The sequence below is a fragment of the Monodelphis domestica genome, chromosome 2, assembly GCF_027887165.1.
Source record: "Monodelphis domestica isolate mMonDom1 chromosome 2, mMonDom1.pri, whole genome shotgun sequence".
In the NCBI taxonomy this organism is placed as follows: Eukaryota; Metazoa; Chordata; class Mammalia; order Didelphimorphia; family Didelphidae; genus Monodelphis; species Monodelphis domestica.
In genome coordinates this window covers 355,174,908-355,463,265 of record NC_077228.1, presented here as the reverse complement: position 1 = coordinate 355,463,265, position 288,358 = coordinate 355,174,908, and the positions used below count along the sequence as shown (strand labels likewise).

General features: G+C 35.5%; 2 protein-coding genes and 1 long non-coding RNA gene across 4 annotated transcripts; 1 reads left to right on the top strand and 2 right to left on the bottom strand.

Moving 5' to 3' along the window:
- Window positions 1-4,627: 4,627 nt before the first annotated feature.
- Window positions 4,628-15,207, bottom strand: LOC103093534 (uncharacterized). Of its 2 annotated transcripts, none has more exons than XR_008916622.1 (3): window positions 15,076-15,207; window positions 12,219-12,281; window positions 4,628-4,881 (listed from the first exon to the last, which is right to left on the bottom strand). It is a non-coding gene; the product is annotated as an uncharacterized LOC103093534 (long non-coding RNA). The 2 variants fall into 2 exon arrangements; XR_001628384.2 differs by lacking the exon at window positions 4,628-4,881 and adding an exon at window positions 5,877-7,766.
- Window positions 15,208-47,397: 32,190 nt separating this feature from the next.
- MANEA (mannosidase endo-alpha) lies at window positions 47,398-184,646 on the bottom strand. Its single transcript, XM_001377106.4, has 6 exons — window positions 184,518-184,646; window positions 153,694-153,787; window positions 147,572-148,157; window positions 105,203-105,312; window positions 57,855-57,931; window positions 47,398-57,145 (listed from the first exon to the last, which is right to left on the bottom strand). The coding sequence occupies exons 3-6, from the start codon at window positions 148,116-148,118 to the stop codon at window positions 56,509-56,511; spliced, it is 1,371 nt and encodes a 456-aa protein (XP_001377143.1). The 5' UTR covers window positions 148,119-148,157; window positions 153,694-153,787; window positions 184,518-184,646; the 3' UTR covers window positions 47,398-56,508.
- A 9-nt stretch (window positions 184,647-184,655) lies between these two features.
- LOC100026536 (phosphoglycerate kinase 1-like) lies at window positions 184,656-188,080 on the top strand. The gene has a single exon (XM_016431194.2). It carries the CDS (start codon window positions 185,182-185,184, stop codon window positions 186,553-186,555), a length of 1,374 nt encoding a protein of 457 aa, XP_016286680.1. The 5' UTR covers window positions 184,656-185,181; the 3' UTR covers window positions 186,556-188,080.
- Window positions 188,081-288,358: the final 100,278 nt, after the last annotated feature.

Sequence of the window (288,358 nt, the reverse complement as noted above, 5' to 3'; positions counted from 1 at the left end):
TCTTGTTTTGCTCTGCCCGGTCTGACCACCTCTAGAACATTGTGTTCAGGTTTCAGCATCACAGTTTAGGAAGGACACGGACAAGTTGGAAACTATCAAGAGGAGAGCAACTAATTTGTGACATATGAAGGTTAGTGGAAGGAAATGAGAATATTTATTCTGTACTTAAAATTCTGTCACATATAACAGAGATAAGATTTATTTTGCTTGGTCCCAGAAACTTAACTCTGGGAGATGGTTGGAAGTTAACAACAACAACAACAACAAAAAGACAAATTTTAATTTGATTTATGGGAAGAAAATTTACTCTAATAATAAGAACAATCTGGTAGTAAAAAGAATGGCCTAAGCAGGTAGTAGGTAGTGGGTAGACTATTTCACATAAAATATTATGTGACCATGTTGGTTGAAGCTTGCTTCTCCAACCACCAGGCCCTTGATATTTCTGTTTAGGTTAAAAAGCAAGGGTTTAACATAACATGACAGACAAGAGGACATAGACTTCACTGTTTGACTAAAGAGAAGACATAACAAACACTTTAAATCAGTACAGTATTAGAGTTGTTTATTAAGTTCAACTTAGGGAAAGATCAGATTCTGGGGCTGAAGGGCAAAGGGTCATAAAAACATATATTTAGTGTTAGAAAGGACAGTCAATGTCATCTAATCAATCTCTTCAGTATTAAAATTAAGGGAAACTGAGGCACAAAGTTCTGAGTATACTCAATTTATTGGTGCTCAGAGTAAGCAATAAAATGATTCTCTTGGCTACTTAGTTAGCTGAAGATAATATAGGTTGGGGAAGTACAAGAAAACAAAGAGCAAGAAGCATCACAGATGGAAAATAATATTATTTGTTGCAAAGTCTGAAGTATCAGAGGTGGCAAAACCCAACATGATTGGCTTGACATCTGGGGCTAACAACAACCTCTCCTTTCATACTGCTGTCAGGAATGGTTGATTGATTAAATCTATCTGCTATTAGTTGAACAGAGAAAATATTCTTGGGGATTACTTGTAAGCTCTGTCAGTAGATAGCAGATCTCCCTTAATTGTCCCTGGGTGTAGGGCTGTATAGAGACAACACACATTTTTTAATTAAGGGCATTTATAGGACAGCCTAATTTTAAACTAACTTAGAAAGAGAAAACTGAACTTTTGAACTCATGAATTTCTGAACTTAACTCAATGACAAAGAAACATATCTTGGGCAGTTACAGAGAGAATCAATTACAGAATGGAATCAATTACAAAATTGAAAATCTAAATATGATTTTCTTACTTCCTTTTACAAGTGAGGAAACTAGGAATTGGAGAGATCAAGGGATTCACCCAAAGTCACACAAGGGTCAGAACACTGACTTTCCTACCACATTCTCTGGCTCCAAATTCAGCACTCTTTCAACTATCCAAAACTGAGTCAATGGGATTAAGACGAAGACTAAGGGCAACCTATATGCAAGAATCTTCATAAGTGACAAGAATGGAGCTTATTCATTCGAAATCAATTAATAATGAAGCTATTAATAAATTTATGTAACCTGCCCTCTTGATATGAGAAAGGGATGGGCACTTAATTTCTAGTTGATTGATCTACTGTATGACTGTGCCCAAAGCTCATGCCAGTGAAGGCAGAAATAGACTATGCCAAGAAAAATATAAGGCTGTTTACTTTTATAACAATGCCTTGCCTTTGTATGATCCAGGCAATTTTCATTATATAAAATTGCTACAATTTGTAATAGGCTGAATAGATATAGCCCTAGGAAAACTAATTTGTTTCTAACCGTTCTTTTACTTGAGACCTACAAAGATTTGAAGTATGAAATAACAGGATATAAATTGATGTCATAAGTTGCCCGAAATGCAAACCTAACTGAAAATACAAAATGTGTGAAATTGCTGCATCATAAAAATCAATTATCCCAGTGAATATGCTTTCAGAAAATGGTAAATAATACTATTTACTCATAAAACACACTTAAAGCCATAAAGAAGTATAGTCAGCTCACATAAACAAAGGATAGCCTCTTGGGCCCTGAAATAGAGAAACATTTAGTTGGTACAAAAAGCACAGGATATCAATACCTACGATAACTCATGGAGGCCATATTTATTTGTGGGAACAGCAAACATATGGAAGGAAGGAATCATTTTTTCAGGGACAGCTAGCTGGCTCAGGGGATAGAGAGTCAGGCCTAGAGACAGGAAATCTTGAGTTCAAATCTGGCCTCAGACACTTCCTAACTCTGTGATCCTGAGCAAGTCACTTAATCCCCATCACCTAGTCCTTAATGTTCCTCTGGTTTGGAACCAATACACAGTATTGATTCTAAGATTTTTTTAAAATTATTCTTTCCAGGCATTTCCTGTGAGGATTCAAGGAGTCATGACATAGATCCAGAGGAACCTTAGGAGACAGTTCAGTCACTTAATAAGCACCACAGAAATGATTCAAACATCCAGGTCCTCCATTTCCAATGACAGTACTCTTTCCATTATTATATCATTCTGCCTCTTGGACATAATGAATTCAATGATTGGGTACATTGAGACGATCTGCCAGTTGGGCATGGTTTCAACTAAAGGCAAAGCAAAGGAAACACACATCAAGGGAAGAAATTGTCAAGTTCTTTGCAATTTGCTTTGACAAGTGTATTTTAATGAAGTAATCATTGGAAAGAGAAAATGTTTGAAGACTAGATGATGTTCAGAGCCCACCCAAAGGGAATTCCCTAGCCTATGCTTTAAGGGGGTAGTAAGTGGACAAAATGCTTCAGTGGAATCAGACCACCCAGCTCCAGAAAAAACCTGAAATTCTTATTAAATTAAATAATGATCAAGGAATTCAATGAGAGTCTACAGTAAGTGATTTTTTTTCATCTCAGACACACACAAAAAGTCAGCCAGAAACCCACAGGAAAGGTGGCTGCCAGCAAACCTAGCAATAGCTCCACTGGAGACAGGCCAGAGGCTTGTTTAGCCTGCAGGCTGTCTGGAGACATCTAAAATTCAGTCCTCTCCACCCCTGTGAAACCCAAAGGAGCTTTGCCCACATGCAAGGGCAGACCTACAGTTTGGTTTAGAAATACATCATCATAATTGTTAACCCTCTTCCTATCCAGTCCTATCTCCAATTTAAAGGATTATGAAAAAGAAAAATATATGTAAGAAATAAAGAGTTAGAGGCAGCTAGGTATCTCAGCAGATTGAGTGCAAAGCTTAGAGATGGGAAGTTCTGAGTTCAAATATGGCCTCAGATACTTCCTAGCTGTGTAATCCTGAGCAAGACACTTAGCCCTCATTGCCTAGCCCTTCTTCTGCCTTGGAACTAATGAACAGCATTGATTATAAAAGAGAAGGGAAATGTATAAAAGAAAAGAAAAGAAAGAGAAGAAAAGAGAAGAGAAAAGAAGAGAAGAGAAAAAAAGAACTAAACAGTGAAACAAAAGTGAGTGGATTATTAGAGAAACAATTGTTGTAATTATTAATGTAAATACTGTAGGAATGTAAGTAAGGGATGGAGGAAAGGTAAGAGCAGGAAGTAGATAGGCAGGTCCTAAAGAAGCAATGAAGAGTACCTATCATGAGGTGCTTAGAAGATGGGTCTGAGTTGAGATCTGTAGTTTAGGACCCTTTCTACCTTTCCCTTTACTCCAGTTATCCAAATAAGCTTGGTTTCAAAAGCCCCAGGATTTTGTGCTTTGCTGGCCCTGGAAAGGTCCCTCGGTGCATGTTTCTCATCTCCCATCCACCTAGGCCTTTCACAAACAATCTATCTCCCTCTGTGGGAAGGATTTTATTTCAATACTTTTATCTCTTTAATTTGGGCACTCCCACCAATGAGGGAGATTGCTACTGATTATCCTCTTTTTCTGTGAGATTCTTTTTGAGGTATCTTTTGCGATACCATAAAAAAGCTGCCTGAAATTTTGTGTAACACTTCTGATCTTTGGATGTTCTGTGGCAAGGAATTTAGTCCATAATCTGTAATCTTTCACAGTCAACACTTATCTATTCAGACAATACATTTCCTCGATGATCTTTTAATGTACTTCTTGCATGTGAGTCATTGTTGGTAATACAGTGAAATTTACTTTCTCCTACCATGAGTCTTTCCATTGCCTTTTAGTTCACTCTCAATTTTAGTTCATAAGTGATTTCAATATCTAATGGCTTGAGCCATATTAGGATCACTGTGACAAATCTTAGTTTTAAAGAAGACATTTTGTTATTGCTGTCATTGTTCATTTTTCCCCCTGAGTGGTAGTTGAAAGAACTGGGCAATTTCCCATATTCAACTGACTGCTCTTTTCCTTCTATTTAATTCTGGGCCCATTTTATCATCCATCTGCAGTACCTGCCTGTCCAACATCTAGGTAATGAGGACTAATTTAATAAGGTTCCCCTCTAACTTTATGTCAGATTCTATCTGAGATACAGGCATTTTTTTACATATGTATATATATATATATATATATATATATATATATATATATATATATATATTTCCCTTGGATAGGTTGTTTGGTTGATTATGGACCTAACTAAGAAGTCTGGATTATGTTCTAGACTTTGACACAAGCTGTATAATATCAACTGATAGGAGCACCTGGAAAACTTTAAGATTTAAGTAGGATCCCTTTCCCATTTGAACCCATGATCACAGGAAACAAGATGGTTTTATTTTATCATGAAAATAATAGAATTTATTAAAAATGTTTTATAATTTAAAAGGCATAGTGTTCCTTCCAGAGTCCAGTGAGGATTGGAGGTCTGAGAGTAAGACAAGTGGCTCTTTCCTATAAAGTATCTTCTGGTGCTCACTGGTTTTAGAGAGTGATGGAATTATCCCCCCTGGGAAAGAAGACAGACTTTGACCTTGAAAATAATGGAGAATGGAGATGATTAGTTGGAGTGTAAGAGCAGATCTCTATCCTGGGTCTTAAGGCTAAATTTTGTTAGCAAAATTCAACTTGCCAGTTGAAAATTGCTGAAGAGCTCCCCTGACCACAGCGAGAGGAGCTTCAGGCATCAGTGATACACAATGTAGAGAAGGGACGAAATCCAAAATTTTCATCCTGCCATTCACCAACATCCATTTAGCAGAAGAACTAATGAGTGAGTGGATAGAATGCTGGAGTCTGGAAGCAGGAAGACCTGAATTCATATATCTGGTCTGAGAAATTTATTAGTTGTTTAATGTGGGTAAATCACTTCACCTTTTTCTGCCTTAGTTTCCTCAACCATAAAATGAGGGTAACAAAAGCACCTACCTCACAAGACTGTTGTGAGGATCAAATAAGAATATTTGTAAAAGTGCCTGACACATAGGAAGTATAAATCCTTATCCCAGGCTCTTCTTTTCCCATTATAAGGTCCTGCCTTATCTAATTCCCCTTTATAGATGTTCCAGTTAAATCAATCTATTCACTCTTATGCATACACACCCAGTACATTCACCTTCCATATCTTCTGATTGAATTATTCTTTCTTGAAATTTCTTCCTCTCCACTTCCTCCCCCCTCCCTGCTATAACAATCTATATTTCTGGAACAGTAATAGATGTCATATCTTCCATTTTCAATTGCAGGGTCTAGGAGAGCAATTACTTTATTCATTTTTGTATTCTCCCTAGCAGTCAGAAGAAAACTTTGAATTTAGAAGGGGTTCAAAAATATAGAATATCCCAAAAGTCTTAGTGTAGTTTTATTCTACTAAAGCTTAAAAGTGCACCAAGACTTTTGTGAGACTTTGCATTTATTAAATAAATGAAGGAAACCAAAAAAATTCATCTTCTTTCAAAATTAATTTTCTTAAGAAACTTGTATCTTCAATTCAGTGTGATAGACATATGTGCTAGGTTCAGTGCTAGGTAAAGATCTCAGCTTGCTCATAACTCTGGTGAAGTGTAATAGTATAAGAGATTTGAAGACCATTAGGCTATTGGAAATCAGGTTTATGAAGTTTTAGACAAATGAAGCTGCTCTCTCTCTTTGATAACAAATAAATATCTCCATAGGGAAAAAAATAAATGTTAGAGACATGGATACATAACATGCTAAACAATAGTTTCATCTTTTTATTACAGTTTATTTTGAACCCTTGATTTTGAATTATGGAGAGAAGGTTTAATAACAAAAACCCTTTTGTTTAGCTATCAATTCAATTAAAAAAGGATTTATTCTTGCTCTGGAGCAGGCATTGAAAATACATGAACAAAAATGAAAACAATCTCTGCCCTCAAGGAGCAAATTTGTAGAAGCAAAGGTTAAAATGAATCCTAAATTACGGGGGGGGGGGTCAATGAGTTTTTCATATTCCTATAGGAGATACAATTTATCAAATAATATCACCATCTCATTGAAAACATTAACTCTAAGGGGTCCTATTTAAAGTTTTGTTGCTATTCCCCTCAAAACCCCTGTAAATATTTATTTCCTTAGAAGAATTTATCTGGATCTCAAGTCTGCTGAAGCACTAATACCTTCTGTTCCTATGCTTCTGATAAAGCATGCTTTCTGCATAACATTTAAAACACTTGGATTGTTGAAAATTCTTACAAAGGACTTCCATAAAATACGTCATAATTGCCATGTTGTGCACCAAGGAGATGTCAATAGTGGTGGTTGCTACAAAGCAAGGAGGAGGTAAGTGGTTTCACAGGGGCATGATAGGTGGGCAATGAGCCCAGATTTTAGAGTCTGGGGAAGGCGGAGAATTAGAAGCAGCTAAAAATACAGGTGCCATCTGTTCATGAACTAGAAAGCTAGTCAATAAAGTTTGCTAAAAACATATTTTCTATTAACCCGAAAAAAGGTTGTGGCACATTTGAGAATGTCAAATCCATATAATGCAAAAGTCGAGGAGGAAGCTCCTTTTAAATTTTTCAGGAAAATGTACTTCCTTTTCTCAATTACTTTGAAAAATATTTTGACCTCTTCATGGTTGAAAGTATAGCTGAAGTCCCAAATGAAGATTATGCAGACTTCTAAAAAACATCGAAATTTCTTGCATATAGCACAGATGAAGAAGAAAAACCATTTAAATGGGAAGCCTCCATGTGCTGCATGAAGAATAAATACATTCGTACATCTCTTTTTTGAATTCCCCTTTGCTAGCCTACCAAAAGACCAATTGGAGAGGGGCTAAATGGAAATTCTGGTCAGACTTTCTACCAAGCTCAAAGGCAGTACTGGTGAGAAACCATCAGACCTACCATATTTCTGTTTGTGAAGTGAACCATATTCAGCATGGTTGAGGCTGTTAAGAGTCCACATATGCTAGTCTGACCTCCCTCCTCTTCCTAGAGTATAGATTCCTATACTGAATCAAGGATAAACTTGGATCTTTATAATAGAAGCATGAGGAAATATCTTTGGGTCTACAGTAAATAAGCATCATTTTTCTTAGGTCAGCTTGCTGGGATGCCTGAAATTTTTTGTGTGAAGAGCAATGAAGAACTGATGTAGCTCAGCAGATGGAGGGTTAGCGTTGGACTCTGGAAAACCTGGAGTTCAATTCTTGTCTGACACATATTAGCTATGGGACTGTAAATGAGTTGTTCAACATTTCAGTGCCCTAGATAACACTCCAAGCCTAAATGGCAGATAGTCTCTTTGCCCTTGGCATAGGCAATTTCCACATTGAGAATTCCCTTCCTGTACGAAATCATAGGTTCAGATGAAAAAACATGGTATGTTGAGAGGAAGCAAAGAAGCAACACACAGTATAGATGAAAGGAGGTTGGATTTGTTGAGATTCCCCTAGGAAGAAGGACACAAATAGAGGAGAATCAGATTCAAATCCTAGCTGTGGCACCTTTGTAAGCAAGCCATTTCTTTTTTTTTTTTTAATATTATTTTATTTGGTCGTTTTCATACATTATTCACTGGAAACCAAGATCGTTTTCTTTTCCTCCCCTCCCCTCCCCCCCCCCCCCCCCCCCCCCGCCTTTCCCTCTCCCATAGCCGACGCATGATTCCACTGGTTATCACATGTGTTCTTGACTCGAACCCATTTCCCTGTTGTTGGAGTTTGCATTATAGTGTTCATTTAGAGTCTCTCCTCAGTCTTATCTCCTCCAACCCTGTAGTCAAGCAGTTGCTTTTCATCGGTGTTTTTACTCCCACAGTTTATCCTCTGCTTGTGGGTAGTATTTTTTTTTTTAGATCCCTGCAGATTGTTCAGGGAAATTGCATTGATACTAATGGAGAAGTCCATCACCCTCGATTGTACCACAATGTATCAGTCTCTGTGTATAATGTTTTCCTGGTTCTGCTCCTTTCGCTCTGCATCACTTCCTGGAGGTTGTTCCAGTCTCCATGGAATTCCTCCACTTTATTATTCCTTTTAGCACAATAGTATTCCATCACCAACATATACCACAATTTGTTCAGCCATTCCCCAATTGAAGGGCATCCCCTCATTTTCCAATTTTTGGCCACCACAAAGAGCGCAGCTATGAATATTTTTGTACAAGTCTTTTTGTCCATTATCTCTTTGGGGTACAAGCCCAGCAGTGCTATGGCTGGATCAAAGGGCAGACAGTCTTTTATCGCCCTTTGGACATAGTTCCAAATTGCCCTCCAGAATGGTTGGATCAATTCACAACTCCACCAGCAATGAATTAATGTCCCCACTTTGCCACATCCCCTCCAGCATTCATTACTTTGCATAGCTGTCATGTTAGCCAATCTGCTAGGTGTGAGATGATACCTCAGAGTTGTTTGGATTTGCATCTCTCTGATTATAAGAGATGTAGAGCACTTTTTCATGTGCTTATTAATAGTTTTGATTTCTTTGGCTGAGAATTGCCTGTTCATGTCCCTTGCCCATTTGTCAATTGGAGAATGGCTTGATTTTTTGTACAATTGATTTAGTTCTTTATAAATTTTAGTAATTAAACCTTTGTCAGAGGTTTTTATGAAGATTGTTTCCCAATTTGTTGCTACCCTTCTGATTTTGGTTACATTGGTTTTGTTTGTACAAAAACTTTTTAATTTGATGTAATCCAGATTATTTATTTTGCATTTTGTAATTCTTTCTAATTCTTGCTTGGTTTTGAAGTATTTCCCTTCCCAAAGGTCTGACATGTATACTATTCTGTGTTCGCCTAATTTTCTTATAGTTTCCTTCTTTATGTTCAAGTCATTCATCCATTTTGAATTTATCTTGGTGTAGGGTGTGAGGTGTTGATCTAAGTCTAATCTTTCCCATACTGTCCTCCAATTTTCCCAACAGTTTTTATGAAATAGTGGATTTTTGTCCCAAAAGCTGGGATCTTTGGGTTTGTCATATACTGATTTGCTGAGGTTGCTTGCCCCCAGTCTATTCCACTGATCCTCCTTTCTGTCTCTTAGCCAGTACCAAATTGTTTTGATGACCGCTGCTTTATAATATAGTCTGAGATCTGGGACTGCAAGACCCCCTTCCTTTGTATTTTTTTTCATTAATTCCCTGGATATCCTTGATCTTTTGTTCTTCCAAATGAACTTTGTTATGTTTTTTTCTAAATCAGTAAAAAAAATTTTTGGAAGTTCCATGGGTATGGCACTAAATAGATAGATGAGTTTGGGTAGGATGGTCATTTTTATTATATTGGCTCGTCCTACCCATGAGCAGTTAATGTTCTTCCAATTGTTCAAGTCTAGTTTTAGTTGTGTGGAAAGTGTTTTGTAGTTGTGTTCATATAGATCCTGTGTTTGTCTTGGGAGATAGATTCCTAAGTATTTTATTTTGTCTTGGGTAATTTTGAATGGGATTTCTCTTTCTAGTTCTTGCTGCTGAGCTGTGTTGGAATTATATAGAAATGCTGATGACTTATGTGGGTTTATTTTGTATCCTGCAACTTTGCTAAAGTTGTTGATTATTTCAATTAGCTTTTTGGTTGAGTCTCTAGGATTCTTTAAGTAGACCATCATGTCATCTGCAAAGAGTGATAATTTGGTCTCCTCCTTGCCTATTTTGATGCCTTAGCAAGCCATTTCTTAATTCTGATCTAAGATTCAGTTTTATCAACTGTAAAATGGGAATAATAACAAAATGCTGTCTTCTTCTTCTGGCTCCTTCTCCTCTTACACCACATCAACAATAAAAAGGATTTACGTAGCACTAAGGGTTACAAAGTACTTTACACATATGAACCCGCTGATCTTCACAACTGCTCTCTGAAGTAAATGCTATTATCCCCATTCTTCAGAAGAGGAAACTGAATCACAGAGAGATTGAGTAAAATATTTTCTAAACCTGAAAAGCACATAGAACTACATCTACCAAGACCCTCTCCACTGCCTTTTGGTTTGCCCACAATTTTAGTTTGTATATTTTGACATTTGAAAATTATATTCTTAAGGTTCAATGCCAAATACACACTCCTTTGATAGTACAAAATATTAAAAGGAAAGTATGTATATGCATGTGTGTATACACACACACACACACACACACACACACAGCGCTTGTATCTATGAGCTAGAATGTGGCTTTATTCCAGTATAACCTGAACTCTATTGGATGCCATTGGGAAGCTAGACTGATATAAATTTCCTAGGAAACCACAGTACATTTAGCACAGATACAGGCAGGTGGGCATCTCTGACATTTTAAAATGGACTTTTTTGTTCCAACTAGTACTGAGGTTCAAACACCCTTTCTATGTTTGGAATCTGACTTTGTATAGTTAAAAAGTCATTTATATAAATTGGATTATGCTTCAAACAAATGCAAATTGTGAGCACCTGCAAACAAGTGTTGAAGTTCCAGAGCTCACGCAGCTTGGGGATGAACGTGACTTTTCTTATTGAATTTGAACCATAAATGGGCACCACTCAGCTCATTGAAAGAGACTGGCAGAATGCTGACAGAAGCTGCCTGGTCAATGTCAAATAAAGAAGTAACTGATCACAGCCAAGAGTATGACAGATAGTCTTGGGCTGTAGTGGGGGGGGGGGGGGGGGGAGCAGAATTGTTTTCCCCCAAATGATTATAGGCTTATAGCACTTAGAGCTAGAAAGGTCTTATTTTTAGAATTTTGGAAAATTTTATTTAGTTATTTTAGAATATTTTCCCATGGTTACAAGATTCATATTCTTTCTCTTCCCTCCTCCCACCCCCCTCCCATAGTGGACGCACAATTCCACTGGGTTTTACATGTGTCATTGATCAAGACCTACTTCCATAATATTAATATTTGCACTAGGGTGATCATTTATAGTCTACATCCCCAATCATATCTCCATCAAACCATGTGATCGAGCTGTTGTTTTTCTTCTGTGTTTCTACTCCCACAGTTCTTCCTCTAAATGTGGATAGTGTTCTTTCTTGGAAAGGTCCTGAAAGATCATTTAATCTGACTTCTTTGATTGAAATATATATATGTATGTATACATACACACACACACACACACACACACACATATATATATATATATATATAAATAAATAAATATATATATATATATATATATATATATATATATATATATATATATAAATTGAGAAGTTCCAGAGAAGTTAACAGCTAATAAGATCTAACCTGAGATCTAAACCCAGGTTTTCTGACTCTAAGAGCATAATCCTTTTCCTATCAGACCATGATGGTGTTCAAAGAAGGTAATAGAAGCATAAGATTTAGAACTGGAAGGGACATTAATAATCACCTGATCTTAAACCTCATTTATGGATGAGAAAATGAAGATCCAGAGATAGGAGGATTTTGCCAAGGTCATGCAATGGGGAAGTAGCCGGACTTCAAACCCAGTACTTCCAATTCATACTGCACTAGATTCCTTGTTTGCTACTTGCTTGCTTTAGTCACTTTACTCTCAGTTGTTCTGAAATGAATAGATGAATGTGGGAAAGGTTTTACAAGCTGGTTGTATAGATGAAGTTTGATACATGGATGTTGGTTAAGTGAACCAGACCAGGAAACCATCTTTAGGGATTTGAAGAACAGAATAAAGGGGAAACCTGTAAGACAGAAGATGCTACTTTCTGAACTCTCAGAGTAGCTTGTACCTTGTCTTTTGAATGACAGATTAATAATTATTCCCCTTTATGTGTTACTTTATTATAATACTTTACCTAATAAGTCAGTCATTAGTCAATTAGTTAATAAACTTTTATTTACAGCTTAAGTACTATGGGCCAAGGGGTAGCAAGGTGGCATAGTCAATAGACATCTGGGGTTAGAATCAAATCATGAGTTCAAATCTCACCTTAGACATTTACTCTGTGACCCTGGGCAGGTCCCTTAACCCTCTTTTGTCTCAGTTCTGCATCTGTAAAATAAACCAGAGAAGGAAATGGCAAACTAAGCCAGTATCTTTACCAAGAAAATCCTAAATGAGGTCAGGAAGAGTTCTAAGACTAAAAACAATTAATGACTTGAACAGCAAGAACTAAGGGCCAGGCACCTTGCTAAGCACTAGGGATATACATACAAATAAAAGCAAAATTCCTACCCTTCAGAAAGTTTTAATCAAATGGGGGAAAATAACTTATAAAAGGAAGCTGAAAATTGGGAATGAGATAGAAGAAGGTATCTGATTAAGAGGCATGATTGAGAGTTACAAAGAAGTCCAAAAGCAGTATACCTGGTTGGAAATGAAGAGAAAAAATAGTGCTAAGCCTTTTTATTAAATAAAAGCTCTGGAGCCCATGACCTTGCCCTTTAGCCAGTGTCCTAATAGAGGGACAAAGGATATTGATGAGATCTGAGTAACAGGAAGATTAAATCTTGCAGTATAATAAAATATCCCAGTGATGTTTCCTAGGGAATGAAGTAATTCTGGGGAGTCCCAGAGAAGTCTAAAAGTAACCTGGGCAGTGGAGGTATTGTTATTCCTATGTTATAGATAAGGAAGCAGTCAAGAGAGGTTAAATGATTTGCTTGCAACTAGTTAATCAGAGGGAGCCAATTTTCAAATCCTGACTCCCAGTCCAATATTGTTTTCATTCTACCCAGCTTGGGTAGTTCTGTCTTTGCCCAAATACTTTATCTTTTCCCTACTTAGTATATTCTAGGTTCTTGATAAAATGTTTTTTGGAAACCCTTATGCGAGTTAACTAAGCTTCAGGTACATGACAACACCATTTGTGGATCTCTGTGTATAATTTTGGGAAATTCCAGAAAGCTATTTTCTAGAGGCAGGCACAGAAAGACAGATCATATACATCTCTATTTGAAATTTGTCAAACAATTTTTTTTCTTGACTGGGAAAATTTCCCTTGGATCAATAGTCAGCTGGTGGACATTCTGGGCATAATAATTCCTAAATGATGCCAAGATGTGCAGGTGTAGGAATCCCATTGGATCTGGGCCATGTCCTCCAATTTCCTCCTTTTCGTTTTCTTTCTAAACAAAATATGTCTGAGAGATATAGGCATATTTAAAAATTAGAAATAAAGTACAGAAAAAATGGTAAAATTCTTCCTATTATAAGGGTAGGGGTGAAGAAAGATGTTGGAAATATGCTGATGCTTCGATCATGAATTCAATTAGACTCAAATCCAGTAAAATGTAGTTTTCATTATCCATTCCCAGGGTCAAGGGCATCAACTGAGGCTAGTGACTTATATCTTTGTGATGGGGAAATAATTGCATCTATAGCTTAGGACTAGGCATAGGATAGGTATTTAGTCTCTACTTGTATTGGGGAACAAAAGTATACTTCTTCATTTTAATAGGTAAGCCAATTTTAATTGGCTCAAATTTTTGATTAAATAACAGTTGCCCAACTACGGGAACCATTTTATTTATAAAGTAGTTTCTGCCCTTTCAACGAATTAAAGCATCTTCTACACATCTGGGAAAAGGAAGAGAAACAACTATGTAAAAGAGGCACAGGATATTTGCTAGATTCAGACTTCATCACAAGGTCTAGGTATTTGGCTGTAAAACACAGGAGGTCATTGGGGAAAAGAAATGAATTTAAGGGTTACCTAAAGTTCACTTAGATTAGGTTGACTTTGATAGCTAGACAACATCATCCTCAAAAAGGAAGTAAATAATTTGTGGGAAAAGGTCCTGAGATAAGTGCTTGCAAACAAACAAAGCAAACAGGATGGAGACAATTTAAAAATAAAAGTAACTTCTTCATTGACCTTCAATTGTGTTTTTCAGCTAAATTCAGCTAATAGTAAAGAGTCAAGGGTGGACACACAGCTTCAGAATTACATTAAGTCCAGAAGAAGCCAAGAAGTTCTAGAAAGATAAAGCCAAAACAATCTTTTTGATCTGTATCTTATCATGGCTCAGAGTCAATCTGATGTAAATGAAAGACTATGTATGAGTGTATATATATATACACATATATACATGTAAATATACATACCCATATTTTTTATATATATGAAAAATTTTGTCCTCATTGGGGGATGCACTGTCCCAAGTACAAGCTAGTAGAATCTGCTTGAAGGAGAGAGCAAGAGTGAGGGAGACAGAGACAGAGACAGACAGAGACAGAGAGAGAGAGACAGAGACAGAGACAGAGGGAGAGGGAGAGACAGAGAAAGAGACAGAAACACTTTTTGAGAGGGTCATAATGAGAAGACTTCTAGCAAAGGGCAAAGTAGCACCTCAAGGGATAGTCTAATGACTGAAAAAGGATAGATTTCACACCCAGAATCCTTTCTTGCTAGGTATTTGTGATTCAAGGGCAGGCTTTGCCAGATTTTGGCCAATGAATTGAGGATGAAGATCCTGAGTGGCAGAGGCTCTAGAGAAAACTTTTTGCCTGGGCTTGATTTTCTTGTATAACATGTTAAGGATTGAGGAAGCAAATGTTAGAAGGCTACAAAGAGTGGCCCTGACTAAACAATAAAAACCATGTCATAGTCGTATTATTGCTATCTGGTCCAAATTAAGGCTCCACTAAAGAAGCATTTGGGGCATAAGAGAGTTAAATAGAGAAACAAAAAATCTTGGAGCTGGCAAAGGGTCAGGATTATTAAAATGTAATCATTTTTATATATTGTGGATTATTTACAGTGGATAGAGTGGGAGGCCTAAAGGCAGGGAGACTCATTTTTCTGAGTTCAAATGTGGTCTCAGACATTTGTGACATGTATGACCTTTGGAATCACTTTAATCTGTTTGCTTCAGTTCTTCATCTGTAAAATGAAGTGGAGAAAGAAATGGCAAACCACTTCAATATCTTTGCCAAGTAAACCCCAAACAAGGTGACGAAGAGTCAGCCATGACTGAAAGGAAAGAACAACAGAAAAATAATACTGATTAATAATAATTTTATTATTTTTTATTATTATTATTAAGATTTACATTCAATAGCTTAGGTTTTATAGAACACTTTTTCTCAAAACAAACCTGAAGTAAGAAAGTACAAATCTTATTGCCATTATTTTGAAGATGTGTTAACTGATAGAATGGATAAGTGACTTGTAACATTTTACATAGCTAGTAAAGGAAATACTAGAATCAAAATTTAAATCTCATAACTCCAGTTACATTTACTTTCCACTATGCTACTCAAAAACCAGCTTTTTGGTTGTTCTCCTATGATGGCTTAGAGTAAATCCCCTTTATATACTTAGCTTTGGGTGAGTTGTTGTCAAAGGAAGAGGTGGGGCAAAGGAAAACCTACCATCTTCTTTCCACAAGGTATTTAGGGTGTGGAGATCCCAATAAGCAAGAAGTGGTAGTGTTTAAAACCTGGACAAGATGCTAATGAGATTAATCAGTAAGTATTAATATGTTCTAGGCACTGTACTAGACCCTGGAGACAGAAAGAAAAAGAATGGAACAATCCCTATTTATAAGGAACTTATTTCCTAAATGGAGAAACAACAAATCCTCATAGAAATATATACAACAGAAATATAAAATCAATAAACACCTGTTTAAATACAAAAGAATTAAATATGAGCAACAATCAGTTCTGCTATCATGTCATATATGCTCCCCAAAAGCACCATGAAATACAAAATTGCACAATGAAAACCATGGTGCTTATGGAAATAATGTGGAAAGAGCCAAAATGCTAAAACATGTCATATGTTACACATTTGAAAAAGTAATATATAATAGAAAAAATAGCCCAGTTTTATACATGTTAAAAGTTAAGAAATACAAAACAAATGCAATAAATAGTGGCTATATCTACAGCTTTAGGCTTCTGCTCAGTTTATGCCCAGGTTCTCACAAGACTCAAGCTACCAGTCAAGTTACTTTGGGTGAGAAAGTGGCCTCTGTGGACCTCAGCTCCAGTCAGTGGTTTCAGTTATAGCTGAAGTTTGGTAAAGAGAAATGCAGGCAGATCCTCCTCGACCCAAACTTCCCACTCCACCAAAAGAATATATTATAATAATATTAATTTAACCATATAGTAATATCACATCAAGAATACAAGTAACATAATCTTATTCATATAATTATATTATGATGTATTATAATTACATTATTATAATATATGTATCATTGTTAATTGAAAAAAGACTTGAGGTTGGCTTGTGGAAGCAGACCTTAGAAGGTTGCACCTTGTGAATTATTGTGAAGTACTGCAGTTTGAATAATTTCTTGCAAACAAAATATAAAATCATAATATGTTCAACTTATTTCCTAATGTATCAAAACCACTGAAATGAATTATAATTTTAAAAACAATCAGTATAGCAAAGTTTACTCTAGTTTGGGAGCATTGGGAATAGGTGACAGAGAAGGATCAGGGAGGGTGTCATATAGAAGATGGGGCTAGAGCTGCATCCTTTAAAAAGAGGGACTCTGAGACAGAAGTGAGAAGAGACTACATTTCAGGTATGTAGGACAGCAAGTGCCAAAACAGAGAAGGTCAATTTGGCTGCATTACAGAATATGGAGATGGGAGTAATTTCCAATGAGGCTAGAAAGATAAGTTGGAGCCAAGCTGTGCTGAATATAAAAGGTTGTATCTGATCCTAGAGGCAAGGGAAAGTCATTGGAGTTTATTAAGGCGAGAGTCACATAATCAGATCTGTGTTTAAGGAAATTTTGGCAGCAGTATATAGGGGTAGGATGAGAAGGAGGCAGGAAGGCCAATTAAGACCTCACTGAGAAGTGATGAGGTCCCAAGCTCAAATGGTAGCTGTGTGAGCTGAGAGAAGACAGAAAAGGTCCATGTTGGGGGCCTTTGTGTGCAGGAAGCCAGTTGAGCTCCATTCTACCATAAGCGAGCTCTGTATCACCTATTTTTCTGGAAGAAAACATTTTACAGTCAAAATTTTAGAGTGAATAATGATTTTGACAAGGGATTATTATAGAAGTAATCCTATTAAATCATCACAATTTTTAAAAAAATTGGGGTATAAAGCTGAGATAGGAAAGTAGATAGAATATAGGAGTTGATAGTGGATAATATATGGGGGCTTAATTTCATCTGTGAACCATTTGCAAGATATGTGTATGCCAATGTGAGTTATCTATGTCCACACTGGTTGTCTTAACCAGATTTACTACGTCTTCATAGATGTTTCTGGACTCTAGAATCCCTCTCCAAGGGACACCGATTTCTGCCTAGAGGAGATAAGAAGTGTGAGAAGAGCCCATGGCCAGGCACTTGTTTCTTCCCTCGTCTGACTCCAAGATGACTCTCATATTATAAATATGTACTTCTTAAGTATCTCTGGTCTGGGAGTACAAATCTATTTCAGACCAAAAGCTTCCCAGTTCCTAGTAAATATATTCGTTACACAAAACACTATTAAAAAGTGATAATTAGTGAGTAAATTCATTTATTCACAGAAATCAGAAAACATTAGAATATACCAGAAAAGATATAAAGAGAAATAGTGGGGTTTTATTTTGTTTTAATTTTATTTAATAGATGAATGGGCAAGGGACATGAATATGCAATTTTCAGATAAAGAAATCAAAACTATCAATAAACACATAAATTTGGAGTCAAATAAGATTCAGCTCAACTAAGAAGGAGGCTCCAATCTTACCCAAAGGAAAATTCTCTCTCCAAAGTCTCTAGTGGCAAAGTAGAAATCAGGAACATGTTGGGAAAGCTGGCTTCCCCTATGTCTCTGCTGCTTCCAAAGCCTATTTTTTCTCTTCCCTGGAGTTGCCACTCCTAAAGAATGTGTCAGTCTAATCCACATGTATCTCTTTCTCCCAAGAAGCTCTGGCATCCGTTCTTCTCTTCACACATGCCCACAGCATTGTGTCAGCATTCTTTAAGCCGTGCAGAAGTCGCACTCTTCCCCGCCTCCCTTTTGCAAACCCAGAATCATGTAAAACACCCCGGACTTGTTTGGAAACCCGATTATACAAGTAAAGTTGTTCCTGGTCAACAGCCATAAAACCTCATTCCTTGTCTGGCTATCTTGGATTGGAGATCGCTATTCAGAATGTTTCATCTATCAATAGAGAAAGTTTGTTATAATGGAGAGCTTGATGCTCTCAGAGTCCGAAGACCCGAGTTCCGTTCTGATACAAAGGCGGCTATTTACTACCTGTTTTTACTTTGAGGAAATACCTGAACATTTTGAGACTTGAATGTCCACATTGTTAAAATGAGGGAGTTTGAATGATTCCTTACAACTGAAAAACAAATATGTGTATATATATATATATATATCAAGGAGGAGAGCTAATAGGAAAAAATAAACAAACTTCATTAAGTTTTCAAGAAGTGCTCTTCACCCAATGAAAATAGACTACAAAGTGGAAAATATTATAATTACTACTTTGCTGCCTAATTATTTCACTTGTATCTGAATCTTTGTGACCCCATTTGGGTTTTTTTGGGGTTTTCTTGGCAAAGATACTAGTGATTTGCTATTTCCTTCTCCAGTTCATTTGACAGATGAGGAAACTGAGGCCAGCAGGGTTTAGTGACTTGCCCAGGGTCACACAACAAGGAAGTGTCTGAGACCAGATCTGAACTAAAGGAAGAGAAGTCTTTACTGACTTCAGGCTCAATCCTCAATCCATTGCTCCATCTAGTCACTCCAATTTCTACTTTACAGATGAAGAAAATAAAACTAAGAGATCACCCAACTTGTACAAGGTAACCCAGATGAGAAGCATTAGCCCCAAGCCTCAAACCCAGGTATCCTGACAACTAGTACAAGGTCTTGTCTTAGAATGTTGGGTCTCCTGGACTAAGGTACTTCAGGACAGATGCAAAGTACATATGGGATGAAGATTTTCAGTCATTCTCAAACTAAGGCAGATTTCAACTGGGGAATCAAAAACAAAAAAAAATTGCAATCTCCTGACAGGTCCCCAGATGACTCTCTCTCTATCATTACCCCAACCCCTATTTTTTTAATATAAAAAAGAAAACCAACAACTTGGTAGATAAATTTTAGCCTCAGGGAATATTTACTGTCATGGTACAAAATTCAGAAAATAAGGCTTCATCATGAAGTGCTAACTTTAATTATAGTAAAGAGAATAGCAGCATGATAATTAACATGTAAAGCATATGCAAATAGACAATTATTATGTAAAAATCAAGTTGAGGTTCAGGGCTAAAAATCTGCATGCTTAGTAAAAACAAATAAAAAAGAAATATGATGAAGTCACTGCAGCCTCAGAGAAGCCTTGGAGATTAACCGGAGGTTTATAGAAAGGTCTAATAAATTTGCTTGGTTGGATACATCCATCATATAGGAAATGGGTACAGGTTGTTTAAGCCACATTCAACAGTAAGCTACATTTGATTTAAAAATTGCAAATCTACTTTCCAAAGAGACTTGTTTTTGTTTTTCTGGTGAGATCAATGCCTGTTGAGGCAGTGGGCACAGAGTTATAACTAGTGCATTGAATAGTCTGATGAGACCAAGAACAGTGGCTTAGTATATATTTCCACAGTGGGAGGGGCTATCTCATTCTTCAGGGAATTCTTTGGGCAGATTGTACTCCAGGCCACCATCTCAAACTCTGTGGAATGGGCAGAGTGGTCACTGCAAAGAAGAAAGAAGAAATGCATCTGATCCTCAGATGTGATCATCCGGAAGCAATGCACTCTTTGCCCAGCTTTAGTTAGCACTCATTAGAGGATCTCATTTGTACTTGAGGAAGCCTGCATTGCAATTTAAGGAAGGAATGCCGGATGATATAATGGGAAGAGTAATAGACTAAGAATAAGGAAACCTGAGTTGGACAAACTCGACTCTGCATTTTGCCATTATAATTTTCCCCAGCTGTCCCAGCTCCAGAATGTTGGGCTGTATGGCTAGAAACATGTATGCACCTCTGGGTACAGATTCCAGAGTGTCTCCATAAAATTCTGAGTTCTGGGTAACTAGTGGCTCAAATGTAACATCAGAGGAAAGACACATTCAGGGCACAATTATTAGAAAGCATGAATGGTTTGTACACATTCTACTCAGGTGTCCCAAAATTATTCTGCTGACCTCCTAAATTTTATTAGATTGAAAAAAATGTCTCACTGACCTTTTTTTGGCCCTACTGTTTCAAAATTTGATTGAGACATTAACTGGAGGTTATTTGGAGGGGAAAATTCAAACTGTTCTACCTCTAATCTGCCATGTTAGTTCTACCTCACATAAGGATTTCTAATTAAAGAAACATCCTCTACTAATACAGAGATGAATTGTTCTGAAATATACAGGATTAGAAAGTTGCATGGGGGTATGAGAATTTACTTGCCAAAGGTTACAAAACTAATCTATTTTGGTTTTGAACCCAGTTTTTCTTATTCTTCATCCAACTGTCTATCCCATATGCCATATTACCTTTGAGTAGATAACTCCAACTATTACATTCTAATATAATCAGCTTTGTCTAGGATGTCCCCATATATCTTTTAAGTGCCCCAGGGAAGTCTTTATATAATTATGCCCACTTTCATCTGTATTCCATATCAGTTCTAAGACAGAAGGTAAAACTCCTAGAAATAAATAAATAAAAACAAATTTCTTAACTTCTCTGAGCCTCTGTTTATTAAATCAGTGGGGCTAGACTACATGATCACCATGGGCTTTTTCAATCATCAAACTATGTGATTCAAAATAGACCCCAGCACATTATAGCAGCAAAACAGATAGATGAGGTCATTACATGGATATCTAAGGTGAACTGGAGAGATTTCAGAAAGTATTCAAGAAAGGAAACAAACTCTCAATCTCTTTCATTTTCTCTGGTTCCTCTATTCCTATCCTTCACATGATTGGAGGTGGGAGGGAGAGAGGAAGTAAAGCAAATTTTTCCTGGTAGGTAAATTTTCTCTTTAGGGAATATTTACTGTCATGCTGTGAAACTCTAAAAATAAGCTTTGTAATGAAATGCTAGCTTTAATCATAGGACCATTTTTTTGGTCTGATCTTTAGATCAATGGGCTTAGTTCTCTACTTTGCTCTTGTTTACATTACCCTGACAAGGGTCTGACTTAGTCATGCCCTTGCTCTTTTGGTGTTAGTATTTGGCTTAGCTCATAGGGCTGCCCCAAAGTTACCTCTCACTCACTGCATACTTCCCATTTGCCTGTGCCCCAACTTAAAACCCCCATGAAGACCTGATGAAAGAAAGAAAAATGCTGCACAGATCTCCAGCTTTGCATGGTGACTCTAAGCGCCAATACCTAGGGTAGATAAGGCAAAAATCATTGTATTATGGGCATCTATAGGAACAAAATAAGTTTATATCTTCTTATACGTTCTTCCTTTTTGTAACGACCAACTACACCAACCATTATCTTTCTCCTTTTAAATGAAACATGAACTTAGGTCCTGTAAATAGAGCATAATTGGCTTAGCTTTTTTGTCACTGGGCATATCATTTAGGTATACTGTTTTACTATCATTTGACCTACAGTTCCTATTTTAATTTTCTAAGCTAGGGGGAGAGAGAAAAAGACAGAGAGGGGGGGGGAAGAGAGGGAGGGAGAGAGAGACAGAGATAGAGAGACAGAGACAGAGAGAGACAGAGAGGGAAAGACAGACAGAGAGACAGAGATAGACAGAGAAACAGGGATAGAGAGACAAAGAGAGACAGAGAGAGGCAGGCAGGCAGACAGAGACAGAGATCAACAGAGACAGAGATGGAGAAAGAGATTATCAGACTTTAGTGAATGAGGGCTCCAAAGCTGCAAGAGGCAGTTTGAGAAATCTGACATCTGGGATGCCACGCTGGGTTTCCATGGTAACAATATGAGGTTTTAAGAAGTTTTCAGACTGGATTTTAATATCTAATTCAGGGTACACACCATTTAAAGGGAGAAGAGGAAGGGAGGATCCTAGGCAGCCAGTGTTAATGCATTTCCCCTAGAAGGATCATTGAAATAAAAAAAACAAACAAACACAGTGTGCCCACTATAGATCTGCAGTTAGAACTGCTTCCACAGCTTTAAGTAATTACTACTTCTTTATAATAATGAGAAACATCTCTGTGTATTCAGAGAGACAAGGATGTTAAAAGTGAAATATCTTTTGAATATAACAATGTTTACCTCTATTTTTTAAGTCGTCAATTGATGGATAGTTAACCCAGAGAGATATTTAGTACTCAAATTACATTCAGTGGAGTTATGAACAGTTTGTCCAAGAAGCTGGTGCTATCACCTGGCATAAACCTCAGTCTTAGATGGCAATGTAAGCCTATGGGTTATTATGAACAACAATAGTATAAGGATGCTTTAGGCAGCCATACAAGGAGACGGTTGTTTCTGTTTATTTTTAAAATTTGAATCTTGCCCCTCACCAAGTTTGGAAGGGCATGGTTATTCATATGCCAAATCCCATTACCAATCAGCCTGGGAACTTTGATCCACTCTGTGTCTGACCTAGGCTAATTTTATCCCTCTTTAGGCAAATCTGGTGGTCCTTTGCTCCTGGGATCTCACCATATTAATAATGGAATTAATGCAGACAATGTAGCGCAGAACTCCCAAGCTCATATTTGCAAACTTTACTGTCCCTGCTAGCTGAGATTACAGGGGCTCTCCACAATTCCCAGAACCAGGAATATTTATGACTAAAATTGGGCTCTCTTTTAGGTTTAAGAAGTGGCAGTTAAAATTTATATACATTTATATAAGTTCACAGGAGACATAAGGGACAAAATCCAAGAAAAGCACTAGTAGTAACTAGAAATCTAAAGGCAAGAAAGCAAATTTGACCCCATACTTATCACTAAGATTTGGTGGAAATGAAACCTAGCATCTGGTTCTAGATGAACATAATTTATTTTCAAAATAGGGGCAGATAAGAGGAAGCTAGAGTTGGAATAGCCTTTTGAACTAGGAAAGCATTTTTTTTTAAGAAATCTTGGAAAAGAGGAATAAAGTGACAGAAATTTTTAAAAATTTTATTTTTATCATGTGAAACACATTCCCATACTGGTCATTGTTATAAGAAAATATTCATACAAAACCCAAACCCCCAAGTAAAACTATAAATACACTGAAGATAGTATGCTTTGTATAATTTGATCTGTAGTCATCCGATTTCAATAGTTCTTTCTTTGGAGCTGGATAGCATTTCCTATCACGTGTTTCAGGATTGTCCCAGATTGTTTCCTTGTCTAAAGTAGCCAAGTTTTTAGAGTTGGTCATCACACAATATTGTTGTTACTTTGTACAGTGTTCTAAGTTCTGTGTCGTTTCATGTAAATCTTTCCAGATTTTTCTGAAATCATCTTGCTTATCATTTCTTATAGCATAATAGTATTCCATCTCCAAAGTGTACCACACTTTGTTCATCCATTCCCTAATTGATGAATATCCCCTAATTTCCAATTCTTTGCCACTACACAAAGAGCTGCTATAAATGTTTTTGTACAAGCAGGTTCTTTCCCCTTTTTTATTATCTCTTTTAGATACAGACCAAGTAGTGGTATTACTGGATCAAAGGGTACGTACAGTTTTTAGCCTTTTGGACATAGTTCAAAATTGCCCTTCAGAATGGTTGTATTAGTTCACAATGCCACCAATAGTGCATTAGTGTTCCAATTTTGCCACATTCCCTCCAACATTCATCATTTTCCTTTGCTGACATATTGGTCAATCTCATTTGCATTTTTCTAATTGAGTAATTTAGAACATTTTTTCATATAATTATTGATGACTGATTTCTCCATCTAAAAACTGATTGTTCAGATTCATTGGCCATTTGCTAATTGGGGAATTGTTTGTATTCTTATAAATTTTTTTAATGGATTTAAAAAATTATTTCTATTATCCTGCAAAACACACTTCCATATTGGTCATTGATAGAGAGCTTTTTGATGAAGATCAATGGAAGATGGGAAAAATGATTTCATCACTGAACTTATACTATAAACCATTTAGAGAGAAAGAAGAAACAAATAAGGAGACTGGGAAATTGAATATGTCTGATTAAAAAAAAGAAAGAAAACATGCTTCAGTACTGATGCCTAAAGCTGAGCATTTAAAATCTGCTTGACTTTCCTCAATGAGTTCAAAATTCAAAAATATGGAAGAAATAAAAAGAGGGAATTATATTTTGGATATGATTTTCATTAGGTTAGAGAAACTAGTCATCAGAGTTGAAATGCTGCGAATTTGAGGTGGTAGGAAAGTGGTACATTCCTTGGTTTGCAAGGAAGTATAATGTTCTGGAAAAAGAGAGGGAATCCCAATGTTACCTGACATGCACCCTTGAGTATAGGAATGAAGATTTCAAAAGGTTCAGAAGAGAACAAATTGGAACTTCTAGATTAAAGTTCTATAAGGGAAGTCAGTCCAAAAGTATTAGGAGAGGCTTAAGAATAAAATTCTTAAGACACAAAGGAAAACAACTCCAATAAAGAGGGGAAAATGAGAGGAGTCTGAAAAGACTTATGTGTATGCACAGGAAACTCACAAATCAACCTAGGTTTTCAAAAAAGAAATGTGCATAAAATGTAATAACAAGGAAGCAATAGAGGATGAATAAGAATGCAGAAAATTCTTGTAAAATTATAGCAGAAGTACTAAAACTAGAATAGAGACTGGTGAGGAAAGATAATGCTATCAATGTCTTTAAATTGGGAAAGAAAAAGAGATTATATTTCTACTTGATGTGGGTAGTAACTGATAATGTAGCAAAAGCCATATTATAATTGATAATGTAGCAAAATATTTGTTAAAATAGCAAAAATAAGAATTTTTTCCTTCTCCTAAGGAAAATGTCCTTTGCATAGGAAAAGAGATAAAACAACTAAGAGGGAATCGACACCCAAGATAATAAAGGGAGAATAAGGGAATACTTAGTGATCCTTGATGAAGTCAATGCACCTGGAAGAGATAGATTATTTCCTTGAAAGAATTTGTGAATATGATTGTTTAACCATGCTCAATAATACTGAAAATGAATGGAAAATGGGAGAGATATCACAAGACTGGAAAATGGCAACTGTTGTCATGACTTCTTTTTTAAAAGGAAAGAGAAAAGAGTCAGCAAACAATGAATGTTTCTTCAATTCTTTGAAATATTTGAGAATAGGTCATTAAATGGCTACTGCTCTTTTGAAAAAAATAATGATTATAAAGAGCCAGAACGGCTTTAATAAGAACAGGTTGCACCAGACTAAACTTATTTCACATTTTTTTGTCAGATAATTGAATATGTTAAGGGAATGTGCCAGGATTCATCTAGATTTTAATAAGGTATTTGACATAGTATCTCATGAGTCCTCCAGAGAAAATGTTTGTCCCTCATTTTCAAAGAGGATCAATGACATCATGAGAAAGATGTCTTGATGTTGGATTTAAGTGGGGGCAGAGTTGTTCAAGTTGTCAGCCTCATTCTCTCCTCCTCCAGAGTCATCCAAGTCTAGTAGCAGGACAAAAGTCAAAATAATTGGCAATGGCCCAGGATGCAGTGGATGACCATGGCATTTTCAACATCTGATCAGGCTCTAAGGACTCCTTAGAATCTGTTTTAGCTGCCTTCATGGCTGTTGGAAGAAACTGTTCTCACCCAGGGGAAGTCTTCACATGTTTGTGGTGGATAACCATCCCAACAGTGACTGGTTTAGACCTCTCAGTTACACTCAGCCTAGTTTAGTTCACAGGTTGAGATAGTTTGTGGCCACTCTGCATGTTAAAACTTCTTGGAGTCTGTTGAGAATTGGGTGAAAGGTGGGCACCAAAGGTAGATGAGGATCTCCAAAAAAGGTATGGCAAGCCCTCATACCAGAAGTGCTAGTCCTCTCTAAATACCACATATATCTCTATGGAGAAGATAGACAGGCATGGAATAGACAATAATATACTTAGATGGATTTGAAGCTGATTAAATGGCTAGAGTCAAAAAGAAGTTAATGGTTCAATGTCATTATGGCAAAATTTCTTCAGTGGATCAACCCCAGGAATCTGTGATTGTATTTGTGATAGTATTTATATCAATGACTTGGATAAAAGGTATGGATGATAAGCTCATCAAATTTATAGATCACTAAACTGTAAGGAATCTTTAATACTTTGCAATACAGAAATAAGAATCCTAAAAGTTCTTGATAATTTGGAGCTTTGGATTGAATATAGGTAAGAGTAAATTGAAAAGGGATAAATAAAAAGCATTGCAATTAAATTTTGAAAAATCAACTTCACAAATTCAGGATGATGGATGAAGATAAAAGTTTTTTTTTTCTGAAAAAGGAACAAGAAAAGTTAGTGTGCTCAATATGAACAATGTAACATGATGGCCAAAATAGCTAATGCCCACTTAAGCATCTTTGAGAGTATGGCTTCCAGGAATAAATAGATGATTGTCCCTCTGAACTCTTTACTAATTAGACCAGAAATTGATGATTGTGTTCAATTCTAAGAGTCTTCATTTAAGAAGAACATTGATAAGCAAAAGGCTATACTTGGAGGGCAACCAGTATGGTGACGGCCCTTGAATCCATACCATATGATGATCAGTTGAAGAAACTGGAGATGTTTGGTAAGGAGATCAGAAGTCTCAGGGAGGATATGATTGCTGTCTTCAAGTATTTGAAGGACTGTCATATGAAAGAAGAATTTGTTTTGTTCTGTTTGTCTGCAGAGGATAGAACCATGAGTTATAGGTGTAAATTGCAAAAAGGAAAATTTAGACTTGATGTCGGGAAAAGCTTTCTGACAATTGGAGCTTGTTAACTTGTGCAATGGGCTCTTTGAGAGGTGGCAGGATCCCCCTTATTGTAGATCTTCAAGCAGACAGTGGATGACCACATGTCATGTATGTTACAACTGGAATCTCTTTTGGCTATTAGTTGAACTAGATGGCTGCTGAGGTCCCTTCCAAATCCCCAGTTTTGTGATTCTCTGAATTGGGAATAGTCTACCCTTATTTTCAAATTTTTGTTAGGTTTGTTTCTTGTAACAGAGGCCCATCATAAGAGTAGCAGAAGCAGAGGTATAGTTTTTGCCATTCATAAGCACAGATTCTCTCTTTGGCTTCTTTGCTCTATCTCAGTGGAAAATTCCCACCTAATCTTAGATCCTCTATGTATGCCCCAATAAAATACAAACTTCCCAAAGACAGGAATTATTTTGCTTATGTCTTTGTGGCCTCAAGACCCATTGTAGTGCCTGGCATACCTTGGGTACTTAATAAAAACATATTGAATTGAATTTTCACAAATCATCTCACCTGAGATGAGAGTTTATTACACTGAAAACAACCCAGCCTAAACTAGAAAAAAATCATGATAATCATGTGGAACTAGCTCAACAATTTGCACCCCTAACACCCATAGACCAAGAAGGCCTCCAGAAAGGCACCTATTTCATTCTGAGGAGGGTAGTAACAGATTTAGAAACAGGATGATTTATGAAGTATTTCTCAAGAACATTTATGAACAAATTCATATGTGCTAAAAGTTAATTTGAAGGGCATTGACACCAAGAAAAATATTTTCCATGAAAAGCCTTTTGTAACACTTCCAGACTGGAGGAGAACTGAGCTGACTGGCAAAGCACTTTTGATAGGGTAGGGAATCTTGTGAAATTATCTAACCAGTTATTTTTCCTTAGCAAGAACCTTGGCATCTAAATGGAGAAGTACAAGCTGTTGGGAATATTTTTATAAACCTCCGGGAAAAAACACTACGATCCTTCCTAGAATCAAATGTGTGCTCCTTCGGCTAATTTGAAATGCCTCTAGTGGTGAATACACGGAGGGCACCCAAACTGTGAAGATGACTTCTAGTCCCTAAAGAAGACCAAAAACCATTTTGGATTTTCCCCATCCAAATGCAAAAAGACATGGTCAGGGAGGTTTCTGAAAGGGAAATCCATTATCTTTAGAAACAGAAAACTTAAACTTTCAGGGGATAGAAACTGCTTCTTTTCACTCTTCATATCCGTAGCAACTTGCATGGTCAGCATTCACTAACATTAGTTGAGTGGAATTGAATTGGTGCGGGACATGTAGGACACACAAGAGAAGAAGGGAGGTTTTCATTGCCAAATTCAGTGGGAGTTTGGATTCCCAGGAAGCTTGGCTAAAGTGATGGTTCCTGCACAACATCCTGAGCTGCTCTTTGAGAGAGATAATCAAGCTGTATTGACATCAAGACAAGCAGCAAGGCTTTGAGTTCCATGCTGTTTCTTTGCAGATGGAGCTATGCATACAGGCCCCAGAAGGGTGAAGCTAACGTTTTACCCTTTTGGGCACAGATGTGTTCATGAAAGGATTGTTTGCTTATCTTCAACATGTGTGCTTTCTGTCCCTGGACAGTATGCTTTCTGCACCCTGGCAGTTCAGTACCACAAACAGGGTCTGGCAGCTGGCAGCAAATACCCAACTGCTTTAGTGATTAATTTTTGCAACAAGCCCAAGCAATGCCAGGCAGTGCTTATTCTTTCCCAGGGATACAGTCTCCAAAAGATCAGCCTGTGGTTTTAGATGAGAAAACTGAATACAAGAAGATAGATTCTATACTTGACATGCAAGGAGATGTGCCAACAAAGTAATGAATCTCGGTTTATTTAACTAACAACACAACTTATGTGTTTGTTTTGTCTTTGTCATGGCTCTATAACTTGAGTCATGTGGGCTATTGCTATTTGCACAATGGATCACTCAGATCTAGAGGGTTTACATAAACAAAACCTTTAATAAAAACATCTCGTAACCCCCAGGTAAAAGTAAAAGGCAATCCATAAGCTAGTTTTAAAAAAAAAAGTCTGAGAAAGCAAAAGGAGATAAAAACCATCTCTAGAGACATAAAAGAAGTTGGTATGTGGAAACTCCTTGTTCAAGAACTAGGCCATCAAAATCCTAAAACTGTTTTTTAGATTATTTTTGCCCAAAGGACCTACATTTATAATATGCCCAAGATTTCTCTCATAGTTTTTTTTGTTTGTTTGTTTGTTTGTTTGTTTGTTTTGCTTCCAGGAGCCCCAGTTGGTGTTGTGGGCATTTTGGCCCATAAGACCTAACCCTATTATTTTTGGTTGACAAAGACATTCAAACTGTACTGCCAGGGAGCTACATCAAGATAATCAGCAAGACTTTGATGTCTATGTGCTTCTTTGATAGCCAGGGTCATAATCATCAACTTCACAGCATAATCTCACTTATCAGTAGGATAAAAATATCAAACAAAATGGTGACATCAATCTACCCCAGAAGCCAGCCCAACTAGATAGATTCTGTACACAACTGGCTATGACTCATCCATAGTATCTCATACCCCACTTTTGCTGCTTATCTACCTTTGGTGTTCACCAGATACTTAACTCTCATCTATGTAGCATTTGGTCAGACATGGAAAAATGCCAAAGTCATCCACTGCATCCTGGACCATCACCCACCTTCTTGATTATTGTCTTGACACTGGACTTTGATGACTCAGGAAGAGAGAGTAAGAGTAATGGATTTGTGCAACTCTGCTCCACTTAAATCTAATTCATGAGCAATAAGGCCATCACTCTGTGATGTCATTGGTCCTCTTTAAAAGCAAAGGACAAATAGCAATATCCCAAATGGCCCAAATGCTACTCAACTACTTCTAGGAGTGCCAGGAGTTGGCTGTCTCTGATTATATTGTCTAGTCATACATATGTCTAAGCTCTACAAATTAGGGTGTTAATGCCCCTTCCATGATTTCACTACTAAGATAAAAGATAAGAGATATTCCCTACAATCTAAGTGCCATTGCCAATGTGACTATCTTGCTACTGGAGCTGCTTCTCCCATTCTCCTGCTATTGCCAGTGACATCCAAATTACTTTCTTCTGGATGAATGTTACTACCCTAATCACCACCTGGGATCCTGATGAATAGGACACCACCACCTCTTTTCTCTCTACACTATTTTTCACATGAAGGTAATTTCACCATATTTAATCTGGATCACTAAGAGCCCAAGAATTCAAACAGATGATCCATTTAATGAAAACATCCAATACCCCTCAGGTAAAAGATAACTATCTACAAGGTACTGAAAATTATGCCTAGGAAAGCAAAAGTTGGTAAAAGCTACTAACAATGAAATGAAAAAGTACTTTGTAAGGAAGTTCCCCAGGGTCTCAGGAACTCTTCCACCAAAGTCCTGAACCATTTTTCTATTCTTTGTGTCCAAAGGGCCCAGAGCTGGGTCCCAAATCAAACCACTTGGTGGCAAAGTTAACTCAAAACTGCCCCAGATCTGTTCTTTAGCTTCTTTTCTCACAAAATCCCTAGTTGGTTTCATATCACACAATGGGGAGCCACAAGCCATACAAAGTATAATATATAAGAGAGAACCACTATATTTTATTGAACAGGGAAGGAATGTGATTAGACTTGCATCTCAGTTATATTGTAACGGTGGCTACATGGAGAATGGATTGGAGTGGTAAGACATTTGAGACACAAGAGATCAGCTGAATACTTATTAGAATAGCCCAGGAAGTAGGTAACGAGGGGCTGAACCTGGGATGTGGACTTGTGAGAGGAGAGAAGGGGAAAATGAGATCCATTTGAGATTCTGTTGAGGTAAACGGATACTAATACTAACTGTATTCATCTTCACACATACTGGTCCACAAGGCACTTTGAGGACTGGAAAAATAAAATCAATATTTAACATGTGACTCATGTATTCTTAGAATTGATTGAAAAAAAACATGTCAATATTTACTTTTTTGTTCTGTTTTAATAGCTGTGCTAAATTTAATAAAATACTTAGCAGAAAAAGCTCAGAGATTATGCAAATAACTCAGAAGCTGCTTCTAATTTTATTAAAGCCAGCAACCAAACTTTTATTATTCTGTAACAAAGTTTACTTACTGAAACTTCCCTGAATCTGGTATTTACTGCATTAAAAACAATCATTCTATGTGCTTAACCTTACAAAAAAAAACCAAAACCCTGAACTTTGTAAATACTGTTTTATAGAATTCCAGAGTCAGAAGGAACCTTAAAAATTCTTCCATTAGCTCAAAAGTAATTTCTTTTGCAACATTCTTGACAAATATTGATCCAGCCTCTTCTTGACTGTCCAGGAACTGGGAAGTCACTACTTCATGGGGCACTTCACTATTTGTCCATTACTAAGAAGGGAATGGTGGGGATGACCTTGGAATTTGGGAGAATGAAGAAGTAAAGAAAGATAGGAAATAAAGGAAGGGTATTTATGGAGTTTGAAGGGGATTAAAAAAAATCACACATTTATAAAAATGCTTAAAGGGGGCAGCTGGGTAGCTCAGGAGATTGAGAGCCATCCCTAGAGATGGGAGGTCCTAGGTTCAAATTTGACCTCAGACACTTCCCAGCTGTGTGACACTGGGCAAGTCACTTGACCCCCATTGCCTAGCCCTTACCACTCTTCTGCCTTGGAGCCTATTGGCTCCAAGATGGAAGGTAAGGGTTTTAAAATAAATAAATAAATAAATAAAAATGCTTAATAGAATATGAGCTTATTGAGGGCAAGGATGGTTTCATTTTTGTTTCCATTTCTCCAACACCATCCTAGAGGGTGGCAAATAAAGAATGCGTCTTATTTGATTACTTGACTGAGTAATGACAAGAACACAAGATCTGGAACAAGGTGTATGTGATGCCTCCAATGAGAATGTGAGTTCTTAAAGAATAGGAACAGTTTCACTTTTCAATTTAAATCCCCACAATTTGGCACAAAGCTTAATAAATGTTTTCTTCATTCACTCATTCAAGTGGGTATGTTTCTGAATCCTATTTCTTTTACTTATTACCTGTGTGACTTTGGAAATAATTTAATCTTTTTTAGATCTCAGTTCTTTATTTTGTAAAATAAAGGGGCTAGAATAAATGATATCTGAGGTCCTTTCCAACTATCACCAAATCAATACTATCCTCATTTTAGAGTTGGGGAAGCTGAAGCTCAAAGAGATTAAATGATTGAACTTAAGGCTTCATGACTAGTAAGCAGCATAACCAGATTTTAAGTCCAAATATTCTGTTTCCATATCCAATTTTCTTTCCAACAATAGTGGAAACTGATCACTCTTCAAATAAATTTTCAAGGCCATTTGATTGCAAGATAAAGTATTTTTCCCCCTGTGTATAAACTTCTGGGAGTGAGTAAAGGGAACTTTTTTTTTGAAATATCATTAAGTCTTTCAGGTTACTAACTTGCTGTATTAATCATTTATCAAATAGTATCCTAGCAGGCTGGAAATGTTCATGCACCTTCCTCAGAGCAATGGCCTTCCTCTCGGAATGCTGCAGTGAAAGAATTTGACAGCCCTGTATTATAGAGGTAACTCTTGCTATTCGGGGGAATGAATGAATTTGAATACTCTTAAAAGCTGTAAATTTTTATCTAACTTCAAAATATCAATACAAAAAAAAACATGTACCTCCTAACTCAAGAACGTTTACAGTGAAAATTTATAATGTAATTATATCACCAACTAGAATTGTGGTCTAGTATACAGCAAGAAGAGACATTAGGGATCATCTCAATCATGGATAGATGAGCTTGTTTATATATAAATACATGCTATTCTCTGATTCCCTAAATTGGCTCCACCCATGCCTGTTTCTGAGCAAGCCTTTGTTCAAATAGCAATAAATATGTATGTATATCATTTGTGTATAATTATATTTAATATACATATATGTAATCACTATTTTAAAATAAAATTAGTTTCCTTTGAAATCCTTTGTTTTTCTTTTGTACTGATATCGATATCACTTTAAAATACTGATATATATTAATTTATGGTCGCCAAGGAATTCAGCCATGTAATTCCCTAAATGAAACACTCAAGTAAGAATGGAGTTTATGGTGGTTTAATCACAATGGGAGTAAGAAAAGGGGAGAGGGAGAGAAGGAGAGAGGAGGAAAGGGAATGAGGTTAACTCAACCTTCTGGCAGAACCAGAGGGAGTTTAGGCCTGGAAGGCCAAGGCAGAAAGGAGAATCAGTCCTTGACTCACGTGACCAATCTGAAGGAAGCTGTCTGCGGGCCTCCTCCCTGCTCAAGCTCCTAGCATGAACTGCTGCCCAGCTCTCTCCACAGGAAGTGAGTGAATTCCAGAGGCTGCTTCCTACCTCACTTCCTCTGCCTCACAAGTGCCAGTGGTGGCTCAAGCTTGGCTTAGGACAGCCCAGGCGGGCAGTTAGTCATCTCTGATTTGTCATTGACTAGCACATGCCCGTGCAGCGTGGGTGTACACAATTTTTTGGGTGCTAGACCAAGATGGAGATTCCAAAACTCACAATACATTTTAAAAAATCATTCATAGATTTCACCAGAATTGCCTATGGAACACACAAAAACATGGAAAACCATGATCTAGTCCAAGATTCTCATTTAATAGTGTGAATTTCAAAACTACTCAACCCTGTTCAAACCATTCTTTAGAGGATGGGATTTGGCTATTTCCTGATCCTGATCAATAACAATAGAGATACTTGGAATGGCAGAATCAGGTCTTGGAAAATATAATCTCCACCCTACTCAAGGTAACAGGATTTAGAAAGGGCTGCAGCAAAGCTCAAGATTTAATTATTTGAGAATATGGCCTTCAACAGACATGTGCAAAGGGGACAGACCTCTGGGAGGTCCTGGGTTAAGCTAGAGCCACCATTGGCACAGGAGAGACACAGGAAGTGAGGTAGAGGAGAGCTCAGGAGTGCTGGGACTTCCTCGGTGGAGGAGAGTGTGGTGGTTGGAGCCTGGTGCTTGGAGTGGAGGCCCTCAGACTGTTTCTCCATTTTGGTCATGTGAGTGATAGGGACTGATCTCTTTTCTTTGCCTCGGCTATCCAAGGCCTTGGGCCTTTGGCCCAGCCTAAGCAGAGTGGGTATTTAAGCCCTATTCCCTTCTCTCTCTCTCTCTCTCTCTCTCTCTCTCTCTCTCTCTCTCTCTCTCTCTCTCTCTCTCTCTCTCTCTCTCTCTCTCTTCTCTCTCTCTCTCTCTCTCTCTCTCTCTCTCTCTCTCTCTCTCTCTCTCTCTCTCTCTAATACCTTTCTTCCTACTGTTTGTAATTAAAAACTCCTTAAAAGGTTGACTGCTGACTTGAGTTTTCATTTAGGAATCACATAGCTGAATTCCTTGGTGACCTTAAATTAATATTAATATATATCAGTTTTTTAAAGTGATTTCCATATCACATTGTGGCTGACCACGAAAGTCGATAAAGAATTCTCTCAATAAACTTCTGAATTTTCTTGCCTTTTTACTCTACTTTCTCACAACTCAGTCCTTTTTAACAGCTAACTTGGCTTAAAGACACAGCTGCTAGAACAAGTGAGTATAAAAAACTTCTCTCTTCTCTTTTCTCCTTAAGTTAAATTGGAATCAGCAGTTTTTCTTTTTCTTCCCTTTAATCTTAAGGGGCAGCTAGGTGGCTCAGTGGATTGAGAGCCAGGCCTAGAGACAGAAGGTCCTAGGTTCAAATTGGACCTCAGATACTTCCCAGCTATGTGACTCTGATAGTTAGATAGAAAACAGCTGTTTTAAATCTTAGCAACAGGACCCTAAAGTCCTGGCTGGGAGAGCTGTTTCTAAATATCCTTTCCCTTAAGGAACAACTTCCTAGATTAGAAAAAAAAACCCTGTGGAAAGTTTTTTGCTTTGCCCTGCTCCCCACATGTTTTGTGAAGACTGTTAGAGAAATAATTACAAATATATATATGTATATATATATATATATAAATGAGTACTACATTCTTTGATATTTATATGGCAGTTGAAGAATTAGGGGCTTTGAGGAATGCAGGATACCTCCAATTTTTTATATTAATATGTACTGTCATTTTTATACTCCTCAATACTGTATTTAGAGATGCTAAAATGAAAAAAAAATGAGGATAAAATGCAAACCCAATTAGAAGATCTAAAATGTTTCTTACAGGATCAATTGGCAAATACCCACTCTACCAGAAACAGACCTGTTTCTGAACCTTTGAATGAGGAAATTTCCTTCCCTGAAATAGAGATGGAAAAAACCTTCCCTATAGCTCAGTTAACAGACTGCTTCTCTCGTGTAGTGCAAATTTTGACTGAATTTAATCCCCAAAACCCTTCCCCTGCAATCCCAGTTTCTCATGTTCCCTCTCCTACAGAGAACCAAATTCCAGCCAAAAGGGAATATTGTCATCCTAGAAAAACCTGTCCTTGTCAAACTGACCCACAGGTACAAAACTCAACTAGAAGCTTGTTTCCTCTAAGAGAAGTACCTGAAATAGGACGGAATGGAGATGTGGTGACTTTAAGACACAGGGTACCTTTTTCTCCCCAAGAAATAAATGAATTTACACAAAATATCCCCACATATGAACAAGTTCCCTTTCTAGTAACAAAAAAGATAGGAGACATATTTTTTCAGTATGATCCATCTTACAAGGATGTTGAGAACTTGCTACAGGCTTTTTTAACTGAACGTGAAAAAAAATTTTCACGTTATTTAAGCCCTATTCCCTTCTCTCTCTCTCTCTCTCTCTCTCTCTCTCTCTCTTTCTCTCTCTCTCTCTCTCTCTCTCTCTCTCATACCTTTCTTCCTACTGTTTGTAATTAAAAACTCCATAAAAGGTTGACTGCTGACTTGAGTTTTCATTTAGGAATTACATAGCTGAATTCCTTGGTGACCTTAAATTAATATTAATATATATCAGTTTTTAAAGTGATTTCCATATGACAATAGGCAGGGAAAATGAGGCTTGGATTGGTGCAATAATTTGCTTAAAGTCATATGGTAGGCAAATGGAAGAGTCAGAACCATAATTCAAGTCTCTTAACTTCTAGGTCAATGATCTTTTCAGAATTTCCAGCTTTATTTCACCTTACTTCTATGTTAAAACAATAACAACTAATATTTTTGTTTAATATCATCTTTAATTCTAAATATATGCCTTTTTTCCTTATCAAAGTAATTATCTTTGCAGATATCAAAGCAGAATAAAAAATAAATTATAAAAATCAGTTCATCAAAATAAAAAACATTATCAGACAAATCTGTCAGTAAGTGCAATGTTCCATGCTTCCTAACAATGTTCTGTAGTCCCTCACCTCTTCAAAAAAAAGAGAGAGATCAGTTTATTCCTTAATTGTATTTGGTTAATAATAATTTTGGTTGTTGTTTGGTCATGTCCAACTCCTTGTGACTCAATTTGCAGTTTTCTTGGCAAAGATACTGGAATGGTTGACTAGTTCCAGATGATTTTCCTCATTCTAGATCTGCACCGCCTAGCTGTCCTGGTGATATAGTACTGAATGGCTAAGATTAATTAAAAAGAGAATAGTTGTGAATGGATTTTGTAATGGGTACAATACAATATTTAGTGTGCTTTGGTAGATCAACTTTCAAATATTTTATGCATTGTGCAGTTATATAAGTGACATTTCCTTTTGTGTTGTTGACTTTTAGATTTTATTATTATATAGAAACTGTTGATTTTTGTGAGTTTATTTTGTAAAGCACAAATCTAATAAATTTATTCTCTATCTCAATTAGTTCCTGGGAAAATCTTAGTACATGTGATATATATTTTTTTGGTTTTAGATGCTTTTTATGAAAGTTAAAAAAAATCTTCCTATGTCTACAATTTGTAGGTTGTTTAATACTAATATGTTGTATTTTATCAAAGCCTTTTCTCCGAGTAAGATAACCATGTGGTTTTGGATATTTTTCTTTTTAAAATTCTATTTTCCTAATGTTGAGCCATCCTTAATATTTGTATCCCTTGTAAAATTGATTTAGTCATAATAAATTGTTTCTTGAATAAATTCCTATATTATTTTTATAAGATTTTGCTTCAAACTTTTTAATATATTTTCATTATATTGATCTATATAGCTCTTTGACTTTATTTCATGGTTTAAGAATTAGGACAATATCCATCTCAAAAAAAATCTAATAGAATCAATGACAATTTGTTTAGAATTAATATTTGTTTTTTTAAAAGATTGATAGAATTCTCCTGTAAATTCATCAGAACCAAGTGATTCTCCTTGCCCTATCTTTGGCAATTCCTTTATAGATAATTCTATACATTTTTTTCTGAGATTGGAATTCTTAAGAGCACTATTTGGTCTTCTCTTAACTTAGGAATTTTATATTTAAAGGTAACCCTTGCATTCTTCTGTGTTCTCAGGTTTATTAGCACAGTAGATCTTGATAACTGTTTTTTATTTCTCCTAGTTTTGTTGTGAATAATTCTTATTGACTTACTTGATTTTATACCTTCCTTTTAATCAGGTTGCCTAAAGTTTAATTAATTGTGAGTCTTTTAAAAAAACATGCTTCCACAGTATGTATAGTTTATAATATCCACAGTCTTATTGGTTTATAATTTGTCTGTTTTTACTCTAATTTTCATTTTCCCCCATCTTTTCGTCCTACATTGGATTGGCTTATGTGTAGGGTTTCTAATTTTTTTAAATGAATGTTTATTCATTAATCATCTCCTCTATTTTTTGGTGTGTTTGTATGTTCTCAGGTAATATATCTGGATGGTCTTAGTTGCATCCCAGAAATTTTTATATGAACTCAGACACTTACTAGCTGTGTCTGCAGCACTTAACATCTTTTTATCTCAGATTCCTAGTATCTCACAGGGTGCTTGTGAGGATTAAATAAGATAATATTTGCAAAAACACAGCATAGTGCCTGGCACACAGTAGGTACTATATAAATACTTATTGCTTTGTCTTCCTCCTTTATCACTGAGTATTCCGATCTCTTATCAAATAATTTGCTGAGTATGAAGCAAAACTTAAATATTGTTTTGATATGCATTTCTCTTCTTAATGGTTTAAAGAATTCTTTTACAAGGTTGTTAATAGTGTTCAATTCCTTTTAGAACTATTGATCACTTTTCTATTGGGGAATAGTTTTTGGTCACATTTGCATATATTTGTTATCTTTATAACTTGCATAAAAATGCAATTAAAAAAAAAAACTTACCTTCCATCTTAGAATCAATACTGTGTATTGGTTCCAAGGCAGAAGAGTGGTGAGGGCTAGGCAATGGCAATCAAGTGACTTGTCCAGGGTCACACAGCTAGGAAGTGTCTGAGGCCATATTTGAACCCAAGATCTCCCATCTCTGGACCTGGCTCTCAATCCACTGAGCCACCTAGCTGCCACCAAAAAAATGCAATTTGATAAATTTGATGAAATTTTTTTTCTAGTTGATTATTTTCATCCTTTTCCATACCTCAGAATTTAGTTATGTTAAAGTTTGTGCCTTTGATTTGTGCTCTCTAAACATTACTTGGTTATGATCTACAAACGAAATCTACTATTTCTGTCTGTTTACATTTAACTGTAATATTTGTATCCTTGAACATGGTTAATTTATTAAAACTTCATGAGGAACTACACTAATTTACACTAATACCTTACTGGTGGAACTGTGAACTGATCCAACAATTCTGGAGAGTAGTCTGGAATTATACTCAAAGAGTTATAAAACTGTGTATACCTTTTGACCCAGCAATATCACTATTAGTTTTATTTACTAAGGTGATCAATTGTAAAAGGAAAGGAAATTGTATATTCTAAAATATTTATAATAATAAATAATTATAATAAATAATAATAATAACAAAATAGCAGTAATCTTTGTGGTGGCAAAGAACTGGAAATTGAAAGGATACCCCTCAGTTGGGGAATGGCTAAACAAATTGTGGCATATGATTGCAAAGGAATATTGATGTGCCATGAGAAATGATGAATAGATAATTTGGGGAAAACATGGAAAAATCTACATGAAATTATAAAGAGCATTGCAAACATGAGCAAGAGAATATTATATACAGTATAGAATATTAAATACAGTAACGAAAATATATTTTGAAGAATGACATGTATGTCTACCTTCAGAGAAAGAAAAGATAAATAGAAATAAATAAGACATACTTTTATATATACACATATATCTTGTTTTGTCAAATGAAACCTCTAAAGGAGGGGAGGGAGATAACTAAATATTTTAATATTTTAAATGTTACAAATAAATTTTTAAAAATTAAAAAAATGTAATTGGCAAGTATTTAAAGAAATGCTAAAAACTTTCCATGAGATTCTGAAAAAAATATGTACATTTCTTAGAAATACAATTCAGAATTCCTCATAAATATTTCAGCTCTCTCAAGCAATTTGTTCAATTCCATATTTTCCTGGAGACAAGGGCATCAAAGTATCTTATTGTTACTATATTACCATCTATGTTTTCATGTAATTCAGTTATTTTTTCCTTTATTAATTTGTATGTTAAGGCATGTTAAGCATGTAAAATTAATGTTGATGCTACTTTGTTTTCTATGATTCTTTTCAGGATAATATGCATTTCATTCCTTATCTCTGTATTATGAATTTTTGTACTTGCTTTGTTTGATATGATTGCCGACTTCTGCTTTTTAGGAGTTATTAAAGCTTGGTAAAATTTAGCATTTTATGTATTTATTAGATGTTTCCTTTTTTATTATATTTGTTTTTTTTCAATATTCGGTTTTTAAAAATTAATTTTAGTCCTGGCTTTTTTTTTAAAGGAGAGATTGGTCAGTGGAATAACTAAGGTACTAATTGATGAAAATGGTAAATTCCCACTTTCCTGTTCCACACTGAGCAAATTAAAATTAAAACAAAACAAAGAATTTGCTTAATACATATCTACATGAGTCTGGCAAAAAAAAAAAATCCCATATTACCCAGACCTGAAAATGTATGTCTCTGTATTTGTGTTCATGAAATTAAGAGATGATGGGCATGTTTTTTCCTTCATTCTTTTCAACTTTATGATTCATTATTGTATTGATAAAATTTCTAAAATCTCTTGGCATTGTTTTCCTCTATAATTTTGTTAAAACTCTAAATTTTTCTCCCAGTTCCATTTAGTTTACTTTGCATCAGTTCCTAAAGATCTTTCTAATTTCTCCTGAAACTGACCGTTTAATTAGTTCCTATGACATATTAATATTCCATTATATTAATATGCTATAATTTTATTAGATTTCCCTAATAGAAAGGCATTTACTAACCCCAGCTAGTTTCCTATTTTGGGCTACTATTAAGAGATGCTCTAATTAATTTTCCATTTTTAACCTTTTAAAAAATGTTTTTTTGTTTGTTTGTTTGTTTTAAGGTATAGACCTCATAGTGATATAGCTGGGCCAGATTTTGTGACTTTTTAGGCAGAGTTCTAAATTCCTTTTCAGAATGCCTGGAACAACCTAATAGCTACACCAGTTTACTGCTGTACCTGTTTTCCTACCAGCCCTTGATATTTGTCATGTTCCCTTGTATGATTCTTAATTATTAGACTTTTAGCACATTTATATGATAATTGATCCCAGTAAAAAATGGATGAGTTTGCCTTTTATTTATTTGTGTATCACTTATTTGTGAACTGTTTATCATCTAAAGACAAAAAAGGAATTTCTTTCTTACTCTTTTTTTTTTAATGATTTGGTCATGTAGCTTATTTTGGTATATGGTGCAAGTTTGTGGTCTAAACCTAATTTCTGTTAAACTGGGCAGTCCAGTTGTGCCAAGGTTTTTCTTTTCTTTCTTTTTTTTTTTGAAAGGGTTAAGGGGAAGTAAGTCCTTTCCTCAGTTAATGATATCTTTGTGTTTATCAAATGCTATTTTACTGTATTATTTTGTTTCTGTATTTTCTGTACCAACTCTGTTCCACTGATCAATATCGCCTTTAAGAAAATTAGTACAGAGTTTAAAAATAATTATTGCTTTTATAGTTGTCTGATAGACTCCTAGCCTCACTTTCCCCCATTATTATTAAAATTTTTGAACTTTTGCTCCTTTATGGGACTTTTTTATAATTTTTTCATGCTTTATTATTTTTTTGGCAGTTTGATATAGTATTGACTAATTAATTTAAGCTTATATTATATTGGCTTGACTTATTTATGAAGAGTTAATGTTTCTACAATTATTTAGACTAGAAAATATTTTCTAATTAAATTCAAATTATTTCTAGGTTAAACATGATACCATTCCTAGTTTCCATATATGGGGATTTATCTTATATTTTATAACTTTGCTGAATTATTTCAATTAATTTTAGTTGACTCTCTAGGAATCATTTACAACTAATAATTTTTTCTATCATTATTCTCTTAAATTCTTTTTTTTTCCTTCTTTTTCAATCTTATTGATATAGCTACCATTTCTACCATGACATTAAGTTGCTATGATACTGGTGCAATTTAACTGATCTTATTGGACAAACCTCTACCTTTTTTCTCATTATGTATGTTTGCTTATGGATTTTAATACTTTTAATTTTACATACAGTGTGTATGTGTGATTATATTAAATGCATGATTCTTAAGCATTTTTAATAGAAATGAGTATTGGTTTTTGTAAAGTTATTTTGGCTTCTTTTGTTGTAACCATATGGGTTTTTATTATTTATATTATTGGTATGGTTTAGATGTTTCTAGTTAGTAACAGACTATGGGATTTTATTTCTTATCCAATCTGTCATTCTCTTTCATTTTATTGGCTTGTTTAATTCATTCATTTTTAAAGTTATGAATAAGGCTTATATTTTCCCTCCTGGAGTGATGCTTGTATTAATTTTTTTCTTTTCTTTTTAAAAAAATTCATTTTTTTGGTAAAAATATTCACCATATGCAGGAAGTAACAATTTCCCACGTTTTCCAAAGTTATATGATCTAAATTGTCTCCATCCCTCCTATTCCTTCCCCCTTCCTGGAGCTGGCAAGTAATTTGTTCTGGGTAATATATATGTTATCATGCAAAACAGATTTCCCTATTGTTTATTTTTGTAAGAGAATAATCATGTAAAAACAAAACTCCCAAATAAAAACTCAAATAAATAAACTAAAGTGAAAAATTGTATGCTTTGATCTGTATTCTGACTCCAACAGTTCTCTGGAGGTGGATAGCATATTGATTTTTTTCAGAAAAAAAAAAAAACCCTGTTTTTGTTCCTCTTTTTCTCTTAAGATAATAAGTCCCTAAAATGAAAAAAAAATTTTTTTTCCTTATTTACCCTAAAGGAAACTCTATTCCACCCTTACCCTCAAGTACCTCTCTACACTTTTGTCTCCTCTGGAACTAGTTTGAAGTTTTACCTAACTAGTATGTTAACTAATTCCCCAATCTCTTTTTTTCTCTTGTTTAATTAGAATTCTTCATCCTTTTCCCTTTCAATGTGTTAGTTTTTTCATTTTTGATATCTTAAAAAAAAATCAACACCTTACTCTTGTTGTTCTCATCCCTTTTTGCCTAAACACATTCTTTGATTCATAGCTTTATGCTTTAGTCTCTGTCTTCTTCATAGAATCAAAGCATCTAAAATAGCAATTGAGTTCTCTCTTCTAAACAGTTTCTATGTTATTTGCCTTGAAAATCTTCCTCTATCTTTCTCCTTTTATCTGTTGTTTTTCACTCTTAGAAGCATCAATCACTGCAGCATCTAGTGTGGATTGTTTCTTGTTAGTATCATCCCTTGGCAGAAAATGTCCATATGTATGTCTGTATAATTCTATCATATGTCCTTTTGATGATCGTTTTCTTTTCTTTTTTGTCATGAAATCTCTTCTAAGGGCTCATGCCTGCTCACTCTTCTGGATGCCAATTGCCCCAGAAACCTCTGACTTGCCTTCCCTTATGGTGGAATGTTGTTGAAGGAAGCACAATACTTTCATAAGAATTGATATCTCTGAGGATCAAATGTGTGCATTAGAACCACTCTAAATAAAGTCCATATCTCCCACTGTACAATATCTCTCCCTCTTCCACAGGGGAGTGGGACCCACTCCCACCACTAAGTATCAATCAACCCATTTTTACTGTTTCAATCACTGTTTGCCACCTTTCCCTTTCTTCTTTACTTTCCCTTCTTGCATTTCTTTTTCTTGTTCAGCACCAATTAGAATAACACATTCTCCACTATTTTCTTTCTTATTCTTTTCCCTTTTGAGCTCTTATTCCTGTTGAGTCCTGCCAAAAAAAAATAAATCCCTAAGCAAAAGATCCATCTATAAGTGGGTTATTGTAAAATTTAGTCTGTGGTGTTTCAGGCTGGTTCCTCTACTACAATTTCTATTTGCTTTGCTTTCACCCTTATGTTTTTGTTACAGGCTTTTAGAAAAAAAAACCACATGCTTCTGATGTTATCTTTATTGTGGAATCACTTGTGCACATACGTGGTTTTTATTTGGAAAGGAGCAGGGTCATTTCTTCATGTAAGATGGGAGAAGCAAGTAGTTGATGAAGTTATCTAAATAGTGTGAGATGATGGGAGAAGAAGGAGCTCTTGGTAATTGGTCTGTTCACCACCCCCCACCCCCCCCACACACAGGGAGATACCAGGCAAGATTCTCACTAAAGAGGATGAGGGAAAAGGGAGACATAGACATTAGTGAGAGGAATAAGTGAGTCATTTATTTAGGGAGGTCTAAAAAGGATTGACTTGCCACCAGCACAATTAATATTATGTAATATCATTTTGTAATGGACCCAGTCAGCAGGGTTTCATGATTTTCTCCAAAGTTAGTTAGCAGTCCATGAATACCAACGAAGGCGGCAGATGGTGTGAGTAATCCAAGGCTGGGCCTTGGAAGGACAAAAGTGGTAATAAAATTAAGAAGAGGCTCAGAGGACAATACAAATACTTGCTTTGGTACAGAAACAAATCAAGCCAAGGAAGGGAGAAAAGTGAACCCGGTGCAAAGGGTGATGGCTGCGAGAACTGAGGGGGACAAGATTGTGAAGGTTACAGTGAGGACAAGGAACAGGGTTTGGAATTGCAAGACAAAGGGAGATTGGGAATGACAATAGACTGATCAGGCACAGAAATTTCAGAATTCATGAACATGGGAGTGTTGTATTTGTGGGTAATGGCAAGATCAAAGGTAAGCCCTCTGTATGAAGCTGAGATGAAGCAGAGGGATGGCTTATGGGGAATGAGTAAGTTGAGTAATTGGGAAATTAGGTGTTTGAGAAAGTATCATTTTATATATATATATATATATATATATAAAATATATATAATCCCCTAGTTTAAGGGCAGGAGTTGGGGAGGAAAGACTGAGTCAAAGACCAAGCTCATTGAAGAAGGAACAAGAGTATTTGAGAGGTCAATAAAAAAAAAAAAAAACTACCAGAATCTTGATTATGAGATAAAATAATGCCAAGAAAAAGTTGTGTGCGTGTGTGTATACATATATGTGTCTATATACCATCATAAAAGATCTTTTGCTTTATTACTGTGGGGATTTGGCTATATATGTATTATATACTTGGCACCACTTTGCATGTTGCCTGGACTATTTTGCAATCTTAACCTTAGGTTCTAACATTTGTTTTTAAAGCATTGGCAGCTAGGTGGTGCAATGGAGAGTGAGCTCAGACATTATCTGGGTGATCCCTGGACAAGTCACTTAACCCAGTTTGCCTCAATTTCTTTCTATAAAATGAGCTAGAGAATTAAATGGAAAACCACTCTAGTATCTTGGAAAGAAAACCCAAAATAGGGTCATAAAAAGTCAGACACTACTGAAAATGACCAACAAGTGATAATGCAAGCTAGATCTACATTTTAATTTGCTGATTAGGGATTTTCTTGTACATCTGGAGCAGTTTTTTGATATGTGTCTGGAAAAAGAAGAAGAGGAACATTTGATCTAGGTTATCTTTGTCACTGATTTCTTGTAACAGGAGAGGCTGCAGAGTGTGGTGAGAATTGAACCTAGATCTGGATCTAAATTTAAGTACTGGTTCTGTGGATTAGGATCTATGTGATCAGAGGACTTCCCTGAACGCGTTTCATTTTTCATTTTATAAAACAAAGAGGAAACTAGCCCTGCCTACCTCTTTATTAGACTAAAATGAGCTAATATATACTAAATAACTGAAAGTTTTAAATAACCATACAAATGTAAGAGGGCTATTCTAATTTCTTAATAATGATAAAACAGGGTGAAAATATGGTTTGTTGTTGTCCTTCATAATCAAAGAGAACCAAAATGGCATCACCATGTTAGGATCAATGTTTGGTGTTTCCAGCTGGCCAATCAGACCAAGGTGAGGTCAGAAGGCTCCTCACAAGTTGGGCACAAAGAGCCCATATGAACATTTGGGATGGAGATGTTTCTAAATTTATACATCTTGGGTCTTTTTGAGCTACTACAATTCTGCTTCGCTCATAGAGCACAGAGCCTTCTTTGATGCAGGCACACCACATGGATAGTCCAGTACCAGCATCTTCTGTGTCTCCCAATCAAAACTGAAGTGCTTCAAACACTTAGTGTCCTGGTATTGCTTCTTCTGACCTCCATGTGAGAACTTGCCTTGTGTAAAGTCTCTGTCTTTCAGGCAAACATACATTTGGCTTTAGAACAACAAAGCCAGCCCATCAGAGCTGTGCTTTCTGAAGTAAGGCTTGAATGCTTGGCAGGTTAGCTCAAGAAAGGACCTCAGGGTCTGGTACCTCACCTTTAAAAGGTGATTTATAGAATCTTCCTCAGACTATCCAAATGGAAGTGATTTAATTCCCTGATATGGAGGTAATGTACTATTCAGGTTTTATAAGGATACAACAATGAGGTCAGATTGGTAAAGGTCCTTGATGTTGGCCAACAGAACTGACCCCAGATGTTGGATAATTTCTAATTTCTTGTTTTCAATTGAAAAAACATCAGTAGGAAAAAAAGGCAGGAAAAAGGATTCATGTAAACACATGAGATTATACTTCATGAAAAAACTGGGCTTTGTTTTTGTTGTTCAGTCCCTTTTCAGTCATGTCTGACACTTTGTGACTCCATTGGGGATTTTCTTGGAAAAGATACTGGAACTGTTTGCCATTTCTTTCTCCAGTTTATTTTATAGATGAAGAACTGAGGCAAACAATCTTCTTGACTTCAGGCCTGCCATTCTCTTTACTATGTCAATGTCACCTAGTTGTTCATTGCTTCTAAGCACATAACACTATTATGCCAGCAAAGCAGGTTGTGAATCCAGCTCTTTCTTGTTCACATATTGGAACAGTTTTCAGGTAGTAGAGCCTCTAATGTTTACTTTCTGAGAAAAAAAAAAATTCCATAGGAGAATTTTCAAAGCACATTTTACAAAGACAAATTTAGCTAATAATAGTATTTACTATTGACTTGAAGTCTAATATTATATCTCCTTTCTTTTTTAATGGTTTGCTGCTCTAATGTATATCTGAGTGTTTTGGAATAAATTGAGAAAGAATTTATGGAAATACTGCATGATTAATTTTTCTTGACCAAAGGATGCCTCTTCATTTTTTTAGATTCATAAAGGAAAATACTCTGGTTTCTACTGTTAGTTCAATTACCCTCAACCTAAACTTTGACATGATATCACATTCTTAATTTAAAAAGTTCTCAACTACAGTAAGCTTAATTTATCACTAAAACAAAGCTAAATTTATTTTTAAATAAATGTTTTTAAAAATTTTGCTTTATTGTTTTAACAATTTTTTTTCCACGCTAAGGGTTTTGGCAGAGGCATGTCTGGAGGGATGGGCAAAGTTTTGACTTTAAATTTCATACAATTTGTGGACAGCTTATCTGAAGCAGCTCATTACTAGTAGGATTTCCAGATGTTTCACCATGAAGCCAGCACCTATGCAGAGTTACTAACCTTGCTTGGTACAAATAAGGCCTAATTGCTTTATTTTCCTATTTGCTGTTGTCAGGATTCAACACCCAGGATTGTCTTTCCCTTTTAAGTATTCCTTCTTTTGCTTGTTATTTTATAGATTGTACAATGCCCATCAACATGATGAATCAATAAATGATTTCCAAGATTGTGATTAAATCACCTTCTAAATTAATTATTTTCTCAAAGTCAACTGACAATTCCACCCATCTTGAAGAAAATACACTATATAGCTACTTGTCATGTCCCAAGATGACAATTGTGCTTGAAAGCCTAAAGGAAATGAAACATTTTCCTTGACATTCTTTACAGTACAATTTCCCCAGGGAAAAGGGAAATTTCAACTGAGTGCTTTCAGAGAAATCTGATTTCATAAAAACCAAGCCACAAGCAACAATTTAATGAAGATATCTCTTTTATTTAGCAAAGGCAGGCATAAATAAAGAACAAAATTCTATTTGCTCAGTAATTACATAACAAATAAAATATATTGGAAAACATTCTTAATCTTTCAGTTTCATACTCCAGGGTCTGTGTTTATTTTTTCTTTTTGCATTTTCCTAGACATGTATAATATAACATTTCCTCATAAAAATACTCAAAAATAGGAATATTTCATATTATCAGTGCTATGTCACTTATTTTAGTGGTAGTAAAACTGAAAGGTAATATGCTTTCTGGAATGTAGTTACTCTATGACAATCTTATTCCACTTAAATTTTGGAATCTCTTTATACTGGCTGACTCAAAAATACAAAGAAAAATTACATGAGATATAAATAGTTCACTCAACATAAGGTATGGTCTAATGCATATGCTTATTAATTTAAACCTTGCATATTCTGATGTATAGGATTTGACTTAAACTGTTGTGTTTTAAATTTTAAAGATAGTGTAATGTAAAGAGTACTCTATTTGAAGTCTGATGAATATGGGTTCAATTCTAGGTATTGCTATTTATCTCAGTTTCCTCAATTTCTTTCTTCCTAGTTGAATGTTGAGGTCTTTCTATCAAATCTATGATTCCTACTTATTATGAAGGCCTCATTTTTCCTGTTTTCTATCTTCTGGAAGTTTTGAAGTGGCTTTTGACTTACAGCAACAGTGTTCTCAACTATTCCTTCTTAGAGAAAGAAAAAAACTCAACATATATCATAATTCTAAGTGACTCTCTTCCCCTTATTCAACAATGGTACATCTCATGCAGTGTAATGATGTATATGTTCCAATGTGACCACTTCTTAATGAGCCTTGATTCCCAGTTCATTCATACAAGAATTAAATATCTAATATACTTTGAAAAAATAAAATTGAATCACACAAGGTGAAAATTTCTGATTTGAGTAAGATATAGCTGCAAAGACTACTTGATTTTTAGTTCTGAAAAATATAATTAGTCATCAATGTCTGGGTTTCAAGTAACATTGAAAAAATGAGACTTTAATGTTTTTAAATCATGTGCCTTAGCAAGGTCTCTCTTGCAAACTAGAGTATAAAGTAATCAGCAGTACTATTAGGTTCCTTTGACTTTAAGGAGGAATAACTCTCCAAAGCAATTAAGGCAAAGTCATGCCTAAAATTGCAAGGACAATGCCCTAATTTTAGACTTCATAACATTTAGGTGAAATAATTGATATACAATAAGGTATGTATTATCTTATATTTTTTACCATATATTTTTAATGAAGAGTTGCCAGAAAGATCTTAGAAATCATGTTTTTCAATTTAGTATTACAAATCCTAAGGAAATCATGTTTTTCAATTTAGTATTACAAATCCTAAGGAAAATGTAGAAATGTGCTGGTTCAAATTGATGAATTACTCTTACTGAGATTTTAATAGTGGATTCACCAATGCAAAAGTGTATCGATATCTCTATATCTCTATATACAGATAGATAAAGATAGAGAGAGCTATTTAGATATAAATATATCGGAACAAGGACCAGTGTATATACTCAGTAAAATGGACCAATCTGGTCAAGGAAGTGCATGATAAAGGGTTTGCTTGGCATTTGAGATGGTTTGTTATGAGCCAGTTTGCTGTGGAATGTTAAATCCTGAAAGTCTTCAGGTCTAATGGATAAAATTTATCAACAAAAATTAAAAACAAAAGTCCCAGACATTAAAAAAAATCTCTAAACAATTCACATGATAAAATAATTGTCCACGAGTGGAACTTGTGATGTCTGTCAATATTTGCATATTTAGGTAAGGAGAGTATATAAAAATGTACCTGCTGTGACTCCTTAGTCAATTATCAATGAAAAATAAACTTGCATATTAAAAATAGGATCACATCTCATAGCATACTTATGCCCTGCATTGTTAGTAAGATAAAAAATTATTTTATATAATAAACTAGTCCATCCATACACTGATATTCACATTATGTATACACATCAAATCTTTTTTAAAGCTCTATTTAAAGGAGCTAAGAAATAAGTGGTTACAGCAGATTCCAATGTTATCATAAAAAAGGACCAAAAAACATTGGCTGCTATACCAGCAAATTATGTACAGTAGAAAAGTCCAAGTGTTAAAAACACGAACAGTTAACACAGGTGCTATTATAGCCCATAGTTAGATTAAGTATTATGCTAGGCTACTATTTTGTATTAAAAGCTAATCTAATGAGTTTAAATTAATGAAGTAAATTTCTTTATCCTATTTATGTGTCATTCAAGAAATCTTAAACTATGTGGTTTGAAAAGCATGCTGTAGAGTACCTGAGAAATATTTTATAAATCTTATTTCATGAGAATCAAAGAAGCATGACTTGGAGAAAACACTCTCTAAGCCTCTATGAAAGAAGTTCATCTTGACTTCAAAGGAAATATCAACTATTAAACTGGTACCAATTGAAGGTCCAATCATTGGTTCCCTTGAAGAATAATTTTCATTAATGCTCAGAGTACTTCATAAAACAATAATTATGTGTCAGAGTTCCCACGGTTATTTTAGCAATGATCAATATTGGTAGTAGTTATTTCAATAAATTCAATTAAAGATGAACAGATATAACCATATTATATATACCACGGATGGAAGGAATCTTCTATAGTAATTTATAATTCTCTTAAATTCTATAGTTATGATTTATTTGATGTCCCAAAGAGCACCCAGTACAAGACCTCTCACACAGAAGGAGCTTTAAAAATATTTGCTGACTGAAGGAATAATTTAATAGCCAGAAGTTATCTCTCAAATTGTCTCATAATTAATCTGCTGATTTGATAAGTAGTATGTCATACAATGGAAAAAAGCAATGGATATGAGGAGACCCTGAATTCAAATCATATTTCTGTCACTTATTACCTGTGAAATAAACCATTTATTCTCTCCTGGCCTTATCTAAATGAGGGAGTGGCCTAGATGATTTCAAATGTTCCTTCCAGCGCCATATTCATTATCTTGCGATTTAAGAAGTTGTTTTCCTTAAGGGGGAACAAAATAACTAAATACTTGTTTTCTTGATTATCTTCAGGGTATTTAGCCACACCAATGCAGTCATTTGAAAGACAGGAATATCAGAATGCAGAAAAGGTGGTGTGGCAGAGAAAGAAAAAGCAGATTTGGCTGAAAGGCAAGAGTCAGAATTCAACAGAAGAATTTGGAATTTTGTGTTGGGATAGTTAAAGGATATGCCAGGAGTGGGGGGAGAGAGAGGATGACATGCTATCAGTTGGAGCTGGTGAACTGAGCTCTCTACTCAGATTTCAAACCTCCTACTTGGAGTCCTGTTGTCCTATGAGCTTCAGCCAGAGATTTCCTTTATCCCATAGACATCTCTGAACTCCCTGAAGACCACATAATACCATCTTTATACCTTCAAGTGCGCTGATTATCTCTATCTTCATCCTAAACTTTGGGTGACTGGATCTGTCTGGACATTTGGTTTCTTATCAAACTACTTGATTTGTACTACAAGGAAGACTTTTGTTGGTAGGCATAAATTGGGTAGTTAGGTAGAAACATTGGTCAGAGATAGTGAGGAAGACAGTGTAGCTCCAACTTGGCTGGAGATGGAAGAGATCCATGAGGATCAGAGGAAACTGGGATAGATACATTGGTAAAAGATTAGGGACCTTCCTAGCCCACTATCCTTCCCAAACTCCTAATAAATAATAAGAACTCCTAATAACTTCCCAACTTTAATAAATCTACCTTTGTTTACTAAGAAGTCAGATCAGGTGTGTCAGTGAACTCTAGGCCTGGGGGTAGCCATTTTGCCCTTAGGCCAGGGAGAAGTAGCTAAACCAACTAGAGAGTCTACTAACCTTTTCCAAGGGTAACATTTCCACTTTACCTAGTGGGACTAAGAACAGTAAAGATTTGGTGGGGGTCTGATTATCTTTGGGGAAATGGCAAATTCTCTACAAGCAAGTTTAAATTAAATTTAAATAATTTGGCACACTTTCAAGGTTATACAACTTTACAATATAATTTTATTTTAAAGTACTGTTTAAAAATAAATTTTGGCTTTTGTTACTTAATTAAAGAGAATATTTCCCCTGAAGGGATGTTATTTTCTGAGAAGTCTCTAAGTAAATTTAAATTCTTTTTAGAGAGAAACCTAAAATTCTGGTTAGCTCTAGATAAATTACTCTCCAACCTCTTTTCTTTCTTTCTTTTTTAACTCTCACCTTCTGTTTTAGAATTGATATTAAGTATTGGTTCCAAGGCAGAAGAGCATTAAGAGCTGTAAGGACTAGGCAACAGGGGTTAAGTGATTTGACTAGTGTTACACAACTAGAAAGCATATGAGGTCACATTTGAACCCAGGTGCTTTAGGACTGGCTATCTACTAAGCAATATAGCTGTCCCTTCCAACCTCTATTTTTTTTTTCTATTACTATATTTTGGTACTTAAGATTTATGCCTGTTAAACAAAAGAACTGTGACTAAGGAATTTGAAAAATACTGCTGTACTCTGTTTTACACAAGTTAAAATGGGACTACATTGTGCAAAAGAGATGCTATTTGTATGTGTGTATGTGTGTGTGTGTGTGTGTGTGAAATGTGAAAAATACTTTATCAGTATACAATATATTTATTATTTTAGAAACACCCTTTTATGGATTGTTTAGTGTTACTTACTACAACCTATTTACACTATTTTACCATTAAAACTTTCCCTCTTTATCAAAGTTTCATAAATTCTTTTTATATTAATTTAAAGGCTCTATCTTCCACGAAAGGCCTATTTATTCCCATGCCTTGTCATGGTGTAAAGGCCATTTCTGTGCAGTAAAAAGTGTGGCAAGTCTTTCCAAACTGAGAGGGCTTCTGGTATGGAAAATTATCACTTGATTGGCCAAAGGGTAATGGAATTTTCAATTACAACATCTCTTTAAGACCACTTAACTTCTAAGGCTTAAAATGGGACTGTGATTTGTATGGGAATAGCATACCACCACAACAATGAAATTATATATGCATGGAAATATTGGAGTAAAAATAAATGTTCCATAATTTCAAAAAGTATGAAAATTCCCTGTTTTAACTACTGTAATAATTCAGAAAACTTAGTGAAATGGCACAACAGATTACAGAGTAGGAAGGGAAAAAGTTAAGGCTTCTTCCAAATATGGAATATATATTGGTGTTATACACAGGGTCAATAGCAAATATTTTTCTAGCAATGACACATAAACAGTGGGTGGGGTTCAAAAAACAGAATTTTAAAACTGAAACTAGATCATATAGTTAAAGTCCCTCTTTTTTGTAGATAAGCAAAAAGAGGTCAGAGAATGAAGCAAGACTTGCCTAATATTATAGTCAGAAGAAGTGTTAGACTACACTCCTTTGCCACTGACTATCTTCACTTTATACAATTTTCAGCTTTTGAGGCTGCACTGAATTTTAAAAATGTCACTGAAATAGCTTTTATAAATAGCTTAAATACATGGATTTAATTGATATATAATTATTCCAGAAGGATAATAGTTTATGACAAAATCTCTTATTGGGAATGCTGTATGGAATGGTATGTTCTAATTAATTGGCTGCTTTTGAAACCCCTTTTTGTTTCAACCCTGATTATTAAAAACTTAAAAAAAAATTCATTGCTTAACTCTGCTTTAGTGAGCAAAAATTTGCCCTGTCTCAAGGTTGGACAGTTAATCTTCAACAAGATCATTCCTGTGTTTAAAATGTGAAACTTTAATCATTCAGGTGATTTTACCAGTAACTTCATTTTAACTTTCACACACTGACAGCTATGTGTAGTTAAAAAAAAATGAAAGGTATGAAGTACTTAGATTTATGTAGTGACTGGTATCCTATTAGGCATTTCATTGGTGTTATTCACCCTATCTTTGTAAAGGGCAACTTTGTTGCATCTGTTGCATGTTTGCCTTAAACACTGGATTTGGGTTGCAACTATATCCTCATAGTATATTTCAAGTCCTTTGAGCTCCTGTGCAAAGTCAGTGGGTTAGCTTAGTGGAAAAATAAAGCTGTTAGTACTGTGGATCTCATGTATTCAAAAGTGATTATTTCCTGAAATGTTCTCTTTTAAAAAATGTTTAAAAATGAGATGTTTGCACAAAAAATTATAGAATTCTAGGAAATTACTAGTTAGAAAAAATGTTTTGCATGTTACCAATTTAATTTTTGGGGCTCTATTTTATGGGTTACTTTATGGTTACTATTTTAAGAAAATTGTTATTAATGTTTTGTTATAAAGAATTGTATGCAGAAAAGTGAATTTTCAGCCATCTCTAGTGAAAGATTACAGTTTTTGGTGGTCATAGGAATCTAATCATTTTCCTATAATTTCATTGTATCAAATTTCATTTTTTTGACTTTTGCATCATTTTCTAGGATTCCTGCAAAAATTAAGGATTGACTGATTCACTCTCAATATATATACATAAGAACATGCATGGTCTTGTGGTTGTAGAAGGGAATATAAGTTTCATTTAAAAAGGTCACCCTAAAACCCTTCTGCCTTAGTATCAAATCTAAGGCAGAAAAGTGGCAAGGGCTAGGCAACTGGAGTTAAGAGACTTGCCCAAGGTCACAAAGCTAGGAAATGTGAGAGGTAAAATTTGAACTCAGGTTCCACAAATTCCAGGCCTGGAGCTTTATCCAGTGTTACCTAGCTTCCCCCTAAGAGTAATTAAAAAAAAAAAAACTAATACATAATTTGAAGTCAGGGTAATTTGGGGGTGGGAAGAAATAATTTCTTTCTCTTAAAGATGGAATTCATTTAATTGAAGGTTCTGGTTAATTGAGAGACACAGTAGTACAGCAGCAATAGTGTTATATGTGGAGAAAGAAAATGTAAAATGAAGCCACTTAATTTCTTTTCATATGTTTCTAATCTATAAAATGGTGATAATACTACTTCACAGGGCTATCGTGAGAAAAAATGAGTAAGATATATAAAGATCCTTGCAAACTATAAAAAAATTAGAATTAATATCAGCTATCATCAACATTATTGCTACAATTACCAGGTCAATGTGATTCATACAATAGTATTTATTTTTCTGGTATTTTGAAGGCACTAGATACATCCTTATATAGCTAAGAAGCATGTAAGTGATTAAGCTAGAAAATGCTGTAGTTGATTCTCAATTTATCTGTAATAATCATCTTATCATCACTGCTTTCTCTACATACTCATAATAATCAAGGCCAAGTTATAATGAGTCATAATGTATCTTTGTGTCTGAATATGTATTTCTTACTCCTTTTCAAAGACCAAATATTGATACTTTGAATGATCTGTTGTTTATTGTTTTAATTCTCATCTTTTCTTTACTACATGAGATTCTATATTTAACTGTATTGCTCTAACAGCAGATTCAGTATGTTTTGCCAACTGGGGTTACAAGAATGTCACTACAGTACTAGTTAAGGTTGCATTTTAACATCCTGGTTTTAGTGGTAAGTTAACAGATGAATTTCAATACTTTGAATGTTTCATTTCTGATGATAGGTTACTCTTAAATAGCAAACATTTACTGTTAATATTACTGATCTTCATATTTACTCTAAGTTTTAATTCTCAGATTAAAGGTGCTGTGAAATTGCAAAGTATTAAATTATAGATATACTTCTAAATATTGAAAGAATTAACACTATTCTTGTTCTTACCATTAAAAAAAAATCTTCAGCAAAAGTAAAATTGTCAAAATAAAATTAACCTATAATTTCCACTCAGTTTTCCCCAAGAACATTTAAATATTTTTGTGCAGTATCATATCAGTCTGAATATAGGTTATAAAATAGATTATGCCTTAATGAGTTCTGAAAAAATGTATATATAGACATATTTGACTTTAGGCTATAGTTGAGTTTTATATGAATTAAATATCTGAAAAAAAGAAATCTTATATTCAGACTAATTTAAAATCTCATCACTGAATTCAATCCGATGATAACTTCTTTTTCATACTTCATAGTTAATATCTGATCAATGACAAACCTTGATCAATGACAAACTTAAGGAACAGAGATAATAAAATATGATAGATATTCCATTCTAGGAAAATAGGATTTTTTTGCACTTAAAAGCTTTAAAAACCTCTCATATATTCACATATATACATGCACACACTTAAGTGTGTGTATGTGTGTGTGTATATATATATATACATATATATATATATATATATTTAGAGGTTAACTTATAGATGGTATTTTACTAATCATCACTAAAATTAAGGATATTAAAGACCCCAAACAAAACCTCTTCTTATATAGACAAGGCATTTGTGACTTGCATAGCATACAGTATAGCAGATACCTAAAAAATAGCAAATGACAACAAATACTGAGCTACGCAAAAAGGGCCCTTTATCTTTAACAATGCTTTAGTAATGCTATTTTAAGGCATAGATTATATGTGTGTTAGATTTTATGGAGATTTTCTCCTGCTTTTGGTTCTAGTAGCCAATAACTTCAATTCTTAAAAAGGCATGAAGTTACCTGAAAGAGAGAAATGGCTTTCAAAAATGAAGATGGAGACACATACGTTAGCAATTCTTCAATAGTACCTTGCTTTTCTACCACAATGATTTCTAACACAGACAAACAATCAAAACTGGTTTCTGAGTCCAGGAAGCAAGTAATATCTAATTGGATGCTAATTACTTTCTTCATAATGGGTTACCAGATAAAATTTAAACTGTCATAAATGCTGAATTTCAATTTCAGCCTTAAATTATACACACTATCCTAATATATTGTACATTTGGTGTTTCACAAATTATCTTGAAGAGGCTAGTTAAATCTGATTTATAGAATATAAAAATTTGCACAGCTTCTTTTTTAAATTTTTTCAAAATATAACCTACAAGATGTTAGCAATGATAATAATTCTATTTTAACATTTTACAGAGTCTATAGTCCAATAAAAATACAAGAATAATGCATATTGAACCTAAAGATTTCTTTCTTCTGTACATCTGACAAAATACAATTATACATATTGGCCTGCTGTGATTATGACTAAATTTTGGACTAAATATGTTAAAATGGTCAGTGGATTAATCTCATGCAAGCCACTGCTCTTTTTCCTTATTATATTTTTCAGACCATTTACGAGTAAGTTCCAGATAAATACCTGGTTTGTGAGGCTGGTAATCAAGGTAAACTGTAAGTTCAGTTCTCTTGGGAACTGCTTTTTCAATCTGAGTTCCTTCATGCCACTCATTAAAAGAAGTGATAGAAATAGCATCAGGTTGCACTTGAAGCGCCGCACTGAAAGCAGTTTCAAAGTACTTCCCATTGATTCGGTTCCGAGTGTTGTGGTTGTTCCATGGTCGTATGTTGATGTCTATGTATCCTGGTCCCACACTTGGGATAAACAGTAAGCTGTTGCTGTCACAAAAGGCTTTTAGGACTGCCCAGTTGTGATGTGATGAGCCATAAGAAAAGCCATTTGTGGCAAAGTATGTATAAATGCCATCAAAACCACTTCTCTGGATTTCCTGTTTGTGTCTTTCTTCTACAAGAAGAGCAATAAACAATCCATCATAGGGAGTATTACGAACACTCAGGGGACCTGAGGCAGTTAACAGATTGGCCCAGGTTTCCGGCTTTGTGAAATAGGAGTCATACACATAAAACATGGGCAAGACTCTGCCAGTTTTAGTCTTATACCTGTAAAAAGCTGGATGGCTTCCATATCTAGAAAACAAACAGATATAATTCTTACAGTTCTTACATAAATAAGCACAAATAATTTCTAAGAGAGCATTTGTTTTTTTTTAAATCAACCTAATGATTACCAGGGCATTTTATAGATAATGTTTACATCTTTCAGCCAAAAGTTTTACATCACTTTATTTTGAATTTTTCAGAGTGAAAATTAGATCTCAGATATATTATGAAACAAACATAATGAAATAAAATATGCAATGCCTAAGAAAACAGGGAAAATATAATTAGTATTATTAAATACTCTTCTAGGACTGATTAGGTCCTTAATATAGCATAATATATATCTATTATAGTTCTTACCCTTAAGGAGAAATAAAAATTTCCTTTTTTCCTCCTCTTGTAGTTATTTAAATTAGTGTAGTATCAATCATTTAATTTGTACCCTGCACTGTTATGATACATTTTTTTCTGAAAGAAATCTAAAGAGTTTATTATAAGTTAAATTATATAGATGCTGCTTTCTTATGAACATACTGTAAATGAATATTTAGATACTTCTGAAATGTTTCACTTTGCCTTTTGTGAAATGGTTCACAAATTATAATGGAAAGTAACTTAAATATTAACATAATTTTGCTCATTTTGTTAAAAAGCTAGCCTGTGAAACAACTTTAAATATTATTTTTAAGAGAAGGTAAAAGAACAAATAATAGCAATAATCATTTAAGAAACTCACTTATCTATAATGTACTTGATAATTTTGTGCATACTGTGATCATCTCGATTCTTATATGGTTCAATGTGGAAAGTGACCTGAAAAAAGAATTAGAATATTAGTGGAGGAAATAGAAATTTTCTATAAATTCCAGAATAACTCAAAGTCTATCCCATACTATGAATAAATTAACTGATATTTTAATCATAGTTTTCAATGATATTTATTGAATGGTTATTGAACATGAATGTCAAATATAGCATTAATTGCATAAATTAATTACAGTATTAAATTAGCATTGATCTAACTTCTTTTATATCATCTGCTGATACAGAAAACCTGGATCTTTATGGGGGAAATTTGCTCTGCTTTGAAAGAAATTCAACCACAGTACCTTTTCACAGAAAGATCCTTTCCTGCATTGAAAGCTTGAAACAAAACCTATGTAAACAGTATGTGTGCCTACAACTTCTCCTGAAATTCTATGATTAAACTATCAGCTGTAAAAAGTGAGGTATATAAGTTCTATAGAGATATTTTCCTAGTTTCATAATCACTAATAATGCATACATCTTTCATGTCTATTATTATATTAAGAAAAAATCTTCAAGGTAGTTATCAGTAAGAAACTGGAAATAAAGGACTTGTTCTATATAGAGGATTCTAGATCATTTAACTAAACAAAGCTTGTCCATTTACCTGCAAATAAAAACAGACTATAGTTGATGATAGCTTTTCATATTCCATTTCTGTCTAATAATGCAGAGTAATGATGTAGATAGATGCTTTATGTGATATTTTTCTGAAGGTAAATCAAGCCATGAAAGTAGATTTTTTTTTATAATGCAGAATTTAAAGATGTTCATTTTCATTTCAAAATTTACAGATACATTACTAGCAATAAAAATACTTATGATAATCTAATATACTGTATTTCACTGTTTTGAATTTTAGGCCTCAGGCTCTATGAAAAATGTATCCTATAAACTTTAGATCATTCTGATCTAAAACTCCTTTCTTTTCAATTGCCCAATTAAAGTAAACAGTATCTTACGTTTTCCAGTGCTACTAGTTATCATAAGCAATTTTAAAGTTGGACAGAATTTAATGAAAATAACATTATGTTACAGTTTCTTAAATGAAATTTCAGCATAAATTATAAAGGAAAGAATTATTTTTTGTCCATCAGGAACCAAAGTCTGATAGTTCTGTACTGAATAGCTTGGATTAACTTCTTCAGTAGCATTATCTTTTAACTTTAATCTAATAGAAAGATTATATTTGACAAAAGCATAGCTATTACCATACATTTTTTAAAAACCATGAACTTTTTCATTAGAATTAACTCAATATTTTCTATGGATGTTGATGTTTATTATAGACAAAAATAGCAAAAGCAATTTCACTTTTAGTAGCTATATTTCAGAGAATCTATGATTTGCAAGAGACCTCAAAAGTAATACTCCAAACTCAACCTAAACAGGGTTCTAAAAATTTCCCACATTTTGGATATATTATGAGAAGCAAGCATAAAGGTAGAAAGAATGGTAAATCGACAACCATTTATTAATTGCCTACTATGTTAGGGAATTGGAAGAATAATAAAAGGATAGTCGCCATTATCAAGGAGATCAGTCTAAGGATATAACATGCAAATGGCTATGCACAAGCAAGACATATGTAGGACAGAGGGAGGCGGAGTCAAGATGGCGGTGTAGAGGCAGCAAAAGGTCAGACCTCTGAAAACCCTTCCTTACCAATTACAAACTAAATGCTCCTAGGGGACTAAAAATCAAACCTAACAACAAGACAGAGACAAGGAACCCTCCTGCTGGACTCAATTCAAGAGGTATGCCCCCCCCCCCCAAGCTGGAATTTGAGAACACTCAGGTTTAAGGGGAAGGAAGAAGGAAGGTCCCAGGACCCCCCATCCCCACCTGACCAAGAGCTCTAAACCTAGAGTGGAAACGAGAACCTCTGGACAGGCAAAGGCACTAGTCTGGAGGGAGTATGATGCAGGCAGGGCTGTGCCAGGCTCAGAGCATCAAACACAGGTGGTGGGGAAGGAGCTGGAGAGGGAGCGCAAAGCAAGCAGCCTGTTCCCAGTGGCAGAGCTCCTAAATATTGCTCCAGCCTTCCAGGAGGTTTGGAATCAGGGAACATCCAGCCCAAATCAGCTGAACTTAATCTGAACAAGTCTTCAGAGATCAGGGAAACTCAAGTTTCAATGCCCCTCCCCCAAAGACTACTGGGCTTTAATCTAATCAAAATCTCCATAGAACAAGGAAGCTCAAGCTCCATCACCCCTACCCCACAGACGGCACTGAGAAATCTCTTGACAATGTTCCAAGAGGGGAGACTGACAGAAAACACTAAAACCAAAAAAAAAAATGAGAAGAGCAAGAGCACAGACAACTGTAGGGAGCAAAGAAGGGGTAAATAAAATAAAAAAAGGAGCAAACAACAAAAAAAGAAAAAAGAAATTATAATCGGCAGCTTCTATACAGGCAATGATCAAAGAGCAAATAGAACAGAGAAGGAGGGAACATCAAGCAAATGAAACAGAAATCCCAGTAAACTGGAAACAGGATTTGAAAGAATTCAAAATGCTGTTCAAAACACAATTAATAGAGGCTGAATACAACTGGGAAAAGAACTTAAAAACTAAGATAAGTCATCTGGAAACAGAAAATAGTGTCTTGAAAGCCAAAATCAATCAGCTTGAAAATGAGGCAAAGGAGATGAAAGATGAGGCAAAGAAGACAAAACAGGAGGCAAAAGAGATGAAAGATGAGGTAAAGATGATGAAAGATGGGGCAAAGGAGGTGAGAGATGAGGTAAAGAGGAGGAAAGATGACCTACACAGAAAATCAGACAAGAAGGAGAAGGATGACCAAAAAGCCAGGGATAAAATCCAGTTTTTAAGAACCAGAATGCAACAAGGAGAATTAAGTGACCTCACAAGGCAGCAGGACACTATAAGATCAAAAGACTGAAAAAATTGAGGAAAATATAAAGCATCTCATTCACAAAACAGAAAATTTAGAAAATAGTTCCAGGAATGACAACTTAAGAATCATTGATCAACCAGAAGACCATGACAAAGGAAAAAAAATTGGACATAATACTACAGGAAATTATCTAATAAAACTTCCCCGATATTCTAGAACAAGAGGGAAAAGTGGAGATTGAAAGAATCCACAGACCACCTCCTGTACGTAATCCCCAACTAACAACACCCAGGAATATTATAGCCAAATTCAATAAGTATCAGATCAAGGAAAAAATATTACAAGCTGCCAAGAAGTAGTCATTCAGATACCATGGAATCCCTGTGAGGAAAACACAGGATCTGGCAGCATCCACACTGAAGGACTGAAAGGCATTGAATATAATATTCCGGAAACCAAGACAACTAGGTCTACAAACAAGAATCAACTACCCAGAAAAACTGACTATATTCTTTTTTTTCTTTTTCAGGATAACCATTTTTTTCATAATTTATTTTTTAAATTAAATTTTATTTTTTTAAACATTATTTTATTTGGTCATTTCCAAACATTATTCATTGGAAACAAAGATCATTTTCTTTTCCTCCCTCCCCCTACCCCCTTCTCTCCCATAGCCGACACGCGATTCCACTGGGTATCACATGTGTCCTTGATTCGAACCCATTTCCATGTTATTGGAATTTGTATTAGAGTATTCATTTAGAATTTATCCTCAGTCATATCCCCTCAACCACTGTAGTCAAGCAGTTGCTTTTCCTTGTTGTTTTTACTCCCACAGTTTGTCTTATGCTTGTGGATATTGTTTTTTCTCCTAGATCCCTGCAGATTGTTCAGGGACATTGCATTGACACTAATGGAGAAGTCCATTACATTCGATTGTACCACAGTGTATCAGTCTCTGTGTACAATGTTTTCCTGGTTCTGCTTCTTTCGCTCTGCATCACTTCCTGGAGGTTGTTCCACTCTCCATGGAAATCCTCCACTTTATTATTCTTTTGAGCACAATAGAATTCCATCACGAACATATAACCCAATTTGTTCAGCCATTCTCCAATTGAAGGGCATCCCTTCATTTTCCAATTTTTTGCCAGCACAAAGAGCGCAGCTATGAATATTCTTATACATGTCTTTTTCCTTATTATTTCTTTGGGATACAAACCCTGCAATACTATGGCTAGATCAAAGGGCAGACAGTCTTTTATCGCCCTTTGGACATAGTTCCAAATTGCCCTCCAGAATGGTTGGATCAATTCACAACTCCACCAGCAATGAATTAGTGTCCCAACTTTGCCACATCCCCTCTAGCATTCAAGCATTCATTACTTTCCATAGCTGTTATGTTAGCCAATCTGCTAGGTGTGAAGTGATACCTCAGAGTTCTTTTGACATGCATCTCACTGATTATAAGAGATTTAGAACACTTTTTCATGTGCTTATTAATACTTTGATTTCTTTATCTGAAAACTGCATATTCAAGTCCCCTGCCCATTTCTCAGTTGGAGAATGGCTTGATATTTTGTACAAATGTTTTAGCTCTTTGTAAATTTGAGTAATTAGACCTTTGGCAGAGGTTTTTATGAATATTGTTTCCCAATTTGTTGCTTCCCTTTTGATTTTACTTACATTGGTTTTGTTTGTACAAAACCTTTTTAATTTGATGTAGTCAAAATTATTTATTTTACATGTTGTGACTCTTTCTAAGTCTTGCTTGGTTTTAAAATCTTTCCCTTTCCAAAGTTCTGACATGTATATTATTCAGTGTTTGCCTAATTTACTTATAGTTTCCTTCTTTAAGTTCAAGTCATTCACCCAATCTGAATTTATCTTGGTATAGGGTGTGAGGTGTTGATCCAAACGTAATCTCTGTCACACTATCTTCCAATTTTCCCAGCAGTTTTCATCAAATAGTGGATTTTTGTCCCAAAAGCTGGGGTCTTTGGGTTTGTCATAGACTGTCTTGCTGAGGTCATTTATGCCAAGTCTATTCCACTGAACCTTTCTGTTTCTTAGCCAGTACCAAATTGTTTTGATGACCACTGCTTTAAAGTATAGTCTGAGATCTGGGACTGCAAGTCCTCCTTCCTTTGCATTTTTTTTCTTCATGATTTCCCTGGATATCTTTGATCTTTTGTTCTTCCAAATGAACTTCAATTTCTTTTTCTGATATGGGGTTGTTTAGGTAATTTATTTCTTCCTCTTTTAGTCTAGACAATTTATATATTTGTAAGTATTCATCCATATCACCTAGATTGCCATATTTGTTGACAGATAATTGGGTATAGTAGTTTTTAATGATTGCCTTCATTTCCTCTTCATTAGAGGTGAGGTCTCCTTTTTCATCTTGGATACTGTCAATTTGGTTTATTTCTTTCCTTTTTTTAATTAGACTGACTAGTACTCTGTCTATTTTATTTGTTTTTTCAAAGTACCAGCTTCTAGTCTTATTTATTAAATCAATAGTTCTTTAACGTTCAATTTTATTACTTTCTCCTTTGAGTTTTAGGATCCATAATTTAGTCTTCATCTGAGGATTTTTAATTTGTTCACTTTCTAATTTTTTAATTTGCATACCCTATTCATTGACCTCAGCCCTTCTTAATTTGATAATATATGAACTCAAGGATAAAATTTCCCCCTGAGTACTGCTTGGCTGCATCCCATAGGTTTTGAAAGGATTTTTCATCATTGTCATTTTCTTCAATGAAGTTAATGTTTCTAAGATTTGTTCTTTAACTAACTGGTTTTGGAGAATCTTACTGTTTAATTTCCAATTAATTTTTGATTTACCTCTCCATGTTCCCTTACTAATTATTATTTTCATTGCATTGTAATCTGAGAAAGGTGTATTTATTATTTCTGCACTTTTGTACTTTTTTGCAATTTTTTATGCCCTAATACAAGGTCAATTTTTTTGAATGTACCATGTGCTACAGAAAAGAAGGTATATTCCTTTTTGTCCCTATTTATTTTTTTCCACATGTCTACTAACTCTAATTTTTCTAAGATTTCATTCACTTCTCTTACCTCTTTCTTATTTATTTTTTGGTTTGACTTATCTAGTTCAGTTAGAGGATGTTTCAGGTCTCCCACTAGTATAGTTTTTCTATCTATTTCTTCCTTGAGCTCCTCTAGTTTCTCCTTTAGAATTTTGGATGCTATACCATTTGGTGCATACATGTTGAGTACAGATATTTCCTCATTGTCTATTCTGCCTTTTATCAGGATGTAATTACCTTCCCTCTTCTAACTAGATTTATTTTGCTTTGGCTTTGTTGGATATCATGATTTTGACTCCTGACTTCTTTTTTATCAGTTGAAACCAAATAGATTTGGCTCCACCCTCTTAATTTTACCCTATGAGTATCTACCTTCCTCATGTGTGTTTCTTGTAGACAGCATATGGTAGGGTTTTGGATTCTAATCCACTCTGCTATTCACTTGTGTTTTATGGGTGAGTTCATTCCATTCACATTCAGAATTATGATTACTAGCTGTGTATTACCCAGCATTTTGATTTCTACTCCGGTTCCTGCCTTTTCTTCTTTCACTATTTCCTTCTATACCAATGTTTGTTTATAATCAGTACCCCTAGTTCCCACCATTTTACTTCCCTTTCTACCCCCTCCCTTCTTATTCCCCCTCCCTTATTTTCCCTGTAGTCTTTCTAAAAGTAACCCCCGACCCCTCCCTCCCTTGTACTGCTTCCCTCCCCACCAGTCCGTTTGTTACCCTTCTACTCCCCTATAGGATGCAAATCTATTCTCTGTCCCCAATGGTTTGGATTGTTTTTCCTTCTTTGAATCAATTTCAAAGCATTTCAAAGTTGAGTATTTCCTGTCTCCAACCTCTTTACCCTTCCAGTGTATTGATGTTCTCCCCCTTCCCACCATGAGCTTCTTTGTGACATATAAATTTACCCCCATTTGTTTCTTTTCCCATTTCTTTTAATATTAACCTATTTTAAACCTATTTTAAGCTCTCTCTCTCTCTCTCTCTCTCTCTCTCTCTCTCTCTCTCTCTATATATATATATATATATATATATATATATATATATATATATATATATATATATATCCTATTTATGTCTTGTTCTTTCATCCTATACAGTTTGTCACTGTTCCCTTTAAGTGTACTTCTTTTACCTGCCCAGGTAATAACAGTTTTTAAGAGTTACTAATAACCTCTTTTCTTATAGGGATACATATAATTTTAACTTATTGAGTCTCTTAATTTTTTATTTCATTTTATTTTGTTTTTCTTTATTCCCTCTTTTTTAATTACCTTTTGATGATTCTCTTGATTTCTGTGCTTGGACATCAAATTTTCTGTTCAGGTCTGGTCATTTCTTTACGAATTTGTGAAATTCTTCTATTTTGTTGAATGACTATACTTTCCCCTGTAAGAATATAGTCACTTGTGCTGGTTAGTTGATTCTTGGTTGTAGATCTAGTTCCCTTGCTTTCCAGAATATCATATTCCATGACTTTCGGTTTTTCAGTGTGAATGCAGCCAGATCCTGCGATATCCTCAATGTGGTTCCATGATATCTGAATAACTTCTTCTTGGCAGCTTGTAATATCTTTTCTTTGGTCTGATAGTTCTTGAATTTGGCTATAACATTCCTGGGTGTTGTCAGTTGGGGATTAAGTACAGGAGGTGATCTGTGGATTCTTTCAATCTCCACTTTTCCCTCTTGTTCTAGGATATCGGGGCATTTTCTTTAATAATTTCCTGTAGTATGATGTCCAGGCTTTTTCTTTTGTCATGGTCTTCTGGTAGATCAATGATTCTTAAATTGTCTCTCTTTGAACGATTTTCTAAATTTTCTGTTTTGTGAATGAGATGCTTCATATTTTCCTCAATTTTTTCATTCTTTTGGGTTTGTTTTATATTTTCCTGTGGCCTTGATAGGTCACTTAATTCTAGTTGTTGTATTCTGGTTCTTAAAGACTGGATTTCATCCTTGACTTTTTAGTCATCCTTTTCCTTTTGGTCTGATTTTCTTTAGAGGTCATCTTTCCTCCTCTTTACCTCATCTTTCATCTCCTTTTTCTCATCTTTCATCTTCTTCACTGCATATTTCATCTTCTTGCCTCATCTTTCATCTCCTTTGCCTCATTTTCCAGCTGGTTGATTTTTGGCTTTCAAGAAACTATTTTCTATTTCCAGATGACTTATCTTAGTTTTTAAGTTCTTTTCCCAATTGTCTTCAGCCTCTCTTAATTGTGTTTTAAATTGCAATTTGAATTCTTCCAAAGCCTGTATCCAATTCACTGGGATTTCTGATTTTTCCTTTGCTGATCCCTCACCCTGTTTCGTTCTCTCTTTGCTCATTACCTGTACAGAAACTATCTATTGTAATTTCTTTCTTCTTTTTCTGTTGTTTGCTCGAATGTACCCCTTCTTTGTTCCCTGTATTTGTCTGTGCTCTTGCTCCTCTCATTTTTTTTTTTTTGTTTTGGGCTGTCAGTCTCCCCTCTTGGAGCTTTGTCAGATCTCTTGGTACTGTCTCTAGGGGAGAAATGTTAGCTTCCCTGTCCTCTGGAGGCTTTTGAGTGGTTTAAGTTCAACTGGGTTGTGCTATATGTGCTCTGAGGCTGAAGACTTCTGGAAGGCTGGTGCCTCCCAGGCTCTCTCTAGTTCTCTCCAGCTGCTTCTCTGCTGTCCGCAAGGTTCATCAGTGCCTTTGCCTGCCCCGAGGTTCCTGTCCTTGGGGGAGGCCTTGCACTCTAGGGGTCAGGGGGTCCTGGCCTCCCTGGGCTCTGAGGAGTCCTGATGGGATTAGGTTCAACTGTGTTGGTCTAGATGTGCCCGGAGGCAAAAAGCTCTGGTGAGACTGGAGCCAGATGGAAAGACCCAGCCACGGGGCTACAGGCTCCCTGGTCTCTTCCTTGCTTCTTTCTCCCTGCCTGTGCTGGATGCTCTGAGCCCGGCACCCCACTGCTCATAAGGTAGACCCTCCAAACTAGCACCTTTGCCCACCTAGAGGTTCCTGCTGCCGTTGGGGGCTCAGCACTCTGGGTTGGTGGGGAGGGGTCCTGGGACCTTCCTTCTGTCTTCTCTTTAGAGCCGAGTATTCTCGGATTTCGGCTTTTGGGGAGTGTACCTTTTGATTTGAGTCCAGGAGGGTTCCCTGCCTCTGTCCTGTTGTTACGTGTGAATTTCAGTCCCCTAGGAGCATTCAGTTTGTGATCAGTAAGGAAGGGCTTTCATGTCTGAACTTTTGCTGCTTCTTAACTGCCATCTTGACTCCGCCCTGAGTATATTCTTACTGGGGAAAGTATGGTCATTCAACAAAATAGAAGAATTCCAAGCATTTATAAAGAAAAGACTAGACCTGAACAGAAAATTTGATGCCTAAGGATAGAACTGAAGAGAATAATCAAAAGGTAATTAAAAAAGAGGGGAAAAAAGAACTACAAAGTAAAACAAATTAAAAAAACACTTTTTTAAGAGACCCAATAAGTAAAAATGATATGTATCCCTATAAGAGGTTATTGGTAACTCTTAAAAATTGTTATCGTCACCTGGGCAGCTAGAAGAATTACACTTAGAGGGAAGAGTGACAAACTGTATAGGATGAAATGATAAAACACAAATATGTATATAGAAATACGTATGCATAAATACATATACATGTGTATATATGTGTAAATATATATATATAGATATCTATCTATATCTATATATATATCTAGAGCTAAAAAAGAGGTCAATACTAAAAGAACTGGGAAAAGAAACAAAAGGGGGTAATTTATATATCACAAAGAAGCTCATGGTGGGAGTGTGAAGAACATCAACACACTGGAAGGGTAAAAAGGTTGGATAGAGGAAATACTCAACTCTTATGTGCACTGAAATTGGCCCAGAGAGGGAAGAATAATCCAATCGATTGGGGCAGAGAATAAATTTGCACCCTATAGGGAAGTAGAAGGGTAACAAACGGACTGGTGGGGAAGGAAGCAGTACAAGGGAGGGAGAGGACAATCAGAAAATATCAACACTCAACAGGTATGCACCAAATGGCATAGTATCCAAATTGCTAAAGGAGAAATTAGTGGAGTTAAAGGATGAAATACATAGAAAAACTATACTATTGGGAAACCTAAACTTTTCTCTAACTGAACTAGGTAAATCAAACCAAAAAAACAAATAAGAAAGGTAAGAGAAGTGAATGAAATCATAGAAAAATTAGAGTTAGTAGATATGTAGAGAAAAATAAATAGGAATATACCTTCTTTTCAGCAGCACATGGCACATTCACAAAAATTGACAATGTATTAGGGCATAAAAAACATTGCAAACGAGTACAAAAGAGCAGAAATAATACATGCAACCTTCTCAGATCACAATGCAATGAAAATAATAATTAGCAAGGGTACACAGAAAGGTAAATAAAAAATTAATTGGAAATTAAACAATACAATTCTCCAAAACTGGTTAGCTAAAATCATAGAAACAATTAATAATTTCATTGAAGAAAATGACAATGATGAGACATCCTTTCAAAACCTATGGGATGCAGCCAAAGCAGTACTTCAGGGAGAAATTTATATCCTTCAGTTCATATCTTAAAAAGCTAGAGAGGTTAGAGGTCAATGAATTCAGTATACAAATTAAAAAAGTAGAAAGTGAACAAATTAAAAATCCTCAGATGGAGACTAAATACGAGATCCTAAAAATCAAAGGAGAAATTAATAATATTGAAAGTCAAAGAACTATTGAATCAATAAATAAGACTAGAAGCTGGTACTTTGAAAAAACAAATAAAATAAGACAAAATACTGGTCAATCTAATTAAAAAAGGAAAGAAGAAAACCAAATTAACAGTATCCAAGATGAAAAGGGAGACCTCACCTCTAAGGAAGAAGAAATTAAGGCAATCATTAAAAATTATTATGCCCAACTATATGGCAACAAATATGACAATCTAGGAGATATGGATGAATATTTACAAAAATAAAATTTTACTAGACTAATAGAGTAAGAAATAGATTACCTCAACAATCACATATCAGAAAAAGAAATTGAACAAGCCATCAAAGAACTCCCTAAGAAAAAATCCCCAGGACCAGATAGATTCACAAGTGAATTCTATCAAACATTCAGAGAACAACTAATCCCAATATTATACAAATTATTTGACAGAATAAGCAAAGAAGGAGTTCTACCAAATTCATTTTATGAAACAGATATGGTACTGATTCCAAAGCCAGGCAGGTCAAAAACAGAGAAAGAAAACTATAGATCAATCTCCTTAATGAATATAGATTCAAAAAAGTAGGATACTAGCCAAAAGGCTCCAGCAAATCATCACAAGGGTTATTCATTATGACCAGGCAGGACTCATACCAGGAATGCAAGGATGGTTCAATATTAGGAAAACCATCCACATAACTGACCATATTAACAAGCAAACGAACAAAAACCACATGATTATTTCAATAGATGTAGAAAAAGCCTTTGACGAAAATACAGCACCCATTCTTATTGAAAACACTTGAAAGTATAGGAATAGAATCTGCAATGGGGATAAACTAGAAGCCTTCCCAGTAATATCAGGAGTGAAACAAGGATTCCCATCATCACCTCTATTATTTAACATTTACTAGATACACTAGCAGTAGAGATTATAGAAGAAAAAGAAATTAAAGGTATTAAAATATGCAATGAGGAGACCAAGTTATGCAGATTATATGATGGTCTACTTAAAGAACCCCAGAGAATCAACCAAAAAGGTAGTCAAAATAATCAACAAATAATCAGCTAAAAAGCTAGTGGAAATAACTAACAAGTTTAGCAAAGTTGCAGAATACAAAATAAACCCACATAAGGCATCAGCATTTCTATATATCTCCAACCCATTTCAGTAGCAAGAATTAGAAAGAGAAATTCCATAGACAATATAAAATACTCAGAAATCTATCTGCTGAGAAAAACACAGGAAGTATATGAACACAAATACAAAACACTCTCTACACAATTAAAACTAGATCTAAACAATTGGAAAAAACATTGATTGCTCATGAGTAGGATAAACTAATATAATAAAAATGACAATCCTATGCAAGTTAATTTACTTATTTAGTGTCATAACCATTGAACTACCAAAAAACTTCTTTTATTGAATTAGAAAAAAAACATAACAAAGTTCATTTGAGAGAACAAAAGATCAAGGATATCCAGGGAAATCATGAAAAAAAAATGCAAAGGAAGGAGGCCTTGCAGTACCAGATCTCAAAATATAATATAAAGCAGTGGTCATCAAAACAATTTGGTACTGGCTAATAGACAGAGAGGAGGACAAGTGGAAAAGACCTGGGGTAAGTGAACTCAGCAAGACAGTCAATGATAAGCCCAAAGATCCCAGCTTTGGGGACCAAAATTCACTATTTGATAAAAACTTCTGGGAAAATGGGAAGGGAGTGTGGGAGAGATTAAGTTTGGATCAATATCTCAAACCCTACACCAAGATAAACTCAGAATGGGTGAACTGAATAAAAAGAAGGAAACTATAAGCAAATTAGGTGAACACAGAATAGTATACATGTCAGATCTTTGGGAAAAGAAAGTCTTTAAAACCAAGCAAGAGGTAGAAAAAAATCACAAAATGTAAAATCAATAATTTTGATTACATCAAATTAAAAAGTTTTTGTACAAACAAAACTAATGCATCCAAAATTAGAAAGGAAGCAACAAATTGGGAAACAATCTTCATAACAAAAACCTCTGACAAAGGTCTAATTACTCAAATTCATAAAGAACTAAACCAATTGTACAAAAATATTAAGCCCATTGATAAGTGAGCAAGGGACATGAATGCCTATTCATTTTCAGTCAAAGAAATCAAAACTATTAATAAGTACATGAAAAAGTGTTCAAAATATCTTATAATCAGAGAGATGCAAATCAAAACAACTCTGAGGTATCACTTCACACCTAGCAGATTGGCTAACATGACAGCAAAGGAAAGTAATGAATGCTGGAGGAGATGTGGTAACGTCAGGACATTAATGCATTGCTGGTGGAGTTGTGAACTGATCCAACCATTCGGAAGGGCAATTTGGAACTATGTCCAAAGGTAGCTAAAAGATTGTCTGCCCTTTTTTTTTTTTAAACATTTTATTTGGTCGTTTTCATACATTATTCACTGGAAACAAAGATCGTTTTCTTTTCCTCCCCTCCCCTTTCCCCCCCCCCCCCCGCCTTTCTCTCTCCCATAGCCAACGCATGATTCCACTGGTTATCACATGTGTTCTTGACTTGAACCCATTTCCCCGTTGTTGGAATTTGCATTATAGTGTTCATTTAGAGTCTCTCCTCAGTCTTATCTCCTCCAACCCTGTAGTCAAGCAGTTGCTTTTCCTCCATGTTTTTACTCCCACAGTTTATCCTCTGCTTGTGGGTAGTATTTTTTTTTAGATCCCTGCAGATTGTTCAGGGAAATTGCATTGATACTAATGGAGAAGTCCATCACCTTCGATTGTACCACAATGTATCAGTCTCTGTGTATAATGTTTTCCTGGTTCTGCTCCTTTCGCTCTGCATCACTTCCTGGAGGTTGTTCCAGTCTCCATGGAATTCCTCCACTTTATTATTCCTTTGAGCACAATAGTATTCCATCACCAACATATACCACAATTTGTTCAGCCATTCCCCAATTGAAGGGCATCCCCTCATTTTCCAATTTTTGGCCACCACAAAGAGCGCAGCTATGAATATTCTTGTACAAGTCTTTTTGTCCATTATCTCTTTGGGGTACAAGCCCAGCAGTGCTATAGCTGGATCAAAGGGCAGACAGTCTTTTATCGCCCTTTGGACATAGTTCCAAATTGCCCTCCAGAATGGTTGGATCAATTCACAACTCCACCAGCAATGAATTAATGTCCCCACTTTGCCACATCCCCTCCAGCATTCATTACTTTGCATAGCTGTCATGTTAGCCAATCTGCTAGGTGTGAGGTGATACCTCAGAGTTGTTTTGATTTGCATCTCTCTGATTATAAGAGATGTAGGATTGTCTGCCCTTTTATCCAGCTATAGCACTGCTGGGTTTGTACCCCAAAGAGATAATAAGGAAAAAGACATGTATAATAATATTTATAGACACACTCTTTGAGGTGGCAAATAATAGGAAAATGAGGGGTTGCCCTTCAATTGGGCAATGGCTGAATAAATTGTGGTATTTGTTGTTGATGGAATACTATTTTGCTCAAAGAAATAATAATCTGGAGGAAATCTATGGGAACTGGAACAACCTCTAGGAATTGATGCAGAGCGAAAGGAGCAGAATCAAGAGAATATTGTAAAGAGAGACTGATACTCTATAGTACAATCGAATGTAATGGACTTCTCCATTAGTAGCAATGCAGTGATCCTGAACAACTTGGAGGAATCTACGAGAAAAATTACTATCCACATTCAAAGGAAAAATGTGGGAGTAGAAACACAGAAGAAAAACAACTGTTCAAATATATGGGTGGAGGGGAAATGGCTGGGGAGGTAGACTCTAAATGAACATCCTAATGCAAACATCAACAATATGGAAATAGGTTCTGATCAAGGACACAGTGTGTGGGCTGCAGGAAGGGTGTGTGGCGAGGAGGGAGGGAAATAATGTGATTATTGCAACCAAGGAATAATGTTCAGAATTGACTTAATAAATTAATTCAAATAAAAAAATAATTTAAAAAAAGACTTATGTAGGACAAATTAGCGCTAATAAACAGAGGAAAGGTATTAATATTGTTGAGAGTGAATCAGGTAGGGCAGGTAGATAGCAGAATGCTTTGAGTGCCAGGTCTAGAGTCCAGAGGGCATGGTCTCAGAAACTCCTTAGCTGTGTGACCCTGAGAAAGACACTTAACCACAATTGCCTCACCATTACATTCTTCCATCTCAGAATTGATTCTAAGAAAGAAAGGTAAAGGTTGTTGGGTTTTTTTGTTTGTTTGTTTTTTAAAGACTGAATCATGAAAGGCTTCCTGAAAGAAGATTTGCATCTTGCAGGATAGTAGGGAAGTTAGAAGGCAAAGATGAAGAGGGAGAGAATTTCAAGCATGGAAGAGAGTCACTGAAAATGTCTGCAATCAGGACATGAAATACTGTGTTTGAGAAAGAGCAAAGGAGGTGTAAAAGACTAGGAAGGTGGGAAGGAATCAGATATAGTGGGAAGAGTAGCTGATTTGACATGAGGTACTTAAAGTTCTAGTTCCTCATCTTGGTAATGCCAGAGATTTCATTTCCTCATCAGTAACATGAGACTGATAAATCATCTCTACCTACCTCACAAGTTCTTGTGAGATAAATGGAGCTTAAATAGTGGCAAATAGAAGAGGGAAATCTTACTTTAGAGATCTACAGATCTCTCATTCCAGATATCTTAAGAAACTTTAGATTAAAATATCAGGTAGTGGAAAGAGTAATGAGTTTGGAAATCTGGATAAATGAACTCTAATTCTAGTTCTGTTGACTCATTCTGTGATTTCTGGCATAGTCCTTCACTTCTCTGAGGTTTAGATTCTCCAGTGAGGGTAAATAACTAGCTGATTTCTTTGGTCTTTTGCAGATTTAAAACATGAGAACGAAAAAACAAATTCTGAAAACAGAAAGACTTATTCTAGAAATACGTTATAACTTCCCTATTGATTTTCCCAAATTGTGATTATACATCTGCATAAAATTAACTCACTGTGTTATCGAAGGTCTATATTAAGTAAGATATGTTGAAAGAAATAAGCACATATGTTGTAGGAAGTATACCTTTTTTTATTTTTTGCTATCATGTCAACAGATAAAAGCACCCCCCTACAAAAATACTTCTGACTTTTTGGACTTAACACCAAGCCTCAACAGTTATCTTATCCTGGAATATTTTCATTTATGGTGGTCCTGTTCTCTTATTGGCAAGTACCTCTCAGGATGTCAATTTGCAGAGGGACCTTAGCTCATCAACTTCCATTCCCCTGTTGGCTATGCTTTCATATGTTTAGATATCTTTCATTCCACCTTCCCTTCTTATCAGGTTCTTTTAGTTAGCTGTCTTCTCCTATTAGATTGTAACCTCCTTGAAAGAGCAGTCTTTTTCCTTGCATTTGTATCCAAAGTGTTTAGCATAGTTCCTGGCACATGGTAAGCATTTCATAAATTCCTTGTGTGTTATTATTGTATCCTAAAACTATAATTCCCAGCACACTACTCTCTTCACATTATATGCTGATGTAGAGAGGTTATAAATTTTGGGTAGCCCGGCCTCTAACCCTCTCTTCCTGGGATAGGGTTTGGTGGAGGCACGAGGTAGGACTCAGGAGAGTTTTGTTAGATAATTAGGTTTTTATACTTCTATTTCTTTTTTATTCCTTCTACTTCAAGTAATTATTAATAAATTTATAAAATATAATTCTTGGAGTGTTGGATATTAATTTAAACTTTATGGTGACTAGAAGTGGGGTTTAGAAACTTTAATTCTCTCTAAGTGAGTAGATCAGTTTGAAAAGAAACCACATTTTTCCTGCCAGTCTTTCATCCAACCCCTTCTGGAGAAGTCTCTTCAAAGTTTTCCCAGAGCTGCTGCTCCAGTCTCCCTCACTAAGTGCCTGGGGGGTCCTTGCCAAGCCTGCAGTCGCCTCCCACTACTTCCTACTGCTCCTGCAATCAGCACTGCTTTTCTCCCACTGCTGATTGCCCACTAGAGTTGTTTGGAAGCAGAAGAGTGAGATCTAAATCGCATTTTCTCCTATCATAACTGAAAGCAGCTAGATTGTGTGTGTGTGTGTGTGTGTGTGTGTGTGTGTGTGTGTGTTTCATTTTTTATTTTTTTAGCAACAATTAGCTTCCAACCCTCCTGATTCCTTTCACTTGGGGGAACCTATTATCTTACAGCCCAGAATCCCAGAGTGTTGGAGGAAGTTATTGATTTCAACTCAGTTTTTGTTGTTGTTGTTGTTATTAGAAGGTATTAGTTATTGGACTAAATAGAGAAAGTTTAGTCTTATCTTACTCCTAGAAGTTTGCTCCCTCTTTAAGGCCTCTTCTAAACCCCCACATGTCTAAAGCACTGGGTCTAGGCATCCCTCAGCTAGTGCCACAGCACTCTCACTTGCTATTGCTATTTCCCTTACATTGGTAACAGCTGAGTGCCTTGGAAGCCTGGGTGTATCTTTTATGCAACAATCAGCCTCCTAAAGGCTTTTACCTGAGGAGATGCTTCCACCCTCTTAACTCTGCTGCCCACATGAGTCTATAGCATGTAGTAGCTTAGGGCTGAAAGGGCTTTTTAGACAAGCAATAGCCCAACAGTGCAGTGTAGAAGCTGCCTATCACATTTACCTCCGAGGTCTATTTTAAACTGACCTTTGGGGTTTTCACGCTCCTGACTGAGAGGGAGGAAACTGTGAGTTTAGTCCACACTAGGAACGCCTGTGACACCCTCTAGACTGTAAAACCCAGCATAGCAGGGGGAAGTCAGTGCTCAGTGGATTGAAATCCAGAATTTTGAAAATTAGGCTCTGGTTTCCTGACCCAAATATCAGGTGCAGTCTGTATTCTGTACCCAAATCCTCTTTGGCTCTCCCAGACCAGCTCAGCTAAGCAGGTCTGGGAAGCTTTTGTTTAACTTCATTGTGTCTAAAATAGAAAGCTTTTGTTTTCTCTCACTAACTTAGCCTCTGGCTAAAGCCTTTCAGCTGCCATCCATTTTTTAAACTAGCTAAGTGGGGTGTGTCTAAGAATGGTATTTAAATTCATGCTATCGATGAGGGAAAGACTTTCCCTAAATTTTAAAAAAAAGCTTGTATTCCCAGAGAATCTTACTGATTTGGAACTGTTCAACACTTCAGAATGGTTTTACTTGGCACTGTTCTTGGAAGGGCTCTTATTCATAGCATATTTTCTCCTCAAGAAAAATCAATAAAAGGTTACTTTGATTAAACTACAGACTCAAGTAGACAACACTGAGAAACGCTTCATTAGTTTTAAAATTCAGAAGCAAGATTCTCTTCCATTCAAACCCTCTCAGCCCATGCCTCAAGTTGATTTCCTCCTATATCATCTTTGTCAGCTTTTGGAACCCCATGGCCTGACTTCCCCCCACCCTTGCTACTACCCCCTTTGCTCCACCTCCTTCTCCCCTTCCACTATTTTTCCATCCCCACTAGCCTTTCCTGTTACCACTTCTGCCCCTGCCAAATCTCCCTTTGTCCTGACTCTTCCTCTTCTTCCCTTGCCCCCTCCCCTGTCCCAGACCCTCCGTCCTCTACCCTCCTCACCCCCATTCCTCCCTTCTGCCTCCCCATCCCCAGACCAACCCCTCCCTCTTACCCCATCCACACCTCCCCATTCTTTCACTGGCTCTACAGCAACCCAAACATCCAGCCAAGACAGAAACCACAAATAATTCAGTTAAATACCTATTCCCCTTAAACGAAGTACCCACCTTCAATAAAGCTGGAAAAGTGGTGCCCTTAAGACACTATACACCCTTCACCACCCTAGATATTGAGAGATTCAAGCAAAAATGCTTCTTCCTTTGAAGATGAGCCTATTGTAGTGATTAAAAATATCAAACCTATGTGTAAAACATATGATCTGGTTTGACAAGACTTGGACAACTTACTCCAAGCTCTTTCTTGACAGAAAGAGAGCAAAATACACTAATCCCTTTTGCTAATGGGGCCTAAGGAAGGAGAGTAGTTCATGAGGCCACTTGAAGATTTGAAATGGAATTTGAATACAGAGGAAAGTTACTTAAAACTATTCCAGCCCAAGGACACATTACTTACAACAATTTGAGCTTACTCTGATAGTCCTGGCATGTGGGTAAAATTTGAAAACATTACACAAAAACAATAGGAAAATCCCTCTCAGTTTATGGAAAGACATACTGAGCTGGGAGGTAGATACATAGACTTAGACTTCTCTAGAGAAAGGGATGTTAGACAAATACATAGACAATTTGTTTAAAAAAATATTTCAAAGTGGTTAGAGACTACTTTAAGACTAGCTGCCCAAATTGGACTCCTGGATCTTGAGGAATTGAGGAGGATTGCAGTCTATGTGTTTAAGGGCCATGAACAGAAAGATGAGGAGAATAGGAACTTAGTGGAGGACTTAAGGAAAGTAATAAAACTTTTAAAGGAGGAAATTTAAAAAGAAAAAGAAAATCATGAAGTGGACATAGCCTCTTTGCAGGAATCCACAAATCAATCACTGATGTGTTACTTCTGTGGAAAAAAAAGGGGTCATATAATGATGGTCTGTAAGAAGTGGAATCAGTCCAATAGAAATAATAAATTTAGAAATAATAATTACAGAAATAATACTCCAAATGAGGCAAATGATAATATACAACAAAATATCCAATAACAATATATCCAAAGTGGAGCTCGTGCATGCTATACTAAGGGTGAAAAACTCCCACAGTGTGAAGGATCACAAAAAAATACCCACTTTATGAAAGTGTGAAGGGGGGGAGGTTGAGGGGGTGGAAGAGTAAGGGCCCTGAAATCAAAGAGTGAAATCTTTGATTTCCCAGACCCTGATGTTTTAATGCCAATTATCCATATCCACCACCCCAATAGTGATGAACCTCATGTAACCCTGAAAGCTGGAAACACATATTATGATTGCTTCTTAGGCACTGAGCATCCAGATCAGTATTAATGAGTAAACCTTATTCTGAATGCAACTTATTGGTTCTCTGACTGTAGTGGAGATATTAGAGCCACCCTTTAAGGTGCCAAACCTTTCCCCTTGAATGGTGTGGGTGGGACTCCTATCAGTAGAACATTCTTTTCTCCTAATGCCTAACTCTCCTATAAATTTGCTAGGAAGAGATCTTTTATGCAAGCTTAGAGCAACAATAACTTGCTCTCCAGATGGCTCTATGTCACTAGAATTGCCTAAGGAATCCTTAACTTTATTCCCTGTACTTCTTTCAGACAATCAGGAAATGAAGGAGCCATTCACCCTTGAAATCCAAGCTGATATACCCGAGTCTCTTTGGGCCACATCATCTTCCGATGACAGCCTACTAAAATCACCTGTTCCTATTCAAAATAGGACAAAAGATGGGTCACCTCCTTCCATTCCTCAGTATTCCCTATTGAAAGAGGCAATTGAGGAAATTACCACAGTGATAGATTAATTAATTGAGCAAGGAATAATAATTCTGTGCAAATCTGAATATAATAGAACTATTTTACCTGTTAAAAAGCCAAAATTAGGCCCAGATGGAAAATGAGTAGATAGATTTGTACAAAATTTAAGAGCTGTAAATAATCATGTCATTAAGAGACATCCTGTGATTCCCAGCCCATCCATAATTATCTCCTCTATCCAAGCACAGCAAAACATTTTACTGTGGTAGACTTCTGTTCAGCTTTTTTCTCAATCCTGTTAATGAGAATAAGACATGTATTTTCCTTCATCTGGAAAGGTTCCCAGTGGACATGGTGTTGGTTACCACAGGGATTTGTGGAAAGTTCCAACATAATTTCACAGATTTTAAGCCAAGATTTTGAAAGTATTATGTTTAAGGAAATCCATTTAATAAATTTATGGATGATTTGCTCTTGGCCTCACCAAATGCCAGAGCATGCCAAAAAGATAGCAAAGACAAACTTTTAGAGCAACATAAAAGAGGCCACAAGCTCTTTAAGGCAAAGGTTTAGTGGTATCTCCCTATAATGGAATATTTAGCATTCATTTTAGCTGCTGGTGCCCACTCCATTTCCCCTAAGAGCATTGAAGATATTCAAAAATTATGTGTACCCTCCACTAAGAAACAGTTGAGGGCAATTCTTAGAACAACAGGGTTTTGTAGGTAGTGGATCTGTTGCTATGGGGAAATCACTTACCCCCTTATTGCTCTGACAAAAAAATCAGTCCCTGTACCCCTTAAATTAGAGGTAGAATACCTGTTAGCTCTTTCAAAAGTAAAACAGGCTATTCTGTCTGCCCCTGCTTTAGGCATTCCAGATTACAAAAAAAAAAAAATTACTTTGTATGTACACAAACAGAGAGGGTAGCTTCAGGTGTTTTAACTCAATTTTTGGGACCTGTTCAATATCTAGTTGCTTATAATTCAGCCTAGCTGGACCTAGTAGCTTCTGGAGCACCACCATTTATCTTAGCTGCCAAAGTTTTATTGGTAACTGTAAACCTTAAAATTTCTTAAACTTATAAATGTTGGAAATTTCACTATTGGGAAATTTCATACTTGGAAAATTTCTTACTGATAGTCTATTGGAATGTGAACCCCATTGGCATGGGAGGTTCCTCTTCCTCCCTTCTTAAGATTACTTTAGGACAGAAACCTTTTGCTGAACAATGGAAAGGACTTTGACCTATGCTTAAGCATAGAACAGGAATTTCTTTGAGTCATGATTGATTTTAGAATTGATACAATGGAGATACTTGGAATCAATCTCCACCCTACTCAGTCCTAACAGGATTGAGGAAGGGCTGCAGCATAGATCAAAATTTAATTATTCCAATCTCTACCCTACTCAGGTTAACAGGATTTAGGAAGGGCTGTAGCAAAGGATCAAAGATTTAATTATTTGAGAATATGACCTTCAACATACATGTGCAAAGCCAGAGACCTCTGGGCGGTCCTGGGTTAAGCTAGAGCCTCCATTGGCACAGGGAAATTGATGGACAGTGATTGGTAGATGTGAGAACTGAGGGGAGGGAACTTGGATAGTTTCCTTAAAGATAGAGGGGTCTGAAGACTCAGGTTTTTTTTTTGGTGGAGGAGTTTGTCGGAGTGGTTGGAGTGTGCTCTGAGAAGCTTGATCTGAAGGAAGCTGAAGGTGGGGGCCTTTGAGACTGTTTCTCCATTTTGGTCACGTGAGTAATAGGGACTGATCTCTTTTCTTTGCCCCAGTTATCTAAGGGCTTGGGCCTTTTGGCCCAGCCTAAACAGAGGGGGTATTTAAGCCCTATTCCCTTCTCTCCCCTTTCTCTCTCTTTCTCTCTCTATCTCTAATTCCTTTCTTCCTCCTGTTTGTAATTAAACTCTATAAAAGGCTGACGGCTGACTTGAGTTTTCATTTAGGAATTACATAGCTGAATTCCTTGGCGAACTTAAATTAATATATATATCAGTCTTTTAAAGTGATTTCCTTGTCACATAACTAAATCTGATGATTTAGTCTTGGGATACGTATTAACCATAATGTGTCCACATGAAATCAAAGCATTATTGCTAAGACATAGAACACAGGCATTTTCTGATCAGAGACTTGCTAGGAACAAGGTAACTTTGTTAGGTAATGAGAATATTACATTAAAATGTCATGCATTTCTAAATCCTGCAACCTTGCTTCCTGATTTGCCAGTCTCAGGAGAACTATTGAACAGTTGTGAATCTCTAGTGGCCATGGCTGAAAAGCCTCAAGATAATCTCTTGGATATTCCTTTAAATAATCCAGACTTAGTCTTATTCACTGATGGATCATCTTCCATGAGGTATGGCATACACTACATTGGAGTTGCTGTAGTCACAGAATTTGCCACTCTGAGGTCAGCTTCACTCCCCTCAAATATAAGTGTTTAACGTACAGAACTAATAGCTCTGAAGCATCCCTGTATTATTGCCAAAGGTAAGAAAGCAACAATTTACACAGATTCTAGATATGCCTTTTTAATAAGTCATACAGTGGTATGCTATGTCTTCAAAGGGGATTTTTAACATCAACTGGAAAATGTATACCAAATGAAGAAATTATTAATGACGTTCTTTCTGTTCTTCAGCTCCATGAAGTCATAGCTATAGTTCACTACCCTGCCCATACACATGACACTGACACTGTCTCTAGGGGAAATGATCAGGCAGATATCACAGTAAAGCTAGCAGCCTTAGAAGGGCCAAGCATTCAATTAGCACTCCTTTTTTAGGAAAGTTTTTGGCGGGCGTCCTCTAGCTTACACACCTTTTGAATATCGGCAAATTGATTTTTATCACTATGCCAAAGGCTGGACAGTATAAATTTTGTCCATTTATAGAGGATCAATTGACCAGATGACCAGAAGCATTTCCTATTGCCTGGGTCACATTGGCTTTTGTTGCCAAGGTACTCTTAAAAGAGATTACTCCTTACTTTGTCCTGCCTTCACACATTAATTCAGACAGGGGAACTCATTTTACTGATGCAGTTTTATCCCAGATATATTCTTGTTTGGGGATAACTCCAATATTCCATGTTCTGTATCATCCCCAGAGCTCAGGCCAAGTTGAGAGAATGAATAAAGATCTTAAAACAGTGATTGGAAAATCGTGCACAGAAACTCATTTAAAATGGCCTCATATTTTCCCTCTGGCCCTATTTTATCTTAGAAGTGGGCCCAGGGGAGATCTACACATCTCACCATATGAGATGCTTTTTGGACATCCCCTTATGCAAGTTAAGCCTTTCTCGCCCACATATATGTCATTGCTAGGGGGAGACACTTCTATTGCCTCATATACACAGGATTTGCAAATCAAATTGTGAGAACTCCATGAATCTGGAGCTGGTGTACAAGCAGGACTTCTCACTCCATGACCTACACCCAGGTATATACAAAGAACTTTCAGTGCACTGGGACGACCCAGCCTGCTTGGGAATGTCCCTTTTAAATTCTGTTAACCACTCCAACAGCTATTAAAAATTAGAGAAAAGGACTCTTGGTTTCATTGCTCTCATGTAAAGAAAGTACCTTCTGACACAGTGAATATCCTGTCATGCTCATTGTATTTGCTGATTGTTTTAAGGTTTAATTTTGTTTATTAAGATCACATATTGATCTAATCTAATATATTCTGTTACACTATAAGAGTTTAAGTTACTGTGTTTTAGCTATTAGTAATATGTTCTGTTATGTTGTTTTTATTTCCACAGTCCTACTATCTTTCTTTGTACTGTCCTATACCTAGACTGGAGATAATGTCACTGATTGTGAACTATATATATATATTTTTTAATTTTATTATTGTTTTGATTTGATTGATTTAATTTAAAATTTTTTAATTTTAATTTTATTACTGCTTTTCCTTGTATGTGCAATAAAGTATTCAAGTTTTCTTTTTTCTCTTATGGTTTGTACTTTAAAGCATATGTTACCAGTATTAATTTTTTTTTAATTTTGCACCAATATAAGTTTACAATATCCATTAGCCCTAATATAAATGCATACCCAAAAGCTTTAAAGTGTGGAAAACTGCCATTGTTTGTTTAGTATTATGGGACTTTGATTAATGATTGTGTCTGATTCCAAGAGAAGGGATCACAAAAGAGCCATTATATAGTGCCAAGTGCCAAGGTCAATAGATCAACCAATCCCATTGGAATTGATGAGAATCAGCTCCAAGACAGAGGACTGTTTTGGGGTTTGAGGAAATGGCTGTTTGACAACATCAGACATGGGATTTCCCTGTGCCAGATTCAAATAAAGTACATCAGTTAGGTTATAGTGCTGGATCCCTTATCCCTAAAAGTGAAGGTAAAATCAGACCAGGGAATGATATTTCCTATTTGCTGCTAAAAACTAGTCCCTTTTCTGTCTCTCACAGTGGCAATTTTCTGTAGTCCTGGCTCCTGCCTGGGTAAGTGCATGTTGCTATAATGCTCCTATAGGCTTCTGGGACAGAAATCACTTTATTGGGCCTTGATTCCAGGACATGTTATGGGCTTATTCTTGTTTACTCAGAAAATATAAATATATATATATATATATATATATATATATATAGTATATAAATATACTATTTCATTTATATTTTTTCTTTTCTTCTATTTTTTATGTTTTTAACTTCTTTTTAACAATTGATTCATATACATCATAACTCAGCCATGTATCACAGGGTGATCTGTGTGTTGGTCAACACCCTCCTCAGAGGGAATTGTATAATTGTCATATAATTTTAGATTTATAATTTTTTTTTGTTTGAGAGTAATTTTAAGATAAGAAACTTGCTCACTACCTGAATCATAAAAATGAACTGTTTGGAGAAGACACCATGGAGATGCCTGCAGAAGCCTCACATTGTACCAAAAGATCCAGAATGAACTTTGGGTTATGGTGAAATTGAACTGTGGGGGGTTGAACATATTTATTTTCGAATGTATACTCTTATGACAAAGGGGACTGCCTCCTAACTGGGTTTTTGTCAATGTGCCTAGCAATCATTGGTTTTGTTCTCTTTCTCTTTTATTTCCTTCTTATCCCCAAATTATTATAATTTCCCATTAGATAGTGCAATATTGTATGTACTACTAGTTAAATATGTTTAGAGATATAAGTTGGTTATGTGTACTGACTCCATGGGGAAACTAGAAATGTAAATCTGGGAGATTTGCTTGTTTTCCATGGGAATCACAGGGGGATTGTGTAATTAATTTCCATACTCTAAAGCTACAATTCCCAGCACCCCACTCTCTCCTCACATCATGTGCTGATGTAGGGAGGTTATACATTTTATGTAGCCCTGCCTTTTGCTCTCTCATCCTGTGATCATGTTTGGTGGAAATGGAGTAAGGTAGGAGCCAGGAGAATTTTGTTTACATGATCTTCAGTTTGTAAAATAATTAGGTTTTTCTATTTCTACTTCCTTTTTATTCCTTTCTAGCAGTTTTTATCTAATAGTGGATTTTGGTGCCAAAAACTGGAATCTTTGTGCTTATCATAGACTGTTTTCCTGAGGTCACATACCCCAAGTCTATTTCACTGACCCTCCTTTGTGTCTCTTAGCCAGTACTATATAGTTTTGATGACCACTGCTTTATAGTATAGTTTGAGATCTGGTACTGCAAGGCCACTTTCCTTCTCATTTTTTTTTCATTATTTCCTTGGATATCTTTGATCTTTTGTTGTTCCAAATGAACTTTGTTATGTTTTTTTTTTTAATTCAGTAAAAAAGTTTTTTGGTAGTTCAATGGATATGACACTAAATAAGTAAATAAATTTGGATAGGATGGTCATTTTTATTATGTTAGCTCATTCTACCAATGAGCAGTTAATGTTTTTCCAATTGTTTAGATCTAGTTTTAATTGTGAAGAGAGTGTTTTGTAGTTGTGTTCATATAGTTCCTGTGTTTGTTTTGGCAGATAGATTCCTAAATATTTTATATTGTCTAAGGTGATTTTGAATGGTATTTCTCTTCCTAATTCTTGCTGCTGAGATGTATTTGGAGATATATAGAAATGCTGATGAGTTGTGTGGGTTTATTTTGTATCCTGAAACTTTACTAAAGTTGCTGATTATTTCCACTAGCTTTTTAGTTTATTCTCTAGGATTCTTTAAGTAGACGATCATATCATCAGCAAAGAGTGATATCTTGGTCTCCTTATTGCATATTTTAATACCTTCAATTACTTTTTCTTTTCTAATTGCTACTGCCAGTGTTTCTAGTACAATGTTAAATAATAGAAGTGATAATGGGTGGACTTCCGGGTAAACATGGCTGCAATCTAGACACCACACGCTTCCTTTTCCCTGCACCGAACGAAATAGACTACATCAAAGGAGCATAAAAATCACCTTTGGAGGACCAGAAGGACTCTCCAGTACTCCCCAGTACCCCACAGAGGTGAAGGTACATGGGGTTTGAACATTTCCACACTATAATAAGGAGGGAAAGCTTGCACAGAAACATGAACTGAGCCGCCCATCTCCCCCCCCCCACCTCCCCACCAAACCAGAGTGAGCTACCAGAGCACTCACTGGGACAGTGAGTGAGTGGGGAACATCTCTGTCTGGGGGGGCACTCCAGGGTCCTTGGGATCTGGGGACTGCCAGAAAAAAAGTCTCAGGGCAGTTTCACGGGAGAATCCTGCACTGATTACAGGGGGCCCAGGGAGCTGTACTCGGGGCTGTTGCGCTGAGCATCTGGGCGGAGCTGATCACCTGGGTGGTTGCCCTGAGAACAGGAGCCTGTGCTCTAAGAAACCTCAGAGTTGGGGAAGAACTAGTCTGAGGCAACCTAAATTCACAGAAAACCCGCCCATATCACCCAGACCCCAGACCAAAAAGGAAAGGGGAATAAAACCACCAAAGGATTGGCTCACATGGCCCAAAATCAAGCCTCCAGGAAGAAAGGGAAAAAGGTGACTATTGAAAACTTTTATGATGGGAGTACCCAAGGAAAAGAAGAGAATAAGGATGAAATCCAAAAAAAAATCAGAACATGCCTCCCAAAATGGAAACTATCAACAAGCTCTGGAAGATCTCAAACTGGAGCTTACCTAAAAGATGGAAACCTTCTGGAAAGAAAAATGGGAGAAAGAAATCAGCAGTCTGACAGATAAGACTGCTCAATTAGAAAAAGAGCACAAAGCATCCAATAGAAGGGCAGACAAAGCTGAAAAGCAAAACCAGTCCCTAAAGACCAGAATTAAGCAACTCGAAGAAAGTGAGATCATAGAACAGCAAGAATCAATAAAGCAAAGCCAAAAAATTAATGAATTAGAAGAAAACATAAAATATCTCACTGAAAAGGTCACAAACATGGAAAACAGAGGAAGAAGAGACAACCTCCGAATTATCGGTCTCCCAGAAAAACCAGAGATAAACAATAAACTCAATGTTATTCTACAGGAGATTATAAAAGAAATTTGCCCACACGTTCTAGAGCAAGGGGGCAAAATAGAAATAGAAAGGGTTCATAGAACATCCTCTATACTAAATCCCCAAAAGACAACCCCTAGGAACATAATTGCCAAATTCAAGAGCTTCCAAGAAAAGGAGAAAATCCTACAAGAAGCCAAGAAGAGGAGCTTCAGATATAAGGGGGCTCCCATAAGGATCACACAGGACTTAGTGGCCAACACACTAAGAGACCACAAAGCATGGAACACGATATTTAGAAAGGCAAGAGAGCTGGGTCTCCAACCAAGAATCAACTACCCAGCAAAAGTGACTATTGTAAAAAATAGACTGTCACATTGTGGCTGACCGCACGGGAGTCTAACGAATTCTCTCAATAAACTTCTGAAATTCCTTGCCTTTTTACTATACTGTCTCACCACTTAGTCCCTTTTAACAAAAAACTTGGCTTAAAGACACAGCTGCTAGAACACGTGAGTATAAAAAACTTTTTCTCTCTTCCTAGTGTGAACCTAGTGTGAAGACTCGAGGTTACTATGTTTAACGTGTGTTAAGACATAGACTTTCCTTGTATCCACACTCACCCTGAAGATACTCACAGACGAGTATCCCCAAAACCTTGGCTCCAACTTGGCTTCTATAATCTGGTCCCCTTTTCTGCCTCTCATAGTGTGGTACCTTTCTGTAGTCCTAGCACTGACTGGGTAAATGCATCATTACTTAGATCATTTTGATTGGGCCCTGATTGAAGGACCTGTTATACATTTATTTTTCTTCTACTTGGAATTTTTACACATAAGACTTTGATAGTCTATATTTTCATCCAGAAATTTTTCTTTTCTTTTGGATTTTCTGATGTCTTTTTAATATCTCTTGCCAATTGATTCATATACCTCATACCTCAGCCATGCATCCCTAAGCGATCCCCTTTTTTTATATCACCCTCTTAACGGGGGGGGGGGGATGTAAAAAAATATCATTATTTAAATTGCAAAGTTTAAATTCCTTTTGAGAAGAATTTTAGGTAAAGAAGATGCTACTTCCCTGAATCCAGAAACTGAACTGTTGGAGAAGCCATCATGAAGAAGCCTCCAGACCACAACTGCACAAAAATGAACTTTGCGTGTGGTTAATGAACATTTATTTGCATGCATACATTCATGCCAAAGGGGACTGCCCCCTAACTGGCTTTCTGTCAATGCATCCAGTAATTATTGGTTTTATGCTTTTCTTTCTCTTATCCTCAAATTATTGTAATCTTTAAATTGATTATGTTTTCATGATCCTTTGGAAAAAAAATTAATTTTTTTGCAAATGATAAAACGGGGAAATGTAAAAAATAGACTCGAATACAGGACTACAATCCCCATGAGCCTTTGCTCCACTTCCCCAGAATGCCTCGTAATCTCACCTGGGCCGGGATCGAGAAGGTATTTAAGCTGATTCAAAGGCTTTTGAGGCTGTCTCTTGGCTCTTTTTGGACTTCGGCTTTGGAGCAGGCGCATCTCTTGCGTGATGTGAGGTTATTTTGTCTAGGCCTCTGGCCTAGGCACATGTTTCTTACTTGTATATTCTTTAATCTTTAACCTTTAATAAACCTCTAAAAAATATACTACTTCTTGCAGAGAGAAACTAATTTCTACCTGTCTCAGTCTCCCCTAAATTTTAATCTTTACACTATATACTTCCAGGGGAAAGTATGGGCATTCAACAAAATAGAAGATTTCCAAGCATTTGCTGAGAAAAGACCAGAACATAGTGGAAAATTTGATATCCAAGCACAGAAAGCAAGAGAAACATGAAAAGGTAAATATGAAAGAAAGGGAAAAGGAGAAGAATCTTATCTTTTTCTTTAAGTCAAACTCTCTTCTATAACAACTACACTTACATCAAATTATATATATTAATATGTGGGGGAAATGTTTTATGTAACTCTCAAAAATTGTATGCATCATAAGAGTAGTTAGAAGAAACATGCATAGGGAAAGATTGGGGTACTAAGAAGATTTGGGGTAAGTGGGGGCAAAGAAAGGAAAAGGGACAGGGGGAACTGTCGATAATACTAAGATTTACTTCAAGAAATAGGGGGGTCTTAATAGAATAATCTTTCCCATATAAAGATACACATGGGAAGGGGAGGGGAAGAACTTTCATATGAGAAGGAGAGGAAGAGAGTGTGAAGTGGAATTACTTAAACCTTACTCTCAGTGAAATCAAATCCGAGAGGGAAGAACATCTAGATCCAGTGGGAACCTGAATTCTATCTTATCCAATAGGGCAAGAAAGAAAGGAAAATTAAGGAGGGGGAGAGGCGAGGGAGTATAAAAAGGGAGGGAAGGAGAATGGAGCATAAAAGGAGACGGGCTAGAAAGGGAAGCATTTCAAGGGAGGGGACTAGGGGGACTGACCTAAAGTAAATCACTGGTTCAAAAGGAGATAGCTAAAGAAGAAAGGTCAGAACTAGGGGAAGATATCAAATTGCCAGCAAGTCCACAAATGACAATCATAACTTTGAACATGACTGGGATGAACTCACCCATAAATAGACAAATATCAGATTGGATTAGAACCCAAAACCCTACCATTTGTTGTCTTCAAGAAACACATATGAGGAGGGTTGACACTCACAAGATTAGAATTGAAGGTTGGAGTAAGTAAGATCTTTTGGGCCTCAACTGATAGAAAGAAGGCAGGAGTTGCAATCATGATATCTGACAAAGCCAAAGCAAAAATAGACCTGATCAAAAGGGATAGGGAAGGTAAATATATTCTGTTAAAAGGGAGTATAGACAATGAGGAAATATCACTAATCAACATGTATGCACCAAATGGTATAGCATCCAAATTTTTAATAGAGAAACTAGGAGAATTGAAGGAGGAAATAGACTATAAAACCATATTAGTGGGAAGACTTGAACCAACCACTATCAAATTTAGATAAATCAAACCAAAAAATAAACAAGAAAGAGGTAAAAGAGGTGAGTAAAATCTTAGAAAAATTAGAGTTAATAGACATATGGAGAAAAATAAATAGGGACAAAAAGGAATAAACCTTCTTCTCAGGACCACATGGCACATTCACAAAAATAGATCATACACTAGGTCACAGAAACATGGCACTCAAATGCAGAAAAGCAGAAATAATAAATGCAGCCTTTTCAGATCACAAGGCAATAAAAATATTGATTGGTAAGGGTACATGGAAAGCCAAATCAAAAATTAATTGGGAATTAAATAATATGATACTCCAATATCAGATAGAGAAGAAATCATAGAAACAATTAATAATTTTGTTGAAGAAAATGACAATGGCGAGACATCCATTCAAACCTTATGGGATGTAGCCAAAGCGGTAATCAGAGGAAAATTCATATCCCTGAGTGCATATATTAACAAATTAGGGAGGACAGAGATCAAGGAATTGGAAATGCAAATCAAAAAACTTGAGAACAAACAAATTAACCCCCCCCCAGAAGAAAACCAAACTAGAGATCCTAAAAATTAAGGGAGAAATTAATAAAATCGAAAGTGACAGAACTATTGAGCTAATAAACAAGAATAGAAGCTGGTACTTTGAAAAAACAGACAAAATAGACAAAGTACTGGTCAATCTTACTAAAAAAAGGAAAGAAGAAAGACAAATTAACAGCATCAAGGATGAAAAGGGGATCTCACCTCCAATGAAGAGGAAATTAAGACAATCATTAAAAACTACTTTGCCCAACTATATGGCAATAAATATACCAACCTAGGTGATATGGATGAATATTCATAAAAATATAAATTGCCTAGACTAACAGAAGAAGAAATAGATTTCTTAAATAATCCCATATCAGAAAAAGAAATCAAACAGGCCATCAAAGAACTTCCTAAGAAAAAATCCCCAGGGCCTGATGGATTCACCAGTGAATTCTATCAAACATTCAAAGAACAGCTAACTCCAATACTATACAAACTATTTGACATAATTGAAGCAAAGAGGGAGTTCTACCAAACTCCTTTTATGACACAAACATGGTACTAATTCCAAAGCCAGGCAGGTCAAAAACAGAGAAAGAAAATTATAGACCAATCTCCCTAATGAATATAGTTGCAAAAATCTTAAATAGGATACTAGCAAAAAGACTCCAGCAAGTGATCAGAAGAATCATTCACCATGATCAAGTAGGATTCATACCATGGATGCAGGGTTGGTTCTATATTAGGAAAACCATCCACATAATTGACCACATCAACAAGCAAACCAACAAAAATCAGATGATTATTTCAATAGATGCAGAAAAAACTTTTGATAAAATACAACACCCATTCCTATTAAAAACACTGGAAAGCATAGGAATAGAAGGGCCATTCCTAAAAATAATAAACAGTATACATCTAAAACCATCAACTAATATCATCTGCAATGGGGATAAATTAAATCCATTCACATTAAGATCAGTAGTGAAACAAGGATGCCCTTTTATCACCTCTATTATTTGACATTGTATTAGAAACACTAGCAGTAGCAGTTAGAGAAGAAAAAGAAATTGAAGGCATTAAAATAAGCAAGGAGGAGACCAAATTATTGCGCTTTGCAGATGACATGATGGTCTACTTAAAGAATCCTAGAGATTCAACCAAAAAGCTAATTGAAATAATCAACAACTTTAGCAAAGTTGCAGGATACAAAATAAACCCACATAAGTCATCAGCATTTCTATATAATTCCAACACAGCTTAGCAGCAAGAACTAGAACGAGAAATCCCATTCAAAATCACCTTAGACAAAATAAAATACTTAGGAATCTATCTCCGAGATAAACACAGGAACTATATGAACACAACTACAAAACACTTTCCACACAACTAAAACTAGACTTGAACAATTGGAAAAACATTAACTGCTCATGGGTAGGATGAGCCAATATAATTAAAATGACCATCCTACCCAAACTCATCTATCTATTTAGTGCCATACCCATGGAACGTCCAAAATTTTTTTTTTACCGATTTAGAAAAAAAACATAACAAAGTTCATTTGGAAGAACAAAAGATCAAGGATATTCAGGGAAATAATTTAAAAAAAAATAGAAAAGAAGGGGGCCTTGCAGTCGCAGATCTCAGACTATATTATAAAGCAGTGGTCACCAAAACAATCTGGTACTGGCTAAGAGACAGAAAGGAGGATCAGTGGCATAGAGTCGGGATAAGTGACCTCAGCAAGACAGTATATGACAAACCCAAAGATCCCAGCTTTTGGGACAAAAATCCACTATTTCATAAAAACTGCTGGGAAAATTGGAGGACAGTGTGGGAAAGATTAGGTTTACATCAACACCTCCCACCCTACACCAAGATAAATTCAAAATGGGTGAATGACTTGAACATAAAGAAGGAAACTATAAGAAAATTAGGCGAACACAGAATAGTATACATGTCAGACCTTTGGGAACGGAAAGACTTCAAAACCAAGCAAGACTTAGAGTTACAAAATGCAAAATAAATAATCTGGAATACATCAAATTAAAGAGTTTTTGTACAAACAAAACCAATGTAACTAAAATCAGAAGGGAAGCAACAAATTGGGAAACAATCTTCATAAAAACCTCTGACAAAGGTTTAATTACTCAAATTTACAAAGAGCTACATCAATTGTACAAAAAATCAAGCCATTCTCCAATTGATAAATGGGCAAGGGACATGAACAGGCAGTTCTCAGCCAAAGAAATCAAAACTATTAATAAGCACATGAAAAAGTGTTCTACATCTCTTATAATCAGTGAGATGCAAATCAAAACAACTCTGAGGTATCACCTCACACCTAGCAGATTGGCTAACATGACAGCTATGGAAAGTAATGAATGCTGGAGGGGATGTGGCCAAGTAGGGACACTAATTCATTGCTGGTGGAGTTGTGCATTGATCAATTTGGAACTATGCCCAAAGGGTGATAAAAGACTGTCTGCCCTTTGATCCAGCTATAGCACTGCTGGGCTTGTACCCCAAAGAGATAATAAGGAAAAAGACTTGTACAAGAATATTCATAGCTGCACTCTTTGTGGTGGCCAAAAATTGGAAAATGAGGGGATGCCCTTCAATTGGGGAATGGCTGAACAAATTGTGGTATATGTTGGTGATGGATTACTATTGTGCTAAAAGGAATAATAAAATAGAGGAATTCCATGGAGACTGGAACAACCTCAAGGAAGTGATGCAGAGGAAAAGGAGCAGAACCAGGAAAACATTGTACACAGAGACTGATACACTGTGGCACAATCGAAGGTAATGGCCTTCTCCATTAGTGTCAATGCAATGTCCCTGAACAATCTGCAGGGATCTAAAAAATACTATCCACAAGCAGAGGATAAACTGTGGGAGTAAAAACACTGATGAAAAGCAACTGCTTGACTACAGGGGTTGAGGGGATATGACTGAGGAGAGACTCTAAATGAACACTCTAATGCAAATACCAACAACATGGAAATGGGTTCGAGTCAAGAATACATGTGATAACCAGTGGAATCATGCGTCGCCTATGGGAGAGGGAAAGGTGGTGGGAGGGGATGTGGAGAAGAAAAGAAAATGATCTTTGTTTCCAGTGAATAATGTTTGGAAATGACCAAATAAATTAATGTTTAAAATTTAAAAAACATAAAGAGCTGGAAATGAAAAAAAAAAGAAGTGATAATGGGAATCCTTGTTTCACTCCTGATCTTATTGGGAAGGCTTCTAGTTTATCCCCATTGCAGATGATGTTTCCTTATGGTTTTATATATATATTCTTTATTATTTTTAGGAAAGACCCTTTTATTTCTATACTTTCTTGTGTTTTCAATAGCAATGAGTGTTGTATTTTATCAAAGGCTTTTTCCGCATCTATTGAGATAATCATGTGATTTTTGTTGGTTTGCTTGTTGATATGGTCAATTATGTGGATGGTTTTCCTAATATTGAACCATCCTTGCATTTCTGGTATGAATCCTACCTGGTCTTAGTGAATAACCCTCATGATCACTTGCTGGAGTCTTTTTGCTAGTACCTATTTAAGATTTTTGCATCTATATTCATTAAGGACATTGGTCTATAATTTTCCTTCTCTGTTTTTTACCCACCTGGCTTTGGAATCAGTACCATATTTGTATCATTAATGGAATTTGGTAGAACTCCCTCTTTGCTTATTATGTCAAATAGTTTGTTGCTGGGAGCCATCAGGCCACAACACCTTGACAAAGTCATTTGTAGTAGCTAAGGAGGCCACAGAATGGCCTTTGGCAAATGTGATTGCCCACTCAGTCCCCCTTTGCATGACCTCTCTCATCAATACTGCTTACCTATGGAATTGACATGATTATTATACCCCCTAGTCTCAGAAGGAATAATGCAAGAGCAAAATACCTGTACCTTAATTCCCCAAAATATCACCAAAAAATCAGACCCTTAAGTTAACCCAAAAGATGGGTTAACTTCTACTTAGGTAAATAATTCTGAGCAAAACTGTAGCTACAAGCCAAGCCCAGAACTTTCCCACTTACAGAAACTTATTTTCATGAAGCCAACATACAAAACAATCATAAAGGCTCATACAAAATGTACTGGTACACTAAGGTTCAACATAACTCAGTGACTTGATTTCACAAACCAGTAACTTGGCAGTGGGAAACTCCCTAGTAAACCCTGCAAAATGATCAGTCTAATATTAAATCTGAATTGTGTTCGCAGTACCTTTCAAACTCAATGATATGACTGTTGAATTGTCTTTTAAGAAATTCTGATTGATTACTTCTAATAAGTAAATTTCTTTGATTGTTTGTAAGCTACAAACTCCTCACAGGGTAGTGAGAAATTAAGCCACCTGTAACAAAATCATTTATCTTGTGTGAAACCTTTATGCTGTCAAGAATATATAATCACAATACAAGAATATAGAATGTTAATCAAGTGATTTGTAAAAAGTTAATGTATCACTTTTCCAATTATCTCTATTTAGACATGTGTGTTAGGTAATGTATCTGTGTGCCAAGAAAATGGGTATAAAAATAAACATCAAGCCTGGGGATGGTGGAGCAGCTATCAGATGCAAAGCATGCCAATTGCCATAAATATACAGCTGTCTTCCACTTGTTATTTTCTTGACTGATCGTTCTCCACCTATCAGGAACACCAGGAGTTGTGAGTGAGGCTGGATGTTGACTGTGGCATTTTGTATAGTATTGGCATTAGCTATTCTTTGAATGTTTAATAGAATTTACTTGTGAATCCATCAGGCCCTGGGGATTTTTTCTTAGGGAGTTTTTTGATGGCTTGTTGAATTTATTTTTCTGATATGGGATTATTTAAGAATTCTATTTTTTCTTCTGTTAATCTAGGCAGTTTATATTTTTATAAATATTCATTCATATTACCTAGTTTGGCATATTTATTGCCATATAATTGGGTAAAATAGTTTTTAATGATTTCCTTAATTTCTTCTTCATTGGAGGTGAGGTCTCCCTTTTAACTATGATACTGTTAATTTGGTTTTCTTCTTTCCTTTTTTAAATTAGATTGATAAGTATTTTGTCTATTTTGTGTTTTCAAAATACCAGCTTCTCTAGTCTTATTTATTAGTTCAATAGTTCTTTCACTTTTGATTTTATTAATTTCTCCCTTAATTGTTAGGATCTCATATTTAGTTTTCTACTGGGGATTTTTAATTTGTTTGATTTCAAGTTTTTTGATTTGCATGTCCAATTCATTGACCTCTGCCCTCCTTAATTTTTTAATATATGAACTCAAGAATATAAAATTTCCCCTGAGTACTGCTTTGGCTGCATCCCATAGATTTTGAAAAAATGTCTCATCATTGTCATTTTCTTCAATGAAATTATTGTTTCTATGATTTGTTCTCTAACAGATTTTGGAGAATCATATTATTTAATTTCCAATTAATATTTTATTTGGCTCTCTATGTACCCCTATTGATTATTTTTATTGTGTTATGATCTGAAAAGGTTAAATTTATTATTTCTGCTCTTCTGAATTTGTTTGCCACATGTTTATGACCTAGTACGTGGTCAGTCATTATTAATGTACCAGTACATGTGCTGCTGAAAAGAAGGTCTATTCCTTTTTGTCCTTATTTATTTTTTTCCATGTATCTATTAACTGTAATTTTTCTAGGATTTCATTCACATCTCTTACCTCTTTCTTATTTATTTTATTTATTTGATTTATCTAAATTTAATAGTGGTAAGTTCAGATCTCCCACTAGTATAGTTTCACTATTTATTTCCTCATTCAGTTCCACAAGTTTCTCCTTTAGAAATTTGGATGCTATACCATTTGGTGCATACATGTTAATTACTGATATTTCCTCATTGTCTATACTCCCTTTTAGAAGGATGTATTTACCTTCCCTATCCCTTTTAATCAGATTTATTTTTACTTTGGCTTTGTCAGATATCAGAATTGAAACTCCAGCATTCTTTATATCAGTTGAGGCCCAATAGGTTTTACTCCAACCTTTAATTTTAACCTTTTGAGTGTCTACCCACCTCAGGTGTGTTTCTTGTAGACAACATATGATAGGATTTTGGACTCTAATCCACTCTCTTATTTGTTTTCGTTATGGGTGAGTTCATCCCATTCACATTCAAAATTATGACTGTCACTTGTGTATTCCCCAGCATTTTGAAGTCTACTCCTAGTTCTGTCCTTTCTTCTTTTGCTATATGATTTTAAACCAGTGGTTTGCTTTTAACAATCCCCCTAACTCCTCCCTTAATATGTTTCCCTTTCTGGCCCCTGCCTTTTTGTTCCCTTATTATTTTTTTAGGGTCTCTTAACTTCCCTCCCCCCTCTCTTTCCCTCCCTTTTTGTACTCACTCTCCCATTACCCTCCTTAGTTTTTCCTTCTCACTTTCCATGTAGGATAAGATAGAATTCAAGACCCCAATGAATCTAGATGCTCTTCACTCTCAGATTTTTTTTTCACTGAGAATAACGTTTAAGTATTACCTATTAGCACTCTTCCTCTCCTTCTAATAAGAGTATTCTTCCCCTTCCCTTCCCATGCATATCTTTGTGAGATGAAGATTATCCTATTTATTTTATTTCTTAATGTATCTCTTGGTGCCATCCTTGATTCCCCCCCTCCCTTTTTCGTTTTTGCATATCATCTTACAGCTCTTATTAACCGAATCTCTTTCTGGGAATGATTCTTCTAATTACTATAATAGTGAATATAATTTTTGAGAGTTACAAATAACATTTTTACCATATATTTATATATATAATTTGATCTTATTGTAGCTCTTAAAGGAGAAAGTTTGAATAAAAAAAATTTTCCCCCTTTCCCTCTCTTTCTTATTTACCTTTTCATGTTTCTTTTGATCTTTGTGTTTGGATATCAACCTTTCCACTTAGTTCTAGCCTTTTCTTTACAAATACTTGAAAATCTATTTTGTTGAATGCCCATACTTTCCCCTGAAAGTATATAGCCAGTTTTGATAGATAGGTTGAAGACCCAATTCTCTTGCCTGTCTGAATATCATATTTCAAACCTTGTGGTCCTTTAGTGTGGAAGCTTCCAGATCTTGTGTAATCCTGATCAGAGCTCCTTGATATCTGAATTGTCTCTTTTTGGCTTCTTGAAAAATTTTCTACTTATCTTGGAAGCTATTGAATTTGGCAATTAAATTCCTGGGAGTTGTCTTTTGCAGATTTAATGTAGAGGGTGTTCTATGAACTCTTTCAATGTTTATTTTGCCCCCTTGTTCATGAACATCAGGGCAATTTTCTTGGATGATTTCTTGTAGTATGGTGTCAAGATTTGTGTTTATTTCTGGCTATTCAGGTAAACCAATGACTCAAATTGTCTCTCCTTCCTCTGTTTTCCTGATCTATCACCTTGTCAGTGAGATCCTTTATATTTTCTTCTATTTTGTCAGTCTATTGACTTTTCTATATTAATTTTTGTTGTTTTGCAAGATCATTGTTTTCCAGTTGCCTAATTCTGGTCTTTAAAGACTGGTTTTCCTTTTTAGTTTGGCTTACCCTACTTTTCGTGGCTTCCAGCTGTTTCTCCAACATTGAGTTCTTGTCCTTTAAACTATCATTTTCTTTTTGAATTATTTCCCACTTTTTTTGCCAGAAGGCTTCCATCTTTTTGATAACCTCCAATTTAATTTCTTCAAGAGCTTGTGGACAATTTCCATTTTTTGGAAGGTTTTGGTGCATTTATTTGAATTTCCTCTTCTATTTCCTCTGTAGCCTGGTTTTTTTCCTCTATAAAACTTTTCCAGGGTTAGCCCCTTCTTGTTTTTCTTATGGGAGGGAGGTTGTTCCTGGGTACTATTTGCCATCATTGTGGAGGTTTTTCCTTCAATTTTTAGTCAGAAATCTGAGTGAGATGGGCAGGCTCTCAGTGGATGGAGTTAAGGAGCAAGGATTTTGCTTGAGGCAACCTCTCGAATCTCCTCAGCTTCTGCTTCCAGAGAGTGCCCATGATCTGAGATCTTCAGGCTGCTGGGGTTTCAGGTATAGCTGCTCTCAGGGGTAGGTCTTTGGTGGTCTTAGTCAGCTGCCAAGAACCTAGATGTGCCCCTCACCCACTCTAGAGATATCCCTCACTCACACTCACTAATTCTGGCATGTGCTGGCTCTGACTCAGGGTCTGTAGGTGGGGTGGGAGAGGGTAGATCAGCTTGCATTTTGGAGGGAGCTATTTCACCCCCTTATAGTGTGGCAATGCCCAAATCCCACTGACCTTCAATGTTTCACCCTTCTGTAGAGACCCTTCATTCATATGAATTTGGGCTTTTTGGTCTTTTAAGGTAGTCCCAATCGGTGGGTGCTGAGGAGAGAAATAGTCCTATATCTAGGCTGCCACCATGTTTACCCAGACTACAGATCTTTTCCCATTTGACTACTAAGTTCCACCATGGAGGACTTACCTATCATGCTTTTACTGATAGCCATTACAAAAAAAAAAACAAAAAAACAAACAAACCAAAAAAACTGGCAGAGGAGCTAGAAGAATTCTAGCAAGTGCCAAGACCAAAACAAAATACAAAAAAACTTCTTCAAAACAGATTGTTAAAATATGCCCAAGGTGAATTTAATGGGGAAATTGAAGAATATCATGAGTCATTTTCCCAACTAAGGAGAGATACAGGTTTATGGGGATAGTCTGATAAGAAGCACACCCTATATAGAGCACTCTAACACAGCAAAACAGTTTGTACACTTGAGCAAGAGGAGTTCTCTGAACCATGACAGGGGATTTTGTGTGTGTATAGTGTGTAGGAACAATTGAAGGAGTGGGATAGGTAAGGAGGAAGAGAGAGGGGAGGGATAACAAGGGAAAGAATGAAAGGTGGGGGTGGGGAGGAGAGACACACAGAGAAGGGTTCTCTTCCAGCACAGAAAGTATACATCATGTGTGATAATCTTGCAAAGGGCTGAAAATAGGTCAAACAATAGGAAGGGAATTATAGAAAAATTCAAAGAGAAAGTATTCAGAAGGATAGGGCTGATAATAGTACTCTGAACTATTAAGAGGTAAGAGGACAAGGACTCAGAAAAAGTCACTGGATTGGAGAGTTGGTAGGGATGGGGAAAGAAAGGAATAAGCATTTATTAAGTGACTACTATGTGCCAGGCACCATGCCAAGTGCTTTGCAGATATAATCTCACTTGATCCTTCCAAAAATTTGGTGGCTATTCTTATCTTCAATTTTATAGTGGAAGAAACTGAGCTAGATCAGTGGTTAAATAATTTGCCCAGAATCAAAAAGCAAGTAAGCGTTTGAGGCAAGATTTGAATTCAGGTCTTTCTGAGTCCAGGCTCAGAGCTTTATCATCTCTGCCTTTTTACAGAAAATCAAGTGGTAAAAGTCATCATATTACAAGAGATTAAGAAGCTCATAAGCATTGAGAAATGTTCATGAACTTCTTAATCAATGTATGTAATTTTTTCTATAAGACTGCCATCATAATGCTGGTTCTGAAAAGGGGTTACCTAGAAATTATTTAGACAATTTACTTATATAAATTAATTCTTTCTTCCATGAGGTTGGTTAAATGAAGTATATCTTAAAGTCTCTTCACTTCTCCTGAAGTGTTACTATTCTGGAATCTACATGTCTTAACTTGAAAAGTTCCGCATAAGATTCATATTTAATTATTGATAATGGAACCTTAACTTCTTCACAATGGATAGACCAAAATTAGTATTCAAAAACTAAAAACTACATGCTTATTGTTACTCTCAGTAGCTAAGTTGGCAAATGTCAGAGAAAAATTCTCTTTGCCATTTCTGCTTATAAAAATCAGGTAGCACTAGGTGGAGAATTAGGATTCTAAAGACTAAGAATAAGTCCTCCAAAATTCCAAGCTGTTAAAGGGATTTTCTTAATCTCTATCTCTGTACAGCTTAAGAAGGGAGAGAGCAGGGTTTTCCAGTGAACTGGAGAACTGACAGGTTCAGGGAGCAATAAGTCAGAGCTGTAGAATCCTTTAACCAAGGAGACCAAGAAACTGAGGAAAGGAAGTAGGAAATGTTTTCTGGCATGAATTTTATATTTACTCCACCCTGCTTAGTCTTTAGAATTTTAGCAACCAGGAATGTATACACCCCCACTTATGGTTTAAGTGTGGGGAGGATGGTCTGTGACCTGTGTGTGCTAGCAAGTGACACATTGGAGATGACTGACTGACCCCCTGGGCTGTCCTAAGCCAAGTTTAAGCCAAACATTGGTATATGTGAGACACAGGAAGTGAGGTAAAGAACTGGCTTTATATTTCATGTCACTTCCTATGAGAGGGGCTTTTGCAGCTTTGGAGACTTGGGCTGTAAAATTTGACTTGGAGGAGCCCGAGACTTGGGACTACTTCCCTGAGATGACCATGTGGTGAGTGATGAGGCTGACTACCCTTTTCCTTGGCCTTCTGAAGGCAACAGTCTCTGGGAAGGCCCCTTGGTTGAGGCCTCAAAACTCTCCCTGGCTCAGACCAGGCTGGAGCAGATCTTCTTCCCTCCCCCCCCCCCTCCCCATTCTTAATTACTTCCTTCTATTGTAAATAAACCACCTTAAAATTACATTCTGATTTTAAATCCCTGTCGACCAACTAAAAAAAAATATTCAATTTCAACCCTAGAATTTACCCTTAACAGTTTTGGCTAATCCACAAAGCTTGTGACGACTACCGTCAAACTCCCTGAAAGTTTTATTTCCTCTTTCTCTCTTCACTACCTCCTCTTAGGCCTACAATTAAAATAGCTGCTGGATCAGGTGAGTATAAAATATATATTTTTTCTGTTTTCTCAAATTGGATTGAACACAGCCATTTTTTAACCTTAAGCAGCAGGGCCCTGAGGTCTTAGCTGGGGAAGCTGTTTCCAAATCTCCCCTCCCTCAGGGAACAAACAACTCAATTAGCTGACCCTCACTGACAATACTAGCTGGCTAGATTACTCTTAACTAGCTGTGAGGAAAACCTGGATTAAGTTTTGGCCTTGTCCTGCTCCTGGAGGTCTACTTTCCTTTTATTTCTAAGCCCCCAACATGTCTCTAGTTTTTTTAAATTTAAGTGAGAAGCAAAAAACCTGGTGAGGTCAGCTAGGAAAAACAAAGGCTTTGCTGAAAGAGGGAAACGGTATTACCCTGAAGGGGAAGGAGAGACAGCATTTGGCCAACTAACAAAAACTCAGCTTCAGGTAAAAGGCTTTGTTTTCTTTCCCATTTGGCCTAGAAGAGTTGATTGGATTAAAAGGCTTTAAAAGAGACTATGCTGTCACCTTTTGTTTTCACACCCTGACATTAACCCCTAGCCAGTAGCTGCATCTACTGATTAAAACCGGAATTATAAATAATTTAAAAATATATATATAAAAACAAATACTACATTCTATGAAATTTTTATGGTGTTTGAAAAATTAGGGACATTAAAGATTTCAGAATGCCTCTCATTTCTTATATTCTTAGGTCATTTTATTTTTATATTCCTAAATATTGTTACAAGAAATGCTACCTTGCAAAAAATTTGAAGCTAAAATGCAGGCATGCATACAAAACCAATTGGATAAATACTTCTCACAGGGTCAAATGGCAAATACTGACCCCACCCAAATCATGTCTGACTTTTACAACCCTGTTTCTGAAGCTTGAAATGAGGAAAATTCTTCCCAAGAAAAGGAGATGGAAGACACCTCCTCCTATAGCTCAGCTGCAGGACTGCTTCTCTCGTGGTCTGCAAATCTTGGCTGAACGTAATTCCCAAGATCCTTCTCCTGAAATCCCAACTTCTCCTGAAATTCCAGTTTCTCTTGTTCCTTCTCCCACCCCAAAACCAATTCCAACCCCCAAGTCCTTCTAAAAAAACTCTTTCTAGTTAAACTGACTCACTGATACCAAATTCAACTTGAGGCCTTTTTTCCCTAAGAGAAGTACCAGAAATAGGACGCAATGGGAATGTGGTGACTCTAAGGCACCATATACTGTTTATTCCCCAAGACATAAATGAATTCACACGAAATGTTCCCACATATGAATAAGATCCCTTTATGGTAACAAAAAAGATGGCAGACATATTTTTTTTCAGTATAATCCGTCTTACAAATATCTTGAAAACTTACTCCAAGCTTTCTTAACGGAATGTGAGAAAAATAAAATAATTTCTCATGTCAATAAAGCCTGGGGGTGCAATGCAGCTCACTGGCCATCTCAAGATCCCAAATGGGACTATAACAACTCTGAAGATTATTTACAACAATATAGTTGTAGGGAGGCCATTCTTATTGCTATGAAAGAGTGCTCTGAAAACACAGATAAATGGATAGAATTTGAAAAAAACTGGCAAAATGATGATGAGACACACTCCAGTTTCATGGATAGCCTCATTGAATTTGGGGGTTTATACCTAGATTTTGACTTTTCTAAAGAAAATTACATAAGACAAATTAGAAGACACTTTGTCAATAATTCTTGCAAAGTGATCAGGGATTATTTTAGAACTCATTGCCCAAGGTGGCCTGAAATGGATCTTGATGAATTGAGAAAAACTGCTGTATATGCTTCAAAAGGGAACAAAGGAAAAGAGGAAGAGACTAATGATTTCAGGGAGACAATTAGGAATGAATTGAAATATTTAAGAGATAAGACTGATAAACTGGAAAAAGGGCAAGATACTCAACCAATGGCACTTGCCTCTCTCTCTAAGAATTTATCGATACCTGCCAATTCTGTGAGAATAAGGGCCACAAAATGATGGAGTATGGAAATTTATTTAAGACAATCAGAAATAAAATGCAGTTTAATAACAATTAAAGAAATAACCATAATAATGATAATAGAAACCACAACTTTAGGAATGAAAATTATAGGAATAGAAATTGGAAAAATAACTCATACCAAATGACTCAACAACAATATAACTTAAGTGAACCTTGTCCAAAAAATAGCAAAGTTGTTACTGCCCCTCTATGTGGGGCAGAAGGTAGTTCCCCTTAGATTCTATTGTTATTGAAGGTATTAACCCTTTTCAGTTTTGTCTCTCCTCCACATAGTCACAAAGAAGAAATGGATTTTTGAATACAATACCCCTGAGATTATGAAATATTCACATTTTTAACATTTTTGTTTTTCTTCCCTATTGATGGATCTGTACTATTTTGTTGCACTTTACTTGTGCCATACAGTATTTGATTTTTTTCTCTCATTTTTTTTTTGCATTTGAAGCACATGTCACCAATATTGAGACTGATTGACTGTATCCTATCACAAGCGCTGGAGATAATAATCCATAGACAATTAGATACTGCTTTTGGTAACACATTGAATTCTTGAATTTTATTTTATTTTTGCTTTTCCTTTATTTTGATTAGAATATTTTCTCCCTTTTCTCATTTCTTGTACTTAAAGTACGTAAAATCAATATTATTTGTTATTCTGCAGTAATAGAACTTAAAAAATATATGCTTGCTATAATATTAATGCATACCCAAAAGCTTTAGACTATGGAAACCTGCCATTTATTGATAAATGTTATGGGACTGTGATTTATGTTTGTCTTTGATTCTAGGAAATGGAATCAAAAAAGGAGCTCAGACTTCATCTATACAGTGCCATAGAAGCACAGACTTAACCTCAATAGTGCCAAAGAGCACAAAGGTCAAAAAGAAAGAAACTAATTTGGTAGGACTGATACACTTCTAAACCAATACAAAATAACTTGAACCTCATGTGAGACTCGAGGTTGGGACGATTGACATATGTTAAGATTTAGGACTTCCTTTTATCCACACTCTTTGTGAAATACTTACAGACAAGTACCGAAGTTTGGTTATCATCCTGGATCCCCCTATCCCTGAGAATAAAAAAAATTGGACCAGGAAATAACACTACCCTATCACACGTACAAAAATCTAGCCCTTTTTCTCTCTTATAGTATGGCAACTTCCTATAATCTTGGCTACAAATGGGTATGTGAAACATTACTGCATTTTGTCCTCCAGATTTGTGGGATAGAAATTAATTTATTGGACTCTAAGGGCCTATTATGAATTCAATCTTGTTTACTCAAAATTTTATATACATACTTTTGATATTTTGATTCTGATTTTGAATTTCTTTTTCTTTCTCCAAAAAGTTTAACTTTCTTCCATTTTTTTAATTTATGTTTTTGGTTTCTTTTTTCTCTTTTGATAATTGACTCATACCCCTGTTACATATAAAAGAGTGGCTGGTGTAAACTGTTACCATGGAAATATGGTTTCAAATCAAAAATATAGTGGTCGCCAGGGGAAAATTCCCAAATATGAAATACCCAAGTTAGCTGGGTTTATGGAGATTTTAATGAATACAAATAAGGAATTAATGAAAGGGAGAGAGTAAGAGGAAACAATGAGAAAAGGGCTAGGCCAGCCCAGGCCAGCCTAGGCCAGTGTAGGCCCAAGCCCTAAGAGAGAGATCAGTCAGTCTTTAATCACTCATCACAAGATTCTTCCAAGCAAAACTCTAGTGTTCAGAGACACCCACCAGTTTAGCTCCTGAGCTCCACTTCAGCTTACAAGACTGAATCTCTCCCCAGAGAGAGTTTTCTTCTCTCATCTTCTGACTTCCTTTTAAAGAGAATTTTCTCCTATGTCACCTCTCCTAAGTTCTCACATCTACCAATCACAGTAGACGTTTTCCAAAGGACAGACCATTCTTAATTCACACCTGAGTAGACTAAATCCTCACACCTATTTTGTTAAGGCTTGTCCCTTACAAGTTTGCAAGTTGCCTGACCTTCATAGGTATTTAGCACCTTCCTAAAAATAGACTTAGCTTAAGGCTTTTCCTTCACTATAAGTATGAGTTAAGTACTTTTTCATTGTTCAGTAAAGAGTTTACAACTTTATCTTCCCCTGAAGTATGCTTAACTATGGGTGGAGTAGAGTTATCACATTCCTGATCAAGTGCTTTCATTGTTTAAAATGGGGAATGGTCTTAACCAAATCTTCTGAAGTAGGGTCTGAGAATTTTTAAGATTAACACACCCCATAGCTCAACCATGCATCCTGAGCTGAACTGGGTATTTCTCAACACCCCTTCAGGGGGGATTGTATTTTAATAAAAATCCAAGATTTAAAAAATTTTGTTCAAGAAAGATCTTCAGGTAAAGAAGCTTGCTAACTCCTAAAATCCAGAGGATGAACTGTTTGCAGAAGGATGCCTGAAAAACCTAAACTACAACAAGAAGATCCAGAATGAACTTTGGGTGTGGTTGATTGAACTGAAGGTTGATTGAACATTTAATTTGAATGTATACTCTTATGCCAAAAAAGGGGGATTGCCCCCAATTGGTTTTTGTCAATGTGCCCAGCAAAACATTGCTTTTGCTGTCTCTTTTTTTTATTTCCCTCTTATCTGTAATTATTGTAGTTTCCTCTCAGAAGGTGAAATTTTGTATGCACCTATAGTTAGAAGATTTTAGAGGTACAAGATGATTATGTTTAGTGATCAATTGGGGAGACTAGTCTCCCAATCATCATTGGGGGGGATTGTGAATGTTAGATTTGCTCCACTCTGCTTAGTCTTTAGAATTTTTGCAACCAGGAATGTATACACCCCCACTTAAGGATTAAGTGTGGGGGAGGAAGGTCTATGACCTGAGTGTGCTAGCAAGTGACATATTAGAAACAACAGACTGAATGTCTGAGCTGTCCAAAGCCAAATTTGAGCCACCATTGATACATGTGAGACACAGAAAGTGATGTAAAGAACTGCCTTTATATTTCTTGGCAAAGATATAAATATGTTTTATCATTTTGTTCTCCAACTCATTTTACAGATAAAGAACTTATGCAAACAAGTCAAGTGAATTATCTAGGGTCCACATATCCAGTAAGTGTCTGAGGTCAAATTTGAACTTGGGAATATGAATGTTCCTGACTCCAGGCCTGGCACTCTATCCATTGTACACCCTAGATGCCCTTTAATTCTCACAGCAAAGCCAAATTTTCACTATTCATTTATTTTGATCTACTTTGTTTCTCAAATGTTTGTGATTATCCATTAAGGCATAGATGTAAAAGTTATCTTAAAAAAAAAAAAGGATCTCATACAAATAAAAAAAAAACCCAAGATATGAAAATCAGCTCCAAATTATAGGTTATTTCTCTATGAACAGAAAATATTTGCATCAAAAAGATGTAGTCACATTTTTTTCTAATTGAAATGGCTACATAATTTATCTACTTCATGAACTATAATTATTATCTTCTTTATTCAAGACAATTACTTATTTTCATCTTTCAGAAAATACCTTTAGATTATATTTATGAGCATTATCCAAAATTGAAGGCACTAACTCATCAGTAGATTCCCCTTCTTTATCAGCTAAACCACGTGGATACCAGGACAGGGCTATCACTCCTAAAAGACAAAGGGAAAAGAGAGAGAATGAGATGACTGTAGGTATTACATACATTGATAGCAATCATTGCTTCGAACAGTTTAATAGTCAACATTCAAGAGCAAATATTAATTTGAAAGCATTACTAAAAGATCAGTATTCACATAGAATATGACTATATAAAAAGAAAACATTCACTAATAAAAGGTGTCATTATGGATCTACATATCAGAGTTCTTTCATTAGAGTTTTATTAGTTGTAAAACCAAGTTGAATTAGCTGCTATTATATTTAAAGTTCTTTACAATAATTTCCTTATAAAAAGTAATAGATTTTTGTCTGACAATGCTTCACAGGCTTAATTATGTTGTGTATGGAACCTGATTTTACATGAACAATATGTTCCAAGGCCCTCCACATAAGTTGGAAATTGCACATAACAGTAAACCCCATTATTTAATAAGTATTTCTTATATAAACATACCTAGGCTCTTTATGATTTTTCTTAGGCTTATTAGAACTACAAGTATCAATATTCTTGTACTTTGGGGCCATTATTAATAACTAAATTAGTGTTAATGAAACAAAGCGAAGCACTGCCCTGATGTGGACATGACTTGTTACAAGCAAGATCTTTGGACAAGACAGATGTAGGAGTTAATATTTAGTGCAAAATAATGCAATAATCCACACTAATGCTTCTCAGAGAGAAGAATGAAAATGAAATACTTTGAAATTTTATCCCACTTGGAAAATGGTATGGATTTATTTTATGTTTTTATGTAAATATATAAAATAAATTATTTATTCATGTTTATTTTATGTATTTTTCTACCTTAATTTTTTTATGGTCAATAGCGTATACACCTGAATTAGCTTGTGTTGAGTTTTTCATAAAACGTCCTACTGTATAGGAATCCTTTTGATAAAAGTTCACTCCCTTATAGACAAGAGGTGAATCCCACAGGCCCTGCCAGAAACCTTGACTGGGTCCTGAGATGTGAGTGGGAGAGCTGATAGGTGGAGAAAACTGAGTATAAGTGGAACCCAGGGACCCCTCCTCAGCCAGGTCAGCAGGACATACAATTCTGGAGAGACTGGCTTCTGCGGGACATCCTCTTGGGCATGAGACTATCTTTGATGGCTCAATCTTGGCAGCTCACACCCTTTTGGTTGGTGACACCCTTGGCTGGAGACACTCTCCTGGGCTGGTGAGATTCGCATTTGGAGTCTCACTTGATTCCTGGAGTTACTCAGATTTGCTCTTGGACACTGACTGAAGGAGCTCTCTCTTGGGTCAGTGAGACACTAGCTGAAGAGACACCATAGTGACTCCTGGAGATAGGGACCTGAAGGATCCTTTGTTGGTGGTGAGCTAGATCCCATCAGATCGGCACTTAAGGTATTTAGCTAGACAATATTTTCTACCTCCTTTCTACATTTCTGTCTTTTTACTATATTTCTATTAAACCAAATTGTTCAAAGCTACTAAAGGCCTCATAACTTAATATTTAATTATCATAATCGGTGACCATAACTTTTTTTAACTATTACAATACCAATTTCAGTTATGGTTATTCAAAGAGTGGGGAAAGAATGTTTATTTTTCATGAGTTTTAAGGCTTAATTTTGAAAAGAATTCATTTTCCAATATATTTTGAGGGGAAGGGGCACAAGTGTACAACAATGGCCTAGGATGTATTAATTTTACTGATTTTTTACTATGACTTAATATCATCCTTAACATCTTTTCTTTGATATTATATCTCCTTAAATTATTTTATGCTATTCTCTGCTGTGCATACTATTCTCTAAACTGAAGTCCTATCACCTCATACTTCTGAATCACTCTTCTTTGCCTCTGTTCATTTTCTTCCACATACTGAAATATATGAGTTCTACCTTTTCTCTCCCTTTCTTGTCCCCCCCCCCAACACACAGTGAAATAATTTTCACTCCCGAAAGTCTAACTCAAATTAAAACTCTTTCATGATTTTTTTTTTCTGATCCTATAGGAAAGAACATTGATTGGAGCCAAAAGATCAGGAATAATTCTGCCTCTGATAGCTACTACCAGAGTAACTCTGGAAAGTGCAGCTTCTTCACCTCTAAAATGAGGGAACTAAACTAGATGTCCTCTGAGGTCTCTTCCTGGTTAAGCTCTATAATAGTATCTAAAATACTATAATTTCTTCTTCTATCCCTCCTCAAACCTCATGAAGTTCTTGGGTTTCCCCTTTTATTATGTATTTATAAAAATAACCATACTATAAAATGATGCCCATGTTGTATCCCTATTAGATTATCAGCTCCTGGAAGAGCTCCTCTATTCTCATAGTAGGCACTTGACAGATGTGTAAGCCAAAGTTATGAATTCTAATACTAAAGAGGTTCCCTCCTGACAAAAAAAACATGGGGGCCAGCTAACAAAATCTAAACCAAGTAGTTCTCAAATTTGAATATTCAGTATATCAGTGGTCAAAGCTGCCACTAAAGGGAATACTACTTCTTTAAAAACAAAACCAAAATATGGATACAGAAATATTGTCAAGAAGATAGACCCCCTACCCTTTATACTTGATTGGATTTTAGTGATAGTGACAGGTTTAAAATAATCAATATTGTGACTCTAAAGTGATAAGTATAATACCATAATAATCTTAATTGCAATAAGTAGAATTCATGATTTTTATAAGGATCTCTAACTAATGTATAAAGCTACTTCCAAGGGGATTTTTAACTCCTCCCTTGTTAGTTATGGAGTTTGTACTTCCCTTTACCATAGGATGCTTACCATCTCAGTTTCATGTCCAGATATGATACAAACATCTACACACTTACCTTTTTTGGAATTAACCCTAAGTAACATCCTTCCCCCTAACCCCAAGTTCAGATGAGTCTTAGGTAATGGTCATCACTATTTTGTGATTTAAACTTTAGAATAATATGGGTTTTCCTAAATGAACTAACCAATCAGCTTTGTGATTGGGTAACTGTTTCCTAAGAAGGTCTATATGATGTTATGTCTTGTGATAAGCCTTGAACCTTGTATGGAGATATAAGTCATGCATCTTTTTATGGAAATATTAATTTTGTTACCGTACTAGTATATAAAATGGGTCTCTGTCATCTTGTATTGCTCTTGTTGGGTGTCTAACTATGTAATATGTGTAGGATACCGGTTTTGTTGGGAGATTTGGCCCTCTTCCAATAAAAACTAACTTTCTACCTTGACTTGGAGATTTTTGAATTTTTTATTTTATTCATCTAAATTGTCTGTATCAGTGCAGTGGATTTATTTTTCCCAACAATATGAAAAAATGGTCACAAAGGAATGCAAATTAAATCCAAGAATATCACATATAAAGTGCTATATCATACATGATAAGTCTGAATTATATGGCTATAATACTTGCCAGTTGTAGGGGACTTCAGAGGCCACCTAGTAAAATATGCCACTGAACGTGAAGTTTCCCAATGGCATCCCTGAAAGTTACCCAGTGCTAGTATTTCCCAGCAATGACAAACTCACTATTTGACGGAGCACCCCCACTCTATTTTTAGATGCCTTGGTTAGGAACCTTTTTTCCACACTTAGATTTGAAATCTACCTCTGCAAATTCTACCCATTATTCTTAGTTCTGTACTCAGGCCAAGCCAAGCAAAGTCCTTTTGTTTTATGACAATCTTTTAAGTATCTGAAGATAGTTATCACGTCCTTCCTAAGTGTTCTCTTTTCCAGGTCAAACATCCCAAGACTCTTCAATAAAACGTAACATAGCATAGTTGTCAAATTCCTTCCTCTTTCTTACTGCTGTCCTTTGGAAAAGCTAACGTGTATGAATCACGGAGAGAAAAATTAAAGATTTCCTCTGTTCCTTCTTTATAATAAAAAGTTTGATGTTTTTCAAAGATTCAAAAATTTTCACTAAAAATGAACAAATTCCTATGAAATCTGAGACCATACTGTCTATATTCTTATAAAACTTTTATTTTGTTTGAGACTTAGAAATAGCTTTTTTTTTCTAGACCTTGTATAATCTATTTTAATTGTATTCACTCACTAATTAGCTCCTTTGGCTTCTTTACAATTCTAGTGAAATTTACTGATTTGCTATTATACTCAAGCCTATAAAATTTTCTTAGTTCCTAAAGGTTGGAAAAATTCCCTGTCATAAAATGGCTTAGGGAAAAATAGAATGAAGTCTCAGGGTTAAAGTAATATCTATAGTTTCTTTAATTTTTGTTATAATTAGAGATATATAACAATACCCTATAGCACTATATGATATTCCATTTAGGAATCAATTTTATTCCTAGAGCTCATTTTAACCTTTTTCTCAATGCAGTTAAACTTCACTAAGAAGAAATGTCGACTGCATTTTTATCACCTCTTAGCCAACAAATCAGTTAAATATTTACTGAGTGCAATTAACCATGCTAGGTGATCTAAATGATAGAAGAAGAAAAAAATAAATCAGTGCTTGCTATCAAAAGGCTTATAAAGCTGTTGAAGCTTAGAATATTGTTCATGAAATTCAAAAACTATGTAAGTGCTTATAATGTGCAAGAAATTGTTCTGAGCATCGGAGATATAAAGACTAAAAAGAAGCAATCCTTTTCTTTTCTAGAGAAATGGAATATTTATACATATAAATAAATGTATAGTGATTTGAGGAAGAAATATTAACTATTGGAGCCATCAGGTAAAGATTCACAAAGGAGGAAGATGGGCTAAAAGAAAGGTATTGAGACAGAGGAAAGAATTAAAGATCACTGTTCAGTGAATAGAGGAGGTAAATGCTCTCATCACAAATGGGAAAGACTGTAGGAAGCAATGATTTAAAGAAAGATGGTCATATAAACTCATCAGAAAGAGGGAATATGTATATATTTGTATGTGTATTGCGTGTGTGTGTATGTTTAAAAAATACTTATAGATTCCTTGCTTGATTTATAGGGACCTAAAAGACTATCTAATCCCTGCATTTTACAGATGAGGAAGTTGAGACAGAAGGGAGACTAAACTTGCTCAAGCCATCACTGGTTTCAACACAACTAGTTTCAAACTCAAGTTTTTTTTTTATTCCAAGTTCAATTCTACACAAGGCTACTTGAGTATAATTTTAGACAAGTTTGATATGACATTGTAGTGCCTGTTGTTGTTCAGTGGTTTCAGCTATATCCAATACTTTATGAAACCATTTGGCAAAGATACTGGAATGGTCTATTACTTCCTTCTTTAGCTCATTTTATAGATGAGGAAACAGAGGCAAACATGGTTAAGTGAGTTGCCCAGGATCATACATAGCTACTAAGTGTAAGAGGCCACATTTGAATTCATGAAGTCTTCCTTATTATAAGCTCAGTGCTCTCTTCACTGAGCCATCTAGTTGCTATCAGTAAATGATCTACTACTGCTTCATTTCCTAGATGAAAATTCCTCCAAAATGTGAACCACTAAATGAATACCCTCAATGAAAGTTATCTATTTATTGAACCAATAGAACACTTTGGAATAAAGAGAATGGCTCAAAAAAATTAAGATTTAGTCAGACTTTAAGGACATAAATATGAGTAGTTTTGTCCTTTGTTATCTCATTCTTTTTGAAGGAAGCTATGGGCTTTGTGAAAGTTTCTTGGAGTTGATAATGATCCGTGAAAACAGGCACAATAAATCTACAGTTAGTCATAGGCTGTTAGATCTCTCCCCATTTCCTCACCTTTCTCCTGCATCTTCTTCCCCAACTCACCTAATCAATTATAATGCTCAAAGATTTCAAAAAGTTGATATGGGAAAAGAAGAAATAAATTAGTTCCTTTCTAACCAATCACTATGAGAAGCCCTGTGAAGCACAGAATACTGGTGAAGCTTTGCACATTACAGATGGGACTCATTATGCCTAAAAAGAAAAAGTCAGGGGCTCTCTTTGTTGCTTTACTTCTACAAATTGATCTTGACCAAAGTATCTCCTATCTCCAGACTTTCAGAATCTGTAAAAAATAATATTTATATTAATAGGATAGGTAAATTTTGTGCACGGATCCTGTTTTTCTTCTTGGTATAGACTTTAACTGATATCAAAATCACTATTTAGGCAAGTGTTTGCTATTAAATAGTAGAAAGTAAAATGGATAGAAAAAAACTGAGCAACTCGTATTTTCATTCACTCCTATTTAGGCAACAATGTGGCATCTAAGTAGCTGTCCAGCAATTTAGAATATAAATCAGAACTGGATATAAAAATTTGGGAGCCATCCACAATGGTGACAATCAAACTATAAGGGACTGATGAAATCACTAAGGAAGAGAGTATATACAGAGAAGTAAAAAGCATCTATAATAGAGGCTCAGAGTTAACTATATTTGGAGGGACTGACAATAAACTATCAAATAACACAGAAAAGTAAACATGAGTGATCCTAAATGTAATAAAAGAAATGGGGCTGGGTGCATGGGACAAAAAACACTGCCAAAAAGGATAAAAAAATGAGAGAAAGCCATTGGGTTTAATAAGTAAGAAAGCTGTAGCAAGTAACCTTGGAGAGAACAGTTTCATTAGAATGTTATATATCAGGGACTAAGTGAGGAGAAAGGATGTAGAAGTGGGGAGAATTTAGCTGAATTTATGCATTTTTCCTTGGGCTTTGGAAATGTAAAGGAAGAAAGACCCAAAATAATACATCTTGAGGGGATAAAAGCTAAACAACTTTCCCCACATCTCTCATTACATGGTAGAAATGGTAACATATAATGATAAGGAACTAAATACACAATAAATATAATGATAAGGAACTAAATACACAAAAACATGAGTTAGTTAATTATAATTAAAAGAATACCATTAATCCTTGGTAATTCAAAGTAAGGGATTAAAGAGATGCTATGAAAACCTGGGAAAACTTTTATGAATTGATTCAGTGTGAAGTGAGTAGAACCAGGAGAAAAAATTATACAAGAACTTTTGCAACTTTAAAATTTGATCAATATGACCATACCTCTAACTTCTTTCCCATGAAAGGGAGAGAAAGGTACTAGGAATGGGATCTCTTACTTCCTCCAAAAAAAAATGAGAAAGACAACAGAAATGAGGGCTGAGGTAATGAAGTAATTAGAAAGTTTTGAAAGTTAAATGTTGTGGCAGCTGGGTGACACAGTGGATAAAGTGACAGACATGGAGTCCAGAGGATCTGGGTTCAAATTTGGTTTCAGATACTTCCTAGCTGTGTGACCCTGGATCAGTCACTTAACAATGATTGCCTAAACTCTGCTGTTCCTGTCTTAGAAATGATACTAAGACAGAAGTTACAGGTTTTTTAAAAAAGTTAATCTGAATGTATTACATATTTAAGTAGAAAAGCAAGCTCTCTATAATAAAGACCACTGTTTCATAGTCTATTTCCTCTTTTTGTTCTACAATGAATATGGAAATGATCCTTTTATGTTTGTTGAGTTTGGAATAAAGAATAAAAAAGACATTGGGGATAAAAAGTTAATAGAATTTGTCATTTCTACCTAAAGATTGTACTTCTTACTATATTCACCCACTCTTTGAGGTTAGAAAAAAATGCTTGAAGATGTAATAAACCATTATTTCAAGTAAAACATAAAAAGAAAGAAGCAAAGTACAAAGAAGCAAAAGTTCTAACTGAGAGTGGTGGGTATATATGACCTATGAGCAAATACGACTAGCCAGCAATGGAGTAACAGAACCATAAAATTTTAAGTGACCTAACAAATAATCCTGTCCCAAGATTAATTTACAGTTCAACCATTCTCTATAAAGTCCTGAGAAATGGTCATTCAGTCTCAAGTTAAATGAGGATCCAAAGTGCAATTCTATCTCTGACATTTATATGACTTTAGAAAAGTCACTTTGGGTCCCAACAAAATAATTTCTCAGATGAGTTAAATGATATCTATGGTTTCTTATGGAAAAACTGTCTTCTTGTAATTTCCATTCATTTGTCCTAGTTTTCTTGTCGGGTTCCACACAGATTAATGGCCCTCCACCCTTTTTTTGCATTATAAATCATTTAAATATAGGAATGCAAATGTCATTCATTTTTCTTCCCCAGGGCAAAAATTGGGCGTATGGCAAGAGTTAAGAGTTATATGCCATGCTAAAATCTACATAGTGCTTTATATAACATGTTCATAAATGAAGCTTATAACAACTCTATAAGATAGGGGGCAGTATTTCTACTTACATTTTTTTAGAGGAGAAAACATTACAGAACCATAGATTTTTTTAACTTCTAAAGGACCACAGAGCTTATCTAGTCCAACTCCTTTATTGTTCAGATAAGATGGGAAGTAAAGGGCACAGCTGAATCAAATTCAGTTTTATTACTCCCAGCTCAACCGAGACCTATGTCCTTTTTTGCTACTCAAAATCTCCATTTCTTTTCCTGTAGACTTTAAGAATAGGTCTGTTCTAAGTAAAAAAAGGATTCTAGATGAAGAGTTTGGTAAAGTATCCTTTTTGAAAGTTTCTTCTCTACCCATAGATTATCTTTACTTCTTTCCCCAGAGTGAAATAATTGTTGCAACTTTTTTTTTCATTTGAAGGCTGCCCATTCATAAATTATCATTTTATGCACATTAATAAAATCTTGGTAATTCTCACTTCATATCTTATGTGTAAAATTTTGGAGTTTTTTCGTAAAATTATGGAAAACTTTGTTAATTGGAAGTAATCATTTGTATCTCATCTCTATGAATTTTTATTTTTAAAACAAAATAAAAACAATAACATCTAAACTTCAATACCAAAAAGTTCTATTACCTAAACTTTTTTTTCCCCTATTTGTATTAGTTTATTTAGTCAATTTAGAACATTAATCCTTGGTTACAATAATCACATTATTTCCTTCCCTCCACTCCACTCACCCTTTGTGCAGCCAATGCAATTTCATTGGGTATTATTTGTGTCCTTAATCAGAACCCATTTCCATGTTGTTGTCTGCACTAGAATGTTCATATCCAATCGACCCATGTATTCAAGCAGTTGTTTTTATTGTTTTTACTCCCACAGTGTTTCCTCTGGATATGGATAATGTTTTTTCTTGTAGATTCCTCCAAGTTGTTCTGGATCACTGCATTGCCACTAATGGAGAAGTCCATTACATTCGATTATACCACAGTGTAGCAGTCTCTGTGTACATTGTTCTCCTGATTCTGCTCCTTTCACTCTGCATCAATTCCTAGAGGTCATTCCAGTTCCCATGGAATTCCTCCACTTTATTATTCCTTTGAGCACAATAGTATTCCATCACCAACATATACCACAATTTGTTCAGCCATTCCCCAATTGATGGGCATCCCCTCATTTTCCAATTTTTGGCCACAACAAAGAGCACAGCTATGAATATTTTAGTACATGTCTTTTTCCTTATAATCTTTTTGAAGTACAAAACCAGCAGTGCTATGGTTGGATCAAAGGGTAGTATCGCCCTTTGGGCATAGCTCCAAATTGCCCTCCAGAATGGTTGGATCAAATCACAACCTGACCAGCAATGAATTAATGTCCCGACTTTGCCACATCACCTCCAACATTCATTACATTCCTTTGTGTCATGTTAGCCAATCTGCTAGGTGCAAGATGATATCTCAGAAGTTGTTTTGATTTGCATTTCTCTGATTATAAGTATTTAGAACACTACTTCAGGTGCTTATTAATACTTTTGATTTCTTTAACTGAAAAGTGCCTATTCATGTTCCTTGCCCATTTATCAATTGGAGAATGGCTTGATTTTTTTTTTGTACAATTGGTTTAGCTATTTATAAATTTGAGTAATTGGACCTTTGTCACAGATTTTTGTAATGAAGATTGTTTCCCAAATTGTTGATTCGCTTCCAATTTTGGATGTATTAGTTTTGTTTGTACAAAAACTTTTTAATTTGATGTAATCAAAATTATTGATTTTACATTTTGTGATTTTTTTCTAGCTCTTGCTTGGTTTTAAAGTCTTTCCTTTCCCAAAGGTCTGACATAAATATTATTCTGTGTTCACCTAATTTACTTATAGTTTGTAGAGTGTGAGATGTTGATCAAAACCTAATCTCTCCCACACTGTCTTCCAATTTTCCCAGCAGTTTTTAACAAATAGTGGATTTTTGTCCCCAAAACTAGGATCTTTGGGCTTATCATACACTGTCTTGCTGAGGTCATTTACCCCAAGTCTGTTCCACTGATGCTCCTTTCTGTTTCTTGGCCAATACCAAATTGTTTTGATAACCACTGCTTTATAGTATAGTTTGAGATCTGGGACTGCAAATCCTCCTTCCTTTGCATTTTTTTTCCCCATGATTTCCCTGGATATCCTTGATCTTTTGTTCTTCCAAATGAGCTTTGTTATGTTTTTTTTCTAATTCAGTAAAAAAAGTTTTTTGGTAGTTCAATGGGTATGGCACTAAATAAGTAAATTAATTTGGGTAGGATTATCATATATATTATATTAGTTTGTACCACCCATGAGCAATCAATGTTTTTCCAATTGTTTAGATCTAGTTTTAATTTTATGGAGAGTGTTTTGTAGTTGTGTTCATATAGTTCCTGTGTTTGTTTTGGCAGATAGATTCCTAAGTATTTTATATTGTCTAGGGTGATTTTAAATGGAATTTTTCTTTCTAATTCTTGCTGCTGAAATGGGTTGGAGATATATAGAAATGCTGATGACTTAGGAGGGTTTATTTTATATACTGCAACTATGCTAAAATTGTTGATTGTTTCCATTAGCTTTTTGGTTGATACTCTAGGATTCTTTAAGTAAACCATCACATCATCTGCAAAGAGTGATAGCGTGGTCTCCTCATTGCCAATTTTAATACCTTGAATTTCTTTTTCTTCTCTAATTGCTACTGCTAGTGTTTCTAGTACAATGTTAAATAACAGAGGTGATAATGGGCATCCTTGTTTCACTCCTGATCTTACTGGGAAGGCTTCTAGTTTATCCCCATTGCAGATGATGTTGGCTGATGGTTTTAGATATATACTGTTTATTATTTTTAGGAAAGGCCCTTCTATTTCTATACTATCTAGTGTTTTCAATAAGAATGAGTCTTGTATTTTGTCAAAAGCTTATTCTACATCTATTGAGATAATCATGTGATTTTTGTCGGTTTGCTTGTTAATATGGTTAATTATGTGGAGGGTTTTCCTAATATTGAACAATCCTTGCATTCCTGGTATAAATCCTACCTGGTCAGAGGGAATAACCCTTGTGATCACTTGCTGGAGTCTTTTTGCTAGTATCCTATTTAAGATTTTTGCATCTATATAAGGAGATTGGTATATAGTTTTCATTCTCTCTTTTTGACCAGCCTGGCTTTGGGATCATCAGTTCCATGTTTGTGTCGTAAAAATTAATTTGGTAAAACTCCTTCTTTGCTTATTCTGTCAAATAGTTTGTATAATATTGGGATTAGTTGTTCTTTGAATGTTTGATATAATTCACTTGTGAACCCATCTGAACTGGGGATTTTTTCTTAGGGAGTTCTTTGATGGCTTGGCAAATTTCTTTTTCTGATATCGGATTGTTTAGGTAATTTATTCCTTCCTCTGTTAGTCTAGGCAATTTATATTTTTGTAAGTTTTCATCCATATGACCTAGATTGCCATAGTTTTTGCTGTAGTTTTTAATGATTGCCTTAATTTCCTTTTCAATTGAGGTGAGGTCTCTCTTTTCATCTTGGATAAAGTCAATTTGGTTTTTTTTATTTCCTTTTTTAATTAGACTGTCTAGTATTTTGTCTATTTTGTTTTTTCAAAGTACCAGCTACTAGCCTTATTTATGAAATCAATACTTCTTTGACTTTCAATTTTATTAATTTCCCCTTTGATTTTTTGGATCTCTAATTTAGTCTTCATTTGAGGATTTTTAGTTTGTGCACTTTCTAGTTTTTTTTAATTTGCATGCCCAATTCATTGACCTCTACCCTTCTTAATTTGTTAATATATGAACTGAAGGATATGACATGTCTAGTCCCTGCTCTTGAGGAGCTCACAGTCTACATTCCCCCTGAGTACTGCTTTGGCTGCATTCCATAGGTTTGAAAGGATGTCTCATCATTGCCATTTTCTTCAATGAAGTTATTGTTTCTATGATTTGTTCTTTAACTAACTGATTTAGGAGAATCACATTGTTTAATTTAAAGTTAATTTTTGATTTACCTCTCCATGTACCCTTACCAATTTTTATTTTCATTGCATTGTGATGAGAAGGTTGCATTTACTATTTCTGCTCTTTTGAAATTGTCTGCAATGTTTGTATGCTCTAATACATGGTAAATCTCTATGAATATAACATGTGCTGCTGAAAAGAAGGTCTATTCCTTTTTGTCCCTATTTATTTTTATCCACATGTATTTTTCTAAGATTTCATTGACTTCTCTTACCTTTTCCTTATTTATTTTTTGGTTTGATTTGTCTAGTTCGGATAGAGGAAGGTTCAGGTCTCCCATTAGTATAGTTTTTCTATCTATTTCATCTTTGAGCTCCAATAGTTTCTCCTTTAGACATCTGGATGCTATACCATTTGGTGCATACATGTTGAGTACTGATATTTCCTCATTGTCTATTCTGCCTTTTATCAGGATGTAATTACTTTCCCTATTACTTTTAACTAGATCTATTTTAACATTGGCTTTGTAAGATATCATGATTGTGACTCCTGCCTTCTTTTTATCAGTTGATGTCCAATAGATTTGGTTCCATCCTCTTACTTTCACCCTATGAGGATCTACCTTCCTCATGTGTGTTTCTTGTACACAGCATATGGTAGGGTTTTGGATTCTAATGCACTCTGCTATTTGCTTGCATTTAATGGATGAGTTCATTTCATTTACATTCAGAGTTATGATTAGTAGCTGTGAATTTCCCAGAATTTTGATTTCAGCTCCTATTTCTGTGTTTGCTTCTTTCACTATTTCCTTCTACACCAATGTTTGTTTTTAATCAATAACCCTAGTTCCCACCCTTATTTTAGTTCCCTTTCTACCCCCTCCCTTTTTATTCCCTCCTTATTTTCCCCTGTAGTCTTTTTTAAATTGCGCCCCCCCCATCCTCTCCCTCCCTTGTACTGCGCTTCCCTCCCCACCAGTCAGTTTGTTACCCTTCTATTCCCCTATAGGGCACAAATCTATTCTCTGCCCCAATGAAGTGGATTGTTCTTCTCTCTTTGGGTCAATTTCAATGCGCCTAAGAGTTGAGTATTTCCTATCTCCAACCTCTTTATCCTTCCAGTGTATTGATGTTTTCACACCTACCGCCATGAGCTTCTTTGTGACATATAAATTTAGCCCCATTTGTTTCTTTTCCCATTTCTTTTAGTATTAACCTCTTTTTTTAGCTATAGTTGTATACACACATGTCTTGTCCTTTCATCCTATACAGTTTGTCACTGTTCCTTCTAAGTGTATTTCTTCTAGCTGCCCAGTTGATAACAACAGTTTTTAACAGTTACCAATAACCTCTTTTCGTATAGGGATACATAACATTTTAACTTATTGAGTCTCTTTAAAAAAAGGTGGTTTTTTATTTTGTTTTATTTTTCTTTTTTCCCTCTTTTTAAAATTACCTTTTGATGATTCTATTGATTTCTGTGCTTGGACATCAAAATTTCTGTTCAGGTCTGGTCTTTTCTTTACAATGCTTGGAATTCTTCTATTTTGTTGAATGACCATACATTCCCCTGTAAGAATATAGTCAGTTTTGCTGGGTAGTTGATTCTTGGTTGTAGACCTAATTCCCTTCCTTTCCTGAATACCATATTCCATGCCTTTCAGTCCTTCAGTGTGGATGAAGCCAAGATCCTGCATTATCCTCACTATGGTTCCCTGGAATCTGAATGACTTCTTCTTGGCAGCTTGTAATATCTTTTCTTTGGTCTGATAATTCTTGAATTTGGCTATAACATTCCTGGGTGTTGACAGTTGGGGATTAAGTACAGGAGGTGATCTGTGGATTCTTTCAATCTCCCCTTTTCCCTCTTGTTCTAGAATATCTGGGAAGTTTTCTTGAATGATTTCCTGTAGTATTATGTCCAGGTTTTTTCTTTTGTCATGGTCTTCTGGTAGACCAATGATTCTTAAACTGTCTCTCCTCAAACGATTTTCTAAATCCTCTGTTTTGTGAATGAGATGCTTCGTGTTATGCTCATTTTTTTCATTCTTTTGGTTTTGTTTTATAGTGTCCTGCTGCCTTGTGAGGTCACTTAATTCTAGTTGTTGTATTCTGGATCTTAAAGACTGGATTTCATCCATGGCTTTTTGGTCATCCTTCTCCTTCTGGTCTGATTTTCTTTGGAGGTCATCTTTCATCCTCTTTACCATGTCTTTCATCTCCTTTGCCTCATCTTTCATCTTCTTTGTCTCATCTTTCGTCTCCTTTGCCTCATTTTCCACCTGGCTGATTTTGGCTTTCAAAACACTATTTTCTCATTTAAGTTCAAGTGCCTCTGTTTCCAGATGACATCTTAGTTTTTAAGTTCTTTCCCCAATTGTCTTCAGTCTCTCTTAATTGTGTTTTGAATTGCATTTTGAGTTCTTCCAAAGCATGGATCCAATTCGCTGGGATTTCTGATTTATCTTTTGTGGGTCTCTCCCCCTCTGTTCCTTTTGTTGAATAGAAGCTGTCTATTGTATTTTCTTTCTTCTTTTCCTGTTTTTTGCTCATATTTACCCCTTCTTTGCTCCCTGTATTTGTTTATGCTGTTGTTCCTCTCATTTTTTTGGTTTTGGTGACTTCTGTCAGTCTTCCCTCTTGTAGCTTTGACAGAGGATCTCTCAGTGCAGTCTGTCAGGGAGGGTTGTTGGAGTTTGAGCTTCCCTGTCCTCTGGAGGCTTTTGATGGGATTAAAGCCCAGCAGTCCCTGAGGGAGGGTGTGGGAGCCTGGGTTTCCCTCAGTTCTGAAGACTTTTGATGGGATTAAGTTCAGTTGGGTTGGGCTGGGTGTTCTCTGAGGCCAAAACCTCCTGGAAGCAATATGGAGGATCTCCACAGCTCTGACCAGGCTGCCAGCTCTATTCTCCCTCTCAAGCTCCTTCTCTGCCGTCTGTGTTCCAATGCTCAGAGCTTGGCACAGCCCTGCCCACAAGTTATACCCACCAGACCAGCACCCTTGCCCACGCTGAGGTTCTCACTGCTACTGGTGGCTTAGCACTCTAGGTGGGGGGGAGGGATCCTGGGACCTTCCTTCTGTCTTCCCCTTAAACCTGAATGTTCTTGGATTCTGGCTTTTGGGGGGGGTACCTTTTGAATTGAGTCCAGCAGGAGGGTTCCTTGGCTCTGTCTTGTTGGTAGGTTTGTTTTTAAGTCCCCTAGGAGCATTTAGTTTGTGATCGGTAAGGAAGGGTATTCAGAGGTCTGAACTTTGGCTCCTTCTAGGCTGCCATCTTGACTCTGCCACTATCATTACCTAAACTTTTTTATATTAGCAATAGGGTGATTGTCTCATGGACTATAAGTCACCTAGACTCTGTATTACCACAAATTTAACTCTTATTAAAACATTTCAACCCTTCCATCACACCATTAACGTTAATATTAAAAATTAATTTTTCTATTCTGATATATTTCATTTTGTTAAGCAGGTGGCTAACCCTAGTTTCTCAGACTAAGATAATGGGCAAAAACTCTAGCAGGCTCTACTAAGCCAGAAAGGCTTTGCATATAGACCTGCCATAGCTATTGTCTAAGGACCATCTAGCTCAGTTTGGAGAGGATCATCATCAGATCTCAGATTCAATGAGATAAATGTGTCTAATACAGTAAGTTTCCATAGCATCTGCTATGACTTAGATGTTGAGATCTGTATAATGGAAGGAAAACATACACTGACCAAAATCTTAACTGAAATATTGAGGTATAAAAGGGGCTTCTGCCATTAACTTGCCTCTAAAATATTCTTGAGAAGCAAATTATCATGAAATATATCATTAAATTATCAGAAGAATTCACATCTTTGAAATGAGTAATCAATAGGCTTCTGATAGGGTCCATCCCATCCTCCAAATTTAAGATATAAATAAATGTAACCCTCTAAAATTGAATCAAGAAGATTCAGAAACAATAACAAAAAGAGAATGAAATTTGTCTTCAAAAATTAGATAGAGCACTTCTGCAGATAATGTAAGGGAGGAAACCTAGGACTGAGTCAGAATTTAAGACAGTATTTGGCACACAGTAGGTACTGAATAAATATTTTTTGACCAAATGATCCTATCTTTGCAAATAATTAACTCTTTCTCCTTAGATGTTAGTTCTCTGGACATTAATTTTATTACCTGTATAATAAAGGCATTATAATAGAAACTATCAAAGTTCTAACAACTCACAAATTTATGTGGTTCAAAAAATGTGTTGTTAATGAGATTAGGTTGCTTCCGAAACCTAAAAGGACTCAGTGATTTCACAAATCCCAATGGGGAGATAGAAATCTTACTATAAAGAAAAAAAAACAAACTTAGGAAATGTAATGTTAATGATAAAATGCAAAAAGAGCAAGAGTTAATGCTCCAAGTGGAGTATAAAAGATAGTCAAAAAGAATAAATTAATAGTATTTAGTTCTCTCTCCCTCTCCCTCTCCCTCTCCCTCTCCTCCACCCCTCTCTCTCTATCTCTCTCTCTCTCTCTCTCCCCCCCCCCCTCCCATACACACACACATTCACTTTGCTGGAAAGGTAATAGAATCATATATAGTAAAGAATAAACCCACCCCATTAATCTTCAACAAATGTTCAGACTGCATAAAAACCTCCAAAGACAATGAGTAAATAATCTACATCTTATGAATTCTATTTGTACTTACCTCTAATTATGGGGAAGTATTTCCTCATAGCAAATTGAAATCTATCTTTCTGCAAATATCAACCCACTGTCCACAGTTCTACCTTCTGCCACAATGTGAATTAAGTCTAATTCCTTTCCAATATGACAGTTCCTCAAATAAAGCTATCATGCCCCAAACTCCACTCAACCATCCCCAACCATCCCTTCAAGACTACTCCAGGTTAAAATATCTTATTCTCTCAACTGACAAGTATTTCAAGAGGTGTTTTATTTTTTCTATATCCTATTTCCCCTGATATTGTACAAAATAATGATAGATATTTCACAAGGTAGTATAATGACTGTCAAGTACAGAAAAATAAAGGATGTGAGTAGAGAGAAAGAGCATCATTGTGAGCTGCGAAGGCATTCACAGAGTGGAGGATGAGGTGGGCCTTGGAAATGGTTAAAATAATGAAGAGGAAAGGAAAAGACATGTGGGAATAATGCTTATATCCTAATATAGTAGTAGAAGCAGGAAGGTGTTAAAGAGCCACTGATTCTTGTAATAGAGAGGTTTGTTGGTGGTAAAGTGAAAATAGGATCCAGGAGAGACAGCTGATGATTTAAGGCTGGCTCAGAGAGAGAAGAAAGAGTTTGATTAATTTCCCTCTTCAGTCTTCCCTCCTTAGCTATGGCTACTCTCACAGATGGGCTCTTATCCTCCTCCTATACTATAGCCTAAAAGATTTCTTCTCAGGAAGATTACTATCTCTCCCCCTACTCCCCAGCTGTCTCACTCACACTTGAGTCACTTGAGAAGTGTAACACCTTTAATATAAATTAAGTCAACTAGGGTAACACAAAGAAAATGATTGGCAGGAAAAGAATGGGAAAGGAAAATGGGGAAGGGTGTCCCTTCTCTAATTACCCCTTTCTCTCCCTCCTCAAGTTTGGGGGAAGTCAGGCTTTGGCAGCCTGAGTCCCTGAGAGGAGTCAGGTTGACTGACCCTGGTTTTGGCCCCCTGGCCACAGTTCAGACCCAGGGCACCAGGAACTGTGAGGTAAAAAGTTGGACAAAAGGTTCAAATTTCTTCTTCAGATGTTCCTTCATTTGGGAATTGGGGGTGAGAATGTCCAGTCACCAGGAAAGGAAAGAGATGGATATATCCCAAGAGAAAGACTTGGCCAGACCTCTCCTCCTAAGCTTCTCAAGGTTGAGAGAGATATCCAACTGAACTTCCCAGCCAGAATCTTCTGATTTTTCTCCACATTCCAGACATCCTGGGACCCCTCCCCCATGAAGGTGATCAGATCCATCAACTCTTCAGCCTGTCACTCTTCCTTTTATGCAAACCCTCTGTCACAAATCCTCCATTTTCCTATTGTTAGTGTGGTGCCAACATGTGCCCACACAACTTACTTTCTGTATGTCTATTCTAATCTATGCTAATTATTGTTCCCACCTAACCCCCCCCCCTTCCAGAATAATAAAGTTTATCTTAATCTATTTGCTAACCTAAGGTTCTATCTTATGCTAAAAGCTGAGTCATGGGAAGGAGGGTTAGGATTATGTGTCAACAAAGTTTTTACAATATAACAATTTCTAAATACAAAGTCATTTCTATTGCAATCAATATAAAATTTAGCTCTTAAGTAAAACTGAATTATCCTATGCCTTATATAATTCTAATTCCAATGTAACAATTCAAAAAAGTTAGATTATGTATATGTACTAACTTGTATCTAAGGACATGTGGTTTATTCTGTCTCTATGTTACCTCTCTAGTTACAACATTCCCTTTTCTACCCTAAATTACTCTGTCCCTGTCTGTTAATGGTTAGTATGTTAACTCTTTCCTTTCTATCTATATTAGTTGATTAGATAATTAGTATACTACATATGTACATGTCTGGGTTTTCTAGACTGTTACATATGTTACATGTTATTTTTACCTATATACACATTCTCTGGCACTAGAGATTTATTTACAGATATACAATTTATGGGCTGTCCTTATGTTTACTATCTGTGTTGTTCATTATTCTGTTTCAGTTTCATTGTCATTTGGGCTGTCTCTGTTCAGCATCTCTATTTCTTCCGGTGCATTTTTGTTGGATTCATGGGCTCTCTGTTTATCAAGGGCTGTTCTTGGGGTGTCTGTGTTTACATGGATTCTGGGGCTTCCATTAAATTTTCTTCTGGTGTGTTATCATTAGCATAGTGCTGTTTAAGGTGAGATGCATGAAAACTCAATTGGTATCATTATCTCTCATAGCTCAGGTAATTTAAACTATCTATGTTATCTTCTTGGACTGTCTCTTATGGATGATTTCCAAGCTTGGGGGCAGATGTTGTATTATTGTGGATATAATGAGTGTGATCTTGCAACTACAAGCTGTATTCTTGCAATGCCTTCACAATGGTGTCTCAGAGTTCATTGGCCGGTATCTTTGTGAGGTACCCTCCCTCTCTTCTTCTCCCTGGAAAGATTACGTTTTAGGGGGAGGATGAGGGATACTGGTAACTTGTTTCAATTCTCTTCTGTAATTTGTTTTGGTGCCTTTGGTTTCAGATTCATGGCTCCATGCACTAAATTTATTTTGGGTAAGATGCTCCAATAGCATCTGTGATATTTCCCATCTCCATTTATTGGGATCTGTGGAATTGTCTTTTAATAGCTAGGGCTTATTATGGGCTTTGGGGTTTTCCTGATTTGATTAAGCTAATTTCATGGATCAAGTATAGGATCTTATGTGTAGTATCACTCTGGAAAAAATGTAAACTTCCTTTTTGTATGGGTTTCTATGGAATTAGTACCAGGCATGCTAGGAAGGGTCATTATTATATATTGTCTCGTGGTTAATGAAAAGTTCTGGGTTAGAGAAAGGAAGTGTAATAATAGCATTGCATTGTCTATATCTTCTTCAGTTTGTTCTTTGTCATCTTCTTGTAATACAGTTTCATTTACTCCTCTTTCATTGTCTCTTTCCCCATCCCCGTATTTTTCATAAAATTCTTCATAGGTACTGACTCCTAATGCAGACAGCATTTCCTCCACTGACAAAGAATTTTCTATGTTTTTGTTTACATCTTCAGAAAAATTTATTTGTTCTGGATTCAGGGGTTCGCTATGCTAATTTGTTTCCCACTCATCTAAATCTTTGTGATCTTTATTGTAGAGTTTGATGTATTCATAAGTTTCTAGGTCTTCTTCGCTGTCTGGGTCAAATATTATGGTACCATTTGGTTCTGTATTATCCATGTCTTGTTCTGATTCTTATCCAATGATTTCTGTATTCCTCAGGTCTTTCACTAGCTCTTGTTCAGTGGTATATCAGGACCTTGTGTCAGGTGTTGGTAAATTAGGTTCTTCGATATCTTTTGCATCAGGTTCTTGTCTATTTACTCTCTCTTGTGAATCTGTTGACACAGAAACCAATCCCTCAATGGTGGTATATTCTGGGAATCACTTCACTCCAGATTCACTTGCCCCTGTAACTGAGAGGTTTGTAACTTTGTTCTCCCACTGCTGTCCCAACGTATGGTTCTGGAGTCTCTTGTAAATTAGCTATTGTTTTGTTTGGATGCACAGGTTTACCATTATCTTCTGCACCTTCTTGCCCCATGGTATGTTGTGATTTTGTGTAATTATTTGATGTTTGATTTTTTTGATGTGTTAAAGTGTAACCATTCCTTCCCTTGTCATTCTTCCCCTCTCTATTTAAGTCAAAGTTATATGATTGCCGTTCAGAACCTCGGACAGCTCCCTGGTGATTGTTGACAGGCAGGTCGGTCAGAGGGTCTGTGAGTGAAATGATTTCTATTTGAGAACTGGTTGGAAGATAGTTCTCTTATCAAACTATCTTTTAGCCCTTCTGTACCTACTCCCATAGATTGTTTTTCAGCCTCTGGTTCAGGGAATAGACAGTCATTGAACGTTTGTTACTGATCTGTGCTAAACCCTTCCCCAGGACTGGTATCCTTGAATGTTATAAGATTTTTAAGTCTTTTTTTTTTAAGTCTTTGGCTTTGGGTTTAAGATAGTTCTCCCCTCATTTCTCTTTCTTTTCCCTCCTTGATATTTAAATGTATCAGCTTTAAAGTCCTGTGAAACAATGTCTCTTTTGGCTGCTTTGTCAGAATGGTCTGGAGAATCAAGTTGTTGTTTTAAAGATTTTCTAGCCCTGTTTGGTTTCCTAATTCCTAGACCCAATCTGCAAGTTAAAAAATTTTCCAAGAAGGTTTTAATCTGTTCCTTGCTTTTCTCCATGCAGTTTTGTGTGCCCATGTATTGTGAACTGAAAATGTCATGTTTTATGTCTTCTACTAGGTGTGCAATTTCTCTCTCCATATCAATTATAGATTCATGCTTTGTACTTAATTGCTTCCCCTGTCCAACTGTCTGTTTCTCCACCATTAAAATTTTACCTTTTTCTGTCTCCTTTCTACCATCTCCCTTTTTGCACTTTATGTTTATGCCCTCATGTTTCCTCCCTGGGGTACCTCCCAAATTTGTCTCATTTCTAATATTTAATGTAGCTGGGGCCTGGCTTCATGTGGAATAATAATTATTCCTTGCCACAACCTCTGAATAATGGGGCTTTGCTCCAGAGGCTATTGCTACTTCCATGGATTTCATATCTGGGTCTTCTGTTCCCTAAGTCTGCAGTGACAAAAACACTGCTTAGCATTTGAATCTTGTCTCCCATGATTCTTATTAGTGTATACCCTTCCCTGAGAATATGAATTTTGGAATTTTCTATCTATTTTATTTTGTCCTTGTTCATAATGATGTTTCATTGGGCAGTTTCTCATTATGTGTCCTTGTCTCAAGCATAAAAAAGCAGCTCCTGGTGTCTCTTTGCACCCTCTATTGACTTCAAGGTGTTGTATATACTGTGTGGTCGGTCTGTTAAATGTCTTAATTGTAGACAGGTTCTTAACCTCATCTATTTCTTTCTGCCTTAATGTTTCAGTGGTATCTTTGAGCTTTTTCTTTAGATCTTCTTTTTCCCTTTCCTGCTCTACTGCATTTTCATGGAGATAGGTAGCAATGTCCCTGAGTTCATTAACTGGGATGGAATCAAACTTAGGGAAATAATTCCTGAAGAAATCCCTCAAGTGCTTTTCACAGCCCTTGAGAAACTGTCTCCTCATGTGTGCCACTGATTCTTGTAAATCAGGGTTAAAGCCCAACAGCCCCTCGATATTTTCGATCAGGAGATCCATAAATGCGTTTGGATATTCTTTTTTTTTTCCCCTGGGATAACTGGTCAAATTTCCCCATGCCTTGTCTGTGAAATAAAGTTTTTGTGCTCTTGGGGGGTAAATAATTCTGATAAAAGAATTTCTATGTCCAAAAAATCTGACTCATACAACTGAAATGTTCTTTTCATTTCTTTTACACAGGCAAAAGGCTCATTTATAAATTTGGGCATTCTTTTATGCAGAGAATCCAAGTCATGGGTGGCAAAAGTCTTATGGATCTTTGCATATAAAATTCCAGAGTTATCAGTCAGCTTTGCCACATCTCAAGAGAGGGTATGGTCTTCTATGCCCTTGATGCATTTGTAGGATTATTGCTTTGTGCCATTGTGTCATTAGCATTGTCAGCTCCAGCTATTTCCCCTAATGGTGTTACAGTATTTGTGTTACTAATCCCCAAATTCTTGTTAGTCTGTCCTGTCACATCTCCAATCACCATGTTGGATCCCATCCCAATGTCCTGTTGTTTTTTGTTCATGTATTCCTTGCATATTTCTGTCAAAATAGGTATCTGGCCAAACAATGTCTCCAATCTGTTATCAATTACCATTTTATTCACAGTCCTCTTTTGAAATATTAGGTTGGCTCCAGCTTTGATGTACTTAAGAGTATTTGCTACTGCCAGGAATACTATATAGATTTGGGAGATAATTTGCCAAAGGTAACTCATGTTTATAGGTAATTGTGTCTAAGCCATAGTCATGTTAGCAATTGTCCCCAGAGCATTGTTCAGCATCCCAGCTACTGTGCTATATATATATATATATATATATATATATATATATATCACACAGTAACTGCAATAAATGGCTATCTCTGCCACAACAGTAGACCATAGTATTAGTTGGAACATACTGCCCATTTGGTATTTTCCCTTCTCCAGCTCTTTTAATTATGTATCTTATATTTGATCTGTATTCTTTCCCTAGGTTCTGTCAGGAGCTATAAGTTAGAAACATCTGTTGTTACTTATAGCTTTGCCTCTAAAGGATACACACATACACACACACACACACACACACACACACACACACACACACACACACACACATTTTGGGACCACGCTAACATTCTGGAGTGAGAAGATCCAAATTTAAGTCTTGGCTTAAATATACTAGTTATATGCCCTTTAGCAAATCACATACCTGGGTCAGTTTCCTAGTAAAATAATATTTACATGTTGCTTATTATATGACAGGCACTATGCTAAATTCTTTACAATTATCATTTCACTTAATCTTCACAACCCTGGGAGATATTAGTAAGTTACTATTATCATTGTTTTACAAACGAGGAAACTGAGACAAACAGTGGTTAAGTGAATTGCCTAGGGTCACACAGCTTGTTAATGACTGAGGCTACTTTTGAACTCCAAGTATTTCTGACCTAAGACTCTGCACTACTTGCTGTTTCACTTAACTATCTTTCCAACCTTGTATCACACTATCCTCTCAAAAGGTTGTTGTGTGATGAAAGTACTTTACAAAACTTCAAGCACTATATAAATGTGAATTAGAAGTAGTAGCAGCAGTATGGGAAGCAAAATATAAACAAATGGATATAACACAAATTAATGACATTTTTGTTTTATAAATCAGACTCTTATGAGTTTGATTTAAGTTTTCTCAGCCTGGTGAATCTTTTCTGAATTTGCAAACCTGAGGACTAGTCCCTGGACCTGTCAGGATCCCAGTGAGGAAAAATGCCTCTGAGAGCCATTCATAAAGAATGGCTACAAAAGTCACTGATTCCCTTTGGAAATAATATCTTCAGTTATTTTCCTTTCTATGTGTTCCCTCCCCTGCTACCCCATTTCCTTCCCTAGAAGATAGAGTCTCTTTCTCTATCTTTAACAATTTACTTCCTTATTAATATAATAGTTACCTATCCACCCCCATATACTATAGACTTATTACTGTCCTCATCCTCTTTAAGCCTGGGGAAATTTTTCATCAGCAGAAGTAGAATTAGGGCTAATAGCTTAGGCAAGACTAATGAAATCATATGTTACGTATTCAACATCCATGAAATCATTCACATTCTTATATGTTTATGACTTGCTGGTTCTCTGAGTAGGAAATTTATCTACTTTTATATTCTACACAATGTTTTGTATATAGCTAATGTTCAATAAATATTTATTTCGTAATAAAACAATAGTAGTGATATATATTGATATAAAACTTATATTTCTGAGTCTCATAATGAGTAACAGTAAAGAGACAAAGAATATGAGAGCTCACTTTTAATACTCCAAAGCAAAATTTCTGAGTATGATAACTAGACAGATGATGATTATCAACAAATATATTAAGAGACCAACAAATTTAGAATATAAGCAGGTATCTGACTTTCCAAGATATCTAGAAACATTTTATCCTCCAAAAGGTGGAGAAAGTGATGAGAGAAACTACTAATGTGGACCCAATTCTGACCCAAAAGGAACTGGTTGCCAAAAACAGAAATTACAAAGTTGTTGGAAGGAAATGATGCCACCTTTTTAAGAGATCATAAGGGATTAAGTTGGGAGAGGTAGGGATACTAGGAAAGATATTTTATCTTTGGGAAAACAGATGTCAGAGAAAGGATAGGACTGAAATAGTCCAAGAGAAACAACAGCTCAAGAGGAATGGGATTCCTTCTAGAATGGTATCCTGGTGATATGAATACAAAAGATTCATAAAAGGAAAAAAGTAGGTCTAAATAAAGAAAATTATGTGGCTGGAGAGAACCCATCAACCAAATCAGGTTTTTAAAACATGTATACAAAAGTAGATAAGCAAAAGAAAGTATGAAATGAATATAAAAGAATGACCCCATTGTGTGAGAATATCTGAATAACCAAAGCTGAGGCTTATAGTGCAAGAAAAGAACAAACAAAAAAGTATTTTTTTAAAAGCTAGATTAGGTTCAAGAGAAAGATCACAGGGATAAGATAACTATTTGGAACTAAGGGAGAAAATGTTAATCAAGGACAGAGAGAAAATATTTTATTCAACTCTGAATTAATAATTCAATTTAAAAATCAGTGACAATGTACTCTATAGTACTATGGTACTATGGTAAGTACTAAAGTGCTGAGGATATAAAAATAGATGATACAATCTATACATATACAATATACATATACATATACAATGATACAAAAAAAATTTACAATCCAATGAAGGAAAGAATGAATATACATAACAGTAGAAATGAAAGATTTTCAGGAGGGAGTATAAAAAGGGAGGGAAGGAGAGGGGGAGGGGAAGGGAGCATAAAAAGGGAGGGACTAGAAATGGAAGCATATCAAGGGAGGGGACTAAGGAGACTGAACTAAAGTAAATCACTGGTTCAAAAGGATATAGCTAAAGAAGAAAGGTCAGAACTAGGGGAAGATATCAAAATGCCAGGATGACAATCATAACTTTGAACGTGAATGGGATGAACTCACCCATAAAACATAGACAAAATAGCAGATTGGATTAGAACCCCAAACCCTACCATATGTTGTCTTCAAGAAACACATATGAGGCGGGTTGATACTCACAAGGTTAGAATTAAAGGATGGAGTCAGACCTTTTGGGCCTCAACTGATAGAAAGAAGGCAGGAGTTGCAATCATGATATCTGACAAAGCCAAAGCAAAAATAGACCTGATCAAAAGGGATAGGGAAGGTAAATATATTCTATTAAAAGGGAATATAGACAATGAGGAAATATCACTAATCAATATGTATGCACCAAATGGTATAGCATCCAAATTTCTAATGGAGAAACTAGGAGAATAGAAGGAGGAAATAGACAGTAAAGCCATATTAGTGGGAGACTTGACCAACCACTATCAAATTTAGATAAATCAAATCAAAAAACAAATAAGAAAGAGGTAAAAGAGGTGAATGAAATCTTAGAAAAATTAGAGTTAATAGACATATGGAGAAAAATAAATAGGGACAAAAAGGAATAAACCTTCTTCTCAGGACCACATGGCACATTCACAAAAATGGATCATACACTAGGTCATAGAAACATGGCACTCAAATGCAGAAAAGCAGAAATAATAAATGCAACCTTTTCAGATCATAAAGCAATAAAAATATCAATCAGTACGGGTACATGGAGAGCCAAATCAAAAATTAATTGGAAATTAAATAATATGATATTCCAAAATCGGTTTGTTAGAGAAGAAATCATAGAAACAATTAATAATTTTGTTGAGGAAAATGACAATGGTGAGACATCCTTTCAAACCTTATGGGATGCAGCCAAAGCAGTAGAGGAAAATTCATATCCATGAGTGAATATATTAACAAATTAGGGAGGGCAGAGATCAATGAATTGGAAATGCAAATCAAAAAAACTTGAGAACGAACAAATTAAAAACCCCCAGAAGAAAACCAAACTAGAGATCCTAAAAATTAAGGGAGAAATTAATAAAATAGAAAGTGATAGAACTATTGCACTAATAAACAAGACTAGAAGCTGTACTTTGAAAAAACAGACAAAATAGACAAAGTACTGGTTAATCTAATTAAAAAAAGGAAAGAAGAAAGACAAATTAATAGCATCAGGGGACCTCACCTCCAATGAAGAGGAAATTAAGGCATTCATTAAAAACTACTTTGCCCAACTATATGGCAATATATATACCAAACTAAGTGATATAGATGAATATTTACAAAAATATAAATTGCCTACACTAACAGAAGAAGAAATAGATTTCTTAAATAATCCCATATCAGAAAAAGAAATCCAACAGGCCATCAAAGAACTTCCTAAGAAAAAATCCCCAGGGTCTAATGGATTCACCAGTGAATTCTATCAAACATTCAAAGAACAGATAACCCCAATACTATACAAACTATTTGACATAATAACCAAAGAGGGAGTTCTACCAAATTCCTTTTATGACACAAACATGGTACTGATCCCCAAGCCAGGCAGGTCAAAAACAGAGAAAGAAAACTATAGACCAATCTCCCTAATGAATATATAGATGCAAAAATCTTAAATAGGATACTAGCAAAAAGACTCCAGCAAGTGATCAGAAGAGTTGTTCACCATGATCAAGTAGGATTTATACCAGGGATTCAGGGCTGGTTCAATATTAGGAAAACCATCCACATAACTGACCACATCAACAAGCAAACCAACAAAAATCACATGATTATTTTAATAGACGCAGAAAAAGCCTTTGATAAAATACAACACCCATTCCTATTAAAAACACTAGAAAGCATAGGAATAGAAGGGTCGTTCCTAAAAATAATAAACAGTATATATCTAAAACCATCAACTAATATCATCTGCAATGGGGATAAACTAGATGCACTCCCAATAAGATCAGGAGTGAAACAAGGATGCCCATTATCACCTCTATTATCTGACATTGTACTAGAAACACTAGCAGCAGCAATTAGAGAAGAAAAAGAAATTTAAGGCATCAAAATAGGCAAGGAGGAGACCAAGATATCACTCTTTGCAGATGGCATGATGGTCTACTTAAAGAATCCTAGAGATTCAACCAAAAAGCTAGGAAACCAGGAAAACATTATACACAGAGAATGATACACTGTAGTACAATCAAAGGTAATGGACTTCTCCATTAGGGTCAATGTAATGTCCCTGAACAATCTGCAGGGATCTAAAAAACACTATCCACAAGCAGAGGATAAACTGTGGGAGTAAAAACATGGAGGAAAACCAACTGCTTGACTACAGGGGTGGAGGGGATATGAGGAGAGACTCTAAATGAACACTCCAATGCAAATACCAACAACACGGAAATGGGTTCGAGTCAAGAACACATGTGATACCCAGTGGAATCATGCTTTGGCTATGGGAGAGGTGGGGGGGGGGGGGTGGAAGAAAATGATCTTTGTTTCCAATGAATAATGTTTGGAAATGACCAAATAAAATAATGTTAAAAAAAAAGAAATGAAAGATTTTCTTTATTAAGGAGAATAATACCCAGATAGTGATGTAGGTAATAAAGATGGTTTACTGAGAATTAAAACCCAGGATAAGAAAACTACAAAATGAAGGACACAAGAATGATCCAGTAGAGTTGAGTGAATTGAGAAATTATGTAGTCAAATCCATACTTAAAAAGAAAATTGCTTCGGTAGCAATATATTGGATGGACTGGAATGGACAGAGACCACAGGGAATTCAATGAAGGGGAGGTTTGAATGATCTAGGGGAGAAGTTATATGGGCCTGAAGAAAGGTGGCAGCTGTGTGAGTATAGAGGAGATAGAGGCTACAGATGCTGTGAAGGCTGAAAAAACAAGATTTGGAAACTCTATATTGTTCAGTACTCATTGTAATAATTATGAGGATTGTAGGGATAAGAAGTTACTGGGGATATGGAAGGTTTTTGACAGGGAATAGAGGAGTTGAAGGGAGAGAGGGAATATGGCTGCTGGTGAGGTAAAAGGCGAGAGATGCCCCCTGCTGAAAAGCTTTTTTTGAAAATTGGGGTTTCCGAGAAATGGGCCACATATGATAGCCTGAGGGATGTCTTCTCTATTGATTGATAACCCAGAGCAGGTAAGCATGGACCCCCCTGAGGGACAAGTCTCCCCCAGACCAAGGTCGCCCAGCAGTGGTCCAGTATGGACTGTCTATGGTTGAATGGCTGTCCTTAGGTTCTGCTAACTCCATCTTTCCCTGGAATGATAGTCCTCTTATCTGACTGAGGTTTTGTTAAATAAAGATGAATTTAATAACAAGTTTGGATTGGGGAGGTATGAGGGAAGAGGGAATATTTCCATTAAACACAATTTCAGCATCAGTTGTCTATGTTATGCTTAATTTAACTTACTCCTAATCTATTCTCTACTTATTATATTCTCTAAATCCATAGTCTAATCTATAACTTAATCTTATGTACAACACATATGCATGCTATGCTAAATATTTACAGACTATCACTGTTACTAACCTAACTACAATATACATTATTTATAGATATTATTTACATATAATACAATATACACTGTTACCTAATCTTGATATCAGTCAAATAGAAATATCTATTGATCTTTCTATTTGCTTAAGACCTTATAAACTAACTATATACATATTTACATTTTGCATAAATACAATTTCAGACACTTGTTTATATAAACAAGGTCTCTCAATATGTCAGTTTGTGATTTTGTGTTTTGTGTCCAATAGTGTTGTGTTGAATTAATACTTATCTTCGTTTCTTCTCTCTAGCAGCTTTTCTCAATGATTTTCCTCTGGGATGTTTTAAAAGCTTTTCTTCTAGACTGTAAAGTTGTCTTTTGCTCTGGGCTGGTTTAAAATCTTTTCCTCTGGGATGCTTTTCCTCTGGGCTGGAAAATTATCTTCTCATTGCTGTGGTATGCTTGATTATTGGTATGTCGTTGTCTCGAATACTATGTGTCACTATTGTTTCTTATTGTTGTACTTTTTGACGATAATCAGTTTTTGTTTTCATTTTCTTGCTTTCATTTCACAGCATGATCTTTTATATAGCTATCTTCATCTTCTATGTCTGTTACAGTGGTATTGGATTTTTCTGGTTTTATGTGGGAACAGTGGAACCATGAGTCTTTCCCTGCAATTTTTATAGCTGTTGGGCTAGTAAAGAATACTTCATGTGGTCCAGTCCATTTTATGTCTGTAGCCAATTTTCTATTGAAATTTTTTAAGTATACTTTGTCTCCTGGTTTGATATCATTCAAATTGTAATCCATGGGTACTGTTTGTTGTATTAAGCCCATTTCATGCAACTCTGCTATTCTTGTTTGTAAACAAGCTTGAATATATTTTGTTAATTGACGATCTCCTCCAATCATTGCAATGTAAGCTGGTTTACAAATCCTTCCTTGCCCAATTGTGTGTCTATAGAGCATCTCAAATGGAGAGATATGCAGATCTCCACTGGGTCTTGTTCTAAGATGGAAAAGAACTAATGGTAGAATGTCTGTCTATTTTTGGTGTTTCTGCACAAATTTTTCCTATCAATGTTTTGATGTCTTTATTTAATCTTTCCACTTGCCCTGAACTTTGGAGATGATACGGTGTGTGGTACGTTGCTTGTATTCGCAGATTTTTATAAATTTTGTTTAATATTGATTGAGTAAAGTGACTCCCATGGTCTGAGTCCAATTTTGTGAGAATCCCAAATCTAGGTATTATTTCTTTTAATAGGATTTTAACCACAAATGCAGGAAAAACTTCTGGCCACCTAGTCAGTCTTTCTATGATGACAATGCAATGCTTAAACCCTTTGTCTTTCAGCATATTGATAAAATCTATCTGTATGCATTCAAACAGAGTATTTGCCAAGGGACGACCTCTTAACCTTTAGTTTTATAAACTACCTGATTGAACTGCATACAAATTTTACATTTTTGATTGACTCTTATGGCATATGAGGATATTCCTGGTGCCATCCAAAATTGTCTCACTGAATCAATCACAGCTTGGGTTCCATAGTGTCCTTGTGCATGTATTGCCTTGCACACGTAATAAAATAATGTTCTAGGCAGGATGGGCTTGCCTAGTTGTAAAAACCATATACCTCTTATTTGTTTTGTCCCTAAGTTTGTTATCCATGATTGAATTTCCCATTCATTGTAGGCATTAGCTAGATTGTCCTGTTCAACTATTGAGAAATTCAATACATGTAAAGGTTCTTCTCTAGCTCCAAATTTTGCTGTAATGTGTGATCTAGAGTGGATTATTGCCACTTCTTTGGGCAGTTGTATGGCCTCAAGAAGTTGCATTATGACTTTGGCATATGGGATCTCTTTGCCTGCACTTGTCAAAAATCCTCTATGTTTCTAAATTTCTTCTGTGGTATGAATAACTGAGAATGTGTACTGGGAATCTGTGAAAATATTGACCCGTTTGTTTTTCCCAATTTGCAAAGCTTTTTTTTTCCCCCCACACATGTATTCTCTAGTACAGTCATTAGCTTTTTCACTGTTTCTCATGTGTCCTCCTACTGCTATGATCCATCATGCCTGGAATGCACTTCCCATCACAACTCTTTTTCTTTTTTTCCTATTAAATGTTTTATTTTAAAATTTTTTCCATGATTCATATTTTCTTCCTCTCCTCATCCCTCCCCACTCCTGGAGTTGACAAACAATCCCACTGGCTTATACATATAAATAGTTAAACTGGAAAAAACACAGAACTATTAAAAGTCAGAAAAATCACTTTTTAATTAAGGAAAAAGTGGTGAGTCCATTATTAGGTCTACTCACAGAGCACGCCAGCTAAAAATCCTCAGAGTCTCTGAACTCTGATTGTTCTGGTCACTGATCCCTGGGAATGTCACCATTTGGATGAAAACCCCAAAGAGTCATTAAAACTGGGAAGCTTACATACTCTTTTAAGGGAACTGGGGACTGAGGATGAGAGAGGATAGTTGATTGGCTTTACAATGGTAACAAAGAAAATGAGGAGTCCTAGACAGGAATAACAGTGAGAGGCTTATGTTTTACAGTGAACAGTAGTAGTCTCTCAGTAACCCAGGATGAAGATTGTTTTTTGTGCACTTTCATTTGTGATGTAGATGAGTGTGCACAAAAACACTTATGCGTGAAGGAGATTTATGTGGAAAAGTCAATGCACAAAGACAGTCCCACTCTCTCAGCGTTGGAAGCCTGGGTCCAGTGGCACGAAAGGTTGTTACACCTGGAGACTTCCTCAGCTGCATTGGATGGCCGTGTTGTCTTTTGTGCTCCCAAACGCCATAAACACTCCACAGTGCTTTGCTGCGTCTCCCTCTCAGCCGTTGAACCTTCTTATTGGTTTCTTCTGCCTGTTCGGCCAAAGCAGTCTTCACATGCTGGGTGAGCAAAGCCCTGGTTCACCAGGGATCAACGATGACCCGATGGCTACTCTCACAAGGTTTAGCCAGCCTGTTGAAGCTTTGCCCAGGATGTGGCCGCTGCAGCATGCTACTGGGTGTCAGGTAAGGGTCAGAGGTTGGAGAGCTGCCCTAAGAGGGCATGACAAGCCTTCCCTACCAGAGATACTACTCTTCCTTGATCACCCTATACATAGAACATACATACATAGAACACAAAAGGGAAAAAGCCCAAAGGACTTTGGTTAAAAGGAAGAAACACTTGGGACAAAAAGAGATACTTATCACCTGATGGGATAAGCCATCTCTATTTAAACTACTTTAAGGTCTATTGTTAGCCCTGAAGTCCTGAACTCCAGAAGTTAGGCTTTCTGTCAGGAAGAACCTCTCATGTGACAAGGTCAAGCTTGAAGTTTTCACCTTCAAGATAACTAAACTGGGAGGTCATCAGATCTCACTAGGGTAAAAGTTTGGGGATTTCTAGATTCCACATCGACAATATTATCACTCAAACCCATTTCCATATTATTCATTTTTGTAAAAGAAAACTCCTTTAAAATCAAAACCCCAAAATCACATACCCATATAAACCAGTGATAAATTATATGCTTTCATATGGATTTCTACTCCTATAGTTCTTTCTCTATATGTGGATAGCATTCTTTCTCATAGTTCCACAGAGTTGTCCTGGATCATTGCATTGCTATTAGTAGCAAAGTCAATTATTGATGATCATCCTACAATGTTACAGTTTCTGTGCATAATAATCTCTTGGTTCTGTTTATTTCACTTCACATTAGTTCATGAATGTCTTTCCAGTTCATATAGAAATCCATCAATTCATCATTCCTTATAGCACAATAGTAGTGTTCCATCACTATCACATACCACAACTTATTTAGCCATTCCCCAATCGAGGGACATCCCCTCATTTTCCAATTTTTTTGTGGAAAAAAAAAATTGCAGCTATAAATATTTTTGTACAAACAGATCCTTAGCCAGATATTTTTCTTTCTTTAGGATATAAACCCAGTAGTATTATTGGGATCAAAGGGTATTCATTGTTTTAAGGCCCTTTTGGGCATGATTCCAAATTGCCCTCTAGAATGGTAGGACAGATTCACAACTCTATCAGCAAAACATTAGTGCCCCAATTTTGCCATATCCCCTCCAACATTTACTATTTCCCTTTCCTGTCATATTGGCCACTCTGCTATGTATAAGGTGGTATAATAGGGATGCTTTTCTAGAATTCTTTAAGTATACTGTCATATCATATACTGTCATATCTGGGCTGTACGGGGTGTTCAGGGAGGGGTAGTATCTCTGGTATGGAGGGCTTGTCATGCCCTCCTAGGGCAGCTCTCCAGCCACTGACCCCAATCTGACACCCAGCTCTCACTTGTGGCTCCTAGTAGCTGCTAGCATGCGGTAGCAGCCACACCCCAGGCAACGGCTTCGACAGGTCGGCTAAACCTTGTGAGGGTAGCCATCAGGTCGTCGTCAACCCCTGGTGAACCAGGGCTTTGCTCACCCAGCATATGACGACTGCTTTGGCCGAAGGGACGGAAGAAACCAATAAGAAGGTTCAATGGCTGAGATGGCGATGCAGCAAAGCACTGTGGAGTGCTCAGGGCGTGTTGGAGCACAAAGGACAACACGGTCATCCAATACAGCTGAGGAAGTCTCCAGACATAACAATTTTTTGTGCCACTGGACCTAGGCTTCCAATGCCGAGAGAGTGGGACTGTCTCTATGCATCGACTCTTCCACTTAAATCTCCTTCATGCACAAGTGTCTTTGTGCACACTCATCTATACACCATAGATGAAAACGCACAAAGACAATCATCATCCTCCGTTACCGAGAGACTACTACTAGACTAGACTGTCATATCATCTGCAAAGAGTGATGCTTAAGTCCTTTAATTTCTTTTTCTTCTCTAATTACTAAAGCTAACATTTCTAGTACAATATTAAACAACAGTGGTGATAATGGGCATCCTTGCTTCATTCCTGATCTTACCTGGAAGGCTTCTAACTTATCTGCATTGAAGATGATACTTGGTGACAGTTTTAAATAAATACTACCTATTATTTTGAAGTAAGGCTTTTTTATTCCTATGCTTTCAAGTGTTTCCAATAGGAATGGATGCTGTATTTTGTCAAAGGCTTTTTCTGAATCTAATGAGATAATCATGTGATTTCTGTTAGTTTGATTATTGATATGGTCAATTATGTGTATGGTTCTTGTAATATTGAACCATCCTTGCATTCCTGGTATAAATCTCACCTAATCATAGAGAATAATCCTTTTGACATATTGTTGTAGTCTCTTTGCTAGTATTTTATTTAAGATTTTTGAGCCTATGTTGTTAAAAGGATTTTCTTAATCTCTCCCTCTGTCTCTTTAAGAGGCAAGGGAACAGGATTTCTAAGTAGAGCAAAACTGACAAGGGTCAGTGAGTCAGAGCTAAAAATTTTGTTACCAAGGAGATGAGGGGAGAGATAAGGAAGGAACACTGACAGTTGGGGCTCTTTTCCCTTGATCTCAAGAACAAAGGAGGTCTATCTCTGCTACTGGTAGTTGACTACAGTCAGCTGAAAGGTAGAAACAAATTGAAGCAGTTCATGGGTGGTCAATGTATGATTATTTAGGAAGATAGGTAGTTAGTGAATTACTTTTAGATAATGTAAGTTAGATATGCCTGTCCTCAGAAGACAGAAATTTTAGATAGCATTATGTATTTAGGTATAGTCAAAGGATATTAGAATAATAATCTCTCTTTCCTCCCTTTCTATTTACTATCAGTACTTCTCAAATTAAACTAATTGTTTTATTCAACTGCTCTCCTCACATTTGTCAAATTTCTACTGTTTAATTCTTTCAATATTCATTAAAGAGGTTGGTCTATAATTTTCTTTCTCTGTGGTATTCCTGACTTGGGTAACAGTACCATATTTATTTCATAAAAAGAATTTGGTTAAAAGTCCTTTTTTGCTAATTTTGCCATATAGTTTGTATAGTATTGGGATTAGTTGTTCTTTAAAAGTTTGATAGAATTCACTTGTGGCTCCAACTGGCCTGGGACTTTTTTTCCTAAGGAGTTCATTGATGGTTTGTTCAATTTCTTTTTCTGATATTGGATTATGTAAATATTTTATTTTCTCTTTTGTAAATCTAATCAATTTTTATTTTTGTAAATATTCATCCATTTCACCTCAATTGTCATATTTATTGTCATATAATTGGGCAAAATAGCTCCTAATAATTTCCTTGATTTCCTCTTCACTGGAGGTGGATTCACCTTTTTCATTTTTGATACTGGTTATTTGATTCTCTTCTTTCTTTTTTTAAATCAAATTAACCCATATTTCTTTTATTTTTTTTCAAAAAACCAGCTCCTAGTTTATTTATTATTAGTTTAATAGTTCTCTTACTTTCAATTTTATTAATTTCTCTTTTGATTTTTATTATTTCCAATTTAGTCTTTATCTGAGGATTTTTAATTTGTTCTTTTTCTAGTTTTTTTTTTGTTGTTGTTTTTGTTTCTTAGCTGCAAACCCAATTCATTGATCTCCTTTTTCTCTATTTTGTTGTTATAAGCACTCAGGGTTATAAATTTCCCTCTGATTACTGCTTTGGCTGTAGCCCACCACAACTCTTGAAATATTTTTCTTCCTTCAAAGCATAGCTCAAGTGTTATCTGATCTACGTAGAGGGTAGTACTCTCCTCATCTAATTATCACCTTGTATCTATTTTTGCTTATGCCTATATTTTCAAATTATCTTCTAATAGATTATAAACTCCGAAAGGGGAAAAGTGTTGCTTTTGTCCTTGAATTGCTAGAACACAAATGAATACCTGGTACATAGTAGGTACTTAAAAATATTTGTTTCCTGGGCAATTGATTGATTAAATGTTGAGGAATAGGAAGTAGGCAGATATCTGAAAGATTGTTTGCAAAGTAGCAAGGATTAAAGTAATTTTAAAGAAAAGAAAATAACTAATACCCCAAATCAGGAAAGTGGATCTTTTTGGAGAGGGTAGCATAAGGATATGTACAGAAACCACACACTACATCAAAAAATCCTGAGTAAATTTTGGGATATAATTAAATGAACTGAAGGGGTTTGAAGCTATCATTTATTCTGACTGTAAACTCTTATGGCAAAGGGGAGTGTCCTCTAATTGTTTTTTTGTCAATGCGTCTATCAATCATTTTTTGTTTTCTTTCTCCTTTTTCTTTTCCTTCCCTGTTATCCCCCAAATTATTGTTAATTCCCTCCATGTAAAGTACCCATATTTTATACATTCTAATACAAGAATCTTTAGATGTATAAGCTGGATACATAAAATTATTAACTGGGGAGACATGGCATGTTAATCTCCCCAAAACTCCAAGTAAGGAGATTTAACATGCTGGTCTCCCAAAAAATCAAAGGGGGGGGAATTGTGTGAAGGGAATCCTCTCCCAGGATCATGCATCCCTGTACTTCTGGAGCTAGGTCACAGGACATGATTGAATTTGACATGGAAGGGCAAGAGAGTTTAAAAGGTTCGAGACAAGGAAGTAGGCTATTTATCTTGGGTAATCATACTGAGGGATCTGCTGAGGTGGCCAGGCTGAAACCACCCACGTGGCTAGTTAGACTAGGTTTTTCTCTCTATCTCTAGACCTTTACCTATCCAAGTAATTCTAGTAAACATTATACAAATTCTAAGGACCTGAGTCCTAATTTTAATTCTTAGTCATAAATAGGAAAATTTCCCCATATTTATCAAGTTAGTGTTTCTCTCAGAAATTAAGGCTGAAAAACAAGATAGCTAAGCCCTGTGAACTAGTAGTACACAAAATCTTGGAGAAAAGCTCCTGGAAGAAATATGTTTAAATGTATTCTCTAATGGCTAATAGGACTACCAGTTTCCTAAGTAATGGCAAAGAAGCATGGAGCTCTTTTCAATGCCAGCTCCTTCAGAAGTCCCACTTAATGCCGCCTTACATTGTGTACCAGCCTGGGTACACTTTAAAACATTTAAAACATAAAGATTACAAGCTTTGATAGCACAAGTAACAATGAAGAAAGGATTTTTAACTTACCTGAGAGGCAGAAGTATAACTCACACAACAAATTTATAAATAAATAGAAGCTTATTACAAATGCAATTATTCCACAAGAGAACTCTTAAGGACAGCATCAAATTAGGTGACATTTAATAAGTGACATTTAAACTTGAAAATATAGTTCATTTAATTATATTTTCCATTTCTACCACTTAATTTCATGGCTTTTAAAGTCACTAGGTCCAGAAATTAGAATTCTGACCTTTTGAAAGAAGGGATTCAATGATTTTAGCAAGTAATCCAAAGCTGATTTCTACTTACATTTTTTGAAAGTAGTAACCATGATGGACAAAAGAAATTAAGAGGAAAAATTAGAAAGGACAGTACAATGGATGTTGCAACACATATGTCTAACTATTTTGATATGAGAGTTAAGGTATTTCAAAATAGTAATGGAGTTCTAATAACCAAAGCTATAACACAGTGGACAGCACATTGAACTTGGGGCTAGGAAAATTGGGGTCGAAAGTTCACCTCTAATTACTACCTGTGTGACCATAACTAAGTCATTTCATTCAAACTTCATTTTCTAATATGGAAAAAAGATAAAGTTGGAATCAATGACCTCCCCCACTTCCAACTAAACATATGGTCTTATGATTCTATGACAAAAATAATCCAAAGACTATAGGATTAGAAAGACACTCCAGAGATTAATTTAGTTTTCTACAGGTAAAGAAGTAAATTATTATCCCAGTTTTAAAGATGAAGTAACTGAGGCCCAGAGAAGTTAAAGGGCTTGAGGTTTACAGGAAGTGGTAGAATAGGTTACGAAAGCTATTATTTTGGGAGGATTATTATTGAATCTAAAGTAATTGTAATTTTAAATTATTTCTTTTAAACTAGATCAATGTGAAATTAATGGTTACATCTTATCCACCATACTTTGGCTATGAATACACAACATTGTGAAATGCAGTTAACACACAGATTCCAAGTTTGAAAGCAAAGCATCAAGCTGACCTTTATGTATGATGGTTGAAACTATGATAAAACAGTATAATTCATTCATATTATCTTTCAATACAAGAATTCTTCAAAGGATATTTCTATCAAAGGAAAACTCTGAATTTTAAAGATGAATGTCAAAAAATGGTTCAGTCTCCCACAACTGTTGAAAAAGCCTTCATTCAACACTTTTTGTACTTCATATATCATTGTCAAAAAATGTTTATTGTAATTAGGTACCATCTGAATCATAGTGACTTTATATCGTCCCATTTTACTATGCTGCTGTGAAGGCAGGTACCATGGTTTTATAATGAGGTATACTATTTTGAGGAAGTGAGGAAATATAGCAGCAGTGGAAAATTCTTTCATACGTAGGGAGAGACTAGAAGTATTTGGAGGGAAAAAATCAGGCTTTTTAAACAGGAGGAGTAGGAAGCTAAAGGGACAGAGGTCAAAAGTGGTTTTGGGACAGTTTCATAATCAAACTCTAGGAGGCTAAGTAAGAAGGTCCGAGATCATGCTTAAAGATTCAATATCCAGGTGGACAATAGTGATCAAATTTGGCAGTGAATCATCAATTAAACATTTTTGAGGATTAATGTATATTTCAAATGTGCATCCCTAAGTGCCCAGTCTGACTCTCTACCTTTCTTTTAATTCAACTTTCTTGGTTAGATTCCACTACCACTGCCACTACTACGGCTGCCAATTCAGTCCATAATCATATGAATATGAAACAGGGTCTCTATTAGCATAAATATGACCATGGAAAGCAGTAGAAACAGACAAGCTACAAAGAATCCTTGATTCTCTGGGCCAGGAAAAGGAGAAAATAGTACTATTACTACAAAGATGATATAGTCTCAGGTACCTGTAAAGACTTAATTTAGACTTTTCATAGTTCCAACTTTGATCTCCCAGGAACCTCCCAATCATAACTCATGAATTAATAAACCATTTGTAATGTTTTCTTTTCATGAAACCAAAGAATAATATTAGGAAAAGAATGTAGATAGATAGATAGATAGATAGATAGATAGATAGATAGATAGATAGATAGATAGATAGATCTTGGTAGTATATCTAAATGATTTACAGAAGGAAAAGCAAATCAACAAATCACATCAAAGCAAAAAAATGAGAATAAGATGTCTTATCATATCAAATCATATCCTAATCAGGACAGTTATATGAGTGATAAATTATAATGGATCAGTAAATGGAAAAGACAAGCAATAACTGCAGTTTAGACAAAATATTTTGAGTAAATATTTTCATATACTTTGAAAAACAAACAAAAACATCCAGGTATTACTCAATAATCATTTATGTAAAAGCAGCAGACTGGCTCAGTAAGTATACAAAACCTAAATTTTTCATCATCCAAAAATTAAAAAATAAACATCATTCTAGGAAAAAAAAAGCAGTTTAGCTTTGCTTAAAGAAGAAACACGACTAAGCATTTATTTTCTCAATCCCACATAATGTTCACAAAGAACCAGAGCCCAAAGTGTCCTGTAATTAAAATTTCTACATGACTTATTTATTTGTGATACAGAAAATAAAAATTTCCCCAAAGTATTTGTGGTATCTAAAATGAATAAGGTTAACTGCAGTGTGTTGACCCATACAAAATAAAGTCCTTTGCTCTTTATTCTCTTACTTTAACTCTAAAGGGACTTTTCAGTTCCTTTAAATTATAAGATTGTCTTTTCAGAATGAATGCTTTGCACAGAGGTTGTTCTTTTTGCTGTCACAGTGGTAAGGTCTATGGCTCCCATCTTAAGAATCATATTTTACAGTGCATAACATGAGGTAAATGGGACTACAAAGGAACTTGAATATATTGAATTAGGTAACATAATATTTTATAGAAACACTAAGTTGCCAAACCTTAGATTAAGAACTTCTATGCTACATAAAAATCAAACTGTTATGAAAAACAACCAAACCTGTCCTATAAAAAGGTTGGTTTGCTTTTAATACGTGGTTTTCCTCTATAAATTATCCCTCTTAAAACACATCCTCTCTTGTTCTCTCCTACTGCTTACACACACACACAAAAGGCCGATATAAATTATTGTGTCCTTTCAGAAGAGAGTAGAAGGCTATCTAAACATTATTATTTATGAATTTTTTAAAGATGTTATTAAGGAAGTGGGCAACCAAAAAACATTAAAAGGAATTCAATTTGGATATGAGGAAAATTCTTTAGAATATGTAGTCACTGAAAATAGCTAGATTAAGAGGATAAGATTCAAATTAAAAAATATATATATGTGGTAGCCTGGGAATATTAGTGTATCTCTAATTATAAGGCTGGGAATATATTAAATCTTCAACCTCTAAAAAAGAGCAAGTTTAGGTTTATCTAGATTTCTGTTGACCCATTTCCCTTCCTATCATTTGTGGTACCTAAAGATCTGAAATAAATAAAATCCTTTCCTTGTTACTACCTACTTGGTTAGAGACAAGGAGAGACATGTTATAGGTAAAACTTATGGTTGGACTGAATATGTTTTTAGTTGGTCACCAGGGATTTAAATTCTACAGCCCAATGAAATACTCGAGTCAGAATGGAAATTTATGGTGGTTTATTTACAATAGAGTGAAGATATTAAGGAAGAAAGAAAGAGAGGAAAAAAGAGAGAGATACCAGGCAGGAGTCCAAAGGCCCCAGCCAAGGCGGGGCAGAGGATTAAATCTGGCACAGCTTCCAGCCATGAGGCCTCCTCCAAGATGAGGGGACTCTTTGGAGGCTGGTGCCTCCAGAAAGCCAAGGAAAGGGGAGTAAGTCTTGCACTCACTACATGACAGTCTAAGGGAAGCAGTCTGAGGTCTCAAGTTAGAGCTCCTCCACAGTCAAGTTCTACTGCCCACTCCCTCTCATAGGAAGTGATGCAAAATATATAGGCAGTTCTTTACATCACTTCCTGTGTCTTACATGTACCAGTGGTGGCTTAAACTTGGCTTTGGACAGTCCAGGGTGTCAGCCAGTTGTTTCTGACTTATCACTTGCTAGCCCACTTGAGTCATAGACCTTCCTCCCCCACACTTAATCCTTAAGTGCTGGTGTATACATTCCTGGTTCCTAAAATTCTAAAGACTAGGCAGGGTGTAGTAAATCTAAAATTCACAGATATAAAAGCTCAGAAAATAAAGGGAAGAAATTGCTTTTTAGATATTATCTTTCTAAAGATTTTTTTTTACACCCAACATATTCTTATTTTACATTTTAGAATAATGAATAAATAAAATAAGAGCTGGTTGAGTGAATCTTTCTGACAAACCATTATTATAGAGCTACCTAGCCTTTACTTCCCCCAAAATTTGGTCTAATAATGAGATTTTTTTAATCTAATTACATTATCAAACCATAATACTTGTATATTGAAGAAATAGTAAAGAACAACTCACAAGATACATTTGTTTCTAAATTATTTTCTTGTCAGTTTATGACAACTTAAAAATATTTTACTGCTTTATATCGTAACACAGGGCTCAAAGTCCAGGCTCCAGATTGTCATGATAAGGAGAAATCTCATCTGATATCTTGTATTTTTGACAGTAATAATTATATGATAGTAAAATGTTAATGGACAGATTCAATTTCTAATATTAAGCTATCTGAATTAGGGTAATCAAAGCAAAATATCAGTATCAATTCCTCTCAAAAGGGAAAAGAACCAACTGTCCTATCTATCAAAAGGACAAAGCAGATTTTCCTGGATCTTTCTCTTCCTGGGCTTCTGTTGCTCTTAGATATGAGATAAGAGTCAGTATTATGTCCAAGGTATTAAAATGGCTAGGACTGGGTAAGATGCTTAGTGGTAATGGTGAATAAGAGGTGCTATCTTCACAAAAGCCTGAGAGGTAGGTAATGAAAATATCTTTACACAAGAGATCATTGATCAGAAATTTAGGGTTGAGAAGGTACTTGGAAATCACCTAGTTTAACTCCTTCATTTTATTAGAGACAGACACAGGTATAGAGGAAGTGAATCTGAGATGCCAAAGGTCATATAGCTGACAAATAACAGTACTGGATTTTGACCATGGTCTTTCCTAACTGCAAATCCAAAGTTCTTTCTGCTGTCCCCTGAGAAATTTTATTGACATTAAGTGATTTTTTAATGTTCTGTTACAATTGGGATTAAACCCCAGATTTCTCATGTATAGGTCCAGAACTCTTCCCACTATCCTGTTGTTCTCCTTAGGCACAAAAATGCCTTAGAAACTAGAATATGTTTATCGAGATCTAAGGTCTAATTAGCAATGTACTAAACAATCAAACCAAAATAATAAATAAAACGTTATTACTTACCAATTGAAGCTGAGCGCATTTGCTTCATATGAGTTTCTATGATGTAAGGGTCTCTGGAGCTGTAAGTTCCCAATTCAGGGTAAAAGTTGGACCCAATGTCATCTGGAGGAATGTGGTTGCCCTCTGGATAATTTTTAGCAATTTGGGGATCCCAGTGTGGTAAGATGGGGTGGTTCCAATGTAAATATTTGCCATCGAATTGTGGATTCCCATACCAACTATAGTAAAATGCATGTAAATTATAATTAGGTGCTGGCAGCTCTTCCATATTCATCTCAGCCATGACAGGAACTTTTAGGCTATTGACAGCAATGCTCTTTATATTCTTGATGTTTGTTATACTATCATCCCTGGCACCATTTGACATGCCAGGCTTAGTTTCCAAGTGGACTGTATGTTGGCGAAGTTCTGGGAGAAGGTCAAGTCCAAATGGATCCCCAAAAACAGCTCTATCAGGTCTCAGAGTTTTCAAAGCCATCATCAAGGAGCAAATAAGCAAAATAAAAAGTGACAAAATGATGCATGTTCTTCTTCGAAATCTTGCCATGATGACATTATTTTAGAATCCAAAGAGACAAATGTCTAGCTGCAATGTAATAAGGAAAAAAAATTTAGTAAATAGTATTAATGATACTTTCTTACATAAAAGTCCAAATATAAAAAATATATTCTTTAATATTCCTGGCACTTAGAAACTCAGGAAAAAATATGCAAATACTAATTTTAAGTACCAATTCTCATGAAGGTCCAAGATTTATATTTTACCATAATATGAATTGTAAAAAAAAAAAAAAGTTTGGAGTTGTCAGTTTCATTTAAATGCTAATCAATTTTAGTCAGGATGAAGTCAAATTTAAATTTTCAAATATAAACTCTGACTAAGAAAAAATTCCATTATCTATGTGTGATAAAATTTCTCAAGTATTAATTTTAACAGGAAGATCTAATAATTAACAGAAACTACCTATAGGTTAATTAAGTTTGTATTCAAAACCCACAACAAAAGAGATTACTGCATATCTTTCTTCTAAAAAAGAGTGTTCACACTCTATAAATGATGTGCAGGTATATAGAATATGACTAAGAGAAAATGTAGTCTTTAATAGAAGAGAGGGAAAAAAAGATCAAAGAAAGGTATCAGTTTCTGATTTCTTACTATCAAGTTTTGAAGTCTCAATGAAAAACCTTCCTAAGAAATGGGTAATAAGTAACTGTTCACTATTTAAAGGTTTTTATAAATAATTTTTCAGCCTAAAGCTTTCAAAAAAAAAAGCTTTAGCAAACCATTTTGGAAATACTAATTTTGCTTTTATTGAAGAAGTGTACAAAAAACATATTTACTCACTGACTAGTTAAGACTTAGTATGTATGTTCTAAATTAATTAGCTATTTGAGCTGATGCCTATAAACCCTGTTTGCCCAAAAAGTATAGAAAAAAAAAAGCCTATACTTTCCTATTAGCATTAGCTGTACTAGATCTCAAACTATATTTTAAAGCAGCAACCATCAAAACAATCTGGTACTAGTTAAAAGTAGTGAACTGGTGAAATATAGATACTCAACATACAATGGTAAATGAATATATTTATCTAGCGTTTAACAAATCTAATGATCCACAAACTTTTTAAGAACTCACCATTTGGCAAAACTGCTGGGAAAGCAAGAAAACAGTATAGCAAATATTAGGCAATATAAAGGTAAAGTCAAAGTGGATACATGATTTAGAAATAAAAGATGTTATCATAAACAAATTAGGGGAGTATAAAATAGTTTACCTGACCTATGGATAAGAAAAGAGTCTAAGCCAAAATAAGACCTAGAGAACATTATAAGATGATTTCTGACTACATCAAATTAAAAAGTTTCTGCATTAACAAAAGCAATGAAACCAAAAAGGCAGACAACAGACTGGGAAAAAATCTTTACAGCAAGTCTCTTTGGCAAAGGTTTCATTAAAGTGAGCTGAGAATGCTGTATACAATGACAATAATAAATGATGATTAACTTTTTACTTATTTAATCATTTAATTTTTATCAACATTTAATTTTTTATTTAATTATCAACATAATTTAATTATGATTTAATTATTATTAACAAGGCAAAGATCTAGAGTAATTTCAAGAGACTCTTGACAAAAAAAAAGGAAAAAAAAGGATATGCATGGCTATATAAATACCACTTCCTATAGGAAGCCATTTCTGATTCTCCAGTCAATAAAAACAACCTTTCCCCCTTAGGCCATACATAGTAAAAGAGTTGTACTTCTCTGAGTTTTTTTATGATACCAAAAGAAAATAAAAGTTCTACAAAACTTATCTACACATCAGTTCTGTCTGACAGTGTATTCAGTGAACCACAGTTTATACTATCACATCTCTACAAAGAAGAAAGGTATATCTTGTTATCCCATCTTTAAGACTAAGTTTAGTTCCCACAATTACATAAAGGGGTGTTTAAATTAATTTTTGGGGGAGGGGATAAGTTGTGCATTCAATTTATACGTCTAGCCTTGTGTCTTACTTCTCTGGTTCTGCTAATTTCACTCTGCTTCAATGTATATCTTCTTCCTATGCTTTTCTGATTTTGAATTTGTTTCTTCTTTCATAGGAAGTCTTTTATGCTAGAGTGCCAAATTTGTTTTGTTATTCCCCAATTCATGATCATCTGTTCTATTTCTATTTCTTAGCTACCAATAAAGAGGGCTGCTAGAAGTAGAATGATACACAAAAATATTTATAATAGAACTCTTCTGGTAGCCAAGGAAAAGGAAAATAAAAAAAACAACAACAAATGGTTATTCATTGACTAAGGAATGACAGAACAAATTATAATATATGAATGTAATAGAATATTAATGCATCATAAGAAATGACAAATATAAAGAATTCAGATGAAGTTGGGAAGAGTAACATGGGAATAACATAGAAATCAGGGAAACATAAGCAGAATCAAGAGAACAACTAATACAATGTCAATAGTAATATTAAATTAAATTAATTTAATTAAATAAAAATTAAAAAAGCAAATTACTAAAATTTCAGGACTCTGATAATGCAGTAACTAATTGTGCCCTTAGAAGACTAGTTGATAAAAGATGCCTCTTACCTCTCATTAGACAAGTAATGAATAACAAAGGTAAAAGGCTTGCATTTTTAGACAGGGACATTATGTTGATTCATCTTACAAGAGGCAATTCTATTAGGAATGAGTCATTAAAAAGATACATGAATAAAAAAATAAATCAACAAAAAATTTAAAAGGACCACAATCATTACTATCACAACCACCTCCACAACCAGAAAGGGAGAAAGGGCAATTGTAACATAACAAATATATAAGAAACCTATTACCATAGAGAATAAAAAATAAATAGCCCTTGGCAGTCTTTATTCCTCATTTAACCTGTATCTTATATTCTTTCCCAGATTTTCCACCATTACCTTATTCTTGGTCTTATTTTATTAAGTTTATCTTAAATATAATTATGTAATTTGTAAGTTTTGGGGTTTTGTTATATCACTATAGTAGTTCACACTTGTTTGAAGAAAAAGTTTATTAATATTATTAGTAAAGTCTATTTAATTAGTATTTTGCCTAAATTCTGAGGATCTTACTTTCTTGAGTATCCCCAAAGTCTTAATGTAGTTTTTAGATTTATCAGCTTACAGAGTTGAAGTAGGATGTAGGTAGGGTTAGGGTTTAGGAAGATAGAAATGAGAAGAGATTAGGGATAGTTTTCTCCTAAATGAAAAGTAATGAGTTTAGTAAAAGAATGGGAAGAGGAGCAAAAAAAAAACCATAGCTATAATAGTAAGCAGCAGATGCAGAGGGGAAACTAACAGTTTATATGGGGATACAGGTTCTCCCCTAGACACTCCAAACTCCAGAAGTATTCCAGGTCAAAAGGGACTCTGGAAATTCCTTTCTGATGCCTGAGAGGAATATCCTCCTTGACCTTTCCCCTAGATCTTCAACTAACATAGATATGCACCTCCCAGTTTCACCCTGAGAAGCATTGAGTACCTAATCCAATCATCCTTTGAATTACACAGATCATCCCTTATACTCCCCTCAAACCAAAGAATTACTTCATTACTGATTCACCCGCCCCCCACCTTCCTTATCCAGTAATTCCTGTTGTCAAAGGGGTATAAAAACTCCAGAAGCCATCTCCTAGGGAAGACAGTATTCCACTTGCACACTGTCTCCTGGCTTCAAATTAATAAATTTCTTTTTGTTGTTGTTGTTGTTTTTAAGCTAAGTTTTAAAGTCCTGCATTTTGGAAATGGCAACTTGTCCTGATCTTGGGGTTTCACCTCAAAGCACACTCACAACACAATGTGTGTTACAAAGGGCCAAGGACTGCTCCTCTGTCTATGTGGCTGGGAAGAGGGGTCACATCGCCAGCTATTGACTTCTGATTGTCTACAGTGTCTACAGACAGTTTTTATCTTGGTCTTATGAATCTTAAAAATCCTCAGACCCTACTCATTCCTCCAATCCTAACACCTCTGTATCCTTTCACACTTCTTCCTTTGCTCCTCCTTCCCACCCTGCTCAATTCAATTCTCAGATCCTTCCTACCTCTGATCTTTCTGGCACTATGGAACAACATACTATGGGACAACAACAAACCCTCTCCCTCAATGTGCCCAACTCTTCTCTTTATCATACCTACCCCATTGAGAATGGATTAAGAAGCCTAGAAACAGAAACAGGAGTAACAAATAATTCAGATAGGTTATTTCCTTTAAGGGAAGTACCCACTTTTAATAAAAATGGAAATTTGGTATCTGTAAGACCTTTTAGCCCTGAGGATTTGAATAAATTTAAGGAAGATCTTCCATCATTTGAGGAAGAACCAATACTAATTATAAAAAAATTAGAGAACATATTCAGAACTTTTGACTCCACTTGGATGGATGTTTAGAATTAGTTAGAGACATTTTTAACAAAAAGAGAAAAAAACAATATCGTCTCTCTGGCTAATCAAAAACGAGGTACATTATTGGCCAACTGAAGATCCACATTGGAACCCCAATGTTGAACTAGATCATACAAAACTAAACCAGGCCAGAGAAGCATTATTGACAGCCATGAGAGCTTGCTCTGATAGACCTGAAAAATGGTCAAAATTTGAAAGAACCCAACAAAAAATTAATGAAACACCCTCTCAGTTTATGGACAGACTTATTGATATAGGAAATACATATATGGACCTTGATTTATCCAGAGAAAGGGACATTAGGCAAATATGTAGGCAATTCGTTGAGAATTGTTGTTCAGTGGTAAAAGACTACTTTAAAACTAGCTGTCCTAATTGGGACTCTATGAACCTTGAAGAATTGAGGAGAGTAGCAACCTATGTTTATAAAGGTCATGTAAAAAGACCTGAGGAACACAATATGTTAGTGAAAGACTTAAAGAAAGAAATTGAAATATTAAAGAGACAATTGAAAAATCAGGGAGAGACTATAGCCCCTTTGTGGGAATTCAGGAATAAATCAGTAACCTGACACTTCTGTGAGAAGAATGGCCACAAAATGATAGAATGTAGAACTTTTCTTTTTCCATCCAGTATCTTTACTTAGAGGTTGTAAGGTTTTTTGGAGTTTAAGTTTTAATACCCTAAAACTTCACAAAAACTTTCAAAAGTACTCTATATATGAGGTAGGCAGGTGGAACACTGGACTGAGTGCTGGGTCTACAGCCTAGAAGAACTATCAAATTCAACCTCAGACATAAGTTTTGTGACTTTGGGCAAGTCCCTTATAACCTGCTTGCTCCACTTTCCTCCACTATAAAATGAGGAAAATAACAGAACATTTTTCAAAGGGCTGTTTTAAGGATCAAGTGAGATAATATTTATAAAGTGTTTAGAACTATGCCTGGCATACAGTAGGTGCTAAAGAAACACTTATTCTTTTCCCTTCCCTCCTAACAGGTATATTTTCAAACTCTCCAAAATGCATTACTACGTTTGGGCTAAACTTGTAATTATTATAGAAGTAAAACTATAAATACAACTTAAAGGTTACCCTATTCAGATCAGGTAAAATGCTAATGATCTATCAACAATATGAGACATGCCAATAATCACTTGAGAAATAAAGGAACATACTTATCTGTAAAGCTGGAGAGCTGAAGCACTTCTCAGAATCAATCAGTTTTTTTTTTCTTCTAATCTTTTGTGCTTTTTTACTATCCAGAGGATTCTAAAAACAGAACATAGAGCATTAGTATTGAATGTTTATTTAAACACCTTGGTTTCCTCTTTGCCCATAAAAAAGTATAAAAAGCATTAACAACTATGAAATTAAGTTAATCAAACTATTTAAAGAGTGAAATCTATGCGTCCAATACTGTAGAAGGTGTAGGGGGATATAAAAACAAATGTAAGATATAGCCCTTATCCTGTAAGAGCTTGTTCAGTCATTTCTGTCCTGTCTGACAATGCATGAGCCCATCTGGGTTATTCTCAGCAAAGATACTAGTGATTTGCCATTCCCTTCTCCAGTTTATTTTACAGATGAAAAAACATATATACACAAAATGACTTGATAACTAAGGGCATTATAGAAGTACACAATATATGAAGTACACAATAATTTATACAGAAGTAGAAAGAAGTGAGATATGAATAAAAGATAGTGTAGTTGAAGTTGAAATGATGCATAAGGGATGAAAAGGCATTAGGATTAAAGAGGGCATCACAGGCAAGAGGCAGAAAATAACAAAGGCAAAGGAGCAATAATGCCCATGAGGCATAGTGAGGAAAATGCTAACAGAAATGGAAGAATAGTATTCTAGAGGGCAAAATAGAGTTAGATAATGAGGACGGGGGAAGTATGGAGAACTCTGAAAGTGAGATGGATAAATTCTGACTGGCTACAGCAGATAATGAAAACATGATAATGAAAGCTAACTTTGGAGTTCAGTTGGTGGCAGTTAGAGGCACAATGAAAGGAAAGGAAGACGGTCTGGAAAACATGAGCTACAGCTTCAGATACTTTAACCTCTAGTATCTCAGGGCCAATCAATTAAGCTCTACTTTCTCATCTTTAAGCTGGGAATAATAACAGTACCTATTCCAAAAGATTTTTGTGAGAAAAAAATGAATTAACAAATGTAAAGTACTTTGAAAATCTTTTTTTTTTTTAACCCTTACCTTCCAAGGCAGAAGAGTGGTAAGGGCTAGGCAATGGGGGTTAAGTGACTTAAGCAGGGTCACACAGTTGGGAAGTGTCTGAGGGCAACCTAGGAACTCCTGTCTCTAGGCCGGACTCGCAATACACTGAGCTACCCAGCTGCCCCCTACTATGAAAATCTTTAAACTTTACATAAATGATCTATTCTATTCTATTCTCCTGAAATCAGGTTCATTCAAGTTCCACCTTTGTCAAAAACTGACTGTATAACTCACTCAACCTCTAAGACTGTCAGTTTCAGAAAAGTGTAAATGTGCACTGGAAAAGAGAATTTGTTTATCAGAAATTCCCTACACTAAGGAAATAAAAATTCATGGGGGGAAAAAGAATAGGTGAAGGAAAATGGAAATGCAATATTAATCAATGAAACAAAAAGAAAAAAAGTATTAGGCATTCTACCAGACAATGGGGGTAATATGAAACAATTGCTATCATCAAATAATTTTCATTCTATATTAGGAGACAACATGTAAGCAGCGAGAAGGGAAGGGAACAAGCAGATTATCAAGCCCTTACTATGGGCTTTCTAAGTGCTTTTCTAAGCACTTTGCAAATATTATTTAATTTGATCCTTAAAATTATCTTAGAAGATAGCTGCTATTATTATTTTAATTTTTGTATTTGAAAAAACAGAAAGCTGGAGATTAAGTGACATACCTGGGATCACATATCTAATAAGTGTGGGCTACATTTGAATCCAGGTCTTCCTGCCTACAATGCCAGGATATTACCACTATTACCACCAAGCTTTTATTTATATACTCCCCTAGTCCTTCCTTCTTCCCCTAGTCTGCTCTCTCCTCCCTGCTTTCTCTATAAAAGAAATAAATTTAATAAAGAAAAAAATAATACAACTAATTCAGAAAATAAGTGTCACATCCTTTTCCTTCTAGAACATCTCTAAACCAAGAGTTTAGGGTCATATTTCATCATTAATCTTTACAAGAAAATAACAATGATGTGAGTGCATCAGTCAAGATGGCGGCATAGAGGCAGAGAAAGTTCAAACCTCTGAAAACCCTTCCTAACTGATTAAAAACCAAATGCTCTTAGGGGACTGAAATCCAAACCTAACAACAGCACAGAGTCAAGGAACCCCCCTGCTGGACTCAATTTAAAATTTACACCCTCAAAATGTCTGAATTTGAGAAAAGTCGGGTTTAAGGGGAAGGAAGAAGGAAGGTCCCAGGACCCCTCCCCCACTTACAGTACTGAGCCTCCAGCAGTAACTGGATTTAGGCTCTAGTCTGGAGGAAGTAACTTGTGGGCAAAGCTGTGCCAGGATCAGGGCTTTGAACACAGGCAGTTGGGAGACAGCTGGAGGAGAAGCATAGAGAAGGCAAACTAGTCTAAGCAGCTAAGACACTCCATATTGCCTCCCCCACCCACTCCTTTCCTGAGGTTTTGGCCTCAGTGCACAAACAGCTCTGCAAGTTTAACTCAGCTGGGTTTAATCTCATCAAGCCTTCAGAGGGTAGGGAAGCTCAAGCTCCAACACCCCTCCCACACAGACTACTCTGAGAACCTTGCTAAATTCCAAGGGTGAAAGTTGACAGAAAATCCCAAACCCAGAGATCCAACACATAATGAGCAGAATAAGAGTGCAGGCAACTACAGGGGGAAAAGAAGGGGCAAATATAAGCAAACAATAGAAAAAGAAAAAAGAAATTACAATCAACAGCTTCTATCTAGGCAATGAACAAAGAGCAAATGGAACAGAGGAGGATCAAGAACACCAAGCAAAACACAGAAACTCCAACGAATTGGACACAGACTTTGAAAGAACTCAAAATACAATTCAAAGCCCAATTAAAAGAGGCTGAAGACAACTGGGAAAACAACTTAAAAGGCAAGATAAGTCATCTGGAAAGAGAAAATTGTGTCTTGAAAGCCAAAATTAATCAGCTTGAAAATGAAGCAAAAGAGATGAAAGAGGAGGCAAAGAAGATGAAAGATGACCTCCAAACAAAATCAGACTAGAAGGAGAAGGATGACCAAAAAACCAGGGATGAAATCCAGTCTTTAAAAATCAGAATACAACAATAAGAAGCAAGCAAGCTCACAAGATAGCAGGACACTATAAAACAAAATCAAAAGAATGAAAAAATTAAGGAAAATATGAAACACCTCATTCACAAAACAGAAAATTTAGAAAATCACTCCAGGAGAAACAACTTAAGAATCATTGGACTACCAAAAGACCAAGACAAAAGAAAAAGCCTGGACATCATACTACAGGAAATTATCCAAGAAAACTGCCCTGATATTCTAGAACAAGAGGGAAAAGTGGAGATTGAAAGAATCTCACAGATCACCTCCTGTACTTAATACCCAACTGACAATACCCAGGAATGTTATAGCCAAATTCAAGAACTATCAGACCATGTAAAAAATATTACAAGCTGCTAAGAACTCATTCAGATACCATGGAACCACAGTGAAGATAACACAGGATCTGCCTGCATCTACAGTGAAGAACCGAAAGGCATGGAATATGATATTCTGGAAAGCAAGGGAACTAGGTCTACAACCAAGAATCAACTACCCAGCAAAACTGACTATATTCTTATAAGGGAAAGTATGGTCATTCAATAAAATAGAAGAATTGTAAGCGTTTGTAAAGAAAAGACCAGACCTGAACAGAAAATTTGATGCCCAAACACAGAACCCAAGAGAATCATCAAAAGGTAATTAAGAAAGGGGGAAAAAAGAAAAACAAAACAAAACAAAAAAAACCCCTTTTTTTAAAGGGACCCAATAAGTTAAAATGATATGTATCCCTATAAGAAAAGAGGATATTGGTAAGTCTTAAAAATTGTTATTAACACTTGTGTAGCAAGAAGAATTATACTTAGAGGGAACAGTGACAAACTGTATAGGATGAAATGCCAACGCATAAATATGTATAAAGATATATGTGTATATATATATATAATATATGTACACACACGCGCACACACACACACACACACACACACACACATATATATATATATATATATATATATGCACAACTAAAGTTAAAAAAGAGGTTAATACTAAGAGAAATAGGAAAAGAAACAAAATGGGGTAAATTTATATGTCACAAAGAACCTCATGGCAGGAAGAAGGGAGAACACCAATACACTGGAAGGGTAAAGAGGTTGGAGATAGGAAATACTCAATTCTTATGTGCATTAAATTGACTCAAAAAGGGAACAACAATCAAATGTACTGGGGCAGAGAACTGATTTGCACCCTGGTGGTGAGGAAAGCAACACAAGGGAGATAGAGGGTGGGGGGGGGGGGTAGTTTAAAAAGACTGTAAAGAAAATAAGAGGGGAATAAGAAAGGGGGATAGAAAGGGAAGTAAAATAAAGGTGGGAATTAGGGGGACCAATTAAAAACAAAACAATGGTGTAGAAGGAAATAGTGAAAGAAGAAAGGGCAGGACGAGGAGTAGAAGTCAAAATTCTGGGAAATACACAGCTGGTAATCATAACTCTGAATGTTAGTGGAATGAACTCACCCATAAAATGCAAGCGAATAACAGAGTGGATTATAGACCAAAACCCTACCATATACTGCCTACAAGAAACACACATGCGGAAGGTATATACAACTAGGGTAAATGTAAGAGGATGAAGCCAAACCTATTGGGTATCAACTGGTAAAAAGAAGGCAGGAGTCACAAGGCATGATATCTGACAAAGCTAAAGTAAAAATAGATCTAGTCAAAAGAGATAGGGAAGGTAAATACATCCGAATAAAAGGGAGTATAGACAATGAGGAAATATCAGTACTCAACATGTATGCAACAAATGGCATGGCATGTAAATTTCTAAAGGAAAAACTAGTGGAGCTCAAGGATGAAATAGAGAGAAAAATTATACTAGTGGGAGACCTGAACTTTCCTCTATGAGAACTAGATAAATCAAACCAAGAAATAAATAAAATGTAAGAGAAGTGAATGAAATCTTAGAAAAATTAAAGTTAGTAGATATGTGGAGAAAAATAAATAGGGACAAAAAGGAATACATGTTCTTTTCAGCAGTACATTATAGATTCACAAAGATTGACCATGTACTAGGGCATAAAAACAATGCAAACAAGTGCAAAAGAGCAGAAATAATATATGCAACCTTCTCATACCACAATGCAATTAAAAGAATAATTAGTAAGGGTATATGGAGAGGAAAATCAAAAATTAATTGGAAATTAAACAATAAGATTCTCCAAAATCTGTTAAAGAACAAATCATAGAAACAATAATTTCATTGAAGAAAATGATAATGATGAGACATTCTTTCAAAATCGATGGGATGCAGCCAAAGCAGTACTCGGGGAAATTTATATCCTGGAGTTCATATATTAACAAATTAGGGAGAGCAGAGGTTAATAAATTGGGCATGCAAATTAAAAAACTACAAAGTGAACAAGTCCTCAGATGAAGGCTAAATTAGAGATCCTAAAAATCAAAGGAGAAATTAATAAAATTGAAAGTCAAAGAAGTATTGATTTAATAAATAAGACTAGAAGCTGGTACTTTGAAAAAAACAAATAAAATTGACAAAGTACTGGTCAATCTAATTAAAAAAAGTAAAGAAGAAAACCAAATTGACAAATTCACTTCTAATGAAGAAATAAAGGCAATCATTAAAAATTATTAGGCCCAATTATATGGCAATAAATATGGCAATATAGGTGATATGGATGAATATTTACAAAAATATAAATTGCCTAGACTAACAGAGGACAAAATAGAATACCTAAACAACCCCGTATCAGAAAAAGAAGTAGAACAAGTCATCAAAGAACTCCCTAAGAAAAATCCCCAGGACCAGATGGATTCACAAATGAATTCTATCAAACATTCAAAGAACAACTAATCCCAATATTATACAAACTATTTGACAGAATAAGCAAAGAAGGAGTTCTACTAAATTCCAAAGTATGGTACTGATTTCAAAGCCATGTAGGTCAAAAACACAGAAAGAAAACTATAGACCAATCTCCTTAATTAACATAGATGCAAAAATCTTAAATAGGATACTAGCAAAAAGATTCCAGCAAGTGATCACAAGGGTTATTCACTATGACCAGGCAGGATTCATACCAGTAATGCAAGGATGGTTCAATATTAGGAAAACCATCCACATAATTGATGATATTAACAAACAAACCAACAAAAATCACATGATTATTTCAATAGATGCAGAAAAAACTTTTGACAAAATATAACACTCATTCCTATTGGAAACACTAGAAAGCATAGGAATAGAAGGCCATTCCCTAAAAATAATAAACAGTATATATCTAAAACCATCAGCAAACATCATTTGCAATGGGGATAAACTCAAAGCCTTCCCAATAAGATCAGGAGTGAAACAAGGATTCCCAACATCACCTCTATTATTTAACATTGTTCTAGAAACACTAGTTGTAGCAATTAGAGAAGAAAAAACAATTGAAGGTATCAAAATAGGCAAGGAGGAGACCAAGCTATCACTCTTTGCAGATGATATGATGGTCTACATAAAGAACTCCAGAGAATCAACTAAAATGCTTGTCGAAATAATTAACAACTTTAGCAAAGTTGCAGGATACAAAATAAACCCACACAAGTCATCATTATTTCTATATATTTCTAACACATCTCAGCAGCAGGAATTAGAAGGAAATTGCATTTAAAATCACCCTAGATAATATAAAATACTTGGGAATCTATCTGCCAAAACAAACACAGGAACTATATGAACACAACTACAAAACACTCTCCATACAATTAAAACTAGATCTAAACAATTTGAAAAACATCGATTACTCATGGGTAGGATGAGCTAACATAATAAAAATGATCATCCTACCTAAATTTATTTACTTATTTAGTGCCACACCCATTAAATTACCAAAAAACTTTTTTACTGAATTAGAAAAAAAACATAACAAAGTTCATTTGGAAGAACAAAAGATCAAGGATATCCAGGGAAATCATGAAAAAAAAATGCAAATGAAGGTGGCCTTAAAGTCCCAGATCTCAAACTATACTATAAAGCAGTGTTCATCAAAACAATATGGTACTGGCTAAGAGACAGAAAGGAGGATCAGTGGAACAGACTTTAGGTAAGTGGCCTCAGTAAGATACTCTATGACAAGCCCAAAGATCCTACTTTTGGGGACCAAAATCTACTATTTGATAAAAACTGCTGGAAAAATAGGAAGACAGTATGAGAGAGATTAGGTTTGGATCAGTATCTCACACCCTACACCAAGATAAACTCAGAGTGGGTGAATGACTTGAATATAAAGAAGAAAATTATAAGTAAATTAGGTGAACACCGAATACTATACATGTCAGACCTTTGGGAAAGGAAATATTTTAAAACCAAGCAAGAGTTAGGAAAAACCACAAAATGTAAAATAAATATTTTGATTACAACAAATTAAAAAGGTTTTGTACAAACAAAACCAATGCAACCAAAATTAGAAGGGAAGCAACATACTGGGAAACAATCTTTATAACAAAAACCTCTGACAAAGGTCTAAATTACTGAAATTTACAAAGAGCTAAAATACAAAAAATCAAGCCATTCTCCAATTGATAAATGGGCTAGGGACATGAATAGGCAATTTTCAATTAAAGAAATCAAAACTATTAATAAGCACATGAAAAAGTGTTCAAAATATCTTATAATCAGAGAAATGCAAATCAAAACAACTCTGAGGTATCACCTCACACCTAGCAGATTAGCTAACATGACAGCAAAGGAAAATAATGAATGCTGGAGGGGATGTGGCAAAATCAGGACATTAATACATTGCTGGTGGAGTTGTGAATTGATCCAACCATTCTGAAGGGCAATTTGGACCTATGCTCAAAGGGCGATAAAAAACTGCCCTTTGATCCAGCCATAGCACTGCTGGGTTTGTACCCCAAAGAGATAATAAGGAAAAAGACATGTACCATAATATTTATAGACACACTCTTTGTGGTGGCAAAAAAAAGGAATATGAGGGGATGCCCTTCATCTGGGGAATGGTTGAACAAATTGTGGTATATGTTGGTGATGGAATACTATTGTGCTCAAAGGAATAATGAACTGGAGGAATTCCATGTGAACTGAAACAACCTCCAGGAAGTGATGCAGAGTGAGAGTAGCAGAACTAGGAAAACATTATATACAAAGACTGATACACTGTGGTACAATCGAATGTAATGGACTTCTCCATTAATGGCAATGCAGTGATCATGAACAACCGGGAGAGATGTATGAGAAAGAACACTATTTACATTCAAAGGAAGAACTGTGGGAATAGAAACACAAAAGAAAAACAACTGCTTGATTATATGGTTCAAGGGGGATAGGATTGGGGATATTGACCAAATGAACATCCTAGATGTTCAGAACATCAACAACATGGAAATAGGTTCTGATCAAGGACACATATAATACCCAGTGGAATTGTACATTGGTTTTGGGAAGGGGAGTTTGAGGGGAAGGAGGGAAAGAGTATGATTCTTATAACCAAGAAATAATATTCTAAATTGACTAAATAAATATTTAATAAAGGTAAGGTTCAACCAGAATTGTATTTTCCAGAACTAGGTATGATGGAAAAGCAAAAAAGGTAATTTATAAAATAAAGTAAAAATGGAATATGCAAAAAAAAAGCTACCTTTCAGATAAAAAAAGTGAAAATACCTATGACCTAGTTAAAACTATTGCCTTCTCCATCTCCAAAAGGAAGTTTCTCAACCATGCAAGGTTAGTACTATAATTTTTCATTCTGAAGGGATTATGGTATTGATTAGAGAGCAAAAGTCATTTTTTTAAATTTCAGGTCACTTGTGATTGGCTGAGAGAGAATACTTGAACAGAATAAACAATAACAACAACAACAAAAAGGGCATTAAGTATTTTTAGGAGATTAAATGACTATTTTCTGTTAGAATAAAATGTTAATCCCAAATCATATTGTCTCACACTGTGACCTTTTCCTGGTTTAAGATAGACTTTTCACTTCTCCCTCCTATTTTTTTGTCCCTATCATGATCTCCAAAATTGACTCCTCAATTCTCTCCCAGACCATCTCTCCCACACTAGCCTCTCTTTCCTCCTTTTTACCCTATCTGGAACTTTTGGTGAATCAATCACACTCTATACTATCATACCCTCTTGAATCTCAGCCCCCTTAATATTTCACTAATTATGAACTACCAAGGCTCAGTCTTGGATAACTCCCACCATTTGTCATCTTTGCTCCTATCCACATTACTGAATAAAAGTGGAAAAAATCATGCCACCATTTTTACTGGTTCTACTATAATTCTGTTATAGAACCTCAACTGGACCCTCACTGCTGAGGTGGCCTTTCTCTTTATGAGGGCTAACCCCTCATAAAGACCTCTGCTCAGGGGATTTCATTCTATCCCGTTCTCCAACAGACTGTACCTTTATTATTCCCCACTTTATTTCTTATTTTCAACCTCTCTGAGTCAAATGGCTTATTTCCTACTGACCACATATCCGTCATCCTCAAAAAGCATTTAGCTAATCCTTCCATATTCATTAATGTCCTATATTTCTTCTGCCCTTTGTGGCTACACTCTGAAAAGGTTGTCTAAAATCTGGCCTCAGATACTTTCTAGCTGTGTGATCCTGGGTAAATCACTTAAGCCTAATTGCCCAGCCTTTACCACTCTTCTGCCTTGGAACCAATACTTAGTATTGATTCTAAGATGGAAAATAAGAGTTTAAAAAAAAAGGAAAGAAAATATTATCTATTTTCTCTATTCTCACTCTTGGATCTTTTACAATCCTGCTTCTGACGTTATCATTCTACATAAATTGATATCTCCAGTTATCATTCAGTCACTAAACTGATTTTCCCAAAGTGCAGCCCCAGCCACATCATACCTCTTACTCAATAAACCCTAGTGGTTTGTCACCTCAAACATAAAATTCTATCTGGTTGGTGTTCAAAGTCCTTTACAACTGTTCTCTTTCAGTTGTTCACTTGGGTCTAACTACTTGGGACCTGGTGGCCCATACTGTCCATGGATTTTCTTGGCAAATATACCAGAGTAGTTTGATATTTCCTTCAAAAAGTGGTTAAGTGACTAACCCTGGGTCACATAGCTAGTGAGCATCTGAGGCCAATTTGAATTCTAGTCTTCCAGCACTCTATCCACTGAGCCCTCTAGCTGCTTAAGCAAAAAGAGGTTTAAGTGACTTGCCTAGAGTCACACAGCTAGGAAGTGTCTGAAGCTCTATTTGAAATCAAGTCTTCTCAACTGTTCTATCCTGTGTACCACTAAAGTCCTTCATAACTTAGCTCCTTTCTATCTTTCCAGTCTTCTTACACCTCACACCCTAGACTCTTTGCTGCTTCACAAAGACACTCCCTCTCTTAGCTCTGGATATTTTTCTCCAGCTATCTCTCAAGCCTGTAATAATCTCCTCTCCTCTTATTTGCCTACTGGCTTCTCTGGCTTCTTTTAATTCCAAATGAAAAGTCTATCTTCTACAAGAAGCCTTTCTTAACCCCTTTTAATCCCTGCAACTTTCCTTTTTAACTTATTTCCTATTCTGTTTATAGTTTGTGCATATTTATTTGTGGTCTCCTAATTAGATTTGAGATTCTTGAGGGCAAGGTTTGTCTTTTGCCTCCTTTTGAGTCCCTAGTGCCTATCAAAATTCCAGACATGTAGTAGGTACTTAATAAATGTTCACTGATTTATTGATTGTATGACAAAGATGGCTAAGAGTTAGAGTATTCTGCTACTTTGGACATTTCTCCCCAAGCAGAACATGGCTTGAATGTAGAATAATGTTAAATTAGTAAAAATTGTTCCTGTCATGTTTGTACCTAAAATACTGACTATGAATTAATGAAAAAATATTATTAAAAACTTACTATGTGCAAAGCACTGGGAAGAACAATACTAATATTTAATTCATAACACTGCTAATAAATACAGTACAAGACTAATAATGTAAAATACAATCTTCCCTAACAATTATCCTTTGAAAGATTCTTTTTACCAATTACAAGTTTTTACCCTTTCTTTAAAATTTTATGATCCATTCTCTGAAGGTAGTTTGTTTTCTTTATGACCACTTTCCTTCAGAATCTACCCTCCTTCTAATTCCTTATCCTTTCCTCTCTTCAATCAGGTCCCTATAGAAGTGAATACAATACACCAAATTTTGTGAGTGTATGTGATTTGATATTAAAGAGCCCACTTTCTATTAACCGATCCTATTTATATACTGATTAAATAAAACTGGAAGTCCCCATCCTCCCATTTTCCTTTTTCTTTTCCGTTTTACTTTGCTATTTTCTTTATGCTTTTATCAAAACATAACAAAACCACTGTAAAGATTAAATTTAACTCTCCCCTGATAGTGAAAATGAAATTAACTCTCCCCTGATTGTGAAGATTAAATTAACTCCCTGTCCATTTTTAGATTTAATCACCAAAAGTGTAAACAGCTCACTTAATCATTGAGTGAGGGAGGTCTGTGACTCATGTGTGAGATAGTGGGTGACGAATCAGAAATGACTGACTGTCCCCTGTGCAGTCCTAAGTAAAGCTTTAAACTATAATTTGTCCACATAAAAACTTGAGGAAGGCACAGGAAGTGATGCAAAAAAGTGTCTTTGAAAAGGAACTACAACTTCCTGTGGTGAGATCTTCATCTGAGATCTTCAGAGAGAACTTCTGACTTCTTCTGGAGTTCTGAGTTCAAGTTGGAAGCTGGTGAAGAATCTGCTGACTGGACCTGAGACCCTGGACATGGTGAGACTGTCCTTGAATCTCTCCCCTTTGGACTGACATGTGGTGAATGAGAAAGGCTGACTCCTTTCCTGGATTTTCTGAAGAGACTAGCCTCAGGAGAGACCTATCTTAAGAGAGGCTCCCTGCATACCCAGGTTCTTGGCTACAAGGGCCAAGGCCTCTCCAGGTTAAGGACCAGACACCCCTGCCTGTTTTTGAGCCAGGGGTAGGAGCAAAATACTTAGTCCTTTGGTTAGATATCTTACCCTATCCTCTCTCTGCTTTTCTAACTACATTCTTTCTATATTTTGTAAATAAATTGTAAATAAATCTCTTTGCTTAGCCCTTACACCTTAACCTTCTTCTACCTTGGAACCAATACACAATATTGAAAAATAAAGGTCTAAAACTCTCTCTCTCTCTCTCTCTCTCTCTCTCTCTCTCTCTCTCTCTCTCTCTCTCTCTCTCTCTCTCTCTCTCTCTCTCTCTCTCTCTGTCTTCTTCCTCAACCTCAAACTTTTCATAAAAGTTCTTGATAATACTTGATTCCCAATGCCGCCATCATTTTGGGGCCTAAGAAATTAGGCAAAGGTCCAAACTTTGTAAATAATATTCCAGGTCTAAGGACAAAGATTGGAATGTGAATATCTCCCCTATATAAATAGACTAAATATCTTAGGAAGTGACACAGATGGCCTAAAAAGCAATCTTGAGAAAGAATATGTTTTTGTACCCATTTAACCATGAACTTGCTGAAGTCCACATGTACTCTTGCTGAACCTCACATGTACTCTCACTCCCCCTGCTCCTTCATTCCTGTGTTTTTTTTTCCCTTTATAAACCCTTCCCCTATTCAATAAACTGCTGGCAGTAGTTATCAGCTCTGAAGCCCTTCTGACCCCAAAAATTCTAATCTCTCTGGTCTTTATTTCTCGCTCCTACCTAAGGGACTCTTGGCCCCTGGCCTGAGCCTTTGGGGCTCTTCTCCCCCTTGGGCTCTAACAAGCACATGCTAATTTAGGATGAATATTGGCAGCTTCCTGGGCAGAATTTTGAAGATTCAAACCATAGGTTGGATTTGAGACACACAATTATAACTTTGTCTTTGGCAGCTCAGTAGCCAGCTGACTTTGATCTATCCACCACTAGATGGAAGGCTCTGCAGACTTAGAATGAGAGATATGAAGACAGGACACTGTTCCTCCCTTCTCTGTCACTATACTAAGACTCAGGACACAGTTTTAATACCAGCTAGATCTACAATACCACTTCTTGGTATATATATCAGGGCACATGTTAAGTACATTCTGTTCCATAACTAATTGGGAATCCAGTGTTTAGTCAAGAAGAATAGGGGTGAGGGCTGTAAACCTTAAAATTTCACAGACTTATGAATGTTAAAAATTTTACTCCACATTGAGGAATCCTCAAATTCCCTACTTGAAATAATTCCCTACCAGATAGTGAGAACTCTACTTGAATGTGAAAACTCCTTGCTATGGGAGGACCTCTATTCCACCCGTACTTAAGAATGCTTTAGGGCAGAAAACTCCTTGCTAAACAATGAAAGTACTTGAAAACCATACTTATAAAAGAAAGGAGTTCTTTGAGCCATGCCTATTTTTGGAATTGATACAATGAGATGCTAAGTGCCTATAAAGGTGGGGCAACTTGTAAACTACTTAAACCTAAAAGGTGAAAACTTACTCAGAGGTTTTCTCTTAATGAAATTAGTCAACACAGCAGCATTTTTTTTCTGATTTACTAAAGAGATTAATCTACTCAGCTGTGAATTCAAAATGGGCTGTCTTTTGGAAAACATCTACAGTGATTGGTAGATGGAAGAACTTAGGGGAGGTGACATAGGAGATTTTGCCCTTAAAAATAACAGCTCAGAGAAGAGCTAGAAGTCATTCTGAAACATTCAGATTGAGGAAGGACTGATTCTGAAACATTCAGATGGAGGAGGGAGCTGGTGAAAGCAGCTGAGATGATGCTGGCCTGGTGTCACTAGAATCCTTGCTTAGGCAGACCTTGTGGTGAGTGTTAAAAGACTGACTGACTGACCTCTCTCTCAAGACTCAGGTCTAGACCATGTTGGCTTAAGGCCCTTCATACTTATTTCCTTTTTCTCTCTTTCTCTCTTTTCTTTAATTCCACATTTGTGTTAATTAAAATCTCTATAAAACCCAGTTGACTTGGGTATTTGAATAGTTGGGAGTATTTCCCTGGCGACCACCTTGTATTTGATTTAAAAACCAAGACACTGTAGTGAAACATATTTTCTGTGGTCAAATTTACTCACCCTCTCTTATATCTATTATCACAATTTATATCTTCCACCATTTTAAATCACTACAGTTTAAGGGCTTCACTATTTTAAATCTCACAGGGCCTAGGAAAAAAACTTAAAGGTAAAAGGAATAGAGGTTATGGTGGGGATGAAGAACATGATTGGGGTATGTATGGAACAGGGAACAACAGAATCATAAAATAATATGATCAGATAGTTTGTGAACAAGTAAGTTGACCACATATTACATGTAGCTGATATGGATTTGAGGAATAGGTCCTGAGAACTGAGTAGAAGTTAGAATAGAATGGAAAGTTAGAATATTTTAAGGAGTATCAAAATGCATGTTGAAGTCCCCTAAAATAAAGACAAGAAATGGAGAATATAAAAGAACCAGAAGGCAGGCACTGAATATACTGAAAAAGGAAAGAAATTGTCCCTGGAGTTGAAAGAAAAGAGCTACCAAGATCTAAGCGGGATTATAAATTTAGATGGTATGAACTCAAGATGAGAAGTTCTTTATTGGTGGTGGTGGAAGGAGAGTCTGAAAGTGGCAATGAGGAAAAAAAAAACATTTCCATTTCCTTGCCATAAGTAGTGAATTATATTTTTATATAGTCTACAAATACAGGATAAGACACTTTTGTTTATCAAATATCTTTGATTTAACAGTCATTACCCTGTTGAGTTACCTCTTTAAAAATTACACTTCAGTCCTAAATAATTTGACACCATTCATACATTTACAATTTTTCTAGGCATCTAAGTTCATGTTCATCAATCTATGATTTGCTGGTTCTACCTTTTGGTGGTACTATTGTATGTTTAATTTTTTTTTAATTGGAACATTTGTAGTACATCTTAAATCCTGCAGCAAGACCTTTTTACAGCCCTTCATTTTTCAAAGATTGCTTAAGAATGGCTCAGAAAATACTTTTACCTATACTCATAGCATCCTAATTATAGTTTGTCCATATCCAATTCCTTTAGCTGATTGAGGGAATCTATGTTGATTGAGGGAAGCTTATAATCATTTCAGTTATCTTTGTTCCTAAAATCTTGTTAAAGAATTTTTGTTCTACTCCAAATATGATTCCCCTTAATAGAAAAAATAAATTTAAAAGAGGAAATGAAACAGTTCAGTCTTCTGGCACCCATTTTCTTTAACTTATTCACCCCAAACTGTAGTCCCACTCCTCTGATTTTCAATACAGATTTATTTTTATTGTACTATAAACTCATTACCTAACAGTCTTAGTTTTATCACTCTGAACAATAATCTGATGAGATTTTGGCCATATTTTTTGTTCACATTCAACTACCTATTTGGGAAAAAAACCCTTTTTTCTACACATACTTTTAAAATGTGTCATTGAGATAACCATGAATGCAAATGAGCCCCTTCAGGTACCACTTTCTGTGGAATACAACAATATGTTGTTTACCAGAAACATATTTTAAAATGAGAGCTAGACATACAGTAAAAATAAAGGGCTGAAGTAAAATTTATTATGCTCCAAGTGATGCAAAAAAGGCAGGGGTAGCAATCATGATCCAAGACAAAATTAAAGCTAAAATAAACAAAAAGAGAAAAACTAGGAAACATTATATTAAAAGGCACTATAATGAAATAATATCAATATTAAAACTAGATGTACAATAATATTTATAGACATGCTATTTGTGGTGGCAAAATATTGGAATATGAGGGGATGTCCTTCAATTGGGGAATGATTGAACAAATTGTGGTATATGTTGGTGATGGAATACTATTGTGCTCAAAGGAATAATAAAGTGAAGGAATTCCATGGGGACTGGAACAACCTCCAGGAAGTGATGCAGAGTGAAAGGAGCAGAACCAGGAGAACATTGTACACAGAGACTGATACACTGTGGTACCATCAAATGTAATGGACTTCTCCATTAGTGGCAATGCAGTGTTCCTGAAAAACCCGGAGGGATCTTTGAGAAAGAACACTATCCACATTCAGAGGAAAAACTGTGGGAGTGGAAACACAGAAGAAAAATAACTGCTTAATTACATGAGTCGAGGGGATATGGTTGAGGATGTAGACTCTAAATGAACATCCTAATGCAAACACTGACGACATGGAAATGGGTTCTGATCAAGGACACCCAGTGGAATTGAGCATTGGCTATGGGAGGGGCAGAGGGAGGGGAGGGAGGAATAGAATATGATTTTTGTAACCAAGGAATAATGTTTGAAATTGACCAAATAAAATTTTAAAAAAATTCTCCTCTCAAAACCAGATAAATCTAACCAAAAAATAGAAAGAAATCAAGGAGTTGAAAAGAATCTTACATAATCTAGATATGATAGATATCTGGAGAGAACTGAATATGAACAGAAAGTAATATACATTCTTCTTAAGACAGATATACTGTCTTTATAAGAATTAAAAATACATTAGGGCTGTGAAAGAGAATTTGAACTTTTTGTTTATTTTAACTTAATCAATCAAGAACTTGAAATCCCCCATTTTTCACGCTTAGTCATTAACAGTTAGTCCTAAAAGACCACAAGCACTGGGCAGTACTAGGCAAACTGGGAGACTATGATTGGTTCCTGAGATGTGATAGACCAGCCCACAAAGAAAGGAACCAGAAATCAGAGAGAAAGGAAGTGAGGTATAGAAAAATACTTATAAAAGCCAGCCAAGGGCATTCTGAGTCATTCAGCTGCCTTGGTGGCTCTTGCTGAGGGAGGACTTCTATATTGGTGTCTCTGCATTGGAATTCGGCTACTTTGGTGGCTCTTGCTGAAAGACAGATTCTTTTGCATGGAGATTCTGTGTTGGTGGCTTGAAGAGTTCGGTTTTGGTGACTCCCTTAGGTTGAGGAGACCCTGGCCAGAGACACTGGCTTTTCAGCTCTTCTCCTGTCTTCGATGGGATGTTCTCTTTAGTGAGGCACTTGGATCCAGACTTAGGGAATTTAGCTAGGCAATATTTTCTACCTCCTTCCTACATTTTCCCCTTTATTATCTCTACCTTGCTGTAATAAAGCTACTAAACCTACTATTGTCTCATGACTTATTTAATTATTATAAACAGCGACCACAACCTTTTTCAAATTCTTATATTTGTCAAACCCATTTTAATTATTATAGGCATAAAAACTTTATAGGTAAATGCAGAAAATCAGAAATATTAAATGCATCCATTTTATATCATAATAATAAAATATATTTAATAACGGACCATGGAAACAGATAAAAAATAATTGGAGACTAAATAATCTGAACCTAAAGAATAAGTGAATTATAGAACAAGTCGCAGAAACAATTTTATTAAAGAGAATGATAATGAGACAACATACCAAAACCTATCAGATTCAGCAAAAGTAGTAATCAGAGGAACATTTATCTTTAAATGTTTATATTTATAAAATAAAGAATACATCAACAAACTGAGTATGCAATTAAAATAAAACTAGGGGAAAAAAACAAATTTCAAATTCCCATCAAACACTAAATTGGAAATTCTGAAAATTAAAAATGAGATTAATAAAACTGAATGTAAGAAAACCATTGAATCAATAAATAAAATTATGGGGGGAAAAAAACCCCAACAAAATATTATGACTTTTAAAACAGAGAGAACACTAAATCAATAGTACCCAAAATGAAAAATGTGAATATGCTAGAAATGTAGATGAAATTAAAGCAATTCGGAGTTATTTCATTCCAATTATAAGCCAATATAATTAATAATTTATGTGAAATGGGAAAATAATTACAAAAACATAAACTGTCTAGATTAAAAGAAATGGAATATCAAAATAAACATATTTTAGAAAAAAATTGAATAGACTATAAATAACCTTCCTTAAGAAAAAAAGCATCAGGAACAGATGGATTTACAAGTAACATATAAAGCTCAACTTATTCCAATATTAAATAAAAGGAAAAGGAGTCCTACTAAACGCTTTTTACGAAACAAATATTTTGATGATCCCTAAACCAAGAACAAAAACAGAGAAAGAAAATTATAGACCAATTTCCCAAATCAATATATTAATGTGGATAAAACAGAATTATTAAATACTCAGAAACACCAAATCTTTAATCAGCAGGATAGTGTTATATATTTAGGACTCCACACAAAGTCAAGCACCTCAAACCACACAGAGCTGAAAGGCCCTGGTACTCTGGTCATAGTATCCCTAGGAGTAATCACCACATTAAATGATGGCTCTGAGGAACAAAAGAATTTGAGGAATTAATATACCTTTTGGGGAATTGAGGACAGAGAAACATGATTCATTGACATTACCATGGCTAGAAGGAAATGAGAGTGTTCAAACTACAGGGACAGGACACAATCAGGCTTGGGAAAGGAACCATAGTCCTAAGCTAAGGCTGAGGGAATGGTTTACTCTACAATGTATGCTAAAAGGATGATCCCTGCACAGGTGTGGGTCTTGCGGAAAAAACCTCTGATACAATGGGAGAAACTTCTAGGACTAAAAAGGGTACTTAACATTTGATTTAGATGTGCTTGCTCCCCCGAACTAAGGACATTAAGTATCTTAAGGTCTATTACTCAATCTACAAATAGCTAAGTCAGAAATCTCCCTCAGGGAGAATTCTCAGGAGAATAAGAACAAACTTGGGGTCTCCAGCTTTCAAGCTGATGAAACTTGGGGTCTCCAGATTCCAAGTTGACAAATATATGGATACAAAAATCCTAAATGAAATACTAGCTAAGAGATTACAATGATAAATCACAAAGATAATATATTATGACCAAGTGGGATTCATACCTGTGTCAATTTGAAATCTGGAGCCCCTAAGTTTGTCTCTGTTCCCCTGAGAATACACCTGGAGGGGAGTCTCAGATTGCTAGTTTATACAAATAAAGTCAGATTTAAATAACTGAAGGAATATTTATTGTCCATAGGATGGCAGACCCAATATAATAAAAATGACAATTCTACATAAACTAATCTACTTATTCAATGTCATCCCAATTAAACTAGCAAAAAAATTGCTTTATTGCACTAGAAAAAATAATAAAATTCATTTGGAAAAACAAAAGGTCAATAATATTAAAGGAATTAATGGGGGAAAATGTAAAAGAAGGAGGTTTAGCAGTACCAGATCTTAAACTGTTCTATAAGGCAGCAGTTAAAACTATCTGAAATTGGCTAAAAAATACAAAGGTGGATCAGCACAACACAGAGTAGACATATGATGATGTACACTAATAAAATTTAAATTTTAGGGCTAAAATTTCCCTATTATGTAAAAATAGTGAAGTATACCCATGTGGAAATTTATGACCTGGTGGGTAAATATTGGTGAGGGTGGGCAAAAAGAAAAAAAATGAAGTAATCATTGTTTTGGTAGTATACTAGTGATCACTGAGCCAGAAGGAAAAAATGTGGCAAGTAAAGCAAACAGATTAAAAAGCTTGGTGCAAGGAGATCCTAGTTTTAACTTCCATATACTAGAAAAAAGCTTTAAAGCAGAGCAACTTCTTAAATTTTCAGCTGGTCTTGAGAGTGATTTTATGTTCTTAAAGGTAGTAGAAATAAGAATACTCTGCTGTTCCAAACCTAATATTGAGATGTTAGGGGGGAAAAGTGGTTAATTTTTAAAGGGTTGGACTTGATTATTTAAGAGTTTGGTTGCCAGGAATTTAATTAATTCCAAAGAGATTTTATTTACAATTTGTTTACAAACTGTAGAAAGAGTGAAGTGAATCAGAGGATAAGGTAAGATATCTAGCCTGAATATTAAGTAATTTACTCCAGGCCCCTCTGGGCAGGGAGAATTGGTTTCAGCTGACCTCAGCAAAGCCAAGGACCCGGGAAGTCTCTCCAGAAAATCCAGCAGTTAAGAGTCCACATGGGTATACTTCACTATTTTCTAACATGCTAAATACTACCTTCCCAGCTGTTTTTATCAAATCTGACCCTATATACTATTCCTCAGTCATGCTCTAGTTATAAATAACATTCAACTAAGCCCCAGTGACGCTTGTGAAATAGAATTTATCTGCTTGTATTAATCTTTTGTGCACCTTATTACCCAAATTTTGCAACTTTATTTATAGCTATCAAAGACATGTATTTTATTGCTGTTCCTATTCCCATATATTGGCTCCTATAATTGATTCTACTCCTACTACTGTGAAATTTGATTTGCCAGATGTCATTTGGAGTTTTTTTTCCCTTATCACACTTAAAAACCCTTTTCATCAGATTTGTAATTCTCTAAACAACTTTTTTCCCCTTATTGATCATTAGATGATCATAAAAATTCCATATAAAAAGGTATGGCCCAGAAATGCAAATCCTTTTCTCAGGTACTTTCTCAATCAGCTATTTATTTCATAAATCTGACTATCTCTTCTCAAGTTGCTGTCTTCAAGCAGTAGCTTGAAAATCCTACATAACCACTATTAAAGCTTTCTAAACTTTTGGCAGTGTGTCTCTAGAATGGGAATCTTTACCTTTTATTATAGATTGACCCTTAAATAAGCTTAGTAATATAGCAGTTTGTTGTAGCTGCTTCTCTGTGGCCCAAGGGCAAGATGGCCACCCTCAGGCCTGGAGCTCTGAGAATCGCAAATCTGACTTCTTGATCTTAACAAGAGGTTTATTACCTTAACAAAAGGTAATAACTGGGATTGGGTAAGGAATGGTGGTCTAGGGAATTCCCAAGGCTGCTAAAACTCTATCTATCCCAGAACCCTCTCACCTGAAAGGGTCTCTTCAGTCTGCGACACTGTTGGAGCTACTCTGTCTACCTCTCTAATTTCCCCAATTTTCTTGTCTAACTGGCATAGTCTGAGCTCATCCAAAATAGTCTTTGATGAAGGTTGAAGATCTAGTTGTTGGATCAGGAATCAGGTGACAGGACTGATCTATTTAGTCACCAAATAGTGCAGGCTGAGCCTGCAAAGGTAACTTAGCAGACCAACTCAAGTCAGATAGTATTTCCTCCTCTTAAGAGTTCAGTAGATGTCACTAGAATAAGGAACTTGCTGGCTGGGATGTCACAGGGACCACCAGGAAGCAAAGTTGGAGATTAGCAAGGATCACAAGCTGGATCAGAGGGAGAGCCAAGTCCAGAAGCTGACCTCTCTCACTGCTTCACCCCCCCCCCAGCCCCTTTCCCCCAACCCCACTGAGTGAACCCCTTCAGAACATACTCTCAGAATTCTAGAAGTCCCTTCTGCATATTCTGACTTCTGCCATCCATTCAACTCCTGTATCTTCACTCTGCCAATCTGCATTTTCCCCAAATTCCTTCATTCCTTCCTTTCATCTGTCCCTAATAGGCTTCCGTGAAAACTTCTGAGTTTCAGACAAGATGATTCTCTCTGTTAATATATTTCTAACTCACCGATCCCAAACCACAGGTTCGTTTCCAAAAGTTAGAAGGAATGGACATCAGTTGACCTATCTCCTCAACCTTTACTGCAAAGACTAAATGGTGAATCTGATCTCTTTGCTTCATCTTTGAAGTCTTTAAATTTCAAAGAATCACCCAAAAAGCTAGTTGAAATAATCTTTATTATTTAGATTGCTTTAAACTGCAAAGTTGCAGGACACAAAATAAACCCACATAAGGCATCAGCATTTCTATATATCTCCAACACATCTCAGCAGCAAGAATTAGAAAGAGAAATTCCATTTAAAATCACCCTGGACAATATACTTAGGAATCTATCTGCAAAGACAAACACAAAGTATATGAACACAACTACAAAACACTCTCCATACAATTAAAACTAGATCTAAACAATTGGAAAAACATCTACTGCTTATGGGTAGGAAGAGCTAACATAATAAAAATGACCATACTACCCAAATTAATTTACTTATTCAGTGCCATACCTATTGAACTTCCAAAAAAACTTTTTTATTGAATTAGGAAAAAAACATAACAAAGTTCATTTGGAAGAACAAAAGATCAAGGATATCCAGGGAATTCATGAAAAAAAAATGCGAAGGAAGGAGGCCTTGTAGTCTCAGATCTCAAACTATATTATAATGCAGTGTTTATCAAAACAATTTGGTACTGACTAAGAGACAGAAACGAGGATCAGTGCAACAGACTTGGGGTAAATGACCTCAGCAAGACAGTCTATGACAAGTCAAATGATCCCAGCTTTTGGGACTAAAACCCACTATTTGATAAAAACTGCTGTGAAAATTTGAAGACAGTATGGGAGACATTAGGTTTGGATCAAGATAAACTCAGAATGGGTGAATGACCTGAATATAAAGAAGGAAACTATAAGCAAATTAGGTGAATATAGAATAGTATACATGTCAGATCTTTGGGGAAAAAATGACATTAAAACCAAGCGAGAGCTAGAAAAAAATCACAAAATGTAAAATCAATAGTTTTGATTACATCAAATTAAAAAGTTTTTGTGCAAACAAAACTAATTCAACCAAAATTAGAAGGGAAGCAACAAATTGGGAAATAATCTTCATAACAAAAACCTCTAATAAGGTCTAATTACCCAAATTTATAAAGAAATAAATCAAGTGTACAAAAAATCAAGCCATTCCCTAATTAATAAAAGGGCAAGGGACATGAATAGGCAATTGTCAGTTAAAGAAACCAAAAGTATTAATAAGCACATGAAAAAGTGTTCTAAATCTCTTATAATCAGAGAAATGCAAATCAAAACAACTATGAAGTATCATCTCACACCTAGCAGATTGGCTAACATGACAGCAAAGGAAAGTAATGAATGCTGGAGGGGATGTGGCAAAGTCAAATCGGGACATTAATGCACTGCTGGTGGAGTTGTGAATTAATCCAACCATTCTGGAGGACAATTTGGAAATAAGTTCAAAGGGTGCTAAAAGACTTTCTGCCCTTTGATCCAGCCATAGCACTGCTGAGTTTCTACCCCAAAGAGATAACAAGGAAAAAGACATGTATAAAAATATCCATAGCTGTGCTCTTTGTGTTTGCAAAAAATTAGAAAATGAGGGGATGCCCTTCAGTTTGGGAATGGCTGAAGAAATTGTGGTATATGTTGGCGATGGAATACTATTGTGCTAAAAGTAATAATGAAATGGAGGAATTCCATGGGAACTGGAATGACCTCCAGGAAGTGATGCAGAGCAAAAGGAGCAGAACCAGGAGAACATTGGAGATAGAGACTGATACACTGTGGTACAATCGAATGTACTGGACTTCTCCATTAGTGGCAATGCAGTGATTTTGAACAACTTGGAGAAATCTACAAGAAAAAACATCATCCACATTCAGAGGAAAAACTGTGGGAGTAGAAACACAGAAGAAAAACAACTTCTTGAATACATGGGTTGAGGGGATATGGCTGGGGATGTAGACTCTAAATGAACATCCTAATGCAAACACCAACAACATGGAAATAGGTTCTGATCAAGGCCACATGTAATACCCAATGAAACTGTGCATTGGCTGTGGAATGGGTGGTGGTAGGGAAGGGAGGAAAATAATGTGATTCTTGTAACCAAGGAATAATGTTCTAAATTGAATAAATAAATTCAAAACAATAATAATTGGGCAAATAGTTCTTATTACCTTAATTTCCTCTTTATGAGAGGTGAGGTTGCCCTTTTCATCTTTGATACTGTTAATTTAGTTTTCTTCTTTCCTTTTTTATTAGATTGTGCTTATTAATACTTTTGGTTTCTTTAACTGACAATTGCCTATTCATGTCCCTTGCCCTTTTATTAATCTATTTATTAGATTAGATTTATCTATTTTATTTGTTTTTTCAAAGTACCAGCTTCTAGTCTTATTTATTAATTCAAGAGTTCTTTCACTTTCAATTTTATTAGTTTCTCCTTTAATTTTTAGGATTTCTAATTTAGTTTTTATCTGGGGATTGAAAATTTGTTCACTCTTTTGGTTTTTAATTTCTATGCCCAATTCATTGACCTCTTCCCTCTCTCATATATTTGTTAATATATGCACACAGGGATATAAATTTTCCCCTGATTACTGTTTTTGTTGCATCCTATAGATTTTGATATGTCTCTTCATTGTCATTCTCTTCAATGAAATTATTCTTTCTATGATTGGTTTCTTAACCAAACAATTTTGGAGAATCATATTAATTTCCAAATAATTTTTTGTCTCTCCATGTACCCTTACTAATTATTTTTATTACATTATGATCTGAAACGGTTGCATTTATTATTTTGGCTTTTTTTGCATTTGTTTGCAATATTTTTATGCCCAAGTACATTACATGGTCAATCCTTGTGAATGTACCATATGCTGTTGAAAAGAAGGTGTATTCCTTTTTTTCCCCTATTTATTTTTCTCCATATAGCTATTAACTCTAATTTTTCTAATATTTCATTCACATCTTTTACCTTTTTATTTATTTTTTGACTTGATTTATCTAGATCTAATTGAGAAAGGTTCAGGTCTCCCACTAGTATATTTTTGCCATGTATTTCCTCCTGAAGCTCCAATAGTTTCTCCTTTAAAAATCTGGATGCTATACTATTTGGTGCATATATATTGATTACTAATATTTCCTCATTCTCTAAACTGCCTTTTATTAGGATGTAATTAATTTCCCTATCTCTTTTAATCACATCTATTTTTACTTTGGCTTTGTCAGATACCATGATTGTGACTCCTGCCTTCTTTTTCTCAGTTGATGCCCAATATATTTTGCTTCAGCCTCTTACCTTTACCCTGCGTGTATCTACCTGACTCATTTGTGTTTCTTGTAGACAACATATGGTGGGATTTTGGTTTGTAATCTACTCTGATATTTACCTCCTGGGGTCCTAAATCTCGCTGCTCTCAGGCGTAAGTCTGTGGTGTCCTTAGCCAACCATCTCCCTAGAACCTAGAGATTGCCCTATGCTCGCTCTGACTCTGATGCCATAGGTGGAGTGGGGAAGGAATAATCAGCTCATGCTTTGGTAGGAGTAATTTTATCCCCTTCTAGTGTAGAAATGCCCAAACCCTGACTACCTTTAAGGCTGTGTCCTACAGTAGAGCCTCTTTGCTCATCTGACTTTGATTTTTGTCCTTTTGAGGTACTTTATATTGGTTGGTGGTGAGAAGACGACCCTTGCTTCTACTCTATGGCCATCTTAGCCCAGAAGTCAGACATTGGTTTTTCTGACTGCCATGTTATGTAATTTGCAGCCCAATATCTTTTTCAGTCAATTCCATGTATGCCACATGTTGAATTTGTGAAGCTGGTTTTAAACTCAAATTTAACATTTTACATTTCTACTCATTACTTTTCATCTTATTAGATTTGGCTCAATCTTCTAGCCTATTAAAACATTCCTGTATCCTGATTCTTCCATCCAGTAAATTATTATCTACCCTTCTTGGCTTTTTGTCATAGTTAAATTTGATAAACATGTCATTTACATCTTTATGCAAATCACTGACAAAAATGTTATATGGTATAAGTCTGAGCATATACCTGAGGTACTGTGTGAAGTAAAAATTTTAGGGGCCTTGGATCTCATGAACCCCAGGGACAGGATACAGGAGTCATGGAACCCTTTTTTCCCCGGCATAGCCAGCAACCCCCAGCAAAGCCAATAGACCCCAACTCACCATGGAGGGAAGGGTTATAGATTTAAAAAAAACAATTCAGAGAAGCAGAGAACTCCTTTTTTTTTTTCCTGAACTGGGATCTTGAACTAACTTGCTCACTGGGCTGGTGTTGATATCTACTTTCATATCTCACATAAGCCATCTCTAATAAGCTGTGGCTTGGATGTCAGTTGCAATGGAGAATTAGATTTTTACCTTAAGCTAGAAAGGCTGAAACCTATTTCTCTCTTTCTCTTTACTAATACATATTAATAAATTTAGTAATAAGGCTCTTCTTTCTAAGCTAACATAAAACATTAATAATTAGAGGACAGCTAGATAGCTCAGTGAGAGCCAGGCCCATAGATGTCCTAAGTTCAAATCTTGCCACAAACATGTCCTAGCTGTGTGACCCTGGGCAAGTTTCTTAACCCACATTGCCTAGCCCTTACTGCTCTTCTTCCTTGGAACCAATACATAATATTGTCTCCAAAGCAGAAGGGTTTAAAAAAGACAAAAACATTAATAATTATTCTTCAAATTTGGTCAAAGGTCCAATTCTGAATCCATCTAATTTTACTATGACCTAGCCAATTTCTTTTCCACTAGAGTATAGAAACCTCATTAAATGAATGCTTTCCTAAAATCTAGGTAAATGATACCTATAGCAATTCCCAAATCTACCAATTTAGCAATGCTTTTTAAAAAGGAAAATAAGGTTAGTCTATCATTAGTTGTTCCTGAAGAAACTACAATGAAACTATGTTGTCATCAATGTTTCCTATTTAAGGATTTTTTTAACAATACATCTTAAAATTCTGCCAGAAACTAAAGATAAACTCACTAGCCAATGTTTATATATTCTATTGTCTTTCTCTTTTTTTTTTTTAACAATTAAAGCTTTTGTTCTTTTCCAGTACTGTAGTACCTCTCTTATCTTGATCTTTCAAATATAACTCAAAGTGACTCAGTAATCCATTATCAAAATTCTAGCTATTTCTTTTGGCATCCAAAAATGAAGTTCCTGCCCATTTCATCAATAGCAACTTGATGTTATCTCCCTACTATATGTTTTATATCCCCAGTAGAATATAAGATGCTTAAGAACAGGAAGTATTTTGATTTTGCGTCCATATTCCCAGCCCTTAAAAGGGCATTTGCAGAAAAGTGCATGTTCAATAAATATTAATGGAATAAAAAAATTTCACACAAAATAGCTAGGGTGGATGAGAGCCATGGCACTAACATACTATAAAAATGTAACTGGGTCTGGGAATCATGGTGGTTTAGCTATAGGTTAGCACTTTGATAAAAAGAATGGAAAATAATCAATGAATAAATAAGCAAATGAATAGATTTTAAAAAGCATTCATTAAGCACTTAAATATGCCTCCATTGCCTATGACCTGCTGGAAACACAAATACACCATGAAACCTAAATTGTAATGGGAGAGAACACCCATAAAGGGGAGCCATGACCACAAAAGAGAGCAATATGAGGAACTTCAAGGATGGTGAATTGATCTACAGGGCAGTTAATTGAAAAAATTCTTTTCAAGAATAGCATGGATTCCATTACAGGGTCCTGAGTAAAGGCAAAACAAAAAGAAATAACAAAATGAAAATGAAACTAGTAGGAAACCTGCCTGGGGGAAGAGGGAGTAGGGGGGAAAGTAACAAAATGGCAAGTAGTTGGATTAGTCAGCTGAATTGCATGTGAAAAGGTATATTTTAGTGGCCTGAGGCATGCTAGATAATAAGAGCAATTGAATTTGCACTGGGCTCACTCACAGAGGACTCTTGATGCTTATAGAGGGCAGAAAGAACCTTCTTCTTGCTCCCTCCACCTATTTCCTCTACAAGGATTGAAGAAAAAAGTTATTCCAACAGTTCTGAGCTACCTAACATCCTCCAAAGATATTACTCTGGGGCAGAACTTCTCCTGATGCTAATAATCCTTAGGTAAACATTAGGCAATGAGTAACAAACTACCATCCACTCATAAGGCAGATAAGTGGTACCCCAGAGAGTATTGAATCTAGAAGACCTGTTGCACTAGACAAGTCACTTAATTAGACAAGTCACTTAATATCTGTCTGCCTCAATTTCTTTAATTATAAAAGGGGTTATAATATTCAACTATAATAGCTCCTAACTCCCTCAGGGCTGTTATGTGAAGCAAATGAGTTAATGTTTATAAAGCATTTAGCAGAATGTCTGGCCCAGAGTAGGTATTTAATAAATGCTGACTCCAATCCTGGTGATCTACATCCACAGTGCTACCTAATCTTCACAATAATGCATTCTAAAAGCAATTCTACCCCATCCATTGATATATCTCATGAATCTGCTCAGTAGGTAACAGACTTGCATATTAAATCTTGTCTCTCATTCCTTCCATATTCTGGCTATCACTGAGATCAGGCTCCCTACTGAAGACAGATCACTAGCCAGCCTCCCTTCCTAGGATTGGCTACACTTTCACTCATTCCCTTACCTCACTGTTGGTGATGGGTAATTAGAATTCTACTTGCTTTCTAGTATCACTTCCAAGCTCTCCTTCTCCATCTATGTCTATCACTTGATAATGTTTCTTGAAGTTCATTCAATCCAATCAAAATTCCTGTCATGCTATCTACAAGCCTCTAGGACACTTCCCTTTTTTCCTCCACTAGTTCAGGGCCTGGCTCTCAGTCTTCTCTACTGTGCCCTCCAGGGAACTTCAACATACATACTGATATTCCCTCAAACACCTTTACTTGACAGTTCCTCAAACTACATTTCTTATGGCCTCCACCCCACCTCAAATATAGCTATACTAGTAATCTTACCATCATCCACAAATGTTCTATTTCCATATTTATGAATGCTGAAATTCCTTTGTTCCATCACTATCTGCTATTACTACACTTCTACCTTTGCCTTGCAATCTCAAAATACATTCTTCATCCTTATCATGACATTCAATCCCTTTACTCATTAGTTCTTTCCCAAGCCATCACCCCACCATTGTCTACAAGCTGTAAAAGGGAATTCTTAATCTCTTTCTTCTAATTTAACTGGGGACCTGGAGGTCCTTTTACCATAGAGATGTATAAAGATATACCAGCCCACAGTAAAAGGAAGTAGAAACCAGAGAGACAGAAAGTGAGGTAAGAAGGGGATATAAAAGGCCAGGGAGAGGAATGAGAGGGGCTTTTGACCTTTTCTGGGTTGGGAGGTGGTTGGTAGTTGGTAGTTGGTCATTGTGGGTTGGTTGCTGGTGGTGTGGGTTGGTGATTAGTTGGTGGTTGGGAAATATACAAATACACAGGCACGTGTACGTGTACACACACACACACACACACACACACACACACACACACACACATTCTGCCTGGTGAATTCATAAGTTCTCTCATTCATTCCTTTATTTAAGATAGAAAACTGAGGGAGGCCTAAGAATGACTTGCTAAAAATCAGTCAAGTGTTAAAGTCTCTGAGCTGACATTAATCCCAGGTTCTCTGACTTCAAATCTAGCACTCTTTCCACTCCATCATCTTTGACCTTAGGTCCCTTCACCAAGTTATAAATCTTGTGTAATTTTCAAGTTCTAATATTGAGGAAAATATTAATTTTAGGATTTAAAATAACTTTTGTAGATAATTATCACCACTTTTTTTAAAATCTAAATAAAATGGTTGAATTAACTTAATGGAGTCTGTTTTATTTTTCCAATGTCGTTTAATAACTCTCTTGTTCCTAAAATGAAAAGGTTATGATCTACACTTGATTTCCCCTTAACTCAATCTCTGAAACTTCTAGTTTGGTCCCTCCTTAAGCACTTTTCTTATTCTGACATAATACATTTGTGTTGATGCCTATTTCCTCACTAATTATAAGCTCTTAGTGGATAAAGACTTTAATCATTTTTCATTCACAGTGCCTTGCACATTCTTGCTACTTGATAAAAGTTAGTAGTTTGTTTTTCTGCACACTTACAATTTAGTACTCTTAGCAGGTGGTGATAATTAGAGAGATTTCCCAACTCCATAGCTCAGGAAAACTTCCACCCCTTGGATTCCTCAAAACACCAAGATATTTCTCCAAGAGAATTATGGCCTAGAATAGGAATTTGTTGCTACAAATTTTAAGGGAGGAAAACATGATCATGCAAGCCACAAGAAATAAATAGGCTGTGGGCCACCACATTTCCCTTCAAGCTCTATTCACTGGAGGGATTCTCAACTAGGAACAAGATTCCCGGGGTTGATAGATCAACTTTCAAAACTGAACACTCCTGGGACACCATTTCATATTCCCAATTAATTAGTCATATGCAACTGCAATAATGCAGAGATATTTCTCAATACTATGAACACCGGTCCCTTCTTGGTAAGGAATAAGGGAATAAAACAACAAAAACTCAAAACTGAGTTTCAGAAACCGATGGCAGAATAAGAGGTATCCCCTTGGGGAGTTGAGAGGTTGTGACAAAGTTCTGAGGTTGGAAAGGAGGTAGCGAAGAAAGGCGAGAGTCGAGAAAAGAAGAGAAGACAGAGAAAAAGAGAGATTTCACAGTTGAAGATTAAAAAAATTTCTAATAATTTCAAAAGTAAAAGAGACTGCTTCTAGAGTTATTTAGTCGCCTATCACTGACGTTTTCCAAACTGGAATGAAAGGAGAGAAGACAAGAAGTAGGAAAGGAGGGAAAGAAGGGTATAAGTGAGGTAAGAGGAAAAGGAAGAACGAAAAGGAGGAAAAATGAGGGGGGAAGTCGGACAAGGAAAGAAAGTAATGAGGGAAGAATTAAAAGGAGAAAATGTCTTTAAAAAGGAAAGAATGAAGGAAGCAAAGGAAAGAAAGGAGAAAGAAAAGAAAAGAAGGAGGAAGGAAAGGATGGGAAAGATGCGAGAAAAGAGGAAAAGCTGACAGTCCTAAAAATCAGGCTAAAAATCAGAGATGGTAGACCGACGCGGGGTTTGCGGGATTCGGCCCAGAATTCCCCAGCCACCCAAGAGGACCCTAAGAGCGACGGAGCACTTCGGAAAGTGGACAAGAGCTCGGAGACAGCAAGCTGGCTGGGAAGTGTTGGAGGTTCACTTTCAGCCCCATTGGCGCCTGAAAGTCTCTTCTACTCACCGATTCTGAAGGTAGAGAGAAATCACCTACGCCAGAAAGAGAACTACGGAACGCGGGAGGAGTTAGACTCAAAGAGAAACCCTTCCGCAGAATTACGCAGCAGCCCCTCCCCTACTGCCATCCTGGGAACGCGCACGGCAAGGCCCTGGCCCCACCTCCAGCCCAGATCCCGCTTTGTGGCCTCTGGTTGGTCTCGGGGACGCGCCTGCCGTGGCCAGGGTTTGAGATGGGATAGTGTGGCTGTCTGATAAGTTCTGGGTGTGAGGTTGTGTGTGTGTGTGTCTGTGTTTTTGTGTTATTGAGGAAGGGAAGTCCTGGGAAGAGCTGTATTAAGAACACGAGGTCTCTCCCCGAGACTTACTACTTTAGAGTCGTGGCTGCCAGATTTGCGTTCTGCGCGAGACCGGCTGTAAGCGAGAAACGGTGTCTGGTTACCGTTGGGCGCTGGAGAGAATCGGCTGGTGCCGACCCCTGCTTCACTCTATGTGGCTGAGCTCCCAAGAAATGCGCACGGAAGATCCGGTTCCCTTAGCTTCTGTACATAGTCCTTAAGACCGCAGGACTCCATCTTATCTATTTTAACTGTCTCTAAACAAATTAATTTGATTTATAAAAGATATATGTATCGTTTGCTCTTAAAAGCAAGCCCAAAAAAACATTGACTATGTTTTATTTATCTTTCGAAGTAGCTTGCTGCAGAAGCGGCCCTGCAAGACTTTCTGGTTCGGGTTCCCCGGGTCCGCCCGAGTCGCCACCTCGTTCCCGTCCAAGTTCCCCCTCGAAGATAACTCTTTCCAGAAAGCTCACCTTGGACAAGGTAGATGTGAAGGGAAAGAGAGTTGTCATGAGGGTGGACTTCAATGTGCCCATGAAGAACAATGAGATAACCAACAACCAAAGGATCAAGGCAGCTATCCCTAGCATCAAATACTGCCTGGATAATGACTGTAAATCTGTTGTGCTCTTGAGCCACTTAGGTAGGCCAGATGGCATTCCTATGCCAGACAAATACTCTTTGGTGCCTGTGGCAGTAGAGCTGCAAACCTTACTTGGCCGAAACGTGGATTTCCTGAGGGATTGTGTAGGTCCTGAGGTGGAGAAAGCCTGTGCCGACCCTGTTAATGGTTCCATCTTTCTGTGTGAGAATCTCCGCTTCCATGTGGAAGAAGAAGGAAAAGGCATAGATGAATCTGGAAATAAGATAACTGCTGAGCCAGCCAAAGTAGAAGCTTTTCGGGCTTCCCTTTCCAAGCTGGGAGATGTCTATGTCAATGATGCGTTTGGTACTGCCCACCGGGCCCACAGCTCCATGGTAGGAGTGAACCTTCCCCAGAGAGCTTGTGGTTTCTTGATGAAGAAGGAACTAGAGTACTTTGCTAAAGCCCTGGAGAACCCAGTGAGACCTTTCCTGGCCATTTTGGGTGGAGCTAAAGTTGCAGACAAGATCCAGCTGATCAACAACATGATAGACAAAGTTTGTGAAATGATCATTGGTGGTGGAATGGCTTTCACTTTCCTTAAGGTTGTCAACAAAATGCAGATTGGCAATTCTCTATTTGATGAAGAAGGAGCCAAGATCGTTGAAGATCTAATGTCTAAGGCTGAGAAGAAGGGCGTGAAGCTAACTCTACCAGTTGACTTTATCACTGCAGATAAGTTTGATGAGCATGCCAGTTCTGGTCAAGCCACTGTGGAATCTGGCATACCTGATGGATGGATGGGTTTGGACTGTGGTCCAGAGAGCAGCAAGAAATTTGCTGAAGTGGTTGCCCGGGCCAAACTAATTGTGTGGAATGGCCCTCTTGGAGTATTTGAGTGGGAAACTTTTGCACAGGGAACCAAACAGCTAATGAACAATGTGGTAGAGGCCACCTCTAAGGGCTGCATCACAATCATAGGTGGTGGGGATACTGCCACTTGCTGTGCCAAATGGAACACTGAAGATAAGGTCAGCCATGTGAGCACTGGAGGTGGTGCCAGTCTAGAGCTTCTGGAAGGCAAAGTCCTACCTGGAGTGGAAGCCCTGAGCAATATCTAGTGGATGGAGTTTTCTTGCCTATTGGTTCCTGTCCATAGTTTTTAAGACTGCAGGACCTACTTTAACTTCTTTAAATTTTAAACATGTTGTGGCTTGTAAACGACATATTTTGCCCTTAGAAACAAAGTTAAAAGAAAGTCAAAAAAGCCGTTTTGTCTTTTGTCTTTTGAAGTCAATTGTATCAGCTTCCTTAGTAGCATATTAGTAACTTCTTTGTCATTGTAGTATTAAAACAAGATAAAACTGTGGTTTTGGTTTTTGCTGGAGGGGAGGGGAATTTTACTGTGATAAAGGAAGGTTCTTAAAGACCTTACTTTTACCACTTTTACTTTATTGTATCTAAACCACTGTTATCATCTATAGACTATATATGAGTGCTATATATTTTATCTTCTATCCAAAACTGTTAAAAGAAAGTTAAAGGCTCCATTATCCATATGATATTTCTCTTTTGAAGTAAGCTGTACAATTCAGCTTTCTTAGTATCTTAGCAACTATTTTTATCATTACCCATGGTGTAGAAACAAGATTACTGTTTCAGAAGGACAGGTTAATAATGTTCTCTTACATGAACATTCATAAGAGTGCCAATCTAGAGAAAAAAAGAAAGGCCAAATTACTGGTACCTTCTAAAGAAACTTAAATCCTTAGGAACTAGATCAGCCACAGCTGAGATTCAGCTCCTTTAAAGGGACCTAGCAGCTATGTATTTGGGGCTGTATCACTACAATGTTAACTTCTTCACCTCCTGCTTCAAAAGTCTTCCCTTGTTCCCCTTATACCCCATATTTTGCAGACATCGAAGGACTAACCCAATGAACTTAAAATCCATATTTTGCAGACATCGAAGGACTCACCCAATGAACTTAAAATCAGCTTCATCCCTAAACTTTGAGTTGTCAGAAGGATATGAGTGATGTGGATAGGTGATCTACTCTTTTTCATATTTAAAACTTTATTTCATAGGAACTGGAGTGATACCCAGACCCCAAGGGTTGCTTATTCCACAGATTCAGGACAATAAAACATTTTGCTGTGAGGTTTCTCCCTTATGTGGTCAAATGGCAATTTTTCCTAAAATAACTAGATAAACAGAATATAACTTGAAATCAATTTATAAGGAAACATTGTTGGGATTTTAAAACTCTGGAATTACTTAATGTGTTAATATAATATTTTTAAGTGGTTGAAGTAAACTTGATTCAAAAAGGGAAAAAAAAAAGGTTTTTGCCTTTCCTTCAATATGTAAACTTTTAAGTTTGGGAAATTTTCTTATAAAAGTTGCCATCTGATATGGGCTAATGTCCCAATTTAATCAAATTTATTAACACTAATATTTTTTAAAATTACTAGGAAACGTACCACGTTGCTTAAGGCTTCTTTTAAAATGAATCGTCAACAAAAATGTTAAAAACTTATTTAGTCATGGCATTTAATTCTGTTAAGAAAAGTTGCACAGGATTGCACACTCCATATACTTGTTTCACCATATATAGTTGATATTAATAAAGATCTCCAAGCCTTACCAAGGACTCAATATATATTATATAATTTTATATAAACCAATGATATAGAATCCTTTTATTTTCATTTTATAAATGAGAAAACTAAGATAGGCTCACTGAGTCATCCAAATCCACACAGCTAATAAATGTCTGAGATGGAATTTTAAAAGTCAGTATTTTCTGACTGCTACTCAACTGCTATCATGTTTCCTCCATGGATTCTATCTCACAGGTATCAAGAAGCATGGGATTACAATTATTCAATGCCTGCTCATCCTATATAACTCAAATCTCTTGACTTCTGAATGTTTACCACCAGGTGTCACCCAATGGGGTGGGGGTTGGGAGGAAAAGAGGGAATTTTTTTCATGATATGTGGGTATCAGTGGACCATGAAGGATGCCCATCAGTTATTCATCACTCTTCCTATGAAATTGACCCCTATTTTTTACTAATATATTTTAGTAACATTCTTTTAGTCTTCTACTTGAACATAATTTTTCATTTACAATTTTATTTATATATTGAAATTGTAGACATATTGCAATACCAGAAGAACAATGGTATTAAGAAATAATAGGCCATTGTTTCAGGTAGAAGCTTGATTAAAAGAAGAGTACTACTTCCCAAAGGCAGTCTAGGCAAATCTCATATCCACTTTTATAAGGTGGCACAAAGAAATAGAAATTGAATTTCAGTGGCATTTTATAAAATTTCTAATAACTATTATCTAAAAATTTCTATTTGAACAATTTATTGTAATCTTTATCTAAGGGTCTTATGGAAGTAATGTCTCATCTAGTTTTATAGTGAATGTCAAGCCAATCTTGCAACTGGGTAAACCTGCATTTAAATCTACCTCTGACACATACTACCTATATAACTATGAGCAAGTCACTTAACTTCTTTCTGCACCTGTCATCTCAGACTATAAACTGCAAGACATGTTTTGACCCCCAAATATTCCATCTAACAAAATTTATTACTGAAGCAGACCTCTAAGTGATCAATTTATTAGGATGGTCCCTAAACAATTGGGTTCAAGCTCTTCCTCACAACCAAGGGATTCTATGGGATTTAGGAGGTTACCAAAATACACCAAAAATAGAATGGAGTCGTACAACACCATGATCAGTCATCTTCAGAAGCAAGGAAGACACTATAATTGGCTAAGGGATAATTCCATGGATCATAATCACTTTGTCAATAGGCTTTCAAGGCCTTTATGTCAACTAGTTCCAGTAACCATAGGCTAACACAACTGAGGCTTTCCATCTGCAACCCCAGTAGAGATTTCATGAGAAATCAAACATTTGGTGTTTGGGTAGCAATATCCTAAGAAAGTAAGGAAGATGTGGGTGAAAGGAAAGATCACAAGGGAGCAGTGACAATAATTCATAGGGATGAATGGTATTCTTCCTACAATAGCAAGTTCCAGGGTTAATGATTTTGTCTTATAATCTACAATACCATCACTAAAGCATAATATCATTAAAACAAAAGATGTTGTTTAGTCCTATTATACATAACTCTTAATCTAACAGTAATATATGCCTATCAATCCAATCTAACAATCATTATTCACTATGAAATTACCATGAATGCAGTAAATACTAATTAAGTTGAGTACGGGGTATCAAAATTTTCTTGACACAGTGCAAACCTGTATTAGGAAAGGGAGCTTCCTAGAACAATTAAATATTGGGTCCAGACTTGAATTAGTTAAGACATTTACCTAGATTATAATACCTTAAATGTATTCAAAATTCCCCTCACAAAGTGATTGCCAAGTACATTGCTTCCTTTTATGCTAACACTGGAAGGGAGAAAGGATTTTTTTCTCTTTAAATTTTAAAGGTGAGATATTAGCTATAAGACCAGAAGTCCATTCATTTTTATGTACATCAGGGAACTGTCTAGAGACAACTGCAAAACCATAGGATGGAAGATTTTCATCTAATTTTATCAGATAGGTAACAAAGACTCAGACAGCTTAAGGGAATTGTCTAGGGTAACAAGTAGTAGACTTGGAAATTGGACTGAGGTCTGACAGCTGTAAATCTTAACACTCATCTAGACTATGCTGTGAACACTACTATGTGGACACCAACTAGTATTGCTACATGGCAAGATAAGAAGGCCTGTGACCACAGGGTACCTCCCCTTTTCTCCCTTCCCCTGACTGCTTAATTATTTATGTGCTTTGGATGAGAGAGAATATACAAACTCACTACTTCAGTTGAAATGAAAATACATCAGGTCTTACCATCTGCCATATCACTACCTTGGACAGTCTAGGCCTTAACATCTACTCTGTCTTTTATGTGTTGGAGATCCAACTCAATTGTCACATCTGACCTACTTGATGTAATCTAAGCATACCAGGACCTTGCCAATTAGGATGTCTATGTTTTTGGTTTTTTTTCTGTTTGCCCTATAGTTTAATTATCTTTTATATGTTGTCTTCCCCAATTAGAGTATAAGCTCCTTGGGAGATTAACTTTTTCTAGGTGTATCCTCAGGGCTTAGCAAGTGATTGTCACATAGGAAGCATTTAATAAATGTTTTTTTTCCTTTGTTTTCTTTACGGATTGCAAATCTGTGTTGATCTAGTGAGAATTCTTATATCAGGGGAATTCTCACACTTAGAGATCACTATGGTGAAGAAATCATAGATCCTTTAGGCATTTGTAAAATAAGAGAACATCACAGCTAGAAGAGACTTAATTAACATTGGCTTTCAACAAATGACCTACAAGAATAATATACCCCCTGTTAATTTGTAAAATAGAATTAATACTAATGAGTTGTGTAGCAGTCCACCCCTAGCTATGGGCAAGGGAAACAGTTGGTATGTAACAGATTGTCTTAGAAGAGAGCATGCTCACTCTTGAGCATGCTCAGTATTGCATGTGGCTGGGAAAGCCTCTGACCTTTGACTCCAGCTTCTCCCAGGTTAGGTGGGAACACTGGTTTCTTTGTGCTCACCTGGTTAAGAGAAACCACACCTATACCTTGTCATTAACCAATGGTAATCATCCCTATGTACTGTGTATATTTGCATATAAATAGGGCCCAGCCAGCTCCACCTTTCTCTCTTCTGCTCTTCCTCCCTTCCAGCTCGCACTGATGCCTGTCCTTGCTCTAATCTTCATCATCTCTCCGACCTGTGTGGTATTAAATCTGGATCTCTGGACTGGTAAAGGCCTTTGGAATGGTCCTTTGATCAGAGCTTGGCTGTGGCTCATTGGTAATTAATAAAGACTTATTCCTGCCACCTCATATCTCTACTTCGACTCCGTCATCCCCCTTGTGGTATCTAAAACTTCTATCCTTTCTCTATCTTCCTACCTTAAAGCTTCTCTCTCTCCCCTTTGAGGAAGCTTTAAGTTGTGAGATGATCTGTACTATATACAAAATAATCCTTATATGGGGATATTGTATCAAATGTTATAAATCAATTTTTGAGAGTTTGACTTTAGGGGACACTCTTTGTAGACTACTAAAATGCTATAAATGTAAGATATGCTCCTAGATGACCAAAACTGTAATTATGAAAGCTTAAAATTAGTCTGAATAGAGACCTAGGACTCTGACAGAACAGAGTGCAAATTAATTGGGGATGCTTGGATACCTGAGAAGCAAATGGTATGAAGTCTCAACTCACCAAATCATCAAGTTCATCAATCAGTCTCCCTTGAAGTTATATAGATGGTCACCAAGAAAATTGGGATGGAACTTAGGAAAAGTGGAGCAATAGTTGACTTACAGATAAGAATCAAAAGGCATGAGAATAGAAATTATCTTCCCTCAGAACTCTGATTTAGTATCTAACTCAGATAACTTTCAAATGAGTGTAATTTTTTAAAGAAAAAGAATCAGTTGTCTAAGATATGAGTTATTATCATTAATCTACAACATTAATTTTTATTCTCTGGAATCTTTGGGTTCATCAAACACTAGATTGCTGAGATCATTTTACCCCTACTCGATTCCATTGAGCCACCCTTCTATTCTTAGTACCAGATTGTTCTGATGATTACTGTTTTATAGTACAATTTAAAATTTGGTACTGCTAGGCCACCATCCTTCACTTTTTTCCCATTAGTTCCTTTGATATTCTTGATCTTCCAAATGAATTTTGTTATTTTTTTCTAGTTCTATAAAATTAGTTTTTGGTAGTTTGATTGGTATGGCACTGAATAAGTAAATTAATTTAAGCAGGATTGTCATTTTTATTATATTAGCTCAGCCTACCCATGAGCAATTAATGTTTTTTCAGGTGTTTAGAACTGACTTTATTTTTGTAAAATGTTGTGTAATTGTGTTCATGTCATTCCCACATTTATCTTGTCAATATATTCTGCAATCCAGTGACACTGGGCTCCATGATATCCCTTGAACAAGACACTCCATCTCCTCATTTTAAGCATTTTCACTGACTATCCTATATGCTTGGAATACACTCCCATCTTAATCTCTTATCTCCTGGATTCTATTGTTTCCTTCAAGTCCCAGTTAAAATGTCATCTTCTACAGGAAGCCTTTCTAAATCCCTTTTAATGTTAGTGTCTTTCCTTTACTGATTATTTCCCATTTATCGTGTATATATCTTTGCTTTTACAGTTTACTATATTACCTCTTTCATTAGAGTGTGAGCTCCTTGAGAGTATGTCTTCTGCCTTTCTTTGTTTCCCTAGCACTTAGTATATAATAGGTTATTTTTTTAAAATTTCCTCAAATGAGAATTTGATTTAGAAATTGAACTTCACTAATTCAGCAAACATGTATTAAATGCCTACTCCAAAGAAAAGGAACAATATTATTTCTACCCTGAAAGAGTTTGCATTTTATGCAAAAACAAAACAAAACAAAAAAATTTATGCAAAAAGGAAAATATTTTAATTAAATTAGAATTCCATGTATATAATCCCAAAATGTCATCCTTTATAAAATAAACTCCTTCCGCTGATGTAATAGAACAATTAAACAGTGTTTCTGCTCAAAGTCTATTTAAATCAGGTATATATATATAGAAATCATCTGAAAGAAAATAAACAATAGAGAATATTGCCTTCTTTTTATCTTTTCATAATGTCTCATTTTATTTTTAACATATAAATTATGCCTTTCATGTTTTCATTTTTCAATTTATTCTCTAGAGGCAACATTCATAATTTATTCTTCAAGTATTGAATCTGTAGCTGTTTATGATGTTTCCTTGGTTCCACTCATTTTGCTGTTCATTATCCTGTGTATTTCTTTCCAAGTTTTTTTCTTTTAAATTAGCTTGTTCATTATTTCTTATGGTGGAGTAGTATTTCATCACAATCATCTACCACAATTTGTTTAGCCATTCCCAATTGATTAGCATCCCCTATATTTCCAATTCTTTGCCACCACAAAGAAAAATAGTATAAATATTTTGGAAAATATGGGTTCTTTTCCTTTTTCCCTGATTTCCTTGGGAAATAAACCCAGCAGTAGCATTGATAAGTCTAAAGGTATACATAGTGTTATAACTCTTTGGATGTGATTCTAAATTGTTCTCCAAAATGGTTGGATCAGTTCACAGCTCTACCAACAATGCATTAGTGTTCCCATTTTTCCACATCCCCTCCAACATTTATCATTTTACTCTTTTGTCATTTTAACCAGTCTGATAGATGTGAGGTATCTCATAATTGTTTTGGTTTTCATTTTGTTAATCAGTAATGATTTAAGAGCATTTTTTCTTATAGCTATATGTTGACCTTGATTTCTTCATTAGAAAATTGTGTCATATCTCTGGCCTATTTATCATTTGGGGATGGCACTTATTTTTATAAATTTAACAAAGTTCTTTATATATTTTTAGATAGAGGACCTCTATCTGAGAGGTTCTCTATAAAACCTTCCCCTCCGTTTTCTGCTTTCATTCTAATCTTGGTAATATTTGTTTAATTTGTATAAAAACCTTTCAATTTAATGTACTCAAAATTACCCCTTTTATATCTCATAATGCTTTTCATCTCTTATTGACTAATCAAATCCTGTCTTTTCATAAATCTGATAGGTAATATATTCCCTGTTCATCTAATTTGTTTATCATATCTCCTCTTATGTCTAGATCATGTGTACATTTTGATCTTATCTTAGTGAATGGTGTAAGATAATGGTTTTTTCCAAAGTGTATTCTAGTTATCTCAACATTTTTCCAAATAATAATTTTGTCCCCAAAATCTGTTTTTAATCAAATATAAAAGTACTATAATCTTTTACTACTGTTTGTTGTACATTTGTCCTATTCCACTGATATACCTTTCTATTTCTTAGTCAGTACCAGATAGTTTTGATAATTACTACCTCATAATACAATTTGAAATCTGGTAATGCTAGACCTCTTTCCTTTATATTTTTTCATTAATTCTTTTGCTATTTTTCATCTTTTGTTCTTCCAAAGTAATTTTGTTATTATTTTTCCTAGCTCAATAAGAAATTTTTTTTGGTGATTTGACTGGGATTTCATTGAATATGTAGATTTTCCACATATATCATCATGCCATCTGCAGATCTAGAGATTTATTACCTCTTTGTCCATTCTTATTCTTTCCATTTCTTTTTCTTCTCTTACTACTATTGATAGCATTTCTAAGACCATGTTAAAATAATATTATTCATGATGGGCTTCCTTGTTTCACCCCTGATCCAACTGGAATGGCTTCTTGCTTATACAAATACTTGCTAATTGTCAGAATGGGTTCTTTAAAAAAAACAAAAAACCCTTACCTTCTGTCTTAGAATCAATACTGTGTATTGGTTCCAAGGCAGAAGAGCATTAAGGGCTAGGCAGTTGGAGTTAAGTGAATTACCCAAGGTCACAAAGATAGGAAGTATCCAAAGTTAAATTTGAACCCAGGACTTGCTGAATTAACACATGGCTCGCAATCCATTGAGTCACCTAGTTGTTCCATCATAATAGATTCTTAATAAATGTTTACTGATTGATTCTTTCTCTTGAAGACTCTTCTAATCCCTATAAATGGATCCTCCTTTATCCCACTTCTAAAACTAATCACACTAATAATAATTGCCTGCCTGCCTAGACTTTCTTCCCATTACCTACAGCCATAATCCCCAATATTTTACTCCACTTAGCAGCCAATATATCTGTATTGCTGTATCTCTCTCATGATGATAGTCCTCTTCATCTGTTTTGGACGTCTTAACTCCTGCTTCTTGGATCTTAGTTGTTTGCTGAATTCTCTAGTGTCTAATTGTTGAATAGTTCTACTTTAGAACAATCTTCTATTTTTACAAGGTTCTAGATAATAAGTTTATGTTAATATACCTTGACTTTGTGGTGCTAGTGAAATATTCAGCAGTAGTAGAGTAGAAAAGATCCTGGAGTTGTAGTTCAAAAACCCGGATTTGAATGTTGTCTCTTCTATTTATTGTCGATGTGACCTTGGAAAAGTCAGTTTCTCTGAGACCCTTTTTTTCCTTTTCTTAAAATGATGATACCTGAAAGAACATCCCAGCTCTAATTCTTATGATCAAATTTTAGGGCAGGATTATGGTACAATGGTGGGAGCACTGACTTTGGAGTCAGAGGATCTGAGTTTAAATTTGCCCTATACTGACAACCTATGAGACTTTGGAAAAATCCTTTAATTTAAACTCCTTAGGTTTGAGTGACCCCTTTTATAAAATGAAGGAGTTAAATTAGAAGCCATTTGAAAGTCCTTATAACTTTTGGTTTATGATCCTATGTCGTACTGAAATTTAAGGGTTTGGGCAAGACTATACTGTGAGAACTTGGGAAAATAATTTCTCCATAAAATGTGATGTTCTTAGTAAAGTCTGTGGAGATTATCAGTTTCTCTAGCTTTTAAAAAATGGAATTTGTCTAGATGATCTCTGAAGACCCTTCCAACCTCCTGCTTTTATGATCTCATGATTCTAGATAGGAGGGGAACCAAAATAATAGAGTACTGCAAAAGTCATGGGAGAGTAGAATTTCAAGTAAAAACAAAAAGAACTAATTTATAGATAATACAACTGATATAAAGACAAAGAAAAGAGAATTTGATTTATCTATTAGAATTTCATGGTGATGTTGACACTACTGGTTTCATTCACCCGATGACAGGATGTAAGTTTGCTAGGTACACAGATGTGCCAGAGAAGAATCTAGAATAGCTTTGAAAAATTTGTGAATAAAAAGGGAAAAAAATCAAGTTTTCCACAGTCAAAGAATATCTTAGGAGAGATGACAGTGAACTTTTTTTGGTAGAGGAAAAAGAGACAATGAAAAGGGAAAAATTGAAAAAATCTTGGAATTAGACATGAAGGAAATATATAAAGAGTAAAAGTGGAAGAATTAAGAGAAAATGTGAGTTGGAGAGCATGGCATTGATTTTTTCTATAACATAATCAAGATTATCTGCTTTGAGGGCAGATGGAAGAGACTAGGTACTGAAGAGTGTGGGAAACAGTTTCTGTGGCAGATGAAAATAAATAAGAAATGATGTAAGAATTTACTAAATATCTGGGGGATCCTATGAGATATGAAATAGTATATATTTATAATGAACCCAGTAAATATGTGGCTTTCTCCAGGAATGTTTGACATCCCAAGAATTGGAGTAGGGAAAGCAAAACAAGACTGATCTATTATGGAAAAATTATATGGAAGAGCATCAAGAGGGAAGAAATCCAAAATCTTTGGATTTAGTGAGGTCAAATGGAAGGAAATTCATTGAAAATTTAAACGATTGTATGTAAATATTTCTAGAAATTGTCTATGGTGAAGTCATTTCACTATTTGCATTTTTATTTCATTTATAGACCCTAACTTGCCCTTTAAACCCCAGGTAATAGCAGGAACCCAAAGCAAAACTAAACTGAGTAACAGCTACCTCCTAGATAGAGATAGATATTTAGGTTACAGGTACAAGGCAGTTGTAAAGATTGATATAAATTGTTGATCATTAAAAAGTCTTAAAACAAAGCCATGCAAAAAAGAAGAAATATACTAGATATTAACTCCCCTTCACGTTCCTTAGAATTAAATACCTTCTAAAATTAAAAAAAAATTACTTAATTCAATCTTCTGAAGTTATTTGGTCATTTTTCATACTTTCTAATAAATAAGTACTAAATTAAAGTTTGCTAAAGGGAGCTATTAATTTAACATAGATCTAGCTCATAGAGTTAAGCCAATCTCAATTAAAGAAAATTAATATGCAATTATGATCTTATAATCAAATCAATACTAAACTAATACATTTGCATCCATCTGGCAGAGAACCAATAACCTCTCAATTGTGCAGACAGTACTACTGTCACTTGTGCCTCTGGGAGCTTTTCATTGTATTACTGCAGTTTATTCCATTGGGAGTTACTATTAATTTCAGCTATAGAAGAATCAGGCAATTCATTAGCTTAAGGATCAACTTTTACCATATGGAAGGTGAACTACCTGTGTGTGTGTAGTAGTCTCTCGGTAACCGAGGATGACGATTGACTTTGAGCGTTTTTTTGCACAAAGACACTTGTGCGTGAAGATGTAAGTGGAAAAGTCGGTGCACAGAGACAGTCCCACTCTCTCGGTGTTGGAAGCCTGGGTCCAGTGGCACAAAAAGTCGTTACACCTGGAGACTTCCTCAGCTGCACTGGATGGCCGTGTTGTCTTTTGTGCTCCAACACGCCCTAAGCACTCCACAGTGCTTTGCTGCATCGCCATCTCAGCCTTTGAACCTTCTTATTGGTTTCTTCTGCCTGTTCTGCCGAAGCAGTCTTCACATGCTGGGTGAGCAAAGCCCTGGTTCACCAGGGGTCGAGGACCCGATGGCTACCTTCACAAGGTTTAGCCAGCCTGTCGAAGCCGTTGCCCGGGGTGTGGCCGCTGCCGCATGCTAGCAGCTCTTGGGAGCCACAAGTGAGAGCTGGGTGTCAGATTGGGGTCAGTGGCTGGAGAGCTGCCCTAGGAGGGCATGACAAGCCCTCCATACCAAAGATATTACTCCTCCCTGAGCACCCAATATACCTCACTACCTGTCCTATAAGTACTAATATTTACTGACAACTTCTTTTTGAGGAAAATGTGAAAAAAGTACATATTCTTTAAAGGTAGGTGCTTTTCCCATTTGTTCACTTAGAAGACATAATATCTGAATCATGTCAAATGATTTGACCATGACATAGATCTTCTTTGCAAGAATCTAACTGATTTTACACTCTTTTGTGGTAGTAGTTTTTCCTCTTTGTACATCGGTATTTAAATTTTTTTTTTTGCTCTTGTAGTGCCAGAACCTAGAACCATGATGGAGAACCTATAGCATACATGCCAAAAAAGGCCACTCAGAGCCCTCTCTGTGGGCATGTGAGCCATCATCCACCAGAATTTATTATTAGAAAGGCAGAGGGACTTGGGAGAGCAGCTCCCTTCCCCTTCTCCACCACTCTGAGGACATTTTTTCACTTCACTCACCTCTCTGCCCAGCAACCCAATGGGAGTGCTTCACATGTGACAGAGTTGGGAGATGAGAGGAGAGCTCTGGCAGCTCCCCTCCTCCTCTCCATGAATGTCCTCACTTTACCTATCCCTCTGCGCAGCAGCCCAATGGGAGTGCTTCCTCCCCTACCTAGGGTAAGATGAGGGTGGTAGAAAGCACATAATCTCTAAAAGGTTCATCATCAGTGGCCTAGAACATTGACAGACATATTAATGGCACTGAATAAATACTTATTGATTAAATGTAAATGAATGTTAGAGTTATGGAGACAAACAATTTTAAAAGGTGATAAATATTTCAGATAACTTAGGGTTAACTTACTCAGTCTTCTCAATTATTTCAGCCCACTGACATTGTATCAAATCTCATATTTACATACAGAATTCTCTATGAAAACTTTTTTTAAAATAAGAGATCAATACTTGTGAATTATGTAACTATGTTTAGATATTATCCCCATGTGCTTCATGAAAATATATTTGATGCATTTCTGTATGATGACAGCTACCCATGTATATTTAGATACTTTATATCAATGATGGATTGCTTTAATTCCTTATTAGAGATAAGATATCCTATACTAAAATCTTCTTTAAAAACTCATCAAGGCATAATGGTGGTCCTTGTTTGTGAGAGACTATATGAGCAGAGTAAAAGCTCTGTTATATTCTGTATGAGTGGAGAAGCTTCAAATACTGCTATTATAATGTACTGGGTTGTACTCCTGTCGTCTGAGGACCACTTATATGTAAAAACAGCAAGTTGGGAAAAAATTGTATGAACAGTGTTTGGATAGAGGTCTCATACCTAAAATATATAGAGGACTCTGTCAAATTTATAAGAATATGAGGCATTCCCCAATTGATAAATGATGAAAAGATATGAACAGATAGTTTTTGAATAAAGAAATCAAAGCTACATATAAGTTTATATAAAATGATAAAATGTTCTAATGCTAGCCATAGCAATAAGAGAAGAAGAAATTGAAGGAATTAGAATATATAGTGAAGAAACAAAGTTATCACTTTTCATTGATGACATGATGGTATACTTAGAGAATCAGTTAACATTAATTAAAATAATTAACAACTTTAGCAATGTTGAAGGATTATAAAATAAACCCACATAAGTCATCAGTAATTCTATATATTACCAATAAAACCCAAAAGCAAGAGATTTAAAAAAGAAATTCCATTTTAATTAATGGTAGATAATTTAAAATACTTGGGAGTCCACCTGCCAAAATGTATGAACTTAATTGCAAAACATTTCTCCACAAATAAAATCAGACCTAAACAGATGGGAAAATATTTATTGCTCATGGTTAGACCAAGCAAATATTCAATGATATACCAGTCAAACTTCCCCCAAACTAGAATAAAATAGAGACAGAGAATTTAGAATTCAAAACTTTAAAAAATTTTAGTGTTAAAATTTTGTTTTTATATATAATTCAGAAAATTTAAATTATCATTTAAGAATACTTTAACTATTTATTGATAGAGAAATGGAACTGAAAACAACTCTGAGATATCATCTTATACCAATAAGATTGGCTAAAATGATAAAAGGGAAAAATGCCAAATATTGGAGGAGATAGGAAGAAATGGGTAACTGATGCAATGTGCACTGATCCAACCATCCTGGGGAGCAATCTGAAATTATGTCCAAATAGTTATAAAACTGTGTCTACCTTTTGCCCCAGTAAAACCACTACTAGGTTTATTTCCTAAGATGATCAGGGAAAAGGGAAAATAGCATAAATTTTCTGAAATAGTTATAGCAGCTTTCTTTGTGTTGGCAAAGAATTGGAAATTAAAGGGATGCCTCTCAATTGGGAAATGGCTGAACATGATGTAATATTATTGTGATGAAGTACTTCTGCAACATGAAAAATTTTAAGTAGGTAATTCTTTTAGCATTTTTATTTTTTAAATAATATTTTATTTGATCATTTCCAAGCATTATTCATTAGAGACAAAGATCATTTTCTTCCCTCCCCCCCCATAGCCGACGCATGATTCCACTGGATATCACATGTGTTCTTGATTTGAACCCATTGCCATATTGTTAGTATTTGCATTAGGGTGTTCATTTAGAGTCTCTCCTCTGACATGTCCCCTCAACAGCTGTAGTCAGGCAGTTACTTTTCCTTGGTGTTTCTACTCCCACAGTTTGTCCTCTGTTTATGGATAGTGTTTTTCTCCTGGATCCCTGGAGATTGTTCAGGGACATTGCATTGACACTAATGGAGAAGTCCATTACCTTCGATTGTACCACAATGTATCAGTCTCTGTGTATAATGTTTTCCTGGTTCTGTTCCTTTCGGTCTGCATCACTTCCTGGGGGTCGTTCCAGTCTCCATGGAATTCCCTCCACTTTATTATTCCTTTTAGCATAATAGTATTCCATCACCAACATATACCACAATTTGTTCAGCCATTCCCCAATTGATGGGTATCCCCTCATTTTCCAATTTTTTGCCACCACAAAGAGCGTAGCTATGAATATTCTTGTACAAGTCTTTTCCCCCATTATATCTTTGGGGTACAAACCCAGCAGTGCTATGGCTGGATCAAAGGTTAGACTTTCTTTTATTGCCCTTTGGTCATAGTTCCAAATTGACCTCCAGAATGGTTGGATCAGTTCACAACTCCACCAGCAATGCATTAATGCCCCTACTTTGCCACATACCCTCCAGCATTCACTGCTTTCCTCTGCTTTCATGTTAGCCAATCTGCTAGGTGTGAGGTGATACCTCAGAGTTGTTTTGATTTGCATCTCTCTGATTATAAGAGATTTAGAACACTTCTTCATGTGCTTATTTTTTTTTTAATTTTATAATATTTTATTTGATTATTTCCAAGCATTATTCATTAAAGACAAAGATCATTTTTTTCCTACTCCCCCAAACTCCCATAGCCGATGTGTGATTCTACTGGGTATCACATGTGTTCTTGATTCAAACCCATTGCCATGTTGTTAGTATTTGCATTAGAGTGTTCATTTAGAGTCTCTCCTCTGTCATGTCCCCTCAACTGCTGTAGTCAGGCAGTTGCTTTTCCTCGGTGTTTCTACTCCCACAGATTGTCCTCTGCTTGTGGATAGTGTTTTTTCTCCTAGATCCCTGCAGATAATTCAGGGACATTGCATTGACACTAATTGAGAAGTCCATTATGTTCGATTATACCACAGTGTAGCAGTCTCTATGTACAATGTTCTCCTGGTTCTGCTCCTCTCTCTCTGCATCACTTCCTGGAGGTTGTTCCAGTCTCCATGGAATTCCCTCCACTTTATTATTCCTTTTTGCATAATAGTATTCCATCACCAACATATACCACAATTTGTTCAGCCATTCCCCAATTGATGGGTAATCCCTCATTTTCCAATTTTTTGCCACCACAAAGAGCGTAGCTATGAATATTTTTGTACAAGTCTTTTCCCCCATTAACTCTTTGGGGTACAGACCCAGCAGTGCTATGGCTGGATCAAAGGGTAGACATTCTTTTATCGCCCTTTGAGCATAGTTCCAAATTGCCCTACAGAATGGTTGAATCAGTTCACAACTCCACCAGCAATGAATTAATGTCCCTACTTTGCCATATCCCCTCCAGCATTCATTACTTTCCTTTGCTATGATGTTAGCCAATCTGCTAGGTGTGAGGTGATACCTCAGAGTTGTTTTGATTTGCATCTCTCTGATTAAAAGAGATTTAGAACACGTTTTCATGTGCTTATTAATAGTTTTGATTTCTTTATGTGAAAACTGCCTATCTACATCCCTTGCCCATTCTAATCCATTCTGCTATTTGTCTATGTTTTATGGGTGAGTTCATCCAATTCACGTTCAAAGTTATGACTGTCACTTGTGGACTCCCTGGCATTTTGATATCCTTCCCAAATTCTAACCTTTCTTCTTCAGCTCTACCTTTTAGTCCAGTGATTTACTTTAAATCAGTCCCCCTTGTCCCCTCCCTTGATATGTTTCCCTTTCTAGTCCCTCCCTTTTTGTTCCCTCCCCCTCCCCCTCTTCTTCCCTCCCTTTTTTGTGTTCCCTTCCCCCTATCCCCCTTGGTTTTCCCTTTTCTCTTCCCTTGTTGGTAAGATAGAATTCAAGATCCCAATGGATCTGGATGTTCTTCCCTCTCAGAGTTGATTTCCCTGAGAGTATGGTTTAAGTAAAAACTCTCTTCCTCTCCTTCTTATAGGAGTTTTCTTCCCCTCCCCTTCCCGTGTGAATCTTTGTGTGAGAAAGATTATTCTAATTGGTCTTTCTTTTCCTCCTATTTACACATTACATTTCCCCCACATTTTATTATACATAGATTGATATAAATGTAGTCCTTATAAAAGAGAGTTTGAATAAAAGAAAAAGATAACATTTTTCTCCTTTTCCCTTTCCTTCATATTTACCTTTTCAGGTATTCCATGCTCTTTGTTTTTTGATATCAAACTTTCCACAGAGCTCTGGTCTTTTCTTTGCAAAAAGTTGGAAATCTTCTATTTTGTTGAATGCCCATACTTTCCCTTGGAAGTATATAGTCAGTTTTGATGGATAGCTGATTCTTGGTTGAAGGTCCAGCTCTCTTGCCTTTCTGAAAATCATGATCCATGCCTTACGGTCATTCAGAGTGGAACTTGCAAGGTCTTGTGTGACCCTGATTGGCATTCCTTTATATCTAAATTGTCTTTTTTCTGGCTTCTTTTAAGATTTTTTTCTTTTGCTTGAAAGCTTTGGAATTTGGCAATTACATTCCTGGGAGTTGTGTTTTGGGAATTTAGTGTAGAGGGTGTTCTGTGAACTCTATCAGTGCCTGTATTGCCCTCTTGTTCTAGGATCTCTGGGCAATTTTCCTTGATTATATCTTGTATTATGATGTTAAGTTTGCTGTTTATTTCTGGCTTTTCTGGTAGTCCAATTATTCCTAAATTGTCTCTTCTCCCTCCATTTTCCACGTCTATGACCTTGCCAGTGAGATATTTTATGGTCTCTTCTAATTTCTTGGTCTTTTGGCTTTGCTTTATTAATTCTTGCTCATTGTCTTCGAGTTGCCTGATTCTGACCTTTAAAGCCTGGTTTTCCTTTTCACTTTGGTCAAACTGGTTTTGTAGATGCATGAATTTCTTTTGCATTATTTCCCACTTTACCTCCCAGAAAGCTTCCATCTTTTTGATCCTTTCCAATTCACTTTATGGGTTTGTGGAGAGTTTCCATTTCCTTTGGAAGGTTTCAGAGCCTTTGCTTGTGTTTCCTCTTCTATCTCCTCTGTATTTTGTATTTTTGCTCCATAAAATGTGTCCAAAATTGTCCCCTTCTTCTTGTTTTTCTTGGAGTTTTGAGGCTTTTCTGCTTCTGTGGAGTTTGCCATCTCTATCTGAGTGGGGAGGTCTAGCTTTTCTTATCTCTGTCTGGTGTTCAGAGGTTTTAGCCCTAGGCAAATTGTCCATTCTCCTCAGCTGTTCTGTCTTCCCGGGAAGGCCAGAAATTGCTGGTGTTTCCATGTTACTGCCCTCCTCAGTTCCCTCCCGATGCTTCTCCATTGCCTTACTTCCACGCTCTGAGCCTGGCTTGGCACTCTCCATGAGGTGTTTTAATGCCTTTGCTGGCCAGAAGACCCTGCACTATGAGGGGGGAGGGGCTGTGGCTCCCCGAAGCTCTGAGGGCTCCTGATAGGATTAACTTTCACTGGGTTGAACTGAGTATGCCCTGAGGCAGGGACCTTCCGTGAGACTCTGATGGAAGGATCCAGCCAGGGGGTTACAGGCTCCCCCCATCTCTCTCTGTTTCCCTGCTATCTGTGTTGGGTGCCCCCTCGACAGAGTCAGGTTGTTTTCAGGAAGCTGCCTTCAGAATAGCCGGCCTTGAGGCTCTGAGGTTCCCTCTGCTGCCTCGGACTCAGGGCTCTGGGTTGGGGGGATGGGTCCTGGGACTTTCCTTCTGCCTACCCCTTAGGTCTGAGTGATCTCGGGTTCTGGCTTTTGGGGGGCGCCTTACCTTTTGATCCAGGTCCAGGAGGAGGATTCCCTGGGTCTATGTTGTTGTTTGTTTTGAATTTTGGTGCCCTAGGAGCATATAGTTTGAGTTTTGTAGGGAAGGGTTTCCAGAGATCTGAACTTTAGCTTTCTCTAAGCCACCATCTTGACCTGAAGTTGGTAATTTTTTTAATGGAAAGAAACTTTATGTTGAAAAATATTTATAGGAACTCTTTTTGTGGTGCCAAAGAACTCAGAACTGAAGGGATCTTCAATTGGGAAATAGTTGAACAAGCTATGCTATATAATTGTAATGGAATAATATTATGCTTTAAGAAATGACAAACCAGATGATCACAAAAGCAACTGGAAAGACTTATGAAGTGATTCAATATGAAGTGAGAAGGAAAAGGAGATTGTACACAGGAAACAATAATGTATGATGATGAACTGTGAATGATTTTACTATTATCCACAAGTCAATGACTCATGACATCTCCAAGGGAATCATGAAGTAAAAGGATATTCACTATCATAGAAAGAATAGATGGAGTTGGAATGAAGATTGAAACATATCATTCTTCACTTTATTTCCTCCATAAATTTTTCTCTAGTATAAGCAATATGTCTCTTGTTTCACAACATGAGAAACATGAAAGTATGTATTATACGATAATATAGATACAACCTATATCATATTACTTACCTTCTTGGAGAGACTTTGAAGGGAGAGGGTAAAAAAGGAATGAGAAATAGATTTTTGTACATAGCTAATGTCAGAATTTGTTTCTCTTGGATAAACATTTATTATAGTTTATTACATATTTATAACAAATTATAGCTATTATATTATTATGTTCCACAATGTATAATATATACATATATATATTTTTAATATTTATATGTAATATATATTTATATATTAAAATGAAGACACAAATAATAGAAAAACCTGCATGAAATTATGAAAAGTACAATGAACAGAATCAAGAGAACATAATATATAGCAACAGAAATATTGTTTGAAGAATGACGTGTACTTCTGCTTCCAGAGAAAGAAGTGAAAAATAGAAATAAGGAAGATGTTTTATATATACATATACCTTTTTCTCAAATATCTCTAATTGGTGAAAAGGAGGGAGTTACCTGGGTAATTTATAATGTAAAATAAATGGAGAAATTTTTAGAAGCTACAAGGAAATCTTGTATGGACTGGTTAAGAGTAAAGTGAGCAAAATCAGGTGGATGATTTATACTCTAGTATGAATATTTTAAAAATTAACAATTTTTAAAGACTTAACTCTAACCCAAACAATGAATGATAATGCTTCCAGAGGAACAGTAATGAAGAATACTATGTATCTCCTGATAGTGAGGTGAGGGACTAAATAGACAGAATGAGAAACATGTTTTTTTTGAAATGATGAATATTGGAATTTGTTTTACTTGATTTTCTTATTTGTTACAATTTGATTCTTTTTTTTTGGGAGAACATGAGAAAGAAAAAAATTAAAGTTGCATGATTTAAAAAATAATAATTAAAAAATGAAAGTTAAGGTGGTCAAAGGCTGCATGTTTTAGACCATATCAGAAACATACTCTCTATGATAATAACGCATATTTCTGCAATATCTGATGGCAGGAGATTTTATTATTTTTTTAAATTAAATTTAAATTAATTTATTTAGTCAATTTAGAACATTATTACTTAGTTACAAGAATTATATTATTTCCCTCCTTCCCCTCCCCCTACCCTTTGCACAGCCGGTGTACAATTTCATTGGATATTACATGTGACCTTGATCAAAACCTATTTCCATGTTGTTGGTATTTGAATTAGGATGTTTATTTAGAGTCTACATTCCCAACCATATCCCCTTGACCCATGTATTGAAGCAGTTGTTTTTTCTTCTGTGTTTCTACTCCCACAGTTTTTCCACTGAATGTGGATAATGTTTTTTCTTGTAGATTCCTCCAAGTTGTTCTGGATCACTGCATTGCCACTAATGGAGAAGTCCATTACATTCGATTATACCACAGTGTAGCAGTCTCTGTGTACATTGTTCTCCTGATTCTGCTCCTTTCACTCTGCATCAATTCCTAGAGGTCATTCTAGTTCCCATGGAATTCCTCCACTTTATTATTCCTTTGAGCACAATTGTATTCCAACACCAACATATACCACAATTTGTTCAGCCATTCCCCAATTGAAGGGTATCCCCTCATTTTCCAATTTTTTGCCACCACAAAGAGCGCAGATATGAATATTCTTGTACAAGTCCTTTTCCTTATTATGTCTTTGGGGTACAGACATAGCAGTGCTATGGCTGGATCAAAGGGCAGAAAGTATTTTAGCTCCCTTTGGGAATAGTTCCAAATTGCCCTCCAGAATGGTTGGATTAATTCACAACTCCACCAGCAATGCATTAATGTTCTGACTTTGCCACATCCCCTCCAGCATTCATTACTTTCCTTTGCTGTCATGTTAGCCAATCTACTAGGTGTGAGGTGATACCTCAGAGTTGTTTTGATTTTCATTTCTCTGATAACAAAGAATTTAGAACACTTTTTCATGTGCTTATTAATAGTTTTGATTTCTTTAACTGAAAATTGCCTATTCAGGTCCTTTGCCCATTTATCAATTGGAGAAAGCCTTGATTTTTTGTACAATTGGTTTATCTCTTCATAAATTTGAGTAATTAGACCTTTGACAGAAGTTTTTGTTATGAAGATTGTTTCCCAATTTCTTGCTTCCCTTCTAATTTTGGATGCATTCATTTTGTTTGCACAAAACCTTTTTAATTTGATGTAATCAAAATTATTGATTTAATATTTTGTGATTTTTTCTAGCTCTTGTTTGGTTTTAAAGTCTTTCCTTTCCCAAAGATCTGACATGTATACTATTCTATATTCACCTAATTTGCTTAAAGTTTCCTTCTTTATATTCAGGTTATTTACCCATTCTGAGTTTATCTTGGTGTAGAGTGTGAGATGTTGATCCAAACCTAATCTCTCCCATACTCTCTTCCAATTTTCCCAGCAGTTTTTATCAATTTAGTGGATTTTGGTCCCCAAAGCTGAGATCTTTGGGCTTATCATAGACTGTATTGCTGAGATCAGTTACCCCAAGTCAATTCCACTGGCCCTCCTCTCAGTCTCTTAACCTATACCAAAATGTTTTGATGACCACTGCTTTATAGTATAGTTTGTGATCTGGGACTGCAAGTCCTCCTTCCTTTGCTTTTTTTTTTCAATTCCTGCCTTCTTTTTATCAGTTGATGTCCAATAGATTTGGCTCCATCTTCTTACTTTCACCCTATGTGTATCTACCATCCTCATGTGTGTTTCTTATAGACAGCATATGGTAGGTTATGGGATTTTAATCCACTCTGCGATTTGCTTGCTTTTTATTGGTGAGTTCATTCCATTCATATTCAGAGTTATGATTATCAGCTATGTATTTCCCAGCATTTTGATTATTACTCCTAGTCCTGCCTTTTCTTCCTTCACTATTTCCTTCTATACCAATGTTTATTTTTAATCAGTCACCCTAGTTCCCACCATTATTTTACTTCCCTTTCTATCCCCCTCCCTTCTTATTCCCCCCTTTATTTTCTTTGTAGTCTTTTAAAAACTACCTTCCCACCCTCTCCCTCCCTTGTACTGCTTCCCTCCCCACCAGTTCGTTTGTTACCCTTCTACTTCCTTATAGGGTGCAAATCTATTCTCTGCCCCAATGGATTGGATTGTTCTTCCCTCTTTTGGTCCATTTCAATGCCCATAAGAGTTGAGTATTTCCTATCACCAAACTTTTTTTTAGCTCTAGTTGTATATATATATATTTATGCATACATATACCTATATATTTATGCATACATATACCTATATATTTATGCATACATATACCTATATATTTATGCATACATATACCTATATATTTATACATACATATACCTATATATTTATGCATACATATACCTATATATTTATGCATACATATACTTATATATTTATGCATACATATACCTATATATTTATGCATATATATATATATATATATATATATATATATACTTATGTCATGTCATTTCATCCTATAAAGTTTGTCACTGTTCCCTCTAAGTGCAGTTATTCTAGCTGCTTGGATGATAATAATAATTTTTAAGAGTTACCAATACATCTTTTCTTATAGGGATACATATCACTTTAACTTATTGGATCTCTTAAAAAATGTTTTCTTTTGTTGTTTTGCTTTTCTTTCCCCCTCTTTTTTAATTGCCTTTTGATGATTCTCCTGAGTTCTGTGCTTGGGCATCAAATTTTCTGTTCAGGTCTGGTCTTTTCTTTACAAATGCTTGGAATTCTTCTATTTTATTAAATGGCCATACTTTTTTCCTGTAAGAATATATTCAGTTTTGCTGGGTAGTTGATTCTTGGTTGTAGACCTAGTTCCCTTGCTTTCCAGAATATATTCCATGACTTTCAGTCCATCAGTGTAGATGCAGTCAGATCCTGTGTTATCCTCACTGTGGTTCCATGGTATCTAAATTACTTTTTAGCAGCTTGTAATATTTTTTCCTTGGTGTGATAGTTCTTAAATTTGGTTATAACATTCCTGGGTGTTGTCAGTTGGGGATAAAATACAAAAGGTAATCTGTGTATTCCTTCAATCTCCACTTTTCCCTTTTGTTCTAGAATATCAGGGTAGTTTTCTTGGATAATTTCCTATAGTATGAATTTCAGGCTTTTTCTTTTGTCATTGTCTTCTGGTAGACCAATGATAGTTAAGTTGTCTCACCTGCAACTATTTTTTAAATCTTCTGTTTTGTGAATGAGGTGTTTCATATTTTCCTCAATTTTTTTCATTCTTTTGATTTTGTTTTATAGTGTCTTGTTGCCTTGTGAATTCACTTGATTCTAGTTGTTGTGTTCTGGTTTTTAAACACTGGATTTCATCCCTGGCTTTTTGGTCACCCTTCTCCTTCTTGTATGATTTTCTTTGGAGGGCATTTATTATCTTCTTTAGCTCCTCTTTCATCTCATTTCCCTTATCTTTCATCTTTTTTGCCTCATCTTTCATCTCCTTTGCCTCATCTTTCATCTCCTTTGCCTCATTTTCAAGCTGGTTGATTTTTGACTTTCAAGACACTATTTCCTTGTTTTAGTTCAAGTGCCTCTGTTTCCAGATGACTTATCTTAGTTTTTATGTTCTTTTCCCAATTGTCTTCAGCCTCTCTTAATTGTGTTTTGAATTGTATTTTGAATTCTTCCGAAGTCTCTGTCCAATTCACTGGGTTTTCTGTTTTATTGCTTGGTGTTCCCTCCTCCTCTGTTCCATTTGTTCTTTGTTCATTGCTTGTATAGAAGCTGTCGAATGTAATTTCTTTTTTCTTTTTCTGTTGTTTGCTCATATTAGTACCTTCTTTACTCCCTGCAGTTGCCTTCACTCTTGCTCCTCTCATTTTTTTTAGGCGGGGGGAGAGAGAGAGAGAGAGAGAGAGAGAGAGAGAGAGAGAGAGAGAGAGAGAGAGAGAGAGAGAGAGAGAGAGAGAGAGAGAGAAACAAATACTTTGGCAAAACTAATCATCACCTCAACTTTATCTGTCAGTTTATGTAATACTGGACACCAGTAATACTCCTCATTCTACTTTTCTGCATGATCATTTCTATTATACCTCCTAAATGTGATTGTAAAGTGTATAGATTGAAAGTTATTATTCTTGTTGCACTATGCCTTTATTATAGACATTTCTTGATACTACATTGTATGAAGCATATTATCAAACTTGAACATATACAGAGGAATAAGATGTAAATAGTAAGAGTACTATAAATCATGACCATTTGTTGAACAACTGGTGCTATTAATCCTGGAGAAAAAAAGAAAGTCAAAATAAAATTCACAGTTGTCTTCAAAGGAATGGTACAGTGAGTACTGAGAAATTTATCTTCTTCTCTTCCCTTTCCACAACTAGATTTAGGATTTGCCCAAAGGGATATACATGGTAATTCATGTGCTGATATACAGGAGGAGGGGAAAGCAATTGGTAGTGAGAGGAGGACCTGTGGATACAGGAAGCCTCTCTCAAGAGGATAGATCTCTCCTGAGGCTAATTTCTTCAGAAATCCAGGAAATGAGTCAACTTTTTCACTCACCATGTGTCAGTACAAAGGGAGAGATTTAAGAACAGCCTCAACAGGAACAGGGTCTCAGGTTCAGTTAGCAGATTCTTCCCCAGTCTCAATTAAATTGGTGATTAAATCTAAAAATGGGAGGAGATGGAGTTAAGATAGCAGTGTAGAGGCAGAAAAAGTTCAGACCTCTGAAAACCCTTCCTTACCAATTACAAACTTAATGCTCCTAGGGGACTGAAAATCAAACCTAACAACAAGACAGAGCCAAGGAACTCTACTGCTGGACTCAATTCAAGAGGTATGCCCCCCAAAAGCCAGAATTTAAGAACACTCAGATTTAAGGGGAAGGAAGAAGGACAGTCCCAGGACCCCTCCCACACCTAGAACTCTAAGCCTCCATCAGCAGTGGGAACCTCTGGGCAGCCAAAGGCGCTGGTCTGGAGGAAGTACCTTGCGGCCAGGGCTGTGGTAGGCTCAGAGCATCAAACACAGTTGGTAGGGAAGGAACTGGAGAGGGAGCGCAGAGCAGGCAGCTTGGTCACAGAGGCAGAGACCCTCCATATTGCTCCCCCCTTCCAGGAGGTTCTATACTCAGGGCACATCCAGGCCAACCCAGCTGAACTTAATCCCATCAAAAGTCTTCAGAGGTCAGGGAAGCTCAAGCTCCAAACCCCTCTCCCATAGATTGCTGGACTTTAATCCAATCAAAGCCTCCAGAGTTCAGGGAAGCTCAAGCTCCAACACCCTTTCCCCACAGACTGCACTGAGAAATCTCCTGACAAATCTCCAAGAGGGAAGACTGACAGAAAACTCCAAAACAACAACAAAAAAATGAGAGAAGCAAGAGCACAGGCAACTACAGGGAGCAAAGAAGGGGTAAATATAAGCAAACAATATAAAAAGAAAAAAAGAAATTACAATCAACATCTTCTATACAGGCAATGAACAAAGAGCAAATGGGACAGAGAAGGAGGAGGGAACATCAAGCAATAAAAAAAGAACTCCCAGTGAATTGGATACAGGCTTTGGAAGAGTTCAAAATGCAATTCAAAACATAATTAAGAGAGGCTGAAGACAATTGGGTAAAGAACTTTAAAACTAAGATAAGTCATCTTAAAAGGTAATAGTGTCTTGAAAGTCAAAATCAACCAGCTTGAAAATGAGGCAAAGGAGATGAGAGATAAGGTAAAGAGGATGAAAGATAATATCCAAAGAAAATCAGACCAGAAGGATAAGGATGACCAAAAAGCCAGGAATGAAATCTTTAAGAACCTGAATACAACAACTAGTATTAAGTGACCTTACAAGGCAGCAAGGCACTATAAAACAAAACCAAAAGAATGAAAAAATGAGGAAAACATGATCCATCTCATTCACAAAACAGAAAATTTAGAAAACTGTTCCAAGAGAGACAACTTAAGTATCATTGGTCTACCAGAAGACAATGACAAAAGAAAAAGCCTGGAATTCATACTATAGGAAATTATCCAAGAAAACTGCCCTGATATTCTAGAACAAAAGGGAAAAATGGAGATTGAAGGAATACACAGATCACTTCCTGTATTTTACCCCCAACTGACAACACCCAGGAATGTTATAGCAAAATTCAAGAACTATAAGACCAAGGAAAAATATTACAAGCTGCCAAAATGAAGTCAATCAGATACCATGGAACCACAGTGAGAATAACACAGGATATGACTGCATCTACACTGAAGGACTGAAAGGCATGGAATATGATATTCTGGAAAGCAAGGGAACTAGATCTACAACCAAGAATCAACCACTCAGCAAAACTAACTATATTCTTATAGGGTAAAATATGGTCATTCAACAAAATAGAAGAATTCCAAGAATTTGTAAAGAAAAGACCAGACCTGAACAGAAAATATGATGCCCAAGCACAGAACTCAAGAGGATCATCAAAAGGTAATTTAAAAAGTGGGAAAAAAGAAAAGAAAAACAAAACAAACAAAAAACAATTTTTTTAAAAGAGACCCAATAAGTTAAAATGATATGTATCCCTATAACAAAAGAGGTCATTGTTACCTCTTAAAAATTGTTATTATCACCTGGGCAGCTAGAAGAATTACACTTAGAAGGAAAAGTAACAAACTATAGGATGAAATGACAAGACATAAATATGTACATAGGTATATGTATGCATAAAATACATATACATGTGTGAATATATATATATACTATATACACAACTAGAGCTAAAAAGAGGTTTATACTAAAAGAAATGGGAAAGGAAACAAAAGGGAGTAAATTTATATGTTACAAAGAAGCTCATTGTGGGAGGGGGGAGAACATCAATACACTGGAAAGGTAAAGAGGTTTGAGATAGGAAATACTCAACTCTTACATGAGTTGAAATTGACCCAAAGAGGGAAGAACAATCCGATCCATTGGGTCTGAGAATAGATTTGTGCCCTAAAGGGAAGTAGAAGGGTAAGAAACGTACTGTTGGAAAGGGAAGCTGTACAAGGGAGGGAGAGGATGGGGGGGTAGTTTTAAAAAGACTGTAAGGAAAATAAGGGGGGTAATAAGAAGGGAGGGGGGTAGAAAGGGAAGTAAAATAAGGGTGAGAAATAGGTGGACCAATTAAAAACAAACATTGGTGTAGAAGGAAATAGTGAAAGAAGAAAAGGCAGAACTAGGAGTAATAATCAAAATGCTGGGAAATACACAGCTGGTAATCATAACTCTGAATGTGAATGGCATGAACTCACCCATAAAATGAAAGCAAATAGCAGAGTGGATTAGAATCCCAAACCCTACCATATGATGTCTACAGAAACACACATGAGGAAGGTTGATACACATGGGGTAAAAGTAAGAGGAGGCAGGCAAATCTTTTGTGCATGAACTGATAAAAAGAAGTCAGGAGTCACAATCATGATATCTGACAAAGCCAAAGTAAAAATAAATCTAGTTAAAAGAGGGAAGGTAATTACATCCAGATAAAGGGCAGTATACACAATGAGGAAATATCAATACTCAACATGTATGCACCAAATGATATAGCATTCAAATTTCTAAAGGAGATACTAGTGCAAGGATGAAATAGATAGAAAAACTATACTAGTGGGAGACCTGATCCTTCCTCTATCCAAACTACATAAATCAAACCAAAAAGTAAATAAGAAAGAGGTAAGAGAAGTGAATGAAATCCTAGAAAAATCTAAAAAATGGGCAGATCTTCCCACTCATCTTTTAAATCGGGTGTTTACACTTTTGGTGTAATCTAAATCTAAAAATAGGCAAGGGTTACAATTTAATCTTCCCAATCAGGAGAGAGTTAATTAATTTCATTTTCACAATTAGGGGAGAGTTAAATTTAATCTTCACATTAGCAAAATGTCTGGCACATAGTCAGTGCTATATAAATTCTTAGTCTTTCTTTAACCTTTATGCCTCTCAGTGAATGGCTACAAAATAATTTTTAAAAATCGTAGTGATTATTCATCCAGTGATTTACAGTTTGCAGAGCACTATACATATATATGCATATATAATTTCATTTTCTAAGGATCTAGCTTATTTGTAGAAAATTAGCTGCAAAATCTTGCTTTTCATGTTACTTTCATTTAGTAAGTACGCAAGTCTGATTCTTATGAAGAGTATAGAAATTAAGGTGTGAATATATGAGGCACTAGTTACCAATCCTTCTTGGTTGCTTTAATAGAAAAAAATGTTGTTCCCGATCTTTCCTATTCTTTCTGATTATTATTATATTAGAAAAGCCTTTAAACTCTCTATCCCTAAATACCTTTAACATTGTAGCATTTATGTTTGTTCTTGTTTAGCTCTAGCAGTTTATTTTTAATTTTTTCTTAAGCAGCAAAAAAATTCTTCATCCATCATAGTACCTTAATTGTTTATAGAAATGGTAGAATCCAAATATGGCAGTCCTATTACAATTGCTGATGAGAAAAGATGATGCTAGTAGATTCTAATTTTTCTCTCCATTTGTTCTATTCCTTTTAGTTTCATCTACAATAATTTTGACATAATGCAGCTAAACTACGACAGTAAAATTCCCTATAGGCTTGTTTCTCCTCAATTGCTTTTTATTGTTTTGTGAAGCTATCCTACTTTAACATATTTGTAACTTCAACCAACATTGTTCTTGGCTGCCACATCTCTCTATTTAGCAAAGAGACTGTTTCTTCCTAAAGTAAGACCTCATTGTCTCTTCTTTGCATTGATTAAACTTTTTTAAGTCTTAGGGCAAAATGCAACATTTCTCAAAGCATAGTATAACCCTTTGGAGGGGAATCTGTGAGGACAAAATCAGTTTTCAAAATAATACCAATATATTTTAATTTTATCATATTAAATTTTGAAAGTTATGGCCCACATTAGCAAAATCTGTTTGAAGAATCTTCAATTTTTAAAAGTGTAAAGGAGTCTTGAGGCCAGAAAGTTTGAGAACTATTGGCATAATGGATAGAGAGAGCCCCTTGCATCAGGAAGACCTTCGGATCATGCTTTACCGCTGACACATACTGCCTGTGTGATCTTGGACAATGAATTCAGATTCTCAGTGTCCCAGACAACTCTCTAAGACTATAAATTGCAAAATAGTTGCAAATTGTGGATAGTTGCATCACCGGAGTTTCCCTATCCTGATGAAATCACAGTTTCAGTCAACCAAAGTGAAAAAACAGGGGAAAAAAAAACCCTAACAGAAATAGTCAATGTCACTCCTATGGCGCATTTTCATTTTTCAGTGTTGACAACTTGTTGAAACTAGTCAGCTCAGAACTGACAATCCAATTTGGTGCCTTTTCATTTGTAAACATTTCCCTCTCCTTGTGTTTATTTTTGTTCTTACTGGCTGATGTTCTGGCTGCAACCTTAACACTGATCTCGAAATCCAAAGCCAGTCTGTTTCTTTTTGCTTAGTTATAGATACTTTCATTTTTGTGCGCATATATGTATGATCATTATATCCAACACCTTTCTTATTGAATATAGTCTTCATGATAACTAACTTTAACACTCTTGAATTGTTTATAAGTTAGAACTCTGTCCTCTCATGCCTACTTTAAGGTTGAAGCATCCTGAACGTCAAAGTGGAGTATGACAGTGTGAAAGATCAAATTTGTCAAGTTCTTCATTGAACATAGTCTTAACATTCTGCATCAGAGTTGATGTGTAAGGTGAAATCTTGTCTTCCAATGTTCATCATGAGCTCTTCAAGATGAAATGAACAAGTATTTAAAGGTTTTTTTTTTTTTTGGTCACCCTTGGCTAAGTGATAAAACCAACTTTGCCAACTTCTTTATTCACTTTTCTGAGAACCTGCGATGTGTTCTTCCATGTAGCTACAATTTCTTTATGTATTTTCATTTGATTATAACCAAATTGCTAATGGGACTAGACTTCAAAATTCCTCCAGAAATTAAAGCATTAGTAATTGGATAGAGATTTACCATTAAGTACCAACATTCAAATTAATGCTTGAAGGTTGTGTAATGCTCAGTATACTTCATCTCTTTTTTTGGAAGGCTGCCACTTTCACTGAAGTAGTACTTGGCTGCATGAGACGGGGTCATTTTTTAATATAATAACTTTACTTTAAACATAATGGTTAAAAAAATAAATAATAAAAATAACAAATTAAAGGGAATAATATTACATAAAATCCTTAGCACTGAGCATGATACACCAAATAAATTAAAAAAAAAAAAGCAAAGAACATATTTTAATATTATATTCTATCAACTTTATGTTTTCTTTAGCTTGGTCTTTCTCCCTCCCTCCCTTTTGGCTCATTTTTAAAAGCATTTAAAAGTTCTCATTAACTTGATTTCTATGATAAAAAACAATTTCATATTTTTCTGTATTATGAGTTATTTTTAGCAATGCTATTCTTTCCTTAATTTCCTTAATTTATTATTTATTCATTTGAGGATACCATATATGGTTTCTTTTATAATTTCTTTTGCTTCTTGTACTTTAGCCTCCATTTATTTCTTTACTACCTTTAATCCAAGACATCAATCATGAATTCGACTCTGAGAATCATTTTTATGTGTTTCATGGATTTCCACAGCCTCTCCTTACCCTCCAAAAAATTAACATGAGATAGACAACTTTTTGTTTATGAGTTTCTCAGTACTTAACTAGAGTAGTTCTTAATGTCAGTTATATCACCTACTGCAAGATTTCTAGTCAAAGCATTTAAGACTTTATAGAACTTGAAAGAGTTTGTTTTTTGCTAACAATGCCTAAGATAGAATTGCCTTCACACCATCATGATGTATCATAGTCATATTCACTTGAAGGCTACAAAACCAAATTGGCAAAATTCCATTCTAGCATTTATTGTAGGTTATAGCTGTTGGATCCAAGAAGAAACTCAAAACAAAAAGAACTCCAAAGCACAATATTGGCACATACACATAACAAATGTTTTAATTTTTTTTCCTTTGAGGAATGATTTGTATTTTCAGAATTCCATTTTTATAGTCTTCCATGTCTTGAATTTTCTTTGCTTTTATCTGTTTTTGTTAGCCATGGGGATCATTATTTCCCTTTACAAATTAAAAAAAAAATAAGATAAGAGGATCATTTTCCCTCAAGGTTTCTATTGCTTTTACTTCACCAATCAGATACTATTGTTGATAGTATAAAGTTGAGTCAAGATATTAACTACCTTTGTTGAGGTCTCAAACTTATGAGAAATAAGTTATTGAATTATTTTTTTCTAGGATGATTAACTTACATGGTGTTTTTTTTTTTTTCAATACAGTGCCTTTTATGTAGTAGGTGCTCAGCAAATATTTGTTGAATTTGAATTAGTACAATTAATAATTGGACTAACAAATATTGCTGCTTCATTATATAAAATTAGTCTTTTGGGAAGAGAATACATAATTTCCTCATAATTAAGAAACATCTTTCTTATCTGGTGCAACCTGCTTTCAACATTTACATGCTACATTACTATAATTTGCATTTCCATCCTGAATCACTACAAAAACTTTTAAAAGCATCCTTTTATTCAGTTGTTCATTAGACAAATGGTTATTGAAATAGTGTTTTTGAAATAACATTGTTCTAAGATTGAGGAGAGAAGGGATATTAGACTGTCTTTTTACCTACTTCACAGATTTAACTTGAGGAAGTCACTTCATTTCTCTAGGACTGAGTTTTCTCCAATGAAAAGTAAAGATGATGAACTAGAGGGACTCCAAAGTACCTTAATTTTCTAACATCTTATTTATTGTGGTTAAAGATCTCAGAATCAAGGCAAGTGAAAAAGCTAAGTACTTAAAGATAGTGAATTCTGAGACAATTTGTGGACAAATTTTTCACAAAGTATATTTCTGTGAATAGATTCAACCTTTTTGAATTAGAGATTGGCAATGTCTTATTCTTTGCTGAGATCAAGTCATTCAGAGATAGAGATTAATATTAATAATTGTGTATGCAGACAAGCATCTTATTCTTCTAATTTCCTAAATCATACATTTGTTTTATACAAAATTTAAAGCCAAGCTACTTCTATTTACATTACCTTAAAACTTTGACTTAAATATTTATGAGGATACCTTTAAATACAATGCTTAAACTATTTTTATACTCATTAACTTAGGTGAGAGTATCAATTTTAAAACTTACTACTTTAGCATTTACAAGTGTTAGGAAAAGTCTGGAAACTTCTAATGTGTGTTAGAAGCTAGGCTGTAATAATTTATATAGGAAATCAAGAAATCTCTGGGCCATAATTCTGAAGCTGAAAATATCCAGCATTTATCTGAGAGGGAAATAGTTGGAGTTTTCATCATATGCAATCAGTGATGAACACATCTTTTGGATCTTCATAGTTGTTTTTTATAGACTTTTGATAGTTAATACAGATCATTGATTAACAAAACCAAATGTTTGAAGTGGGTTAGCTAATAGATGATAAATTCTAGTACAAGGTCCAAGGGTTTTATTGATCTTGTAACTACTACCCTCAAACAATGCTTCTGGGAAGAGGCTTATTAATCTTCTATCTAATACTCCTAGACAATGAGTTTAGAAAGAGACTTAAAAATAAAGAGTCATTTCTCCAGGTCATATAACCCAAGGATCCTGCTATTGACATAAATTCTAATAAAAGCAAATAATAGTAATAAATTATTTCTTTTTCAACTGACTATGATAGCTTTGGGTATCTTTATCCAGAATCAGATTTTAGTCAAGCTGGGGACTTAAGCTAAATCTCTACTGATCTATAACAGTTAATTAACAACTGGAACTAACTTTTCTTTTTTTTTTTTAATATATTTTATTTGATCATTTCCAAGCATTATTCGTTAAAGACATAGATAATTTTCTTTTCCTCCCACCCCCACCCCCCATAGCCAACACGTAAGTCCACTGGGCATTAGATGTTTTCTTGATTTGAACCCATTGCTTTGTTGATAGTATTTGCATTAGAGTGTTCATTTAGAGTCTATCCTCTGTCATGTCCCCTCAACCTCTGTATTCAGGCAGTTGCTTTTTCTCGGTGTTTCCACTCCCATAGTTTATCCTTTCCTTATGAATGGTGTTTTTTTCTCCTGGATCCCTGCAAGTTGTTCAGGGACATTACACCGCCACTAACAGAGAAGTCCATTACGTTCGATTATACCACAGTGTATTAGTCTCTGTGTACAATGTTCTCCTGGTTCTGCTCCTCTCGCTCTGCATCACTTCCTGGAGGTTGTTCCAGTCTCCATGGAACTTCTCCACTTTATTATTCCTTTGAGCACAATAGTATTCCATCACCAACATATACCACAGTTTGTTCAGCCATTCCCCAATTGATGGGCATCCCCTCGTTTTCCAGTTTTGGGCCACCACAAAGAGCGCAGCTATGAATATTTTTGTACAAGTCTTTGTGTCCATTATCTCTTTGGGGTACAGACCCAGCAGTGCTATGGCTGGGTCAAAGGGTAGATATTCTTTTGTTGCTCTTTGGGCATAGTTCCAAATTGCCCTCCAGAATGGTTGGATCATTTCACAGCTCCACCAGCAATGAATTAATGTCCCTATTTTGCCACATCCCCTCCAGCATTCATTACTTTCCTTTGCTGTTATGTTAGCCAATCTGCTAGGTGTGAGGTGATACCTCAGAGTTGTTTTGATTTGCATCTCTCTGATTATAAGAGATGTAGAACACTTCTTCATGTGCTTGTTAATAGTTTTGATTTCTTTATCTGAGAACTGCCTATCCATTTCCCTTGCCCATTTATCAATTGGAGAATGGCTTGATTTTTTGTACAATTGATTTAGCTCATTATAAATATGAGTAATTAAACCTTTGTCAGAGGTTTCTATGAAGATTTTTTCCCAATTTGTTGTTTCCCTTCTGATTTTAGTTATATTGGTTTTGTTTGTACAAAAGCTTTTTAGTTTGATGTAGTCAAAATTATTTATTTTACATTTTGTGATTCTTTCTATATCTTGCTTGGTTTTAAAGCCTTTCCCCTCCCAAAGGTCTGACATGTATACTATTCTATGTTTACCCAATTTACTTATGGTTTCCTTCTTTATGTTTAAGTCACTCACCCATTTTGAATTTATCTTGGTGTAGGGTGTGAGGTGTTGATCTATTCCTAGTCTCTCCCACACTGTCTTCCAATTTTCCCAGCAGTTTTTATCGAATAGTGGATTTTTGTCCCAAAAGCTGGGATCTTTGGGTTTATCGTATACTGTCTTGCTGAGGTCGCTTTCCCCCAGTCTATTCCACTGATCTTCCTTTCTGTTTCTTAGCCAGTACCAAATTGTTTTGATGACTGCTGCTTTGTAATATAGTTTTAGGTCAGGGACTGCAAGGCCCCCATCATGTGTGTTTTTTTTCATTATTTCCCTGGATATCCTTGATCTTTTGTTCTTCCAAATGAACTTTGTTATAGTTTTTTCTAAATCAGTGAAGAAGTATTTTGGTAGTTCAATGGGTATGGCACTAAATAGATAAATAAGTTTGGGTAGGATGGTCATTTTTATTATATTGGCTCGTCCTATCCATGAGCAGTTAATGTTTTTCCATTTGTTCAAGTCTAGTTTTAGTTGTGTGGCGAGTGTTTTGTAGTTGTGTTCATATAGTTCCTGTGTTTGTCTTGGGAGATAGATTCCTAGGTATTTTATTTTGTCTAAGGTGATTTTGAATGGGATTTCTCTTTCTAGTTCTTGCTGCTGAGCTGTGTTGGAGATATATAGAAAAGCTGATGATTTATGTGGGTTTATTTTGTATCCTGCAACTTTGCTAAAGTTGTTGATTATTTCAATTAGCTTTTTGGTTGAATCTCTAGGATTCTTTAAGTAGACCATCATGTCATCCGCAAAGAGTGATAACTTGGTCTCCTCCTTGCCTATTTTGATGCCTTCAATTCCTTTATCTTCTCTAATTGCTACTGCTAGTGTTTCTAGTACAATGTCAAATAGTAGAGGTGATAATGGGCATCCTTGTTTCACTCCTGATCTTATTGGGAATGCATCTAGTTTATCCCCATTGCAGATGATATTAGCTGTTGGTTTTAGATATATACTGTTTATTATTTTTAGGAATGACCCTTCTATTCCTATGCTTTCTAGTGTTTTTAATAGGAATGGGTGTTGTATTTTATCAAAGGCTTTTTCTGCATCTATTGAGATAATCATGTGGTTCTTGCTAGTTTGCTTGTTGATGTGGTCAATTATGTGGATGGTTTTCCTAATGTTGAACCAGCCCTGCATCCCTGGTATGAATCCTACTTGATCATGGTGAATGATCCTTCTGATCACTTGCTGGAGTCTTTTTGCTAGTATCCTATTTAAGATTTTTGCATCTATATTCATTAGGGAGATTGGCCTATAGTTTTCTTTCTCTGTTTTTGACCTGCCTGGTTTTGGAATCAGTACCATGTTTGTGTCGTAAAAGGAGTTTGGTAGAACTCCCTCTTTGCTTATTATGTCAAATAGTTTGTGTAGTATTGGGATTAACTGTTCTCTGAATGTTTGATAGAATTCACAGGTGAATCCATCAGACCCTGGGGATTTTTTCTTAGGAAGTTCTTTGATGGCTTGTTGGATTTCAATTTCTGATATGGGATTATTTAGGAATTCTATTTCCTCTTCTGTTAGTCTAGGCAGTTTGTATTTTTGTATATATTCATCCATTTCTCCTAAATTGGTGTATTTATTGCCATATAATTGGGCAAAGTAATTTCTAATGATTGCCTTAATTTCCTCTTCATCAGAGGTGCTGTCCCCCTTTTCATCTTTAATGCTGTGAATTTGCTTTTCTTCCTTCCTTTTTTTAATTAGATTGACCAGTACCTTGTCTATTTTGTTTGTTTTTTCAAAGTACCAGCTTCTTGTCTCATTTATTAAATCAATAGTTCTATCACTTTCGATTTTATTAATTTCTCCCTTAATTTTTAGGATTTCTAATTTGGTTTTCTGCTGGGGGTTTTTAATTTGATCGCTTTCCAGTTTTTTCATTTGCATTTCCAATTGATTGATCTCTGCTCTCCCTTGTTTGTTAATATAAGCATTCAGGGATATGAATTTACCTCTGATTACTGCTTTGGCTGCATCCCAAAAGGTTTGAAAGGATGTTTCGCCATTGTCATTTTCCTCGATGAAATTATTAATTGTTTCTATGATTTCTTCTTTAACTAAACGGTTTTGGAGTATCATATTGTTTAATTTCCAATTGGTTTTAGATTTGGTTTTCCATGTACCATTACTAATCATTATTTTTATTGCCTTGTGATCTGAGAAGGCTGCATTCATTATTTCTGCTTTTCTGCATTTGTGTGCTATGTTTCTGTGACCTAATGTATGGTCAATTTTTGTGAATGTGCCATGTGGTGCTGAGAAGAAGGTGTATTCCTCTTTATCCCTATTTATTTTTCTCCATATGTCTATTAATTCTAATTTTTCTAAGATTTCATTCACTTCTTTTACCTCTTTCTTATTTATTTTTTGATTTGATTTATCTAAATTTGATAATGGTTGGTTTAAGTCTCCCACTAGTATAGTTTTATTGTCTATTTCTTCCTTCAATTCTCCTAGTTTCTCCATTAGAAATTTGGGTGCTATATTATTTGGTGCATACATATTGATTAATGATATTTCCTCATTGTCTATAGTCCCTTTTAACAAAATATAATTACCTTCCCTATCCCTTTTGATCAGGTCTATTTTTGCATTGGCTTTATCGGATATCATGATTACCACTCCTGCCTTCTTTCTATCAGTTGAAGCCCAGAAGGTCTTACTCCATCCTTTAATTCTGACCTTGTGGGTGTCAACCCGCCTCATGTGTGTTTCTTGAAGACAACATATGGTAGGGTTTTGGATTCTAATCCATTCTGCTATTCGTCTACGTTTTATGGGTGAGTTCATCCCATTCACGTTCAAAGTTATGATTGTCATTTGTGGACTCCCTGGCATTTTGATTGCCTTCCCTAATTCTAACCTATTCTTCTTCGGCTCTACCTTTTAGTCCAGTGATTTACTTTGAAACAGTCCCCCTTGTCCCCTCCCTTGATGTTTCCCTTTTTAGTCCCTCCCTTTTTGTTCCCTCCCCTTCCCCCCTCTCTTTCCCTCCCTTTTTGTTCTCCCTCTCCCCCTCCCCCCCTTGGTTTTCCCTTCTCCTTACCCTTGTTGGGTAAGATAGAATTCAAGATCCCAATGGATCTGGATGTTTTTCCCTCTCAGAGCTGATTTCCCTGAGATTGAGGTTTAAGTAAACCCCCCCCCCTCTTCCTCTCCTTCTTATAGGAGTTTTCTTCCCCTCCCCTTCCCATATGAATCTTTGTGTGAGAATGATTATTCTATTTGGTCTTTCTTTACCCCCTATTTATACATTACTTTTTCCCCACATATTAGTATACATAGGTTGATATAAATGTAGTCCTTATAGAAGAGAGTTTGAGTAAAAGAAGAAGATAACATTTTCCCCTTTCCTTAATATTTACCTTTTCAGGTATTCCTTGCTCTTTGATTTTCGGTATCAAACTTTCCACAGAGCTCTGGTCTTTTCTTTGCAAAAAGTTGGAAGTCTTCTATTTTGTTGAATGCCCATACTTTCCCTTGGAAGTATATAGTCAGTTTTGCTGGGTAGCTGATTCTTGGTTGGAGACCCAGCTCTCTTGCCTTTCTGAAGATCATGTTCCATGCCTTACGATCATTCAGAGTAGAACTTGCAAGGTCTTGGGTGACCCTGATTGGCATTCCTTTATATTTAAATTGTCTTTTTCTGGCTTCCTGTAGGATTTTTTCTTTTGTTTGATAGCTTTGGAATTTGGCAATTACATTCCTGGGAGTTGTCTTTTGGGGGTTTAGTGTAGAAGGTGTTCTGTGAGCTCTGTCAGTGGCTGTATTGCCCCCTTGTTCTAGAATCTCTGGGCAATTTTCTTTGATTATATCTTGTATCACCATGTCCAGTTTGGTGTTTATTTCTGGCTTTTCTGGGAGTCCAATTATTCTTAAATTATCCCTTCTCCCCCTATTTTCCAGATCTATCACCTTGTCGGTGAGATATTTTATGTTCTCTTCTAATTTCTTGGTATTTTGGCTTTGCTTTATTAATTCTTGCTCTTTTACACGATCGTTGTCTTCCAGCTGCCTGATTCTGGCCTTTAAAGCCTGGTTTTCCTTTTCAGTTTCATCATACTGGTTTTGTAGATGTGTGAATTTCTTTTGCATTATTTCCAACTTTTCCTCCCAGAAGGCTTCCATCTTTTTGGTCATTTCTGATTCAAATTCTTCATAGGTTTGTGGAGAGTTTCCATTTCCTTTGGAAGGTTTTGGAGCATTTTCTTGTATATTATCTTCTATCTGCTCTGTATTTTGTATTTTGGCTCCATAGAATGTGTCCAAAGTCGCCCCTTTCTTCTTATTTTTCTTGGTATTTTGGGGCTTCTGTGCTTCTGTGGAGTTTTCCATCTCTGAATGTGGAGGATTGGCTTTTCTTGTCTCTGTCTGGTGTTCAGAGGCTTTAGTCCTGGGCAGATGGTTCTATGACTTTCCCTGGGTTAAACTGAGTATGCCTCACTGGAACTGGAATGGAAGGGTCGGACCACGTTGCTTTCAGGAAGTTGCCTTCAGAATTGCTGGCTGTGAGGCTGTTTTGTCGGCCTGCGGGGGGATGGGCTGCAGCTAACCCAAGCTCTGAGAGCAAGGACTTTCACTGAGACTTGGATAGCAGGATCCAGCCTGTGAGGCTGTCTTGCCCGCCCTGAGGGTTGCTGTTGTTTTGACCAGCTCACTGCAGCGGAAGCCCCAGGCAGTAACTTTCACGGGGACTGTAGAAGGCCCTGAGGGTTCTGCTCTCTGAGCCCAGCCGGCAGGACTGCGGCTTCCGGGAGCCTTGGACTCTGCGCTCCTACCCCTGAGGTCCGAGTGATCTCGGGTTCTGGCTTTTGAGGGGAGCCGTACCTTTTGAACCGGGTCCAGGTCCAGGAGGAGGGTTCCCAGGGTCTGTGCTGTTGATCGTTTTGAATTTCGGCGCCTTAGGAGCTTATAGTTTGAGATCGGTCGGGAAGGTTTTTCCGGAGATCTGAACTTGAGCTTTCTCTAAGCCGCCATCTTAACCGGAAGTCCTGGAACTAACTTTTCTAATATCATAGTTACAGATACTACCTACAGTATTATATGAGAAGAATTGGTTTTTAATAAATGATATAAAAGCAATAAATGCAATTTAATTTTTTCATGACTATCAAAGCATGACAAGAAGGATGGAGATGCTACACTCTACCAGATCTCAAAAAACAAACCTATTAACTATTGAGTGTGTGCTCTGATTAGTGGAGGTGATAGATACTGCCTCTGTTATACCTGTCTCCACTTTCCTGTTTCTCTGCTCACTACCTTTTCACTCCTTTCATATTTATTTATTGCTAGATTATTGAGATACCCTCCCCATCTTTAGAGATCCAGTCTAACCCAAGAATTGTGATGGTGTGGAAATAAGAAAATGGAAAAGCCTGCAACAGAGATGCAAATGCTGAGCTGTCACTCAAAAAGAGAACATTCTATTTGGAATGATGTCCAGAAAAGACGGTTGAGAAAGGATCAGAACAAACTGAAACTGGCTCTCTGCCTTTGAGACCAAAGGAAATTTGAGGTCTCTTTGCTTTTGAGACAGAAAGGAAAGGAGGTCTCTTGGCTTTTGAGACAGAAGGAAGAAAGAGAAGGAAGAAGGAGTCTCTTGGCTTGGAGAGAGAAATAAAGAATAACAAAGCTCAGCTCTCTCTGATTTCTCTGCTTTGATATAGTGACTGAACTTCCAGACCTATGAGCCCTTTTCCCCAAATTGAACTATATTCCACCATCCTCCAACCTAGGAAATATTCTACTATTAGGGAAACCCCAAACCCTCTTTCCTTCCATTTCCCTATCTTTTCCTTCTTCTCCAATCCAATAAACCCCTTATTTAATCTTAGAGAAGAGAAAGAGTATTTTATTTGAGACACCATAAACTCACCCTGAGTTGATTTAGAAAGACCAACAGAAGAAGCAATTAAAAAGGGAGGGAGGAAAGGAGGAGGAAGGAAGGAAAGGGATCAAAGGGAGGAAGGGAGGAAGGAGAAGCCTTGATCTTTAGTTATCATTTATCATTCAAATAATCCCTTATTACAATTTGGCACCCAGATTGAATTCACAATCTTGAATAGATAAGATGTTTAAGCAAGTAATCTGTGGGATAGTTGTGCTGGCAGCTATTGCAGGATATTGGATTTACAATATTCTGTATAGTACAATGACAAATATGATTGTAGATTCTGTGGAATATATAAATAACACTACAATGTTCATACTAAATATACCATTTCAAAAAGACACCATACTCTGGCAAATACTGACACAGATCTACATCATTTCAATGACTGCAATACAAACTATCACCTACATGAAGAACATATATAGATGTGTAATTTCTAAAATTATAGCACAGATCATGGTAGTGGATACCAATTTGGAGACACTAGTTAAGAACATGTTTGAAGAATTCTTAAAGGCAAAAGGGCTAGATCAGATAAAGGATAAGGGAAATGGTCAGGCAGACAATGCACCTAAGGATAAAGAAAGAAAGGCCAAGAAAACAAAGTTGGGTGCACAGGGCAATGACAATGACAAGGTCACCAAGGCAAATAATGAGGCTGAAAAAAGGAAAGGGAGGAAGGGAGAAGTCCTGATCTTTATCATTTATCATTCAAATAATCCCTTATTACAGGATCTAGCGTATGGTCCTGGATTGGGTCTACAAGCAAAAGCAAACAACATTAAAATTGTTTCGCAATTTGCAGAAGGAGATTTGCTAAATACACAGAGACTTCACTTTTGAGGAATTCCCCCCCCCCCCCCCTTTTCGTGGATGTTAAGTGATGGATTTGGGTAAGCTTGAAGTGTTTCTTTCATAGCCATCTTTGTTCCTGGAAATGTAATACTGATATTTCACTTTTGTTCATTAAATATATGATCTAGTTCTCTTCTTAGATCTTCTGACTGTTCTTTCTCTTTAGTTCTTTTCCTCTTCCCCAGCTCACAAAATGGTATGTGTTGTAAAAAATGGCCTCGAATACAGGACTACAATCCCCACAAGCCTTTGCTCCACTTCCCCAGAATGCCTTGTAATCTCACCTAGGCCGAGATCGAGAAGGTATTTAAGTTGATTCAAAGGCTCTCTTGGGCTCTTGGACTTCCGTTTTGGGGCAGGTCTGGCTTTTTTCATAATGTAGGTGAGGTTGTGTCTAGGCCACTCTATGGCCTGGACGCGTTTTTCTTATCCTGTATTTTCTTTAATCCTTAATCTTCAATAAACCTCTAAAAAATATAATACTCCTTGCAGAGAGAAACTAATTTCTACCTGCCTCAGTCTCCCCTAAATTTTAATCTTTACAGTGTGTTCTGCAAAGTTCTGATCTTAGCATACCGCATTGTCAGATAAGTATTTGTATGTTAGCTTGGATTCTGCCACCATCCTTTTCAAAAACTATAAAATAACTATATCTGTATGCATGCCTATGTAAGAATATATGTGCATATATATTCATACAGATATGGAGTGATAGATTTGGATCAGTTAGACAGTGATGGGGAACCATTTAGAGACCGCATGCCCAAACTGCAACCTTCATGCTGCATATGTCCCCCAACCCCACCCCCTTATCCCAGGCAGGGAAAGGAGGAAGCACGCTCATTGGGCTGTTGGACAGAGTGGTAGGTCATATGAGAAATGTCCTCAGGTGCATGGATAGGGGAAAGGATCAATCTCTTTCAGCATGCTCCAGCACAAATGCCATTGGTGCAGCAACATGGAGATAAACCTATGATATCAATGTAGGGAACTCCAAGCAGGGAACTTTCCATTGATGCAACTCATCTTATTATTTATATTCTCAGAGAGATTTTCTGTGGCTTTGTGAGGTTGAGTGATTTTCTCAGTCAGTATGTGTCATGTGAGGCCTGGAGTCTATTAAACTCCTGACTCAGAAACTGACCCCATCTACTTATTCTTCTCTCTCTGACTCTCTGTCTCTCACTGTTTCTGTCTCTGTCTCTCTCTAAAGGAGAGGGAGGGTGGCTCAGGGTCAAGAACAATAGAATGGGAGACAGAGGACAGAGATTTGAATATTACCTCTACTATTCACTGCCTGTAAACCTTTTTACAATTAATATATCGGAGTTTTAGGTTTCTTTTCAGTAAATGAAGAGGGTTGAGTTGTGGGAGCAGTACAAGAAGATCAGGGGCTTTCATGCTCAGGTAACCCCAGGATATAAAACTCATGAGTAGAGAGGAAGTCAGGGGCTTTCCTTTCAGCAAGGCTGTAGAAATGAGCCCAGAATACCCCAGGATGCAAGGCTTCTGGGGAAGCCATTAACTTAGAAGCCGTAGGCATGTAGTCTTTCCGTTTAGCTTGAAGCCAGCCTATTCTCTCTGAATTGTCAGATGTCCTGCCAAAAAACCACCAGGGCAAGAACTTCATCAGGAGCCTTGCTAGAGTCACCCATTGAAGTTCCAAACCCAACTGAGCAATCACACATTGACATATTGATCTATTGTATAAAGAAAACTGTTGTCTTTAATCACTGAAGTAACCTGTGTTCATTATCCTTTCCTTGTGAATCATTACCTATCATTGCATTTCTGTATGAAGATTACCTAATTCTGTTACCTACATCATTTTCCTTGCAATTGAAATTTCTTCAAGCTCTAAATCAATGACATTAAATCTACCCAGTATATCACAGAGTCTCCTTTATATGTGTACAAATGAGGAACTTGGGGTCAAAATCAAGTGACCTGCCCAAGGTAACAGTTTAGCAGAATTCTATTGTTCCTTTCACTATACAATTATTCTTATTCTAGGGCAACAATCTAATCTGTCCTGACAAAGTATTTACAGAATCAAGTTGAAAGTCAGCAATCAGAATCCTCCCTGCTGTTAAGGAATATTGCTCAGGTAAAATTTCATCCCCCAAATCACTTCTCTTGCTCTGTGAACATTAATGTAGATTGCCAAGCTACTTGGGGTTTCAAGTATCAACACATCTCAAGAGGTCATAAAGTCTTTCTCATATCAATCTTGATGATTATGTGTTTGGTGATTGCTTGGAAAATAATTTCAGTTGTGAGGAAAACTATAAGTGAGGTGAACTAATACAGTATGCATTAAATTGTAAATGAGAAAAATGAAGGTGGTAAAAAATGAAAAAGCAGGGAAGGAGCAAGAAGAATGTACAGAAATTTAAAATATGGCTGACATAGATAAAGTATTTTATTCTGACTCAGTGAAAAACTAAAAGTAAAAAATAAACTGAGTGAAAAATGTAAGATAGAATTCTTTTAAAAATCACTAGTTTTTATAAGTTCATTTCAAGAGGAAATTTTAGTAGAAAATTTGGGACATAAATAAGTGATCAACATACGTCTGTTGGTGGTATATTCTGTTACTCTTGGGTTGTAACATTGTGTGTCCCATGAAAAAAGGTTTCTGTTAAAACAGGGAAGACTTCTGGTTATTTCTTTAGTGTAAAGTGTGTTAATGAAAATACTTTCCCAAACTGAATATTTCTTTTATAAATGGACTGAATATGACAAAAGTAACCACCCCCAATCTGTCTTTTTCCCAATGTGTCTTTCCTTGAATGACAATTGTAAAAGCAATTTTGTACTTTAGTCCTGGATTTTAGTTCAGAAGCCAATTCTTATTATTTGATGACTTGAGGAAATACATTTCATTTCTCCAGTCCTGAACTGTAAAATGGAGGCAATAATATTGGTATTTCTTTCCTAATAGGGTTATTGTAAGGCATCAGTTGACCAATCTTTAGTGTTACATAAATGTGTAATTATTATTGCTAGAAGTGGTACTAATCAGTGTTTTTGCTATACTAAAGAGACAAAAGAGGCCCAAAAGCATGCTTTCAGACAAAAGCTTAGTTACTCTAGTCCAAGAGTTCTTAACCTTTTTCATATCAAGAATCCTTTTGACAGTCTGGTGAAGTCTAGAGAACCCTTCTCAGAATGTTACCTAGGGCATATATAAAGTTCAATGACACTTCTACATCATATTGCCAGCAAGATCAAGGACTAGGAATTTTCACCTATTCTCACAACTTCTTAAACCTCTCCCAAATATACAGAATAGATAAGGTGATTCCAATTGTCTCCATTGCTTAGAACACCAAGAATCCAAGTGAGATAAAAACCCAATTAACTAAACAAACAAACAAACAAACAAACAATTAACTAACAGCAAAGAAGGCTAGACCTGAACCTCTACTGCACTTATTTAGCACCTGCCTCCCAGATTACCTGCCATATGGGTAAACATGTGTAAACTTACCTCTTACTTGCAAAAGAACTCAATTGTATCCCTCTCTGCTCAGTGCCTAAGATAACAAAAAATAATTGATTTTGAATATAGGATATGAAGAGATGAGATAATGGTTAGATATTTGCAAAAAAAGACAACAGATCAAGAAAACTATAATGCAAGAAATTATATGGGTGAGAATTTATTTTTCATATATTGTACCAATTCTTATCTATTAAGGAGAATTATTATATATTTCTCTGGTATTTGGGTCAGAGATAAGTAAGCGAGCAAACAAATAAACCAAAAAATGAGTTGCAAATTCAAGGACACAATGGGGAAAGTGAATAATTAATTATATTGACAAACAACAAATTCTGCAAGAAACTAGAAGACCTTAAACATAAAGTGAGGAAATTCAAATAACACAAGACTATTCTATATTCATAAGAAACTGCAGAAAGAAATGGAATAATATATTGTGGAGAGTAAAAGAGATCAATATATAATTTAAAGTGACATATACAAACTAGAACCTAACCTTTAATGAAAAATTATGGACATCCAATTAAAAGAGTTATTTCTAGAAAATATTTCCTTTTAAAAAATTATGTATTTATTTCTTTAGAATATTTTTTCATGTTTCCATGACTCATGATTTGTTTCACCCCGCTTTCCTCTCCCCTCCCAGAGATGACAAGCAACTCCACTGTTAAGCATTTATCATTGTAGAAAGTATTTCTAGAAAGAACCAGACATGAATAAGTGATTTGCTTCTTGAACACTCCAATGCAAACAAAATAAGAACAGAGAGACTCTTAAAAGATTTCTTTCTATAAGTACAAAATAAAAACAAAGATGGAAGCAGAAAGCAAAAAAAAAGTGATGGTAGAGAAATGGGCCTGAAACATCAGTGATAAATCTTCACTATGCTTTGCTACAGGTGAATTAATGATTTTTTTTTTTTTGTGAGAGACAAAAGGAGGAGGGGATTATAGAATATGTGGTATACTCTAATCAAGTCAATGGTTAACAATGAAGTAAAAATCATTTCTGGAGTAAATCAAGAAGAAAAGAGCCCATAAGAGAATGGCCAAGTAGGTAAAGAAAAAGACTGAATTGAGACTTGTGGGCATACCAATCAGAAACACTTTCATGGGGAAAGAGATCTCTTCTATTAAAAGGAATAGAGACCTGATAACAAGTATAATATCTAGTGATTTGGTGTTTAGAGAGAGGAGATAAAGGGAATGAGATCCTTGGATTCAATTGACACCCAGAGGAATGGGAAACATGTAAGCATAGTAGATATTGCATGGCATATGGGTGGGAAATGACCACTAAGAAGGCAAAAGGCAATAACAAATTGCATAATCAGGGACATGGAAAAATTCTTATAATGGCAGCAATATATTTATCTATTGCCTATAGGAAAGATTCTTCAAATTTTGAGCTACAACAAAAAGTGAAGGTCCAGGAAATGAGAACTTCAATGAAAAAACACTGAAGCTATTTAGAAGATAAAACTTCAAATAAGTAGGTTTGATGTTTTAACACGAGGAGAAAAACAAAGAGTAACAATGGACTAAATAATTATAAATTATAAGTGTAATTATAAAAGAAGAAAGGTCTCAAACAGTCAAATAGGAAAGATTAAAAATGAGAATGGGGGGGGATCCTTTTAAGCAGATGCTATGGAAAATGTTAATGAACAAAACAATTCGAAGGGGAAAACAGAAAAGGGGATTGCATTTGACTAAATGGGAATGTATTTGAGGGGTGGTTAAGTTGTAACCGAGGGGTCCAGTCTTTCAGTATAGAGAGAGTAGATTCCCCTTCTTAAAGCAGGGTTCAGGGGAGACAGTTGATGTTTTGGGTTGGCTCAAAGAGAGGAGAGGAGATTTGAAGATTTTCCCCTTCTGCCTTCCCTCCTGAGCTAAGGCTGATCTCCCAGATTTTCTCTTTTCTCTCTTGTCCCCCCTCCAGTTTTCAAGACCAAAGGGTCTCCCCTTGATCTATTTACTCACACTTGATTCATAGCTTGGGGAAAAGATAACTATTTAATGTCAACTTAACTCAGTCAGGATAATACAAAAGAAAAACTAACAGGGAAAGAATGGGAGAGGAAAGTGGGGAAAAGGGGGTCCTTATCTCTATCTAAACCCTTTGCCTTCCCTCTTCAAGTCTGGGGGGAACTCAGACCTTGGCAGCCTCAACCCCCTGAGAGAAAGTCAGGTTGACTCACCCTGGGTTTGGTCCCTTGGCCGCAGTTCAGACTCAGGACAACAGGAGCTGAAGTAAAGTCAGATAGAGATTTAAATATCTTTTTCAGGTTTCCTTTTCAATAGTCTTTTCAATCAGGAAATGTTGGCGGGGGGGAAGATTTCCAGTAACAGACAGGAAAAAGTGAGTAACTCTCAGGAGAAAGTCTTTTTCTACCTTTTCTCTTCAGCTTCTCCCTACTCAGAGACCAACTCCTCTCCCAGCCAGAATCTTCTCCTCCTCAAGATTCCAAACTCTTGGAACCCCTCCCCCATCAAGGTTATCAGATCCACACACTCTTCAGCCTGGCACTTTTCTTATGTGCCAGCCTCTGTCACAGGAAGGGGGAAAAAGGGAAATATCCAATAAGTAGATAAAAGGAAGAAGTAAATGGGAACTAATAAACAAAACTTGAAAACTACATGAATAGATATTAAATGGGGGAAGGTGAGGCTTCCCCAAGGATGAGAGGAAGATAACCTGTGTGAAAGAGGTTGCCTTAGAGTAAGCTTTAATAGCTGAAGAAATGAAATATTATGTTCATAGAGGAAAAAAAGGAAAAAAATGAAAATATTATTAGAGAAAAAAGAAGGAAAATATAAACCAAATCTCATAACTTTAAATGTAATTAAATAATCCAATAAAATTAAGTACTAGATTCGATAAATTAACAATAATCCACAATCTATTGCTTAAAAGAAGTACATTTTAAAAAAGACATGCACAATAAAAATGAGGGATTGGAAATTTTTTTTGCCATACATCAAGTGAATCCCCCAAAGAAGCTGTTTTCATACAATTAGATAAGGCAAAACCAAACATTTACCAAGAGAAAAAGCAAAAAAACCCCCAAAAAACCAAAAAAACCCAAACCAGGAAAAGTACTTTATGCCAAATGTGATATTAGAAATCAAACCAATATCAGCATTAAATTTACATGCGCTAAAAATCTTAGCATCTAAATTCAAGGAAAAAATAAATGAAGCACCAGAAGATAAAGAAAATAATAAAATAGTGGAGAGTTCATTGTTTTCCCTCTCATTTTTGGGTAATTCTGACTGAAAGATAAACACAAAGGGGGAAAAAAAAAGCAATTAAATGAATTGCAAGAGAAACTAGAGCTAAAAATAGAAAGCATTGTCTCAGTGGGTTTGGTATAAAATATTTCTCAGTACCATATAGAAATTTTACAAAAATTGACCATGTATTATGACATAAAGTTATAGGAAAAAGCACTCTAAAATTAAAAAATATATATATATCTTTTACATACCATAACACAATAAAAAAAATAGTAGTCAATTTAGGCAGTACAAATGAAAGATAGATTCAAGTAGAGACATAAAAATGGAATCCTAAGTAATAAGTTAAAGGGCAAAGTATGAATGTAATTAATAATTATGTGGAAGATTATGCTAATGATAAAACAACATACCCATTAGTGGGAGTTAATTTGTCCAATTAAATGGCAATAAATTCAGCAATTTAGGTGAAATGGAAAAATACTTTTTAAAAATATAAGCTGCCTAGATTAGCAAAAGAGGAAATAAAATAGTTAAATAAATCTATGTTAGAAAAATAAATTTAATGGGCAATAAATAACTTTCCTTAAATAAAAAGCAGGACCAGATGAATTTACAAGTAAATTCTACTAAACATTTAAACATCAATTAATATTGATATTGAATACATTATTTGGAATAATAGGGAAAGGGGAAATCATACCAAAAGTTTTTTTTTAATTTGGTTCTGATACTAAAACCAGAAAGAGAGAAACAGAGAAAGAAAATCAAAGGCCAATGTTACTATTGAATATGGATGTAAAAATCCTGAAAAAATGCTAGCTAATAGACTACAATAATAAATTGTAAATATTATATATTATGACCAAATAGGATTTATTCCAGGAATGAAGGAATAGTTTAATATAAGTAAAACTATTAATGTAATCTACTTATTCAATGTCATTCTAATTAAGTGACTACACATTATTTTATTGTGCTTAAAAATTACAAAAATTCATTTGAAAATTACAGTCAAGAATACCAAAGAAATTAATAGGGAAAAAATTAAAGGAAGGAGGTCTAACAATGCCAGATCTTAAGCAATATTATTAGACAATACTTATCAAAATTAGTACTGCCTAAGGAATAAAAAGGTAGATCAGTGGAAGAGAGTAGACATACAATACACATGAAGAAATTATTGTAGTAACCTTGTGTTTGACAAATTAAAATATTTCAGATTTTGGGATAAGAATTCATTATTTGGTAAAAATTGCTAGGAAAACTGAAAAAAGCTAGTGAAAACTAGCTATAGACCAATATCATACATCATTTATTAAGATGAGGTCAAAATATATATGAGACCTAGATATATCATAAGTAAGTTAAAAGAACATAGAACCAACTACCTTTCAGATTTATGTATAGAAGAAAAATTTATGAATAAATAAGAAGTGAGTATTATGAGCTATAAAATTGATAATTTTTATTACATTAAATTTAAATGTTTTTGGACAACATTGTGCCAATGTGCCAAGATTATAAGAAAAGCAGAAAGTTGGGGGAAATATTTATGATAGTTTTTTTGGATAAAGATCTCATATCTCAAGTATATTGAACAAATTTTTGAGAATATGAGTCACTCCCTAATTTAAGACTGGTCAAAGGATATTTTTTTCTTTCTTTTTTTTAAGTTTTGGAAAATTTCATTTAATTAATTAACTTAGAATATTTTTCCATGGTTACAAGATTCTTGTTCTTTCCCTCCCCTCCCCCCAGTTACATCCCATAGCTTACATACAATTCCACTGGGTTTTACATGTGTCATTGATTAAGAGCTATTTCTATATTATTGATATTTGCACTAGCATGATCATTTAGAGTCAATATCTCCAATCATTTCCCCATCAACCCATGTGATCAAGGAGTTGTTTTTCTTCTGTGTTTCTATTCCTACAATTCTTCCTCTGAATGTGGATGGTGTTCTTTCTCATAGGTCTCTCAGAATTGTCCTGGATTGTTGAACTGCTGCTGGTAGAGAAATCAATTACACTTGATTGTACTACAATGTATCAGTCTCTGTGTACAATGTTCTTCTGGTTCTGCTCCTTTCACTCTGCATCAATTCTGGGGGGTTATTCCAGTACACATTTATTATTCCTTTGAGCACAATAGTATTCCCTCACCACCATATACCACAATTTGTTCAGCCATTCCCCAATTGAAGGGCATCCCCTCATTTTCCAATTTTTGGCCACCACAAAGAGCGCAGATATGAATATTCTTGTACAAGTCCTTTTCCTTATTATCTCTTTAGGGTACAAACCCAGCAATGCTATGACTGAATCAAAAGGCAGACAGTCTTTTAGCACCCTTTGGACATAGTTCCAAATTGCCCTCCAAAATGGCTGGATCAATTCACAACTCCCTGGTCAAAGGATATTAATAGGTAGTTATTGGAAGAAGTAATAAAACTATATATATATATATATATATGCATATATATATATAAATATACACACACACACACACATATATAAAGGATCTGGGGGATATGTTAAAGGAATTTTCTTAATCTCTCCCTCTGTCTCTAAAAGCAGAAAGATTTCTAAGTAGAAGAGAACTGACAGGCTTCTGTGAGAGAGAACTGAATATTCTTTTACCTAGGAGAAGAGATATATAAGGAAAATCAGTTGACAGTTGAAGGGGTTTTACTTCTGGACTTTGAGGAGCAGGATTCTGTCTCTGAGGCAAGGGGCAACTGGCAGGTTTTTTTTTTTTATTACTGACTATTGGGATAGAGAAACAGATTTAAGGAGTTCCTAGGTGGCTGTTTATTTATTAGCACACGTAGTTAGTTAGTGAATAAATTTCCAGGTATTTATACCTGGTTAGTTAGGCAGAAGAACCTGTCCTTAAAGTCAGAGTAGGTTATTTTTAGAAATTTTAGGTAGGATTAGGAATTTAGATATAGTTATAAGGTATTAGCATAATAATCTCTTTTTCCTCCTTTCTATTTTCTATCTGTACTATAAAGGTTAAAAAAAAAAAGGTTGAACATTGTGAACTTTAGATTACTCCACCCTACTTAGTCTAACAAAAATCAGGAAATTGCGAACTTTAGACAAAGTTCACAATTTAGATTAACTTTAGATTACTCCACCCTACCTAGTCTAACAAAAATCAGGAAATTGTGAACTTTATTTAAACTTTATCTAAAGTTCACAATTTCCTGATTTTTGTTAGACAAAGTAGGGCGGAGTAATCTAAAGTTCACAACTAATACAAAAATGGGGTTGCTGAAAATATATTACTCAAGTCAGGATGACTTTATGGTAATTTATTTACAAAAAGGAGAAAGAGTGAAAGTAAGGAAATGAGAGAGTAGATAATTACTCTGGCCCAGTCTGAACCAGGCAGGGCATCAGAGGCCCCAGCATAGGGGTCCAAGAGGTAAATTAAACAAGAGGTTTAGCCATGAGGCCTCCTCCAAGATGAGGGGCATCTCCAGAGGCTAGTACCTCCAGTAAAATCAGGAAAAGAAGTCAGATTTTTTCACTCACCCACATGGTAATTCTAAGGGAAAATCAAAGAACAATTTGAGGTCCTAAGCCAGAGCTCCTTCAAGGTCAACTCTGAAAGCAAAAAAGCTGGTCACTGGAAGTTCTTGACACTTTTAAAGACCATTCATTTTGTCACTTCCCGTGCCTTTCTTCCACTTTACATGGACCAAATGCAGCTCATCCACTATAGCACACTTGGGTCACAGACCTCCCCCACTTAAGGATAAAATGGGGTGTATATACTTCTGGTGATTAAATCTAAAAATGGGCAAGGGAGAGTTAATCCCAACTTCACAGTACTTTTTCTCAAATTAAACCAAGTATTTTTTATCAAACTGCTCCTCACTACTGTCAAACTCCTAACAAATTAACCTTTTACAATAGTAATATGAAAAAATGCTCCAAATCATTATTGTTTAGTGAAATGTAAATTAAAACAATTCTGAGATATTATTTCATGTAGGGAGCCATCATAATCATACCCCTGCTGTCTGACAGAATTGCAGTCTGGGGAAATGGAGACTGCAAAGCAGCCCCCAGAAAATAACACACCCATGAAACCCCTTCTATATGACTTCTCTCTCTAACTTCCCTTACTAATAGAATTGCTATGATTATTGTTCTCTGCTCAATATAGGAGAAATAATATGAGAGCAAGTACTTAAAGGGTTAACATATATGTCCCACTTTAACCCCCTTAGAATAGTACCCCCAAAAGATTACACTGACAGAATTAAAACCCAAAGATCACTACTCATTACCCCTCCTTTCTTTCTCTTAGCAGAGGTACATTCAGAGGCCCCACACCTATTGCAGGCCAAGTAAGACAGATACATGAAATAAAGAGATAATCTATCAGAGGCCCCACACCTATTGCAGGCCAACCAAGACAGATACATGTAATAAAGAGATAATCTGTGTAACTATTTCTGGTTGCAGTAAATGGATACTCTGGCAGTGACTAGAGAGATGCTAGGGGAACCTGAGGGTGCCTAGTTATAAATGGAGATAGAAGTACTTCTGAGAAATAGAGAGAGATTCTGCTAGAGGGGTTACTCTTGGGGTGGCCTATTGATCACTGATGATGGCTAATAGATCAATATTTTTCCTAACCTCATCCTCCCTAGATACCACCCTTCACCTCCCAGTTTCCCCCACACTGTTCTGCCTCCCTTTCCCCTCACCCGGTCTTAGTCAGCCACCTTTTAAGTAACTCAGGGGAACTATGAGATTTCAGAGAAATATTCTTCACTCTTCCTTTCTCAAGTAAGGAGGTTTATTGGGAATGACAGGATGGGGATTGAGGTGAGAGGGATTAGGTTTGTCCCTATTCTACAAGGAGAATTAGGAAGATTATGGAAAATGTCAGTCCTGTCACAACTGTGACTCAGAGATAGAGAGATGGAGGACAACTGTTAAATCTTCTTTCTTCTTCCAATAACACAAAGCCAACAATAAAAGTAAACTTCTCCTCAGATTAATTCCATAAACCCCCCTCCCCCCAAGGGTCCTTCAGCCTGGAACAGAAGCTAACAGGGACCAGTTCTCAGCTTCTTCCCATTCCGCCAGAAGCCAAGGAAGTCTCTCTTTAAAACCAAGAGAAATAGTTCAAAGCTAGAAATTCCAACTTCTTCTCCACCACTCTGTCAGAGCCACCCAAGTCTCCCTTTGGTCAGAAAAACCCCAGAGAAGAAGTTTCTCCCTTGGTCAGTAATCCCCAGAGAAGTCTTTCCTCTGGCCAGGCTCCCAACTGGCTTTCCTGAGAATATTCTGTTTTGGAATGAACACCTTGATTGACAGATCAGGTCCCCAGCTTTATTTCTTGTATGCTTGAAATTCTCTCTTCCTCTATGCCTCTTCCACATACATCAATCATTCCTCTGAAACACAAGTTACAGACACACTTTGCTGGTTCTTTATGTTTGCCATAAGCAGGCAACTTTGGCAGATACTTGAATCAAACATAAGAAAAATGCAACTTGGAATTTGAGGAAAATTCCAATTCTGGTCTGCTTTAATTTACCCTTTAACCTCATACCTAGCTATAAAATGTTTGTTACCCATCTCCTAAGCAATTGTGATTGATTGTGAGAGCTGATCAAAAGCAACAACAATTCTCCTAGCTGGTCATCCCATAGGTCAGGGGGAACTAACCTACAGATCACCCTAATTATGTCATTCATCTCCATTATTGACTATCTCCGTAGGCTTCTCATTTGTTGTTATGTTATATGGAAACAAGTATGTTGAGAAATGATTGTGTGTCAGAAATGTATGTACTAAATGAACCTATAAAATGAATGAAAATCCTTTGCATGGCAGAATTCTGTGTGATGCCTAAACACAGGATTGAGCATATGGTGTCTCACCACTTATTTGACTGACCGCCTCACTTAGACAGAGGACCTTGAGAGACCACAGACTCGGCTCTCTAAAATCTCATATATAGCAGATTAACTAAAATGATAGATAGGGAAAATAACAAGTATTGGGAAGGATGTGGAAAAATTGGGATACTAATACAGAGAGGAGATTGATCCAATCATTTTGGAGAATAATCTGGAATTATGCCCAAAGAATTATTATTTTGACCCAGAAATGCCACTATTATTTTTGTTTCCCAAGGTGATCAGGAAAAAATGAATAATATCTATATGTCCTAAAATATTTTATCAGTTCTCTTTCTGTAGGCAAAGAAGTAGAAATTGAGAGAATGTCCATCAGTTAAGGAATGGCTAAACAAGTTGGGGCACATGATTGTAATGGAATTACATTCTATACTATTGTGTTGTAAGAAATGATGAGCAAATTGATTTTAGATTTTAGATTTTAGAAAAAAATTATACTTTCATGAAGTAATGAGTAGTGAACTGAACTGAATCAAGAAAACTGTATACAGTAATAGCAGTATTGTACAAAGAATAGTTGTTAATAACTAAACTATTCTGAGTAATATGACTTCATAACAACTATGAAGGACATGAAGGAAGATGCTCTTCACTTCCAGAGAAAGAACTGATGAATAAAAGTATACATTGTATATCTTTGAATATATATGTATATATATGGAGATAATAGAGCTTTTCCTCTAGTGTGAAATGATTCTTTTACAACATTCCTTATGTAGAAATCTGTATTGGATGATAACACATGTACAACTTATGTTATATGCTATTTTTGGGAGGCGAAGTGGGAAAAGAAGAGAGAGAAGGTGGATTACAAAATATCAGAAAAGAATTGTATTGGCATGTGAAAAAATTAAAGCTAATGAAAACAGGATGGCAAATGGAACAGTCTAAACAAGGGAGAATCCAAAACAATGCAACTCTAAAACCCAATATTTGGTAAATTATATATCTGGTTCAAAAGGTGGCTTCTAGTTCAAGAAAAGAAAGAAATTACAGATATCAAATTGGTGGAGGAGGGGAGACGTAGTTTGGGACTTAGCTATATAACAAAAAAAATTAAATTTTAAAAAGCAACATATGAAATTTGGGGAATATAACTAGAACAGTTCTTGGGGTGGAAATCATATTCCTTTAAGCATACATGAACAAAATAGAAAAAGTAAAGTTTAATAAACTGAGTATGCATTTAAAAAATAGAAAGCCAACAAACTTAAAATTAGTATGAAAAGACATTAAAAATTAGAGCAGACTTTGTAGTGGCAAAAAATTTGAAATTGAGGTGATGTCCATTTTACTGTATAATGTAAGAGAAGAGTCTACTTTGAGGAGAGATGAGTCTCTTGGCGAGACCAGATGAAGAGAAAGTGGAGGAGGGGCAAAAGGAAAAGCTAAGAATTCTAAGGCAGAATGAGAAGCTTGAAGATCCAACTGGCAACTCACTTCTAGCTTGGGGAAGGTAGAGGAGAGAGGTGGATTCCCTGAAGCTGAGAAGAAGCCTATTTCTTTGGCGATCTACTATCCTTTCTGAAACCCTGAATATCTCCACTAAGACTTTCAGTTACAGCAGCCTAAAATCCTCATACAGGATTGTGGATTGGGACTTTTGAACAGAGCTATCCACAGACCCTTGTCTTAAGATTTCTCTCTCTTTCTCTCTCTCCCTTACATGTCCCTGTACTCATACTTTCAAAATCTAGCTAGTTGAGAGTAGGGACAAGAAGGCAGTTGGCAAAAAGGAGAGGTCAAGGTTGAGAAGCATGTGACCTCCAGACTCTGGGGAGGCCAACCTGCAAGAGGGGAAAATCTATAGGGATTCCCTTTTTACCCACTTTCCTGCCTGACCTCCTTGCCATCCCCTTCCTATGTGAACTTCAATAAATTATTTGACATTTAGGATTTGGGTTTGGGCCTGTCTCTAAAAAACATAGTTAAGGGGATTGAAGATTTGGGAGGGTCACACCTCTCCCTAAGAGAGTTTTGACTTACAGACCTCAGTGATTCAAGGTTGTCTGACCTATGGGACTGACATCTTTCCTTGGCAGTTGACCACTCCTAAGACCCTGAAAAGGACTGACAGTTAATATGTCTGGGGTAAGTAGAGACATAAGAGATCATCTTGCGTCTCAAGGACAGATTTGACCTCAGGAACCTTGGGGTCCTCTGAGGGAGGCATCTTGCCAGTTCACTGTGGCAATCCCACTCTGGTCTACTGTACTCCATCTCCCAGTCTGTCTGTGGAGACATACTCCCTTTTCAAGGGGACAGGACCTGGCTTATTTCCCCCCAGAAGTAAGTGAGGAGAAGAACAAATATAACAATCCTTTCTTTTTCTCTTACCCCTATTCCCTCTTTCTCCCCATCATCTGTTCTCCTTCATTACAATAATAAATGATAAATCTGATTAATTCAGAGAATCAATGGAAAATCTACATCAATTGATGCAGAATCAAGTGTGTAGAACTAAGATAACATTAGGTAGTAAAGAGAGCTTAACAGATACTCTGGGGTCCAAGACACAGGTAGAAGGCACTGTTAGCAAGACTATAGAGAAGCAGCCTTGCCCTCATAGTGTTTGGGATTTTCCCCTCAATTGCTTGATGTCTTTATTTTTTTTCTGAGTCAGAATTTCAAGAACTAGAACAAAGGACATATAGCTTGTATTATATTTTTCAGAGAACAAGAGACATGATTTCTATTAGTCTATGATTCTCTACAGGTGGCAGAAAGATGCTGGTTTGAATGGGAAATGCTGATGGGAATAAGGCTTGCATTTATGAGAATTTAATACCTATCTGTGAACTTTTAAAAATTGAACTTTATTTTGATATAATTTGGTTTTTGCATATACATTTCATTTAAATATGTTTTTATTAATTTTATTTTGTTTTTTAATATTGCCATAGTTCTCCAAATATCTCTTCCCCCTCTCTCCCAGAAAGCCATTCTATATATCAAAGTCCCTTTTTAAAGAATAAAAAAAGGGGGGGGGGATAAGCACAACTGATAGATGTATCAAAAAGGATGGAAATATGTGCAATGTTTGTATTTTGTTATTGACACTCATTTTGTGGCTGTGGACAACCCATTTAACCTTTCCTTTAAAGTGATTAGTTCCCTAATACAAAAAATGGGATAATAATATATGTAGCATGTACTTCATTGGATTGTTATAAGAATTAAAGATGATATTTCATTCATGAATTTTCCTCTAGTTTAAGTGATATATATCTTCTTTCCAAATATGATGAACATGGAATGATGTCTTTTATGATAACACATGTACAACCTATATCATGTTTTCTATTATCTTGGAGAGGGAGGAGGGATGGGAAGGAGGGAAAAAACAGGTTGCAAAATGTCAGAAAACAATTACTGAAAATTATATCAACATGTAAGGTAGAAAAAATTAATAAAAATTAAATGAAATAATGTTAATAAATAATTTATTAAAATGAATATTTTAGGTATTTAAAGCACTATATGAGTCAGTTACTATTACTATAAAATAGCAGGAACATGAATATTCCTTGGTTCCTCAAGGGCTTCCTCATTTCTTTCCCAGCACTGTCTCCAATCTACTCTGAGTTTGTAGCCTTGGAGAAATACAATAATGGACAGAACAACTGAAATGGAGATAGAGTACTCTTTTAACTCTCAGTGACTAAGGAGAAGTTGCCGACAGTGAGAGGGATAAAAATTGGATCCTGCAATAGGGAGCTGATAGATGGGCCAGGTTGGCCCCAACCCTGGCAGGTATGGTAAATGAGGGGTGTCCCAAGCAGTAGAAGTAAAATGTAATTCCTATAGCTGCTGAAAAGGCCCTTCAATTATGAGGTAGTTCTGTTGGGAAACAGTATAAGGACTGTGGCAGAATTGTAGCACAGCCAGCTAGGATTCTAGATTATTTTTTGATGTTTTCTTCAACTATAAGAGCTACTACCAGCTCCTAGGGAGAAGCAACTTCAGAAAGCAGCTTTGAAAAGATAGTAGAACATATTCTGAAGAGATTAAAGAGAGGAAAAGCCATACCCACATCCACACATACATATGTGTACATAGAAAAATACATCCACATATATAAATATATAGTCTGGAATATAGTAGGCTATCAATCAATTTATATTGCTTGATTGATTGAACAAGGACTGAGAAGAATCATAGAATCTTAGAATTTAGTTGAAAGAGATCTCAGTAGCCATAGAGTACAATTCATATTTGTAAAGATTGCCCACTATTACATACTTGACATTTGGCCATTCATCCTCTGATTAAAGTAAAGACCTGCTTTGAAGGCTACCACTTCTCAAGTCAACTCTTTCCACTTTTTGACAGTTTAGTTATTAGGAATTTTCTTCTCAAATTAAATCTAAATTTGCTTCTTTGCCCTTCTAATCATTGCTATTGGTTTTGCTTCTCAGTCACAATAACAACAAATATTATTTATTTAGCATTTTAAGGTTTGTAAAGCACTTAACAAACATTTATTCCTTTTTTCCTTGCAAGTCAGAGAGATGGTACAATTATTATTTCCATTTTACAAATAGGGAAACTGAGGCCAGGAGCACTTAAGTGACTTGCTCAAGGCCACACAGCTAAGTGACTAAGACCAATTTGAACTCAGATCTTTCTGTCTTCAAGTCCAATGCAATAGCCACTGTACTACTTCAATGCTTTATCACACCATAGCCTTTCAGGTACTTGAAGACAACTTTCACTTTTCATCTAATTCTTCTCTTATGCAGGTTAAATTCACTCTAGTTTTTAGAATTGAGGAGGAGAATCCAAGATTCTTGCTAGTACAGACACTAACAAGTAAACTAATGAAGCATCTTTGGATAAACTAAGAGTTTAATAAATGGAATCAATGAAGCAGAACTGAAAAGGGCAGCAATGGAGGAAAAAATAAACACTATTATGCTAGACTAGAGATGAATGAGGCCAAAAGTAATGATATGATAGAACAGAAGATGTCTGTCAGGAGTAGAGTTCTATTTTTGATCATGGGGGAAAGAGATATCATAGTATACAATGGGACTTGGGTCTTCTACTGGGCCACACCCACAGTGTGTGAGTGGCATTGTGAGTCCAGAGGAAAGTATAGATCTCTCAAATGGGAGAACCCCTTACAAGGAGAGTGAAACCTCCTGATGCTTTATGGGCTAAGGAGTAGTATTTACTGGATTGAAAATTTGATTCCGTATTCGGTTCTTCCTAAGTTTGAATGCTTTTAAGAGGAATTGTTGATATCAAGTAGAATAATGAAACGAGATAGTTTAAAGATCCCCAAACATAACTGGGCCCTTTGACACAAGGTTTATATTTCTGATCACTTCAATTGTTTCTTTCTCTTGATTCATGGCTCTTGTTTTTGGCACAAAAGTGAGAACTTCATATTGGTGGATATATTAGTAGAGAATTGTAGCAGTTTTTCATTCTCTGGTATTAAAAATTGGGTGCACTAGAATCGAATCTAGTTTAGTTAAGTTAGTCTGTCAAGAAAGTAAAGTGTCTTAATATGTGTATTTCACCATATTTTGGTGGAATAGTAGCAGTTAAAGCTTGATGTATGTTCAGATACTTTTTTCTGGGAGGCTCATTTTTTGGGAACTCTTTCTAGTTTCTAGATAGAGCATTAATCATTGTGTTTCTTATTAGGATTTAATAACCTATTTAATGTGGAAGGGTCTAATTTCAGGAGCCAGAAGCCAATGATTCTTTTTGACTATAGCCACTCATGAAGACCATCACTTTGTCTTATCTTCTCTTGCCTTACTTTTCCTTCTCTTCTATTCTTTCTCTTTCCTACTTTCTTTTTCTTTTTTCTGATTGGCTTCCCCCACCTCGATAAAGCTAAACTTTCAGTAGCCATTTACTGGTCCAATCCCTCTGTTGGTTGTCACAGGAGCTTTAACCTACTCTTGTTTCTAGTCTGAATTGATTAACCACTTGTTGGACAACCTGGCATCCCTCCTCTTCATGGATATTGATGCTAGACTTAGTGTATAAACTTCATTATCTCTAACTCTTTAGCAGCTCAGAACTCCCAGGCTTAAGTGTTCAACCTACCAGTCCTAATAGCAGAGCTTATAGGAATACACTACCATATCCAACATGAAGGAAATTTCCAAAGTATGGATGAGTTATGATCTGCATTGCCAAAGTGAATTACCCACGCCAAGAGAAGTAGAAATTTGTTCAATGTATCCACTTCTCAAGGGTAAATTTTATCTCTCTACTAAATTTTCATGTTACAAAATTAATGTATCTGAATGAAATTTAATATTTTTATTAAAAGTTGATATTTTATATTAAATATATTTAAAATTATATTATATATAATTAAAATAAAATTTATATATATATGTATATATAAGCTGAGGCTGCCAAGATAGAAAGTCTGTATGAACATTGGGAAAGGAATTCACCTGCATGCTTTAATTTCTCCAAGTAGGAAAGAGTTTTTCTATTCAAAGTATTTCTTTTAAAACTTTGCATTCTGTCAGAAAACAAATGGTTTTTCCCTATGTATAATTGTGAAAAAAAACCACAAAATTTAAAAAAAAAACCTCTTTCCATTCTGTGCAAAGAAGAAGTAACTTGGTCAAAAGTCTGATGAATAGCCATCTGTGGTACAGAATGGCTGGCCTCCATGGCTTCAAGCAATGTTGCAACATCCTATTCCTTTCTAACTTCACTGGGCACACAATACATTCTGCTGAGATGTAATAGCTTCTCCCATCTCCATCAGGAATACTGCTGGGTTTACTCAATGATATTTTCAATTTAGTAAGTAATTCAATCTTCTCTGCATAGATTCCACTGGCTTGGACCCCAGAGAGTCTTTGTTTTCAAATACTACTGACACTTACACTGTCGCCTAATATGATTGCAAACAATTCATCACATATTTAATAACAACCATATTTTTCATCTAGCATGGGCTTTAAAGACATTTTCCCACTAGTTCTGGAAGCATCCCTAAGAGAGAGAATCCTGTTACATTATGATCTTTATTTGAGAAATGAGGAAACTCTGGCACAGAAGGCAGTGAAGGTCATGTAAGCCATTGGCCAAGTGAGAAATAAAATTGCAAACCGAGGACTCCAAAGCTATTATTGCTCTAATCATCAAATCTTACAGATTCCTTTTTGATATATTTGAAATTTACAGAAAGCAGAGAAGCAGGCCTGTGTCTACCTTTCCCATTCAAAAGTGGTATTTCAAACTGTCTTTAGAAGGTGAAATTGATAACACAAAAAAGTAGTGAAACTTATTGACTTTTCAGGTATATCTTACTTTAAGCAAATGATAGGAAAATTCACAAAACAGTTAAATCATAATAAAAATATCTCTGTTTATCTCTGCCCTTGTCTCTATCTTTCTATCTTCATCTCCATTTCTGTCTCTTTATCTCACTTCTTATCTCACCTAGGTAGGAAGTGTAGCAGTCACTCACTGGTCAATCCCATTTCAGGCCTTAAAGAGGTGTTGACTTATCTCATTTTCTGACTTGTCCTTAGGGAGCCTGGTGAACTGCTCCTCCCAGGTGCTCCCAGGTGTTCACTATTTTGGCATGAGATGATATGAACATATGATTAGCTTTAGCTTTCTGTAGTTCAGAATTTCTGAACTCAAGTGACCTAGTGGTCTCAGTCTCCAAATGCCACCATGCTGAGCCATAATTGTTTCCTTTATAAAAGTATATACTGAAGGATTCATTTGAATAATTTCACAATATTTCATCCTATTTGATTCAAAAATACATTTAAACTCAATCTTATGTAAATAAAAGTATTATAGGGAAGAAAATGTACTTATTAAATAACAAGAAAAATGCATTACTTATTGTTAAAAAGGTTTAGGAACAAATGTTATTTGTTTCTCTTTGAAGTCTTAAATTGAGTGATAATATAGTTAAATTAAAAAAACTTTAAGTTTGTGCATAATTCTAGACTGCTAATTGAAATACTTTGATGGTTTCTATGGATGTGATGAAACATTTAACTAATCTAATTCTTCTATAATGTTAATACCAATCAATTAGAAAATGATGATTACTCAGTTTTGAAGCACTTAAAAGTAAATTGATATATCTTACAAATAAACACAAACTAATTGACTGAAGGCAATACTTTTAATTGGCTTGGCTCTTTTTCTTGCTGACATAAGAAGACCTTCAACCTGTTTTTATTACATCAACTCTTTTCTTCTTCAGTGCGAAAAAGAACTTTTCCCCCAAACAATGAACACATTTTGGCCTGTGGTGACTTATTTTTACATTGCTTTGTCTACCATTTGCCAATAAATGTGAATTTATATTGCAATGGAACAGATATTGCAAAAATTAGACACATCCTCTTTATATGCAGACCCATTCGTTAATGTCTATTAGCATCCATTTGTATTGATAATAGTTAATAATAGCTGACATGCACACAACTTTTGTATAGATTGTCTCATTTGACCTTCATAATATCTTCATGAGGTAGGTGCTATTATTGTCTATTTTTCAGCTGGACAAACAAACTAAGTCTAAGAAAAAGGTTCAATGATTTGTCTAGGTTCACATAGCTAGGTTCACATGTCTGAGGAAAGATTCAAATTCAGATCTTCTTTACTCCAAACCTACCATTATATACTTGGGGGTCACCTAGACAGCCAGATCTACTTGGCAAATTACTTACAATTCATTTGTCAAGACTCTGACCTTATAAACTGCCTCTCTATAAGGTTAAAAAAATTTCCTCCTTGATAAACGATAGTAGTTACTTACCATTATACCACATTGTTATGATATACTCTCCATATCTAAGCCCCCTCATTCCTCATGATAACCCTCTGAGTGAGGAATGTAGTGGCGGAATTAATGTTCATATTTTATAGGTGAAGAAGTTGAAAATCAGAAAATTTAATTCATTTTCCTTGTAAAGCTACTAAGGGGCACAGCTGGGATTCACAGCACATGCTTAAGTTCTGTGAGCTTTCTGCATTACCTTTCAGAGAAATCTGGCCCCACATTTTATGTTTAATCATTGAAGTGTTTTACTGAGTTCCAAGTACAGAATGAGGAAAAGGAATTTCTGTTTTCATGAAGGTTTTACCATGACTTTCTGACAAGCCAGTGGGTCAGATTGTGCTTATATTTGAATGTGTTTTATTTTGAAAGGCATCCTAATCATGGATAAAGAAAGAACTTTTCTGATGTTTAAGAAAACTGTTTTTCTAATTATGTGCACATATGGCCATAATAGAAGCTCAAGATATAACTTCCTACAAAATGTTTTAATGTAATTTTGATATAATTTAATATTTTATGTTATTTTCAAATTTTCAAGTCACTTAAATGCACATTATTTAGAAGGAAGAAGTAAATAAGCATTTAGTCAGTACTTGCTATGGATCAGACATTATACAATTTCTAATATTATTTCATTTGATCCATATAACAAGATTGTGAGGTAGATGGTTATTATTATTCTCATTTTAAAGTTGAGAGCAAAGGTTAGTTTATTATGTATTACTTAGATTGTCTAATTTCCTAGAGGAAAGATAGGAATGAAAGATAACAGCCAATTAGCCAGGCCCCAAAAGAATGAATCTATTCATGACAAAGAAAACATGGTCCAAATTGCAATTCAAAATAGTAAACAGGATGTTTATCCTAAGCAGTGAGCCTAGAGGTACCTACTATGAACTAGAAATTGTGCCAGACTAAGAAAAAGCAATGAAACATTTCCTATCCACAATTCCAAGTTGCTCTCCAGAATGGTGGGATCAGTTCACAATTCTACAGACTGTAATATTGTCCCAATTTTTCCACATCTCCAACATTTCTCACTTTTCTTATCTGTCATTATTAGGCAATGTAATAGGTATGAGGTGATACCTCAGAGTTCTTTTAATTTTCATTTCTCTGATCCATAGTGATTTAGATATTTTTCATATGACTATAGATAGCTTTGATTTCTTCTTTTGAAAACTTCCTGTTCACATTCTTTCACCATTTACAAATTGAGGAATGATTGATAGCTTTTTAATTTTCTTTACGTAAGATAGAGTTATTTAAATATTCTACTTTCTCTTCTATTAATTTGGGTAATTTATATTTTGTAAATATTAATCCATTTCATTTAGATTGTTAGAGTAATTGACATACAACTGGGGAAAAACTGCTAATAATTGATTTAATTTCCTCTTCATTGGTAGTGTATTTAGCCTTTTCTTTTTTTGATACTGGTAATATGGCATACTTCTTTCATTTAAAACATAAAATTAGCAAATGGCTTAACAATTTTATTGCTTTCTTTTCTTAAAGCTAGCTTCTAGTTTTGTTATTAGCTCAATGGTTTTATTACTTTTAATCTCATCAAACTATCCTTTGATGTTCAAGTTTTTCAATTTGTTATTTAATGGAGAATTTTAATTTTTTTCTAGTGTTTTTAGATGCACACACAATTTGTTGATCTGTTCTCTATTATATTGGGGTAGGCATTTAGAGATTTCTTTTTTTCTCTAAGTGCTGCATTGACTATATCTTAAAAGTTTTGGTATATTGCCTCATTTTAGTCATTCTTTAACAAAATATTTATTATTTCTTTGACATGTTCTTTTACCCCCTCATTCTTTGGGGCTCAATTATTTAATTTTCCATTAGTTTTTAATCTTTGTTTCCATAGCCCTTTGTAGGATATAATCTTTATTGAATTATGATCTGTAATTGAAGAATTTAATATTTTTGAATTTCTAGATTTAATTATGAGGTTTTTGTGTCCTAATGAATAGTTAATTTTTTTTAGGTTCATGTGCCATGGAGAAAATGATATATTCCTTCCTGTTCCCATTTACTTTTCTTCATAGGTCTATTTATAAAATTTTATGAAATTTTAATAAAAAATTATTTATTATTTAATTTAATTATATTATAAAATTTATAATTTATTTAAATTTATCAATTTTTATATAAATTTATTATAAAAATTTATATATATTATAAAAATTTATTTCATTATAAAATTATTTATATATTATATATAAAAATTTATTTCATCTCCTTAACTTCTTTCCTATTTATTTTTGATTTGATTTATCTAGTTCTGAGAGGGGAAAGTTCAGGTCCTCCACTAGTATAGTTTTATTGTTTATTTCCTCTTGTAACTCATCTAACTTTTTCTCAAAGAATTTGGATGCCATCCTACTTATTGAATATACATTTGATATACTATTCATTGTCTATGGTCCACTTTAGCAAAATGTAGTTTCTGTCCTTATCTATTTTAATTGGATCTATTTTTCCTTTAGCTTCGTCTGAGATCAGGATTTCTAACCCTGCTTTTTTAAACATAAGCTACTATAGCCCATTATCTTTACTCTGTGTTTGTCTCTCAGCTTCAAGTGTGTTTCTTATAAACAATGTACTCTCAGATTATGGGTTTTTATTCTACTTTGCTTTTTACTTCTGTTTCAGGAATGAGTTTCTCCCACTCACACAATTATGTTTATTAATTGTGTATTTCCTTTCATCTTATTTCCCTCCTGTTTTTCCTTCTGTGTGTGACTCCTTTCACCCTATTCCTGTTTGAAAATCTTTCTTTTTACCTCTGCCTTCCCCAATCTATCTTCTCTTCTATTCACCCACCCTTCTGTAGTCCCTTTCCCCTTTTACTTCTATTTGGACAAGACAGATTTCTATATGCAACTGAATGTATATGCCATTTCCCCTGAAACAATTCTGATGAAAGTAAGCTTCAAGCTTTAATTGCCAACCCTACATCTTCCCTTCCAATGTAAAAATGTTTCCTTTTGCTCTATTTTTATGTGAGATAATTTACCTCATTCTACATCTCTTTTCCAGCTTCTCCGGAAATTTCCTTCTGATCATTTGTCAAAAATTTTTGCCATCTTTGAGCTAAGAGTTCCTGAAGCTTCTGCTACACTACTTCAGTTGCCTCAAGGCTTACTGCTGACTTGATGAGTGATGGCCTGTACTTCATTGTTTTCCAGGTCCAACCACAACCCCAGTGAGACAAACTTTTTCTCATGACCTTCTAAATTGTTCAAAAATTGTTTTACCCCAACATTTTACTGATTCTGTAGCTACAGAATTTGATCTGAAGAATTATTTTATAGTTGTTTGGAAGGACATTTTGGAGGGCTCAGTTGGACTCTGCCTTTAGAACTCCATCTTTGCTCTGTCTCTCAAAGCAGGGGATTTTTAAATGTTCACAGAAACCTAGATATTGAAGATAGCATAGAATAGGTAAGGACTGAATATGAGAAAGGAGAGGGGAAGGGATATGAGAGAGAGTGAGAGACAGAAACAGAGACAGAGAGTATTTATTCACTGGGAGATACATATATCAATGAAATTACAGATCCACATCTACCTTTGAGCTACTGGTAATCATTATTGAAATTAAATTTTCAATGTTCTGCGTTTTAGACTTTAAATATCTCCATATTATTTCAATCTATATTATATATGTATGTCTATAATCTATATCTATATTTATAGCATTACTGCCATATCATGCCCATCTCCTTTCCACCCAAAGTACATTTTCCCAACATTTTAATAATGAGACTTAAGGATATCCTATTAAAACATTAATGTTGTACATGAAAATAGTATATCTAGGTGAAGGTACTCTTTTCTTATTTCCTTTTAATGTACACTGACTATAGAGTGATTCTATTATTCTCTCACAAGACCATAATGGATTCATGGGAATGGATTTCCCATGGGAAAATGCCTAGGAAAATGTTTTAGGATAGTACCACTATTCTGTCTAGGTCATTCCCATTTGAGTGAATAGGGTCAATTGTGTCCAGATAAAGTCTTATTGAATATAAACTAAACCCTCTAAATAAATCAAAACCCATTCCTCTTGGGGGGTGATAGGCCAAGACCAGGTCAGTTCTAGAGGAGATTTCCTATGGTGGCTCTATATCTACTTGGGCTTCCCAAGGAATGCAGAGCATTTTTGGCACCTAGGGAAAATTTCATAATCTCTCACAACATGTCTGGTGAAAGCATCTTGAAATTTATTCTTGAGTCAACTTTTAAAAAATAAATTCAATTGATTTTGAGGAAAAGACCCTGGAGCATTATCCTATGTGGGCAGAGATATCTGGACAAGGTAATAATTAAAATTGGTTGCCAAACATAATAGTTAAAATTTTGGTTTGAGAAAAATATAATGGTTAAAAAAAAGATTGTTGTGGTCATCATTTATAAAAATTAAAAATTTAATTATGAGTATGTTAGTAGTTTTATCAGCTTTATTACAGTAGGGTAGAGATAGTAAAGAGGGAAATGTAGGAAGGAGGTAGAAAATATGAATTAGCTAAATACCCTATAATTGCTGATCCAAAGAAGTCCAGCTCAACTCAAACAAAAGCTCCCTCAGGTCCCAATCTCTAATCAGGAGTCATGGTAGTCTCTTCAGCAAGAGCCTCCAAGGCAGCAGAATAAATCAGAAGGCCCTTGGGTGGCTTTTTTATAAGCAGTTTTCTCCCTGTCACTTCCTGTCTCTTTGTTTTTTCCTTCCTTTCACTGTGGGCTGGTCTATCACATCTCAGGAACCAATCAAAGTTTCTTAATTTGCCTGGCACTGCCTATGTGATGCACCTCCTGTGCTCTGAGGGTGTCAACTTTTATCAAAAAGATTCTCAAGTTCCTAAGTTAAAAGGGCAGAGCACTCCAAGTACTTGATTAAGTTAAGATAAAAAAAAAATTCCCTTTCACAACAATATGGTGAAAAGGAAAGGAGCAGGCTTTGCCTCTAGGAGAGGAAACACTTGATAATTTCCTGTTTTAACTAGTTATTCTTGCTAAGTTCTAAGGCTAGTTGTTTCCTGTTGCTAAAATAATATAAGTTCTGTTTGTTTCCAGTGAATTCTGGTGAGCTAGAAAAAACTGAGTTATCTCTCTCCAGTTATAGATTGGTCTCAAAGTTTTCCTAGTTTTGACTGACACTCTGGAACAAACTGGTGCACATCTGAATAAGAACTCATTATACTCATTATACAGGCAGTGTGTTGTAAAGCAAAGTGTGTCATGATTTTAGTATCATTGAAGTATAGTTTAATGATTTTTTATTTACTCTCTGTTTAGCTGTGGGCAAGTCAACCTCCCTGGGCCAATTTCATCTTTTGCTAAATGAAAGGGTTGGACTGGATGATTTCTGAGAATCTTTCCAACTAGATCTATAATGCACTGTACAATGGGCACAATAAATACCCCTGTGATTTGTCAACTAAACTGGACTAGAAATTGACCCCCTCAGCCTCATCAATGTTAATTAAAAGAGAAATTGGATTATGAGTCTTATACTTTCTTTTAGTTCATGTTTTCCTGATTACTTTTACTTTTAGGGAGTGATGCTCCTAGTGGAGGCTTGTAATGATTGATTTTATTTATAGATGTGCTATAGCACAACTAAATGGTGAAGCCAAGCATTGAAAGTTCAATGATTGATTTACCAGTGACAAAGAATCAAAGACTGATTGATTTGATTTCCACAAAAGACCAAGATTGGAGGTAGTTATTAAGTCCAATGTGAAGGATATATGATATATGGATGTCAAACTAGTGTTATCTCTAAATGCTTTTATCTCCCTGTTCAGCTATATCATTTGCCTAATAGGAAAGACTATTTTATACTATTTCCACTAAGAGAAAATTAAAAGGCTAAGGCTTAGCAATGCTAAAAGCAATGACTTGCTTAAAAAAATCTTAAAATATATTCTTGCTATTCAAATGGAATTTTCCTTCCCTCTCCATCCTGGATATTGAAACAAAGCTGGATTCTTTCCAGTAGAGGTCAGAAGGAGCTGATTGACAAGTTTATCAAGAAACAGGTAAAAATGTCGAGGATGTGTGGAATGATAGGTAATAAGGACAGTTCTAGTACCAGGAACAAATCTGATACAGGAAAATGTGGTCTTGGATTGTGTATTAGACTGAGCAGTTTATCCATGAAGTGAACAGTCTAAATGAAAACCTATAAGATTTTGGAGGACAATAGAAATATATCACCAGGACAGAAGCTATCTTTGAGAGAGTAAAGTCATTATAGGTCAAATACATCCATTATTAAAAAAAAAAAGGTTATAACCACACTAACAAGTATATGCGACCTTTAATGCAGTCCATCAACAATATTGAAATGTCTACAGTGTGTATGGAAGCAAAAAATGACTTAAAAGTATACAACTTTAGAATGGAAAATGATCTTCATGTTTGGAATTAAAAAGCAATTCAGGTGAGGTCAGAAATAGAAAAAATAGGATATGAGCACATTGCTTCAGTTGGTATTTAAAGGGTTATGTTCCCTGATGGATGGGAAAGTTGGATGGGAAGTTTAATAGTTTCAGAAATGAAAATGTCCTCAGAGCTCATCTAGGGAAATATTTCCATTTTGTAGACGAGGAAACCAAGACCTTAGAGGTTGTACTATTTGCTTCAAATGATAACTAGGAAAAACAGGACTTGATCTCAGGTTCACTGTTTTCATATCCAGAGTTATTCTAGTGTTATATAATGTTTACCTCTGGAAATCTTCAAATAATTTGAGCTGACCCAATGATTGACTCCAATGACTAGCCAGTTATGTCTGCAAAAAGGGCAGGTTCAGAGTCAATTTTATATCCCTTATTCTCTTTATAGCACCCTAATCCTTTGTTTAGATAAACCTTAGAAAGATGGAAAAGGTATCTCAGCTCTACTGTGTTGTCTAGTTGTTCATCTCATGTCTCTTCCTTAAGATAGAAACAATAAAATAAATAAAAATAAATTTTATCAAAATATAATTAAATAAAAATAAAATAAAATTAACTGCAAGAAGAAATTAGCATATAACTTATAATTATGATGCAATGGGTCACAAAATAAAAAGTGGAATTTATATTGTGCTTTAAGATATATAAAGTTGTTTATACCTATTGTTTCATTTGGTACTCACATCAATCTGTGAAGTAGAGACTATTATTGCCTTATTTTATAGATTGGTATACTATGCCTCAGAGAAAATAAATGACCTGTCCAGAATCATAGAGTGAATAAGTGGGATTTGAACTCAGATCTATCTTTCTCTAAGTACAGTACACTAGCCCCTACACCAAGATGTTTCTCTTGTTCCCTGTATTCACATCCCTTAGAAGGGTTGAATTATAGTTAATAATATTCTTGGATGGAAAGTTTTTCCTGGGGAATGAGGGTTATGGTTCAATCTAGAATCCAAGGGAGAGAACAAGCCTGAAGCTGGGCTATATCTATAACCAGATTTGCAAAAGTCCAAGGAGAGAAATGGAATTTGGAATTGATGTGCCAGATCTGAGTTAGGAAAGTCTTTATAGAACTCAACTAAGATAGAAATACAGTGATACAAAAATTACTGACACACATTTACTACTCAAAACCCTACCCTTTTATTGAAGAGGGACATGTTTTACTTCTATCCTCACTTTGACCTGTAAATCTGTAACCATTATGATGTGAGCAACAAGACTCCTTTTTACCATCTCCTATTGGTGATGCTATGAGAACAGGCACAAAATAAGCTGTATTTGAGGTTGTTTAGTTGTAACCGAGGGGTTCAGTCTTTCAGAATAGAGAGAGAGGAGAAGAGTGAAGACCCCCCTTCTCAAAGCTGGGTTCAGGGGAGACAGTTGATGTTTTGGATTGGCTTAAAGAGAGGAGAGGGGGTTTGAAGATTTTCCCCCTTCTGCCTTCCCTCCTTAGCTAAGGCTGCTCTCCCAGATTCACTCTTGTCCCTCTTGTCCCCCCTCCACTACTCAAGACCAAAGGATCTCTCTTTGATCTGTTCACTCATACTTGTTCACAGTTTGGGGAACAGATAACATTTAATGTCAACTCAATCAGGGTAATACAAAGAATAACTAGCATGGAAAGAATAAGAAAGGGAAGTGGGGAAAAGAAGGTCCCTGTCTCTAGCTAAACCATTTCCCCTCCCTCCTTGAGTTTGGAGGGAACTCAGGCCTTGGCAGCCTGAGCCCCCTGAGAGAAAGTCAGGTAGACTCACCCTCAGTTTGGTCCCTTGGCCACAGTTCAGACTCAGGCCAATAGGAGCTGAGGTAAAGTCGAACAGAGATTTAAAATGTCTTTCTCAGGTTTCCTCTTCAATAGTCTTTTCAATTGGGAAATGTTGGGGAGGAAGATTTCCAGTCACAGACAGGAAAAAGTGTGTGGCTCTCAGGAGAAAGTCTTTTTCCATCTTCTCTCTTCAGCTTCTCCTGACTGAGAGACCAACTCCTCTACCAGCCAGAGTCTTCTCCTCCTCAAGATTCCAAACTCTTGGGCCCTCTCCCCCCCATCAAGGTGATCATTTCCACACACTCTTCAGCCTGGCACTTTTCTTATGTGCCAGCCTCTGTCACAAAGCCCAATACTGGGTATAGTAAAGTTCTATTATGTCATCTGTTGTCATATGCCATTATGTTTTTTATATGAGTAAGATAATGTCTATTTCATTTGTGAATAGTTTAGGAGCTAAGAGAAGCAGTAAAAACATATTTTTGTGAGGAAATTTGATAAATTAGTTGTGAATCACTTGTGAAGAAACCTAGTCTTATGGATAGTTGAGGAGAGGTACTATTCTGAAGACCATATATAGAATACTACTCACATGAATGTATTGAGAGGATCTTTTGGAAGATAGATCAAGGACTCATTTGCTGAGGTAGTATGATTAGTAGCAAAGTGCTAGAATTGGAATTAAGAAGGGGAAAAAAGCATTTATTAAACACCTAGTATATGTCAGGGACTGGCTAAGTACTATAAAAATATCATCTCATTTGATACTTAAGACAATTCTGAAACATAAGTGTTAATACTATTCCCATTTTAAAGTTGAGTAAACTAAAAAAATAAAGGTAAGTGACTTGCTTTAAACCATGTAAGTAATAAATGTTTAAGGCTGTACTTGTACTTGTTTTCCTGATTTGAGGCCTGGCATTCTATCATCAGCTGGTTGCCTCTGGATTTGAACCTTGAGTCGTATTCTACCTTTGTAGTAACTGCGTAGAAGTCATTTAACTTTTCTCAGGCTCAGTTTTCTCATTTGTAAAATAAGATGTAACAATAGCATGCACTTCACAGGGTTGTGAGGATGAAAAGGGACAATGTTCTTTGTAAACCTTAGAGTTCATATAAATGTAAGCTATTATTACTATCTGCAGTCATATCTTTTTAGAATTTTCAAGTTTATAAGTGATGGGATTAAACATTAAATAACTACTTAAGTATTAGGTGAAGATTATCCAAAAGACTGATGGGTTCAGACCAGGTAGAAAGGGAGATTTCTTGAGTTTTACCTCACATGGTGAAAATGAATCACAGGCCACTTGAAGACTAGTTTAAGGCATTTAAAAATGTAGAAGTCAGCAGGTGAAGAAGCTATAAGAAGAAGTAGGGGGTGGGAGTAGGCAAGTAAGCTGACTGAAAGTTGAATCAAAAGAAGACACAAACAGAAGACTTAGAAGGTGAGACAGATGACTGATTCTTCAGTTGTTTTTCTAGGAACTTACTGATTAGAAGAGAGTCATTGCTTTGTCACTGGCTGGAGAAAGGATGGAGCAGCTTCTGGAAGCCCATCAGAAAAAGAGAACAGCTATTGGGGTTTATTGCTTTCAGATGCCATCTATAGCTTGAGAAAATGGAAACCTCTCAGGGGTGATATGTTTCCCTATACTTCCCTTTTTGGTTTTAAATTGAGAACAGAAGAAGAAAGACAGGCTTTGTATCTGTTTTGCTGGGAGCTATGCTTTGCACTGAGAAGACACTTATTTCTAGTTGCACAAGGCAGAATCTCTCCTATTTGCAAATCTGAATAGCTTGGCAGTTCTCCAACTTCAGGCAACTACTTGTCATCACAACAGGCTATTATTTTCTCAGTGCCCTGAAAACAGTGACTATGAGAATTTATATTCATTGGATTGAGGTTCATTGGATTGAGAGGAGTAACTTTGTCCAGCAAAAGAGGAATTGACAGAGAAGTGGTTTTATGTGGTGCTGATTTTTCCAGAAGGGATCAATAATATGTATAGGCCAGAGTTAGGAAATGTCTTACGCATATGGATTTTCCTATTCATGTCTTCCTGCTAGATTTTTGCATTTTTACTCTCCACATTGATATTGTATAAATTGGTGAGGCAATATGACTTCAAATTTTGGGTGGCCTCTTAAGATTTTCCTACTCTAGTCTAATGAGTAAATATTATGACTACTCTTATTTTTACTCTCTAAGTATTTTATATTTCAATCCTGATCATATGAAAATTATTGATTTTGTATAAATATGAAGCATAGGACTTAAAGTGTTGAATAGTAGCATTATATTCCCAAGCACATCATTATTACTTCTAGGAATTAGAGCAGTTAGAGTTGTAGAACTATAGCATACTGCCCCTCTCTTCCTCAAAAAAGAAACACCTTGAAGAAAAACAACCAGACTTTCTAAGGTAAAGGCAAGTTGGTATGCAAAAACAAGATCAGAGAGAAAGAAGAGGAGTGTAGGCCATGATGGGCATATGGTGCATGCCATGTTCATAGGAAAAATTATATGGAGACTCACACCCATATCTTGGTTACATATATCAAGTAATCATGAAATGTTATTAAAAACTAATAAAACAAACCATTAGTTAATATTATTTAAAAGAGGGAGAACAAAGGAAACTAAATTTCTATGGAGAAATTAATTTTTTTATTACAGAGAAAAAGAAGAAGGAAATGTGGAATCCTAGCAGTTATATGATAGACTTTGCCCTATCTGATATTCTGAAAGTCTTTTTTTCTAGATCATAACAACTGAAATTTGCATTCTATTCAAAAATAAACAAAATATTTTTCTACATCTCATTTGAATCTCAGAATTACACCTTAAGGTAGGTATTAAAGATCTTATCACTTCTATTTTATAGAATAGGGAATATGATCAGAAAGACAGTATGGCTTATCTATGGTCACACTGCTATTATGTGTGAGGCATGATTAAAAATCAGGTTTTTTTTAACTACAAGCTCAACATTTCATCTCCTATACCATAGTTTTTGAACATTTGTCTTAGAAAAGAAACTATGGTAAGAGTCAGACTTATGGATAAGAGAAAACTTTGAGACCAAACAAGACAGAGAACATTACAAAAAATTTGATTACATTAAATTAAAAAAAGATTTTCTACAAATAAAACTAATGCAACCAAGATTAGAAGGGAAATAAATTTTGGGGGAAATTATAGCATGCACCTCTGACAAAGGCCTCATTTCTCAAATATATAGAGAATTGAGTCAAATTTATGAGAATACAAACTATTCCCCCATTGAAAAATGGCTAAAGGATACAAAAAGACTGCTTTCAGAAGAAAAAAATATAACTTTATGAAAAATGCTCCAAAATCAATATTGATTAGAGAAATACTAGTTAAAAGAACTCCAACATATAATGTCATACCTATCAGAATGATTAATGTAACAAAAAAGGAAAATGATAAATGTTGTAGGGGATGTGGGAATTAGGACACCAATATACTGATTGTGGTACTATGAACTGAAATAATCATTCTGGAGAAAAATATAGAACCACAGTCAAAGGATCATAAAATTAAGTGTACCCTTTCACCCAGTAATACTATTTCTCTGTATTTATTCCAAAGAGATCAGAGATAAGGGAAAAGGACCTATCTGTACAAAAAATATCATTAGCTTCTCTTTTTGTTGTGGCAAATGATTGGAAACAGAGGGATTGTTCATCACTTGGGAAATGGATGAACAAGTAGTGGCATATGATCTGAATGACATTTTATTGTGCCATAAAACATTAGTATCTATAAATCTATATATGTCTATAAATTATTATATGCAATTATACAATCAATAGTAATAATTATAAATAATATTTAATAATCTATAATAAATAACAATAAGTATAAAATATAGTTTAATATAATAATACTTATTGGTTTTAGACATATATTAATTTAAATGAATTAAAATTCTTTTTTCCATACTTCATTTTATTTTTAACAAAAATGTATTATATTTTGTTAAGGGCCTTTTCTGAATCTATACAAGCTTGTCCTTTTAAAACATTTGTTATTAACAGTTTATATTATTTAAAAAGATTTCTTACTATTCTACAAACTGTACATTCCTTGTAGAAATTTAACCTGGCCAAAAGTAAAATCTTTTAAATATGTTTCTGTATTCTCTTTGGTAATATTTGATTTAATATTTCTATCAATATTTATTAAGTTATTTGTTATTTATTTTTCTTATTCTGTGTTGTGTCATTCTCATCCTGGTTTAGCTATCAAAATATTTTAACTTTAGAAGAAATTTATTAGGATTTTTTTTAGTTCAACTGAAGTCTAATAAATTTTGCTCTGGTCTCTTAATTTGAACTTTAAATGAATCTTTGTTTCATGTATATTTCTCATTAACAATGAAGAAGAAAGGTAAAAGAAAGAGGATGTGATCAACATTAGTAATCTATAATTAAAGTATTTTTCTTTATCTCAGAACAGTGACTGCTATACTTTCTTTCCTTTAAGTCATTAAAAAAAATATCTATCTAATTCTGAGTGGGGATGGTTACTATCTCCTAGTGAAACAGTTTTAGCATCTATTTCAACTTGTAACATATGTTATTAATGACTCATTTAGGAATTTGGATGCTATGACATGGTGCATATATGTTTAATACTAACATTACTTCATCATATATAGTTCTTTAATATGCAAATGCCTCCATTATCTCTTTTTCACTTTTCATTTTTTATTTTTGCTTTGTCTGAGATCATAATTGCCACCCCTGCTTTTTTAACTTTAACTGGTACATTATAGATTTTGCTCCAATCCTTTGCCTTTACTCTGTGTGTCTCACTGCTTTAAATGAGTTTCTGATAGACAGCATATTTTGGTATTCTGGTCTTTAATCTACTCAACTATTCTTTTCCATTTTCTGAGTAAGTTCATCCTTTTTATATTTAGAGTCAAGATGACCAACTGTGGGTTTCTCATGATCTTATTTTTCTCTTTGTTTATTCTTCCCTTTCTCCCTTTTCAGTCTTTCCCTTTTTGCAAATGTGCTTCTGTTTACCCAACTCCCTTACCTCCCTCTCCTTTCTTCTTTCCCCTTCCTCTTTTTTGTCCCCCTCCCCACTTTTCTTAATTCCTCATTACGTAAGATAGATTTCTATACCTATATGTGAATGTTATTCTCACTTTTTACCAATTCTGATGAGAGCAAGGTTCAATTATTGCCCGCTATAACCCTCATCTTCCCTTCTGTATGATTATTACATGCCTCCTCATGTGAGATAATTTAACTCCAGTTTTCTCTCTTTTTCTATTTTCACAATGTATTTATCTTTCTTATCCTTTGATTTAAAAAAAGATACCATCTCATCATGTTCTACTTATACCCTGCTCTTGGCCTATGTATGTTCTCATACATTGACCTAATAGTGATAAAATTCTTAAGTATATTTAGCACCATAACTATTTAAAATATTTTGGTTATAGTCATCATCTCCTTACAAGTAATGTTAACAGTGTTACTCCATTGTTTCCCTTAATTACTTTAAGTATATTAAATTCTTACGTAGGGATGTGCTTAGTTTAACCCCACTGATTCCCTTGAACTTTTTCTTTTTACTTTTTAATGCTTTTTTGAGTGTCAAATTTGATTTTCAGCTCTAGTCATTTCATCAGTAATGCTTGGAATTCCTCTATTTCATTAAATATTCATTTCTTCCCCTGGAGTACTATGAATTTTTTCCCCGACTTTTTGAATATTTTCTCCTTCACTTAAGATTTCTGGAATTTGGCTTTAAGAGTTATGAGATTTTAAATTTGGGGTTTTTTTCAGGATATGATTGGTGGATAATTTTAACCTCTATTTTCTCCTTTTATTCAAGAACATTAAACCATTTCCCCCTGATAATTTCTTGCAATATGGCATCCAGGTTCTTTTTTTTATTGTTCATGACTTTGAGTCAATCCAATGATTTTTCGATGATTATATCCTATAACTATTTTCCAGGTTAGTTCCTAATTTACTTCATTTTAAAAAATCCATTATAACACTTTTTAAAAATTATTTTTTTTCAACTAACAATCATCTTTTCCCTCTCCTATTCTCTCCTCTTCAGTTGAATTAGCAACTAAGAGTTGTGAATTTTAGATTTACTCTACCTTGCTTAGTCTGTAGAATTTTAGCAACCTGGAATGTATACACCCCCACTTAAGGATTAAGTGAGGGGGAAGAAGGTCTATGACTTGCGTGTGCTAGCAAGTGACAAATTAGAAACAAATGACTGACCCCCCCTGGGCCATCCAAAGTCAAGTTTAAGCTGCCTTGGTATATGTAAGACACAGGAAGTGACGTAAAGAACTGCCTTTATATTTTACATCACTTCCTGTGAGGGAGAGTTCATCATGGAACTTGACAATGGAGGAACTTGATCTTGAGACCTCAGACTGCTTCTCTTAGACTGTCAAGTGGTGAGTGAAAAGGCTTTCCTTGGTTTTCTGGAGTCACTAGCCTCTGGAAAGCCCCCTCATCTTGGAGGAGGCATCCTGGGTGGCAGCTGTATTAGTCCTCTGGCCCTCCCCTTTGGCTGAGACCTCTGAACCTGGTTCAGACCAGGCCAGAATAGTCATCTCTCTCTCTTTCCCTCTCTCTCTCATTGCCTTAATTTCTTCCCTCTATTGTAAATAAACCACCATAAATTCCATTCTGACTTGAGTATTTTCATTGGGATTTAGAATTTAATCCCTGGTGACCAACTAAAATATATCCAGTCCAACCATAAATTTTACCCTTACAAAGTATAATACTCACTACCTGGGCCTTCACTGCCTCCACATCAGGCAGATAATATTTTATCTCTCTCCCAGAGTTCTTTAGTGTCCCTATAGAGATTTGTTGATGTCTAGGTTCTCTGTGAATAGCTCTTTCAACCTGATGGTATTCCTCCAAATTTAAGAGGCTCTTTTGTATCATATTTTCATTCATCCACTAATAGTCAGATGATTTTTTAAGGAAATATTTACTCAAAAGTATTATAACAAATATAAAAAATTAATACTCTAATAGGTAAGAGACAGTATACTTATCCCCTCTTATACCACCCCAGTCTCTGGGCAACGAGGAAGGTTTAGGTTCACAGTTTAGCTCAACTTAGAGGACATAGTCCCAGTTCCAAATCCATTGTACCCCTTGGGCTTGAGACCTAGGTATATAGAATTCTTTGGGCTTCTTGCCAGGTTGACTGATTATAATTATAATGCTTATTATAATCCCGACTCTAAGGTTATCATAGCTCTAACTCCTGGGTATGGTGGGGATCATTGGAAAAATGAAGACAAACAAAATTGACTAAATAGTCTAGGTTCATTTCTCAGAGCTAGGATAAAAGAGGGAGCAGGGGAAAGAAGTCTTTGTCCTCTCATTTATTCAGTTCATAATGCCAGCACTGTGGGTAAACTATGATCTTTATCTTTTGGATAAGATGATGGTTTAGGCAAGAAAGAATGAAAGTTAAAAAAAAGCAATTGTCTTAGTTTCACTTATTTTAAAGATACAATTTGTTCCGGTTAAGCAGCCCATCCAAAGAAGACTGCAACCATCCATGTTGTAGGAGTCACAGAGTATCTTCATCTTAGAAGATCTGAGCATATCCAGACAGACCCTCTTAGTAGTGCTTCCATTTCAGACAACTGAATTTGCTTTAAAGACCCATCATGAAGAAGAAATAGAAATAAAACCTTTATAACAATATACATAGTCTATCAAAGCAAATCCCTCTAAATTTCACAATTTCAATTAGATTTTATTGGCTTCTGATCACTTCTTGAACAACTACATATTTTCCTTTTAGTGATGAAATTTTTTAATTAAATGTATTGGTTATTAGCTTATAGCCCATAAGTTTTTATGACAAAGTTATAAAGGTTTTAAAAAACCATGAATGCATATTTGACTGAATCCTCATTACTGTGGACAAGCTCTAATTTTTGCTTGACAATGATATTTTAAAAGATTCCCTAAAAATACCCCACTTACATTTTCTTCAGAAAGAATTGAATTAGCTACTAATTATTTCACCTGAATCTTTTCTCTTGTCACAGATAATTATTCTGTCAAGTTGGTAAATATCTGCCTCCGATTCTCTCTGCATGGCATGAACCAAAAAGAATGAAAGTACTTGAATTTCTGTCAGATCAAGTGGCACCACTACCATTAGCTGTGTTTATAATGAATGCAACTCATTTAAAAGAATACTAGATTTAAAATGTTTTTAGAAGTAAATAGAAAGTTGTTTATGATGACTTTTATAAATAAATTTAAGTTGCCTTTGAAGCCTTTCACATGTTTAGTGTTAGTAAGAATTCTAGTACAAAAAATGAACAAACATCACATTTTTAATCTATTCTCTTGTTATCTATAGCATAGTAATAATATTTGAGTTAAAAAATAGTTATCAAAATGAAACAAGGAAGACTAGTTCTCAGTCCTCTGTCTCTGTCTCTCTCTGTCTCTGTCTCTGTCCCTGTCTCTGTCTCTGTCTCTGTCTCTGTCTCTCTGTCTCTGTCTCTGTCTCTGTCTCTCTCTCTCTCTCAACATTTATCAAGCATCTCCCATATCCAGGACTGTTCTAGGCACTGAGGCTACAAGGACAAAAATGAAATATTTCCTAACTGTCATTTGCATTGATAGAATATAAGCTTCTTGAAGGAATTCTGTTTAATTTTTGACTTTGTCTCACCAGCATCTTGCCTAAAAGGCACTTAATAAATGTAGTTAATTGATTTATTAATTGATTTATTGGCTAGATATAAATTCCCTTACATTTCTAAATCTATGACTATGTGTTCCTATGTATCTATAGGACTGTTTTATGGAGATGGAAGAGACTTATTATGTTTAACTTTTAAGATTAGAATTAAGTAAATATGTGGAAATTATAGGGAAAGGACTTTGGCTCAATATTAGGAAGAACTTACACATTTTTGCAAAATTGGAATGAAATATCTAATCAAATAGTCCTTTGTCCCTGAAAGAGTTCAAATAGAGTTTGAGTAATCATCTTTTCTGGATGTTGTAGAGAAAAATCTTTGCTTTAAACAGTCAAGTTGCTATCTCTGAGATTCTTTGTATAATTCTACACTTCCCATTCTTTGAAAAAAGATAGAGTAGTCTTTTAACACATTATTTCATAATGAAATCCTTTTTCTTTCTACTTTTTGAAATAAAGAAACAGGCATAGCAATAGTCAGTTGGCTAAGATAAAGTTTAGTTAATATGAGGGCAAGAAATGGGGCTTAAAACATTTAGTTCAATGCTTTTATAAGTGCTCTTTTGGATTCCTTAAGTTTTAACTTTAAAAAAAATGTTCATTATCATGAATTTGACTCTATCCTATGAGAATTACAGGGAAACTTGTAAAAAATAAGCATCTTAGATAAAAGTCACAAAATGTCTTTGAATAAGAGTTAAACCTAATTCATAAAACAACTTTTAAAATAATTTGAGAATTCCACATGGAGGAATATAATTATCTACAGCCCTAGGTTCTAAAATTTTACATTTACTCGTATTCTAATTTTGTAGAGCATCCCTATATAAACTAAAATTGGGCCAAATTTTTCTTATGTATAGGGAAGACCAATAAAAGGTTACTTAATTAGGAAATAAAACCTTCTAAAAAGAAATTGCATTTCCTTTTTATAAAAACTGTTATCAATTTTTCCTTCAAAGCTTCTTCATCCTATAATTTGCCAAAGTACACAAAGTAATCAGGTGAAACTACAAAGTACTTGAAACTGCTTTCTTTTGAAATCCATTACATTAATAGTCTAAAGAAAATAGGTCCCTTTCTCTACTTAAGTCAATGGACTGGAAAATCATTACCAAGCCCTATTAGATATATTTTCTGCTTTTGGGTACTGAAAACCTTCTTTGAAGTCTATGACTTCATTAGGTCATTCAACTTTACTTATTTCTTCTTCTTTTTTTTTTAGTTGTTTCCCCTCCTTTCCCCCACCACTTATAGATGTGGATTTTGACTGCAGTGTTTTCTTTAGAAGATTATGGATTATATAATATGCAAGGATAAATACTTCAGTAGTTTTAGGGGAATTAAAATGACATGTACATGCTATATATACATATATAAATATATATATATATATAATTGTATGTTTTTACATACATATCTAAAGCCATTATGTCAAATCTATGGCACATATGCCAAAGAGGGCCCAAAGAGCCCTTTTTTTGGGCTCACGCCTTTGTCCATAGCCATATGGACTCCTCCCCCTCTCCATTGGAGCCACTCCCTATGCCCTCTCCATGTGTGGGACATTCCTCACTTCATTGACCCCTCTGCCCAGCAACCCAATGGGATAACTTTGTCCATCCCTGACCTGGGGTAAATGGGGGCACTTGATCTTTGGAGTGGTTTGGGGGTGCAGGGCACTCTAAAATGTTCTCCATCACTGATCAAAAGTGAGCATTTCTGGTATATAGACCTTTAAATAGGCATTCCTTGAGCTAGCAAAATCTGCTTTATAAATATACCATGTATACAAATGATTATACTACTTGTTTCTTATATAACCTTCCTTATGTTCTCCCAACAGCAACTGGAATATGCTGGAATAATACCATCTGATTCCTGCTATGGGGAAACTATCTGATCCAAAATTTCTTATGATGTGTTTTGGTCCCCTCAAAAGAGGATTATGCTTATGCACAAATTTTCCCCTATTGCTCTATATTTCACTGTTTATGATTAGTTTAGGTCCTCTCTTTGTCTCTCAGACTCTCTCTCTCTTTCTCTCTCTCTCTCTCTCTCTCTCTCTCTCTCTCTCACATCACACACACACACACACACACATACACAGACACACACAATCTTTCATTATTTTTTCTGAAGTTATTTAGGACAATCTCTTCCTTTATTTTCCTCAGTTTTTTCTACCACTTTATTCAATTTATTAATAAAAATGCCATAATCATGATAAAAATATGAAAGCAATATTAGTCATATACATAGTAAAAGAAAAGAAAGGCATATGTTTTAAGTGCAATTTAACATAACAGAGTTTCTGAAGTCTGGAAAGGTAACCATGCATTTCTTTCAAAATATTTAACAAACTCTATTCACTTTTTTATCTTCTTTTAACAAAGCTTCATTTTTCTGAAGCTTAAATATTTATAGATGTATATGTATAAATATATGAATATACATATATTCACATACACACATAATTTTTACATTTTAATTTAATCTTTATTACTGTCTTTATATCAAAATTGCTCTATAATATATTTTTCTTATAAAAATAGAGTTTGGGATATATTCTGTATAGGTTTTTAAGTCATTTTTAAAGGGTAGATATAGGAATAGCTTGCCTGGGTACACATCTGGAGACCCCAGTTTTCGTCCATGTTGCCAACAGACTTGTTTTCTCTATCTTGATCTTTGGCTTCTCTTTTCCATCCTAAAGAGGTCCTAAACCCATATCCTGTACTGCAGACCTTTGCTTGGGACTTTGTATGGAATTAAATTAGGGGGTTGACTAAATATGTGAGAATTCTAAATTAATATTATGGCTGTCAAATTAAAAATATTATAGCTCAAGCCAAAATGACTTTTAGTAGCTTTATTTACAAAGAAGTGTAAAGAGTGAAAGTAGAAAAATTCAATAGAGGGTAGAGAAGATGTCTAGTCTATCACACTAAATATTGCTCTGGTGCTTGGCTCAGCCTGGCAGGGCTTGTTAACCCTCAATCAGAGGACCTGAAGTTCCACCCACATGACCTCCTCCAAGAGGGGAGGGCTTCTCTGGAACTAATCTCTCTCCAGAAGCCAGGAAAGGAAGGTCAGCTATTCACTTACCCAAGAGCCAGTACAAGAGCCAAGGTCACAAGTCAAAGCAGTGGTCCAAGTCATAGCTACAAGCCACAGTACCAGTCCAAGATCCTCCAAGGTGAAGATTCAAGTCAAAGACCACCTTCTGAAAATGACCTCCAGCCAAGGAAATTCAGGACTTTTATATAGTCACTTCTTGCCTCTTTCCCCTCTTCACAGAGGCCAATCATAGCTTCCAGATTGCCTAGCCTGCCCAGGGGGAAGTGTCTGTGGCATCTACTTCTCATCCTCTGAAGGTATCAACTTTTATCAAAGGATTCACAAGTTTTTGAGTAGAAGGATGGAGTTCTCCAAGTAATTGACTTGAGAATTCTCTTACTTGATAACAAAATGTTAAGTAGGGGTTAAATGTTAACTCAAAATAGTCAGAAAATAAAGAGTTCCCTTTCTCCACCTTCTTGGCTGGGATCCTTTCCCACTGAGTAAAGGCTTTTGTCTGTCTCTCTCTCTATGCTCTCCTTGTCTGGGAAAAAATATCCCCTGTGGTTCTTCTTATATGATAGAATCACTACTTAGCTTGCTACTCTTGTTTGGTCTTTGCTGAAGTAGTGGAAAAGAAAAGGCATCCTCCTACTCTACTATCTTTTCTAGTTTCCTTATGGCTAGCCTGGAACTTTAATCTGAAATACTCAAAGAGATCTGTGATTTCATTCACTTGGAAATTTCTTCTATGGTGCAAATAGTAATCCATCCATGCCTGTCTATCCCATATGAGTCCTACAATTAGTTTGTAATAGGCTATCCATTTTATAGGTATCAAAAAGGAGCTTAACTTTTCTCACAAGGATCTATGTCTTTTCATCTTACAAATCTATTGAGACTAGAACTCTCAATGCCTTCAAAATAAGGTTGATTCTACAATTTTTGGTCCTTCCTACATATGATTGGTCAAGACCAATTATCTTTCCCCTTTTCTTTTTATTATAGCTTTACAACCATTCTCCAGTATACTTAACAATATGTAATATTTAGGGGTCTCTGACATTGACTCTTTTGCTTTCTTCAGTGTGGCAACTGATGTCTAATGGTTAAAACTCCCTAAGAAATGATGCCAGTTCAAACTACTATTTTGATCCTTTCATGTTTTGGCAAAACAATAACTTTTTAAAAATAGGTCAGGTTAAAGTTGCCTGAGTTATGGTATTTTCTTTTTCCTTTTTCTTCTAATTTGATATTGATTCTGATTTCTACTTTTACAAGCCTTTCTGACTACAAATAAAAGCTGATTTGCAAATGACTCACACTTGAATAACCAGTGGTTTACTGTCTGTTAAAATATAACATTTCATTTTCAAGATGTTATTTTGTGCTTGATATGTCACATACTATCTGTTTCTTTACTATCTGTTTCTTTTGAAGAAAGTATTCATGCTATATGTGTATGAAGCTTCTCTATGATCTAAAAGCCTTTGATTTCTCTTTCTTTCACTTTTTCCCTCCAGAAATATTTCTTCCCCAACATATTTTTCACTGGCCTCCCCTAATTCCAACACTTAAAAAAATTCTAGTGTACTATGTCTATTTATTAATCATTGGACAAAGATTTCACATTTAGAGTACTTATAGCTAAACTAATATTTACAAGTGATATTGAAATTGGGCGAGGCATCTGTGTGAATCAAATATTATGGGGAACTTGATTCCAGTCCAATCCTGGACAGACTCAACATAGGAATCAGAGCCACATGTCAGGGCAGCCAGCAAGACCACCATAATTCTCATTGGCTAATCAAAGGAATTGGGGGAGGAGCTTAGATGAGGTTTAAAAAGCCAGCACCAGAAAATCACTTACTGCTCTTGGCTTCAGTCCAGCTCTTGGGTCCTTGGTCTCACTCTTTCTCTAAACTGTCCCAATGGCTCCTATCTTGCTTGCCATTTCTGAGAAGCTTTAGGAGTGGAGAGAACTGTGCCAGGATCCAGGATACCTGATCCTACTATTGTTTAGAAAGGCTGGAGAACTTTCTCTCTTTCTTTCTCTTTGCTAATAACTACTTATAAATTTGGTATAAGCCACTAAAATTAATTTTTATTGATAACACATCATAGAAAATTATTCCCATCTTAGAGGTGTGCCCACATTCAAGCATGAGGGCAAGCCTATGCTTCAGGGTGCATTTGTGATAGGCATAAATCTATCTCATTAGGCCTGCATTTCACAGGAGACTGAATTTAAGCTCTGAGTCATTTTAAAACTTGGAAAGACCAACATAGATTGCACAAAGTGTTACTTGTATCAGGAAAGAAATAGAAACTTTCTAACTAGAGGAAGAGAGTAGGAAGTGCTTAGTGAATTCCTCATCATGATGCAAGTTTCCTAGAATAAAAGGTACAGAAACAAAGAAAAGAAACATGCCGCTTGAAAAGTAGTGAAACTGGAGGACGCTAAATGAAAAAATCAATTCTATGCATGGACAAATTTACTAACCAAAATCTTGCCAAACCAAAATAATTTCTAGAATATTTTCTGTCCTGAATGAGTGTTTTAGTTAGGAATTCCAAATTATCACAGTGTAGACATCGAGTCAACAAAAACAATTTTCAAATGCATGGATGCTTATATTGAAAGCACTGCCCTTCTCATTATTGTTCCACTCTTAGAGGGAGGAGGAAGAGAAAAGAGGTAGAAGGAAGTGGGAGATGGAATGCAAAAGAAAACAAGCCTAGAATTTGTCTTAGTTGGCAAACTTTGGGTTGGTGATGAAATCTCTCACATTTGATACTTGAGAGCCTTAGAGATAGTGGAAATTGAGCATAGATTTGCTCTCATCTGGAAATGGATGTTGAAATGTGTTTTGCAATTGTTTTGCTAATTCTTTTAAGCCTGATTGAATGTTTTCCTTTAAAAAAATGTTACCTATTTGGTCTGCTAGTATCCATTTTTAATTGGGAGGGGGATTTGAGGCAATTGAAGCATTCTTAAAACAAATATTACCCTCCATTAAACTACTAAATTTAAGTTTAGAGTAGAGTAGAACATAGGCATCATATAAATAATGCACCTTGTGACAAAAGAATAATAAATATAAAGTAGTAGTCCGTCATGAAATAGAATATATAGAACACTAGTCTCCTCAAGAATAAGATGTGAACTAGTGGGATATATCTTATTTTTCAGGTGTTCAATTAACCATCCAAACTATTATTTAATTTTAGATTTTTGAGTCCTCTGTGTAAGATTTCACATTTTTAAATAGAAAGGAAACTACCCTCTCTTACCTTCTACAACATTCCTACAATAATTTAAAGATGAAATGCCTGATCTATGTAAATGAATGAGAAAAAATGTCTTTTTATAATGTCAGTATATTGGTCAATCTGTCAGCAAGTATTGAATAAACACTACAAGCAGTGAATAAACACAATGTGCTGGACATTGGGTCAAGTGCTAATAATACAAATAAAGTCATATGACCTTTGTTCTCAAGGGGCTTACATCAAAATAAGGAAGGCAACTTGCAAACAACTACTCTCTCTCTCTCTGTCTTTCTCTATCTTCCTCTTCTAGTCTTCTTTACTTTATTCCCTTCCAACTATGACTCTATGACAATAGTGCTGGGTCATAGATGGAGGGGACTAAAATAAACAAGTAAAAGAAAAAGTAAAAAAGACTGGAGAGGAACGAAGGTGGTAGGTGATGAAGGGTTGTAAAATACTAAAAGAGGATGTTATATTTGATCCTGGACTAAGAGGAAGCCAATGGAGGTTACTGAAGAGGGGAGTGGTGTGATAAGACCTGCACTTTGGGAAGATTATTTTTACAGTTAGAGAGAAGATAGAGTAGAGGGAAGAAAGTCATGTGAAGTCAACAGTACTCAGCACTGGACATTTAAAGAAAGATTTTTAAAAAATAATTTATTTAGAATATTTTTCCGTGGTTACATGATTCATGATTTTCTTCCTCCCTTTTCCCTCCCCACCTTCCAGAGCCGACAAGCAGTTCCACTGGGTTATACATGCATCATTGTTCAAAACCTATTTCCATATTATTCATATTTGCAGTAGAATGATTTTTTAACACCAGTACCCTAATCATATCCCCATCAAACCACATGATCGATCACTTGTTTTTCTTCTGCATTTTTACTTCCACAGTTCTTTCTTTGGATGTGGATAGTGTTCTTTCTCATAAGTTCCTCTGGATTGTCCTGGATCATTGCATTGGTACTAGTAGAAAAGTCTATTACAATCGATTATGCCACAGTGTATAAGTCTCTGGGTACAATGTTCTCCTGATTCTGCTCCTTTCACTCTGCATCAATTCTTGGAGGCCTTTCCAGTTCACATAGAAATCCTCCAGTTCATTTTTCCTTTTATCACAATAGTATCCCATCACCATCAGATACTACAATTTGTTCAGCCTTTCCTCAATTGAAAGACACCCCGTATTTTTCAATCCTTTGCCACCACTAAGAGTGTGGATATAAATATTTTTGTACAAGGACTTTTCCTTATAATCTCTTTGTGGTACAAACCTGCAGTGTTATGGCTGGCTCAAAGGGCAGACAATCTTTTAAAGCCCTTTGGACATAATTCTGAATTGCCCTCCAGAATTATTGGATTAATTTACAATGCTACCAGCAGCTTAGTGTCCCCATTTTGCCACATCCCCTCCAATATTTATCATTTTCCTTTGCTGCCATATTGACCAATCTGCTAGGTGTAAGGTGGTACCTCTGAGTTATTTTTAATGTGCATTTCTCTAATTAGAAGGGATTTAGGACACTTTTTCATGTGATGATCGATAGTTTTGATTTGTTCATCTGAGAACTGCCTATTCATATCCCTTGATCATTTGTTGATTGGGGAATACCTTGATTTTTTTGTAAATTTGACTTACTTTCTTATATATTTGGGAAATTAAACCATTGCCAGAGAGTTTGTTATAAAATTTTTCCCAAGTTTGTTGCTTTCCTTCTAATTTTGGTTACATTGGTTTTGTTTGTACAAACCCTTTTTGATTTGATGCTATCAAAGTCATGCATTTTAAATTTTGTAATGTTCTCTCTTTCTTGCTTGGTCTTAAAAATCCTTCCTTTCCCACAGTTCTGAGAGGTATACTATTCTATGTTTACCTAATTTATTCATGATTTCATTCCTTATATTTAAGTCATTTACCCATTTTGAATTTATCTTGGTATAGAGTAAAGAAAGTTTTAAAAACTCCTATGCTCAAATAACTTATAACTTACTTAGGATAACAATATATAAATAATTGTGAAATACACGACGTGAAGTACTAGGAAAGGCTTCTTATATAAAGTGAGATAAGTCAGGATGGGGAGACAAAGAGAGGAAACATTCTAGGCTTGGGAGACAACCAATGTAAATACACAAAACTAATGAATTAAAAAATCTTTTGTGAGAAACAATAAGAAGGTCAGGGTGACTGGATTATAGAATGTGTATAGAAGAATAAGATATAAGATACTAGACTTTGTGAAAATAGAGCAGACAATACTTGGCAACACATTGGATAAGTGCAGTAAGTATAAAGGACCAGTAAAGAGTAATATCAGAGTTGCAAATCTGGGTTACTGGGACCATGGTGATGGATGCAACAGGAAAGTAAAGAATGGAGGAATTTTTTGGAGGAAATATATGGCATTCAGTTTTAGATATGCTGAGTTTAAGATTTCTACAGTGTGAGATGACCAAAATAGTTGCTAAAGGAAGTCTGAATTTTGAAAGGGAGATTAGAACTAGAAAAATAGATATGAGAATCATCTACATAGAGATGATAATTTAACCTCTGGGTACTGAGAAGATCATAAAGTGAGATATTGCAGAGGATAAAGAGAAGTTGCAGTAGAGAGTGTTGGCACACATGGATAATAGTTATGTCTTGGAGGAAGACTAAAAAGAGGAATTTGAGAAACAGTTATCAGTAAGAAGAGAACTAGAAGAGAGCAGTGCCAAAACAAAACAAAACAAAACAAACAAACCCACCCAACTAAGAGTATCAAGGAGAAGAGGGTGGTTGGCAAGGTCAAAGATTGTAGAGATGTCAATAAGGATAATGATTTAGAAAAGACCATTAGAATTTGCAATTGATATCACTGGTAATTGGAAATAGTAGTTTCAATTGAATAATAAGATCAGAAACTAGACTGCAGAAGGTTTAGAAGAAAATGAGAAGAAAGGAAATGAAGACAATACGGGAATCAGGGAAATGTAAAAGGTATATGGCATGTTGAAGAAGTTTCATCATGAAAGTTAGAAAAGATACAGGATGATAGCAAGGATGGTTGAATTGATTAAGGGTTTTTTTAAGGGATGGAGGAAACATGGATGTGTTTGAAGACAGGAAACCATGAAACAAATGAAGAAATTGAAGATTGGAGACTGGATATTATAAAAAGGAAACTTCAGAAGATGGGATACAATAGGACAAAGAGTGCATTGGGATGATTTTGCATTAATACAGAGAAGGAATATTTTCTTCTATAATATGAGATAGGGGATAGTGAGAGGAGACATCTGAGTAATGTCAGATGAAGATGGGGGGGGGGGAAGAGTCCTTGGCCTATGGTCACAATTTAAGTATAAGGAAAAGTTCTCAGCAGAGAGGGAGCATGGATGAAATACCATGACATGCACTTAGCAAATTAGTAAATAGTTAATATTCTATAAATAGAGGAGAGAATATTGAGGGATAAAAGTTATTCTCAATTAGAATTCTTGACTCTAAACTCTACTATTAATTTTCTGTGTAAACTTGACCAAATCCTTTAGTCTCTCTGGGTCTATTACATTACCTACAAAATGAGAGGTATTAGTGTTATTGTATGGTCAAAAATGAATCAGCTCTGGAGTCAGATTTGATCTGGAGTTTAGTGGTTCTAAGTTCTTATATAAGTGAGGAAATCACTTTCTGGGTCAATTTTCTTGACTCTACAACGTGTGGAAAGGAAAACTGAATCAAGCTCTGGACTTTCTGCCACTGAGGTGGAGTAAACAGCAGTTGGAAGATTAGAGTTAAATTGATGAACATCCATCCAATTTGTGGGGGTAGGGGCAACTGGGAGAGTGACAGTTGGTTTCTCTCTTTCCTGTCCCTAGGACTAGAAGGAGTGCTCTCTCCCTGTCTCAGGATAGAAGTACCTTTTCCCCAACTATGTGCTTTACCTGGATTCCTGTGATCATGTCATCAAAAAAAGTATTTAAGGGAAGCAATTTGAACTGTAAGGCTGGTCTTTAGGGGTGTCAGTCCTAAGAGACAGGCCCAACCAGTTCTGAAGGTGAGAACCTTTTCTTCCTCTTGCTGTCTACTTCTAAGACTTTGAAATTAAGAAAACTAGCATAGATCAGCATAGACAGGAATAAAAGAAACCCTCTACCAGCCTGCGAGGCTTGGCCTCAGTTTCAAAAGTTGAGAGAGATTCAAACCCAATCTAGGGAAATCCCAATTCCCTCTTCCCTGATATCTTCCCAATCCAAACTTGTCATTAAATTCATCTTGCATTAAATAACCCACAGTCAGATAAGAACACTATCATTTCAGGGGGACATAGAGGGAGCTGAACCTAAGGACAGCCATTCAACCCTAAATGGTCCTTATCAGACCCCTGACTGCTGATCTTGGTCTGGGGGAAGGCTTGTCTCTCAGGGGGGTCTGGGCTTACCTGCTATGGGGTATCTCCAACATCAATCAATAGAGAAGACATCCCTTCAGGCTATCATAGTTGACCCATTTCTGGGAAGCCCATTTTTCAAAAATAGCCTCTTGGAACGTGGCATCTCTCTACTTTTACCTCAGCAGCATCCATATTCCCTCTATCTCTTCAACTCCTCCATTCCCTATTACAAAACCTTCTTTATCCCCTATACCTCTTCAATTTCTACAGTCCCTTTAATTATTACAAATGAGAGTACACTAGATTGTTTCTATGATACATTTTAACTCAAGAACTGATTCTATGAGAATATAATCTCTAAGACACTGTGGTTAAATCGAACAATTTCATTAGAAAAAAAAGGTGACAGGCATTAGAAAAGAACTAAGGAAAAGATTATTTGAAGAACATAAGGCTCATGAATGAATGAATAAAAAAAGCACAATCCAGGATTATTATAAGAAATTGGAGTAGGATTTGGCAGTTTTTCCCCAAAATAAAAGAGCTCATACTGTAGCTTCAAATGCTATATCATGTAAACCTGAATGTAATCAGTGAAAAATGATATGTGTCCATCAAAATTTAAGCTCTTGAGACATTCTTGCAAAAATCAAGCAAACCCAGAGGTGAGAAAAATATTTACTTTGCTAACTCTGAGAATAAGAGGTATAAAAGCAAATTAATTCATTAAAAATATCAAGAAAAAATATTGGTGAATTTATAGAAGGAAGAAGGAAAAAGGCAGAAGTAAGGAAGGAAAGAAAGAATAAAGGAAGAAAGGAAGGAAACAAAGAAGATAGGAAGGAAGGAAGGAAGGAAAGAAGGAAGGACAGAAAAAATAAAGGAATGAGGTGAGAGATCAAAAATGGAAGAAAGCAAAGAAGGAAAAATTTCACTGAACTTTTGCAATATGTTTAACTTCCTCAGCATACATACCTATCAGTGGATGCCTGGAGTAGAAGTCATTTTCCTAACACAACTCTAAAATAGTCTTTAGAATAAGTCTGATTCACAACTCTAAGAACAAGACATAAAGAAATAGTATAATAATATATAATAATGATAATGTATTCACAGTGGCACATTTTCTTCTATCAAAGAAATGGAAATAAAATAGATACCTACTTGTCAGATAATATTTAAATAGCATTGTTTGTTAATGTAATGAAATATTAGCTTATAATGAAAATTATGATTATTAATTTTCCATAATGTAAGGGAGGATTTTTATGGACTGATACAGATTGATGTAAGCAGAATAGGGAAAACTATATTTGTATTCTTTCAAATATGAAGGAAAGATAATTTGAAGAATGTAAATATTCTCTATGTAGTAGTAGTCTCAGTAACCGAGGATGACGATTGTCTTTGTGCGCTTTCATCTGTGATGTAGATGAGTGTGCACAAAGACACTTGTGTGTGAAGGAGGTTTAAGTGGAAAAGTTGATGCACAGAGACAGTCCCACTCTCTCGACATTGGAAGCCTGGGTCCAATGGCATGAAAAATTGTTACACCTGGAGACTTCCTCAGCTGCATTGGGTGGCCATGTTGTCTTTTGTGCTCCAACACGCCCTAAGCACTCCACAGTGCCTTGCTGCATCGCCATCTCAGCCGTTGAAACTTCTTGTTGGTTTCTTCTGCCTGTTCCGCCGAAGCAGTCTTCACATGCTGGGTGAGCAAAGCCTTAGTTCACCAGGGGTCGATGACCCGATGGTTACCCTCACAAAGTTTAGCTGGCCTGTCGAAGCCGTTGTCTGGGGTGTGGTTGCTGCCGCATGCTAGCAGCTACTAGGAGCCACAAGTGAGACCTGGGTGTCAGGTGGGGGTCAGAGGTTGGAGAGCTGCCCTAGGAGGGCATGACAAGCCCTCCATACCAGAGATACTACTCCTCCCTAAGCACCCCATATACCCCATTCTCTATGTATATGTTTATATATACGCATATATACTTATGTGTATGTGAAGAGAGATAATAGAAATGGAAATAATGAAAAAAATCTCTGAAAATGGGATACTGTTTATGTTAATGATGAAACTTGATTCTGAAGAATTTAGCAAATGCAACTTCATCACCTCTTTGCAGAGGTGGGAAGTCCAGTTATGGAATATAACACATACTATTTGATTCAATTGATGTTTTAATTGATTTTTACTGCTTAAGTTTCTTTTTCTTTTGAAATTCCTTGTTATAAAGGTATTATAAAAATGCTCACCATATGGTGATAGTTATATTTAGATGGTAGCCAAGGCAAAAGTAAGATTAATAAAAATAAAAAAGAAATACAAGGAAGGGGAGAAACATGGAACTTAAGATATGTGGAAAAAAGAAAGAGGAATCAAAAAGAGAATATAAAGAGAAAGAAAGATGCTATATAGAGAACTAAGTAAAAAATTGAACATAGTTTAAAATATGAGTATGTTAGTAAAATTATATAAACTGTAAAATAGTTATCAGTGGATTTCTGATTAAAAATAAACTGATATGATGTAATTTTAGCTCTGGGGATGGATTAATATAAGGAAATGATGGGTTTTGTGTATTCAGGAACTAGGCTTGGGGTAGCAAGTCATTTTAAGAGAAATGATGTAGGCAAAACAAACCATCTCCATTTTCTCATCTCCCACCTTTGCTCATATCCTGTTAGATAGAACTTGCTTTCGCACCAGGCCCTGAATCCTTCATTAGGGAAGAAGTTACTGAGAAATGCTTATTACTACTCTAGTTTTATATACTTAACTATAACTTTTCTCTAGGAAAAAAGACAATCTGAGACTAAAAACAATCATATTTAGGGCAAAATAAAACTTCATGCAATGATTAATTGCCACCAATTGGCAGGTATGTCCAAATTGAGAGTAATAGCATCCTTAGACCAGAGATCCTCCTTCTGACTCAGGATTCATGGTTATCATCCTAGAAAGTAACCCCATGGGATATATGACTTGGCATTTGCATCTACAGGTACTGTAACCATAGCTGCTTAAGATATAGGTAAGATAATTCTTCTCTACCTAAGTCTATGAAAGTTGTTCAATATCAAAACATGAATTTACTTCATCAGTTGAAATGACATTATGGTGCATTACCATCTGCATTAGCTCTGTACTCTAAGGTACAAAAGAACTTTATATCTTCATTGAATTGGAAACCTTCAAATTCCTGTGGTCTCTTTCATTAGAATGTGAACTCATTAAAGGTACAGGCTCTCTTATTTTATTTTATTTTATTTTTTTGGTTTATGTCCCTAGCACATAGTCTTATATTTTGTAAGCTCTTATTAAATATTTTTTAATTCATTCATGAATCTACTCATTCATATGTTCATCCACCCATCCATTCATCCCTCTATCCATTCCTTATACTGATAAATGGTGGAAAACATTTCCTTAGTTCTGGGACAGATCTGGCCATTGAGCAAGAAAGATCTAGGTTCAGCTCCATGAAGGATTAAATTTTTGGTAGGATTTTGAACAAAGCTCAGGAGAGTAGTTTGATAAAACATAAAACAGTTTATTCTGAGGAAAGTTCAGATAGGAAATAGAAAGAAGAGAAGTGAGAGAACTCTTATAACTACACTGAAGATCAAAATCCTAACTAAAAATTTCTAAAAAATCCTAAATCTAACTGCCTTCAAGAACAGTGTCTTCTGCCAGGCCAGGCCTGGCCTATCTACCTACTCTGTCTATCTAAAAATATGCCTACTATCTAACTACCTATCTAAGTTAATCAATAAACATTAATCAATAAGCATTAATCATCTCCCACCTCCTTAAATCCATTTCTCTTTACCCACTGTCAGTTATTTTCCAACTGCCAGTTTGTCTCAGAGAGCCAGAGATTGCTGCTCCCCTCCCCAGGGACCCAGGGACAAAAGGACCTTTCAAACTGCCAGCAATTCACCTACTAACTCTCAGCCACATCCTCCTAACTGTCATCAACTGACAATCTGCACAGAGGGAGGGGCTCTTACTCAGTAATTTTTTTTTTGCTATCTTGACTTTTTTTTAATTTGAAAAAATTTATTTAATTAATTAAGAATATTTTTCCATGGTTACATGATTCCTGTTCTTTCCCTCCCCTCCTCCAACCCACCTTCCATAGCCAATGAGCAACTCCACTGGGTTTTACATGTGTCATTTATCAAGACCTATTTCCATATTATTAATATTTGCATTAGAGTGATCACTTAGAGTCTACATCCCCAATCCTATCATGTGATCCATGTGATCAAGCAGTTTTTTTTTCTGTGTTTATACTTCCACAGTTCTTTCTCTGGATGTGAATTATTTTTCATAAGTCCCTCAGAAATGTCCTGGATGATTTCATTGTTGCTAGTAGCAAAGTCTATTACATTCAATTATGCCACAGTGTATCTGTCTCTATGTATTAGGTTCTCCTGGTTCTGCTCCTTTTACTTTGCATCAATTCCTGGAGGTCATTCCAGTTCACATGGAATTCCTCCAGTTCATTATTCCTTTGAGCACAATAGTATTCCATCATCAACAGATACTACAATTTGTTTGGCCATTCCCCAATTGAAGGGCATTCCCTCATTTTCCAATTTTTTTTGCCACCACGAACAGCGTGGCTATGGATATTTTGTACAAGTCTTTTTCCTTATTATCTCTTTCGAGTATAAACCTTGCACCCTTGCCTCTTAAAGAGAAAAATGGAGATATTAAGAAAACTCTAACAGTTTTCACCTCTAAAATATACTAACTCTGTGATGTTTGGCAAGTCACTTAACCTTTCACTGCTCTCGGCAAGTCTTTAATACTTTTAAGTCATAGAGATGTCAGCCGGCATTAATAAAGGAAATTGATTATCTGAAACTCTACCAAAAAATAAACACATAGACAATCCTAATTCAGTCACTATCCCAATATATAATGCAAATGTTGAAAAGATATATGAGATTTTTAGTTGAGTGATTTGTGATCATGAATGTTAATTATAGAAGAGAAAGATAACATTTATGAATGTATAATAATCAAAAAAGAAATGTGATAGGAAGGAGCTGCTTAAGAAAAGAACCTCTTTCCTGAATAGAAATGAAATATAAGAAGGACATATTTTTTGCAATTTAGGGAATATAATATAGCTCAAAGTAATATAAAATGGTAAGAAAATATCTAGAAAGTGTTTTTATGAATACAGTACCAAAGATTGCTTGTTCAGATAAACATACTAATAGTTAGAAAATTACTGATAGAAAATCAGAGTGGACCAGTAGGATTTATAAAATTCAGTGTTAAAAAGAATAGAAAATTTTGTCTTGTAAAATGAAAGGCATTTTTTCCTAATAATAATATGGCAAATCTCCAAAAGTAATTCCTTAAAAACTGAATCATTTAGAGGATGAACAAATGTCTGTACAATAAGGAAGCATTTAACACGTAAAGAGAAAGAAAACTCTATTTCCTCTGAAGGATTTCAGATAGCAGTGCAGAATATATAATATGCAAATTCTATGAAGAAAACTCTCACAGGAAAGAGTAAAACAAAATTATTTAAAGAATATAATGAGCATTCTTATCACAGAAGAAATTGATGGAGAGCACAAGTAGGGAAAAGAATTTGGAGCAGAGATGACAAAAATAAAATTACAGAAAATACAAATCTATACAGAGAGTACCAAGCTATTGAGGAACAAAAATGATAGTCAAATAAGAATAAAATTCACTTTAAGTGACTTAGAATCCATAAGAAGAGAGGATTATTTTATTTTTATAAATGTATTCTCAGCACTTTTCAGAATTCCTTATATGTGGTACATCATTAATGCTTATATTTAGTGATAACCATGAATAGATTAAAAATATTCCTCATAAAACTTTCAGGATCTAGAAAAAGGAGAGTAAGATGGTGTATGATGTGAGCTAATTATCAATAATCAATGGATGAAGAAATAAATGAATGCCACAAACCTCACAACATAAGGAGTTGTGTGATCAAAGTGGAGAAAAGAGAATGAACCCTAACATCTTATGATAGCAGTTACATTCTACTGCACTTTTGATGATCATCAGAATATTAGGTCCACCAATCCATGAATTCCAAAGTGAAGTTGACTTTGAGAGTGTTCCATTTGATAGAGCTGAGGGAGAGCTCATTCCTCTGATAATGAAGGCTTACATGGGCAAGGATAACATGCATTTTTCTAGTTTGTCGGAGCTTTGTCAGGTTATGATAATAGGTAGATATTTAGTTTTAAAGCTCAGAGATGTATATTCAGACTTTGAATGCAAAAAAATCATTCCTACTCTTTTGCTACTTCTAATTAGAGGTCTTTCCTATTCTGCCTCCCTGAATGTTTCCGCTGTCCCAAGGTAGAGACATTTTCTCATCATTAAATTATTTTACATATACTTTGCATTTACTTCTTGTATATAGAATATTAGTAGAATTAATTTTATCCTTTGAATCTCTAGCCCCCCACCCATGGTGGGAGCTTAATAAATAATTGTTGAATTTATCCACAAGATATAATCCCATTGATTTGATTACTGTTTTGTGAGTAATAGTTGAAAAGTGTGTACAGACATAGGAAGACAAACTGGCCAGGGTGGATGGTCATATGAATTGTGAAGGAAGGTCTGGGCTAGAGATATTTGGTTTGCTGGACCATATGTGTTTTTTTTTTTCTATCTCATTAAAGGGGGCAGTGCAATCCTAGACAGTAGTTTCTGCATTATGATACAGACGTTTTATCAGCAGAGCAAATGGTGAATAGATGGATAGATAGATTAATATTTGGGATGTAAAATATAATTGTGGGCTTTTTTGAATGGCTTCACCTCTTGGTAAAACTTCAGGAAATGCCTTTTTAAATTTAGACAGGGGAGTCTATAGATGATGAATACCCAACTTCTTTACTTTTATAAATAATGAGTATGTTTTTTCTTTAAATGGGGAATTTAAAGAGAAACTATGGAGCAAAATACTAATATAATATATAATAATAGAATACTAATAGAAATAGGATGGTCACTATGATGAACAAGGTGCACATTCAGTTGCTTTTGGAGAGCAAAAGGTTGAGGTATTATTCTATGATTCAGAATGCCATGGCTACATTATGAGAATTCCATGGAATCCTAAAATGAAAGTATCATTCCAAGGATTCTGATCCTGGAGAAAAACCAGAGAAAGTACATGTGACTATTATTCATTCTTTCTGGTGACTTATACATCATGGCTATCAGTGATTATGCTTGTGTTTTATGTAAAGTAAAAAAAAAGTCTTTACTCAAATCCTTTCTAGATCTGCAACTTATACTCATATGAATAGCTTTTAAGAACATCAGGTCACCTTTATACCATAGTGAGCTAATCAATGGGCAGAGATAATCAATAGAAGATAAAAAAAGCATATGGTTATTATAATGGCTAAGTGAAGAACCAAAACCATAGGTTTTAGAAAGAAAACTTAGAAATTTTAGAGAAGTATTCATAAGGCCAAAATGTATAAAATGGAAATCAGTTTACATGAGAATGATGATATGAAAAAGCTCTTTAATTAGTTAAAGGAAACAATGTATACAGCAACAAAAATACAATGATCAACTGTGAAGGACTGAGCTATTATCAGCAAAGCCAGTTCCCAAGATATCCACAAAATACCCATGACAAAACATGCTATCCACAGCCAAAGGAAGAACTATTGGTGTCTGATTGCAGATCAAAGAATGCCACCTTTCACTTCATTTCCTTCATGAGGTTTTTTGTTGTATGTGTAATGTGTCTTCTGTCATGGCATGAGCAATATGAAAATATATATTTGTATGAAAACACTTGTATAACCTTTATCAGACTATTTAGTGCTCCAGGAAGGTGAGGAAGAAGAAAAGAAAAAAAATGAATCCTTAAATGTCAAAAAACAGTTATAAGAAAACTTTTCTACATATAACTGGAAAAAAAGTTAAAATAAATCATGAGAAATAGGAATGGGTCAAAATGGAGATTATTTACCCAGTGAACATTTTAGTGCCTCCAATTAGCATTGCTTTATTACACTGGGGCTCTCTATTTGGCTTAAAGATTAAAGGGAAAAAGTCTCAGAGATGAGCTCCTAGGCTTTCTTTAGCTATGTCTTATTATTATATACTGGTCTAATAGTACAAAATTTATTATTAGGAAAATCAATTAAGGCAACATACAACACATAAGTATAATCAATCATATACCCTAGGCACCCAGAAAAAAGGAAAATCAGACAATGTGCTTCCTCTGGTAATTTCCCAAGAGTCAATATCCTGGAAGAGATACTCCCATATTTGGAAAGTTTCCCTGGAATTCTTACAATGTAACCTTGGTGTAACTTAATCATGGAATAATGCCTAGCTCTGAATTGTTCTCCAAAAGCAACTGAATCTATACAAGGTTTCATAATATTGAATGATCTTTTTCTATCAGCACCTAGCTCCATTATTTCTTCTTAAATTTCTGAATAAATGTATTTCCATTATGCCCCATAATGGCTGTACTCCTTAGTTCAGCTCTGAGTATTTTGGCACTGTTTCTTATACTGTGCAGATTCAGCTACTAACAACTGATTTCATCTTTGCTGCTTTCCCTGGCCTTGGTGCTGATATCCACTAACTGCTAAAGTAACTATAGAGATAACCAAGACTTCATTGTCTTATCATGAAGGTAATAATCTAGTATGGATAATAAGGTATTAAAATAAATAAAATACAAATCAAAATGCTTTATATGCATACAAAGGATCAATACTATCTTTTAAAAACAACAGTATCTTTTAAAAACTAGTTTAAATTAATGTGAAATTCTATAAACTCATTACAATTTTCTTCATATCTCTACATACTGCGACATTCCATTTGCTGATTTTACTTATTTAGTCCTTTTAATATGGACTTTAAAACCTATTGTTCCTGATACATCCCATTTTTTTTCTTTATGCCAGAAGTACCATATAATTATATGTTTATTACAAAATGGTGCAAAATAGGACAGCAAAAAGTTTTCCCTACTATTCAAAAAATTCCAGATAAGAAAGGATAAATGTACTAAAAGAAACATGGGGAAACTTCTATGAATTCATCAGACTAAGGTTAGCAGAAACTGGAAAGCAATAAACCCAATATCTACAATAATACAAATAAAAGAAAAATAAATTGAAATTGACTATATTGACCTCAGAGAAGATACAGGGACATACATCTATAGTTCTGGAATATTTCAATACGAGATCATAATTGACTGATGTTACTAAATTTTTTTTCTTTGTACATTAGAACACATTTTAAGTGTTGTGGAATGGGGAAGCCATTAAAAAAAAGACTGTGATGGACGCCCCCCCTAACCCCTACCCTAGGCATAAAAGTTTTAAGCAAATAAAGAAATAGATGAATACATAGATAAATAGAAATCATTGCATGGAAGTGGCTATTGCTTGGAACTCAGGTACTTTTTTCAAGTTTCCATGTTCAAAATCTCTTCCTTACCTCTTTCCTAACATTTCCAAGTCATGTACCTATTTTGATCTTATCTTAGCAAATGGTGAAAGATAGTGGTCTATACCTAGTTTCTGCCAAACTACCTTCTAGTTGTCCCAGCACTTTTTTACAAAGAGTGATTTCGTATCCCCAAAACTTATCTTATTGACCTGGAAAAATAATAACAAAAGTCATTTGGAAGAACAAAAGATCAAGGAAAGCAAAAGGATTCATGAAATAAGATATAAAAAGAAGGAGGCCTACCAGTTTCACATTTTTAAATTGTATAACAAAATAATATTTATCAAAACTATCTTGTAGATCATTTGAAGAGAATACATTTACCATAATCAGAGTAAAAGATTATAATAATTTTGTGTTTAACAAAAGCATAGATCCAAGTTTTTAGAATAAGAAATCATTATTGGAAAAAATTGATGGGACAACTGGAAGCTAGTTTTGGCAGAAATTAGGTAAAGGCCAATACCTTAAACCATTCATTAGGATAAGCTCAAAATAGGAATATGACTTAGACATAAAAGGAGAAATCATACATAAATAAATTAGCAAAACAGGGAACATATTGCCTATCAGATTCATGGTAGGGGGGAATTTATGAGTCAATAAGATGTGGAGAGCATTGTGAAATGTAAAATAGATAATTTTGAGTAGATTAAATTGAAAAGTTTTTGTGAAAATAAAACAAATATGGTCAAGATTAGAAGGAAAACAGAAAATTTGAACAATTTTTATAGTCAGAATCCCAGATAGAGATCTCATATCTAAAATATATAAGAAACTTAATTAAATTTATACTGATAAAAGCTATCCCCCAATTGACAAATGGGTAAAAGATATAATTAGATAAAATTTAGATGAAGAAATCAAAAAAGTCATATATAAGTATATAAAAATGCTGTAAATCACAAATTGATTAGAGAAATACAAACTGAATCAATGTTAAATATATCTATTCACACCCATAAATTGACTAAAATGATAAAAGGGCAAAATGACAAATGTTGGAGGAGATCTAGAAAAAACAATGACAACAATGACATTAATACCTTTTTAAAAAAAATCCTTACCTTTCATCTTAGAATCAATACTGTATATTGGTTCCAAGGCAGAAAGGGCAGTAAGAGATCAAGGGAAAAGGAAAAGAATCCATATGTTTCAAAATAGGAATAGCAGTACTCTTTGTGGTATCAAAAAAATGAGAATTTGACAGGATGCCCATCAATTGCGGAATGGCTAAGCAAATTGTGGTGTGATTGTGCTGGAATGTTACTCTGTCATTAGAAGTGATAAACATGCTAAAATACTTGAAAATAATACATGGAATAATGAACAGTGAAATGAGTAGAATCAGGGGAATATCATACACAGCTACAGAATTAATACTCGAATAATAAATTGTGACTTACCTTTGGAAAGTGAGCTGAAAGGTGAAAACATGAAAGATTTAATTTGTGAGAATGTGTTGGTCTTCTAGATGATACATTCTGTGATGCAGGGAAGGTGGGGAGGGGCTGCAAACAAAATCAGGAATGGTTTATTATTTTATTTATTATCTATTTATCTAATTATCTATTATTATCTATTTATTTATTATATTTAAAAGTGTTAAATATGCAGGTTAATCTTTTAAAAGCCATGTTCATATATTTTTGAAAGAATTATGATGATTAAATGTTTATCAGCACACTCCTGAACCAAATCCATATTTATATTATCTATAGTCTTTTATTTAGCTTGGATTTCAAGAAAGGAATCTAGTTCAAATATTTTAGATCATATTTTTGCCTGTGCCTCTTTAACCTGGCTAAGAACTATTGATACTAACAAGAAAAGCCTGTATTCTTCAGTTTGGCTTGAATTCTCAGATTATGATCTTAGATTTTTCCAGCCTCATTGTAAATATATATTATCAGTTTGTATAAAATGTCCCGTTAGCCAAAATCTAAAGTCTATGCACTGGTTAATTTTACCATTTCAAAGTCTAACAATCTATCCAATCATCTTAAGTCCTGAGCTTGAATGTCTGAAATTAATTTCCCTTGAATTAGAGTTGATGTGTGAAGTCACAGAAATAACTAGGAGAGATAAGAGGACAAAAACTATTTAGGTGAAAAAATCATCGTATACTAAGTGAAAAATTAAAAAAAAACCCCACAAATTTTATATTTTAATTATTGGAACTAAAAAGTTCCATTTTTAATTTAAAAAACTTCTAAGTAAAACTTTAGCTGAGGACCTTAGTTTTAAAGAAAAGTATGTTGAACAGATAAATAAAAAGAAATAATAATCACCTCAATGCATACCTATTGACAATAACTTAGATTGAGGAGAGTTTTTTTGAGGGAGATGGGAGAAATAGCAAAATCAAAAGAATATCTACCATAGTTATATAAGGAAGTGCCTTTATATCACATAAAACTATGAGAGCTATGCATTCCTAGCTAGAACACTGAAATGCTTGTCCAATTGGGCTCCAGTGATACCAGTGATTTAAGCACTCCAGCCAGTGTGATGAAAATGCTTCTCTGAATCTAAGAATAGACAGGGCATTATTGAGGTTAAACTGGAATGAAAATAATCAGGATAATCAG

Excerpts from the sequence above, each read along its gene's own strand:
- MANEA (XM_001377106.4), bottom strand. The coding sequence starts at position 148,118 with ATGGCAAGATTTCGAAGAAGAACATGCATCATTTTGTCACTTTTTATT. Across the intron at positions 57,932-105,202 it reads CTCATAAATATAATCTAAAG|GTCACTTTCCACATTGAACC; the intron begins GTATTTTCTGAA and ends TTCTTTTTTCAG. Across the intron at positions 57,146-57,854 it reads ATCAAGTACATTATAGATAA|ATATGGAAGCCATCCAGCTT; the intron begins GTGAGTTTCTTA and ends TTTGTTTTCTAG.
- LOC100026536 (XM_016431194.2), top strand. The coding sequence starts at position 185,182 with ATGTTTTATTTATCTTTCGAAGTAGCTTGCTGCAGAAGCGGCCCTGCA.